At 32.2% G+C, this 218,441-nt stretch overlaps 12 protein-coding genes and 1 long non-coding RNA gene across 25 annotated transcripts; 6 read left to right on the top strand and 7 right to left on the bottom strand.

Annotated features, from left to right (window-relative positions):
- Nucleotides 1-22,850: 22,850 nt before the first annotated feature.
- Nucleotides 22,851-37,769, top strand: LOC113523508 (DNA repair protein complementing XP-C cells homolog). Of its 2 annotated transcripts, none has more exons than XM_026909490.3 (10): nt 22,851-23,350; nt 28,637-28,746; nt 28,980-29,256; nt 29,837-31,417; nt 31,503-31,795; nt 32,315-32,556; nt 33,198-33,423; nt 33,882-34,050; nt 35,812-35,966; nt 36,698-37,769. In XM_026909490.3, exons 1-10 carry the CDS (start codon nt 22,987-22,989, stop codon nt 36,893-36,895), a joined length of 3,615 nt encoding a protein of 1,204 aa, XP_026765291.2. In that variant the 5' UTR covers nt 22,851-22,986; the 3' UTR covers nt 36,896-37,769. The 2 variants fall into 2 exon arrangements, with proteins under 2 accessions (XP_026765291.2, XP_052751706.1); XM_052895746.1 differs by having other exon boundaries at nt 22,851-23,354; nt 28,644-28,746.
- On the bottom strand, nt 37,762-48,904 carry LOC113523509 (muscle LIM protein 1-like). Of its 6 annotated transcripts, XM_031907652.2 has the most exons (12): nt 48,747-48,904; nt 48,019-48,152; nt 46,319-46,484; nt 45,196-45,319; nt 44,307-44,403; nt 44,020-44,104; nt 43,763-43,831; nt 42,394-42,690; nt 41,910-42,042; nt 41,645-41,832; nt 40,617-40,770; nt 37,762-39,024 (listed from the first exon to the last, which is right to left on the bottom strand). In XM_031907652.2, exons 2-12 carry the CDS (start codon nt 48,131-48,133, stop codon nt 38,902-38,904), a joined length of 1,551 nt encoding a protein of 516 aa, XP_031763512.1. In that variant the 5' UTR covers nt 48,134-48,152; nt 48,747-48,904; the 3' UTR covers nt 37,762-38,901. The 6 variants fall into 6 exon arrangements, with proteins under 6 accessions (XP_031763512.1, XP_031763510.1, XP_026765292.1 ...); XM_031907650.2 differs by lacking the exons at nt 44,020-44,104; nt 44,307-44,403 and adding an exon at nt 44,562-44,658 and having other exon boundaries at nt 43,763-43,859; XM_026909491.3 differs by lacking the exon at nt 43,763-43,831.
- On the top strand, nt 39,504-40,214 carry LOC113523510 (selenoprotein F). The gene has a single exon (XM_026909494.3). The coding sequence runs from the start codon at nt 39,643-39,645 to the stop codon at nt 40,150-40,152; it is 510 nt and encodes a 169-aa protein (XP_026765295.1). The 5' UTR covers nt 39,504-39,642; the 3' UTR covers nt 40,153-40,214.
- A 20,788-nt stretch (nt 48,905-69,692) lies between the features above and the next one.
- On the bottom strand, nt 69,693-72,167 carry LOC113523291 (muscle-specific protein 20). The gene is made up of 4 exons (XM_026909184.3): nt 72,007-72,167; nt 71,478-71,689; nt 70,958-71,078; nt 69,693-70,202 (listed from the first exon to the last, which is right to left on the bottom strand). The coding sequence occupies exons 1-4, from the start codon at nt 72,034-72,036 to the stop codon at nt 70,011-70,013; spliced, it is 555 nt and encodes a 184-aa protein (XP_026764985.1). The 5' UTR covers nt 72,037-72,167; the 3' UTR covers nt 69,693-70,010.
- A 4,911-nt stretch (nt 72,168-77,078) lies between these two features.
- LOC113523520 (paired mesoderm homeobox protein 2A-like) lies at nt 77,079-120,443 on the bottom strand. Its single transcript, XM_031907647.2, has 4 exons — nt 119,958-120,443; nt 104,846-105,042; nt 82,999-83,215; nt 77,079-78,245 (listed from the first exon to the last, which is right to left on the bottom strand). The coding sequence occupies exons 1-4, from the start codon at nt 120,184-120,186 to the stop codon at nt 78,040-78,042; spliced, it is 849 nt and encodes a 282-aa protein (XP_031763507.1). The 5' UTR covers nt 120,187-120,443; the 3' UTR covers nt 77,079-78,039.
- A 13,025-nt stretch (nt 120,444-133,468) lies between these two features.
- LOC113509166 (G1/S-specific cyclin-D2-like) lies at nt 133,469-146,158 on the bottom strand. Its single transcript, XM_026892483.3, has 4 exons — nt 145,673-146,158; nt 143,638-143,853; nt 140,770-140,926; nt 133,469-135,493 (listed from the first exon to the last, which is right to left on the bottom strand). The coding sequence occupies exons 1-4, from the start codon at nt 145,904-145,906 to the stop codon at nt 135,210-135,212; spliced, it is 891 nt and encodes a 296-aa protein (XP_026748284.1). The 5' UTR covers nt 145,907-146,158; the 3' UTR covers nt 133,469-135,209.
- Nucleotides 146,159-151,284: 5,126 nt separating this feature from the next.
- Nucleotides 151,285-153,773, top strand: LOC113523559 (anaphase-promoting complex subunit 10). Its single transcript, XM_026909550.3, has 3 exons — nt 151,285-151,658; nt 151,768-152,004; nt 153,481-153,773. The coding sequence occupies exons 1-3, from the start codon at nt 151,562-151,564 to the stop codon at nt 153,690-153,692; spliced, it is 546 nt and encodes a 181-aa protein (XP_026765351.1). The 5' UTR covers nt 151,285-151,561; the 3' UTR covers nt 153,693-153,773.
- LOC113523558 (translation initiation factor eIF-2B subunit epsilon) lies at nt 153,757-157,811 on the bottom strand. The gene is made up of 10 exons (XM_026909549.3): nt 157,467-157,811; nt 157,035-157,159; nt 156,766-156,957; nt 156,174-156,357; nt 155,659-155,903; nt 155,245-155,364; nt 154,837-155,150; nt 154,475-154,651; nt 154,098-154,378; nt 153,757-154,016 (listed from the first exon to the last, which is right to left on the bottom strand). Exons 1-10 carry the CDS (start codon nt 157,557-157,559, stop codon nt 153,810-153,812), a joined length of 1,938 nt encoding a protein of 645 aa, XP_026765350.2. The 5' UTR covers nt 157,560-157,811; the 3' UTR covers nt 153,757-153,809.
- Nucleotides 157,812-158,551: 740 nt separating this feature from the next.
- LOC113523521 (Bardet-Biedl syndrome 7 protein homolog) lies at nt 158,552-168,908 on the top strand. Of its 4 annotated transcripts, none has more exons than XM_031907487.2 (15): nt 158,552-159,099; nt 159,515-159,638; nt 160,838-160,952; nt 161,010-161,154; nt 161,559-161,752; nt 161,836-162,016; nt 162,245-162,426; nt 162,863-162,980; nt 163,065-163,205; nt 164,055-164,293; nt 164,783-164,941; nt 165,247-165,356; nt 167,065-167,167; nt 167,261-167,382; nt 168,487-168,908. In XM_031907487.2, exons 1-15 carry the CDS (start codon nt 158,995-158,997, stop codon nt 168,648-168,650), a joined length of 2,202 nt encoding a protein of 733 aa, XP_031763347.2. In that variant the 5' UTR covers nt 158,552-158,994; the 3' UTR covers nt 168,651-168,908. The 4 variants fall into 4 exon arrangements, with proteins under 4 accessions (XP_031763347.2, XP_052751732.1, XP_052751734.1 ...); XM_052895772.1 differs by having other exon boundaries at nt 158,560-159,099; nt 161,025-161,154; XM_052895774.1 differs by lacking the exon at nt 159,515-159,638 and having other exon boundaries at nt 158,987-159,099; nt 161,025-161,154.
- A 1,168-nt stretch (nt 168,909-170,076) lies between these two features.
- Nucleotides 170,077-170,755, bottom strand: LOC113523621 (probable 28S ribosomal protein S6, mitochondrial). Its single transcript, XM_026909622.3, has one exon. It carries the CDS (start codon nt 170,604-170,606, stop codon nt 170,154-170,156), a length of 453 nt encoding a protein of 150 aa, XP_026765423.1. The 5' UTR covers nt 170,607-170,755; the 3' UTR covers nt 170,077-170,153.
- Nucleotides 170,756-171,326: 571 nt separating this feature from the next.
- On the top strand, nt 171,327-196,411 carry LOC113509164 (THO complex subunit 2). Of its 4 annotated transcripts, none has more exons than XM_026892481.3 (30): nt 171,327-171,482; nt 175,212-175,377; nt 175,822-176,063; nt 176,147-176,280; nt 176,673-176,929; nt 177,258-177,407; nt 177,568-177,737; nt 179,587-179,752; nt 180,399-180,568; nt 180,654-180,852; nt 182,509-182,753; nt 183,237-183,354; nt 183,441-183,573; nt 183,897-184,060; nt 184,385-184,641; nt 184,717-184,876; nt 185,647-185,895; nt 186,617-186,837; nt 187,104-187,272; nt 187,589-187,702; nt 188,262-188,379; nt 188,634-188,718; nt 188,806-188,875; nt 189,344-189,413; nt 190,163-190,203; nt 191,956-192,054; nt 192,975-193,032; nt 193,545-193,615; nt 195,652-195,701; nt 196,262-196,411. In XM_026892481.3, exons 1-30 carry the CDS (start codon nt 171,415-171,417, stop codon nt 196,293-196,295), a joined length of 4,248 nt encoding a protein of 1,415 aa, XP_026748282.2. In that variant the 5' UTR covers nt 171,327-171,414; the 3' UTR covers nt 196,296-196,411. The 4 variants fall into 4 exon arrangements, 2 of the variants coding, with proteins under 2 accessions (XP_026748282.2, XP_026748281.2); XM_026892480.3 differs by having other exon boundaries at nt 191,953-192,054; XR_008252952.1 differs by lacking the exons at nt 193,545-193,615; nt 195,652-195,701; nt 196,262-196,411 and having other exon boundaries at nt 190,163-190,855; nt 191,953-192,054; nt 192,975-192,993.
- On the bottom strand, nt 185,744-199,837 carry LOC128200902 (uncharacterized). The gene is made up of 3 exons (XR_008252953.1): nt 199,619-199,837; nt 186,539-186,887; nt 185,744-185,882 (listed from the first exon to the last, which is right to left on the bottom strand). It is a non-coding gene; the product is annotated as an uncharacterized LOC128200902 (long non-coding RNA).
- A 215-nt stretch (nt 199,838-200,052) lies between these two features.
- Nucleotides 200,053-218,003, top strand: LOC113523330 (uncharacterized). The gene is made up of 5 exons (XM_026909252.3): nt 200,053-200,327; nt 204,623-208,811; nt 209,599-209,719; nt 211,240-211,340; nt 213,576-218,003. The coding sequence occupies exons 2-4, from the start codon at nt 204,628-204,630 to the stop codon at nt 211,315-211,317; spliced, it is 4,383 nt and encodes a 1,460-aa protein (XP_026765053.2). The 5' UTR covers nt 200,053-200,327; nt 204,623-204,627; the 3' UTR covers nt 211,318-211,340; nt 213,576-218,003.
- Nucleotides 218,004-218,441: the final 438 nt, after the last annotated feature.

Raw genomic sequence — 218,441 nt, 5'->3', positions numbered from 1 at the left:
CTCTGAGAATTTAATTTCCACGGCCCACCCGCCCTCGCCGCCATTGTCCGCCCAGTATTTCATTACGGCTCGAGCTTTTCTATTAATAAATCACTCTTCGCCTGCGCCGTTTAATTACGTCCCGGATCTGGCCAACGTCTGATTACACTTTCATCGAACATCTAATTAGGAGTGCAGTCAAGCCGGGTGGGAACGTGTGTATTCTTTGTTCGAGAGATATTACACTCGGCCTATATTACCATGAGGCACTGCCTCCCTAGCTAAGTTTGAAATGAACGAACTTTGATTAAAATCGACCGGTTGCACTGTTAAGTAGAACATATTCTACCTACCTACGTGAAATCTATTTAATTCTCAGAAAAGGAATATTAATAGAACATTACGTACATAGAATATTTATCTCTCAATGATATTATAAATGAAAAAAGTTAAGTTTTACAAAAATAATAAGGGAATCTTTAAAAAGATTTTAAATTGAAAAAAATATGTTGATAATATATGACCTGAAGACTTTTTTCCTAATCAAATAGCGGATACAGTGACGTAAGCGAACGCGTGCGCGTCCGTGGTAGCGGACAGCACACCGCGCTGCGGCGCGGGCACCGGCCGGGCCCGCCCGTTTAACTTATTGCCACGGTTAACGAGAATACGCCGTTGTGTGCCGGCGAAATTGAAGGATTTACTCCGCGTCCCTCCTTTATTAAACGTATTGCACACTCGCTCGTTCTGCATGTGTGTGTGCCTGACTATACGCAGTATGCCGAAATTACATTTCACATGAGTCGTAATAACAAGGGCGGGCGTAAATCACGAGCATTATTAGTTTCTCTTGTTACCCGTGCCATTTGTCACTTTATATTGATGCAAAAAAAATGTTTTCTTCGAAGAAATTGCATTTAATGTGATAGAGTGGAAGATAATTTAAATTTGATATACAATTGATAATTTGGACTTTAATACAGTACGAGAAATATAGTATTATCTTTTTTTATAAATATATATAATAAACAACTGGATATAATGTAATCAAGAAGGATGCAGTGCTCATTTGACATGAAATGGTTTTAGTGTAAGTAATTTGACATCAAGAAACATGCCTTTACAGAGTCGCAGCTGCTGGCGACAGACCTACGAGAGCACCCGCGCTCTAAGAGCAATATAGCCGGACTTCCTGTAAGCTAAAGCGTATCGCTCAAAGTTTTGCAATATACGCGCACCGAGCCCGTCCTTTATTAAAAACTATTCTCACATTTTTAATTAAAACTTGTGTTCCCCCACTAAAACTTTATTTAAGCAATAAAGGCGGCGCAATTAGCGGCGCTGTCCCCGCCGGCGACTTCACCTACTTTTCCTCTGCTTTAATGAGTGTTTTTTAATAAAGCTGGAGACTGCTGCAAGTTTATTAATTTAGTTTAACTCGTGTCACGGCAGGTCCGGTACCACCCGCCCTCGCTCGCACGCTATAACCGTACTTTTTAATTTAACACCCTGAGCTATTACCTTAATAAGAAACTTACAATAGAAAACCATTACGTAAATATTTATTATTATTACTTTGTTATGCAATTTACAAGGAAGAAAATATTAAATAAAATAGAAATTTTTAAATTTATTTATTTTTGTATGAAACAATAACATAAATTGTGATAATACTGATCTAGGTAAATAAATAAAGTAAAGGTCCTAAATAAATAAAGCAATAATAAGTTAAAACATACAACACTGACAAAATAAAGTTGTATCTTCAGAAAATACGCGTGGATATTTTCAGAATTACGAATCCAAAGTAACGATCGTTGTCGAGCACTGAACTAAAAGCTTGAATGACGTGGAGCCCCCTCGCGCGGTGCACCCCCACCCCGCGAAGTGTTCCGGCCATAATTACATTCCCGTGTCTAACAAATGGAGAATCGGTGTTGATTTGTGTTTAGCCGAGTCCGTGATCCGTGCGGCCCACACTGCTAGGTCCGCGTACGCAGTTCGCGCTCGCTTACGCGTCCGCTGCCGGCGCTAACGACGACATGCAATAAACTTACTAGTACTCAAACCCCACATTTTGATTACAAACAGCCGTAATAATAAGGCCTGTTTCAACTTTTGTATAATTATTATATCTTTTATGTAATATTTATTTTTTATTCTCCATGTGCTCGACTGACTAGCGAAACTAGATATGTTTGTTTGTTTAAAATATTTACAGAAAGCACAAATAATGGGGTCTAATGACATTCTATATATCCAGATCTGCGCGTATATTTATAAATTATGATGCAACAAAGAAACTCATATACCTACATCACATCACATACAACACTAATAACATTACTCTTCTTTTTGAGCAGTCGTGTACTCGTAATAAGTGACTTTCCATACAAAATTTCAAAACTTATTCTGTAAATATTTTCAAAATATCAGCATAAACAGTTAGTAAATAACATTGCCTTTAAAAAAAAACAGAGTCATAATTCCTATTCAAAAGCAAAATAACAGGGGGACCTGCATTTCGTGCAAAGCCAGTAATTGCGCGCATATCGGCTAAGTGAAAAACGAAGCTCGACCGCCCGGCCTAAAAGCTTCGCGGCAGATTGGATCAGCACACGGATTTTCCATTACGGGCTAGTTCTTTAGGTAGGTACTACAAGTCAACGACGATGCATGCTCAAATTAAACAAGTTATATTTCATAGATCAATAACTTTACATAACTGTTATTACAAACTGTTTTATCGCTTTTAATGTACAATGGTGTTGTTATATAGGTAATTATTATGTATTATTATGTACAAAATCCAAATAAAAGAAAGGTAGCTGCTTATTAAATATTAAAAACGTTTCTGTTTGTTTTTGACTATGTAAATAGAATTAAATTTAATTATTCTAATTAACAAATCTGGCTACAGCAAAAAAGCTACAGCAAACAAACAATGCACGTGAGAAAATAGTCGTGAACACATCACAGCTCCATCTAGTCGCAAATTTATAATAACAAATAATTTTTCGACTTTTTAGTTGGATTAAATTGACATTTTAATAACAAACTTAGACGAATTTATGTCACACAAAACGTACTTATAGCTTTATATTCTTATGGATGTGGGTAAAAGTATTCTGCCTATACTTATATATTTAGTATAATTTTATCTATTAAAGTATATACGTACTAACAGCGCGGGCTTCGTCTTCACTTAGTCTGTTAAAATATGTTATCAAATATATATACCTATAGATCTAAGTTAATTTTCTAATTTCACAGCGAGGAATGCATACATACTATAAAAAAAATAATTGACGTAATTAAGCAGCCATATTTAGGTAAGCACTTGTGTCTTCAAGAACCCCCTTCTCAATTTAGCATGTCAAGTTATCGACAATTTTGTTTTATATGGCTGTTGAAGGGTCGTTTGCGCAATGGTTCGCACTCGCTCAAGCCGGGTAAGGAGTCGTTAGCGCGCTCGTATATCGTCGGATAACCGCGAATATTGGCCACACTAACAATGTGCGTCTTTATAAGTTTTTAACGAGCTCGGACGGTATAAATTATGTGTGCGGCGGGCAGTGGGTCTCGTTATCTCGCTAACGGCGCACTAGCGGAAGCTTAATGTACCGAGAGCTTTATTGTAGCCACTTACGACCAGTGTGCAACTCGTACTTGTTATACAACAGTGGTCTACACATATATACATTACATAGGAAATTAATTTAGAATAGCTTTAATTATAGCAATATAATATCACAGATTTTTATATTTATATACCTATTGGAGGTATTATAAAATGTACAAAAGCAAGAAGAAAGCAAAAGAAACAATTGTGTTTGCTAGCTATTTTTTGGTTTAAAAGGTATTTAGCCACTGCCATATCCCACCCATCAAACCGAAACACATATAGTGAAATTACAGGGTACAGAGGCATAACACCTTAGTTCTCATGAATGGCAACGCATCAAGGGTATCATGAGCAACACAGTATACTCTGTTATGTTCATGGTACTCTTCATATCTATAGGCAACGGTTATCATTTTCCATCAGGTGGGCCGTCAGCTTGCTTGCTATTCAAAGTTGTATAAAAAAGCACATGTTCTAAATACGGTAATCGGGTAGAGAGGATTGATAACATAGTTACTGGCGACTCTATTGCTAGAAAATAAATACCTGATAGGGTATCCATGAGGTCGAACTCATTGCAGTCGATTTAGAAACAAAACTTAATCAATTCTTTACAAATTCGACATGTTAGGTCGACTGACCGGACTTCATCTTCACCTTTCATTGATCATGGGGATACTGTCCGCGTAAATTCACTTAGTATTCTTCAGTCACTCAGTTACCGTTACATTTTTGTCTATTAAAAATGACGATTTAATATAAATTACAAAAACGAAATAAATTCAATATGTCCCTATATTTGTGAACATCAAAATTTGGAGAAATTTTAATTAAATTTGAGTTAAATAACATTATTAATGTTTTGACATGTAGATGGGCCAATTTGTATAAAAACAAAATAAATTAAGTACATAACATAACACTTAATTTATTACTTAACTAAAATAGATAAAGGAGCTTATAAAATCTTTTTTTAAATTTTAATAAACCTTACCTAATGGTCACATTAGGATTGGCTTGGGCTTAGATCCTTTTAATGCTAATTTATTCATCGACCATTTTATTAGAAGCTAACATTAACACAATATATATAACCAAATATAAAGATTTTTCGTAGAAATAATAGATTATTTTATTATAATTATATATTATATAATTCTTTCTCTTAAGAACAGAGACTTGTACCCAGTAGTGGGATATTAATGGATTTTTAAGGCGAGGTAAAGCATCAGTATTTGTGTTGGAGTGAATAATATCTAATTACATGCACACTATTGAAAATCTGTTACCTGCTGTAGATTTAAATTTTAATGGAATCTTATTATCGTTGTTTGTGTAATTATTGGCAGTCGCGTAATTAAAGAACACTACATTTTCCAGACCAGCATTCAGTTTTGAACAGCTATACGGAAACCAGTAAGGGCGGTTGAAAGTTAATAAGTAATTGGTACAGTAATTGCATGACAGGGGCGCATTTAGGTCGGCTCCAATTAAATTCACCTCGGTATTGACAAGCCACACAAATATCCGATACTTATATTGCAAGTTGCGATGTTTTTGTATAACCGACTAGCCACACTAAACCGATTGAACTTTTTCCATATGTTTTTCAATAATCAATAAATATAATACAGGAAAAATATTGTTGAAACATTATCATTAACAATATAATCGAAATATTGATACGAGTAAATAGTTCACAGGCAGTTTTAATTACTTTAGTTTTTGAAACCATTAAACCATCGCTGAAAAATACTATTTGTATGGGCAAAAAACTTAAAGTCCAAGGGTCGGCAGAGGGCGGTTAACGATGACTTTCCTAGACCGGTATGCCGTTTGCAACAACTTAAATTTGTCGTACCTCTTTAATGTGCTAGTTCACCTGCCTCCGCCGTCGAGAAAGACAGCAATGTCTTTCTCCACGGCGCAGCTAAGGATCCTCACGGGCTCCGGAGCACGCACAAATGTTGTATTTGAATAGGGTGGCGTGATGTCGGGTACTTCATATGTTCATGACACCTATCAGTTTTTCCATTAATAGAAACTTAGTCTTATTATGAAATCTAACAAGTTGCACACAAAACCACGTCAAAGCAAACTATGAGTTTCACTTAGATGTCCTTTATTATAAAATAAATACACGAAACAGAGCGTATGCTGCTAACAACCCGTCTTTACTTTTCGCGCCAACGCCATATTGCTTTTTCATCAATCTGAACATAGTTACGCTCAGGTGCAATGCTACAGCACTCTCTTGTGTGGTAAAACGACCTTCAAACCGTGCGATGCAACCGGATTATCACCATTAATCTAGTCCAAACACTACTATTCCCATTTTTTTTTATTTACAGGTAAATAAAACAGTATAATGTAAAATCTACGACTATACGTATATAACTATTACTAAACTGTGTTTGTGGAATGACCATAACAATACATAACAAACTGCTAGGCGGTTTCTATTAAATTTGGTGTAGTTATAACTGAGTACCTTTTTCTATGTATGAAATACTTTTAATATCTTATTTTTTAAGGGGAAATCCAATTAATCACAGCATGAACTAAATCGTAACCTCAGCTTATATAATATATAACAAAACAAAAATCAAATCACTACAATCCATATCACAATTAGACGTGAATGAATGATAGACCTTTTACTCTCTTAGAAATTATAGGCTTTCATACATAATCTTTTCAGTATATTTATAAACCTATAAGTTCCGAATTTGTTTTATTTCTTAATATAATGTCACTAGATACAAAGATTCTATACATACATGTGTTAATTCTTATGAATGTGTCGGAGATTGATGGCTAATATGGATGGTTTTGAAACTTCTAGTAGTGGTGGTCAATCTTCTAAAACATAAAACATAGTAATGGTAACGAAATTAAACAAAATAATTCTATTCAAATAACCAGTGTTGTGGAGAAATATCTATTACAAAAATTATTATTATGAAGAAAATTAATTTAACTACCAATCAAACTAATAACGGAAACAATAAAAGTTTTTTATTATTGGCCATATACGTACGTGCGTAATTTCCCGTGTGGTCTGGTTTAGATTACAAATTACTTTGCATTAAACATGGTTGCAACAATATATCCGGCTTGGCCTCTATACGGCCCTGGATGCCCCCAGAGACGGTCGTCACAGCGAAATGAAGGTTAGCTACCCTGCAATTAGTGCCCCGCACATTTAATAAAGAAATCCCTTAATTCTTCCCAAAATAAGACAAATTCTTAACGTGTTTTCTCACTAAGAAAAATCATTAGTACAATTAGTAATGTTTTATGACGACAGCCTAATTATAAATTAGAAACTCGTCACTATTTAAATTACCCCTGTAATTTATATAAAAAACATTATGTTTTTAAGTTTTATTGATTATTATGTTTCGATGAATGTTCATTATAATTTCATTAAATTCTAAGACTAAGACGTGTTTATAAGAGATTTGATTAAAAATACTAATTAAGATTACGAGCTTTTTATTTCGCTTCTAATCAAGCAGTTAATTAGGATTTAGGGTAAACGGCTCTGCGGGGCGCGAACTTGTTATTGCCTTACAGCTGAATACAGCTATGACTATAACACCAGTTATTGTGACGGTTTATATTAACGTTATATAAGTTTTTAATTATACCTAAGTTAGGTAAATATTATTACCGCCTTTTCATAAAAACTAAAATCTTTTATAAATCTATTTTAACTGTTACACTGTTTTCTCATCTTTTTTTTTAAATTGGTAATTTAGCACAAAAGACAAAGACAAAATAGTTTAATAGCTAAAATAGTTATAAGAGAATTTACGTTTTTATGAATAAGGCGGTTATTCTGTATAAAGCTAGTTATATGCATAATATAAAGTACATTAATGCTATTTTTTATAACTCTTTTCTATACAGCTACAAAGTAAAACAATATTTTCAACTTTCATCTAATATTGAAATTTAAAATTTCTAAATCTCTAAAAATAAAAATAAAATATCTAATAAATTTACACTTATGGATAAGGTACCTATATCCGCATTTTAATACATTTCATATAATTAATATTACGTACCTGTCACTTGTGTACTCCATTCATTTAGTAAAAATATTTACTTTTATAGAGTGTTTTTCCTTAAATTCCAAAGTAACGTTCGTCCAAACCAAAGTTCGTGTCATTCGGTCAAGCCATTTAATCATGAAAAACAAATTAACAATGTTTCATTCACATCTTATACCCTTAGATAACATAGATAGAGTATCTCCATAGAAATTCTTCGAGAAAAATGGATCAACTTTTTCATACAATTTTGCATGATAAATAGTTATGAGTGATTCTTTTATAACTTCTATATTTATTTTGTCTTATAATTTCTACATCTTTGTAATACGTAAATACTCATTTTATTTATTAAATAACACGTCAAGATATATTTTATGCATAAGTATATAAAACACTGATAAAAAAACTGAGTCAGCTAATTTGACAATTAGCGGACAAACAGTTGACTTGTTTTTGAGACTCGATGCTCTATCTATATAATCTAAGCTTATAGCATATTTAACATGGACGTAGATAATAAAAAAAATTAATCAAACTATATACAGATTAAACATAATTATAAGAATAGATCCAATAGGTCATTTCTATTTTACCTGAAATATATTACATATATTTATCAAGATGTGGATATTTGTTGTGTTTTAAATATAGATACATGAAAGCCAAGACATATCTCTCCCATTTTAGGAGCGGCGAAGTAACAAATCAATATTTGGAGTGAGTGCTTTTTCGTGCTATGGAGAAGCTTTTATCTGGACAACGGTCGGATGGCAGCACAAACAGTCAAAGGACAGAGACATTCACTTTAACATAACTCACACTACATAAACATATGTGTATACATATACCTATATATTTTGCTTTTAGCGAATTCATATAGTATTAGTATAGGCGGAATGGAATAAGTGGATGACATTTAAGTACATTAAAAAATGTACTTATAAATAAAGCTTCTTCATATACTTACTGGATAGTTTTATATTTAGAGTTTATTTAAAAATAATATGAACAAATAAATTACAACTTTCCTAATATTATAAATGTGTTGACAGCTCAGTCAATAGTCATTTACATTTGGCATATACGAATACGTAAAAATGAAGAATAGATATACATTACTTTTTATCTCGATCGACCAAATTTTCCCTATCACGCCATCGAAGTCGCAGGTAAAAACTAGTTATGATATAAAACCTACACAAGTATAGATATAATATATAAAGTCGAATATAAATTAATGTTTTAATAGATTGATTTGATATCATTATTTTATGTACCTTATATGAGATTTCAGATCAGATTCTGAACAGGTTCTCCACTCTACAGAATATTATTAAAGTGATTTTGTACATAATAAATAGGATTATCTAGAAATACTAGTCCCAAATATTCATTGCTTAATTTTACGTACAAAGGATATTCTACATTACCTAGATATGTAGATGTAGATATGTGTCTTTTGAAACCTAACTTACGTAGTATCTAGCAATTACTTATTGCCCAGAACTTTACCTACATCTTTATCCACAAAATTACTCACAACTTAGCCCGCGTGATGTATAAGGATTGACCGGAATAAAAGGTGACCTTCTCCAACTTGAACAATAACCCCCTTATTCATAAAAATATCAATTCTATCACAAACCTATTTTAGCTATTGAAATGTTTTGCCCTTTTCTTATGCACTGATTTCTCAATTTGAAAGACAGGAACAAAACTCTAATAGTTAGCACAGATTTGTAGGACACTTTAGTTTTCATGAATAAGGGGGTATGCCATATCTCGTAATGATAGGAGGAAAAATATTTTTAATGACGGGGATTGACTGCCTCATTGCTAACAATGCAGCCTGCCAGGTTGGCACCCACACAGTCCCACCCTAGAAACCTACGATGAATTGAGGGATTCGTTCTGATGAGCCAAATGATCTGCTTTTATACTCATCTGTATTTTTTTATGCAATTTAGAATGGCAAACATGCTAACGGCCCACCTGATGGAAAGTGGTAACTGTCGCCTATAGACATTCCCTCATTGGTGCCAGGCCAACGTATAAGTATACCGGTAACGCAGAGTGGATTACCTTTCCGATACTGAATGTTAAAAAAATTTCATAATAATTGGATAAATCACTAAAGAGGTAAGATGTAAGAAACAAATAAACTGACTTTCATGTTTATTCTACAAATACATGGTATCTGATGATTACTAAAAAAAATGTATGGGAAGCGAATAAGTAATAGGAAATAATCTGAGTAATACCTAAATATAAATAACATCATATTATGGTGTATATATTTAGAAGAAATAAAAATATTAATTCTATTATTTCTTTTACAATACAGGTGAACCATATCCAAAACTATTTTAAATTTCAAGCCGATAACATGTACTTAGTTGTTGTATTTTAATCCCGTATTTACTGTTGAGTGCTATTTTGTAGGTAATATAATTATATCTATACACAAAAAAAAACAGTATAATTAAGAACCATTCCGAAGTCGGTTAATAAAAGGGAAAAACAGGATCCACTTGACGTAGATAGCTCTGAATTAATCCCGTTAGTTACTTAACGCGAGATACAAGTTGTCAAACGCGTCTATAATGTTAACAGTTACTCTGGGATCATGGAAAAAAAAAACTATAATTAACTTTACTAATAATATAATGGAATAGTGAGGTTTAACCAGTACGGACTAAGTGGAACTTTACCGCAAGCGTTAATTATTATCTGTGAGGAGTGCTCTTTGTTTAGTTGCCAACTCTAAATTAGTTTTCGAAATGGATCATTCGCACCCCGGCACTCCCTCTCTATCCCTCCCCGTTCCCAGTAATTGGAACGTTCTGAGATGACACCACTCGACTGCCTCTAATCAGTTAACAAGAAATCCACTACACGCCATTGTGATTCGTAAACATATGCCACGCTTCCTTTAAAACGAGATATCTCCAAATGAGAGCGTGTAATTTAAAGGAGATCTTAAAAGGGTCTTTGAGCAAATTATTAGAGATGCGCCGTTATTTATAGTTATATAAATAAAGCATTATAAATAAATACAAATAAGGTACTGCAACCAATTAGACTTTACTGAACTTGTAAACTGCATGAAAGTAAACATGTCTATGTTTAAATACACTGTTCATATTATATAATCTTATTCAAATTTTAACGAAACTATTTAGGTAACATTTATTAAATTCTTTAAATAATCTTTTAATACTGAATGTACTCGTACAGAAAATATCGACGCGAAGATTTATTACTAAGAAGCAACTCACATATTTTTTTTATTAAAATGTCAAGCTACCTATTTAACATTCCATTGGTTTAAAATATTTTTTCAGCATCTTTTTGTCTTAGTATATTTATTACAGTGAGTATTTTTATACAGCGTTGTGTTACTTGATTCTTTCTACACTTAAAGATACCCGAATTCAAATAGGATATTTTTTTTATTTGTCTGTATTTTTTCTAAACTTATATTATTAGCTACATCCAAATATAGTGAAATAGAATCAACCGTAATACGTTCCTGAATGTGACAGAAATATATAAGTTTAATAATTATTTATTGAACATTTAAAATTTTACTTAATTGAGTTATTAACAAATAGTGTTAAATTTGAAAAAAATACCTGTGAAACTTGAGAAAAATAGGTATTTACTAATACAGAGTTTTGTTTTCTTAAACAGAAAATGTGAAAAGGTAAAACTATACAAAAAGATGCAAAAATGTTTCGTGGCATTACTTTATAAAAGCGATTCCCCGAGTGGTTAATATCGACCCCTTGGGACCAAAATTGGTTTCCCAGGGGTCGGCAGAAACGAAAACTGATTTTGAATGTTGAAAAATCGACCTCTATTAATTTATAATGTATTTTTTGGATTATTACCTACTTAATGTTTTTATATAATTTGTGCTAATAATAATTATTGACACTTGATATTTACTCATTTTTATGTCTATTTATCTATTTTGATCAGAAAATGATGTCAAGTTTACTGATTTAACTAACCGTAAAGTTTTTTTTAAATTGATATGTATTTTATATCAATAGGAAAAAAAAACTAGAATTAAGATTTTTAAAGTACTTTGGCGGTTTGAGATTAATTATGGAGGTTTTTTTTTGATGGGTGAAAATGGTATGGTAACCCCGCCTGCGCTAACGGGATACGCTGGCGGAGCACCAGTGATAGATGAGAATGAATACAGGCCAGTTAGCCCATCATGATGAATTCATCAGGAATTAACCATGATAGTTTCCAGGGGGAACCGCGAGGAAGTCGACCTGGTTGGGTATATTGTTAGCAATGGGATTTTCAGTCTTCATTACTAACAATCCCTTTTCCCCCTTAATTATGGAGGTTTGAGGTATCAGTAAATTTTGTAAAAAGGGTTTCTTGCACAAAATAGTTTGGGAATCTGTGGTTTATAATTTCACTATCTCATTTTTTTAATCCCGTTTTGATTTTATTTAAAAATTATTAGGTATTTGTGTTATTTAATTATGTAACATTACACTCACGTATATAGGTACAAAATAGTCTTTGCTCTCAGTGTATATTTAAATAGTGTGTATTATTTATATTTTTCCATGCGTAGTTTACATATGGAAAAGACGAATAAACAATATCAAATTAATATAATATTCCTAAGAACATTTCGTTGCCACTTTATTTACTTTTTTTATATAATATGGCTTGACAAATATGCTGACAATGAACAGTAACTGTCATCTATTTACGAACACCATCATTAAAGAATATACTGCGAAATCCGGAATGATAATGTACGAGAGGTATCATGGGTAAAGGCACCTCTTATGCATTGTCATTCCGGGTGACCAAGTTCCTGCTTACCCTGTATTACTCTACTGTTGTGGTGCATACACCAAGATATTAGCGCTGTTCAATTAAAGCACACGTAAATAAATTATAATATAAATATAACACATAATAATCGTTACAAAATTGCCATGTGTACTTCACTCTACGACAAAACCTTTTAACGTCATAATCCTGTTAAATACTAACATACAAGGAAAGTGCTATCATATATTTATGGAAGAGAATAGAGAGGTTTCTTTGGCAATGGGTGATCTCGTTTTGTTTCAGGCACTCAGCGATGGGCGTAAGCACTTATCTTTACAGTTCCTGCATTAAGTCGTCAACAATTAAGGCTCATTAAATTTCATTACAGCAATGGTCCCGCGGCGGGCGGCGGGCGGCGGCCGGCCGTCGCCGCTTAGACGGATAATCTCCAGCTGTCAGCCGCTAATGCGTTTTAGAGTACGTAATTTGAACCGTCGAGATCGGCGGTAATTAACGGCGCAATTAAGCTAAGTGATTATTAGTAAAGAAGAACGCAATACGTTAAGTACACTGTAGCGCATTAAAGTATAATGTACTCTTTGTGAATCTGTCAATAAATTCGCAATAGATAGATAGTATTGGTTTATGTTTCTAGAAAGATAAGATTTCGACCTTAAAATACAGTTAAAAAGAAAAATAAAAATTATGATGTTTTGATAATGAATAATGAAATTGTAGCTTCAAAATATTGATATAAAATTTCATAAGTAATCTTATCCAGAAATGGAATGAATTAATAGAAATATAACAACATGTAAGTAAATATTGTTTTATATCCTATATGCCTATAGGTACAGAACACAATTTTTCAAAAATAAGTCGCTGTATTAACACTACATTTGTATTTTACCTTTTTCAATGTACTTGTCTAGATAAGTTATGATTCTAAGTACAAACACTGATTTCTCTATGGCATGTTTCGGCGAAACGTTTCAGGTTTCCAATAAAACGTAATTTAAGTGTAGATACACACGAGAACTGAGTGAAGGCTTTACGTCACTTCAATTTTGTGTTAAAAGTAAGTGTGCGCGCCTCAAGTAACCCGGAGGCAGGGGTAATGTATTCCCATATATACATAAGTGAAAACATTTTAAGAAGCTCCACGGACCCACTGCATCACCCCCGGGGTTAGGGCCTAAAAGCACTATCTCGGAGCCAAAGCCTTACAACTCTTCTCAAATTCAACTTACTTTGCTCTGTGTGGAGGTGCCCGTACGGATGTCTCATAGTACGCTTTGAACAGTTTTGATACGTTAAATGGACTAATGTTACATCTTATTATTATGTGTATAAAATATGGAATGTATACTTCTCATAAACACACATATTATTAATTTTAATAATCTAATGAAGAAATATTATGCTTTTTATGTTAATCCATAACGGTAGTAACTATATTCATTTTAGAATCATAGTTTAATTATAAAAGTCTTAGTGGAAAAGTTTTTACGTATCTTATTTACTTCATTTTTTATATAATGACTCAGAAATTAAGAATTTTTCAAGTGTAACCTAAATAAGTAATTAATTTATATATTATATATAACTATATTTACTTAATCTAGCAATCAAAAACTATTATTATTGCTTAACAGCAATTTTAACTAATGCATGGAGCCAATCATATTTTAAGATAAGTATCTAATTAATACTTTTTTTTTAATTAAGATTATTTATATTTGTTTACTAATCTTTGCTTTTAGTTAAAGTGACGATCTTGTTAATATTGTAATTAAAAATAAATGTTTCAGATGAAAGCCTTGTTTTATATTAACATATATAATGCTTTTTATCCTTTCTCACTAGATTTACATTAAAAATACGTTTAATAAGTAAGTCCATATCTAATTTAGTTACTAAATTTAGAGATAAGAGTGACAAGACTACTCAGGCGCGCTATAATAGAGACACGTAACGAATTCAAGTTTAGTGTCGCACGGGGCGGCTTTCCGTAGTTGCATCGGCTAGTAGCCCACGGTAAGATTCACAGCGGTCGCGAGTTGACTTTGACACTACAATTTCTATTGAAGATACTGTATATACTGTACATGGACACTATGATAGTGATATCGAAATATCTTGCACCACATCACGAAAGTAGCAAACCTAATATCCGCTTTTCCTGCATCACATTACCCCACCATGCTCGATTTCATATAAAGTAAATTGAAAAGTTTCGAGTTTAATTCCGCCTCCTGGAGCCACTGTCAGTTCGCGCTCGCGGCGGCGTGGCGGAAGCGAATCTCGATGTTTTGTAATGGAGCTTTTTAAAATGGAAGTCGAACTTTTGTCAGACACTTTTAGCCGCGCCAGAGATACATTTAAGCTTTTTAACTTTTCCACTCCGGTAATGTATCCGACACTTTCCTTCTGTAGTAGAGGTGTTGTATAAGTTTTTTTATCCCAGCAGATGAAGTAACTTTTTTATTTGTATGACTCAGCACGTCCCCAGTCGCTCGCAATAATCCTGCCAAAGGATTCTCTCTATCCGACTTCTGACTAGTTGTTTTTTTTCGTGTTCGACGACAGTGTAAACATTTTGCCTACGATCCATTAAGTAAATGCACTCGAGCCACCACTCGGCACTGCATTAATATTGCATTTTAACTCCCCTTTACCAAACCCCAATAATTCTGACCACCCGGACACCCCAACATCCTATTTCTTCGGTTAGTTTTGAGAAATGCACTTGCGTATATAATGTTGATAACGATTTATTAGTTTCCTCGTACTTAAAGAAAAATTATATATAAGGTACCCAAAAAATCTTACTTCTAGAATTATATCGCTATAATTATTATTTCTTACCTAATTGTTATATGGCATACCTCATTAACATTTTAGCAATTTAGGCTTTAAATCAACAATCTTAGAACTTTCGTCTTTAAACTCTAGTTTTTTTTAATTGAATATCCTATTGAGAACTAGTTTTTTTTTACCTTTAAAGTACACCAGTATTATATTCAGGAGTTTTGATAATCACAATAAGAATTCTTCATTAATTCGTTTTAAGACCTTGACAATTACGAGACTTAAATTTACTGTGGTAGTAATATGGATTATCGCAAAATAACAACTAATTCAGAAAAAAAAATATATTTAGCAATCGACAAATTTTATCGTAAAATTGTTATCGTTTGCGTTTATACTCGTAAATAGGGTAAAACTAATAAATGAGTATGCGGAAAATAGATAATTTTTTTTTTTTATTCTACTATAATGACAAATGAACAGACGGCGGCCCATCTGATGGAAAGTAATAGCCTATAGAAAAAAAGTTGGTCAAGTGCGAGTCGGATTCGCGCCACAAGGGTTCCATACAAAATCAGCAAGTTTAATTTTTTTGTAAAATAAATATAAATTTATTTCACATTAAGATTGTCTCTTGCCAAATTTCATAATTCTAGGTAACGGGAAGTACTTTATAGGTTTTGATTCCCTTTGCGAAAGTCAAAATATGCGATATAAATGGAACATAAACGCTCATATCTTTTGATTGCGTCGATTTAGAAGCTTGATTTTTTCATTGCTTTAAGAGATCGCAGACCTGAGTATATGATATTAATTTCAACTTGATACCTCCACGCGTTCCTAAGAATAAGGGTCTTGATAGACGGACGGACGGACAATGAAGTGATCCTATAAGGAATCCGTTTTTTCTTTTAGAGGTGCGGAACCCTAAAAATTACATATGAATAACATTGGTTTTTAATATGTAAAATTAGGTACGTGTCACATGTCTTGCTCAATAGTTTATTTTTTGATACTTAGTAGATACCTACGTTTCTTACGGTTGATAAGGTAAATATACGTATATACACTTATATCCACCTGCTACATTGGGTTTGTTGTCAGCGGTGTGTAAACTTCCTTTCTTACAAATTACATCAATCTTTCAAAATCAATAAGTGTTTGTAGCTAATGTAAGCGCTTAACGAGCCGCGAGCGGGACTCCTGAGCGGATCAGCAAATGGAGTGCTTCATGCATAATGTAGCGCAGGCTGAGTGTTGTTTTGAAAAGCATTCTGAATTTGTTATTTTCGTCACACCAGGTGATGCCCAGGCACCTCATGAAACATTTAACAATATATCAATGACATAATGTTTCACATCTAAGAAACAATCTGTTACGTTAATATATCTATGTAATCTTTGATCTCAGACAACGTACCTACCTGCGTAGAATGGTGGCTGCCCAAAGCGAACAAAATTGGGAGAGGATAAAATCATCTTTCGTCATAAAGCAAAATTTCTATATCCTTACATAACTTTATTAAATGATAACAGGAGATAACCGGCACCTCAGAATTAATTAATCCACTCAGAGATTGCATCTAAAAGCCCCGCTGCCCCCGCGCACCCCACCCCGCGCGGGCGCTGGGTCGATCCGTTTCCAGCCACTTAAACTTCACGCGGCGCGCTCTAGCTTCCGTTTTAATTACAAAATTAATTCAAAATGTAATTAAAGTTAACAATAAGGCAGCAAACAATTGAAGTTATTTATGTTAGTTTATGCTTTATGGCGAGCACTGCCTGGTTGGAAATACGATTTGCTCGAAAGCGGAGTGAAATATGCCTTATATAGGTACTTACGACTTATCTGTAGGTATTGTCCCATTTTTAAACTTCTTTTATAGATTATACTTTGCCGTGTGGTCCCGACATAGAATAAGCCACCCCTTCCTTTCCCGTGAGTATCGTAAAAGGCCAGAGGGAGACTTTGTACCAAAGTCGATTGCTTGGGTACCTCTGTCCCATACGTGTTTCAACCGTAAAGCAGTTGTGTTTGCATGGCTGTGTTTCGGTTTGAAGAATGGGATATGGCGTGAATTTACTGGGTACGGAGGAATAACACCTGAGTCCTCAGGAACTGCCATTCCTGACGCATGGAGAGTATCATGGGCGAAACAGTCTGTTATGTCCATGGTATTGCTCATGTCTATAGGTGACGGTTACCACTTTCCATCAGGTGGGCCGTCAGCTTGTTTGCCATTCTAAGTTGTATAAAAAAAGGGGCGATTAAGGGAATTTAATGGTCTAAGGATAGACAGCAACATCCCTCTTTAAATATCATCAAAATCTGACTGCGGTTGCTAACCCGCCTGCTAAGCGTCGTAACTATTTACAAAACTCCCCATTAGGAGAAGGCCTATGTTCAGCAGTGGACATTTAACGGCTGATATAATGACGAGGAGGGGGGGGGGGGTTGTTAGTAATGCGAACTACTACTATGTCAGGTCGATCTCCACGTGGTCCCCCTAGGAAACATCGTGCTGAATTTCAGGTTCACCACGGTGGGCTAACTGACCTGCGTTTTTATCCTCACCTATCATCCCACACTGGTGCCTTGCCAGCGCATACTGTTAGCGCAGGCGTGATAACCATTCCATTATCATCATTTAAAAAAAAGATATGATGACGATGATGATAGATTATACATTATATGTTATACTACGTCTACGGTTTATACACACAACTGTATGTTAAAAACGGCATGATCAGTTGTTGTCACCGCTTACATAAAAGTCAGCATTTATGCTTGCTTAAATGCAAAGTGTGCTGTTTTCGAAAAGTCATTTTAAGTCATAGAGAGGGTAGGATCCGTTCGAAAGAGAGCAATAAGTGGTTGTCTATTGTATGGAGTAGTTACTAGTGTTAAAAATATGTTTATCTAAATGTTGCTGTTAAATACATTTTCATTAAATTTTCGTACAACAATCAGTACATTTTCCACAACGGCAATAGTCGACAAAATGACTGTTAGGGATTATAGTCGTAAGCATATTACAACCTTACACGAGCCCTCTGACTAAAATGCTTTTAATGAAGTAATATATCCTCTTTGAATGGGGAGAAACTTTCAGCCATTAATGGGATGTTATTAAAATATAATATAGTAACCAATTTAAAATCCTAAAACATTAATACAAAATCCTAATAAACGTAATCATCACAATTTGCATTCTGTCACATTCTTTTAATTTAATGTTTAGATTTAAAATTTATTTACTATACCATAATAATCCATAAACATTTATTTTCCAGAGCACAAAAATATATTTACCTAGCTCTTATTATTGGCGTTCAAAATGATCCAAATTAGGATTTCTCTTGTTATTAGCATTTCAACTGATTATTTCTTTTTAATATGTATGTAAATAGTTTAATTGTTAATCACAGTGCGTACCTACTTAGTATTAGAATGTATGAAACTATAAGTTTGCAGTAACAAAACAGCGGATGTCCATATGTGTAAGAAGGAAAGTCAACAGGACAATGGGCTGCAGAGTGTACAGAGAACCTCCGCTCATCCACTCAACATCGCTATACAGGCAATAAAGCTCCGTTGAAAAGCACTTAACGGGATTGATTCAAACCATTTACCATTCTTTAAACAAACACAACCTTTCCATTATGGTAAATTATAAAACCTTTTAGCAAATCGAAATCGAAGGAATAAGAGTCGTTGAAGCGAGATTGGATACGTATTTATAAATTACCTACTTATCAATCCAAAATCATGTTTGTAATAAATATCTATTTATTTTTAATTTTTTTATGAGAGAAGTTGAAAGATGGAATGTAGTACCCGTCTTTACTAATGATATGGAACTGATGACGGGACATCAATGGAAGTTGAAATGAAGAGAATGAAATCATTTCAGTTGGCCTTTCGTTACGAATTTGCTACGAATTAGGTTAATATTCAGGGGTAACCGTATGGAGGTCGACCTGGCCTTGCTAACCGTGTGAACTAGTGGACCCCATTACTAACATTAAGCTCCCTCTCCCTCACCCCCAATTTATTTATTACGCACACTTTTTAAATATAAAGTTTAAATCATACACAGCAACGAATGTTAAATTAAATACCTACATAAATCAGTCAGTAAAATGTTTAAATCAAGCATGGTATTAATAATATCTCTTTATAAATTTCATAGATCACATATTATATCACTCCATTATTAAATATATGTTTATATACGTACAGGGTGGAACAGATAGGTTGGCCAAAATGAAAACAGCTCAATTCAAATGAATCAGATGGCAGTTTATTTTTCCACCCAAAAAGGAACCACAGCCATAATATTCTTCTACTTCTTTTTAGTTCAAAATAATGGCCTGAATTCACTGTTTCAGTTTTTACAAACCTGTCCCTGTGCATAATGTGAAAACGTCGCAAATATCTGTCAATTTTAAAAAATAATTGGAGAATTATTTATCATACTTTACCTAAATGATCGCGTCTACTGCGTCTTATTATACTTTACCTAAATTCCCGTCTCTTATAAAACATTATTACACGTAGTACGGAGTTTTGTAAATGTGTACAAGTAACAAGTCTGAATTTGTATGGAATTGAAGTTGCAAAAACAGCCAAAATTCACGTATTAGTTATACTTTTCAATTCTTGGATGTCCATAATTTTATTTGGATTAAATTAAATATTTCTTTCTACCAGATCTTTTTTTTAGACACCAGTACTTTAGAGTTTTAGAATCGTTATGAAATGTAGAAGTTTTAATAATAATGTTCCAAACTTGTCTAGTACTATTTTTTCAGACAGACTTCGTTCAAACTTCATACTAAAAATTATTCAAAATTATTCTTTTTATAAAAAGGTTAATTATTAAACTAATCGTAGAAAAATTCTAAACAAACATTTTCACCGGAAAGTCATATTACGTTTTCCCCTTCACATAAAAAAAAATCTGTAGATTGCGCAATTTTATTAAATATTTATAAAATATGTTATCCTAGTAGAAATACTTTTAGAAAAATAAAAAAACCACATTATTTTGTAACTATTGGTTTAAATAATTTTATATATATATATATATATATATATATATATATATATATATATATATATATATATATATATATATATATATACATTTTTTTTGTTTGATTGGACGTGGCCCCCTGACGCAAGTATTCACTACATTGTAGTGCCTAAAACGTGGTGATTAATTACTCGCTCTAGGCTAGGTACCTACTTAATAAAATTATTATTTGTAGGATAGATAGAGTACCTATAATGTACTTACTAAAGAAAATATTTTATAGTCAATTATTCAAGTGGTAAAAAAAATCATTCGAAATAGTAATTTTAATTCCTAAATCGCTCTGTAAAAGCAGCACTAACAGTTATTCGCTAATTACTTATAGATAATATGAAATATTAAAGATGACAATTTAAGAGCAATTATTGCGCAATCTTCTATTTTCGCAACCTCTATGACTCCAGATCACTCCCTATCATCCTATTTATTTACAGATCAGATTTGAAGACAGCGTAATCTTTTTTATTTGTTTTTTTTTTTTTATTGGGGTTTAGACTTGGAATCCTGTCCTTTAGCCATTATCTACCGTATTTTTTACTGCTTGACACTCATTATTTATTGTTGCCAGATTGGATATTTTTTCTTAATACTGGGTAATATTTTTGATACTTTGAGCATTTATAATCATAGAATATACCAATGAAGATCACGTGAAACGTATGAAATTAACTTCATATAATGAAATAAATTTCCTAATATAAATAATCGAATATTGGACCCGCTTATTATTAAGGTGTACAATAGTTTAATAATTCCTGTGCCTATACCGTTAATACAGATTGATGATAATCATCCTGCATTCTTTTGTTTAATCCCATTTGATATGAAAATTTTTTCATCGCTTACTACAAATCCTATATTGAAATTTCATTATTTTAAAACCAAATTATTGTGGCGTTGGTTTAAGTCTTATATATCAAATCGTACACAAAAGGTATTAATGATTATGAATAAGAATATGTTCCGGTTACTTCTAGAGTTCCGCAAGAATCCATTTTGTGGGCATTATTATTTTTACTTTTTATCAATGACATTGCTCAATCAATGTTTTACATTTTGCCACTTTTATTGTATATAGATGATTTAAAAATATTTCACATAATAAATAGTTTGGATGACAATTATAAGTTTCAAGCTGATTTAGACCGCTTATTTGGTTATTGTGTAAATAAATTATCACTGAATATCAATAAATGTAAAACTATAACTTTCAAGTAAGTTATTATACATACATCTTATTGGTTGAAAGCCTCAAGACTGTTGACTCAATTAAGGACTAAGGAATCATTTTGAACAATAAATTGCATCTCACCACCTGTATATAGATAATATAATTGGGAAGGTTTCCAAATGTGTAGATCTATAATATACGGATATGTCGTGTAATGTCGTGTATTCAAACAAATTTCTTCACTCATTTATTTATTCAAAAATCTCATTCGGTCTCAACTGGAATACGCTTTATCCATTTGGAACCCCTTTTATCATAAATATATTGATGTAATCGAAAAAGTTCAAAAATTATTCTTGCGTTCAATTCATTATAAATATAAATACCAATAGCCATTCCTTTTATAAAACAATATTGACATTTAAATATGGAATACTTTCAAAATTGAATTAAAAATATATTCTACAGTAATATTTTGAATTTATATTATGAATGCTATGGGATTCCTTGTGTTTTATAGGTTTTGTATGGAAACAAGTTTAAGCACACTTTCATAGGATTGACAGGCATTTTGGAAATATTGAGGAGCTTCTCCGATGACCATTGCAGAAAGTAGCTAGTATGCGTATGCGAATAGGGCATTTTTTTTAATCGAACTCGGGCGGCGCTGGTGTGGTAGGATATTTCTCCCCAGTACATAATCGACTGTGCCAACTATGGGGGAATTGGGATACAATTGGGCGAAATTTAAGTAGTGTTTAGATTAAGGATTTCTAAACTTTTAAGATAACGGAACGCTCATCAAATACCTTTTATTTTATGGCACTCCATATCAAACTATCAGAAATAAAAACACTGTAATTTGAATAAAAACAAAAGCTTTTATTAGAAATATTTTAAAAGTATAACACTTTATAGTGTCCTTTAATTTTTAATGTGAAAAATGAAATTGTTTCACTGTATAAACAATTTCGCGGAACCCTGTTGACTTTTTTACCGAACCCCTTGGTTACGCGGAAATCACTTTAGGAATCGCTGGTTTAAATGTTTTTCTTCATAAAATGTTGTATAATGGGGAGTATGAAAAATCGGTGGAGAATTACATTGCAGACGTAACATGATACGTCAGTGGCTCGTCGAAAGGATTTATTTTGTAATATCTGGACCCTTTTACGAAGGCAGAGTGCCGCATAGGCGATTACAGTGCTGATGTAGGTGAGGATATGATAGAATTTTAAATTTGGGGAGAAATGAAATATTATATCTGGCAATAATATCAAGTGTCAAAGTGACATTGGAAACTGCGCCAATTTGTTTTTATTTCTTTAACTCTTGGAACTGTGTTTTTCTGTACAAATTATATTCTGTACGTTTGTATGTACTAAATATTGGCAAAATCAATTAACCTAGCTACTTGCTAATCATATAATGCCTACTACACGAAAGAAAGTAAATAAAACGATTTATAAGGATGAAAACAGTGAAGAAGAATGCGAACACTTTAGTGATTCTGGTTCCGAAGCAAAAATATCAGATGTAGAATCTAGTACGGATGAGGAGGCAGAATATCATGTATCTTCAGGAGATGAATTTATAAACACAAAACGTAAACATATTAAAACAAAACATGGAAAAAAGAAGAAACCTACCCCATCTCTTTACAGTAAATTAAAATCTCAAATATCTGCTAACGAGAATGAAAAGATAGATGTTTCACATTCTATTTTCTCAATTAAAGATCTAACAGATGCCGACAAACTTTTACCGTCGGTACTGAATTTATCAGAAAGTGGTAAGTCAACATTGGATAATAAATTGAATATTGAATAATATATATATACAGAAACAGAAATACAAACTCACATATAGATAATTTAGAAAATCAATATATATTTAGAAAAGTCGAAATCTTTTCCCAAAGATGCCAATATCTTTTACCATAACTGAACAATGTACTATTAGAACATTTCCCCTGCTATTAACCCCAGGTTGATAATAACTTCCGAATTAACTTTTTTATATTTCTGTTTTTTTCATATTATTCTGGAAATTATAGAATTACACTAACATACATAACTTAGAATTGTGTTAGGTATTAGGAATGATTCTATGGTACTATTACTCTAAACATATGGCCTATTTCTATAATTAAAATCAATATATATTACAGCAAAATTTTTATTTTATCAACTAAATTTCTAATACATTTAAGTCAAAATTATTATAAGTTTAGTTTATGATGCTTCATAAAACAGTTATTTTATGAAACTATTAAATTCAATATCAAGTTAAGAGATAGGTTTAGAGAAATGGTGCCTTACAATTGACTCCAATGTGATTGATTATAGTGTTGTTCTTTATTATCTTATATTATATCTATCATAATTTTACTATTATTATTTATTTGAGAGTGTCATCCTCTGTTGTATATATAAATACATTTTGTAGTCTCAATAGCTCAAACACTTGTGAAATTATTTATTTATTTATTTAGAATCACCAACGTAAGATACAGCAAAATGTTTCTGTATATTACACTAGTGGATTATGGCTAACTGTTCTTACATTTAAAGGAAAGCACAGCATGCTTTGTGTTTAAGAAATATTAAAATAGAATTAAATTATTACAATAGAATTAAATGGCATCAAATTACAAAAAACATTAATTTACTTAAATTACATTAAAAATAAAACAAAACATAATGGCGAGGTACATCAACTTTTTAATTTAGACATGAACATAGAGTGACTGTCAAAATGAATATCAAGTTCAGGCTTAGTTTTGACAATATCATTATACAGGTGTGTTATATAGACAATAGGTGATTTGCAACCCAAGTTTGTTCTGCAAGCTGCATTTTTTAATAGATTGCAAGGATGACGGGGCACTCTAGTAAGTACATTATATACAAGTTTCTCCAGTAGAGGTGGACAATCAATGTGATTATTTACTAACTTGTGAAGATATGACATGTCAAGATAAGATCTGTGGAAACATATTTCCTGAAGGTGAACAAGTTTAATTTTGTCTCTGTAGGTTTTAATATTTCTTGTAATTCTAAAACGATGAAATAGGCTACAGACATATGTAAAGTTTATGTGATGACATTTTTAAGTATTTAAATACATTTTGTTATTATTACACCATTTGGTTAGGTAATTGATGTCTTTCTGAAAACATTCCACATCTGAGGGTTTTGTTATTATCTTCATTATTTCAAAATCATCAGAAAAGAGGAATCCATTACTATGAATACATATTTAAAAGAGCAACACGCAAGTTTCTTGCTCGTTCTTCTTGTGATGAGACAGCTTTCCGAACGAGCGGTAGATTAAAAAAAATGTAATGACTATTCAAAAGTGCTTCAATGTAAGTTTATTTGAATAAATGATTTCTATTCTATTCTATTCTATGCTTAATATTTTGCATAATATCATTGATCAAGACATTGAAGAATAGGGGTCCTAAAATTTAACAAATATATAGTATTTGAAGTAAGATGGACACAGGTTACTTTTTATTTTTTTTTTTTTTTTTTTACAACACAGGGGGCAAACGAGCATGCGGCTCACCTGATGGTAAGTGACTACCGCCGCCCATGATCACCCACAACACCAGCGGCATTGCAGGTGTGCTGCCGGCCTTTTAAAAAGGAATATACTCTTTTCTTGAAGGTTATGTTGTCGTATCGGTTCGGAAATACTGCTGCTGGAAGTTGATTCCAAAGAATGGTTGTGCGTGGAAGAAAGTGCCTTGAAAAACGCACGGTGGAAGACCGCCACTCGTCCAGATGATTGGGATGAAACTTTAGTTTGTGGCGGGTTGTACGGTGGTGAAAATCAGCAAAACACTCCCCATGATAAATTCGGTAGAAGATGCACAGAGACGTTTGTAAGGCGTTGACTATCGATTTCGAATACTTTGAATGCGGTCTAACGGAAGGAGTGGTACTGTGGCGCTCCTGCCCACAGGTGAGAACAGTATTCCATATGCGGCCTGACTTGGGCTTTATATAATTTCAGGCGGTGTTCTGGCATGAAATATCGTCTCACCCTATTGAGTACTCCTAACTTTTTGGAAGATATCTTAGCCTTCTCCTCCAGATGACCGCATGGACGTCGCAAGATATATCAACGCCCAGAATTCCTAGACTTGAAGAAATCTTTTTATCAAGGGAAGTTGCCCTGAAAGTGAGGAGATACGACAAACGGCGTCTTTTTTGCGGTAAACGCGCAGACTTGTGTCTTTTTGGGGTTAAATTGGACAAGATTTTGTTCACCCCAGATCGAAACTTGATGGAGTGAAATTTCGATTTCAGAATATTCCGGCACTCATCGGTATGTGCCCGCGAGATCTTTGCATATTATCTCCTGTACTGTCGTCCGCATAGCAATGAATATTACTTATCTGTAACATATCATTGATATGCAGAAGAAACAGAGTCGGAGATAGTACACAGCCTTGCGGGACACCAGCATTCAAAGGTTTTAAATCAGAGCATGCACCGTCGACTACGACCTTAATGCTACGTTCCTTGAGAAAACTGGCGACCCAAATGCACAGTCTCGCAGGCAACCCAAATGAAGGTAGCTTTGAAAGCAGCGCTCTATGCCACACCCGATCAAAGGCCTTCGCAATATCCAGACTAACTGCTAAGGCCTCTCCCTTACTCTCGATTGCCACTGCCCATCGGTGTGTTAAGTAATAAAAGATCACCGGCCGAACGTCCCTGTCGAAAGCCATACTGGCGATCACAGATCAGCCGGTGCTCTTCTAGGTACCGGAGCAGTTGACGGTTAATGATGGATTCCATAACCTTCGAGAATAAGGAAGTGATAGCTATGGGCCTATAGTTAGCTGGATCTGAGCGATCTCCCTTTTTAGGGATCGGATGCACCAGAGCAGTCTTCCAAAACTTTGGGACTATGCCCGATGAGTAGCTAAGCCGAAAAAGACGCGTAAGAACCGGAGCCAACTCTGGTGCGCACGTCCTAAGCACAATTGGAGGAATACCATCAGGCCCACTCGACTTATGGATTTCGAGAGAGAAAAGTGCTCTACGCACTGAGCTATGTGTGAATTTAATGTCAGGCATAGAGCTCCTACAACACGTGATGGTCGGTGGTGGTTTCTCCCCGTCATCCAATGTCGAGTTTGACGCAAAGATGGATCCAAGAAGATCGGCCTTTTCTTTAGCGTTCTGGGCCAACGAGTCATCCTCCCTGCGCAAAGGTGGAAAAGATGACTTACAGAAATTCCCTTGTGCAGCTTTGGCAAGAGACCAGAAAGCTCGAGTCCCAGAGGGCAAACTAGCCAGTCTCTTGCCAATTCTACTAATATGCTCTGACTTCGCTGTGGCTATAACTCTTTTGAAAGACCTAGAGGCAGAGTTATACTTCTTTTTAAGAACACTGGTGTTAGGATCTCGCGACGCCACACCTTTAGCCCAGGTTAGGAAGCACTCCTGTTTCAGACGAGATGCTGTTCTAAGGAGGCTCCATACCAGGGCTGGGATTTCCCGCCGACGGGCACCACAGAGTTAAAATTTCCATTCCCTGAAGCACCACATCAGCAATGGAATCGGCAATATCATCCAGTGTGAAGCAAACCTGCCTCCATGGGTAAGATGCGAAAAAAATCCGCATCTCATCCCAATCTGCCGACCTGTAGTGCCAAATGCGACGTCTACCCGTAGAACGAGGTGGAGTCGGACTCGTATATCGCTCCGCACCAAACAGTGATCCGACGATCCAAGCGGGGCTTCGACGGAGATCACATAGTTGTCTGGGTGGGTGGTCAGAAGAAGGTCCAGCAGTGAAGGTGAATGGTCCAACACATCAGGGATTCGCGTAGGCGAGGAAACAAGCTGTGTCAGACCATAAGCCAAAGCAAAGTCATGAACAGATCTTCCCGCATAGTCGGTTGTATGCGAACCAAGCCATTCGGCATGGTGGGCATTAAAGTCGCCAACAATCACGACTTCAGCGGAAGGAATCTGCTCAAGCAGAGAATCTGTAGCCATTTGGACGTGCTCAATTAGTTGGTCGGTTTCATGTTACCGCTGTGGGACCTGTATAGGCACATAGATTGCAATCTACGCGCAGCCATAGAATGGACAGGTCCGTACCTTCAAGAGTCCCAAGGCGTCGACAGCAGATATCCTCTCTGACATACGCACATACACCGGCACGCGAAACAAAACAATGTTCAAGCTTATACCCCGGGTAGGTCAGGTATGATGTTTCGTTAGGAGGGGATATCTGTGTCTCCGTGAGGAAGAGCAATGCCGGCCGCGCCGTTTCTAGGTGGTGGTGGACAGCGTTCAGGTTTGAATGAATTCCCCTAATATTACAGAGGCTCACATTGAGCAAAGGGGATGCCGCAGAAGTCTTGCTCTGTTTGCCCTTGGTCCCATAGAGCGGAATTTTGCCCCCCCCAGAATACGCAGGGCAGCCCGAGCGTGGTTGCTCGATTCTCCAGCAACATGGCTGCTGGTATACGTTATTTTTTTTAAATTCCACTGCCATGGTATTGAAAGATGGGGGGACGGAGTTGGGGGAGGATTTTAGGATAAGGAAGGGGATGGGTATAGGATGGGCCTCCGGACTCCCTCACTCACCATACGGAATGTGGTCGCACTAAAAGTGCGGCCATTAAATTCTGTGAGGGTGTGGTACTTCCCCGGTCGAGCCGGCCCATTCATGCTGCAATACCATATGGTATTACAGCGTGGCTCTACCACCTACAAATCATCAATCAATATGGAGTGTATCAATCAATATTTCAATCAATCAATATGGAGTGTAGTAACCACACGGATAAAATTACAGGCATAAATTGTTTTTCAAAACTTCTGAATTATTACTTACAAAATACTCAAAAAGTAAACAAAAAAATGTCAATAATTATTAACATTTTAGTTAAGTATCATAGAACTTTTTTAATGATTATCAATATTTCTTATATATAATGTCATATTTTAAAATAATTGATAAATATACAATTACAGTACATATGCTCCATATTCAAAAAATAAAATATTTCTATGTAATACCTATAGTATTTTGTTGATTACAGATAGTAGTGAAGATGAATCGCCTAAAGCAAAGAAACATGTACCGACGTCAGTCACTGAGAAGGATCATCATGTGGATTCAGATAATGAAACTAATATTGAATATAAAGATGTTAGTACAATTTCTTAAGACAAGAATTTTTACTTTGAGTTTAATTTATCTCTTTTTTGAATCACTGACATTTATTGCTACAATTAAAATTACATAATTAGTATATTTTCTCTTGTTATATATATGATATACCTGTACTTTGTCCATTTTAAATATTGTTCTGAGATAAAGTTTCATTGCATTTTTTTTCATGCATCCTTCATAATGCTATATTTTTAATGATAATTTTATAGGTATGGGCAAAAAATCTTCAAGATGACAGTGAGGAGATTGCAAAAAGAAAATTCCTTGAGTTGGAACAGCATAAAACAAAATTTGAGGAAACTAAATCATCTATTAAAAAGTATTCTGCTAAACTTGAAGAAGAAAAAAGTGGTATAAATGTAAAAGACTTATTAGCACTAGGTGAAGAAGTTGTTTCTCCAACTAGATTAATAAAACAGAAAGCTAAATCAAAAAAAGCTAGACAAGATAGTGATTCTGATATAGATGAATGGGAAGAAGTTAAAGGTAATTTAAAAATTTTGTTACTTTTTATATTAATTTCATTTCATTCATGCGATTTTTACATGAAATCTTTGATTATTTTACATATTTAAGGGCGGAGGCATACTCACCACAGAATTGCCTGTGTTCATCCTAAGATCTGAGCTGTTCTCTCGGTTATGTGCAAAAACATGTATATTATAATATTAAGTATATTATGCATATTTTTTTAAAGGCAATGCCCCCCCTCCCCCACCCCAAGAAACTAAATACGGCAGTTATAATAGTATCCATTGGGAACTTTAATTTCTGCATATTTTTTTTGTTACTTAGAACATGACAAATTTTCATCCACATCAATTGGATATAATAGAGAAACAGATAAGTTTTGTATCAATATGTATTTAATATTTAAAAAAATACTAATTAACGGTAATTTTTATGTAGTCATGATAACAGATGCTTGGTGCCTAGTTTTCAGTTTCTAAGCCAATTTCATTGTAAGTTATAATGCAGTTTGTGCAAAAGTCCTGTCAGACCTATGCCATCTTTTATGCTTTTTCAGTTGTTATTACACTTCAACACACTTCATTATAATTTTCAGAGAATAAAGCAATACCCCAACAAGGTTTAGAACTTATTGTTGATTTTCCTGGAGCAGTTTGTAGAAAAACTAAAACAATTGATATAGAAATGATGATGAAACGTAAAATGAATAGAGTGAAGAAAGAATATCAAATTTACATGCACAAGGTGCATGTTTTGTGTTGGTTAGGTCATGGAAATTATGTCAGTCGTGTCATTAATGACCAGGAAATTATGGCAGCTGCATTGAAAATGGTCCCAGCAAAAGAATGTTACCCAGGAGAACGAGTAGACATGAAATACATAGAACAAATAACAATTTGGTACAAAGATAAGCTAATATTAAAACAAGACAAAAATGAAGACAAATTTAGACCTAAAGCCCCACCTCTTAAAGAGATACTACTGGGACAAATCAAAAGTAGAATAGCTACAACAAAAAAATACATAGTATTTATATTTGTATCAATGTTAAGAGCTCTTGGTTTACAATGCCGTGTGATGTTTAATTTTGTTACATTACCTATTAGACCACCAAGTTCAGAGCTATGTTCACTTTCTATAAAAAAAAAAAATAAAAGCACTATTGAAAAACCAGATCAACTCAATAAATCTAGTAATACTAAAGATAAAGTAAAAACATCTAGTAAAGTAAAAGCTAATTCCAAAATTTTACAAGTTGATGGCATTGATGACATAAACATATCTTCTGATGACATTGATTCAGAAAACATATTTCAATTAGATGGAAGTAATGATACACTAAGTGTACAAACTAGAAAGACTAGATCTACAAAAGCTAAAAATATGGTTAATGAACATGACATTAGCAAAGAAGATGTATCACCACCAAAGAGATCAAAAAAAAGCCCAAACCTTAATTCAACAAAGGTGTCTAAAACAAAGGAAAATGTACAACAACATGCTATCTCTGTACAGGAAAAAGATAAAATTGAACCTAATAAAAGTAACATATCCAAAGTAACTCCAAAGAAATCTAAGGATTACCTTCCCCAGAATAATGATAATCAAGTAACAAATAAAAAAAGTAGTAATTATTTGTCTCGTAAAAGTGGAAAAACCGATACTAAAAATAGTTTAGATAAAAAAAATTCCTTACCAGAAAAAAATATAACTGAAACCAAACCACCAGAAATTGTTATTACACATGAAACTGAAAATGTATCTAGTGAATATTTTGATAATAAAGACCTCAATAATAGTGATAATTTGCGACTTTCTAGAAAAAGATCCAGAACTACTAATCCTACTCTTTCTCAAAAAAGTGTTAAACCAGAAGACCCAAAGAATGTTATTAAAATCAAATCAAGAACAAAAAGTGCTCCAATTAAAACAGAAACAAGCAAATATTTTAGTGACAGCGATGATAAGAATCAAATTAAAAAGCCTAAGATAAAATTAGGCTTAAAATCTAATAAATCAAAGATAGATGTAATGGAAGACAAAAAGCGTGTGAGTCACAGAGATCTTACAAAGCCAAAAACAAATTCTAAGAGTGATATTACTGGTGATTTGGTAAAAATTGTTAAGAATCGGATCAAAGAAGCTAAAGAGGATACAAAGCAGCATATTGTTAAAGGTTTGTGTTACAATCTAAATAATGAATTTTGTAACCTTAAAGTTATACATTATTAAAAAAAACTGCTATGAAATTATATTTGCAGGTAAAAATAAAAAAGATTCAGATGAAGACAGTGATTTCTTACCAGAAGAAATTGTAAAAAGCCGGGAATCTGAGAGCGACAACGATTTCAAACCATCTAAAATCAGTCCAAAACCGAGTACTAGTCGTAAACCAAGCACAGGTCGTAAAATAGATCGTCGTGTTGTGTCGACAGATGATGAAGCACCTCAGAAAAAAATTGATGTTTGGTGTGAAGTATTTGTGGAGGAGCTTGAGCAATGGGTTTGTGTTGATGTTATTACAGGAAAAATTCACTGTGCCGATTATATTTATGTAAGTATCTTTTAACATAACATAAATGTGTCCTATTTCTGATTTTTTTTATCATAAAACAAATAGATTTAATTGTACTGACCTTATATTATAAAATGTTTTAGACTTGGAATCATCAGCAAACAATGGTTTTTATAAGCGAAAACCATTGTTTGCTGATGATAATGAAATAGTAAGCCTGGCTTAACTTACGTCTAGTGTGAATGAAAAACTAATATTCTGTTGTCATTCTCTTTTACCTCTAAAAGATTATCGAAAGGATTAGAAGACTATGACCAAGTTATATGAAAAATGTATCTATCATTAGAATTCATATGCTTCTAGCTGTAATTCAAAATAATAATTATGACTCAGTAGGGATACTCCAGCCATTGTGGTGAATGTAATTGATTGGAGCAGAGTATATAAGAAACTTACGTAGTAGGAAAATATATATACGGCTTGATATTTAAATATCAAATAAATTTAAATTAGAACTGCTGAAGTAATTTTAATTTTAATAGATGTTTCAAAATTTAGGGTCGGGCAACACATCCTGTATGCTATGTTGTTGGTTGGGACAACAACAATTATCTAAAGGACGTGACTCGTAGATATGTACCACATTGGAATACAGTTACAAGGAAACAGCGTGTAGAACCTGGTTGGTGGAATAAAGCCATAGAACCCTGGCTGGGACCCAAAACTGCCAAAGATAGAGAGGAAGACCAATATTTGGATAGAATGCAATTAGAAGCTCCATTGCCTAAAAGTATTGCAGAGTTAGTATTCTCCATTAATATTCTTTATTAATATTATTTTTTTGTTATTTTACAACAGAAATTTAAAAGGACTATTTAAGGCCTGAGGGGGAAATCTCAAAAAATTTAATCTTTTATATTAACAGGTACTTCTGTGCTATGTTTTGTTCATACAAATACTAATATGCAAATACCCTTTATCAATCGTGTGAAAATAAAAACTATATTCCACCAGGCCACTACTTTCTTTCCTATGGGTATCGTAAGAGGCGACTAAGGGAGGATGAGGAATATTTTTTAAGGATGATAATGGAATGGCAACCCCGCGTGCGCTATTAGTATACGCTGACGAGGCACCAGTGATTGATGATAAGTAAAAATGAAAGCAGGTCAATTAGCCCATCGTGACGAATTCAATAAGAATTAACTAAGATGGTGTCCAGGGGGAACCGCGTGGAGGTCAACCTGATAGGGTATGTTGCTAGCAATGGGGCTGGTAGACCCCATTACTAACAATTTATATATATATATATATATATATATATATATATATATATATATATATATATATATATATATATATATATATATATATATATATATATATATATATATATGCGTTCTGCCTAATCATACTTTAGAGCATTATATAACATTTTTAGATACAAAAACCACCCATTATACGCCTTGAAACGTCATTTATTAAAGTTCGAAGCTATATACCCACCGGATGCAGCAACTTTAGGCTTTGTGCGACAAGAGGCTGTATATGCTAGAGAGTGCGTCTATGTTTGCCGGTCCCGAGATACATGGCTCAAAGAAGCGAAGGTGGTACGTTTGGGTGAAAATCCATACAAAATAGTGAAAGCAAGACCTAAGTGGGATAAGGTATGTAAAACATATAGAGCATATACATGTTGTACGCCCCAACCCTCTATAATTTTATAATAATCGCTGTAATCGTAACCGACTGAAAAATATAACAAAGTCAAGCATAACAAGTTTTTTTTGTCAAATAACTCGAACTAAGACAAATGCTATTTTTCAAAAGACTGCTGCGTTGTAGTAGTCTATAATATCCCTTTACATATTTGTCAAAGCGATTTATTTATATAAACCGACCGGCGGAAAACGATTCTAGTACTTTTTTGTAACACCTTCAGAGCGAGATGATGATTTTCGATCACTTACCATATCAGGTGAGCCGTAACCTAATATATTAAACAAATCAATAAAACGTGAAATGAATGATTATAAATTAAGTTAGTGGTATTACAATTTCAACAGTCTTAACATAAATTTAAATTACTTTATCTATAGTTTATAATAATATTTCGTTATTTCAGCTTTCTAACAAATTAATTACTGATAAACCACTTGAATTATTTGGGCCATGGCAAGTTCAAGATTATGAGCCGCCGGTAGCAGAGAATGGAATCGTTCCTCGTAATGCATATGGAAATGTCGAGCTATTCAAAGACTGCATGCTTCCTAAAGGAACTGTCCATATAAAATGTAAGAATTATAGTATTACTACTTGTACTTAATTCACTTGAACAAAATAAAAAGTAGCTTACGAGGTTTGTCCGGAAAGTACGTATAAAAGTTTTTTAAAAATTTTATTTTACAATTATTCAGGTAAATCAATTTTATCCCCTTCAAAGTACTCCCCCTGTGACATAATGCACTTGTGCCAACGCCGTTTCCACTGTGAGAAGGCTCCTTGAAAGTCCTCTGGTTGTAGGTTTCTCAGCTGCCCCGTCGTAGCTTTTTTTATCTCATTTATGTCCCCCAAATGCCGCCCCCGAAGTACCAATTTGGTTTTTGGGAACAAGAAGAAGTCACACGGGGCCAAATCCGGCGAATAGGGGGGCCTCGGTCACCGTAATGGAATTTTTACTCAAAAACTCACGGACAACAAGAGAGGTGTGGGCAGGGGCATTGTCGTGGTGAAGAATCCAACGCCCCTCTCGCGCCAATTCTGGACGAACTCGTGCCACACGAGCTTTGAGGCGTCTGAGCACATCGACGTAGAATTTTCCATCAACTGTCTGGCCTGGAGGGACGAATTCTTGATGGACAATCCCCCGAACATATAAAAACAATCAACATTGTCTTGACATTTGAGCGGGATTTTCTTGATTTTTTTGTTCGTGGTTCCCCGGATGTCTTATCGAATTAGATCGGCAAAAATTTCACGGCTATTCTTGCCGAGTTCGAGAGAAACTTGATTACGACGCGCTGCTCTTCAACGGAAGCGGGCTCCATGCCGACGGGGTTTCGTTAAGAGGTAACTTCACAGATGGCGTGACAAGCCAGTTCGCACCGCACGGCGGTCAGACCAGAACTGAATTGTTAGGGACATAAGGAAGGGGTCCTGCGCTTACCTGGCCTCCCCACTCCTCTTTCTCGCATTCCAGAACACTTTTATACGAACTTTCCGGACAGACCTCGTATATGTCGTGGTCAGATCTTAGAACTGATTACTTCATGGTGTGGCCAACCATTTCATGAACTGGTTGTATATCACAATGTGGCCAGCTAAAACTGAATATATCATGAATAAACGACAATGTTTGATGATATGTTAATCCACGTTTGGATCATTCAATCATTAATGTGTGGTTTCTTTTGAGTGTCTTTCATAAAATTCTAATAATTTTGCTTCACTTGATTTAATTGCCACATTATTATTAGCTTTTTATCAGTATAATTATTTTCTGTCTCCATGAAGCATTACAAAAATAAAACAATATCAGGGCCTCTAACTGTGGATAATAATTACTAATGTTTGATTATATCATGAAGTAGCTGTGTTTAGCTTTTCATATCGACGAATGCTGATTATTCAATGATCTGACCAGACCACATCATGATATGGACAGGGGGTATTTTCTATATAATGAACATAAATATTTCTTAAAATGGTCAGTCAGATATATACATGGTATTTTGTGTGGAAAAGGCTCCAAGCTATATATTATGTGTGTTCCAAATTTTTTGAGAATTTGTTTAAAATTAAGGCCCCAAAATAACAAAGAAACTTATATTTATTACTAATTTTTACCTTTACTACTTTGTCCTCATAACCGAATTATATTATTAACCAGGAATGAAATGTTATGTCTTTCCATCTCAAAATCTACATGAACAAACTCATTTTTATAATAATAGTAAAAACTAAGGATTAGAAAGGATATTGTGTTCATAATGCTTGAATTCCAGCTCAAAGTGTTAACAAGTATTTTGCTTTATATTTTTATTCCATATTTCCAGTGCCTGGCCTTAACAAAGTGGCCAGAAAATTGAATATTGATTGTGCACCAGCAATGACTGGGTTTGATTTCAATGGAGGCTGGAGCCACCCAGTTTTTGATGGATTTGTAGTTTGCAAGGAGTTTGAGGAAATTGTCACAGATGCATGGATAAAGGTTGGTTTATATAATATCAATGTGATGTTTCATTATTTTATTTATTCTTTAGTACATATATATGTACATGACGGACTTAATTCTGAAAGCATTGTCTCCCAGTCAACCATAATTATATTATAGTAGTTGTATTTCAAATAGTATTTTTACTAATTTAATAAAATTTTAACTATATGATGATACCTAGGAGACATTTAAGTAAATATATATGAAAAGCAAATAAGAGGAAAATAGTAATTTATAGTATTCTTGTCTATCTGTATGTTTTTTCTGACATTATGCGAAAACTAATGCACCAAATTGGATGCAGTTGCTACAGATGAGTAAAGGTTCCCCGTGGGCTAACAGACCTACCTTTTCATCCTCACCTATCATCCCCCACTGGTGCCACGCTAGTGTATAACGTTAGCGCAAGCAGCATTATCATCAATTAAAAAAGTAATAGGGTTGTTAAACTCCATTACTAACGATTCCTTTCTCCCAGAATTTAGTGTTAGAAGTTTTATCTTTAATTCTTATCTAGATGTGATCTATATCATTGTCTAAAATCTACGCACACGAAATTTCGTGAAATATAACTTTATTTGATCGTATAATGAGTAATATATTATTATAAAAAGTATTATTCAATACTTATTTCCAATAAATATATACTCGTACTGTAAAACCTTCAAAGACATACTCGTATTCATATATCAAAACAAATTTCAATATAAATTAATTCATTAAAGGACCAAGAGGAACAGCAACGCAAAGAAATAGAAAAAACAGAAGCAAGAGTTTATGGTAACTGGAAACGACTAATAAAAGGACTATTAATAAGGGAGCGCCTAAAGTACAAATACGGGTTCCAAGAGCCAAGTACCAGTGCAATGCAAAGTAGCAAGAAAGGAAAAGGACCTAGATTTGTTGTTAAGAAAAAGACCTGAATCAAAATTAAAAGACCATTCATTAATTGCGTTTTAATTGTTGTTGCTTTTAGTCTTATAATAATTCCTCTTATTTTAATAAAATCGTAAATGATAGTTTGATCATTGAAAAAAAAAAAACAGATGTTATGTTGTGAGTTGTGACATTAAAATTGTTTTCAATATTTTTTACATTTCGTTATATAATTTTAGTTTAGTTGTTGAATTCCAATGATTATGAATCATTTGTTAATTGTATTTTGTCATATGAATTTACGGGTATTTTAATATATATTAAATGTATCTGTTTATAGTCTATTTATCTATACTTTATTATGTAAACAATTACCACTCCGATAGGATGAGTTCTCTATGGTATCACTTATTGAAATATAAAAAAAAATCATATACACACGTGTGTGTCTTATGTATACTTTAGTTCTGATAAAGAAAATTTTAATTAATTAATAATAATTTTCATCAACATGATACATGTGATATTTTGTAAGTATACTTTAATAAACATAATTCATCGGACGATGGACACATGATAGCTAATTATAGATGAATAGACCTGGTAACATGGATAATTTTCTATTTTCAATTTGTAAAGAAAGGTGATCCATGTACGTAATTTTAACCAGCCAACTTATACCGACTCTTGAATCAGCCGCCTACTAACAATTAAGATTTTAAATTTAGTTTTAAGCAGATGATTACTTTTAGATTTCTACATTGGATTGTCTATTGTACTAAAAAAAAAATCATATTGCCTATGTCTTTATTTTAGTGATATTGTTATTTTATAATGTTTTAATACTTATTATTTCTTACAGAATAAATTGCATGTGGATGTTTACTCATTTTTGAATAAATGAAAAGCAAAATTCAATAATTTTTTTATTGAGTAAAAATAATAAATTATACAATTGTCTTATGATTATTGTCATATGCGATAAGCTGTCTTAATTTAAACATTAAATCTGATTTATTGTGCATGTTATGTGGCAGAAGCTCGAAAAGCATATATAGTTAACATTTACACGCACAGTTTAGTGTGCCGGAAGCAATAATATATGACAAAATATCAAAATTTATATGTACAAAAAATCTTTGATGTATATATAAAAATATGTAAAGCTCGACTGTAAAAATAAAAAACCTTGTCATGTTGTAGAAAACAATTGGTGCTAGTTTCTTTTAGTTGATTGGTGTCAAAGTATGATGGTTTGTACTTTAAAAAATGCATATTTATTTGCTAGAATAAAATGGCGAATACAACAATAGTCCCGTTAAACTCTATAGGCATGCAATTATTTGTTTTTCAAAAATTTATATGTTCAATATTTAATATATTTAATTCACCAGGGTGTAAAAATGTATATATTGTTGATAATTATGTAAGGGTCAAATATTATTATGTGGAGTCAAATATGATGCCCAAAATACAGGTTTTTTATTTTTCTAATCAGACTTCATTGACACTTCAGACCTTGTCATTAAGATCTGGTCGGTCGAAACGATTGCTTATTTGCAATCTTATCCGCGTTTACAGGATAGTTTTATGCTTAACCCCACATCACTAAAGTGATTTGTGGAAGTATAATCACAATGCCATATTTATTTTTTATATATTTTTTAATAGTTAATTCGATTTTTTTTTTTTTATATTTTAATTATTTATTACTTCTTATTTCTACATTAAGTCTATGCACCTTACATTCTACAATATTTTATGACGAATCTATAAACTAAGGGCCCAGACACATTCATCACAATTTGTACATATATGAAAGGAATGTAACCTTTAATTTATATCTTCCTATCATAAAATTATTGCACTTACATAAAATCTATTATATATATATCTATTTCTTTATTAGTCTCTTTGGATAAAATCAACCATTATTAAAACCAGTTTAATAAATGGTAAGATCAGCAGATAAGAGGTAGCAATAGATTAAATTCCTTTCACGCTACCATTTAAAGTATTTTAAAATCCTATAAAGTCCAGCTTCATAGTTTAACTAAGCCATTGTTAATGTGCCTGCGCCCATACCGAAACCAACACCTTTCGGGCCGAAATTTCTACCATAACAACCTCTGCAGTAAATTTCGCCATTAGGTCCATCATTTAAGTTGGTGGAATCCTGTAACAATACAAAATGATCAAATAAGTTATTTATTTTCATAAAATTTCTAGTCAATATGAAATAGGCGAAGACATTCTTTTCATGGAAGGGTAGAAAGCCAGCGAGCTTTCGAGGAAACTCCACTAGCATTGATTGACATTTTTATAGGGAGTTCTTTTAATATACAATTGCGTCACAAAATTATATTCCTAGATAAATATGATAAAGATACGGCGAAAAAAAAGTTGTGTTTTCTTTCATAACGCATACAGTTTGTTCCTTTTTTATTTTATTTTTTTTTTCAATGAATAGGTTAACATTCCATTATAATCCATATAATAAAAATGTCGTGTCGATAATTAAAAAGAAAACTTACTACATTAGACTTTTAAGTCTCAGCTCTTTGCTCTACTTCGAAAATTCTAAAAAATATGGCATGTCAACTCACAAACGTCAATGTCAATGATATGTTAACTGTCTAAGTACATAAGTCTATTCCTATTGTCAGTGTCAGTTGCTCTACGAAGACTAATTGTCAAAATTTGTAATTCGTAGGTTAGTTAGTTATTTTGCATAAATAAAATTAAAAATTTAGTTTTTTTTTTTCGTGTATATAGCTTATAATCAATATTAATAATGGTATCTTGTAATATCTTTTATTTATCAATTTTACTTCTCTCTATAATTTCTATACAAAAAAGTAACGCGGAATTCTCGACAGAAGACTGTGCAGCACTTGGATTTATTAAAGCTAATCTATTATGTTCTTCTTGTGATCAACTCAAAGACTTCAGTTTAGACGAACTAGTAGTACATTGTAAAGAATGCTGCCATAAAGACGTAACAGCCCCGAAGGAGAAAAAATATGCCCGTGCTGTACTCGAAGTTTGTACATGCAAATTTCCAGCATATCCACAAATCCAAGCATTTGTGAAAAGTGATCGACCTGCTAAGTTTCCAAATTTGCAAATTAAGTATGTTCGCGGTCTTGACCCCATTATTAAGTTGCTGGATAAAGACGGCATCGTAAGAGACACTGTTGCTATTGAAAAATGGAATACGGACTCTGTGGAAGAATTTTTGAGAACTCATCTTGATAAGGAAGAAGATGATGACCGTCATTACTTGAAAACTAATCAAATTTAGATACATTTATCCCTAATTAAATAAATGTAAAAGATAATAAAAAGGTTTGTTTTATTGCTATATGAATTATATTTAGTTGCTTTTAAAAATCACATCATACATGATTCAGTCTGTTATAAAAATAATTTTACAGATGAGTGTTATAAGTAGAAATTAGTTTTCCTAATTTATTATCATTAATAAAAGTAGTAACATTTTATAGAACTTACAAAAATTTGTAGGTTAATATTTTAGGATAGATGAATCTATTACACATTATTATAATTTCAAAGCCTTAATAGATTTTAAAAATAGGGTGTCAATATATTCATCTTAATTGTACAAGTACTATATGATGCCAGTATAAAATATAGTGGCTATGAATTAAGAAAAGTTTATAAAACTATATAATTTAGAAAATAGTACAGTCTATCTGTCATATCTACTTATCTGTAACTCTCATAAATAACAAATATTTCACTTACCAGAGATCTATGACAGTCCGCACATGAGAAGCACCGTCTGTGCCATGTGCCATTCTTGGAGTGCATTTGTTCAGCAGCATACACTGGGAATCCGCATCGAGGGCAACCATGTCCTTTGGCAGCCTTCTGACCAGTGAATGGAAGCTGCTCTGTGCTGTAGAATATTTTATTCATTAATATTAAGTAATGCTTAACAATACATCTAAATACTAGTTAACTAATATAAGAAATAGAATGATTACCATTTATCATCATTGTTACAATTTATCCATCATCTACTATGTACTAACCAGTTGTGTCCTTCATATTTCTCCACAAAATATAATTTTTTGACTTCTTATTGCTATACCATTATTTAATAATATAAATTATTATTAGTTTATCAGTTGTTAACTATCCACTGCTGAACATAGGCCTTCTCCATAAGGGAAGCTTTGTTAGTAGATGCCACACTTGGAAGGTAGGTTAGCAACTGCAATAAGACTTTGATGATATTTTAAGAAGGACACTGCTGCCTATCCTTTGACCATTAAGTTCTCTTAGTTACCTCTTATGACACCCATGTGAAAGGAAAGGGTGGCTTATTCTATGCTTGAACTACATGGCATCATCATCATCATCATTTCAGCCATTATTTGTCCACTGTTGGACATAAGCCTTCCCCATAGACTGCCATAAAGCATGGCATGTAATGATGAAATGATCATAAATTTCAGTATTATAATTTCTTAAAACTACAAAAAAAGTATAAAAGGCCAAGATTCCACTTATTTGGATGAATCATTTGATATCCTATACAGAAGACATGTTTCATTGTAATCACATAAATGTGAAAGATAAAATCTGTTTTCTGAATACTATAATATTTTAATTCAATATTAAGTTTAACTGAGTGTAAAAAACAAACATGAACATTATGTATGTACTGTACTATCTTATATTGAACACATTCATTCACAACTTACAACTATAAAAAACATATTGTCAAATATGACAGTAAATAACGATGATGATTTATTTGAACTTACTAGGTGATGGTAGGTTCCGCATCTGTGGACACGAGTGTAGGAGCATGGCCGAAGCCAAATCCTTTTGGCCCGAATAGTTTAGCATAACAAGCACGGCAGTGGATCTCCCTGTCGGGGCCATCACACGCCAACATCGAGTCCAGAGGTCGGTGGCACTCGGCGCAATTGAAGCATTTCTTGTGCCACATCTGTACACAAGTTAACACATTTTACCACCAACTGTATTAAACTTAATAAAAGAAAATTATTAAAAAGAATGACTTACTGTCCCTTTAGCCAATTGTTGTTCCGCAGCGAATACCATGCCGCCGCAACGTGGGCATCCCTGGCCTTTAGGTGCCTTTATGGAGGTAGTATCAGGATTATAATATGGACGATTAGCAGAAATCTCCTCCTCACTATAAAATACAATAGAAGCACATAAATTTTGACGCCGAAATTACTACAACTTTATAAAAAAATATTAGAATGTTTACTGGTAAACTACTTCAGTTCCTAATCTAAGAATCATTTTGATTTAATTAAATCGGTCCATCATTTGAGAAATGAATAAATAGAACACGGAATAATTATATATATATATATATATATATATATATATATATATATATATATATATATATATATATATATATATATATATATATATATATAAGGAACAACAATATGCGATTTCTAACATAGATGTAAACGTAAAAAGAATTTTATTTAAAAACGTTTTGATGTTGGTAAATAAAATCAATACTCACGTTAAGCCGTCAGTCTGTAAGAATCCAGAGCCGCAAGCGAATCCATAACCATGGGGTCCCCACTTCTTTCCATAGCATGTTTTACAATAGACATCGTTATCCGGGCCGTCGCAAGCTATGATCGAGTCCAATGTCTTGGTGCAGTCACGGCATTTGAAACACTTACGATGCCATTCACGACCCTTTGCCAGGACTTGTTCAGCGGCGAAAACAACGCCACCACACCGTGGGCAACCCTTGCCTGGTGGAGCCTTAATACTGGCGGTATCAATTACCGTCGTCTTTGGAGCTTGGTCACTGTATGAAAAATATTTTAGTGTTATTACGAAGATATTATATTTTTTATATAAGTAATACCACACAATGTAAGTAAATACATATTAATGTATGTATACAATTGGTAGTGATGCGACTGTGAAGTCGATTCTAAGTTTTTTTTTATACTATTTTATATTAACAAACTGATGAACTTGTCTAACGGAAAGCGATACATACATGACAAATCTATATCAATCTACGGATATTCATATGTTCCCGAGCTCCTGAAACTCCACATTAGGTCAATTTCTTGAGCCAGAGATAACACAGGAGAATTTTCTGTGACTCGTCTGTGTATCGTACCAATTTAGTCAGGCGAGTTACAAACGTATGATAGAAAGAAAAATACCTATTTATACACTCCAAAAAAGCAAAGTGTTTCTTATTATAGATATTTTTCTCAATGTTAGTATTGGTGCTCTATGAAAATGAATGGCAAATAATGAAACTGAATATGTAATATTTATTTATGGACACATCTGTCACTGCTACTTTCTCTTACATAACATGAGAAAAAGGACGAATGACCCATTAAAGACGAGTGAATTCGCCGCAGATTGCCATGTTGTAAGCTCAAAAGTCGCGTGGCCGATATTAAAATTAGTTCGTTCGTGAGCGCAGAGCGCGTGCTATTTTCACGCTGGCACGATGCCATCTCTTGTTTGTATTATAAGCTGTTTTTATGAAAGTGACTATGCGATGGAAATAACCTGAACCTGTTTGTAACCTGAGAAGTTATGAGCGTAATTTGTTAAAAAAAATGTTGCATAATTCAGTAAAACGTTAAGTGAATGATAAAAAATGTATCTAACCCCCTTACTTATACCTACAGTTAATAAGTAAAGCCCTTGATATAAATATTAAATTAGTTATTACCAAGTAGCTCAATTTTTTTAAGTAAGAGGGCTAATGTTTAAATGGTAAGGAATATAAAACATTTGCTAAAGCAGTCTATAAGCAAATATAATTTAAATGATTCAGTTAATAATGAAGATTTATAGTCCTATAGACTATATCCTTTTGGGCTCTCGGTAACACACTATCCATATACCTTTGCCACTCCAAGTCCTTTACATCACACATGAGACCCAGGGATGACATCCCCCCGTGTCCAATACCTCTAGGACCAAACTTTATTGCGTAGCATCCTACAGCAAAAGCAAATAAGCGGTATTACTATAGACATCTGAGGAGTACACAGTATAAAGTATTAATTAAGTACAAACACGTCACAAAAGGAATGCAATAATCTAATTAAACTGTGCCCTCGCCAGATGAGTAAATTTGCTTCCTTCAAGTTTCTCTTACCCATTGGCGTAAGGGTCACTCTGCAAAACACCAGCTCCCTTTCCGTAACCATATCCTTTAGGACCAAACTTCTTCCCATAACAGACTAGAGAAAAATACAAGTATAAATGAAAATTACGAAAAAAACATGGGAAAACATGCTTTGAAATTTGATTAAGTACATCAAGAATCACAAATTTAACGAAGGTATGTGTAGTAGGTTAATTATACTTTTTAGGTAAACTGAATTATTTAAAATTTATGATTAAAATGTATTATTATATACGAATAGAGCCAAATAAACAAACCTTTGCAGTAAATGTCTCTATCTGGCCCCTCGCAACAGTTGGTAGAGTCTAGACGTTTTTGGCAGTCGCCGCATTTGAAGCACTCCCTGTGCCACGCCTGGACATATAGTGAAGAGTGAAGGAACATCACGCATGCGAGGTCAAATTCATATCAAGGAGCACACTGTTATTACAATGATGATGATGTTATTGCACAAAAACTACTCAGAAGGGAGAATTCATTGTCAATATCCAAATCAGCAAACTAACAGATACCTCGACAATATATCTCTTTATCTGGTCCATCACAATGCATCATAGAATCAAGAGTCCTGTTGCAATTTAAGCATTTGAAGCATCTCCTGTGATAGCCCTAAAGTATAACAATTGCATAGTTAAGACTTAAATAGAACATTTTGTTTTCAACTATCGTTCCCAATTTATGTGATCCGATTTAATAAACTATGAAATATAGCATTACGTAAATGATAGGTAAATTTAAGTTATAAATTGTATTGGAAATTGTCTGATGACATCATTATATTTTGTGAAATTATATAAAAATTATTAACTCCTTACGAGCTATTCGTAAAAAAATATCGCTCACTAGAGATAGGTTGTTAAAATAGATAAAGACAGCTATTTGTAGATATACCTATATTCAAACAGAAAAATTAAAATAATGGGAACAGATATTATTTTTCATCTTTATCTATATTTTGCTGACGATTCCAATCAATAACTGGGAAATTATATTCAATCGCCAATTCATTAAAAATATAACAAATAAAAGCATTTAAGTTACATTACAGGACGTTAAAAGATTTTCGGCAAAAGCAGTGAGTAATTTATGAAACTTCATCTCTGGCTGTAGTAATATTATACCAGGGCATGTTAGTCGTTAACTAACCTTTCCACGAGCCAACATCTGCTCCGCTGCGTAGACATATCCACCACAACGAGGACATCCTTCACCCGGGGGTGCCTTAGCGATGACTCGTGGCTCCAAGCATGCTCCGTTTGTCCTTACACCCCTGTATACATAGCTAAAGTGATTTACTATTCAAAAGGCTTTTGGTCGAGCAACGATGATAGAAGAGTAGTTAGAAGCCTGCCAGGCGCCGGAGCACTCCGACTGCCCCTACATACTAACACCGGCGAAATGGATTGGCGAAGCAGCTGATGCCGGCGGCGCACCTCCGCCGTAATGGGAGAAGGTAAGGGCTCCCGGCCACCCGCTCCGCACCGGCCTCGCTATACTACTACAGGTATCAACATAGAGGGCGCTTTCCTTATCCCATCACATGTACCAACTATCGGTTAAAGCTAATAGAGAAGCGTTAGTTGAGAGTTAGATATTGTCAGTAGCTAGGAAAGTTAAAAGACAGAAGGTAGTTTACGGCGCATGCCTCCTAGGTGCGTCTGGAGCGAGGCCACAAGCCGTGCTGAGGCTTTACACATTGGTTTCTCACCGTTGCTCCGATGTTTTCGGGTGACCCCGGTCGGATGGGAGGGTTTGGTCAGGGTGGGAGCGCGCTTGAGTCGGCGTGTACCCTTATAGGCGCCACTTCGGGCCCGCGCCGTTCTCGACCGCGCTCCAACTCGTTAACACAACTCAGGGCTGGTAGTCGACTCACTTTATTATTATTTTTTAAAATTATAAATTATAGTCCGATAAACAAAATAAATTAAGCATAGCGAATAAATAACCCTATCCTAAAGTAATTAAAGTACAGTGGCGTGCGTTCACGATGCCGCTGGTTGGCCGAGATGTGTGTCGGCGACCCGCTAGCTCTGCTGCATGGCTGCTCGCGCTCAATTCCTGTTGCGACATAAACGGAGACTGATCATGCACGTGTCAGGCGGCGCATAATGTACAGCCGAGCGCGCGCTTTCTACCAAAGTATGAGTTTATGTACACGCGGTTAATGTTGTTACGTACGGGCCCGAAGGCCGGTCGTCAATGCGACCATAGATAAGGAAAGACCCTCAGTGGCGCGGGCGGCGGGAGTACGAAGAGGGTTTGTACTTACGCGTTCTCCTGTTGCAAGTGGTCGCCGGTATCCATGGAAAGGCAGCCGGCGCCACCACCAAAGCCGTAGCCTTTAGGTCCGAATTTACGCGCGTGGCACACTTTGCAATACAGTTCACCTTCGTGTTCTGAGCAGTTGGTGGAATCCAGCAACTTCTGGCACAGTCCTAAATAAGCAAACAATGTAAATATAATATATAGATGTCGCCAAGTGTTGTTACCCTTAAATTATATAATTTACCGACTTCCAGAAAATGGAGATTCCTAGTCGAAACTATTTTATGTGTACTTATTTTGCAAGATTTTTTTGTCAATTTTGAACTAAATTTGATGTTCTATTTAATTTATATAATAAGCTCTCATTTTGCTCATATATTAATATTGTCAATATTAAAGTCGGCGTCGTAGCTTCGTAGCTATAACCCTAAAAAAGGTAACACTATCCTTTTTAGTTAAAGCCCCTTCCTAATCACATCTAGATCTACTTATAAAAATGAGTAATGTATATTATATAGATTTATTTATACATTATCTACACACATACATCACGCCTGTGTTGCATAGGATAAAAAGAAACAACAGTACGCCAAGTGATCGGTTTAGAGCTCAACTTATTTTTCCACATTTACGAATTTATTTACGAGTACATACTAGTACATACCTACTGTATATAATTTTTTCTCCTTCACTTTTTACATAATAAATAAATTATTGAAAACTAAAATTTTAGTTTCTAATAACATAAAATTAAGTATATACCTAAGTATAATCACAATTTTTTTTTTATCTTACCTCTTAATTTATATTTAATAGCATAAATGTTTGGATAATTAAGAAGATATTTATAATCCAGTCACCCAAGACTATATGTATGTATGTGACTTCGAAAATAAAATAATATATTTTATACAAGTAGAAAAATCTGAGATGCTATAACAATATTTAGTAATATAAATACTACACTTTTGTAAAACTACGTTACTTTGTCCTTAAAGACAATGAATATCTTAATCTGGAAAATCTATCCAAACTCGAAGCAATATAATTTTTTTATTTTCTATAATTCATAGTCTACCAAGAATTGAGCTTAATACTTAATTTATGCAAAGCAAATCTTAGCTACCACTCAACATAACAGAGATTCCATCAATTTCTCTTACAACTTAAAAATTTTAACAACTAAATTATTACTTCCACTTTGCTTTACTCTTAATTAGGTACATACTATATAGCTTAAACAAGCTATTGTACTTGTAAACAAATTAGTAAATTTAAAGAAATAAATTTTATACGAATCATGAATGTACTGAATATTATTGTTTATTACTTATTACGTCATTTTACTCAAAATTTAATTTTTGTTTCTAACTCGTATGGATAACTAAGATGACACAGAATTTGAACTGAGATTAACATCATAGTATTTCAATAAAAACCTACTTATTTTGATTGACTATTAAACAATTATTATTTTCAATAAAGTAGTTTTACTCAAAGTTTTTCCAAAAGACTACAGCATAGCGTCAATCAAATCAGGGGTAAATTGGTTTCTTCAGGATTGGTAACGCGCGCATAATGTCCCTGGTATTGCCATATGCTTGTTTGCCATAGTAGTGGTATTAAAAAATACCCGCATAATTGATTTCGATAAACATTAAAATTTATAAGTATGTAGTTTACTTTATGAGAAAAAGTACATACCGCACTTGAAGCACATCTTGTGCCATTTGAGTCCGCCGGCGACTCGTTCCTCGGCTGCGTACACGGACTTGCCGCATTTCGGACACTTGGGGTTATCTGCTGGTTTGAAAGGCATTGTGCTCGCTTAACTTATCCTGAAACAAAGTAAAATAGAGGTAATTCCTTTTACCTCTTCTGTCGTATTGTATGTATATCTAGTTTGAATTTTATTCACTAAAAGGCTTAAGCGACTTGGATGATACTACAAATCAGAGCAAGTATCGTGTAGGTATTCCATGGAATTAAGTAATTAACTTCACAAAATTATCACAGAATTTCCAACACAAAAGTAATCCTCCATCTGTTAGGTAAAGAGTTGAATCGTTGTCAGAATTCGTTCTAGTTATTGCATCGTTCGTTGGCCGAAATCCAAGTCGCCTGCACCACTTCAATAGCATCCAAACTGACACTTATTGCTCAACAAGCACGTGTTACAAACTATAAGTAAGCTAAGCTCCTTCCGAAAGCTGACACGACGTTTGGAAATTGCGTGAACATTATGGAAACTGAGCGCGCTACGCGTGGGCGGTTTTGTCTACGCTCCTAATTTGGAGTGTTCAGGTAAAGTTACGCTGGAACGCAGCATGTTGCATCTCTAATAATAGTGTGCATTTGAAAGAAGCTAATTCACACGCGGTTACATGGTTTGATGTTATGACAGGATTGCACTTTCACACAAAATCACGGACCTGTTCGTCGAGTCGCTACGAGAGTCGAGCTCCCGGACGCGTATACAGTTCAGGGCGGTGATGCCGAGACTGCGGTGCGCGGAGGTCGAATGATGCGCGAGGGCAACGCGCAACCGTAGTCTATGCGCGAGTTGCACACGGCCCCAGTGGAGGGGCACCATATTGCCGCCCTCGCCACCGCCACCGCCCTCGCCCTCGCCCTCATCACAACCCCATTCAATCTCCATAACACTACCAATTCCTTATATCCTCACCAAACCAATTATTAAGTTAAATAACGGCTGACTTAGTGATCGTAGTTTACAATATTCTTGCCAAGTACCAGAAATACAAGAGATGTTTGTTTTTCATATAAATTCCAATTAAAAGAATAGTAAACAAATGCAGTCTCTTAAACAAGTACTCAAATAATGTACCATATTTTAGATAATGCTAAAAGATAACGTTTTATTATATAAATATTATATTTTAACGTTATTTTTAATTTGTAATAGTAAACATTATGTGGTGACTATTGTCTATTGTCGTGAGATTGCTTGACTGTAATGTGGGAATTCCAAGACTAAATCCTTGCTCTACCCTTCGAAACTTTCAAATTTATATTGCGATAATTTGAAAGCGTCTGAGACTTACTTCATCCTTTGGAGAATTCTGACTTGGAGGTGTCAAATAACTACTCGTTATATGTGTCAATGTAAGCCACTCTTTACTCAGAAAAGACAATGTATAAGTATACAAATTTTTGATGCTACAGGTATACCAAATAAATAGGATTTCATTTGGTTATAGGTCATGAATCGATAATTTGTTTGTAAGATCTAAATACTAGATCTGTCATCCATCCCTAGTTTTATCGTCACCTACCGCCAGATGAGGTAAGATCAAGAGCTAACCTATCTTTAAATAAATAAAATAAAATTGGAAAAATTTACATTTCTACGGCTTTGTGTAATATAAAAATATTATGTAGAGATATGGTAAAGGTTGTTTTAAGCTTAACTTCATGGCATATACCAACAATATGCACAACTGCCCTCATAAGAACTAACCAATTGAAATTAAGAGTTAAATAGGTTTTTTATGGAACATGGAATGGCATACATGTTGACGACTGATGAAAAGCGATAACAGACGACCATAGACACAAACAACACCATGGACATTACAAAATACGGTATAATAGCTATGACACTCTTAATACGAAGAACTAAGGCGTGTGACTTCGTAGTATTACTAGTTTTTAAGTATTTGATTCTTATATATTGTATAACTTCATCGATGTAGGAAAAAAATTATATTCATAAACAACATCTATGGTTTTCAAAATTAGAATACATAGAACATTCTAATTTCCATTATTATCAATCCAATCTAGAGTCACCTTAATCAATGAAATAAGAATATTACTAAATTAGAAGTGGAATTGAAGCCGGGATTTCATTTACGCAAGCAACTTGCCTATTATAAGTATATTATTAAGGTCGTCATGATAGATGGGACCAAATTCGTGCTCCTCTGACAGCTCAACAAGTAACGTTCTATATTCGTCTGCAGATGATTAAAATTAAACAAGGAAACATTGAATCATAACTCTGGCAAGTAAGTTGTGTCCATAAATGTAATTCGGCAATGAATAAGAAACACTACGAAAAATCTTTATATATAGGTATCTTTATATGCAACTATAGGTAGTTTGTCTATAAATCACGATGTGCGAACAGATGTTTAGATTCACTACACGAAAGATATTATCGAATGTCGTTTTTATAGGAATACCCAAAAAAAAATAGTACCCATCATTTATTATTTTAAATATTGTATATGAAATATACTTATTAAATATTCTTTAGCCGTTTCTTCTATACTCATCGAACAATTTGACAAGTTTTCATAGAAGTGCTGTAATATATTTCTTCTACTTTTCGTAAATGATTTTAAATCATAATTTTATGATGTACTTATATTACTATAATGTACTTACTTACTTATTAATGTACACTATAATGTACTTATATTGAACTTTTGAAATCTAAAATTCTATTAATTTTTATTCAAAAATATAAAGTTATATGTCAAATCTAGTTAAAATTATCTTAACAAATTAGCTGTAATAAGATAATCGTCTTCGTTGCCTTGGCCAATTATAATATTTGGGGTCAGCAGGCCTCTTACACATGTTTTTCGGCGTATATCTTTCACAGAGTACATCTATCTTTTCTTTGGACGTCCCTGCCCTTTATATCCATCTACGTTTATCATCGTCTTTAAAACATCACATTCTACAGGATGAAACTGAAGTAATTTTCATCTTAAGGAATGGAAGGGTTTCATTATGATAACAAAATTATTTTTTCAAAAAAAAAAAAACGAGTAATAAAACTACGATAAAATTAGAGCTTCCTATTATAACCTGATTGCTGGACACACAATATTTTCAGTTCTGTTTCCTTAAAAAGATTTAAATGATTTTTATTTCATCTGTAAATCATCTAAACTAAAATCTCAAATGAGGTAATAACATGCGTATTATCAACAAATTGATATTTATATGATCGTTATTAATAAGAAATATATTAGGCGGGGATAATTAATACAAGACATTACAAATAACGAGACAAAAATAACTGACGGAGTATATTCTTTAATACGTTTACAATTAGTCCAGCAGCATGTCACATCATAGAGACACTGTTTGCCAACTTGCGCGCACCTGTTTATCTATTAATATTTTTTTACAAAAATAACTTTACACTTTTAATAAGGAAGGTAAAATTATTAAAGTTTATATGACAAATTGATTACTATTATTAAAATATAACCTAGAATTGTTTTAACTTCTTGTAATATATTACATTTCATATTGTATATAAAACTAGAATGTAGACAGAATTAAAAACTAATATTTGAAATTGTATTTTAATGTTAACTAACTAGGTACTTACGTACTTACTTTATATATATTAACAATTAGACCTACGAAAATACGTTAAAAGTAAGATGGAATATATTCTTACACTTCATTTGAATAAATAGACGTCAAAAAAACACCCTTTAATTGTGTAATTTTGCAAATTTTTTGATAATTTATGGCCGCTACATTTATTTTGTACTATCGTCATGTAGCACTCCCACGGTCTGGTGATATCTCATTTATCAAAATCCATGTAGCCATTTAGACTACATATTGCGTCATATATACAAGCATAGATGTATAGTATATACGAAACTCAAGGAAAAATGAAAAGGTATCTACTGCTTAAATTTTACTCAAATTACATTGCGATTATTATAATGGATTTAAAAAATATAATTTTTTTACATCCATTATAATTTGTATTATTTTATTATAACAAAAAAATAATTTTTATTATTTTTTGTTTAATATTTTTGTATAATATTCCTTTTTGTACGTTATTGTACTCATACTTTCCTGGGTGAGCGTATTGGAAGACTGTAAGGCTCACCCAGTGGATGTAATAAATAAATAAATTTGTTTTTCTTTTTTGTTTTCTACAAGTGTAACAATATTCATTTATCAAAATATTTTTAAGTAAGTTATATTCAAGGCATCTATTTCCCTAATATTACAATTATAATAGGCGAAGTTAAATGCTAAAGCGTGTAATTTAGGTTTTTCTTTAACACATTGAGTTTGTTGCATGCAGTGTTTATTGCAGTTCAAATAATTTACAGGTGTGTCAAGTAGCCAAATTGGATAAACACTCGAATATCCATTTAAATTTTGTACCCATAAAATTTTATAGAATTAACTCTACCTAACTACTTATGGTAGCTATTTTTATAGGTGAAAATGGAATGATACACATATATAGATACATACACACACGTTGGATATCAGTGAGAGATGATAGATGATGATGAAAGCAGGTCAGTTGACCCGTTGTGGTGAATTCAACAAGACTTAATCACAATGGCTTCCAGGGGAACGGCGTGGATGTCGTCTGATAGGGTATATTACTAGCAATGGAACTGTAAGACCCTATTTCTAACAAGCCCTTTCGCAGCTATTTCACACCCACCACAACAAAAAACAGAAAATATTTATAATATTAAACTAAGTATAGCAGAGATGGCATACCTACATATTCGTATACATATAAAAGAAAATTTTCTCGTAACTAAGTATCCGAAAAACACTACCCTCTTTCCTTAGACAGTTGGATAAAAAATACTAGAATAACCTCTAAAACTTAACTGTATTATTTTATTGTTTGCATGAGATTCATTATACATTCATATTTAACGCAGGTTATAATGGAAATGACAAAGTACACAGGGTGACTTGTCCCTTAAAGAAATTTTCTACCAGTCAGCCTTGTGAATCCGAAAGGAGAAAGTATCTATAGGGTTTGTATCTAAAACGTAATATATATAGTAGATACATTTTATTATTATTATTATTTCAGCCGTTAACTGTCCACTGCTGGACATAAGTCTTCCCCATAAGAGAAGTTTTGCTAGTAGTTGCCACGCTTGGCAGGCGGGTTGGCAACCGCAGTTGCGCATTTACAGATGTTTTTAAAGAGATGCTGCTGCCCGTCCCTCGTCCTCCCTTAGACGACTCTTACGACACCCACGGGAAAGGAAGCCACACAGCGACACAATAGATAAATAATATAGAAAAATATAAATAGTGCTACAAAATATGAATTTAAACGGATGTTATTATTTCAACACTTTATATATGACCCTGCATCTACTATGATCCATGCCTATTGTACGTACTAACTGTGTAGGTCAATTTCCTTATAGGCACATTAATCCCATAAGGTAAAACAGTGACCATATGTTCGTTATAAGCACATAAACATGATGTAAGAATGACACAAATAATGTTTTTGTTGTTGGTAAATACTATAGAACATAGTTTTTTTTCATAATTTATATACCCATTTATATTTAAGTATCATCATTTCAGCTATTAACTGTCTACTGCTAAACGTAAGTCTTCCCCATTAGGGGACTTTTGCTAGCAGTTGCCACGCTTAGCAAGTGAATTGACCATCCCTCTACTACTCGTATTAAGTTCCCTTAGTCGCCTTTTACGACATCTAACTAAAAGCAAGGGGTGGTCTATTCTATGTCTGGACCACACGGCCATATATAAGTATACATAATATATATTCCCAGAAAATTACAGAAGATTCTTAAAGAGTTGTTGTAAGCGCCACATACCATATATCTTAAACATATCATCTCTCAGTTATCAGCGCTAACTCAGGCAAAACTCTTAAGTTCTAAAGATTAACTTTTAAAAAGCATATTTGCTTAAATGCCTCCGAAAGCTTGAACATAGAACTGATACTATTAACTCTTCATTTAATATAAAAATAAAAGTTACATATTTCAAAATTTATCGATAGCCGCTAGTACCATTAACAATCCTTAAACAATGGGAGTTTTGTCAATAGTTGCAACACTTGACAGGCGGGTTGGCAACCGCAGTTTTGCTTTTGGTGATGTTTTAAGAGGGACGCTACTACCTATCCCTCCACCATACGATTATTATGAAGATTACCCTTCTATTATTTTTTAAACGTATTGTATTGCGTGTTTGGCATACATTTTTCCTTAAGTATATTCCGCAAACACTGTTTACACTAAAATACATGGAAACTAATAGTAAAAACAGCTGTTTCGATGTTTACAATAAGAATATATTCTAATATTATTCTGTTGAAATTTTATAGATAGGTATGTATGAGTACGTCAACTAGCTAGTCATAATAAAATAACATTAGAAAACAACAATAATTTCTGTCAGTATTCCAATTTCACGCACAAAAAGTTGACTAAAAAAGTAGAGCAACAGTCAGAGGAATAAAATTATGAAAAATATTTTAAAACCACTATAAAAAAGAGGAGATTTTCATATGGACTATAGACTTTTTTATGTGTATTTTATGTTGAAATGCACCATGATGATTTTAAACTAATTACGTCAATTTTTTGTACATGAATTAGCATCATAAAGATTTTTAAAGTTTTGTCGTACGAACATCGCTATTTTTAATTTTTTTATCATACACGACATTTAATTTATGGCCGTGAAATCGTCTTCAAAAATGTCGCGCGTCAAAAATCTCCGCTGGCACGAATTCAAACTTGTCTATATCTCTCGATCGCGTTGCTTTGTACCTCACGATACTTCACCTCACAGAGTAAAGTAAACACCTGTCAAACGCTAATTGCATACCACATGTCTTATAATAAGTATTTTAACATTTTTGTACTACCTACTTAAGAACATGGTTATCGCAGAATATATACTGTGCCCTCATAGGTGATATATTCTACTTTTTCTGTGGTATATACGTATGTTTACTTAATTAACTTCAAAAATAGTATTTTAGTCGACAGTCGGAAGGTACAATGTTTTTCAAATGTATTAGTGAGTATAATTTGTACCCTTGTAACAACTGCATAGTTATCAATGTTTGGACCGATTTTGACAAGTCATGATACACATATATCAATGGTACTTACATGAAAGTCAGCCAAATATGCGTCAAATATCATTATGCCGAAGTGACATTTATCAATTGTTACAGTACACAATAGGTAAAAATACATATAAGTTATTAATTACATCAAAATTATGACTATGTTTTACCCAGGAACAAAGAAAAATAACTGGTTAAAAATCACAGTAGCAAGCGCCATCTAGTTCCAATTTCAGACTTGTAATCAACACTACTGTTGTATCACTGTATGGACAGTGAGCAACTGTTAAATATACTTTTTTAATGTTTTAACATATCTATAGATATGTTCAAAAATATAGACATCATAGTATAGAACTCCAGACAATACTATATATACAAATGTTTATATTGTGTGGGGTTTGAACTTGCTACTGCCAGAATTTCAAGCAGTATATTAAACTACTACACTGCCAAGGTATCAAATAATATTTGCTGTCAGATTCATCGTTCATTTTTTAGCAGTTGGGTTGGCTGAGCTTCCGCGAATACATAATGCACCTATACACACCTACAATGACCTTTATAAAACAAATAAAATGTTATGTATGCAAGATTGAATAACATTCAGGTGTTTACGAATCCATCCGCAGGTGTGGTGGATCTCTCCATAAAGAGGCGTGGGCCGCAGCTAAAATAACATTGAAAGCGGCGGTTACTCAGCGGTCGCAACAGAACTCTTCGCCGGCCAGGCATTACTCATACCGTGTCGTGGGCAGACAACACCCACGCAATATCAAAATTTCATACACTACTTTTAGATTACTACTGAAACACTACCTGAATAATCAGTCTGCAAGCGGTTTGGCAATGGACGACTCGAAAAAACGAATCTAAATATTGAGTGTAAAAATTAAGGTGAGAATCGGCACCGAAATTAACTTGATTGTCACGCTATCAATTCTAGTTACATATATGATATATGTAGATTATAAGGTTATTATTTACAATTAAAGTGGGAATAATTATATTTTATCGTCCTTACGCTATACAACGAAATACTAATGTCCGCAATGGAAGCCTTTCTACATGACCCAAATTTTTACATTAAACATAATTTTGTTTCTTTTTTTCTATTACAGAATGCAATGTAACTATATAGAAATGTCTGGAACTTTTAGTTAATTTTACTCTCTATTATAATTATAGTTTTATAATCTATTACTACATGAATCACGCTGATGCTTTTATTTTTGACGCTATAAATATAAAAAAGTTATTACCACTATATGTAAAATTTCGTATTGCTGCTTATATTTAAAAACTATTTTTATGTATATTTTTTATGTATAATATCTATCTATGTCACTTGAAAATATGTACGGGCTCCTACTCGCACTTGACCTCAATCTCATCTGATGGAAAATGACAATGAGGTTGACACTGAATCTCGCAAGCCCTTTTCAAAGTAAAAGTGAATGGGCATGATATTCGCTTTTTCTCAGAAAAAGGGAAAGTGATAAAGAAAAGGCTGAATGAAAAATGGAACTAGATCATAGAGTTCTTACAATTTACTTAAGATGTATATTTGTATGTAGAAGACCGACAATGTACTAACTTCTATATGGCGTTATTCAATATATAACAAAAAAAGTGCGATTTATTAGTTTTGATACTAATAAATATTAGATATTTTATACACTAATTCCAACTCATAACAAATGTAACTCAAAAAACAACTCAGTGATCATGAGCATAAATCTCTGGTAATAATAATCAACGATGATAGGTTCAATTTCTGTCATTTTAGATTGAAAAAAAGCTTGATGCAATTTGAATAGGTCAAATTGTCTAAAAATGTCAACGGTAGGAGATGTTACCTCTGTTTACACTATCTCGTATTATATATCTAAACAAATTAATTATTTTGTGTTAATATTAATTATTGTAAATTTTTATTTTACTACCCTATTTGATATTACAAATATAAATTGGGTTAGTTTAATATGGCATAGGGGTGAATATTGTGACATCGGTTAAGGAGGAGTTAAATAAATGTATGCGTTTTCATAATAATAGTGTCATGGATATGCATCTCAGACTCATGTTTATAACTTTCATTCAAAGTATTTACCGATACCTTTTTGACCACGTAATCTATTTCTAAATAGTAATACCTAGTAGTCATGTACAATACAACAAAACTAAGATTGTAACTTCAATAATTTTTTTTTACTTTTATGACATTAGAAGAATAAAAACAAATAGAAAAGTGATTTGCACATAATTATATGTATTGAATCATAAAACTAGAAACACTTGTTTGAACAAAGAGAAGTCATTCAATATCCAGATAAATTAATAAACAGGTATGTACGATTTTTTAGGTGGATGCGTAATGTTAGTGTAAAATCCTCATCTTTTTCATATTTCCTGTTCATTCCGTTTTCATCATAATTATACTCCGTTACTAAGTGGTAGATGGTAAAGTTTGTTTTTCGACAGAGATTTCTAATAAGTCTGTTTACTTTTCCTTTCTACCATAAAATACAAATACGTGTGTAAAGAAAACAAATTCAATCTCTGTTAAAATAATTTTGCTTTCAATGAAATTAGCCACAAGCATCATAATTTTATATTGTCAATTATGATTATTACTTCCGAATACGACGGTGTCCATTATTTTATTTAACAGTACCTGAATTTGTCAACTATTCTCAGTATTTTTGGATTTAACTATTAGCTTTATTGCAATATATACTCGTACATATATTTAACTAATGGAGAGTAGAACGTGTATTTATTTTATTGTTTTGTAAAACATATTGCACTGACATGTTTATCGTACTCATTACAAATGTCTATTTACATAATATTTCATTGTTGTAAATACCTGAAATATTATGTACATACTTTATACTTTTAATCTATGATTACATATTTATATTATACAGCTGAAGTTATTGGGGTGAAATTTGGCATATAGATAGATTGCCCTATTGTTGATTAACACATACTATATTTTTTTTTTATCTTTTTCTTTTTTCAATATATATTTCTTACTTTCATATTTTTCTCTTTTTCCCCTTTTTCTTTTCGTAGCAAATTATTTAAAATACGGCTCTAAATTCAAACAAAATCACATTCGAAAGCTAGTTTGTACATCAATATATTTTTTATTTCAGAAGTTTGGTGTTTAAATAAAAATAAAAATCATATACATCTATTACATTCACATAAGTATAGATTTCTAAACATATTTATCACTAAAGCTAAAGTGTTATTATTGAAAAGTTTATTTGATCAAGAAGTAAAAAAGCTATTATTTACGTTTAGCTGACACATAAATTACTTTCAGTGCACTAGAATAATAACCTACTTGGCATACGTAATATAAGCTAAGAAATATCACACTATCGCGGCTAGCCCACGTTTTCCAAGATCACACTATCCATTAAGTTGTAGTAAAATTTAAAAAAATACTAATTACCTAATAGTTAAACATTCATTTAACAACATTCAAATCATTTTTTGCTTCTCGAATCTTAACTTACAGAAATATTTATCCTCCTTGCCTAAAACTATGCATTGTATAGGAAGGTTTTGTAATCTGTTTATAATTTCATCACGTATGGAAAGTATAATAAAGATAATCACCAAATATAATGATATTTGCCCCATAGTAGACTAGTAAAGAGCATCATTAGGTGTTATATCCTCCATGAGTACCTTTAACATGAAAGTTAAATAAATAAATAATCCTGAGTATTAGAGCACCGTGTGGTCATAGAATGGGTCACCCTTTCCTTTCTCTGTTATGTCCATGATACTGCTCATGTCTATAGGCGACGGTTACCACTTTCCATCAAGTGGGCCGTCAGCTTGTTTGCCATTCTAAGTTACATAAAAAAAATGTCGACTAAGGGAACTTAATAGTCGAGTAATGGACATCAGCATTTCTCATAAAACATCACCAAAGCTTAACTGCGGTTGTCAACCTTCCAGCCAAGCGTGGTAACTACTAGCAAAACCCCCTTATAGGGGTGGCTTATGTCCAACAGTAGACAGTTAACGGCTAATGATTAGAACTGACAAATAAAACCGGCCAAGTTTGAGTAGGTCTCATACACTTATTATTTTTCTCATGTAAAAAAAATTTTAAATTATCACATACCTCACAATTGACTTTACTTCAATTAATTTTTGATAAATTTCTCAAAACTCTGTAAATTTTGTTTCTAAGTCTTTTACCTTGCTTATTATATTTATATTATACATGTATAAATATAAAATTAGGTTTCTTTTTTACCTTATGACATCATAGCAACTAACTAATTGTCATAATTGTTGTAACGTAGTATTTAGGATGTAAAAGTGTATTGTATGTACACAGTTATTTTAGTATTTACATATTTTATTACACCTACACTTTTTATTATACTCTGAAAACTGAGCAACATAAATATAAAACCGGTTTTGAAATGAGCTAATGAACGTCTTTCATATGATATTCCATTGAATCCAGTCTTGGGTCCATTTTGAAATTTTGAACTTTTCTCTTGGTCTCTCTTACAAAAAAAAAATTCATATTTTTTCTCTTTTACAATAATGTTAAGTCATTATCAACTATTTTAAATTTTAAATAAACTGCTGAAATGTCTGTTGCACAGACTGTTGGAACTCATACTATAAGAGTTTCTTTTTACATCTTTGGTATGAAATTCTAAAAACAGGTAAGTAAGTCTCTTAGGATGATATCTATAGTTTAAACAGACGATTTTTTAATGAATCATAAGTACCCTATAGATTTCTGAATCATTGAGACATCAGCATGAAACGTGTTCCTAAATATACACATGTTTGTCTCGAAAGCACGTTGCTATGCCGCTGGTGAAATTTTCAAGAAATGAAACCAGATATTTTTAGCCTACCACTAGAATAGAATGGTGGCACAAATTATTTCCTGTTTCTAGTCTATGAGACACGCCTCTATTGTTTAGTGACATTCGACTCTTTAGATGTCATTAGTAAATAGTTTTCACAATTTAATTAAATTGAAAACAAAAACAAAATTCATACACTTTTATCTTTTTAAGACATTGTTGTCAATGGTGTAGTAATGGATGGATAACAAAAAGAAGAATGTTTCCTGCTGTGGGTTCGAAAAAGCAATGAAAACGGACGTAGCCGTAACTGTGCGCTATTTCTGTACATAGAATGCGCGGGCTGCGCAACCGACTCTACGGTTGGAGTATGATCGTTTCTCCGAAATCCAAATATTCAGATTACTGGCAAACTATTAATTTGTTAATGAGTACGTACATTGTGTATTTTGACTAACTAAAAACTTTGATGACTTGATATAATTAAGATTATGTTCCACAAGAAACGGGCTTCAATTATCGAAAGTTAATGTTTTTTTTTTTTATTGAAAAACTAAAGTACTAAAACCAATTCGAATAAAATTTCAATGAGACAAATCTACAAGTTTTCCTTTCAGATAAAATAATAATTTTACAATTGACGGAATAATGAAGTGGGCCGTCAGCTTGTTTGCTATTCTAAGTAGTATAAAAAAATAACAATGATAAAAAATGTAACCAAACTTAGAACCACCTTTATATTGATCGAATGAAAATTAGATCACAGTAACTACAGTAGCACTACAGTATAGTATTATATTATATTATTAGTGGTACTACCAATCTTTATTGTGCTATAGAATTCGACAGTGTTTGATATTAATCAACTTATTCTGATATTTTACACAACTCCTTGACAGAGGTATCTTCTGATACTTCTTTATCTATGTAATCAAGTAAAGTAACAAAACCTATTCTTTTTCACCCGTGAGTTTTTCGGTATGTTTATATTGTCACACATATCCATTTATTGTTATTAAAATATCTAATAATATTAAGGCAAATATTACCCATATGTTACTTTATTCTATTATAAAATTTGTTCAAATTCATAAAAGATACATCAATTGAAATTGCAAAACTAAAAAATTTTTCAATCGAAAAATCTTTTATAATGTTACTATCATATATTGCAGCTATAGTAATGGAAAGTTTAGCTGTTGATAAGTACGAGGGTTCGTTGACAGTAGCCGATACTAGTTGATGACGCAGGTGGATGGATGCCCAGCGTATGCGTCATCGCCCAATTCTAGTCTCCAACATTAGACAAATACCTAACTCGATTGCTCACACAATAATTTTCGTAGCCAACTCACACAATCGGCACAAGTTGACAATACTAATAATAAACATTGTCATTGCAGTTTGTTGTTTATCAACAGTGAATAATAGCATCTTAAAATAGATGCTCTACCTAATAATATATCCATACACAACAAATGACAATGTAGAGTTTAGTTTGTGAATGTCGCTCATAATTTATTTAAAACTTACAATCCTCGACTTCACCCGATACATTATTTTGAAGTTGTACATCTTAAAATTTAGCCAGTGTAAGCCATGAAAATCGATTTATTTCGCGACTGATTACAAAACATTGATTTTATCTACTCGAGATATTTGTACAAAAAAATCTTATTTAAAAAAAAAATATCTGAACGACAATGATGATCTAAATGACCCATAGATAAATCTTTACTAGATTCAGAAGATGTAAGCGGATAAACAGAGACTTTTTTTTATACTATATAATTAAGCGACTTTATTCTATACTATGTAAAAGTCTTAAAGACTAGATTTATTCGTCCTTAACATTATAAATATTTGTATCAATATTCCATTATGTTGATATTATTAACGCTATATATAAATATTAAATTAACGCTTCATCAGATTTCATCTAAATCCATCATACAGAAACTGTCTGACCAATTGCAGTTTATCGATATAAGTATTTATAGATATAATTTATCTAAGTGTAATATCCTTATTATATTTTAACGAATATAGGTAAGTTCAAAATTATAGAAATTTATAATTAATAAAGGTTATCTCCTTGAGACATAATAATTTACCGATATTTGAGAAGACATAAGAACAAAAACAGTACCTATGTAAGGAAACTAACCTCGCCAAAGAATAAAGTAAGTCTAAGGGAATGTAGTAAATACGCTGCTTGCGTATCTGTGGCTAAACATATCGCCAGTAACATACGAATCACTTTACTCTTATTTTAAACTGCGTGCTACCTTCGTCTAAAAATATAATTAATTTTTATTTATCTACTTGATATATATATATATATATATATATATATATATATATATATATATATATATATATATATATATATATATATATATATATATATATATATATATATATATATATATATACATATATACATATATATATGTACATGAACTTGATCTAAGCATATTTATTACCTATTTTGAGTATTCGCCAATAAAATTATTACACACAAATATTTGTGTTTTATTTCTTAATAATAAATATTATTTATATAGATTTTTTTATGCAACTTAGTGCAAGAGAGAAAAGCAAACAAGCTGACGGTCCATCTGATGAAAAGTGGTGACCGTCGCCTATAGACATGTACCGTTGACAACAGAGTATACTGTTTTGCCTATGACACTCCCATGAGTTGCCATTCCGGAGGATTAAGGTGTTATGTCTCTGTACCCTGCAAATTTACTGTCATACCCCACTCTTCAAACTGAAACACAGTCATGTAAACAGAACATTGCTTCACGGTAGAAATACGAATGAAATAGAGGTACCCAAGAGGGAGACTTTTGTACAGTCTCCTTTTGGACATTACAGACATTACATGTCCATTAAAAAACAATTCTTCAAACTGGAAAATGATTTTTATAAGCATAAACATTGGTATTACACAGTTACTTTCATAATATAATTGAAATATAACATTCGATTATAACAGCAGAATTTAAGTACTGAGGTTTTCAATTCACTAAAATTATGATAGAAAAGTCTCTGATGATGCGACTATGTCTACAGATCTTTTTTTTTAAAGTCTGGAAAATGCTTTATGCAGACACATACACCTAGTGGGAGATAAATGGGTACTGTGGGAATCCCTCCGTAAGGTGGGGGTGTACCAAAAACCAGACGATATACCCTCGAGGTGCCATATGTCGGAGACATAGGTTCGCTTTCGCACTCACCACATCTCCGACGGCAGCGACCCGCCCCCTGATGGCTTACCATCTTGAGAGAGGAGACCTGCTCTTAAGCATGTGGATGGCGTGCTCACCCTTCCACTCGGGGGATGCGCCGGTATATTAGCACATCCCCAGGATGTCTACAGATCTGATGATATTAGTTATAGGTTCATATAGGTAAGTAGAGCTTTTACATTAACTTTCTTGAAAATGAGCTGATATGATAATGTTGAAAAATGACGCATTCAATGCAGTTTTTTATTAGAGTCTAATCTATTAGAGTTTGCGGAGTAACAAAGGGTGGCAGAGCGGGCAATATGCGCAGACTTCCTGCTTTAGGGAGCTCGTGGTTCAAGTGGCCGTAAGCGCAGGAAGAACCTAACATTTATTGCAGAATTTTGTAAAAAAATAAATTATTTATTCAATTTAAGAATTAGAGTATTAAGTCAAGAACATACATGAATTAGGTATAAAATAAACTATCAAGATTTCAACAAGGTACTTTAAGGTAAAACCAAAAATAGATACATTAATTGTAATAATATTGGCAAATATGCATCTTAACTTAGTGATATATAATATAAAAAATGAAACTACAACATCGAGCTTTTTTAAATAAAGGGAGGGCCCCATCCGATGAATGGTATTAGTAGACTATAGATAATTTTTCATAATAGAATAGCTGTCATCGTAATCATAGACCTCTGACGTGTCTTACCAGAAAACGGCTTTATGTACCCTCGAAAGCATGGAGTAGTGTCAATAATTATTAAATGATCCAAACATATTAAAATATTCAGATTCTTATTTTTAGTACTTTGAATGGCAATTTTTCATTATATATATTACAATTATATACATAATAAAAAAAATAATACTAAAATTAAAGTAATAGTATGATGTTAAAAATTATTATTACTAGCCAATTTCAAAAGTAGTTGAAGCCGAAAATAATGGATATCTCGAGAATCGACTTTTTATAAAATAAAATATCGATGGTCGAATATCGATGAAATAAATCCTGCCAAGTAGCATAAGACTTATAAGTATAAATAAGTTTGTTAGGTTTTACGGCAAGCGTACTATTGTATTTTTTTTATTTTGTTAATAATATTTGTTATTCTGTAATTTCCCTTATTTTTTATGTAACTTAAAATAGCAAATAAGCCGAAGGTCCACCTAATGGAAAATGACAACCGTCGAAAATCGATAAGAACAGTGGGTAGGAAAGAATATACTGTGTGTGTGTATGTGTTTTTTTTTTATACCACTAAGATGGCAAACAAACATACGGCCCACTTAATGGTAATTATAATAAAATACATATTAGTAAGTTTAATAAAATTATAACTCAACTGTTTCTGTGCATTCTTCACAAAAAAGTACTGGAAGAATTTTGATAAAATTACTTTGCTGTAGGGATAACTAAGTAGGTACTTGGTTCAATATAATATGCAATACTTTTACTGGGGTAAAATAATTCATCTCCATGTGAAAATTTAAAAATATTAAACTTACAACAAAATAAAGCAAATAAATAAATAAAATTTTTGAAATAGTAAATAAATATTATTATAGATTAAATCGAATTTAGTAAAAATTAACAAAACCGATTAAGAATTGTTTAACTATTATAATAATTATTTGATTGTTTGTAATTTACACAAAAAATTCTTTTTCTTTATTATTTGATGTGCCGATTTTATTATGTGGCTTATTATTTGACTTACCTAGTCAGTCTTCATTTTGTTATTCTATTTATAACTACTAATTATTAATTTTATTTATTAGCTCCATCTAACGGTGAACGTTTTAACTAAAATATAAAATGAACGCCATCTGGCTGTGGAAGCAGCGCGAGCGACGCGGAAGGCTCCGCTGCTCCCAACCGACTGAAGTGAATAATGCAGGCTTTTATAATCACTTGTCTATAAATACCACCTACACTGAAATTGAGAAGCGTGAACTAGATAGTATTTTGAGGTTTTTTCGCAGTAACGAAAGGCTATTTTGATAGCTACACAGCGCGACGCTCGTTGCCTATTACCGCAGCTGGTCGTTATTTTCGTTAGCCGTTATTCTGGGCATTCATGACGGCAGTATCGTCCGTTATTGCTGACAGATGGCGGGATTTGTATATGTTTTCTTTCTCTCTGATCTTAAAATTTGAATTACAAAAACAAAATACAAACACCTATCTGTAAAGCAACGTAAATTTTCTTAAAAAATTTGTGCAGAGCTCTACATTACCTATTAGTCTATACATATATGTACGTACTCTCACGTGGGCACAGGCTTTAGATATCGCAATATACTTACCTTACATAGAGGTACCTCTCCACAAACTTTAAAAAAAGATTTTTCTTGATTTGATTGTAATTTTTTTTGTTGCGTTACAACTCCCTCATTTATAAACCATTTTGTATTCTTTTTTATCTGAAAAATGTACTTTTAGATTGGTCCTATATAAACTTTATCGAAGTTGTTTCAGTGCTTTATTTTTTAAATCAAAATAACTAGATTTGCCACAATTGAAGTTGTTTTAAGATTAGGAGCTTATTTTAGAGATACGTACCAAAATAATGTAAAAGAACCCTCAAGATGCAACTTTGCCCATTTTTTCGTCCGTTCATGTGTTACAGCGCTTTATCTTATCGATTACGTATGCTATTGATTTGAAATTTAGAATAGTGTTCGATATTATTGGCCCACATATCTATATTATAAAAGAAATTATATTTTTTTTGTTTACAATAATTAAAAAAAATCTAATATTTGGTATATTAGGTTTTCTTTAATGATTTTTTGCTGCGTAGTTTTCGACTTGTGATCGAAAATGTGAAAAAAAATACTAATTTCCCTTTATCTTCAAAGTTTACGAGGCAAAAAATTGAAATATTTACGTATTACATTTAGTTTATCTATATCTTATATGTGAATATTAAAGGTAAAATAAAATGATCTTTTTTAGAAATTAAACAACACAATTATATATTATTATTTCAGCCACTGCTTGCCTTCCCCATAAGAGGAGTTTTGTCAGTAGTTGCCAAGTTTGGCAGGCGGGTTGGCAACCGCGGTTAGGCCTTTAAAGATGTTTTAAGAGGGACTTTGCTCCATCCCTCGCCCTCCCTTAGTCGCCTCTTACGACACCCATGGGAAAGGCGGGAGTGGCCCATTTTATGCCGGGGCACACACGGCGAAATAAAATTAGATATGCGATGCAGTTGTTAGCCTCAAACATACCTATCCCCTTATTCATAAAAACTAAAAAGTCCTACAAATCTATTTTAACTTAATAGTTAAACTTAAGACAAACACTTTAATAAGCGTTTGTCTTTCAAATTGAGAAATTAGTGCAAAAAAAAGGCCAAAACACTTCAATTGCTAAGATAGGTTTAGGATTTTTAGGTTTTTTAGGATTGACATTTTAAATTTTTACTTGTTATGGTACGCCGCTATCCACTCAGAAAATATTATCCTCCGTTCTTTGACAATCTTATAAATAACAAACTTCAAGATTGCATTAACATTCTTTACTATCTTCTAGGTGTTCTGAACTGACTTCAAAAAGAAGGAGATTTTCAAATACGATTGTATTTTTTTTTATGTTTGTTACCTTATAAATCTGTCAGTTGTAAACCAATTTGGAATATTCTTTTTTATTTGAAAGGATATGCTTACAGATTAATCCCATAAAATTTTAATCAAAATTAGTTTAGTACTTTAGTTATTAAATAAAAAAAAAACTAGTTTACTAAAATTAAATTGTTTTTTTTTTTCTATATAATTATTATGCTTATTAACACAATTACATAAATGTAATTGTATTAAAACATACTGATATGAGACGGTATGGTTTGTACGTTGAAAATATTTTAATTGAGAACACACCGTAATCGTCATAGTACTTACTAACAATGTAATCTTACATAAATAAAACTCATTCACCGAATGTATTTTAACGCATCATTTCAGAATGGCTACATCTATTTACTGATGAGATTATTTGTTTGAAAGAAAATATCGTACGAAAATAATGAAATTTTTGTTTAATAATCTGCATATAAAATAATTTGTAAATGAGTGAGAGGGAATATTTGGTCTTATTATCTTTATTAGTACACCGAAACCCGTGTAAATCCGGGGCGGGCAGCTAATATAATATATAATATAACAGTAACATTAAATTTGATTTCGGTAAATACATTATATCGATACAAAAACAAATGTTTTGCCCGGGAAACCATAAAAAATTTTAACCAAAACCTACGTGAAAAGATTCATAGATGGCGTTAGTTACTCTTAGATTGCAATAGAAAGTAAATGTTCTAAGTATTAAATAAAAATAAAAAAGCCCTTTATTTCCTTATCCTTAAGATTACTGTATCAAAATATTGGTATTTGTTTGTTTAAGTGATTATTAATGAATGTTTTGCTTATTGTCTAAATGTTAGTAAGAGTTAGTTTTGTTAATGTTTGGATATGGACCCCTCCTCGGGTGAAACCCTCCTCCAGTCCTTTCTACTCATCTCTGTACTTGCCGATAGTTTGCCAGTCCTTTCCTGTAAATTCGGTTACGTCATCAGCCCATCGTCTTTTTGGTCTCCCAAAAAAAAGAAATTAGAAGAAAGAAGAATGGGGGTTCTAAGTATTAATATAGTTATACTCGTAATAATAAATCATTCCTTTAGCTAATATTACAGCAATATTTTTTTCAACTTTATGCTTAACTTCTACTTTATTCGAAGAACACTTAATTACCTACACATTAAAATAATAATGTCAGCATTCTTTGGCAGCAGCTGGAATGGTCCCTACTGAGCCCATTAACTGAATAGGGACTATTACATGTACATATACATTACATACAACAAGAATGCAACACGCTGCATTATATGCAGCAATACGCTGCAACGCAGATTTTCAGTGGGGCCACCACTCAAAATGTAGTATTTGAGAGATAAAATCAAATCTATATTATACTGTTTGCTGAACCTTTATTTGTATAATATATACGACACAACAAGGTATAGTAAGGATATATGTTACGCAAATAATTGTGTAATCTGCATATAATTTAATAATATATTACGACATAATATGGATGTAATGTTGACAAGTGGCGTTAAAAAAGAATTAGGACGTTATTTTTTTACCCGACTGCTGAAGAAAGATGAATAAAGTTTTTAGAGTGTTATGTTCGAATCTCTGTAGCAATAGCATAGTCGCCTGTGTTGATATGACGACAAACTGTAATAAAATATACATAGACTTTTAAACACTTATTTCACTTTTGGGTTTTATGTATTTGGGTTAAGTAACTCTGTGAAAGAACATTCAAAGAAATCTAAATATATATATACATATAAAACACATAATATTTATGCAATCGTAATAGTTTTTGATCACCTGATTTCGTGTTCTCATTTTATTTGTGTTAGAACAAAAATAAAATGAGACACGCAATTAGGCGAAGAAATATTGAAGTGTCACTGTAACATGGCCACTACCACCTACACTTAAATGTCTACATTTTCAAAAATAAAATATATACCCAGAGCAATAATCTGGACAATAATAATTCAGTCTATTGAATATCCAATACCTATTAATATACCCAATATATAGAAGTAATATTTATTTTATAACCAGTAGATAGACACTAAGGTATGCAGTTACGTTTTACGCGCCACAAGAAAAACTGGTACCTACGTTTACAAGCCCAATTGGGTAATATATATTACCAATTCCGTTATTAATAATAGGGTAATTAATAATATAATATTTCGGATTAGGATAATCAACAACACAAATCTATTTTCTAATTTCCCTGTAGTTAGTTTTTAAAAGTATAAATATAGTCGTATTATATTGCAAATCAAATTTATAACTACATATTTATATCGTTTTTTTTTTGTTTTTTAACCACTGGACATATTACGGGTGCACAGTGCCATCTAGCCTCAAATAAGTAGAATTTGCACTATGCATACTGGACTACTGATGCTGTATGTATGTTACTTCTTTGTAAATATATATGATATTATACGTAGAAAATGCCCAAACCAATACTAAGAGATATTCATGTATACATTTGTATGTATTGAACGGGGATCGAATCTGCACAACTTAAATGATATTATATTGTTATCTTTTTATGTATATTAAATATTACGAAATATGTATATAGGTGACGGTTACCATTTTCCATCAGGTGGGCCGTCAGCTTGTTTGCCATTCTAAGTTTCATTGACAAATGTTTTTGTAAATAATTTTGATAACCAACAAGATTTGATCATACCACAGAATAAGGGTAGTTTCTTTAATTAGGAATAGGGTTTTAAAAGGAGATTTAATAATTGAAAATATATATTTTAAAATATCATACTTTTTATTATAAAAAGGTAATAAAATGGAAATAAATATCTAAATAAATATGTTCACTTATCCTAAATACTTAGGTACGTACAAAATCATAAGGCGCTACATGGAACAACAAGTCTTGACTTATATACCTAACTACAAAATTAAGTTTATAGACTTGTAAGGATTTACACGTCAAACGAGACTAATATATCATCGTTTGAAAGCTTTCAAATGAGGTTTATAGTCTCACAACAGCGTCCACACTTGGTTTTGTACAAAATTCTTATAAAATAATATCACTTGGTGCATGATGTGGCGAGTGGTTCACTTGCCCAAGAGGATCTTGCGGCCAGCACCTAAGTTCTGACCAGCCTGGGTGGCACCCTTGTTGGAACCAGCCTGTAATCCGATAACTGTCTGGCCGGCCTTCAGCACTTCCTCGGAGAAGTCACGTTTGCACTCGTCAGCGGGTTTGGGGCCGAGGTATGGTCCACTCCATTCGGCGTGTCTGTATGTCTGTATAATTATAACGTAAGAATATTATTAACTTTTTTTTACACAAATCAATTTCGATGAACTTAGTATAGGACCAATAGGAAGTAAACTCATTTAGACCAGAATCATTATTCAGAACGATTTTTGATGAAACTTTCTCGTAATAACATAAAAAAATTATTGAATTGAGAACGTCCCTTTTGAGGTCAGATAAAATTTTTACAGTACCTATATCAACACCGTGCGAAAATATTTGACAAACCTAAATAACCCCTTTCGGCCTCTAACATAACCACGTGGCCTTGGATATTTATGAAAACTGAGGTAATGTGGTACAAAGATCGTAAATCTTGATGAACTTGGCAAACTTCCAACTCAACTCAAATTTAAAACGTATCGCGCAAACATACTGTAAACGCGTTAATTTTCATAACGATACGAATCTATTTTGGTGCTTGTTGATCATAAACAAATATGGCGCTCATAAACTTTTCTAAAGTTTACGTTGCTAAAGTTTATGAACTCCTAAATGGTTTTCAGGTTTAGCAAAACTATCTTTATGTGTATACTATATATACAAATTCTTTTTCCATTCCATCATCAATGTTAAAAAAATCGTGAAAGATAGACGACCTATTTAGGTCATCATAAGTGAAGCGAGTTTAATCCCTGATCCTTTTTTATTTAAAGCGTAACTTAAGTGTGCTCAGATCCAGATCGAATTGTCTATGCTTATTGTTATTATCTTTTATAATTATCCTAAATTGATTATTTACCTCACGGCCCAAAGCAAAGAGTGTGCTGACGACTTGCGCGATGTCTTTCTTCTCCCAGAGGTCGACAGTCTGGAACACATCGATGTCAGGGACGCCGTACGCTTTAATGGCCGCTTGGAAGCTGTTAAAAAATAATACATTAATCACAATATTTTTACAACGACTTTCATACAAATTATTTTCTCATCTAACAAAAATAGATACTATCTGCATAGTTTAAATAGAAAATATGAATGTAAAAAATGGTTTCAAAAACAATGACTTCAGATTTAACAAAATTCATGAGAAACCAACACTTCAGTACATCTTATCGATTGTAATGGGAGTCAACAAAATCAGCGCAGAATTAAAAATGATAATATGGCATCGCTATTTTGTTTTTGCAAAGACTTAAAAAAAAAATTTAAACTCGATTAGGTAAATACTAAAATACCATAACGGCTACATAATTATGTTCTATGAGAAAACTAGGCCTAAATAAAAAAAAAATATAAATAATATAAAAAGTAAATTTACTCACTTGGTGATATTTTCCATCATCTTGAACTGTCCACCAGAAGTATTAATTTTGGGAACTGCACCTGGCTTCAGCTTGTTGATAAGCTGGCAGAGGACAGTTCCGTCCTTAAGGACATCCTCAAAAGCTTCACCAGGAGGGAATTTGGCACCAAGGACTGTCTCGATCCATTGCTGGCACTCCTGCTCTTGTTCAGGGTTGCGCTTGGCAGCAAGCTGAAAATTTTAATAGTTTTCGAATTATATAAATGAAATAAATAAATACTTTACCCTTTGTGAATGATATAAAAAATATCATATTATCATAGAATACTAAGTTCACGTATATGTAATTTTTAATGTACTTAGTTCTCAATAATAGTTAGAAGAATACAAAATCGTTTGAAGTCTTTAAAAACATAATAGAAACCTTATTCAACATTTGTAAAAATAAACTTAAAAGAGAGCTTATTAATAATAGTTAATATTCTCAATAATTTTATCAAGATAAAAATTTGTGAATTTTTTTAGAAATATTTTTTTTTATTATTTACCTTGGCGCGGACTTGGCGTTCCAGAGACATGTTGTGGTGTGTGCTTGTGTCTGATTATTACTAAGAGGATATAGTGCGCTTTCAGAAGCACCGCTAGACTGAACTCCTGAAAACTGAGTCCACGTATTTATAGCGCGCTCGCAGGCTGCGCCCTTCTGGAAAACTCGCGGGAGTCAGTAAGCGATGATCGGCCCGCTACAAATACGATTCTGACTCAACAACCTTTATCCAAAGTTGTGATACATTTCTTTGTCATTTTCATGATCATCTTTATCTAAATATTTCAAGCTATTAAATCCTGATTTTCCTTGGCATTTTCTTATTTCTTATATACATACTCATTAATTACTCACAACACGTTGTAGTAGACCAGGTGTAGGTGAAGAAAGATATGCAAATTATTGCTAATTGTTATAAAGTTGTCAACAATGAAAATTCTGAGTATGATAACGTTTACATTATCTTCACTGTTGTCGATAGAGAAACATGTTAAAACGTAACAAATATAATTTATTATAATTTTAAGAGTACATTTAATTCTTTGATGTTCAAAAAGTTAAAGTATCTAAATTCTCTTCTGTCATATAAATCGCGTTGATTAGAAATACTCTAAACAGCTTTAAGCCTTTTAATTGACCTACTACATACATACATATCAACCGAGCGATGAATGTGGATTAACTTCTCTAATGTCTATTAACATTATAACGAATGCATGATTTTGTTTTACTCGAAATAAATGTATTGTTTTAATAGTAAATTATATTACCACATACATATTTATTAATAATAAACACAATATAGTTATTTTTTACGGTTACGTACCTCAAAAAAAATATAGACCCCGTATAGGATCAATTCGTTGTCCGTCCGTCTATCCGTCCACCTGTCATGACCCTTTTTCTTAGAAACTCATGGAGGTATCAAATTGAAATTAATATCATATACTCAGGTCTTCAATCACTTAAAGCAGTGAAAAAATTAAGCTTTTAAATCGAAGTCCTACTTCCCGTTGACCTAGAATCATGAAATTTGGCAAAAAGCAATGTCATGTAACACAAGTAAAAGAAAAAATCCGCAAACCGTAAATTTGTAGTTATTTCACAAAAAATAATTTGTTGGGCAACTCTTACTCACACTTGACCGGCTTTTTTAATATTGTAAATAACTTAAACCTAAACTGTTATTATCGTTATTCGTAGCAAAGCATGTTATTTACTCAATTCTAATCTTGACTCAGCTAATTCATTTTTAGGTTTTAGAAATATAGATACTTTATTTGTTTATTGTTTTCTCTAAAAATTACTATAGTAAACTTATTACAAATACTGTTTAAATTAAAAAAAGAAAACTAAACAATGGGCGGCCAAGCTTAAAAGCGATCAATCTTCCAGTAACATTTGGATGGAAAGGAATAATTATAAACAGTTTGTCCTTACATTTTGAAATTCATCCTGCTTTAGATAACATGATTCTCATGCCTTTACTCATAATATCCACGATATATATTAGATAGTAATAATCTACTAGAATAGATAAGTAGTTAATCTATTTCCTAAATATATTAGTAGGTACATAGAATTTAAATTATTAAAGATATTTGAAAATCTATTAACAACATTACTGTTAATAGATTTAGTAGTTTACAAAATAGGTTTATCATTGTAATGCATGATAAACTTTATTAATTACACTCTAAAACTGTACTTAACATTCTTGTCAACAATGTAATTTATTGGATTAGATCTTTTTAAATATTGTTCAATGATATTTTGTACCACCTTCTATCTCCCGTAGCGCATTAAATCTTTAATCATTGAATAAAGTGGACGTAAATGTGCCACAAAACGCTTGTTTTATTATTTTACATTTGAAGTTTCCACATACTTCTTTGTTATCAAATTTCAAAGTTTATGTGATAATATTTTCGTATGATTTATATCTTCATTACATTGTATGTATTTTCGTGTATTTACATTGCGTGTGAGTTGTGCGTTATAATTGTATTATTTTATCAGAGATTATTCAAAGGTATTTGAAATAAATTGTTTAAAGGTTTGCAACTATATCAGTGTTACTGTTCCATTAATGAAACTGCCCTTCCACCATACCATCCTCGCTGTGAATGGCATAAAGTACGAATCTGAGACTAATCCAATCGTAACACATCTAATCTAATAAATGATCCAATACCTTTCACATTTTGTATCGCGTAATATAGCTATTTTGCGAATACGTCCAAAATACAATCAATAATGTTTTTTGAAGAAATGCCTTTTTTCCATCCATCTTAGTCTGCCCATTTTCTGTCTTCTTGTTAACGAATTAATATATGAATAAATTATATAAACAAATGTTTACTAGTACTACTAGTGTATATTATTTATATAAATATGCAAGATTGTTATCTCTTGGCTGTTCAACCGCTCTACCAATTATCATGAAATTTAGTAGACATATAATAGCTATTTAGGATAGAGGAGGATATTGGATACCTTTCATTTCTATTAGTCAATATATAAGAGGAAAAATTCGCGGATAAAGACTAGTTGTATTAAAATGCTTCCATAAATAAAAAAATAAACAAATTAAGCGTGACTAAAACACCACAGTTTGCCATAGCGCCTGAAACATGGGTTTGTTTTTACGCATGCGTGTACAATTTTTAAAGGATTAAAACCCGTGCGCTCAGGTTCTAATAGAATTTCTGAACATTCTTCAACTCAGTTGACTCCAAACAAAATTTCATGTTTCTAGCTGCAGAAATACATATTTACTATAAATCAATATATGTTACTTATAAGTGTTGAGGATAAAAATACATAGTATATTCCAACCAACAACAAACAACAGTTTCCTAAATGAGTGAAATTAAAAAAATTAGCATCCTTTTAAACAAGTGTTTTATCAATAAAATAATATTTTTCCTAAACAAAAATAGGTCTAAATATGGCAAAACTTTTTCGTTGCATTTTTGTTATTACAAGTACAAAGTATGTCTAACAGTTTCACCAGAGGGAGACTTTGTACAAAAGTCGATTGCTTGGGTACCTCTGTCCCATTCGTGTTTCAACCGTGAAGCAGCTGTGTTTTCATGGCTGTGTTTCGGTTTGAAGGGTGGGATATGGCGTGAATTTATGGGTACAGAGGAATAACACCTGAGTCCTCAGGAATGGCAACGCATGGGGGTATCATGGGTGAAACAGTATACTCTACTACGTCCATGGTACTGCTCATGTCTATAGGCGACGGTTACCACTTTCCATCAGGTGGGCCGTCAGCTTGTTTGTCATTCTAAGTTGCATAAAAAAAAAAAAAAAAAAAAATATGGGAGATTTAAATATATTTGGTGTTTTTGATTTATAGATTCTGGAAATTCCTCTCCTGACCCCATAGATAGAGATCTTAGTTTCACCCTGTATACTGGTTATTTTACTGCGGAATATTTATAAGAATTATTTTGTTATCCATCAAAGTCCATGTATAGTAAAAAGCTCTGGCAACGGCGCACTGGTCGCCGCCCACGCCGACGCGTCAGCGAGTACCCGCTGACTTAGAATTGTCGCCGCGCGTACACTTGCCCACGCGACTAATCATTAACATTCACGTGGCATATAAAAATAATTTAGTTATTTGCTTTCTATACCGAAACAGTTATTTTTACTCTGTAACGTAAGTATTTGCTAAGAACGTAAGTATACAGGAATGCGTAAAATATAAGTAGTCAGTAATAGCTGAGCTATGAGTTGATAGCGTAAGCATAGTATGACGGAACGTATCGTACCATAACATATATGCAGTGAAATCTTCTTTAGGTTTCAACCTATTTAAAAAAGAATGAGGTTCTCAATTAGGTTGTTTTTTATGCCTGTTACCTCAGAACTCCATTATCATCCGATTTGGAAAATTCTTTTAAAAAGGAAACTTAAACGTATTATATAGAAATTTCATCAAAATCGATTCAATGGTTTAATTTTAAAAACAAAATAACTGGTTTTGCCAATGACTGAAGTTGATTTTATTTTTTCATTTTTTTATAGCATTGTCTGTAGATAAAACAATAACAGTATTATATTTATCTATTTATACTTCTGCAAAAATTAAAAAAATTCTGCAGGGCGGACTTAATGCCTGGTGGCATTCTCTTCAAGCCAACCGTTACGCTAAACATTATTACTATAGCTCTGATAATAATGATTTTTGCTAATATAGAAGTTAACAAGCACATTACAATTAATTACTATGTACTTAATACATTCGGTATTTAGATTTTTACTCATATAATATTTTCCAGGATAAGGATAATAATGTCTAGGATTTAACCAAAATTAACTAAAAGCGACAAAACTGAAAAAATTTGTAAGAGAAAAATGTTGCCCAAAATAAAAAAAAAAAATAACGAATTGGAAAACCTTTAATAGGCACTTATACATAGAATCCATCCTTAAATTATTTTTCATTAGAATATTAATCTTTTTTAATTACGTACTTTCGACAGTAAGTATGTACTTGCCAGTATGGATTTGACTAAAACTGATTCCGAATTCGGTAATGAATTTGAAAAGAGTAACATATCATAAGACTATGTAAATACTCGTATGTTTTTTTAACTTTTAATTTAATTGTTATAGTTATTATTTATCGGACGCCAGGAACTGGAGGTACCACCATCATCTATTTTGTAATAATTATTATATTATAACATTAGTAACAGACATACAATACATTGGCCACCACTTTCTTTCCCATGGCTATCTCTATGTCACTATAGACTATTATGATAATTTAATGGTTGAGGAGTGGGCAGCAGCGTCCTTCTTAAAACATCGCTAGAGGCTAACTGTATTTACCAATGCTCCTGCCAAGGGTGCTAACTACTGGCAAAACTCCCCTTATGGGGAAGACTTATGTTTAGCAGTGGACAGTTAATGGCTGATATAATATTTATAATAATAATAAAAACAGTAAATTTTTTTAATAAATCACTAATGTACTCAAAAATATCTAGGTATAAATCCCTAAAAATTAAAAATATTTCGTCAGATTTATTCATCACTTTATTAAAACACCCTCCACAAATTCATCAATTTAATTACATACATGCACTCGGGTACATCACTATGTATTATTTACAAATTAGGTAGTTTAGATTACATATTTACAACATTGTTCTACACCAGTCTGCACTGTATATATCTAATTTAAAACTAGTACTTTGTAAGTCATGGAATGTAAGTAACGTAATAAAAAAAATCATAAATAAAAAAATTACATGTTTACTCATCAAAATATGAAAAATAACATTAATATGTAAGACGTCATGACTAGATTTTTAATATTTCGACTACAAATCCACAACATACCAACTGATCACTCTATACACTACAACCATAATCACAAAACTTCAATTATCACACTTGAGTAGGTATCTAATTCATTTTAGGTACAATTCATAGAAAAATTTGTTATTATAAGACAACAAATATAAAAATAAAATAATTATAAACAAAAACTATTACAATTATTATTAGTAAGTTCTTTTGTTTACAATTAAATGAGTATACTTCAATGACGTATACGATGGTTTAAAGTTCATATTTACAGACATTATCACACAAAATTTTATTTTATATTGATCTAATAAATCAATTAATTGATATCTAATACAAGAATTCTTAATTATACACTCTGTTTTAAATATTACACCTCTATACATGAAAACCTGTTCGTTTAGCGGTTTTAGCAATATAAATACATCTAAAACTTCGTTTAAAGTTTATTATTGCGATAATATATTTAAATGGACACATTTTGGCACTTGTGATTTAATTTCACTAGCGAATTCAGTCAATTTACCGTTCCATAACTAGGCATCAAGTCACTTTAATTTGTCACTCGGATTATCTCTTGGAATGTATATGTTGTTGAAAAATGGGATAGCCACTTGGCGTAAATAGAGGCGGTAACCACTGTGGGACTCCTTGCCAACTCAACTAAGTGTAAACAGTGAGCCAACAATGTGGTTTACACCCATTAGAAAAGATGGTTGTTCGTTTTAGCGAGAGTTCCAAGATGGTCGGAGAGCAGATAGTTGGGAGGCGCGACGCCGAGTAGGGGAAACCCTGAAGGCTGTCGCAACAGGCCACAGCCGCCGGCCCACTTGCCGCTGCCGCTGCCACTCACCGGTGGCACCCCCGCACCTCCACCTACTCCGTTCAGCTCGTCACATATCTTATTTGCTACAAAAAAAAAATAAAAACAATTAAATTACAGACTGATGGGTAAATAAAATATGCTTTTTCTTTATACACTTTATAATACGTAGACATGAACAGCTTCGATACCTGAACATCGCGTAATAGTGATGTACTTTTCATCCATACCATTTTTGAGGAGGGTAGATTATTATGTCCCTATACGCAATAATTTCATTGTCCTTCAAGCTACTTCTTGACAACAACTCACGGAAGATTGAGTAATACCCATGCAAACGACTACGTGTTTGTGTATTATGAATGCCATTTAAATTACCTACTACGCGATTGCTAACGTAACTACACCAAACAATTAAAACTCGTGCATACAAATCTGTTCGAATACAAAATCAGACTGCAGCTCGACGGGCGAATATGAAATAATCGTGGTAACGCAATTAAGCGCTAATCACCTAATCCTTGCCGCGTAGCTCCGTTGTTTATTCAAGCCTGAGTGACAATCGCGCGCACAATTAGCGCAAATGAGCCGAAGTGAAAATCTGGCGGCGCTTTGGCGGTGGCGTGCGGTAGCGGTGGGTGGCGGTGCCTAATGTGATTAATACGGCCGCAAGTTCCCCATTAGCCGGTAAACCATGTTGTGTTATAGAGCCTGGACAGCCTACTGACCCCACAGACCGGGATCAGCTATCGCATTTTGCTACATTACAGAAATACACTGTTGTTTGTCTCTGTTTGCCTTTAGTGATAATATAATATAAAATTATTTTCATTTACCCAACTTTTTCACAAATTTATCTCACTATTCCGTTTAATTGGGGCAGTCACCTCTTAAGAAGTATGTAAGTAAAAATATTTTAGTTTTCTCAAGTAATTTCTAGAAAGAAGAAAAAAACAAAGATTGAGGTATCTTACGACGAAATAATATTTAAAATGAACTTGACCTAAATTCCTTGTCCTATAAATATAGAAGACTCAAATTTAAATGGCACATGAACATCATTAACGGCTGTTACAATTTCATGAGTTCTATATTTATAAACTACTAATCGAATAGACCGGCATATTTATTCTGCGAAAAGCCTTGTTGTTTCCGCCCACGCAAACAAAACTTGTAAGCTAAAATAACGCAAACACTTTGGCTATTGGTAGATGTTTCTGAAGTTGTGAGTCATCAGTCTATAATTTCAACAATCAATGCAACAGCCGTAAGATTTCAGTTGATATGCCCAGGCCAGAAATATAACATTGTTTAAATTGTAAACAGCGCTTTCCGTTATAGTGTATTTATGACGCATTGGCGCCGTTTGATTTATTACATATACTAACTAACTAAACTATAACTAAAAAGCACCTTATTTAATAAAAAAAAATACTTCATCCGTATACCAAATTTCATTGAATTCCGTTAAGCCATTTAAATAACTGAACCACTAAGTAAACCTCAAAATGTATTTACAATTTAGTTCCACAAAAAAGGCAATTACTTCAACATTCGCAATTATGGGATAAGAACTTTATCGACTGCAAAAGAATCATTAAAATGCATATTACAAATGTATTTATATTATATATATATATGCATATCATGTTGTATATTTTCATTTGGATTCTTCTGCATATACATAGTAAGATCTCTATGTGCAGCCTAACATTAATTTATGTAATTTTAGTAATATATTATAAGTATTTAATAAATTTATTTGATATAATTGTACTCGTTGGATTAGTATGTAGTTTTAATGTTTTAATTTAAAAAATATTTAACTTTTCAAAATCAAATTACATTTTTTTAAATTCATATTGACACTACGCTAAATAACGACGTACTATACTCAAATGTCGCCATTAAAAATAGGCCTTTAAGAAAAACTTTTAGGTAATTAGAATTCCGTAGGCAAATGTTCAAAACCGAGCCGTCGTGGTTTCATAATTTTTTCTTCTAGTCTATCCATCTGTACGTAATAATATTAAAATGAAATCGAAATTTTTAATCAAGTTCGATTTTTTTAAACTACGTTTAGTGGATGCTTTGATTTGATCTATCAAAAATTTGGATTCGAACAATTTTAATTTACATTCAGTTCGTTCATCATTCTGCTTTATACTTAACTCATTTCTCAAAGATTTGCTATCTTCCAGTTGAAGTTACAGTGAAGAAGAATGTCTTAATGACTATATTAGAAACGACTATAGAAAAACATTGCAACTCCATCGAATTTTAGCTCGTTTAATTTCCTTCAATCCATTGTTGGCCAACAGACTGTGATAGACCTCATAAGAAAGTGTGAATGCAATCGTAAGATTTTCCTCATTTTTAAAGAATTTTTAACAACTTTAAAGAAAAGAAAATTACGCATGTTACGTTAAAGATAAATAAACTATTTAAGTGATTTTGCCAATTCCGAACCGACTTTGAAGATTTTTTTTATTAATATCGAAAAAAGTTTGTTCTATACTTATTTTATGAACGACATGGTGAAGTATTTTTACCAAAATTTGAAAAAAATATTTTTCATAAAATGCAATAATATTAAATCAAATATTGAAATGTTTTTCATTTTAATTGTTACTGAAGTGCCTTTGTTGTAGGATAATGTGATGTATTAGTTACTTTACATTAAGGATAAGATATTAAATTACCAAGTCAAAAGTTTAAAATATCTATGGAACCCTATTACCGCGTTTTCGACACTTTATTAGCAATTTTTTTATTGCCCACGTCATTCCAAACCAAAATAATCGAACAAAAATAGATATTACTTCACGGCATATAATACTCAGGAATATCAACATGTTTGAAGCCAACGAAATGCCGAGTAAAAATATGTGGTATGTCGCAATTATACTTAGGTATTTCAGATTTGGAACACTTTAATGTATTAATAAATAAATAAAAATAATATAATAATAAATGTAAATATAAATAATATAAAGTAAACGTGAAAGAGAAGTCACATATGAACTCAAATCAATTATATTTTTTGTAAATGTCATCAACAATCAACAAATACCTTAATGTCCTTAATTAATGGTGAGCATTTTTTTAATAATAATTCAAAAATAAAACGTGCTCGCTTGGACACATTAGCCTAAGAGCTAAAAAAAATAAACTACAAATAAATAAAAAACTTATGAGAACGCAAAACAAAAACATTTCTTTCATATGAGCTCCTATATCGAGAATAAGTGATACAGAGATGCTATGGAATATTTCACGGTGAAAATTATAATCCAGTGCAGCGAATCCAGGGCAGATCGACAGGACACTAGTCCTATAACTTTTACAAAAGTTTTCATTCATTCACTTTTATGCAATGTAGAAAAAAAAATTAATATTTGCTCATTTTAAAATCTTATAAGCAGTACAACTAACAACTATGACATGAAAGTAGGTAAATTATGTCCGTTTTCCCCTAGATTATAATCTTAATTATAATATACGGCAACAATTCTTAAAAAAAATTATGAATTATTTTTTTATACATATTTGATTGTATGTTTATTTAATTTCTAAATTAAACGACCAATAACGTTTAGAATGTCACATCTTCATATTGTTTTTTAAGTCAAAAGATATACAATAATACAACAAAATAAAAAATGAACGCTACCTGTAGAAGAGAGCTTTGGGGTCACGTTTTTCCGTCCGTTATTTTAAGCGTAAAATTAAAGATGCGCTCAGAATACTTTATCACGCACTTACTGCAATTTATAGCAGTGCGGTCTGATTTTATTGTGACTATTTTATTTATTTGAAACTGCTTATCTCATCGTCTTCTAATTATACTTCTGCATATTGAGTAACATTACAGTAACCAAAAAAGCAAAAATTTGTATTTGTTAACATGTATTTAACACTTTGATAACATACTTTTGTATAATATAGAACATTAAGTATTAAAATTTTTGTTCTTTTTTTATTTATTTTATTTGTTTAAAATTGTTTTTGATAATTTTCAACGAAGAAAATTAAATATTCTGACCAAAATATAAAATTTAAAAATTCATAATATTAGATTTTGTTTCACAAAAAAGCTACTTCAATTGTAGCTAAATTTATATGGAACCAACACAAAAATTAACCTTATCGAATGCAAATAAAATTATCAATTTCAGTCAAAATTGGTTATACTTCCATGTAACGACATAAAAAAATATAAGTAAACAAATTATGAAGCTCTTTTTTTCTCTTTGAAATCGCCTTACAATTAATGAAACAAATAACACTATCGTTTTTTTCTAGCACAATAAGTGACCACACGATATTTATTAAATATGCAAATGTTATGATTATTAAAGTACATAATATAGTAGTATAAATTGAACTGTTCGAAATAGAAATAAATAATATTAAGTATATAAAAAGTACAGTTACAATTATGATTAACATTTAACACAGTAATTTAGTATTACCTGCACAAAATTTTATTTCATTGATCTTGTATTAGTATTTTTATATTTAATACCGTATGAATATTTTCAACCAATTTCAAAAATAAGAAAGATCTCAATTCAATTATGTATTTTTTTTATGTTTGGTACGTTGGTCGGAACAATCCGTCAGTTATAAACTGATTTGAAAAAATCTTTTTTAACTGTAAGTATTTACTTACAGAGTAGTCCCATAAAAATTGTGTTAGAATCGCTTCAGTAGTTTAATTTTAAAATAAAAATATTTGGTTTCACCACCATTGACGTCAACTTCTTTTTCTAGAATACAACTTTAAATTATTTAAAAAGGTTTTTTTTTATATATGAGTATAATAAAAGAAACTACCTGATGACGTAATAGGTTTCAAATCGGGCGGAGATAAATGGGGCAAAGCATGGTGCGCTGGTTGTGGCGCGGAGGCAGGCGGCGCGGGATGCGGCGATGTCGCCGGTGAGGCAGGTTTGTCCCGTTTGCCTTCCGCCTTCACTGGAGCTTCGCCCGCTTTCTGCTGCGCTAAACGCTCCTGCTTACGGAACTTCGCCCTTCGGTTCTGGAACCATACCTGAAAGTAATTAATAAATTATATGAGATGTATTTTGAACTAATAAATTTGACTTAGTGCATGTTGATTACAACATGTACTGAATGTAAGTAAGTACCTAATGGTACATACTTACTTACGCTTAGTGCTTACTTACCTAATGATAGGTATTGCATTATTTATAGACCCTAGGGTCAATTCAAAGTTGGCACAATTTGGCAAATATATTTTAAAATTGTCTCGGCTCTAGACTTTTAGGATTTTTTTTTAATTGATGACAATGGAGTTATGTCGTCGCCTGCGCTACCGATACACGCGGACGGGGCACCAGTGAAGTATGATAGAAGACTATGAAAATAGGTCAATTGGCTCCTCGTAACGAATTTATCAAGTTTAACTTTGATGGTTTTCAGAGGAAACCGCGTGGACGTCGACCTGACAACGTATATTGTTAGCAGTAGGACTGCTAGTCCTCATTTCTAACAATCCCTTCTCCCCTCAGATATTCTGGACTGTGCCTTGGAAAACCGTTGGTCAGTTTCTTATAAATACTTATTTTTTGTTTGACAAATTGATCAAAGTTACAGATTTTATCCTTAGAAGACTTCATTCAATTCTCATAAAATTTATTTAATTTGAGTATCGAGAAAGTATTATGATTTCCCTAACAGAATTAGAGGTATTTTATGGTTACCATTCTAGCAAAGCAACTTAATATTCTCGAATGCAAGATCCAACCTGACAGAATTGAACTCCATCTCTGAAATTTATTAAATTTATATTTATAATTGGAAAAAAAATAATCGTATGTATTGTCATATATATGTTATTGTCATACCTATCTACCATTTCCCAAATGGCAGTATGCTAGACTGTTGCTATGTTGGGCTTAACTGTTGCTATCTTGGACTTTTTTAATAGATGATAATGAAGATCACTCGACTAGGCTATCAGTATACGCTGACGGGCCATCAGTAAGATACTCTGATTTAAAGCATATTCTGCGAATATGGACAAATACAGTGACCACGACTAGTATGACTGTTTCACCTGGTATTACGAGTACAATTGCGAGGTTAGGTTAGGTTAAACGTTTATTTATTTCCATTTTAATTATTTCTAACAAATGAAGAGAAAATATAATATTGCCTGTACAATACTTTATATAGGTAACATTCTATATAACAATAATCAACATTCTCTTCAAATTTCTATGCTTAACAGTTTATGCTGATGAAATAGTGAAGACTTCAAATAGTTTATATAGAACTTCTGTGAAACTTATAACTTAATAATTAAGATTGTGTTCCACGAAAAAAGTAGGCTTCAATTTTAGCAAAACCAGTTAATTTTATTTAAAAAGTAAACCCATAAAGCGATTTTTAATAAATTTATCTATAAGTATGTCCTTTCAAATAAAAATAATTTTCCAAAATGGCTTACAACTGACGGAGTTACGAGGTAAAAAATATAAAAAAAAACAAAGGAATTGAGAACCTCGTTCTCTTTGATGTCGGTTGAAAAACAGTAATATTACAATCTTAAATATCCATAAGCTTCACGTTACATTCAGGTATATAAATATTATATTACTTTATACCAACATTATTTTTTTAAATTGCCAATTAAAATATGAAGACTAATGAAGCGAAAAACTTCGTAAATAAAATTGTAAACAACATAAAGATAATGAAAACCATCAGCAACGGACGTGTGTACGAATGAACAAACAAAGTTAGCGCGCGACCCGACTAATGGGAACGCATCCCATGCATCGCGCGCCAAATTTTAATGCAAACCGTTTTATATTCGTTCGAGTGCGCGCAAATCCGAATTGATCATAATTCGATTTGGTGCGAGAGATAATTGCAACTGCCACTGGCGCTGATTGGGCAGTGTTACGAGTAAAAAATGCGTGGCAGGTATCCGCGGCTTCAGAGCTCCGGCGCGCCTCGTTGTCCGACCCGCTACAATCATACGCACGCCCTATTTGCTCATCGCTATGTGCGCTGATGATGTTTACTCACCTTTATGCTCCTTCATTTGATTGAAATAAAAGCTCTAACGAGTATTACTAGATAACCTACGATGGTAAAGACCTATTTTATACATTCATCTTTGTTTTTACCATCTCAGTTTCTTGTCGACATTTTAAAAAATGAGATATATTTAAATCAAACAAATCCTCACTCATCTCCTATTTTATTGTCTATTAATATGGTTTGTTAAGAGTATTAGAGTAATATTTAGTTATTCAGCACATTTTGTACGTTGCTGTTGATAAAAATTACTGACTTCTATCGAAATTTATTATTAGTTGTCACTCTAACACTTTACGTAAATAGAGAATAGGACTTGCGGTCACTTTGCTCATCATGTGGAAAATATATATCAAGAGAAATAATAAACATTGTCGCCGTAACACAAAATACATAATTCTATACAATTACACTACACCCACGAATGCAGACGTAAATTCTCCTTGGCAATGATCATGACAAACGTTAATGACCCAATGATATTCTAGAAAGATTTTGTATGCTTTATTACTGTTTAGCGAAGACACTAGGTGGAGACATCCAGAAATGGCTTTTGGTTCCAAAATATCTGTGATCACGACTAAACAAAGTGTTACCGCCAGATTGACTAATTCGTCATAACATAATTATTATCTTGGATGATCTACACAGTCATTCCCCTGAAATCCAGTGGGTTCCAGATAAATAAACAAATAGTAATAGTAAGGTAATTAAAATAATGTCAATTTTTCGAGTGGCGACAAGGTAATGTAAATACAATATATTATTTCTTCCTCAAGATTTCATTACGATACCGTAAGGAGCAAATAAAGGAATAGAACGAAGTATAATACCTACAACAGGGTATAAGAGAAACAAAACGCTACAATAAGACGACTAGCAAGCGTAGTAATAATAGGCTAATATTTCTTTTACAGAAACTAACTCGTGCTCAGCAATAGCACTAATGGATTGTAATGGTTATTTTATCTTATCTAATATAATAAAATTGTAACTAGATGAAGTTTTTTCTGCATAGGAGATATTTTAAAAATATATAAGAACAATTTTAATAAGAGCAATCGAAGCCAAAACAATAATTAATAAAATTTCTATCTGTATATTTGTTTCAGCATTACGTCCTGCTAGCATCAAAAACTAGTGCATGATTTTGTACATAGTTTTTACAGTTGTGCTCTTGAAGGTTTAACTTAAAATCTGATATATATTTTGATGAGCCATCTTGTACTTCCAAAATTCACACTTATGAAGATGCGAGAAAAAGATAATTATGATAATAAAATATTATTTTACCAGGTCTGCATAACCTTATTGATGGGACACGACCTCCTATATACTAAACATAGTGTGATCATTGACACTGAAACTGAAGATATATTGTTTCTGGTAATATCAGTATGCAGATTGATGCCAAGTGAATGTCAGTAAATGGCACAGGTGCGTCCCACCTGGAGTGATACTCATCCGCGTTTCTGTGTCAACTTCCCACTACAGCCATGTGTGACATTAAATCTGTTACTATGACGGACATGTAGAGCTCTTGATCCCATAATAAACTCACTAATGCAACAACTGTTATGATATACGACACATTCCCGTCGCGTTATATTATTATGATTATATTTAAATACTCAACCATAAATCATTTTGATTTAATTGCCCATTAGAAGCAACACGTCTTGATGACAAATAAATATTCCGTTATGTAATATGTGCCAGCTCCCGCAAGTAAGTTATACCTATTTATATGATTACATGCCGTAATAACACGAGAACATTTTAGAAACTTACATAGGTTCTTCTCCGCTATGGAATTAATTAATATTTACTTCTATACCTATCTTTTAAAAATTTATTATAATTTTGTTATGTTTGTTTAGAATGTTATGAACTTATGTTATAATTTTAGTTCATATAATTCTCGTTTAATTATAAATTACTAGTAATAGTGTCGTGACTTAGTAGTTCACTATAACCACAACTCAGGATGCCGCAATTGTATTGAGTTTATCCCTATTATTGGATCTAATTAACACCAAAACTTATGTTAAATAATTTTCTAATTTATTTCCTTGTTGTTAAAGATAAAAAAAAATGTGAAAAAGGTAGCTCGTTTCTTGTCACAATAGATTAAACATTTTTTAATGCAACTTAGAATGACAGATAAGCTGACGGCCCACCTGATGGAAATAAAGTAAACACGTTCTCCAAGTCTCATAATTAAAACTAGAAATACTTCTTTGTAGTCTGGAATCATATCCATAAATATTTTTTTCACATAAAATATCTACCAAGATATATATATTTATTAAAAAATATTTAGTTACTTGAACAATATATTTTTTAATATAAAAGGAACAATTAACTTCAATTACCTTAGTAGGTATTATTCAGTTCATTTAGAGAACAAATCAATATGAAGAATACTGGAGTTCATCATTTTGTTGGAACTAAGAGAAAATCAGTGCCTCCGAGTGGAAAGGTCCCACGTACGTGCCCGGCTTAACCAAGCGGCAAGGCTCGCCGGCATCGGCGACTAACGAACACACCAATACGCTTGATTGGAGCTCGCGACTCACGATGAGGCCCGATCGCCCTGAGCTCCACGCCTTCCGCATTATTTCCGAATTGGAAAAAATCAAAGCTACCAACGTATGCGGCATTCGCAAACAAACAAATAATACAAGAACCGCCGCCAATACAAATGAGTACCGATACGACGGCGAGCGGAATGTGAAGTCGAAGTGAAGCCGAGCGTGGGCCCGAGGCAAATAAACGTCCGCCGATGTGTTTGTAGGAATTTGTTACGATGTTTATCGAATGCGATGCGTGCTGCTAGAGTAAATATTTCATCAAATTTTGCGGCAGTAAATGCGACATTTAGAATTGATAAAATAACTGCGCCGATGCTATCTTTATCTGCCCATAACTTCTTGACAATTTATTTTAGTGAGCTTCATCGTTAATGGAAACGGGATAAATACAAGTAAATGTGCAAGCAAATGTCAATAATAAATAACGAGCAGGCAATTAAGCCCAGGGTCGGAACAATCGAGCATGGCATCGAAATGCACTTTGCAAATGAACCGAATGGACCCGAGCGGGTGTGGGCGGGCGCGACGGGGCGAACAGGGCGCGGGGCGGTCGGTGCATTGACAAATGTAATTAAACGCGAGATGCACACGTTCTGCAGATGCCATCTCATTGTAATGCATTATCAAAATTAGGTCAAAACCAATAATGAAAGAGCGAATCTTGCAGTTTTAGGTACCACAGTGAATTATCTTAACGAACTGTAGGGCGGCGACTTCGCTCTGGCATTATTATCTCCCGTTGAAATTTCGAGAAATTTATTCTTTGTGTTTATTTACATTTTATATATAATAATTCACTGTGATCTAAAGTTAGCAAAAGTTCCTACACATTTTGAAGTTATTAAATAATAAAATATTTATAGTAATAAAATCTGTATTGCTAATTACTATTAGAAGGATAATTTTTTTACTGTTCTGTACAGAGCAGTGTAAAATTAAAATCAAAACACTATTCCCTGCTGCTTATTTGAATATATACTATCTATATCTGTATATAACATATTATTAACTTGTTGTATCCTACACAAGTAAATTAGTTTATAAAATGTTCCATGTGTTAAACTAGGACAATTTATGGTCTATCTATGTGTACTAAATTTCGTTTAGACTTATACCATCTTAATCATTTGTTAGCAGATATGCTTAGTACTTGCTAACAAATACCTAAACTTAACAATTTAGTTATTAAGTAATCATCATCATCTTCCTACTCTTATACCAATTATTATTATTATTACGAAATATTTAAAAATATGTGTTCAAATTAATGTAAATTTTTTTAACAATTATTCTTTTTTATAGATACTATATGTAAGTAAACCAGGTACACAAAAAACACGGAGAAAATAGTTACATTTTGTATAAATCTAATGGAAGCGATGATTCTAGCATTTTACACGGAGGGCCACCCTAATCCACTGTTTACGTCTACCAACAGTTACTTTATAATACAACTGTACAAGGGTAGTCTAATATACAGTTCCCTCAACAAACAGCGGCAAGCAACAATGGTTGAGTATTAAAATAAACAAAGCTCTGCGTCGCCATGTGGCACTGTCGTGGTGGGCAAACACCAAACAGTGGCTAATGTATACAGCTCAGCTTATACTATACGCGGCTTGTTACCTCTGTGTCGACTGCCGACCCGTCTCTCTCTACACTCCACTGCCTCCACTCGACAACAAACTTCTCTTTGCAACTTTGTCTTTAGTTTTCTAATGAACGACCGAAACTAAAATACAGCCCGCGATGCACCCGTCAACATTCTGGTCTCCAATTAGACGCTTATTTATGAAGATCAAATGATAAAAGGAACAAAGTTGAAAATCATTGAGCTAACACCATTTTTCATCGGATTAGCTAGGGGAGTGTCACGTGTTCTGCCATTATTTAGCACTTGTAATGTAAAAAATATTTAGTGCGCAGCTAACGTAGCGGAAACCAGAGGGTTTGCTAGCCATTTATGCACGTTACGTAATCAACATGTTTAGTAATGGTAAATCTATTAAACTGCTCGTAATCTATTCCTGTAAAACTATAAAGTATCCTATAAAATCTTTCCACCACAAATCCATTTTGATTCGCTCTGTTTGCGTGACGTTCTAATTAATTTTACACCTTAACTTTTAACTTGATACGATAACATAGCCGTTTGAATATATTTGCGCTGCCAACTAAGGTTATGTACAGAGGTTTGGGTCGACACGCGTCTTTATTTGACACGTTGTCAGAGGGCGGACCCTCGAGGCGTATGAAAAACGTGAGGCCGCGCGGAATGATCTAATTGTATTCATTAGCCGGGCCGGGGCGGGCAGGCAAATATTGACTGTAGCCGGCATCGGCTTGCCTCGGGCTGCGCTGTGCTCCCGCCACCACCGCACCACCGCACCACCGCCACCGCCACCACCCGCTACGGCTGGCCACTTTGATCATAATAACATTTAATATCATCAGTTATCATAAGCTCCGCTTTATAAATTTTCGAAAATATAACTCATAAAAGTTAAATAAGTTATTAGTAAATATTATATTGTATTTACAATTAACAAATTTTTACAATAAAATTAATTAAGTCACTTAAAAAAGATATCCAATGTATACTAAAACGTTGTTTGACTTCGTCAGCCAATAAAGTAGGTATAGAGTAAATTAATCTTTTACGAAGCGGTCGAGCTTGATCAAACCTCGTGAACACACCCCCCTGTTTATACTTAGCGGATGAAAAGGCAACACCAAACGCCCCGGAATAATATTAGCTACCCTCGATAATCCATCGAGTCTATCACCTTTGTACTAAAGTTGATAAATAAAAGCTATTTGTAGGACACTACAGTTCAATTCGCTTTGTAGCCAAAACAAACGTTACGTCACTCCATGACCATTTTATTTTTTTTAGTAACGGGTAACATGTGTTAACATTTGCTGATAATCCGGGATTAACACATCATAATAAAGAGATGAATACATCGTTTATTCAGGCCGTATGTCGGTTCTATTCGACAACGTTTAGCACTGGTGACAGGTGGGCTGACGCAAACTCATCTTATTTGATTAGGCAAACAGGTAGTTTGTAACATTTAAATCCTATAAGTATATATTATAAATTTACGATTAAATTTGTTGTAGACTGCTGTTTGTCAAGAAAAATTGGCAACTATTCAGTATTTTTTTTATATTTACATTTTCTAAACAAAATACTAAAAAAAAATATGTAGATACTTTATACAAGTATTTACCTATTTGAGATACAGTTGTATTTAATTCGAGTTAAGAGGTCAATAGTATATTCAAACGACGCATAAAATTATGAATTGCCTAATGAATTCTAACGTTATCTCACTTATTTACCCCTAAACTATATAATACATGATGTCATAACCTCTTTCTTAATATTGAAAAAACTTCACTAGTTTCACAAATGTAACTATAATTAAACTATTTAAAACTCACGTGACAGTTCTTTAAATGTCTAAAATACAATTTTTTTTACACTCCCACATTACGAGTATGTATCGTATTTACTATGGAAACATACTCATCATTTTTTTAATACGTTCTATATTATACATTAGAGACGTGTTATAAAAATATCTTTAAATTATTACGTAATTAAATATCTGTAGTGTTAAAAAACTTTTTTTAATGATCTTCGTTAATCTCAATATATCTTCCATATATCTCAACATCGCCAAATATACCGAAGTAAACAATGTTTTGTATTGTCTCAAAATTAATCATTTAATAAAAAACATCTCAATGAGATATTAATTAAAATATTGCGTACTAAATGATTATAAGCAAACGGAAACAAAAAAAAATACAAAATTAACTTATTCAGTTTCTTCTTTAAACAGTTGCTAATACCAAGTTGTAAGCTTATTGATCCTTTTTCAACAAACTATAAATATTATATAATTATTTATTATTATATATAAACTTTTAATATTATCAAACGAGTCTACATTCTATCCATTATATATACATGTAACTAGTCTAGCCATAAATACTGTTACATAAAACTTTAAATTTTTTCAACTTTTTAATTATTTTGCATTTGGAACTCGTTTATTGTTTTAAAAACTTCTTTCGAATTCGCGTCTTTTCACATATTTTTTCGTGTTCATTATCAAATTACAATATGGAATGGGGCGTTAAAGAAAATAGGATTGCAGTGATCGCCTTGCACAAAGTGGGTATGGTGCCGTCGGTCATATTCCGGACACTTCAAAAGCTTGGTATCAGCCATATATTCGTATATCGTACTATCGACAGATATAACAACACTTCCTCTGTCGAAGACCAAAAAAGATCGGGACGGCCGCGTGCTGTTAGAACTACAAATGCTGTAAAAATCAGAATTCGTTGAAACCCCATTAGCAAGTAAAAAATCTGATCGCGAGAAATGAAGATTCCCCCTAGGACTCTGTAGCGTATTATAAAACAAAGAACTGAAACTCGGTGCTTATCGTCGATATACAGAACATGCCCTAAATCAATCTTTACAATTAAAGAGAGTGGAACGATCAAAACGCCTTCTGTTGCGATACGCAGGTGAAAGGCATAGAAATATCCTCTTTACCGATGAAAAAATTTTTCACGATTGAAGAACACTACAATAAGCAAATTGATAAAATGTACACAGTTCTAATGAAGCTGCTCAAGTGTTCGGAAAGGTACAACGTGGTCATCATCCTGCGTCAGTGATGGTTTGGTGGGACGTGTCTTATCAGGAAGTCGCAAAACTACATTTTGGTGAAAAAGGAATAAAAACTTCAGCCAAAGTGTATCAAAATATAATCTTGGGTCGTGTCGTGAAACCTCTCAGCAATATACTTTCTTAAAATATGCCGTGGACTTTCCAGCAAGACTTTGCAGCTGGTTACAAGGCACGAACTACCCAAGCCTGGCTCGAAACCAACGTTCCGGACTTTATAACAGCTGAAGACTGGCCCTCATCTAGCCCAAACCTCGACCCTTCAGACTTCAAATTATGGCAGTTTTAGATGACACATCCTGCTCTAAACGACACGGCGACATTAAACCTTTTATAAAATCTTTGGAGCAAGCTGTGGTGTTTCCCTTGGAAACAGTACGTAAATTCATAGATTCGTGGCCAGACAGATTAAAGGCCAAAGGTGACCATTTCGAATAAAATATTTTTTTATTTTTTGCTGAGACTTTAGCATGTATGTACAAATTTTAGTAATATTACATTACTTCATAAAAAAAAAATACATTTTCATTTATAACAGAACTTATGGTTGAACTAGGTTTATATATATTTCATAAACTTTTACTCTAATATATTAATTGACTAGACAATGAATTTTTAATAATACTGGCACTTAGATAATAAAAATGACTCCTAATACAAACTGCATGACAGATGTGTCCATGGCTACTGTGAACGCTCCATTACCCGCTAGCAGCCCCTATTATCTTGTAGATTCATAAATAAACACCCATTGAATCATCAACTATGTTCATCATTTTTTCCCTACCATCATAATTCTTTAGTTGCAACAGTTCATACCGCAGTATTTTGATTATAATAACACTTAAGCAAAAATACCTATATTTACTTTTATATATAAGGTATCAGATATATGTGTATTTGAGCTGTTATAAACTAAATAAATTGTTTCCTGGTCTTAACTAAAACCGAATCTATCAATGACTTTGATTTTGTCATTCGCAATCTAGTATTAGTAATTTATTTCACTATAAATCATTGCGAACTTCCCTACGTATTTCTCTATTAAAAATGGAACAGATTTGAATCGATTATGACGAATCACCGTGATCAGTGTTCATGCGAGTACTTCCGCGAAACAATAGGATTTAATCAGTTCGATCATGGCACGCGACACGACAAATAACTGATAGTAATCGGAATCGGCAGATGTTTCTAACTGAATACGGTTAATACCTATTCAACGTTGTTGCCGGAACATTATTTAAAGATTTTATGCCCTATGGTTAATCGATTAGATATCTCCTTAATTTAATTTTATTTAAAAGTATTTTTATATATTCTTTATTGCACTTGAACAATAGATACAGCGTTTACTCTAATAACTTGTTACTTATTTTTATATTGTTTATACTAAAATAACTTATTATTTTTTTTAGGGATAGACTTTTTTTTATAAACCCACGATTTTATTTTATTTTAAATATGTAAATTCTTATTAATATTTATATGCCATAAACCACATCCAAGTCTCTTAACATAGCAAAACATTGTATATAATATGTACACATTAGTACGGAGTATCTAAATTTTCTAAAAAAAAGAATATATGCAAAATATTAATGATAATATTAATGTCAACTAACTATAGATAATATTCATATAACAATACCTCTTACCCTTCGCTGAAAATAGTGTCACCCATACATTGCCAAATGACTCGTGAAAACAAAATAGCGTTAAAGAACACTTTGACCAAATGTTCATTTACTTGTGTTATCTATATTAATGTCGACAATTATTCTTCTAATGTATATAAATAGCTATATCCCGCAGCTTTGCCGATTAAATCAGTATGTATATAAAATATCCTATGTGCTAAGTTAGGATATAACCTACCTGTGTACCAACTTTAATTTAAATTTATTCAATAGTTTTTGCTTGAAAGAAACAAACATCCATCCATCCGTATAAATTTTCGCATTTATAATATTAATAGGATAATAGGATTATTATCAATATTTGCAGTATTGGTGAAAATGTATCCCATGTTCGCGTAATTTAAAGTCAATGCGTAATAGCTGAAATAATTTTTACCGGTGTGTTTATAATAAATGGAGGAAATGTTTGTATACTAACAGGAAATTAATTTTAATTCTAGCAATAAAAATTTATTTACATTTTTTACGAATAAAAATTGTTACTTTAAAAGCTACACAGATGCAGAATAATCATTAATCTTACAAACCGCTTATGGATCGCTTATGATTCAGTATTGTTATTCGTATAACGTGTAAAGCCAACATCAATGTATTCATTTTTGGTTATTTTATTTGTTTATTTGTTTATTTTATAAGAATATGCATCTACATAAAACAATAAATCTATTAAATACTATATACAATATATTTAAATAAATAGCTTTCCCTTTATATTTACAGGAATATAATGTATTTGTGGCATCTAAATTGTATCTTAGATTGTAATTCACTATATCCCTCCGTGCGACATGCGAGCGGATCGGTTATGATATCCATATATTGTGTGCAGTTTGATAGTTCGTGACATCTCGCCTATGCTCCCCTAACGGACGCAGCGCCCACAATAGAGCAAGGATGAACTTGCTGTTTTGAATTATAATGGCGAACTTTTTTATTGTATGCCGGTGATACCCATGTTTATTATATTCGATGTCACTAAGTAAATTATTGATAAACCAGCCCTCTGGTTTTCTTGACTTTGGTTCTTTTGGATTTTGTACAAAAGTCACTTACTTGGGTACCTCTGTCCCATTCATACTTCTGCTGAGAAATAGTTGTGTTTGCATGACTGTGTTTCTGTTAGAAGGATTAGATATGGTTCAACACCATATCCCACCCTTTTAACAGAAATGTTACGGGTTAAAAAGGCATAATATCTCAGTCAAGCTGTCTCGGGAATGGCAATACATGAGATGTATCATGGATAACGCAGTATATTCTATTATGTCCATGGTACTGTTCATGTCAATAGGCGACGATTGCCACTTTCTATCAGGTGGGCTGTTAAGTATCTTGTTTGCCATTTTAAGCTGCTAAAAAACGTATACTACAACAATACTATAGTAAGTATTACTAACAAAGTACTTATTTTGAATTATCCTTATTATTCAATCTTATTTAAGAGCATTTAATTAAAGTAATTAAGTTAGTAATATGAAATAAATTTATTTAAAATAAAGATCCAGCATCTCGTTACCACGTTCCAATTATTCTCTAAGGTAATGTAGTTAAAATTCGAAAGTTTGTTATCAACATGGAAAATGCATGTGATTTCAATAAATTTTTGTTTTTATATATACTTACCTTGTCGTCATTATTAATATTTATATGTTTATATATGTATGTAATATACAAGTTGTTTTAGGAGTGACTTAAGATGATTAAATTTGTAAACAAATAAATATTTTAAATATAAAAATAAAACTACTAAAAATATGAACCGTTACGTCAATTATTCTTACATTTTTTCTAATTATAACCTAAACTATAAACTATATTTTCAGCGTAAGACCTGACATATATTATAAGTATATTTATTAATACTCGTATGTAAAAACAGACTATTAAATTTTGCTAATTCTTGACAGTTTATGAAATTGTACGATCGTTACCATATTGAAGTTTACCTACACCCACTTTTTTCTTCGGCAATCGATAGTTAAGTAGTTTTGATACATCAATACTAAAAAGAGGGATATTCCAAATTACAAATCCCAAGACATTTAGTCCAACACACCACGAAACAATTTCTCACATTCAAATTGCAGTTTCGATACAGAGAAACTGTAGCTGTACTAGATCCCGCGACATCCCTCGGGACCACACAACAAGTAGCGAGCTAAATGAAAAATAATTGCAATACAGTTAGTTCTCGCGAAGGGTGGCTGGTGACAGGGATAGAAATATTAAAATCACGGCGGGGTGACTGAAACAGAATTTAATGTGTTACCTAAAATAAATTTATAGAAATGTCTGTAGTTACTATTTAGGATTGTAATTATTAGTAGCAGAGGGCGATTTGGACACCTTAGGGACCTGTTAATATGAGAACCGTAAAAACCAGAATTCCCACGTTTCAGAATGAAAACATTGCAAAAAATTTCAAATAATTTAAATATCTCACATTTTATTATTATTTATATTCCTATTTGCAAATAACTTCTTAATTCCAAATACATATTTTTATTGTACATACTAATTACTAACTTAATGATTTTTAAACTAAAACGAATATGCAGTAAATTAATAACCCAAATTCTATACAATAGGAAATTCAATACTGAAATTTTGTTGTAGAAAATATTTAATTTGTTAAAACGCTCCATTACAGAGGTGTTAATTATTTTAAATATTATAGTTTTATAATCTATCACTAATATGTGTTTTGGCAATTAATTACTTTTTCCATTTATTTTTTTACAAATTCTTAAAAAATACATTATACAATATCGAACGTATTATATGGTCTTCCTTTTGTAATAAAGATCCCTGTGGTTATTAATATAAAAAAACACGACTCATATAGGTACTTAATGCTGTTTTACTTAGATTTCATAACATCGAATGAGCTACACAAAACTATATCATCAATTAATATATAAATTATACGAAAATGCATTTTAAAGTATTTAACGTGTTATCTATAATGTAAATGGAAGCGAGTAACAAAACACTCTATCATAAGGTAGTAAATTTAGTAAATTATTAAACCATCGATTTCTTACAGAGTTCTATGTAATTTATTCGAACCTTAATAAAACTCTTTATTTTATATATTATGAAAGCACGTATATACTTAGCAGTATCATACGAAACTCTTATATCAGTCGGTAAACTTTATATGTATGTTTTTTTTTTAATAATATACATATGAGTTTCATTTCAATCGATATAGATACATATTAGATTTTTTATACTGTTTTACAGGCTTTTAAGGACTAGTGTAAATATCGTTTTATAAATATTTCATAGATAGATTTCATTTAAGTAGGCTTTTTCTGATACGATTGGTGTCACCTCAGTCGCGGCGGGACCGGAACGCACACCGTAGCCCCTCTACGCAACCTCGCTCTACTTTTTAATCACTTTAAGTGCTTGCTACGATTTGCAACACTTCTTTATCGTGAATAACTAAAGAAGAAGAATGGCGTTTCATGCAAAAATAATGTATTATGGAATTATGCTTAATACAAATGCAATTTTATGACACTATTTTGTAAGTGATCACTTGATTTCAATCTTTATAGATCACGATGATATTTATTTTGATTTATAGCTCCATTGTGTTAAATATATTTGTTTGTATAATGTGATATATACTTCTTTCTATTATAATATTATCACAGCCATGCACACTATTATTCATCGGTACAGGTAAAACTATATTTAGGTTTAAGTATTAAGATAGCGTACATTACAAACTATAATTATAAAATGAAATTAACTGCCTTCAAAGACTCAATACGAATATGAAATTCAATAACAGTTAAATATTTTATTAATAAATGCATATATCGTAGGTATGCATATATATATATATATATATATATATATATATATATATATATATATATATATATATATATATATATATATATATATATATATATATATATATATATATATGTATGACATAATTATGACTACTATATACCGATTAAAGATTGATAATATATATCGATACTTATATATTTGATGTCTTGAATGATGATTTGTGTTAAAAGTCTGTTATCCAAAAAATAATATTGGATAACAGACTTTTAATATATTCGCAAATAGATATCCAACCAATATAGGCGATATCGAAATAGATGATGATCCGTTTTCTGCCATCTATGTCCAGAGAAACCGAGTATATATTCGAATCGGTATTCATATTACACATGTCTAATACCGATTACTTTTATCGTAACTCACTAACTTGGACTTCCATTTCTGCACTAATTTGGACTGTTGTACGCGCAAATATATCCGTATAGTTCTACGATTTAGTTCTACTAGTAGAACAAAACAAACAAGAAAATCTGTTCTGTTATACTAGTAGAACAACACGGACTAAAAAATCCATTCTGTTCAACTAGTAAAACAAGATGGACTAAAAATCCATTCTGTTTTACTAGTAAAACAAAAGTGAATAAAAAATCTAATTATATTATTTTGTAATTCATGCGAAAATATCAGTGAGATGTTAATCGTTTAGTCGAGGCGAATTATCACTGTGTCTGCATCCCGTGGGAGAGGCACGAGTCAGGTCTTCTCTGCCTCTGACACTTCCCACGGTGTAATCTGACATGCTTGTCCGGTGATATCGACCTTGTTACAATCTACCGTATCGAATGTCACGCCCCTCGCATACTGTCATATACTTATGTAATTCGTTATTGTAATGTTTCTAAATAGACACTTATGAGGATGACAAGTGCTAATTTAGAAATTTCTCTTCTCTTTCTAATATTTTAATATTGTATATGGGCATTTATTTGAATATTAGAATAATAAACGAGAATTAATTTGTTTGTATATAGGTAGAAATGGAGTCGAATTTGTACTTTCTAAGCACCGAATCATTTTTATATAATATTAAAAAATATAAATATTTCCCTAATATTTCCCACGAGATTGGGAGATAACAGATTTGTGCGAGTGAAACGGCAGGAATCGGTTACCTTAACAACCCATTAACATCTTACTGCCGAACTTAAGTATATCTGCTATTACCACACTGGTCAGAGTACTTGATATACAGTTTTATTTTGCAATTTCCTTCACTTACACTGATTTTGTTTATACAACTTAGAATGGCAAACAAGCTAACGGCCCACCTGATGGAAAGTGGTAACCGTCGCCTATAGACATGAGCAATACCATGGACATAACAGAGTATACTGTTTCGCCCATGATACCCCCCATGCGTTGCCAGTCCTGAGGACTCAGGTGTTATTCCTCTGTACCCTGTAAATTCACGTCATAGCCCACCCTTCAAACCGAAACACAGCCATGCAAATACTACTGCTTTACGGTTGAAACAGAAATGGGACAGAAGTACCCAAGCAAACGACTTTTATACAAAGTCTCTCTTAATTAAATAATAAATTAAATAATAATGGCACAAGTTATTGCTATTCCATCGGCATGAAAAAGTAATTATCACAATTATCGTTAATTATTATAATTATATTTTTTTCCTATTAATAAACATAATTAAAATAAAATTCATTGCTCCGACAACTATAGTCGTCTATAGCCAATCACAGGAACTTCAAGCGCGAGCGAGAGAGGACTAACGGGACGAATCGACCCACCGCTTAAGTGATTACTTGATCCCCGTAGCATCAACCGCCGGCAATCAACGCGATTAACTAAGGATTAACGCTAAACCTTACCATTACTTCGTCGCTATTATTTGAATTAAACACTATCACGGCTTGAGAAATAATCAACCGTTCTTCCATATACAGACTATGATTAAATACTTATATGTTTACTATTTCAGTTTTTCTCTTATGAATTACAATAAAAGTATCCTATGCGTTAATCCAAAATAAGGTCTTTTTATATACCAAATTTCTTTTAAATATATTCAGCTGAGTAAGCGTCATTGAGTAACAGACACCACGTTTATGTTAGTAGAATAATATAGATATTTAATGCTGATTTTACAGTAATATAAGAAAACTCCGTATTTACTATAATTATTTATTTATTGAAATAATTTTATTGATAAAAAAAATGGTACAAAAGACGGACTTAATGCTAGTAGCATTCTCTACCTTTGGAATGAACAGTGAAACACGAACGCGTTACTTCATTATTAGGATAGATAAAGATAATAATAATTAAATAAATGTAATAATATGATGCTCGTTATTTAATATTTGTGGAATTTACATATTTTCTGATAACCGTAATTACCTATAACCTTCTTTTAGCCAATATACACAAAGTACATTATTTTGTATATAATGGCAATAATTTAGCATAAAGGTTTAATTTAGTTCAACACATAATTACTACAAACTTATTGGGTAGAAGTTTAAATTTTTATAATTGTACATTTTTAATGTCAATTAACCTATTTCCTTTGGCTTTTTGAGATGCATAAGGATAATCAAAGCAATAAAATGATTATGGTTTCATAACAACCCCGATAGTAATATAAAATAACTGTTTATAATTCCCATTTGTCGATCAGCAGTGACAAACACTTGCGGCAAGTGTGTGTAATCAAGCGAGCGGAGTGCACGCGTGCTTGGCGCGTGCGGACGCGTGGCAGCGCGTGGCAGCGCATGTACCACCTGCTAGGGATCCCCAACTTCAGATCATAACTCCGTTTATGACCTTCCGATCCACTCGTACTGCACTCGTACTCACACCCCTTAATATCGGGATTAACAACAGTCCATAATTGTTTGTCTATCACAGATTGTATCAAATTATATGATTATAATCTGTTTAATTGAAATCAGTGAAAACTTCAATAAATTTATCTCCATAGAATACACAATCCCTTTTTTAATATGAATTATACGCACAATTAAAGTGGCAATATTTATTGTTAAATGATCCAAACATTAATTTGGAAATTCTAGAAAACGATCATAGAATCTCTGGGCCACGGTTAAACATTATCGGACTGATCTGAAGACATTGGCTTTTTTATTTTTTAAATTAATAAATAATCAATTAAAAAGTATCAAGAGGCATCAAGATTATATCATACATATATAAATTAATTAGAGAATGAAGTAGAGAGTGCAATTCCCTACAGATTGTAGGCGCAAGATGTAAGATCGAGAGCTGGATTGACATTTTGCCGGCAGCTCCCGGAGGCCGACACGTCAATCTTTATTGCAAACCTCGTGAGCCTCTCTTGCCCATCGTGCCGTCTCCCGTGACATTACAAGTGACCGCTACAATCGTTGCAATAACACAAAGTGCCCAGCTCGCTGTTGGGGTTATTGTTGAACCTTCTGTATTTGTGTATTTTTTATTTTAAAACAATCATCAAGAAACACTAAATAATATAATCAAATCAATAACATACTCATATTTGACAATCCAAAGAAACTATAGCATATACATATTTAATAATCTTCCAATCCTGATTAATTAACATTATTAAATTTAAAATTATATAATTCTTTTAATATAAAATAATAATGAATACATAAATACGCCATTGTATTATTTTTTTTTTCGTAAAAACTCTGAATCCTATTACTTATTAATTTACTATACAATAATATGTTACAAACGAATAAATAAACACAATTCTTAAATATTTTTTATCATTCTTTGATGTAGGTACTAATCATTTTTACCACACGGGAATAACAATAAAACCAAAATGTTCTGTTATAATACAGAATTTATTGACTCGGATGGTATCGTGCTACATGGCTTGATGGATTAAATTGCCCTATCCCTATGACAACGTGGGCACAGAAAAAATACGCTGTGTATTAAAAAGCAGCTGGTCATTTTTCAAGTGATTCCTTTTGCTCTAAGCGAGCGAGCAGGTGGCTGAGTTTTTATTCACATCAGCCAAACGAATTGAGCGTTTGCTTAATACTTACATCGCACCAATTCTGTTTGCGAACCGCCTCTGATGAATTTGACCAAAATTTGCGTATCCAATTAGAATAGGACATCAGTATATATTTATTTTCGTTAAAAAATGTTAGCTTTGGCGCGTACACTCAAAAAGGATTCATATTTTATTAATTTGATAATTGATAATTTATGTTGCTTTTCACTTAAAGTTAAGTAATATTTTTCATGTTTCCATTAGAATTTTTTTTTTTTTGATAAATGTAATATAATGAACAAATATTTTTTTATAATATATAGGGAAATATCTTTCTAATCTCTACGTATTTATTGAATACTGTATAAAATTTCAAATAAGACAGACTAGTAATCCGTTCCAGTTACGCAGTTTTTTTTTTAATATACCTAATTCATTTTACTCTTTACTAATATACCTTTATGTTTAGGTTAAGTAATTATTAAAATCTTTTTTTTTTTGTATTTATGCATTAACAATAAAAAAGTAAAATCTTTGCTCTGTATAAAATTAATTTCAATATACTAGATGTTTCCTGAAGAAATAACTAGTAGGTATACTTTATATTCAACAAACGGAACGTAAGAACGTAATGTAGCTAGTGTACCTAATAAAGTAGGTAATGCAGAAATTTGGGAAATTATTTATTTTTAGTGCTCAACCCCTGAGGAAGTAGTCATGTTGAGTCTAGCCCAGTAGTTTCAGCTATATATTGATCAGTCGGTTGGTATCTTCTTATATATATATATATATATATATATATATATATATATATATATATATATATATATATATATATATATATATATATATATATATATATATATATATATATATATAAGGTTTACGTACATGGTACAATACAATTGAAAATTAACGAATGGAGACACATTTGCGTCATTGTTACATAAAAAAGTATGAATAATTTTTATTTTTTTACGAACAGTCACATCGTCGACACAGGAAAATCCACCGTCGCAATGCAAAGTAAAATTTGGGGAATGAATATTAATAATTGAAAAGCGAGTATGGTTCGAGTGTTGGACCCTCCTCGCGCCCACCGCGGGCTAACGGCTAGGTATTTTCACTCAATTACTTTTATGTAGCTATGTGTCTTCAATTACGTTGTAAAAATGATTTTTAATACCGTTTGTAAGCTTTTTATAACACAATACACTTTATGGGCTTATTCTCACTTTTAGTATGAAACGCTAGTTTAAGACTTTTTTTACTAATTTATATTTATATATTAGTTTATATATTTTAAGATTTTTTGTATATAATTCTCTTAATCAACGAAACTTAACGAAATACTCAATACATTTTTATAAAACCGTTTGTATATTTAAATTTAAGTAGATAAAAGTTATAGGTGACATTATATTTTTTACAAATATATGTAAAAGAATATTGTAAAATGTAAACATAGTGTACAAAACAAGTATAACGCGGTGCATTTTGCTCGGTTTTAATCGTATCATGTAAATTTGTATTTTCCAGGCGAGTTTTAATTATCAGGAGTCGCGCGCGCTTGAGTTACGCGACCGCTCGCGATATTTATGGCGGCACCCCGCCATTCCGATACACTTTTTAACGTAATGAGCGCTCGTTGCTGCAGGAGGGTGCCATGTTTTCCCAGATACATTATATACATAAACGTGATGATATCTACATTGTGTATCTACTGTTTATTACACACAAAGTGACAATAGGAGTTAGAGACTGTAAAAAGTCTGTTTACAATCTCTAACTTCTTTGTATTAAATAATTTTATGATGTTCTCTTTCAGTAACTTTTTTTAAAAAGGTTTTTTGTAAAATAAATATCATATTTATCTATTATTTTAATATAATAGTGTAACGACTTTGTCCGTACTTATATCGTGATGTCGCCTATATCTATTATAGAATAACCTCTTCAAAAAATGAGCCATCAATTGCATAACAAATTTTTCAAATCTGACTTTTAGTTCCAGAATTCGAACAAACTCTTCCACTTTATTATATTAGTATGGATTAGTAAGATTTAAATATTTTATGCTGTATAAGGAATATGACTATGATGTTATGCAAAGTTTAACATATATAACACATTTATTTTATATATATAACATAAAATAAATATGTTAAAATTATTTTGAAATTGTATGCAAAAAAATGAAAATGGATGATAATGTAAGTGCGATGTTGTTTCATTGGAAACAATAAGAGCGCTGGTTGCGCCGGGGGCGTCATCTCCCAGAATATGAGATAAGGTCGTCGGGTCGCCAGTTCGCCGGTCGCGCGTCGCCTCTGGGTTTTATACGTGATCAGATAACTATAGGGCGGGCGCGGCTCACGCCCGATTCTGGATTGCATTAAACATTCAGAAGGAGCACACGTCTCCTACACCCGACTCACATAAAAATGAGCGCTTATTATGAAATTAACTAGAGCTAACCGCGAAATGTCGGCTTGCTTTTTTTACGTAGGCAGCCCGTCAGCCGCAGCCGAATTACTGGACACTAATTGGCCTCTGGAAATGTGACGGACGGCGCGGGAAAAGCGATGTTTTTTGTTGTGCTCCCATTTTATACGTTTTTTTTTTTTCTTGTAATATCTTCTTGCCGGTGCTCTTCGTTCATAAATTAATGATAATAATGAACTTACATATACACGCAAATATATAAATTTGCTAATAAAAACAATATAATGGGAAATCTAAATGCGTCGCCACATACCTGTACTCTCGCTTCTGTGAGGTCTATTTTCATAGCAATTTCTTCCCTAGTATAAATGTCCGGATAGTGCGTCTCTTGAAAGGCTCGCTCTAACTCCTTGAGTTGCGCAGAAGTGAAGGTGGTGCGGATTCGTCGTTGTTTACGTTTTTCCGTCAGCGAACCTTCATGGCTGCCGTATACTTTGTAAGGAAGTCCAGCTGTAAAAAAATAAAATAATACATTATTATAAATAAAGTATAGTCATGACTACAGTCTAAAATATTATAGATATAAAATATTTTTAATAAGTTAAATTACAGGTTATTGAATCATACTATACTAGAATGTCCGTGACGATATTTTTATCTACAAGCGACAGTTACTACTTTCCATCAGGTACGCCAGTAGCTCATTTGCCATTCTAAGTATTAAAAAAATACAGTTTGAAAATTAAGCTCCTCTGCACTTCTGTACTAATATTATAAACAGGAAATAGTTATTTTGTTGTATGTTTGTTTGTTTATTCGGTTGTAATGTGCAAACTAAAAAACTACTCAACCGATATTAAAAGTTGTATCTCTTATAGAAAACTACATTATCAGCGTGACTATATATTAATTTCAAAAAATTTGAGAACCCGACGAAAATTCCAATAATATAATCCAAGGTATAAAGTCAATTAAGGCTAATAAATACTAATTTATCTTTCTAACTATCTACCCGTGCGAAGTCGGGATAGATACTAACAATCTGTTAAATTTCTGCAGAAATTATTATAATAGCAATATTTTTTTTTATATAAAACTTTTGTATATAAAAGATAAACCTTTCCATATTGATATAAACAAGTATAAACATTTATTATGAAAAACTAAATCTGATAAATTATTTGTAGTATAGGTACCTACTTAGTTTATAATACCTGTATCGGATATTTTTTGTGAGTCTCGGGTGAAATCTCATGTAAAATAAGAAAAGATTTTGTAACAAGTGATATTTGTTTTTAAAGTTTCGATGGGAGAAACGAACGTATCAGTCGACTGAAACGAAAACTTGGTCAAAGTGTTTAGATCAAATTAAATTTTTAGTTTGTTCAAATCACGTTTTTGAACCAACCTGGCCTAAGGTTGATTCAATGTCTCTTATGTATTTATAGTATATGTATAAACAATTATTTTTACCATATATATCTACTAATACAGTGTCAAACAGTTTGTCAGGGCTGTAGTTTAGTGATAAATATGGTAGTTAAAGTCATCTAAGATAAATGTTTCCCAAGATGTGTTTTAGATAAAGACGTCATAAAGACGCCTGCTTTATGACGCTGATGACGAATACTTTATTTTAGTCACTATAAATATATAGAGCACGCTAAAATTCTACCATGGTTATGAATCCAGCTAGAATAAACTGATAATATGATAGAATATACACGTATATACCCATAGTTTATATTAAATTCATTTCAGCCATTATCCGACCACTGCTGGACATAGGCCATTAATTATAATTTAGACATTAAAGAAATATAAATAAATGAAATACGAATTAAAATCATTTGTGACATAGAATACTGTCTCAATACAAAAACAATAAAAAACAATATTAAAAAAATTAAATAAAAATGAGTACATTTTTTTTTATTTAAATAGTAGCAATTATTATACCTTGATTCTACTAAGATAAGTTAACTATAAAAAATAACAATCTACGTGAAAGAAAAAAAATTATATCACAATTTTTAAATCGAGGAAAATTTTAACTGCAAACGATATTGCTTCTAAAATAAAGCTTTCTCCATAAATGTTCAAGCATTGTATGCGGCCATTTTTGTCTCCCCTCTCGTAGTCGCGCCCTCCTGAACATACATAACTACCTCCTAGATATACACTAACGAATAAATAGTAAATAGGCGTCCATGGTACCCGATTATACCTACACATTGCTACTGAGAATTTATACAATTAATTTGTTAACTACTTAATTTCCTTATTACAAACAAACATAATTATAAAACATATAATTTTAAACGTAATGTACAAACGCGAGCTTATCTTTAATTTCTAGTTCTTATTTCTGATTCTTCTAGCAAACCTTATTCTATGAAATAAAATGTTACCTAAAAATAAAATGTACCTTTGTATCTTAGTAGTAATTATTACCATTAATTAATTATTTTTAATATTAATCTTTCCAACTTTAACAGTATGAATTTCTTGTAAATTGGGACAAACTAGCATGCAGCTCACCTGATGGTAAGTGACTGATAAATATAATATAATAGTATCTTTTAAATATCTTTTCTTGAAGAAAATTATGCAAATAAATATAATATAATAATATTAATATAAATGCAAAATCAATTTATGTTAATTATACTCTATCCGTTAACTGTCCACTGTAAAAGAATACAAGCTGAGTTTCTTGTCAGTTCTTCTCATCTCAAAATCATTCTGAACTGACAGTAGATTTGACATATCATAAGAGTCTGTAATAGACCTACATCAATAATATATTTTGAATTTTGAAACTATTGAACATAGACCTTCCCTTGTTGGGAGTTTTACGCATTATGGTCTTTAATTCATATTTCACTCATATTTGTTTAGACGATTATGCATTATTAATAGACATCCAAATATCTTCACAAATAATTTTAATAGTTTGTATACAGAGATCACATAATGTGGATAATGTAGTAGTTTTTATTGACTAAGCTCTAATTTGAACATGAAAGAATTATACTTTTTGTTAATTTTATTCATTTGTACTGTTATAATTTCAGAATATCAGTAACAAAACTAAAAAAAAATAGCTCAAATTGAGTAAGTAACAATCGTATATATAAATTATATATTTATGAATATAGTTATAAAAATTAACCTGCAATGAATGAAATAACTTTTTTACAATAGACATTATCGCCAAAAACCTTTTTTGTTATTTTTTATATGCCATAATTGAGTATTTGTACCCTAATATGGATCCAAATTATTATATAAATTTATAATAAATTAATTATTTAAAAACTCCCTTCTATGACGTACATATATTTGAGTATTTGTAATGTACCCTGCAGACTTATTATTTTAGTTTTTATTCTAAATTATTTCATTTATAAATAATTATTCATAATTATTTATGATAATAAATAAAAAACATTTATCAATAATTAACAGTAAATAATAATTAAAAATAATTAATTAAAAGCTATTTAATAATTTTGATATATCAGTAGTGTACTCGTATTTATAAAGCACTTACGTACAGCACCAAAGTCAGAACAAATATCTCACAGCAGAGTCCCATTCGTTTATACGTACATGTCTTGTATAGATTGTTGGGGAAGTTATGTACAAACAAACATAAAATGTGATAGAAAAACTCGTAGCATCTCGAGCCTGTCGCGTGGCGTAGATATCGATCGTAGCTTCGTAGCGCGCTACGACCAAGTATCCACTGCAACGTAACGGTTCTTTTCATTTTATTCATTAGGTATGTAGCAAAATGGACTTAAGTAAGTATTAGTTGTCCGTCTTATTTATTATATACTAGAAAGAGAAGAAACAAATTGCTAAAATAATAAATTAATTAAAAGTATACAATTACAAGGTAACAAATTAATGGCATACGAGTATTAGGTACTTAAAAAAGTGTCTAAAGTCTATACCATAAATGTTTAGAGTATTTCAACACGTTACACAACTCTCTGTAAAGTGTTTACATATTTAATAGGTATTATAAGTTACTAACGTAATTACGTATAAAACCCCATGAAACCATAACAAGTATTAGGAATAAGAGGCGCGGACGTACAGCAATGGGCCGCAACGGACCGCAGACCGCACGCGCGCAACGACAATTAGGTACCTCAAATGAACCGGAATTAATCGAGACTCGCTTCTTGGCCGAGCTGCGGTGTGCGGTCTCATTTGCATTATTAATAGAGGCTGGTGGGGTGCGCGGCGGGCGGGGGGCTAAACGCCATGTCACTGCCCCGCCTCCCCCCACTTCACCCCCTGCCCCGCAATTTGCAGAACCTAATGAAGAGAATCTTGGCAAGATGTTTCTGTTCATAAGATGTTTAATTTGGGTTTTGCAGTTCATGGGTCAGGCCTCTCTGACTCGTCATTGTAATTACGAACTTTGCGTTTTATCTACCAAAGTATAAACACAGTGATGTTAAATTATATATAGACAAGTATACTAAATAAAATAATTTTATGCTTAGTAATTTATTACTATTACCATCTGTGCTTACGACCTATTAGCATGACTGAAAGAAAGAAAAAAGAAATAATGAAATAAAAGAAACTTTATTTTGAACAAATATGCGACAGCACCCACACAGGGGTTAAAAATTACTAAAATAATAATAATAAAAACTACTAAACTAACGAGATGCATAGGAGATTGCATCTGGTCGAGTGACTATCGTGACTGGTCTAATAATACTTATATTGATTGACCGGGATAAAAAGTAGAGACGCAACCAACACGAATATACGTATACACGAATACTTTCATAATATTTATAAAAAAGTTACATCTACAGACTTCACTTCACATTCTTCATTTGAAATTTGAATTGCACTAGTTTTTTTTTTTTTTGTAGTAAAAACAGTCAATTCTTTACATTGAAAAAATGTATTGCAAATATTTCTATATAAAACCTAGTTAACCATTGTATTTTCAAGTACGAAAATTAATTTACTCTCATTGTAACAAAAACTGTGTGTAACCAAAAATATGCTACTTATACCTACTTAATTAATATATTTAATGCAGTTTTAGTAGAGTCAAGTAATCCTTTTAGTGAAAGGTATAATAATTAATTGTATTTGTTAAAATAATATTTCTGCCTGATTAATGTGATTAATGAAAAAATCAAATCAACTAACTTTTAATTTAAAAAAATATTTAATAATATCATTATCATATCAGTATCATATCTGTCACGCAAAGATCCAACTCTCTGCAATGCATTTAAAATCGTCACTTCTATAGCTCACTAAGAACCTAATTTGAAGCTTTTGTAGACGTACAACCACGTAGATACTTCGATTCCAGACGAACAACCACGTAGATATTTCGGTTCCATAAGTATAACTGGCAACACGCACTGACTAAAAACTTTCGGCTTAAAATTTTGAGCTATTTTGAAAGAGAGATGTTTCATAGTTTTCCGAACACTGGCCTTAATAATATAATATAGAGAAATATCTATGTCTGTCTACGGTAACCATAAAAATAATAATTTACTATTAAGAAACCTTTATCACATCAACATTATAAAATTCAATAAGAACAGATCAAACACTGTGCCAACACAAGTCACGTCGCGCGGAACACGTGGCGCTAATTAATCGTCAAAGAGCAATTAATTCACAGGTGATATGATCCACGACCCCGCACCGCTCTCCCTGTACTGAAATCCTCTCTAGACGATTCTCCTCCCACCGAGCTCGGGGGCCTGTTGTTAATTACTAGACGGCGAGACTGCTTGAAGGGCACTAAGAACTTACGAGAAATACCTTTATATTTAGGATTTTTTGTGGTTACATAGAAAAAAAATCATTTTCTATAAATAATGTCCCATATCTAACTGCTTTTATATAAATATTTATTATTTCAAAAAAGAACGAACTGATCAATACATAACTTTTCCTATGGAATGAACCCGCCTTATATAAATAATTGAACACTATAAGATTTTCAAAGAGTTAACAAGTAGTCCATATATTTACACTATTTTGTAAAACAAATTGTATGTAGACATTACAAATGGTAGATATCTATGGTAAGTAATATGAATAACAAATCATTGCAAATCAGTTCCTCACAGCAGCTTGTGCCGTACACACTCGTAGTAAATTGTATCGCAATCCATCTAGGCGAGCCGTGGTTCATTTTTCTCGCGTCACGCGGAAAGTTCTCCAACATCTATAATGCAGACGATGTCGGCACGTCATCGCGAGCTCGCAGCATATTGCGCGCCGACGCCGACCGACTCTCGCAGCTCGCACGCCCGCACGCCCCAGAGAAGGGTTACCTACAGAGTAGATTAATGAAGGCCCCGCGACCAAGTTACACGGCTCCTTCGCTTCTTTAGCATCGTATATCAGATGCCTGAATAAACCTCAGATGGTTTTATTAAAATTGAAGTTAGAATTATATAATTCAACATTTTCTGACTGATGTGTACCTTAAATTTACAACTTGTATAAACTTTTTTTTTCTACTATCATAAATCTGAAAGTTTTGTTTGTTACATAATCATGCATAAATGTTTTAACTGATTTGGATGTAATTTTGGTATGCACTATGCTCAATATTTACAGGGGGCATTTTTTGTCGTAATTCAAGCGGGATACAGCAAGTAAAATTAGAACAGTGATTAACTAATAAAGTTTATTATAAAATTTCAACAAAATACCTGTTTGACCAAATATTTATCGATTACAAAAAAATCGTTAATAAATTAATTTTGAATCAGAAATTGGTGAAAATATACAGAAAAATACAATAGCAATATAATAAAGAATCGAGTATCTCCTTTTTTTTAAAATAGCTTAATAAATTAACCCTATTTTTAAAAATACAAATGATTCCTTCTCTTGAAGGTGCTACCTTATCTTCGTTCATAGAAAATTTCTTGTGTGTTTTCGTTTTATACGAAGACTTTTTATGTAGCATATGGGTCTAAGACAATAAAGTGGGAAAAAAATATTTTTATTGATCCAATAATGCATTTAAAATGAAGGTGAATTATAGGTTTGGGCTAGTATTCAATCTTGGATTAGCGAAACTGTTTAAAAATACTTCTTTTTTTAATAACTTGCCAACGCTAATGCAACTTCTCTTGTATTGGAAGTTATAAAAGACTCAGAGTAATGCATAGAAGCAATATATTTTATATTGCAAATAAACATGTGGGTAAATTTGTGTAATGGTGGTAGTAAAATGGGAATACATCGACGTCGCAGTTAAATTGTGAAGGCACGAGAGCCGAGCGGCACGGCACCCGACACGCTTTGTATACCTATGGTAACCATAAAAATAATATTACAACGTGGTTGGTTGTAAAAAAAATAATAATGAAATAAAATACGTTCATCTCTGTTTGTTTTTCATGTAAAAACTCACTTAACGAAAATAAATTTTATATTTTCTTCCATTATTTCGAAAAATCCTTAATTAAAAAGGAGTTTCTCTCTCTTTTTACTCTCAACAAAAAAACATACTTAATAATAAAATAAATTTCCAAAAACAGTTTCGATTCATTGTTATATTTTTTCCTGAATCAAAAATATTAGACTTCATTACTAGTGTAAGATTTTTTAAATGTACATTTGTAATAATATGAAGTAATCAATGTTAGTAACTTATGTGATTTATGTATATGATTATATACTCGTATTATTTTTAAGGCTGAATTGGCAAAGCATTTCTTTTAAGATAAACATCATAATAGTAGGCTAACATGGAAAGTTAGCCTACTATTATCACTGTAATCAGATCACTAGTTATAAGGTTGTATTTCGACTTTTCCTTTTCTACACTGGTGACTATTTTATATCTTACGACATCCATTGACAAACAACACATTGTTTAAAAAAAACCAGTGAAACTATAAATAGATTCAGAAACATAAATATTTTAGATATTTATACATCAACGTATTGACCTTTATATATCATAAAAATAAAATAAAGTAATAAGATTCTCTAAAAAAATTCTATTACATCATGTTTGTACTAGTTAATATCATAAATAAGATTTTTTATTTAACTTAACCATTTTACTAGTACTACCTACATGGAATACTGAAACATATAAGCTACTTTTTATCTCGATGGAAGATATCCCGGTCACGCAGAAAAAGTCACGGGTAAGTCCAATAAATACATAGTACAACACTGTTGTGACTAGGAAACAATAAGAATCAACAACACAATAAACTATGTATTTTACAACAAACAGAGAAAAAGTATCAAAACAACATATAAAAATATACGTATATAAAAGAAGTCGGCCGCCCAACTTGCCAGGAACATCTGTTATTTATTCATAACTGTTGCCGGTTTATTTTATTACAGTTATTATAATCAACTCACTTAGAATAAATCTAATTATTCTACTCGTCTGGAAACGGGACGATTAATTTGATTATAAGTATCAATGTATAAATTATACATTGTTATAGGTCGACTTATGTATAAATATCATTATATTTGATTTGAATACAGTTGCGATTTTTATCATAAAATGTACCTATATTAAATTAAATATATATAATTGCGTAAACGAAGATAAAATCAAGCTTTGACATTAGAAAACGTCATTAATATATAGATATCGATAAAGTTTGATATTCTCCAAATTCATCCAGAATGAAAATAAATTATTCAAAATAGACGAAGCCCAAAAGGAATGAACGTGAAATTACCATCAAATAATTATTTTTCTATAAATAGTATATTTGTTCAGAAAGTTATAAATAGTATACCTATTTAATTGAGTAATTATTGAACGGGTATCTAAAAACTAAAACTTTAGAAAACCCAATCCCTAATATAAATATTTAACAAAGATTTACCAATAGTTTTTAAAGTAGCATTAATCTAAGTAGTACATAACTACCACACTTTACCACGACTTATCAACAGTTCTACTATATTTGTACTTTGAAACGGGATAAATAAGGTCTTGGTCCGAAAACAATAATAATATTATCGCTCTGTACGACATAACCTATTTCTCTTAAAACATCGCTCTATTAAATACCTATATTCCATTCATAGAAACGTATGTATTTTATTATGAATCCGAATAATAAAATCCGTCTAGACGACACCTAGAGCCGTTTTCATGTGTTACAATGTACACCTTTGAAAGAAAACAATAATTTCTTTAGTAAAAATAAAAGTCAGTTCCCTCGTCGAGTGTAGATACCGTACCGCAGTAACATTGTGGAAGTTACGATCGCGGCTCCCGGCGCAGCTCAACTGTGAGATATTGCCTTTTTTATGGCCCACTCTACTATACTATACTGGGACAGAATAGATCACATGATGCGATAAAATATTGCCCTCCGTCCTGGCACCAAATCGAATTAACCCGTCCACTTGCATACAAAGGCGACATGAGAATAGAAATAGCGATATCGACTTGGGATACCAAAACATTTTTCCCTTCTGTAATGAACAAAATATCGTACGAGTATAAATGGAGCAAATAAACAATTTCAACAAAGAGGAAAAATAGGCGAATGACGTCTTAGAAAATCTAAAACTATTTATTTGATTTAGACGCACAAGAATACCTACCGTCATAATATATTATTGTCTGTGGGCGTAGTCGTTTGTTAATTAGGCTTAGTTAAATAATTTAAATCTAGATTATTAATTTCCTTTTCTCTTTTCGCTATCAGTAGCGAAGATGTAAGTTTTGCGTATTACGCAACTACAAACTATGGATTGCAATAGGTAACTATATTTTTACTCATGTTATACTTATCGTCTACTAGGAATATTTTCTACAAAATATCCTTTTATGTTAGCCTCGTCTATACAAACTTTTAAGTTCAACAAGAACCAATCCTCGGCCTAGATTTTGGTCTGGTCGTAATAAAAACTTTTAAAAATTGCATGCTGCATTGATATACAATGTACACCTATTACGCAAGTACCTATATTACTTACAAAAAGAAAATTTGCTGCATAGACAAAATATCCATCATCTGAGCAATACTTTATAGTAATTACTTTGCTTTGAAATTGTACTATCTCATCTCAAATAATTTTATTCTCAATTAAAATTTTCAGTAATGTACAAAAGTATAATAATAGTGAAACAACAATTATGTTGACTCGTCACCAATGAAATAATTCGAATCTTAACCCTGTAATTCTTGTAATTGTACTACAATTAATACGCAAACTTGTAATTAATTTCCGAGTGATTAACGGGCATAATCCGGACTTACTCGAGATTACGTGAGTTGCCGCCCGAGGTGAGTTATTGTGTTGCGTGGGCGTCGGTGGGGGTTAAACAATCGCGCTCACGGGTCGGGCGGCGCGGAGTCCACGCAGAGGCGAGAGCCGCAAGACGTGGAGAAGGCTCGCTCGAGCTTCGTTGTCCTCCCCTTAAGATTCTCGCGGACGCCACTGCCAATTAGGAGCGCAATCGTTCACGCGGCTAGAACACCCCTCGCGACCCCGCTTGCACCCGCCCCGCCCAGCACACGTCTAGTCTTTGTTTGGTGATCGTTGTCCCAAGTTCCACTTCCTACACTTGTGCACCAAATGAAAACGATTTCACTTTGGCATTACGGAAAAGATCGTAATGGAGATAAAGTTTCCTATAGTTATTTCCACTTTTTTCATTTCATTTTTTTGATTCCCCATGTTTTTTAACTCTATTATTGAAATTCTAGTTTGATATTATTAAAAATTTAATGCTATTCTATTTGTCACTTTTATGAAATCGCTTTCATTTCCACATCATAAATTATATTAAGAGTACCTATAATATTGACGTTCCTTAACCGTAACCTAAACTTTTTAAAAGAACTAATATTTTACATTAAACATTGATAAGTTGGTACTTAACGCTAAAGTCATCTAAATTAATATCTAGTTATTTAAAAAAAATATTCCTACTTTATGTAAACACTACAATGTAAAATCTAACTGTTATTTTGACTTATACTTACAACTAAAAATGTTTGAATCCATCCAAGAATCCATAACATTTAAAACAGAGTAGAGTAGTATTATATTATGTAGCTTTTAGATATTAAAAACCATAACGGTAACTGTACTAAATTTATTTATTATAATTATTTGCATCTCATAAAACGAAATTAGAAAGTATTGTCATTGAGTGAAGGTTGCCATACTTATCCAACTTTTTTTATACAACTTAGAATGGCAAACAAGCTGACAGCCCACCTGATGGAAAGCGGTAACCGTCGCCTATAGACGTGAGCAGTACCATGGACATAACATAATAAAACAATAATGTATCCATGAATTAACACCGCAAAGCAGAAAACAAAAATAAATAAATATTCTGGCAAACAACAGAACCATTCTCGTTCTGTTCTAATAATTGTTCTATTATACTCTCTCTTCTTTAGATTACCTAAACACCATTGTTATTTTGGTATATATGCTTAACTCTACTTTCTAGAAATACCTTAAAGATATAATTAAGAGCGACTAAGTTGAATCCCTTCTGCCCGCTTCTGATATGGGATGTTAACTTTTTAAATTCCATTAATTGGTATTAGAATTTCCGTTTGAATTTCGGAGTATGTTGTAACTCAAACGAATTAATTAATATTTTCATTAATTTTATTTGAATTAATGTAATGTTTAAAGTAATTTACATTATTATGTATTTATTCTTTATTGACCATATTACAAAAAATGTTCGGCACAAAAGGCGGACTTAATGCTATATAAAATTCTCTAGCAGTCAATCTTTGAAAAAACATGCAATTATTAAAAAAAATAAATTATTGTAGATTAACAGTTACAGACATATCCATATTGACTTACAATAGAGAACTACTATAAATTATGATCTATGTAATTTAAATATATATCATAAAAACATACATACAAATATAAATATACATACATGATAATATACTGTAATACCAATAAAGCAACGATAGAGATCAAAGATGATGATGATGATGATAAACTGCTTTCACAGCTTCGTCATAAGTGAACCCAATTTTTATTAAAGCAAACTTGTATGGCACTTATATCAATTATCTGTAAACACTGTATTTATCTACAGCTACCTTATTAAAATGTAGCTTTTTTTTATTTGTGATAAAAACTAAATTAAATCAGGGCAATCTCTTATAAACTTATCTTTGGTGATAAGACCGCCTTTTTTACAGTTATATGTTAATTTTAATCTGTATTTCATGTTACTATTTATTTCACATGAATTGTTTAATTATATGTCATAGTGTATTTTTATATTTCTAGTGCAATAAACAGTTAAATAAATAAATAAAAAGTTTAAATTAAGTTTCAACTCTTCAACATTACATTTCATTCATAATGAAATTTAAATAGTTATTTTGTTCAAGAGGTTTTTATGTTATTTAACAAAAATAGCTAAAAATAAAACCTCACTCATTTAAATTCTAAATAAATTTACAGTTGTCATATTATACAAATTGAAATAAAAAAAAAAACAAATAATAGAGAAGAATATATAATGATAATTTAAAATTGTGTTCCAAATAAAAAACCGACTTCAATTGTGACAAAACCCATCATTTTGACTTAAAATTTAAACTACTGAACTAATTTTCATAAAATTTCTATGAAACCAATCATTTTAATAATAAATATCCAAATCTGTTTACATAACTGATAGAGTTATAAATCATTACAAACATAAAAATATATATAGAATCAAATCAAATAGGCTGGAAACGAAAATTATTCTCACTGGATAGTTGAAATTTATTTTTTTAAATATACATTTTATAATTCTGTCGCTAAATTTAAAAGATATCTGTCGAGATAAACTTAAAAAATGATTGGTAGTTACTCCTTTTTAAATAAATTTAAGTACCTATACTGTTATTCAAAATTATTATTATTGATGAGTTTTATGCGCCACTTTAACTAAAATTTAATGTTGGTCTTATTCAATCTATGTTAGCTGAACGAACCAGAAACCAGAAATTTTTGAACATCTCTGTAAATTATTGATGCGCATTAATTCTTCTCTTTCCGCGTCTAGGGAAAGTAGATAAAGTTTTGTTTGAGAAATCAGTTCAGAGTACGATAGGACTAATATACCTGAAGAAGGTAAAAGCCCTTAAAATAATATTTAAAAAAAATGTCATACTCGTATATTTCGATATAAACTATATGAAACTAATTTTTTTTGTGGTCTTATCATGAGCACTACGTGGTACAATCCGAGTCGAAACATCGGCAATAAAGAAGCAAGTATCTAGGTACTACTTATCTGCAAAAAAAATCTCATCGTGTTAAGTTCCCTTAGGGTATTTAAAATATATATGCTACTATCTTTTACCCGCATCTTTGTTTCCCTGCCCGCGATATATGATCCAAATAAAAAGTAGCCAATGTCTTTCTTCATCCCACATAGTGTATACTAAATATCATAGTGATTGGTTAAGCTGTTAAGGGGTTAAGAGATAACAAACAAACACACTTGCACATCTTACTCCATACTTTTAAAATGAAACTGTAACTAGACGATGTCTGTATATGGGACATATTTAATTAAAAAAATTGTGAGGAGCTTTAATAAGAGCAATATAAGCTTCTAAAAATAATTTTAAATTTCTTTTTATTTGTCTGTCTGTCTGTGTGGTTGTTCCGATATCACACAAAAACTACTGCACCAAATTAACTGCGTCTTCCACATTTGTATTCCTTAAGATCTAACTTAAAATCTACAGTGCGTTTCAACTTTATAGTTATATCTATATCTAAAAGTAATATATTTCATGAGGTTTTCTACTTCTAAATCCACGCATGTGAAGTAGCAAGTAAAAAGTTAGTATACCTACCGTTATACATTGTTCTGCGTTATAAAGAACTTAGCATCTCATTCAAATTTTAAGTTGGCAAAATCTCAGGAGGAAACATATGAACTCCTACTCTTTTTGAATATTATAAATATTAAAGTTTCATAACTATGAGCAGCACGAGTAGGTAGGCACCTATAATATGTATCTGCAGCAAGATTAATTGCTTCCAAAATTAAACCGATCGAATTAACAACAATACATACCTATATATTACCTAAAAGCATAAATATCATATCCCTAAAAAGGCTATATAATTTAAGATTACGTGTACGTAAACCAATAAAACAAACAGCTCAAAAGCAGAAAATGCAATAAATAAACCTAAAAGAATAGGCGGATAAATATGTGTATATAACTATACCTACCTTAATAAAAGTTATTAATATGCAATTAATTATTATATAAGTATAAGTTTATTAAATAAGTATATAATTATTATATAATTATTTAATAAACTATTTTGAATAAATAGTATCTACCGAAAAATTAAAGAAAACATATTAATATATTTAATAAACAACCATTTAACCATTAAATGATTTCTAAAAATTAATTATATTCAAATCCTATTCCGCGCATAACATTTTGTAAATGGCATCAGCTATTTTATTTATATTAACAGGCAACGCACCGTTATAATATTACAAACAATAATCATGAATATTTCAAGTTTTTTGCGACGAGCGTAGCCACGCTACGACGCTACGCCCGCCGGCTCGTAGCAGCCGTCTATAATAAAAAAACTAGAAAAACAGAAATAATATGTTAAGAAGGAAAGAAATAATATAATAAGTATGCAACTAAAAAACATAATTTAATTAATATTATTGAAATGTTGGCTTTTGTACCTATTTATTACCTACCTCAAAGTTCGCATAAGAACTAACTTCACGCCAATGACTAATATAATAATTACTACTTCATATTTATTTTATTTTACTCGTGCATGTTTCTGAACTATATAGAACTTTTTTTTATGCAACTTAGCATGGTAAACAAACTGACAGCTTACCTGATGGAAAGTGATAACCGTCACCTATAGACATGAGACATACCGTGGACATAACAGAGTATACTGTTTCGCCCATGATAACCCTCATCCGTTGCTATTCGTGAGGACTCAGGTGTTATTCCTCTATATCCTGTAAATTCACTGCCATAACTCAACCTACAAACTAAAACACAGCCATGCAAACACAACTGCTTCACGGTAGAAACACGAATGGGACAGAGTTTCCCAAGTAAACGACTTTTGTACAAAGTCTCCCTCTGGTTAAATCTGCTTTATAAAATAAATTATAAACATATACATGACAACTGTTAACAATATTAACATATCAAGTCTGTCTATGTTTGTCTGTTTATAAATTACAGATACAGCATAAAAAAAATCACACACAAGTAGATATACTATCATGCTGTGAGTTTAAAAAATGAACGGTGAAGAAATCATGTGATTTCGATCGTTAAAATCTAGAGTCAAATATATTATTTTTGTAACTTCCGTGTAATTTTGAAAATATGACTTACGTTGCAAATTCATAGCTGGAGGGAAAATATGATGATTCCTCATAGCCGCGTCCTGAGGCCTCGCGCACTGTGGTGGTGGAGGCTGGTACCGCATGCCTTGGTACCGGTAAGCGGCCTGCGACATCTGACCGCATGACGCCAGCTCGCCCCACGACAGTTCACCGCCACCGGAGCCCAGACAGCCGCTCTCAAACCCGCCACCGGCCCCACTCAAGTACCCATACTCCATGGCTGCGAAGTGCCTTGGCTATCTAACCAGCTCACTTCCTAACATGTGCTCTGTCAAAAACAGCGGTTGTTTAGCAAAACAAGCGGGCGGCGAGCGCCGCGCCGCGCGGGGCGCGTGCGTCTTCTGTCGAAGCCTGCAGCGCCAAGGCTCACAACCGCATAATTGGATGAGCCGCGACTATATCGAATTATGCCGATTACAGATGGTATCGGATCCGTGCGATAGTTTTTGCCGGGCACGGAGGACCGCGCGCTCGCCCCACTCGAAATCGAATGATAAGCCTAATTCAATAAGGGCGAACCTCGAGGACGGGGCGGGGCGCGCACCCCCGATGACAAGCCAATGGCCGCGACCGCTCACTCGGCCTGCAACCCTCATTGGTCGACTGAGCACACCGCCCGCACCCCTCGTACAGGGGTGCGTGTCACGACACTTGTCTACTTTTCTTTTCGCCGACAGTTCCTTTGTCATTGAGGAAAATAAAAAAGTCGTAATTAACGATCCAGGTACCCACTTAATGAATGGTTCTAGGTATGTATTCATTACTTTTCATTGAAATTCCATAACATTTAAATAGAAAATCTTCTTATTACGAATTTCGTACATTTTTTTTATTTTGATGTTGATACTTTGATACTTAAATTATTATGTTTTTGTATCCTCTTAAACCTGTTATATGAAAGTAAATTTTGCAGTTAATCCTACTCATATTCTTTATACTATCAAATTATCCAGTCTTTCTCTGTTCGAAACACTAACTAAAGATACCATTAATTCTTATTATTAAGCATATTTAATAGATGTCTTAAATTAGGTATTAAATAAAAACCAAACATGAAAGTTTGTCAAATATTGAACAGAACACTTGAGGTTCACGTAACTAAGGCCTTAAACACAAGAAAGACGAAAAGAAAAACTGATGCTTTTCTTTTTGTTAATGCAAAGCTGAAAAAGAGATTCGGTAGAAATAGTTTAATTTATGAAAACCATACGTCCACATTAACATCCTACTATTGGGTTCAGGTTTCTCTGCAGATACGAGTAAGATTATTAATCTGTTATGAATATGCGGATTCAGAATATGGCTTTTTGTTTTTCTTTTATTGTATTAGTGTACTTGTAAATTAAATGAAGTCTCGATATATTCTTTCACTGTTATTATCAAAATTCCTATTTTCATTAAAATATTTTTTCTAACTGCAATCGGTTGGTACATTTAATGAATTTTAGAAATTACAACAACAACGCAGCGCAGCGGGCGGTAAATGCACCAAGAAGGGGTGGTTCATGAGAAAATTGCGCGTAAAATATTTTCAATATTGCACCGACAAGCGTTGTGTCGTTGCGCGACGCGACGGAGTCCCAGACGTCCCCAAACGTACCAACAGAATGTCCCACGGGATTCGAGCGAACGCTGTGAGCTCACTCCACCCGCTCACCGCTCACCGCTTACACACGCCAGTGACATTATATCTTATTTATTACATTATCAATATTTAATGGAAACTTCCAATTATATTTTACTAGTTTTTACCCACGACTTCGGCTACATAACAGATATTGACCGGGATAAATTCGGCTTTTACACTTGTCCATTCTAAAACTAAAATTTTTAAATAAATTTCATAACGATATGCTAAGTTATTAAGATGCTAAATGTAATAAGCATATACATTTTGACATTTAGAATTTCAATTTTACTAACAAATATTTTAAACTTATTTAATATTGAATTCTCACTAAAATATGGATAATGAATATTTATAATGATAATGACGAAATATAAACAGGTTAAGGTATAAAGAAATTGAAAACAAAATTAATGTATTTCAATTTAGTGCTAAAAGTGGAGTAGTACTAAGTTAAATAGGTTCAAAAATTTATTCTCCGACAACTCGATCCAGTGGACGTAGAACTTATATGTCTCTGCTATCCGTGCAGAATGTACTGCTAACTACCAGTAGCGTAACTAAGAATATACCGGATCATATTATTGGAGAGTACATTTTTCAAATTATTACAAAAGGTAGGATTCTTAAATGCGAGTATAACCTCGCATTTATATTTTTTTTAAATTTTATACAATAAAAGTATAACATGATTGTTAAAAGAGTTAGAACAGCTTCCTCCTTATACCACACAACACGTAAAGATCGTACATAAAAATTCTAATAATAATATTTTAATAATTATGAAATGGTTTCAAAGAGGTTTTTTTTTATAACATAGCAGGTAAACGAGCATACGGCTCACCTGATGGTAAATAACTATCGTTGCCTATGAGCACCTGCAACACTGGAGTAACTGCAGATGTGCTGACGGCCTTTTAAAAAGAAATAAGTTTACATTTAAATATAAAAACTTACACAAAGTATATTCAGTGGAAACGCGATGTATGACTAGTACCTATACGAGTTTTCTATGATCAAAAGTTTTATAAAATAGTAATCTGAAATAAAACTTATGAACAAAATAAAATATTAAAGCTTATTATTCATCTTTTTTAAGTTACAAAATCAAAGTTCTCTATTTATAGGTAGGTACGTAAAATAATAAATCACCCCATTACTGTAATACGAGAATATTTTGATATATTTAACTCAGAAGATGATTGTAAGATACCTATCCTTATTCTTGCGATTTTCCTTAACCGTTAAGTGATTAAACTGAACTGTAAAATTCACGTTTCAGTTAGTTTACTTTCAGTTAATGAAATGTATTCGTAATTTCGAGTAGGCGATTTAACTTTTTGAACATTTTCTGAAATAAGATAAAAAAATTATCAATATATAAAGTAAACGTAAGCCTACTTATGTTACTCTATCTCATGTAATTTAATATCCTGTTAGTAATTATCTCTTTATTTTTAGCAGAATGATATTGGCAATGGTAGAGTTATAAACAAAATATCAATTTCCTTGTCTTGTGTAATTTTTACTTTGTTGAATTTGGTTGTTATCATCTATACGTAATCTTTTGAATAACAGTTACCATAAAAACTACCATAGTTTCACATCATGCAATACTATTTAAATCATAACTAAGGGCTCAAAAATAATTTGTAATATAAAAATTCGAATACAAACTCAATATTGTTTCCAGATGCGTAAGCCTGGAGATAAACTTGAACAAGAAGAAACTCAGGTAGTAGTTTCGTCTACCTCGACCGACCTATGCAGTTAAACTGCCATAACTTCTCAGGGATATCAATAGACGCAACTAATTAGCTAGGCAGCTTTCTGGAAGTTCTATCATATCTTTATCTCAAGATTTTTCCAAGAACTTGTCCAAAAACTAAAAGTCACACAACGAGCGACGGAGAAAGTATGCTGGGTATCTTTTTAAAGGATAAGATCCGAAACGAAGAGATTAGACGGAAAACCAAAGTCGTTGATATAGCCCTCAAATCTATTAGCTGAAGCAGAAAACAGCGGGAAGGAAATTGATACAACAAGCAGAGTACCGCATTGATTTGGACTGCATTGATATATCCAGCAGAAGATTGGCATGAGCTGATAATAAATGAAGGAAAGAAAAATTTTGCTTAGAATGAAACTCATAATAAGTAATTAAAATATTAATTGATAAATAAATACATAAGTAAATATGTCTATAAGTTTAAATATATACTATAAATCATGGTTAATTATTCACGAATACTAATATCAATGATTTTTGTAAAGTCTTATACTATCACGATATTATATAAATTCTATTTGACTCTATTTCGAGATAATGATACACAATACATTATCCGTATTGTTTACGTGCATTTCTTATAATTATTAATTTTATTGCTTTGTAACACTCCCTTATTTTTTGCTTTTATTAGGTATTTCTATTATTACGCTTGGCAAAATGCAAGTTTAAGAATTCCCTTCCACCCTAAAATGGCCTAAAAAAGACCGTTACTTAGACGACGGTTACCACTTTCCATCATGTTGGCCATCAACTTGTTTACCATTCTAAGCATCATAAAAATAAAAAAATATATCTTACTTTGAAGAGAACAATAACAAATTTTAATTCATTCGTTCGTTCATATTTATTTTACTCAAATATCCATGCCTAAACCGTAAATTCTGAAGATCTATCTCTAATGTATACGTATTTATACTGTTAGTTGTCCCTGGATGAAAAACACGCCAAAGTAAAATATGTGATCACTTAGCGACCTGCAATCAAACAACAACAACTGCCGCGCTGTTTTTCACTGTCTTTGGCGACCGCTTACTTTTTTTTGGTAACAACTTTGTATTCCTAACATGTTTTAGATATTTGTCAAGCCTACTCTAAAAATACTTACCTAAATTAAACCACTCTTCTATTTGTTTCTTTTATGTTTTATTGTTGTTTCACTAAATCTCAATTTTTAATTTGATATAGGTCCTACAATCCATTTATGTTCTCCGTTGGGCCCGAATCTCTATATAAAATGTTAATAATATATTATGTTATATTACTAGCCTAGCAATTTGGTATAGGGTTTTATTTAAAGTTTTCCGTGTCTTATACTAAAATATTGTTTTTACTCCCCTAGTCGCTTTTTAAGATATTTTAAATATGAAAAGAGTAGCGAGTGTTAATACAGTATATATAATATCTAGGCGTATAATGTCAGTTATTATGATTTTTTTATTATCGTTTACATTCTAAAATATAAATATAATAATATAAATAAAATATAATAAACTTATATAAGATAAAATTATATAAGCTTACTGATTTTTAAAGGAGCTGTGGCATAACAGATTTCATGAACTTTAAATTGTGATAAATTTCGGATGATTTATAAAATTTCTTGTTTTCTACATTTTTTCCATACAAAAATGTATTAGTGATAAAAAAAGATTTCGCCAACATAAATGTGATCACAGATAACAATACAATTTTTATTTTTACAATTTACTTCCACACAAAATAAAAAAAATATATTGTGAAGGTATGTCCAGAAATTTTATAACAGTGACTTCAAATGTGATCCTAATTGCACTACTAATCGATATAAAAAAAAGGAATAAATAGCCTATTTGCTGAAATTGTTTAAGAAAATACACACAATGATTTTGATACGTTATTTAATTAAGCCGATTTTCAAGTGACCAATAAACACAATTGAATAGAAAACTAGATTTCCGACCTTGACCAAATCAGAATAGTAATGAGTAGAAAACCGATTGCACGTATTGTATAGCACCACCACACGAGTAAATATCTCTACAGAATCTAAGACACATACAAGCGTGCCTCTTTGTAAGTAGATACTCTCACTTCTGATGCAGCAATGTACACGTGATTTCCAAAGCGATGGGTTTATTCTCTCCGTCGTAATAAGTTCTTAAGTCAACTCTCAATAATAGATTCAGCCCTTTTTCTTCTCATCTAACTCGTTGCCTGTTTTAATTTAGCCCCCTGTCTAAATTTAAATTGAGATCCATTAAAACTGAGAATTGAGAATCAAATGTTGAAGTAAAAAATATACTAAAAATGACTGCAAAATAGTATTTTTTTACGAGAGGTGTTAACAGAAATGTAACTGCTTAAATTTTTAATATCTTTTTTTTATTTTATATAATTAGGCATTTTATCCTGTATTTTGAATTTTATTCAATAGCTAATCTAAATTATAGATAAATAGCAATATTTTATATTTTTAAAATTTTGTTTTAATCCAGTCCTTTTTTTTTAATTCAATTTAATTTTATAATAAGAACTGTTTATGTTAACTCAATCGTGGTACGAACAAGTGAGCTACGCAATTTTATGTCAATGTATTGGCTATTTATATGTAGCTTGAACTCTGTGTGGAAAGTTACTCATGCGGCTGCACGATAGAGGACGGCGGCAGCGGCCAAGTCGCAGCTTCTAATCTGATAATGCGTCGGTTATGGCGGCAGCGTGCGTGCGCTACTCTACTTTACCCCGCTAATTCAATTTGCGCCCTCAGCGGGCCACATGCCGCTGCATTGTCGATTGCGAGTTGCGACTGTTCCCGTCTCCCTGTTGTCTCCTGTTATATTAATTATTGTAAATACTTCTTAGGAACAATTAATTGGATTTATATTTTAACAACTAACCTTTCCTAATGAAATCATAACGAAACTAAACCTATCAATAATTTTTTTCAAAATATTTTACCTATATGGTAATATGAAAGGTAATACATAAGAATATTTTATTTCTATACCGATTCTCAAAAAAAATGATACTTAATGCGACTATACTTTTTGTTATGCGCAACATTTTCACTAACACTTAACTGATTTTACTTATAATTTTTGCTACCGATACGTATTACTCATGTAAGTACAGTTTTATTTATTTATTTAACTCTTTATTGCACGATAAATAAAAATATACAATGACAAGTGAATAATTCAAATGAAATACAGTAACATAATGAAGTACAGTTATACATCAAGTGAGTACAGTTACTTAGTACTTTTTTTTGTGAATATACACGTAGATAATAATTTATGAATAGGTAATTCTGTTTTAAATATTCTTTATTTATGTATTTTTTATTTATGTATTTTTTTTATTATTATTTTGTATGTAATATATAAACAAAACAGTAACGTTTACGGGCACACAAAACCATTAATAGATTACATAAAATTATAAATTTTTCATTTATTTATATCAGTTGTTAACAGGCCACTGCTGAATATAGGCCTGTCTCAAAATCCTCCATATGGTTTTGGCATAATTGACATGCTTGGTAGGCAAAAGTATAAATGTCATTTATTTATTTACACTTTGTTGCACCAAAATAAAAAGAGAACATATACAGTAAATATTAATGATTTATTAATAATTTTAAACTGAATTATTTTTTTCTGACAACTATAATTGGCATGTAAGTGTATCTACTCGGATATAAATTACAAAACATCGGATAAACCAAAAGATATGCGTACCTAAGGATAGAGAGCTTTTGTCACTAGTTTCCCTCTGGCATACGTCGTAAGGGCCTAGCATAAAAATAAATATAATTGATCATTAATTATACGAATAGTCCTCATGTAAGTAGAACCAAATCTACTAATAAAAACTAATAAAAAAAATCTTTACTAAATAATTGTAAACCGGAACACAGTCGCGAAATGGTCAAATTACATAAGGAAGTGTTAATAATAAACATTAACATCTATCACAATAAGGCATCTACAATTAAGATTAATATATTTCCACACTATTCTTTTCTTTCGCCATAAAGAATAGGCCACCCCTGCCTTTCCCGTGGGTGTCGTAAGAGGCGACTAAGGGAGGACGAGGGATAAGCAGCAACGTTCCTCCCAAAACATCTCCAAAATATAACTGCGGTTGCCAATCCGCCTGCCAAGCGTGGCAAATATTGGAAAAACCCCTAAGGGGTAGGTTTATGTTTAGCAGTGGACAATTAAAGCCTGATATGATGATAATTCTTCTCCCTAATCAAACCTAATCGTTACTAATACTTAAGTATTGAGATGCTTCATTCTCGCCTATCATCCCTCCCAGGTACGCCCCGCCAGTGTATACCAATAGCGGAGACGGAATTATTATTTCATTCCCATCCATTAAAAAACATACTTAAATATGAAATCTATATCACTATCATAAGTCTTTTCTTATTGAACAAAAGAAAAAGGATATTTCACAATTATTTGCTCTCCAATAAAACGAACTTTTCTTTAAAGTATTTATAAAACTTATCTTTCAAGTATAATTTAGTTCATACTAGCGACTATATTTTTAATTTATTCATTTTTTATTTCATAAGCAATTGAAAATATGTATTTGAATATAGTGTTGGGCCGGGTTATTGTGGTGGGCCAGATTATTGAGTTCCCTAAAATATGGTAAAACACAATGATGGTTGGCTCACCCGTCATACTCGTGAACGGGTGCTGCCTGTAGGGACGGGTCCGCTTTGGTCATTGCAACCGATTTATATATTATATTTCATATATATAATATATTTTATATATTATATGTCATATATATATATAATATATTTTATATATTATATGTCATATCGACTAATATATTTCAAATTTTGTGATCTGATGCTGCTTAGTAGTTTGTATTCACATAAATTCATTATGTATAGTTAAACGTTTTGAAAAAAGTAACAACTGAGTTTCTTGCCTGTTCTTCATGGCTGAAATTGCGTTCCAAATGGGCTGCATGAAAAAATTACTATTCAAAAATGCTCAAATCTAAGTTAACTTAAATAGAAATATTTCTTGCTTTTATAGTATTATATTATCTGTGCTTAAGATTAGGATATAAAACTTTAGTAGGTACTTTATATTATTTTCAATTTCGTGTATAATATAGTATATTTTATACAAGTGTAAGTATATTTGTTATTTGTATATATTTCTTCATTTATATATGTAATTTTAGAATGTATGTATATCAATACTTACTAGTACGGCATTCGAGTATCCTGACACTTCCCTATGATTGACTAGGAGAGAATGCTTTTAGCATTAAGTCCGCCATATACACATATACGTACTAACGAATAAATAAATATAGTAAAGTGATATAATGCATAATATGCACATCCATATCGATATTATTTATTTATATACATTAGTAATTAAGTTAATAGACATACAGATATCAACATAGATAATACAAAATTCATTAAGTATTTACTAACATTACGAATACTAGACGTTTGCTGTTTTTGTCTAATGCAAAAGAGATCAAAGCTTAGACTGGTAAAGTGTGGAGTGCGGGGTGCGGGGTGCGGGGTGCGGGTTGCGGGATGCTGGACCGAAGGAGCACCTGAGCCCATGATTGATGAGCGCTTTGCCATCGCTATGATTGCTGACGCCGCCATTAGCAGAGACTGCAAACCCCCGCTGACGTCACTGCTTGTTTCTAACTCACAAACGGTAATTAGAAAAGTTTTCCAAACTAGTCCCTTTAAACATAGGTTCCTAATTTAAATATTTATTATCCAGCAAATATTTAAACTAGAATCACATTAAATGTGTGGTAATAAACAAAATTAAGTAAATATCATGTATAAATTTCAATAGTGTCTAATTAATAGAGTAATACAGAAATTAAGTTTGTACATACCGTAAGCATCTAAAGTGTCTCTCTAGAAATGTGAAAAAACGCGATCATTTTTGAACATATAAAATTGTAATAAACTTCTATTCTTAACACTTTACTTATTTATATATACATTATTAAATGAAACGTTAAATGTGTCGCTAAGCACAAAACTGAAAAACGGTTAGACTAATTTAGCATTTTTTTTTTATATTTACTGAAATCCGTGTAAAAGTTATGACGAGAAAAATTTGAAAAATTGACCGACATAATGTAGTGACCCCATTTTTCTCTGCCATAAAAACTGTTCCTAATAGCTTTTGACAGAACGACGTCTATCGAGTCAACTAGTTTATTATTATTATAAATATTATACTTTCAGACTAATACACTGAATGAAAGGCAAACAATAATTTGGCTGGCTTTGATACTTGATACTCCAATGCATGCAACGATATATGTATATATTCATTAGTTAGATAAATACCAACAATTCTATTACATAATTATTATATCAGTATTGTAGTTTTTATTGTGTCAACCATTAACTGACCACGGCTGTACATAACCTCTTTCATAAGGGGGAGTTTTGCCAATATTTGCCACGCTTAGCATGCGAGTATTTAAATTAAGAATAATATAAAACTTACTAATCAGATCCAAGATTTTTTATTAAAACACTCGTACTTTTATAAACATAAATAAAAATTTGATATCGAAGGGGGTCAAAAAATTTATCTGTATTTATACAGATAAATTTCTCTGTATTTATACAGATAAATTTTTTGACCCTCTTCGATACCAAATTTTTATTACTCAAAAAGGATTTCCAATACAAGTATTTTGATAAGTATCCAAATATTAGTTGTATATGTGTAGAATTTTGCACGAAAATTGCTTTCGTCTTAGATGAGATATTAAGAAAATATTTTTGAAAATTTATCCACTGGTTGATTGGTTGGTTAAGACAAAATTATTAAATTTTCTGAATTTAATTTTCTGAAAAGAGTTTGAATTTAACTAAAAATACTGTATAGCTAGATAATCGTAGATATATACATTTCAATACAGTTCATTAACTATTTTCATGGACGCTCAATCGAAACTGCGACAGTCGTGTAAATAAAACAGACCGCGTCTATTTACTATCTGTCGACCCGATAGCTCTTTATAGTTAGCGTTAGATCATCGAAGGGGAAGATCGCTTCGGCCGGAGCGAGAGGGCCGAAGAGGTCCTGCTTCGCTGCTTGTCAAAGTGGCCGCCGGCGTGTTTGAACAACTAATGAGCGGGTCCCCGGAGACGGTGTGTTTGCCCTGAACGCCCCGAGCACTCCACGCCTAGCTTTTTCGAACGCCTGGTTTTGCGGAGAAGCCCGCCACCTCGCGACACTCAACGATCTCTGTTTACCTACCACTCGGTGTCGTATCGGACTTTCGTGTCAAATTATAATATTGAAACCAACCGGACGATAGACATAAGTACATATCTGAAATTACTTTTCTATTAGAATAAAATGAAAAATTTAATGACATAATGTAGAATTGAGCAATAGAGAGTTTATTGCTCAATTTCATGACTGAAACTAATTGATATGTGTTTAATTATCTAATTAATTAATTGATATGTGTTTAATTAATTAAACACATATCATCATCATCATCATGAACGTTGTCTGTCCACTGCTATTCATAAGCCTCCTCCATAGACTGTCAGAAGGAACGGGACCATTTCTTATGGTAGTTTACCATTGGAGGGATTTTACGAGTAATGCCAAGCTTGACGAGCTAGTTGGGAACTGCAGTTTGACTTTTGTTAATATTTTAAGAGTGACGCTGCTGTCCATTCCTCGACTATTAAATTCTCTTAGTTGCTTCTTACGACACCGTGGGTTAGACAATCGAATCCAATATTTACCTATTTGTATCAGTGATCCTGCTATTACGTACCTAAATAGCGCTTTATCTCTGAATACTCCTAAACAAATTTCATTTTTTTTTTTTTTTACAACTTAATAGCAAAAAGTAATACGATATTATTTTTCAATAATAGGAGTGCATTGACACTTATCTACCGTTGGCAAAATCTTTGATCAGTTATCCGTAATATTACTGAAAAAAATCATAGAGCTATTTTTAGCGCGCTAGGTAGAACTTTTTTATGTTTTCAGTAGATATAAAGCCAATAAAGCAGTAATTATATACTAATTTACAACTAACAAAATCCCATTAAAAATTCCATCCCTTACTCAACCAACTTCAGAAAGGTATACCAATGGTATTACTTAAGGTACAAATTTAATGCAAATCAAATTTTGCCGACTAAATAATAAAAGAACAACTAAATAATAAAATTTATAAATTTACCGAAATAAACAATGTTGGATTTGCATGTCGTCCATCTAGCCCTAAATGAAATCACTATTAAATAACAAGTGCTAATTATTTTATGTAAAAGCTAAAAGCACAGTGATAACCCGCGCTATGGTAATTGATGATTCATAATACATCCTACACATTTCACTTCGATTAACTTTGTACTGACATCTATTAGTAACCCATCGTAGTGATACGACGATACTGCCATCTTGTGTATAAACTACAAACGAAGCTGTGGTTTAAAGTGACACCTATGAATATAGACTGTTAATTATAAGTACATATCGCTGTATATAGATGGCGTTAAAACATTAAGTGTATGGAAGATATTTTGTTAAAGTATTCATAATCCCAAGAAGGGTCGACATTAAGCAGGCTATTTAATATAATAATAATGAAAGGGTAACTTCCGCTTGCGCTATCAGTATACTCTGCCAGTGAGAGATGATAGGTAAGGATGAAACAGGTCAGTTGGCCCATCATGTCAAATTGAACAATAAATCAATTACGATGATTTTCAGGGGCAACCGCGAGAAGGTCGACGTGATAGCGTATATTGCTAGTAGTGGGAGTTAGACCGCATTTTATAAGAATGAACACTAATATCTTGCATTTGAAATTCTAAAAGTTCTTTTTAGAAATTTTGTTTAGATACCATTAATATACAAAGCACTAACATTCATAATTCAATAAAAAAAAATACACTAAAACTGACTGCCGAATTTAAATTGAAAAAAAAAATTAATCTTAGGGCAAAGCATGAGTAGTTATTTTTTATTGTCAGAATTTCCTTTTAGTTTTTATGATAGATACAATATATTCTTTTATCACTTTTTTTTTTCTTGTAATTATACCATATACATTATCAATAAGTTATTTAAACCATATTAAAAAATAGAAAAATATTTGAATCCCCCTAACAAACTAGGTAGCTGGACCTACCGTTTATTACCTACCTATCTATATCTATAACCGTATTTACAAAAACATAAATAAATAAAATAAAATTTATCAAAAACTGGATTTTGCCCGCAACTTCGCTCACATTTGGTGTTCGATTTCTCGGAGATTTTGTTTTGAATCGTGAGCCTAAATCTAAAATTTTACGTGTCTAATTTCTAATCATAATAATTATCATTATTATCGCCGTGTGTAGTAGTGCAGCATTTTAATAAAAAAAAATTGACAAGATTTGAAAATCGGGTAACTCAGAAACTCTCGTTAATTAAGGTAACATAAGTCGAGGTTAATGTATCAAGTAGTTGCACCGGCTTTTTCCTTATATTATAAAATTTAAACCAAGTTGATCATCTTTCAGTTATACCATCATTACCAACCTAAACAGGTGTTACTTCACTGCATATATTATAACCTAGAAAATTATATAATAATATTTATTTAATAAGTGGTATCATTGGCGAGGAATGGGCAGCAGCGTCCCTCTTAAAACATCTCTTAAAGCCTAACTAAGTGGCAATTATTGGCAAAACTCCCCTTATGGGAAAGGCTTATATTCAGCAATGGATAGCTAACGGCTGAAATAATAATAATAATAAAAAGTGGCATCATACGCAATGAGTATGGTGTAGTACATAGAATGGATCACCCTTTCCTTTCCCGTAGGTGTCCTAAGAGGCGACTAAGAGGACTTCTAAAACATTACCAGATGCCTAATTGCGATTACCAAGAAGCCTGCCAAGTAACAATTACTGGCAGCAGCGTAGCAAAACCCCGCAATAGGGGGAGACCTATGTTCAATAATGAACAGATAATGGCTGATATGATAATGATGATGTACTTATTGTATAATAAGTATATTAAAAGAAAATAACTTTTTAGAGTCATTTTAATATTTTTATTACTTTATTACGTTTAGAAACATACTCAAAACTGTACATCAACTCATCGACCCCTGCTTTCTACAGTCTTAATGCTATTTATTCTAGGTATACATATTGTAGGTACCATGGACAATATTGGACAATCTTGACGAATTGAAAACACAAAAAGAATATGTCGATTAAACAATTTCGATCTTTGATAAATAATACAACAACACTGACACAACAGCACATGACGTATGTTACACATACATATATTTAACGATACGTTACACACTGTAGTTTCATGAGAGCTCGTTATAATTAAGCTTATGCTTATGGGAAGGTTACGCTTTTTAATAGAATTAAGAGAGAAACTTGAAAGCTCGACCATTAATTTATTCTAATTAGTTTAATTAACATCGCGTAACGTTGCCCGACGCGCCTCGCTACTTCGACTTACACAATATTTATACGATAATATCATCTACCTACATTTCTCTCTTATTTCCATGTGCACAATAGACAAACCTAGTCATACAAGGGGAGGCTTCTATTTACTTTAAATTACTTACTCGTTAATGAGTATTTTGAAGTTTTCTAATTCATGTACACGATATTTCATATCATAGAGATAATCTAGAGTAAATAACACCCCTTGTAAGCTACACTCTAAACTTAAACTATTAAATTAATAATATCTTAGAATCATCAAAGTTTGGTCGAAAACAGGAATGTGTAAAACATCTGACTAGAATTTACTAAAACTTAACATGTATATCTACTTAAATAAATATTACATACTTTAACATATTCACGCGACATTATTACGAACTAGACACACCATTTTACAATAATTATTATATTGTTTGAAATTTGCTACAAACTGAGATCCTAACAAAATACTCACGATAATCATTAGCTATCAATAATAAAATGACACACAAAAAGCTCTCAAAAGGAAACTATTCACAACATTCACAAAAATCATACATAAAAAAAAAATATGCTTTATTGTTTTTGATAAATAAATTGTTGGCTATTGCCACAGAATAAATAATAATTACTATTTGTTTTTGCGAACCACGCCAGAATTTATTAATGCTAACCACACTTTGTACAAGTATGTTGGTCCTTACCAACATTACAATATAAATACTATTTCAGAAATATGCTTAATATAACTTAAATTTTATAATAGCATACAATAAGTATTATTAAATATAATAGTAATTATCTAAAAGTCTCCTGTTAGTTTCATTCTGACGTGGTATTAAATTGATTATTAAAAAAAAATATAAAATTATTTGTGGTTGTCGCGTTTAATTCGAAAAAGAATTACAGTTACCTTATATTTCAGTCTTACAATAACTTTTGGATTTACTGGAGATCATATCTATAGTAATAACTGGAACATATTCAAACTATATTACACATTAACAAATCTTAATAAATAATATTAAATCTACTCTAAGGCAATATTTTACATTAATAAAATTTGAGATCAATGGACAATTCTTCTATGTTATTCTCATAGATTTATTATTGAACGCAACTGCATCAGAATACATATTATGTCTCCTTGGGTTCTTTATTTTCTATCCAGGTGTGCAAGAAAAAATCTATTGTAAAATTGAATGTCTTGTGCATTTGTAACATTTTCAACAAAATTGGGTAGATATTCTCATGATGCAACTCTTAATACAAGGAAAAGTATGATTTTATCAAATTTTACTCAAGTTCTTCTTTAATCTAGGGTATCTTAGATCAAAAGTGCACGTCTTGTACGTCTGTGGGTGTGTCTGGTAATTGTGTCTGTTCTGAGGCGGTTTGTTTATGTGAGTGCATATGCCTAGTCCTCGGTTCCTGTGGCTGAGTCTCCCTAGCCAGCACCCGCTCCACATGTCGAGCAATAAGCTCAGCAGCGGCAGCCGGCGTACGTGTCAACACACACAAGTCGTTTATGGACATGCGCACGCGCAGCCCTCGAGCCGCTGCTGTTATACAGGCGACGGCGATTAAAGATGGTGGCACTAGTAGGAATTCCGTTTCTGTTAACAATAAAAACTACAGTTAATATTATATTGAATTATTTAACAATCTAGCTAGTTTATCCGCAAGCATTTCCGCACTTAGCTTTGCAATTAAGTGTGTTTTGAGTTAGTCAACACAGTTATTATAATACTATAGATTAAGATAAAATATTCTTAATTAGTCTGAGATAATAATACACTTCCAACAGTAAATGATTAACCATATTCTAATATAAAAAAATTCACTATGCATGAATGAAAATGGTTAGAAGACGCTTATTGAACGTGGACTATTGCAATATTTATTTATATTTCTTATTATCCTGTGGACAAATAATATAAGCACGTTTTCGAGAAACCGAGGCGTACGGCAGGTAAAAGGCATCTGTCGTTTCGTGAGATATAATTAGAGTGGTAGTCGCAGACAGGTGGCGCGGACACCTTGCCTGCATCTTGATCTCTACGTATAGACAGATAGTCATATACCGACTGATCTGTGTTGCACGATCCCTAATTAACTACCAGTACTAACTACTTGCATTGATATATTTCATAAATAATAAATAAACAAAAACCAAATCTCGTATGATTATGAACAGTTGACTTCAAATTGTGACAACGTTTTAGATTACTTATTCTCAATCGAATATAAAGCGAAAAGAAAATCGCGTTATAATATTTTGCACAATACCCGACACCCATTGTTACTTAGACGAATAAGGAAGGAGAGTGGAACAGCTGCCAGATTTGTGCATTCCGTCCCCGTCAGCATCTTTGTGTGTGAGCGTCAGGACAATAGAGCGGGAATAATGGTAATTTACATCTTAAGTCGTCCAGGTAGAGACGCAGCTGCGATTTCTGCACGGACGTAACTTCGTCTATTATTAATAAAGTAAACGTCGATCGAGAGCTCCAATCAATAACACTCAAAAATATCGTTACAATTTTGCACATTATTAATCTAATTCAGAACACTTATACGCAACCGTTATAAAAGTAAATGTATCGAAACGTTATAGGTAATAAATTTTGCAAAATAAAAATACCTACCAATAGGTATTATATACCTACCTTATTTTATATCTATATATTACAAATTGAAAATTTCGTCAATTAATTGTTATTTTAAAAAGTACCTATTAAATATTATCACAAGTAAGCTATGTGTATAACGGTGGAGGTATTGAAGCGGGACAAGTTATTATTTAAAGTTTAAGTCATGTTGGGTGTAGAAGGTAAGTCAAGACACGGCAGATGTGACGACACCTGGCGCGACCCTTCCATTTGCTACCTCCGCCAAGTAGCTTAGGGTCACTGCCCACCTACACCCTTCTTACAACTATCGTGCCCTTATTACTAGACAATGTTTGCATGAATAAAAAGAATATCGCAACACGCGAATGCTTCATAATTTTAATCAGAAAAACTTCCTGGGCACCTTTATACATTAATTATTAACGGAGTTCAAGCTTTACTAAGTCTGAAAGTTCATTGGAACATAACGATAAAGGGTGAACGAGCTTTATGTTCATAACGAACGAAAAGAGCAATCACTTCAAAATACCTAGCTAATTAAGTGCAAGTACTTCATTACTGCAAACACTACATTTTCGTGACCACGCGCATTAATTTAACAAAGCCCTGGCTTATTATAAAATCAAAAACGATCGCGAGCTCCATATCAACACTGATCTCCATAGCATGGGCAGCGGAGCGACGCGATCCGTTGCGCGACAGGTTGCCCCGTCAGTTGGTGCGCCAACATCTGCTGACCTGCGCATGCGCACACGCCAAGGGGCCACACTTAAGATAGCAGGCACCTCCACCCCCGCGACTTGCCTACTAATTGTTAGTTGTAATGACGCTCATCCAACAGTCGTCTTCGAAAACCGTTAATTTCCGTTCGAAAAACCTGTCTCCCCTCATAGTGAATCCTAATACAAACATACTCATAGATGTGAAAGTGCAAGGGTTGCAAATAGTTAATGTCTAATCGTGCGAAACTGGTTGCAATATGATATTTATCCCCTATTTAGTTTTATGTCATATTTTAGCCCCTTCAAGGGGCTATAGACGATATTTCAGTTATGATCGTAAATGTTAAGAGGATAACTGCTAGAATGACATTTATATTAACATTATGAATATTATATTGCATAGCAAGTCCTGTCACTGTATTTTACTAACATACCAGCACTTAACAATATCGTAACAGTTTAATTTTTAATCTGTGTGTATTTATTTAATCTAACTAGACAGATGTATTAGTAATTACGTTTATTTAGTTATATTTTATTAGTACATTTGTATCTTAAGTCTTGAAAAATTCTTATTTCATTCGATTTAGATGCCGCATAAATATATATTTAAAAAAAAATATATCAAGACGAACATTGACCAAAAAATACCCTTATATTTATCTTAAAAATTCGATAGATATCTACCTAATGGTATAATACAGATCGGATATACTAATACATCAAGAGTAGACAAAGAAATATCTTACAAAAACCAATAAAAGACAAATCCCAAAGGCTGTGTTGAAATTGAAATAAACGGAAGTACAGAGGATATGAAGCGGAAGCGAGATAATCTTGCAACTTCGGTATTTCTTATACGCTGAGATTTGAGAAGACACGTAAAGTCGCGTATCGGGTTAGATAGGGTCGCGACTCGACTCGCCAGGTGCGCGCCGAGACGGTCTTTGTTGAGGCCGGGACAAGCGGGGCTCGGGTTCAGGCGGCACACAATAGCTGCGGGACGTCTTCGCGCATTGTCGCCGAGTCAGCTGTCGCGGTCGCCCTAGCCGGCGCACCCTTAGGTAACTACCTACCTACCCGTGATCGCATAAGTCACCAACCACAGTCGATGACACGATTTCTTGCACTATTTAATAACATTAAACATGGCTACATAAGCGATCGACAACAAATTAAATCATATCAAAAAAAGTTAGGAACAGCAAAGAAAATATTTAAATTGGATATTATACTCTGCATATTTAACTCGCACCTAATTACATTCTTAATAACTTCTACTATTGTGATCAATAACGTTAATAATTACAATCTTGTATAACAAAATACAGCTTCAACTGAAAAAAGAGGAAGTTTAGGGGTCAACTCGTGTTATTAACCCTTCACACCTATGGTAATTCACGATCGGTTACCGGCAATTATGATACTTCCGGCGGCCAACACCATAGAAAACCTGACACTTGCTTAATGTTGACTTACAAGTAACGTGTTAAACTGTTAGACAATGCATTAGGTATGTACGTATTGAATTTGTACAAAAGTAATAAAATAATAAACATAACCATAACGTATAATGTGATATATACTTCATATTGATGTTTGTGTTTGTATCAAATAATAACTAAATAGTACCATAATAGGCATCAGACGTAAGGGTAAACAACTGACAGCCATAAATAACTCTTATCAGGATCCATTCGATGGACCATACGGGTATTTATATATAATAATGAAAGAAGCGTTCAAGTTTTTTTTGTGTTGAAGATTTGGTAGTTGTAATTTACTTTTAACTGTTCATTAAGTACTGACTTCCCTTTTAAAATAAAAACTTATTTTTAATTTAAAAGTGTTTCTCTAGTAATTTAATATAGCCAATGGTGAAATTATATTTCATAAAATTGTAAATACTACACATGTTAATAATTTTAATTTTAAATATATTTATGTGTGGACACTGTTGGTCAGTAGCAAATACAGCATTAAGTTACAAGAAACCAATGAAACATATTTAATACCTGGATGTACGCATATACTCATACATGTATTAAGATATAATTTATGTGACAATACTGTTTACTTATATAAACAAAGACAATATGTATTTTTTTTTAATAATTGTTGGCATTTTACCAGATTTTCGTATTTAATCAGCGTAATTAAATTTAATAATATTTTATGATACTACAACCTTGTTTTTTATGTATTAAAGACTAAGCGAAATAATAATAGGTAAAGTATATTGTTTATTTCTCTCTCTCTCTCTTAACTTAAATTTTTTTGTTACGCCTCTTTTTCTACGCTGGTTACGGGAAAATTAAAAAAAATTAAGATAATTGTGTCAATAATAAATATTTATAATAGCACAAATAATAACGATTGCTATTAAAATGTAAAAGTAAATTAATTATTGGTTGCTTAATATATTTTACTAAGTATATATATATGTATAAGTTTCTTACTATGCATGTATCTACAAATATATTTTCTTTTCCAAATCTGAAATCAAAATAAACCTCGTACGTATGTACCTACGATATAATTTTATCAACAAATAAATCGTAGATTGGCGGCTGAACACACGTGATAACAAAATACCTATGCATGAAATGTGGAAAAATGTCCACACATGGCGCCCGTTTCCCCTCTGGACATTTGCCATAAATCCGAAGATTACGAGATAACAGTAATGCAACAAAAAAGAATAACAACATATTGCTCGCAATATTATAATAAAAGATAATTATTCAGTCAACTTAGATTAAGTAATAATGGATTAATAATATTACTGATAATTTAGGTTTTATTGCCAGTCATCCATATAATCACTTATGATCTTTTTAAGTTTTAAATTGAGTAATTGTACATATGCTCTCACGGCAATCAGTAATGAAATTTTTCTAGTACCTACTTAGGTATTATTTATAATTTATGTAAATATTTATTTAAATTTCTGTCTTGCACTACTACTGCCCACTCACTACTTCCTATGCCACTGCGTTAGGTTGACTGGAAGAAATCTCTTTTAGAGATAAGTTCGCCTTTGCTAACATTGTTATTAACTTATTGTTGTTACTGTATGTTTTAGTGCAATAAAGAATATATATATAATGTTCATCAATAAATGTGTATTTTTAAATAAGTGATGCAAATAGCACGCCGTATAATCGTGATAGTCATTTCGTGCGTAATTTGACAATGGGAGTGGTTGAGGGTCAGTGGCTGAGGGGTTGTGCGCAAGGTGTGCGCGCTATCAGTGCGCAGCGCGGGCAGCATGTGCGCGTTCCGATACACGCGTCCGGCACCCCTTCGTGCTTACAGCATATGTATTATTTCACTAGAATCATTTTACGAACAAAGTGACACACATAGGTACTTACTTATTATAAAAATATACGACGAATTATCAATTAACGCGTCCCAAACTTATTAATTAACGATTATTAAGACAAAGGACAAGGAAGTCGTTTCGGCCCGCATGTGTCAAAATGTTTGCTGTCGTTTTATAATGAGTTGCCAATAAATAGAATATAGACTTACCAGTATAACAAACGGAGGTGAGCGTGAGTGCATGAGTGCGCACGAGTGGATTGCTTCTTCCCCAAGGCACTCTCGCAAGGTATGGCTCCACAAAGTCGAACGCTGTCGCGATTGAGAGCTGCCAGTTCAACCGCTGTAAAAGCATCACTTCCCATTGCTATAACAAAGAGAAATAAATATCTTTATTAATAATTGTTCTATAGATTTCACTATAAAGTAAAATCGGTGTCACATCAAAAGGAAGCGATGTCGTCCGTGTGAAACCGAAAACAAAAAATAATCATACTCATAATAGCTCTTTTCATACATTATTCTAATTTTTTAAATCATGTATTAAACCATGTGTATTGAAAGAGGCCCCTCTTTGAGTACTATCTATTCTTAGCAGTTGAATTATTATTACAGTCGTCATACTTGATGGGTTAGGCGGAAACCGCAAAAAGTAGCGAATCACTTTACAAATGAAAATAGTACTGTGCTAAGAAAGGGAGCAACGCATGGGACCGATGTCTAAATTTTGCAGAGGGAGACTGATAGTGTATTAAAATAATGAGGGTTGTTTCTAGTTCATGCTTAAGTTACCGAGAAGCTTTACAAAAGAGACACTGGCTTCTTTATTTTCATGATAAACTGTGGTTAGCGATAAACGAGGGTGAGTGTCATCAGTCCACAGTTAATACTTAATAATAATCAGTGTTAGAGTTCGTTAAACTTCTCTAAATATTTAATATTATAGCGTATGCTATGCGTATGATTGTAATGAGATAGTTTGATATCACAAGTATGTCTAATATTACTTATCTCAATGAATTCTATAATTTATAATGAGTAATGTAGATAAAAATATCTAGGGAAAAAAACAAAAAGAATCGAATATGTTATTATATATATTAAGTTTTGTTAGAGATAATTAAGTTAGAGTTAAGCTACCATATTTAACAAATGACTCCTAAATTATGAAGTCAAAGAGCATGGGAAAGTATTATTCAATGGCATACTATGTAATGTCATTAAGTATGCGTAGTGCAGTCCTATCGCGATCATCGCCCGAATTAATTGCAAGGAAACGTATACCCGATACCATACGGTGCTCTGAAGGAATTACCATGGGTTTTCTCACGGTATAAAATATGTCGGAACAATTTAAATATGTATATCAACAAAACCTACCAAAGCGTAGACTTCATGGAAATATAAGTACATATATTTTATTATTATCTTTACGAACATTATAATGAGGATCTTTTAAAAGTTCATAATTTTTGTCACCTGACAGGGGTGGCAGAGGCGTGTGAATTGTGTGACGTAAGTCACATTCATCAGCGGTACTGGTACTACACTAATTGATCAAGTCACACCTGCCTGTCTGCCTATCCATACAATGACGAATATGACAATTTTTATGCTATTACGTCAACAGTGTGGGAATATTGTTCGCACCCATTTGATTAATTAAAGTACTTAGATAGCTTTAAATCGTCTTATTGTGGTTTTTAACACTTTAGTCCTCACTTAGTGTAATGCTGCTATCTCTTATATCGGTCTCGTGCCCTCATTTCCGTCGGAAACAAGTAAACAGTAAATTCGATGTCGTCACAGGCTGTAGCTTACTTAAGAAGGGCGACAATAAGTGCCTTGGTTAAAATGCGTCAAGGAAGATATAATTACCGGAAACTTCCATGCGACTTTAAGGAAACGGGCAATATAAGGACCTCCTCTTTGGGGTGAAGGAGTGACATTTGACTCAGCTAATCAAGTTCATTCACAGTGGAATCAAAACAATGAGTAAGTTGTGGTCACGGCAGGATGTAAGGTGCGTGGATGCGTCGGAACTACTTGACCTTTTATGAAAACATGTTTATCTAACGCAATTACATAAGGAAATGTTAATTTGTGTTATAAGATTGTGCGTAGTACAATAGAAGTGATGGTGGATATTTTGACATATAGAACATGTATACACTTACACATTATTAACGTAATTAATTTGGCATTAGTAAAGAAAAATAAAATTTACAATATTTATTTATGAAAAATCTATTCTAAGGCGTATAAACAATAGTTAGGCCATGTGGTCCCAGCGTAGAATAGGCCACCCCTTCCTGTCCCGTGGGTGTCGTAAGACGCGACTAAAGGAGGGCGAGGTATAGAGCAGCGTCCTTCTTAAATATCTCCAAAGCCTAATTGCAGTTGCCAATCCGCCTACCAAGCATGGCAACCACTGGTAAAACCCCCCAAGGGGGAGGCTTATGTTCGCCAGTGGATAGTTAAAAGCTGATATGATGATAAAGATGATGATAAACAATAATGTTGAAATAAAGAAGTTTCTCTAAGCATATTGTAATCCCTCAAGCTTTGCAATTTTCTTTGTAATGGAACATTAATTGCAAATTGTATGTACTCTACGCGTTGTTTATTATAATTACATAGTACGTAGAATGAAATACTATGTACGCTTGAAACTGCCGCCGACCGAAGACAAGTACTCAACAATATCAATTATGTCATTTGAAACATCGCCAAATTTTCAACTGCCATCTCTTTTGTAACAGCACCCGAGCCCGAATCCGCGGTTAAACATGGGAACTTTGTAAGTTCAAAAGGGGGGTAAAGAGGTTTCTTCCGGGTCGGCAATGCACGCGTAATACCTCTGGTATTGCAGGTGTTCATAGGCTACAGTAACCACTTACCATCAGGTGGGCCGTATGCTTGTTTGCCACCTCAGTGGTATAAAAAAATAAATAAATAAATACTCTTGTCCGTAACAAAAAAAAATTACAAACATCAAACATACAGGCTTCGGTGTGAATCCTTAAAATGGTTTCTACTTAATAATATTTCACGGGTGGTGAAACATTTAGAACTTACCCGAACTTCTTGTGGATATACAGAATTATCTGTATAAGCACACAGAAGGTCGACAGACAGAGGATGGCACTGCCGGAATTTGGAGGCCAGAAGCATTGCAGTGACAGCCAGCAGTTGCAGCTGTTGCCGCGAGATGGCGCGTTGAGCAAGGAACCGGTCCATGTAACTTACGGCAAGAGGAAACACCTGCTCCTCACATTGTTGTTCTTCGCACACCTGGTTCAAAATAAACAAAACATGTTAAAAATATATTCGGATAATTTGCAAAATTATCATAACCATTGAAATGATAAATTGGATATATTCCTTATATATTTATACATCAAAGTGTATATACTTAAATAACTAGTTCATTATAAATAAGAATTTATTTTATTTTATAAAAGTTATACTTACAAATCAAAAGTAATTAAAAAGTAAGATTTATGACTAATATAGAAAGAAATAAATTTAATTTAAACACCTTATTTTAATAAAGTAAATAACCTTATCTATAGTTATGAAATAAATAGATACCTACATGTTTAAATAATGTTACCAGCCATTGCAATTTCTAATTCTAAATTAATACACAAACACTACTACAACTACACCCTTGCATTTAATCCGTTAAATAATGGCTGCAAATGCAGTGGAGTTTTTACCTTATGTAGGTACTTTAGTTACCCATTAAGATTCCCGTGTGCATTGAAGAGGCAAACTCGGTAAAAAAGTGGATAAAAAAGTTTCCGTTGATAGGCGTTTGTAAGGGCTCGTAACGTCTCAGCCTCAGCCCAGCTTTCACATTTAGTGTCTGTGATATTTAAGACTAGCTGTGTCCCATTGCTTTGCCCACGTGAACAAGTATATAGAGTATCCTAAGTACGAAATTAAGATATAACCTTCATGTGCACCAAATTTCAATCAAATCCGTTTAGTAGTTTTAGCATAAAAGACTGACATACATACATGCATCCTACATCCATACAAACTTTTGCATTTATAATATTACTAGCTTTCGTCCGTGTGACCGGGATATGAATACTGACCGGGATAGAAAGTAGCTTCTCACTACCATATAGTACATGTATACCAAACTTCGTAGTAATTGGTTAAGCCATTAACGCGCTATAGGGTAAAAAACAAACTCACTTTCACCATTTTGTAATATTAACAAGGATAAGGGTTTGCTATTATATACATAGGTATATGACTTAGAAGTTGTAGAACTTAGAATAGTAATTTATTATTTATAGGTATAATTAACAGACTACTGGATCTTTTTACCTAACATCATCAATATGTTAATATAGTAATACGTATGATAATGTTTGATAAGGTAATTATAGGGTAGTTTAAGTACCTACCCACACTATAAAATAGTGTCTTTGGCAGGCTATCTCGTACAGTTAAATCTTTTTCAATTTTTATCAATGCTATCATATCAAACACTTACCTGGTCAAAACCGTTTATATGTAAAATTATTAAATGAAATTAATATAAATAAATTTAATACAGTAATAAAAGGAAAATCTAATTAACAAATCTTAAATATTGGATAAGCTCAAAGTATCTGACAGTTATTAATATAACATGATTATATCTACTCATCCACAAAATAAAAAAATCATATAATACAATATTCAGCATGTAGGTAGGTACTTAATTCATCCACGCTAGAGTGCCATTTAAGAATAAGTGGATTCCCACCTTAAATTTGAAATAAGAAAAATAAAAACAAACGGTAGGTACTACATATCTATAAAAAAAAGTACAAATCAAATAGATATTGTCAATGCTTATTTTTACCACAGCTCTATTGCGATAAGATCTTATTATCTTATAAATTGCGGTCATTGACATCTATTTAATATTAATCAGTTGTTGACGGAACTACCACGGAAGTGTAAACCGATCTATTGTTCTAAAATCCTATAAATCAACACAATCACCATATATTCTTATGGGTTAAGTTTTGTCATTGTAATACAACTCATTATTAACTCCCAAGTAATTCATCATCTCGAAAAGAATATTTAGAAAAAAACAACTTACTTCTAACATCCAAGTGGTAACGACTTTCCGCATAAATGGCTGAATATCAATCTGCACATTCTGGAAGTAGTCTGTATGCAAAGCATGTGCCCTCTCCAAAGTTAATAAATTTAATATGACACGAGGATCATGGTCCAAAGCTCGATCTGGGCCGGCGATGCACATATCCACAGCCCGGCTGCCGCACTCCTGATTCCCGGAGTTTTCTATGTTCTCTCCACAGGACAAATCCATTTTGAACACTGTTTACTGCACTGATATATGTATCACAGGTAAACTTTACTTGCAGGTAGAAAACAATATCTGAAGATACGTTTAAATTTCGCGCAATTGCGCCTTTTGTTTACAATATTCGTATCGGAACTCGTGCGTCGTACGTCGCCGTAGTCTGCGCAAGCGCACGACGACTGCCCACAGTCAAGTGTAAACTAAACTGTACCCCCAAGTTACGTTACGAGTGTATCGGAACGCGCGTATACTCCATGCCTCTCCCCACCAAACTTTAAAAAAGTCCTTGGCCGTAAAGCGCTCGGACCAGATCGGGACCCTTTTTCTCAATAACTGTAACAAAAAATACAACAACAAATTTTATGTTTTTACAGAAATTATATTGTGTTTACAGAAAACTGCTTTCACTTTCGATTAATTATAAATAAAAATACCTAGCCTATATAGCCTTAATAACATTAGTTAAATAGAATATGTACGCGGTACCTATACTTTAAATCAAAACAAGAACTTTTTATATACTTTTTTTTATACGACTTACAATTGCAAACAAGTTGACGGTCCACCTGATGGAAAGTGGTAACCGTCACCTATAGACATGAGTAGTACCATGGACATAACAGAGTATACTGTTTCGACCATGATACCCCCTATGCATTGCCATTCCTGAGGATTCATGTATTATTCCTGTGTACCCTGTAAATTCACGCCATATCCCCCCCTTCAAACCGAAACACAGCCATGCAAACACAACTGCTTTACGGTTGAAACACGAATGGGACAGAGGTACCCAAGCAAACGACTTTTGTACAAAGTCTCCCTGTAGTAAAAATACCTAGTTAATCATTATCAGTATCGTCGCATTCAAAATAAAAGCTATGCAGACGGAGGTCAGACTACGGAGTTCATTTTTGTACCTCTGTAGATATATTATACATGAGAACTAAACGTATCCATCCCTTTTATTTAAAAAGTCAATTGAATATCCACGCAAAAGTGAATATCCTCTGAGATTATATCATATATTGAGATGGCATTTTAGTGTGTGGTATCACATAATCACACCAATCACTTGATCGTCAAGCTAAGATGTTCCTGTCTTATATGGAACCAGGGTACGAACATTTAAGTGTAAGTACTGAACACCCAGACCCAAGTCAAATCATAAATATTTGTCTCCTATATTGGTCCAACCAGGAATCGAACTCAAACCTCGCAATAAAATAATAACCTTGCCTTTGTTATAAGTTTACACTATGTGTAAAAAACTAACAGCACAGATAGATTGGATATCATTATATATTACAATGATACTTTAATAAAATAAAATATATAAAAATTTTCAAAGAGTAATAGTAATGTGGTAATATTTAGTATACAATATATATAAAAGTCACTAATGTCTTCCTCGAGTAATAAATTAATACTCTTAATTAATAATGCTTTCCTAAGCCATTAGAAATAATCAGCAGTTTATATCTCCATCCTATGGGAAGCTGCTGACCATACAGTATGTACATATATACCAAATTTCATAATGATTGGTTGAGCCATTAAGGCTCTATATGGTATCAAACAAACTCACTAATATTAATAACAGAATAAGGATTACACCTAAATAGTTTAACATATATCTACCTACCTAATAAGATATAGTTATGGAAGTTTAGTGTCAATAGAAAAATATTATTATTAAAATAATCATTTCAAATTAAAACAAACATCGGTACTCGTAATAATTTAATCCATTTTTAAAGAAATATAATGCTGATAATAATTCTACAATTTATTACAGAACAATTATTAATAAAATATATAAAGAAAAATAATACAATTCAATACAATGAGACCCTGTTTATTCGGAGGGCGCGTGACTATGGAGGCACGGAGGAGGGCTGAGGGCAGCTGCGCGTGCGCCGGCTGCGCCAAAGCCGGTTGACAATTTATTACAAATCTGAGCACACCTGATCTTGAAGACCAGTCATTATTATAATTCCTTTCTCTTTCCAGACTCCAGTTGTATTATTATGAACGCGTGCGCTGCGTATGCCCTTTCTATTATATTAAAATAACTAGCTTCTGTATAGTCATGACCACCTGTCATTACCCATCCATTGTTCTCTATTCTATTATGTTCATTAATACAATATTTACTTATTCACAACCAGATTTTGTTATTTTTGAAAAATCTAATTTGTTATTATAAAATGGAAGATAAGCGACTATTGGTTTTCAGTCGGTAATGTAAACCATACCTATGAAAGCCGCCAAACCGAAACATACGAAACTCCCAGTAAATCCACTCAATTGTTCAATTTGCTTTCTACCGAACAGCATACTGAGAATTATTTACTGTTTTTTATGTAAAATAAAGACTGTGTGATTTTAAAATCCTGACAATTCCTGAGAAAACTAATAAGTTACTGTAACCTAATAATTGTAAACCATAAACCAAAGTTTGACATAGGGTTTAAAATAACAAAAAGAAAATTATATATAGAATAATATTATAAAAACCTTTTTAGTAACAAATAAAGAAACAAAAAAAAACTACATTTGTAATGAATATTCGATTATTATTCGATATTCATTCTGTTCGGCTTCTTTCATTTTTTTTTTCATTCGGCTAAATACGAAAAAAGCTACATAATATGTAGATTATTAATATTCGAATATTGAATATACTGTATTTCAAAAATTAACGAATAAACTATGACGTAATGATTGCTATACTTGCATTATCGAATCAAAATTTAAAAGTAGGTGTTCGACATAAGTCTGTATAATATTCGTTGAAATAAAAAAAAACTCATCTTCACATTTATGATATTAATAAAGATAAGGATTTGTTAAAAAGGATAAGGTTACAAAATTATAGAGATAAGCTAGATGTAGGATCAACTGTCCTTTTTAGACAAGATTTAGATGTATGAATAAATATAATAACATGGTATATAATTTGAACTTGATCATATAATTATGGCATCAAGACTCAAAAATGGGTCAACTTTTTGTCAGCTAACTGTCAAATTATGAAATATTATAATTTTTATTATTATTCTACATATTTACGCATAAAATGTATCTTGACGTATTATTTAACAAATGAGTGTTTACGCATTAAAAAGATACAGACATTTATAAGACAAAATAAATATAGAAGTTATAAAGGAATCACTCGTATCTATTTATCACGCAAAATTGTATGAAAAAGTTGGGCCGTTTTTCTTGAATAATTTTTACGGAGACACTCTATAATCTAAGAATTTGAAATTGATTTCTTTTATCTGCATCAACCGCATTAGTTGTAAGTTGATGTGCTTCATAACGGCCCAATAATAAGTAATACCAAAAAAATTTTTATTATTATAAGTAAATTCTTTTACAAATCTATATATATATATATATATATAAGTTTTTATCAATTATTTAGTTCTGATGCTATTTTTTTCTTCACTTACAGAAATGATAATGTCCATGTGCATAAGCGGAACTAAATTTATACAACATTTGGTATTCGTTTGGGATTCCCTGTGAGGGCAGTTCCCGCGCTTCGCCCAACCAGCCACCCACATGCTATGGTGAAATTGCATGCCCACAATATAACCACTAATTATTTAGTTATCAATTTGTAAACCAGTCTCATCTTAACAAATCGCAGAAATTACACCTACCCACAGTGGAGGCACCACAAATATCTATATTGTTATATTACTATGGGCGGTACGTACTGTATACCTATCTATACTTGAGACAATTTAATGCATTTTTGTATAAAATTACTAGCTAGAATCAGAAACATAAGCTTGTTTAAAAGCTCGCAACGATTCCCTCCTTATTACTTGGGCGAACAATTTCCAAAGTTACGTCATTTATGTCTCGCCTAAATTAATCTGCTGAGGCAGTAAACGTTAAACGCCGTGCAAATTTCTGCTATCACAACAGTAGGTTATATAATATTATATTTTGTCCGCGTGACCAGAATATGTGTACTAAACGAAATAATAGTAAATTAAATTTTGTTTTATAGATATATAAATAAAACCCAAAAATTAATAATATTAAACAACAACGACATTTTAGGATAACGGAACACATCAAGTGTTCCGTTATCCTAAAAAAGTCAATCAATTAATATTGATTTACTTTATATAATTAAATAATTATATTTTATAATAGTTAATTATTAATATCTACTGACCGTAAACTATAATTGATTGTACCTCCGTACTCATTTATGCAACCTATCTCTATTAAACATTTTTAATGTATTTGTCTTCTTAACCGATATTTTAAAATAATAAAATTCCACTTATACTAAAATTAGAAATATAGACTAGAACCTATAACAACAAATTAAAGAGACTACCTATAACTTATACTGTTTTTTTAAATATTGCATTTAAAGAGCTAAATGTATAAAGTGTACCTACTTACGTAAAAAATGTAAAAGTTTGAGTTATTTCTTTTATTATAGTTCAAAATGTGAAAATAATAAGAATTTATTTGTTCACACTCCCGCCAAATCTTTTACGAGCTTATAATACACGAACTTTAGTAAGGTTCACATATTATAAACCTCTATTTTGCTCTAACATACATGTATTTTTTTTATTTTTGTTTTTTTCTCTTTTACTTTATCTAAGGGGTGTATAGAATTCATTGGGTGAACAGAAACGATTTCAGGAAAGTTTTAATTATTATATATATATATATATATATATATATATATATATATATATATATATATATATATATATATATATATATATATATATATATATATATATATATATATATATATATATATATATATATATATATAATTTGTTTGGACTTTATAAACTGTATAAGTGAAATCTACTGACAATTTTGTTAATTCATACTACCAACCCTTTAAGAGTTCCCTTACTGTTCAAGGTACAAGGTTCAAGGTACGAACATCTTTAAGTGATTTAATTAGATACATTTTAATTGTAAGATACGTAAAATCTAATTCTGCCATTTGAAACATTTTAACAGCCTTGGCAAATTTTTCTATTCACCCCTAAATAAACCCCTAATATTTTATTTTATATAGTGCAATAAATATATTTAATGTCTCATGTTAATTTAGAAATAATTTGAAAATCTACGTCAAACACAGTCTGATGTTAAAGATCAGAAATGTATAGTCTTCACCCCATTTTAAGCAATGTTTTACGGCATATATTTTTAATCTATTTTCATTGACACTGATAGATCAACAATCACAGATTAGGCTATTCCAGACAATTTATCATATTGAAGACTAGGCAAAATGGTCCCCGACCTTAGCCTGTTCCACAACGGAACAAACGTACTAAAAAAAATCATAGATTAGGAAATTCCAGACAAATTATCATATTGAAAACTAGGCAGCATGGTCTCCGACCTTAGCCTCTTCCACAACAAACGTACTAGAAAAAAAACTTATATTTTTGCAATGATAATAATATATAATTAACAAATGTTAATTGTATATTATTCTTAGTATCTCTATATAGTTTGTGATTTTGTATTTGTTCCCTTTAATAATTACAGGATAATACAAATTTCAGTTTTAATTCAATTTAAAATATTTAGTAAAGAACACTACAGCAATAATAGTGAACTCTGATTTTATTACAACATTGAAAACAAATGGGATCAGAAAAGGATCCACTTGTTAGCGAGAGGTCAGGAACGGTTCGAGAAGTAGGAAATCATGCAATATGGAGTTTGTCTTCTTGTAAACCAGGTCATAATATTTTCATTTACAATATAACTAAAAATGCAATTTCAATAACATTGTTGTCGTCATGGATGTGAACCCTATGATCATTCATTTTACTTTCTTTATTTTTTAGGCTTTGGTATTGACCAATTACGAGATGATTGTATGGATACATATTGGCAGTCTGATGGCCAACTACCTCATCTAGTCAACATCCAATTCCAAAGAAAAACAATGGTCTCACATATTTATATTTACACAGATTACAAACTCGATGAAAGCTATACACCAAGTAGAATATCAATCCGAGCTGGAACACATTTTAATGATTTGCAGGAGATTGAGGTTATTGAGCTTATAGAACCAAGTGGTGAGAAATTATTTGTAAAACAACAGTTTATTGAAGAATAATTTTCATGAACTAATTAGAAGAATTTACAAAAACAATGCTGTGTGGTCCTGGGATATAATAGGCTGTCCCTTCTTTTTCTGTGGATGTCATAAAAGGCAACTAAGGAAAGTCGAGGGATGGGCAGCAACCTTCCTCTTAAAACATCTACAAAGCCTAACTGTGGTTACGAATCTGCCTGCCAAGCTGGCAACTAGTGGCAAAACTCCCCAAGGGGAAGGCTGCATTCTGCAATAGACAGTTAAAGGCTAATATAATAAAGCACTTGTTAACCTGTATGAAAATGGAGTGATAAATCTAGTAAAAAGGAAAGGAAAACATATTTTTTCTAAATTTGTGTTATTTATTCAATGTAATCTCCTGTTAGAGCTATATATTTAGTTAGACAATGTTGGAGTTTTTAGATTCCCTCTTTAAACTTTTCCAAGGCCATCAAAATATGGCTTAGTTTTGTAGATAACTTCTAAATCAGTTCCAAATCCTCCAAGCCTTTTTTTAAAATTTGACAAAAAGAAGAAATTACTTGGATTTAGTTAATAGAATATGGTGAATGGGAATTCGTAGCATAACTCTATCAGCTTGACCATTGCAATGGTGGAAGAATGGGCAGAAGCATTATCATAATGAAACAGGCCTTGTTTCATAAGGCCATTTTAATTTCTTGATTTAACTAGTCTGTGTGTAGCTTAATATTCTCCATTTGTCTTCTTCTCTTTTTGGAGGAAATAAAAAAAAAACTTATTCATATGAAATGTTTACAATGTTGACTGTCTCTCTCAACTTTACTCATTGATCTCCCAATACAACATTTTAATCATTTCTGGAGTGGTTACCTCAATTGTATGTCCTGAGCAAAAAGTGTCTTCTATGCTTGTTCTACCACAACTAAATTCAATAGAGAAGATTCACCATAATATTTATTAAGAGATTTTTCTTTTCCATGATGGTTTTTGCATTAAAGAAGTTTTATTAACATTCAAAATCCACTTCTTTCCATTTTAACAGTGAAAAAAAAAACAACTTGTTGATCTAAACAACTGAGAGCTATACTAATTCAAATATCAGTATGATTTCATGATGTATTCTCAGAATAATGACCTGTCCAAACATACTATAACATATACTAGTATTACTACTTTATTTTACCTGAGTTATCAATCTACCCTTGTAGTTGTTGTTGTGTAGAAGTCACATCCAAAAAATGCACTTCTGTAATAAGTAGATTTGATGATAAATCATTTAAGATTAGATTCTTGACAATTAATAATTGTAAATATTTGTTATATAAAAATAATATTATATAGAATATATTTTTTTATATTTCTATTGAATTTTTTGGTTAAGACTTTTATATTCTTAATAATGTAGTTTATTATTACCATGAACATATGCTTATAATAATTAAGATAATTCTTAATTTTTTTTTATACATTTTAGGGTGGGAAATGATACCAATCAAGGATATGCATGACAGGCCTATCAGAACTTACATGATCCAAATTGCAGTGCTAAGCAATCATCAAAATGGACGGGACACACACATGAGGCAGATTAAAGTTCACTCACCATGTGAACCTACATCATTTGACATCAACAAGTTCAGAAATTTCTCTACAGTCCAATTTCAACAATATGCCACAATTCGATAAATATTTTGCAAGACAAAATTCATCATATTAATATAAATTAAAAATTAATGATATACTTAATAAATTACTCTTAATTAAAAACTTTTATTTATTATATTACAATATTAATAATACAGTTCAATCTGAATCACTTTCTTCACTTGCTTCTTGAAGCCATTCAAAGAACTTCAAAATTGAAGTTTGATTGAAAATGGGACTTTCATTCTCTTTCAAATCTTCACGCCACTCTAGTAATGAGTCTTCATCTACAACATCATCTTCATAAAATAAATGTAGTATCTGGCCAGCTTTGCCATCAAGCCATTCACATTTAATACAACTATCCTGAAATATTAAAGACAGTATTAAGTTTTTTCTTTCATTGATACATTGTTAGTGTTTATATAATATGGAAATAAAACTTACTTCAATAGCCTTCAAGCAATCCATTATAGAAGATTTAGTCTTTATGTAATTAGATAAGACTGGACGGAAGAACTTTAATATATTTTTTACAGTACTTAGTACATTTTTACTTTCAGTAAGAACTGGCAAACTAAGCAATGCTCTCACTACAAAGAAGTTGACCTCATGAAGCTGGATGTTGTATGCATATCTTGATGAATTGATTTCTAATATAAGAAAATCACACTTCAACTTTTCATCATATCCTCTGGCCAAACTATCGATTACCTCTTGAAGGAATACTGAAAATATGATATTAGTATAAGTTTTTATTATTATTATTATTATTCTGAGGTTATTTATTTAGAAACAAATATATTAAAAAATAATATTCTTACTATTAGTATCTTCCGGTACAGGTGAATCAGGCAGAGAAGATTCTGCACTACTATCGGATGAATAACAAGATTCACTGTCACTCCAAGATTTCTCAAATCCAATAAATTCATCAACTCCAGCACCCGAGGAATCATTCTCCCATTCACCTTCAGATGTAGATTTATGTAAGGTTTTTTCTAAAAATAAAACATTGCAAAAAGCATATAAAATAGATTTGAAAAATGTATATTATTATGTATAACCATAATAGGGCATAGTTTATACATTTGAACTTAAGCTTAATGTAGCAAATTTTCAGATAGATATGTTCCAACTGTTAAATACTGCTTTATATTCTATATTAATTTTTATTATTACTTACCATTTTCTTTGTCAGTTTCAGAATTTATAATATTTCCATTTAATTGAGTACCGGTTTTTATAGTGACCTCAGATGCTATAATTGTACCATTTTCCACTTTTGAATTTCCCTCAATGATGCAGTTTTCATCAATGAAACTATTAGATATATTACAATTATCATTGATAACAACATTGTCCATAATATGACTACCACAAATTTTTACATTCTTTCCAATCTTACATCTCTTCCCTATCATAGATTTCGTCACTTCAGTATTATCACCAATATGTGTATCTGATCCAATTAGAACATCTTCAAACAATGTACAAGATCTGTCAATTTGAAATTGGTTAAAATATTAATTAATATAATAATAAAAGGAGATATAATTTTATTATATAAATGAATATTATAATTCACACTGACCTGCTCAATATAGAACTTGTATCACGAAAAATATGATTTCCTGTGCTGACATAATTATTTTGATAAAACGATCCAGATTCTATAGACAATGGATAAACCCAATTATGCAAAATGTCTCGGCTAAAATATAAAAGAAAAAATTAATATTGTGTTTTGCATTAAGTGGTTAATTTTAAAGCACTCCTTAAATTTATCATCTTCAATATTTTTATTATGAGTTTTAATTCAATTTTATGCTTGTCCTTAGAATCACTATCAATTTTACTGTAATATCAAAATAAAATTTTAGTTTTAGAGATAGACAATAGTAGAATTTTCCCTCAACAACTTCAGTCATAACAAACAACACCAACTACACCTTAAAAACTAATGAGAATCTCTATGTAGAATAAAGAATAATAAATACAAACCCACCAAATAACTTGATAAGTTTTCCAATTCGAGACAGTTGCAGCATACTGATGATCTTTTAATAAAACGTAGTATAATGAACTAGCTAGAATTTCTTCATTTATTAGGATACCATGAATAAAATCATCACGAGTTTGAAAATCAAAATTATCACAAAAAAGTGAAAGCACTGAGGGTGAGCAAAGGGCAATATTGGCATCAGCGAGATTGTGGTGTAACTTAACTTCTGAATGGCTTAGTATGACCTCCTGAAATATCAATTTTACTTAGTTAATAAATAATATGAATACATATGTGTTCAGGGAGAATAAGAGCAGAATGTTGTTGTAAAATACAAGTTTAGGCCGACAATTTATTGTGCGAATATATGCGTGTGCGTTTGCCACTATGCTGTGTCTGCCTGCCGTCCGCGAGCCGCGAGTCCTCTCGCCGCTGCTCCGCGTCCCGCGTCGCGGCCTTCTCCGCAGACCATTACATGGCTTGACCATATAAATTATGCTAATAATGAACATACAAACCAAAGGTAAATTAATTGTCTTATCCTTTGACTTAGGTCTATATTTTTCATGAATTAGTATTTTTTTAGTATTTCCATCAGCAGCTAGAAAAATAGGCTTATCCCAACTTATTAGAGGATGTTCCCATGACACTTTCTTATATACCAAAGTCATTGCAGCACCTTTATCCTTTTTAGAAATCTGTCTATAACAAAAAGAAAAATAACATTGTAATTATTTATTGATGAATTATTTTAATAGGTACTAGTTACATTTTTTACCTGTGGAAACAATTATTTATTCCTGCAAGAATTTCTAAAATGCTCAGCAAATGCCTTTATAATATAAAGGATCACCACACTATATTTTAGAAATCCTGTAATTTTGAGTGCTCTAAATTCTATTCTCAAAATTCAATATAATTATTTGACTATAATTAAAGTATTAATTTACTTATAAAAATAATGTTCTACAGACTAACATTTGGACTATAACAAGATTAGACTCACTAATCTTTAATATAAAGATATAATTTAGACTTTATTCCAGACTACTAAATATACTACATACAATACTACATGTATTTATAATAGTAATTATATTATAGTCTTACTTGTGTTCTTCCAATAAGAATGCAAAATTAATGTTGGTAATACTGTTCACATTCATTAAGACAAAGTATCCTCTGATAAGACCAGTTTCATATATCTCTCGCATTACATCACCCATAGTTTGACAAGTCTCTGATGTTAAAACATTGACCTCCATAGTTAGACTCCATGTTGCTTTCATTTGACTACATTTCCTGCATTAGAAATTTCTGTTTTAAAAGAATAATAACATTGTTAGTTCTATAATATGTGAATAAGAATTTATTATCACCTAAGGTGTTCCTTCACTTTTGATCCATCTTGACAACAAAACAGAATTGTTTCACCCACTCCTCCCAAAGCCAAAGACTCGAGTACATTATCAATTAATGCAACACCCGCAACTGACAAAAAAGCCTGAAAAACAATAATTGATTATATGGTAAAAAATATTTGTTATAAACAAGAAAGTTGTATGTCCACAGCATACATTATCAGTTATTTTGATACAACAAAAGCAACTAAACAGAACTTTATCTAGTCATCTAAAATCTATCTAATATTCTATGCATATATTTGACTATGTCACACTTATTTCATAAGCTTTTGTTTACGTTTTGTTAAAGTCGTAAAGCATGGAATGATGGATGCTATATGGAAAATATAAGAGGAGAGAATATAAGGAGCAGAAGTTGTAACATATTTATTTAAGTGGTATTCTTACCATTGGTTTATTGTTGCATATTGGATCAAAGTTGTTATTGAAAATGTCCATTATCACCACAGCTTGTACAATATTTTCATTATTAATTTCCATGTTTAACAATAAATATCTTTAAATGAAATGATTATAGGTTATTAATTTAACATGTAAATAAACATGTATGACAAAGTTTACACGTACATAAAAAAAGTTCTCTGTCGTTTACATGTACACTAGAAACTAAAAATAATGCATAAATGTAAAAAGTTACTTATTAAAATATAAATAAATAGCAAAATCAATTAGGAAAGAACTTTTAGTTTCAGTAGCACTGTCACTGAAAATTAGAGACTATTCCATAGAAAGAGAATATAGATACTATCCCTTATCTATGTTTTTGATATTTTTCATCAGTACTACCTCTGTTCAGAAATTTAAGAACTAAAAATCATTATTACAAATTCGTACTACACTACTATATTCTTTTACGTATGGTTAAATCACAGATATCGCAATTTTTATTATTTAGATTTATGATACCAAAATGCAGACGAATGTCTTTAAATATTTTTAATATAAAATCACAGAGTAAGTATCTAAGAACATTAGCAAGTATTCACGGCATGATATTTAAAGCAATTTAAAGTGCAATCGCATTAGAGAGGCAACATCTACGATCGCTCACTAATACTTCTAAGTAATAACTTTGCTATAAATCTAAGAACAAGGAATTCCGAAATCTTTGAGTAATACAAAAATTAAAATTGACAACAAATATTGTACAATCTTTTACTATCGCAACTGTTTGCTATTATTGCGAATTCTATTCCAACTCAATTGGTTCAATTGTAGCAAATTCACCGTTACATGCGGACCAAGTGGAAATCGACCTAATACATTGCCAGCAATAAGAGCACCAGTTGTCATTATTGACAATTTCCTTCCAAAAATATGTAACGTAGATTCATTGAGTTTGCTATGCTTTTTGAGTATCCCATAATGATAACATACTCATAAATATAATTACTTTATTTGTGTATACTATTTACAACTGAATTTCTCCAAAATTCTTTCACACACTTTCACAATAAAACATACTCTGGTGCTATCGTTTCTTATTTTGTTTTAATACTTTCTCCTCTCACATTACCTATGTCCTAGGAATAAAATATATCCCCAAGCAAACTGAAAATGACGACCTGCCTGATGAAAAGTTGATACCTAACTACCGCTTATAAAGCACTATGGGTAGCACAGAATACAAAATGACAACTTTAGTGCCTTAGGAGTTATCATTCTTGTGAAATTCAGATGTACTTCGTACCCAGTATTTTACAAACAACAGTCATGCAAACACAATACTCATGCAAACAATATTTACAAACCTTAATGGCATGCTTACTTTGCGAGATCTTATTTTGACTGTTTACTTTAAAGTCACAATATGTAATCGGCATCGTTACCTAGGTGTTATTGATTTTTTAACGCTACGAACTTTTCATATATTTACATTACACGTTATAGGCAATTATTATTAAATAAAAAAACAATGGATTATGATTTGTCGCGCATTGATTATACAATTTGTGGAATCACTTTTCCAGATACACTAAAAATATTACCCATTCCAGTTGGTCCAAAGATTCAACAAAAGGTATGTTATCTTCAAATCATTTATTATATTTAAAAAATAACAAACCTATTAAAATATAATTACGTATAATATTTATACAGAGGTAAATAAAAACCTGTATTTATAGTTTATAGCAAAAAATACCACAAAACGTTACATACTGACATGTAGTTCTAAATTAAGCAGAGCTTGTATAACAAGATACTAGACAATTGATGGATGCTCTTAATTTTTTTTTTTTTTTTTTTTGTAATTATTTAGATATAAATTATATATAGAAAATAGACGAATACAAACAGGTATGCTCATGAATATAAAGGTTTTTATTTTAAACCCACGACCATCGAAAAGTGTGGCGGTGTGTTAAACCACTACACAACAAAAATCGTCAAATATAAAAAGTGTCCTATTAAATTTATTTCCTATTTTTATACAGTTTACAATTGGTGACAAAAACGGAGTATTACAATGTCTAAGTATTAAAGACGAAGAACCAGTTGTACAATTTAAAACTTTGCCCGGGAAACCAATTACATCTGTACAACTTGCCTCAAGCACGGGTAAATAATATTTTCGATGAGAATATAATCTGAATTATTATCACTATGATAACTGATTAACATACCACTGTTAGAGTGTTGAGTAATGATCTGTCCTCATAAGAGAAATAGATATACCTAGGCCTACTGTTTTCACGATTATCAGGAATCATTCCACCTTTTGAGATAGCTGGGGAAGAAAGAAAGTGGGAACAATTTTTTTTTATTAGATATTAATGGAGTGGTAGCCCCGCCTGTACTAACAGTGCTGGTGAGGCACCAGTGAGAGATTATAGGTGAGAATGAAAAGGCAGGACAGTTAGCCCATCGTGATGAATACGCCTGGAATTCAGCACGATGGTTTCCAGATGGAGGTCGACCTGACAGGGTATACTACTACCAATAGGATTGGTAGTCCACATTATTAACAATCCCTAACACCCTGATGAGAGTGTTGTTATGCGTAATGGTAGTGGTAGTTATATTTTTACTTTTTTTATTCATAATAGATATCTACCTATATATAATTATTATGGGAAGATGCTGGGGAGTTTCTATATAAATAGGTACATACTTCCCCACTTAAGACAATTTTTTTACGAAACTTAGAATGACAACAAGCTAACGGCCCGTCTGATGTACGGTAACCGTCGCCTTATGTCTAACACTACGGACTAAGTATCAGCAACAGTATAGATCAACTATGGGAATCATAGAATAGGCTGTAATACCCATGGTCCTATAAGGAGAAAGGGATTGTTAGTAATGGAGTCTAACAGCCTAGTGCTAGCAATATACCTTATCAGTTTAATCTCCACTCGGTTCCCCTTGGAAACCATCATGATTAATTCTTGTGTACTTCGTCACGATGGGCTAATTGATCTGCTTTCATCCTTACCTATCATGTCACTGATACCCCGCTTGCGTATACCGTTAGACATTAAAAAACCTAAAGTCCCCTTTATGCGTTGCCATTCCTGTTGATGACGACTATAGCTATAGTCTTATGCTTCTGTAACATGTAATTTAAATTAGTAATGGTATAGGTACATAGAGCTATATACACTAGAAATTACCAGTGGTTTCCAGGAAGGCCTTACGGAGATCAAACTTCTAAGTAGAACATAAATTGCTAACAATCTCCCTCCCTCCCCCGTCACCCGTCGTACAAACCTAAAATACGTATCTGCAAATTAATTAATGTAATTCATTTGTTACAGGAACGTTAACAGATAAAATATTTGCAGCCTCCGGTAACGAGGTGAAGGGCTACACCAGAAAGGGAAAAGTGTTCCTTACAATCGAAACTCCTCTCACCGAAACAATTACGTCTATGTATGTAAACAGATGTATATAGAAATAAACAATTATACTTTTTTTAATTGATTATAGGTATGTTAACTGCAGGTGCGTTTTGGGCGTCGACCTAATATTATGCAGTGGGCGGACAGTGACATGTTATCGAGATTTACGCGAAATACATTCGTATATTTGTGATGATCGAGTATTAGATATTGCCGCTTATAACACACCGAACGTAAGTGCATATTAAAATCTACTAAGTTTTCTCTAATCCTATACCAAGCTCCGTATCTAAAATGGAATTACCTCGACGTTTGTTTGTCTGTCACAAGAGGTTTATTTATTACTTTTTTTCGATACTTTTTTAAATGCTAACAAAACCGCATAAATTAGAAAAAAAAATGTAAGTATAGCAAGATTACGTACTTATCTACAAGTGCCCTTAAAGATATTTTTGCGATAGGAATAAACTAACAGAATTGTTTATTGTTAATTTTTTTTTTATTTGAAACCCAACAATTATATAATAATTAAATAGGTATATATAATTTATATTCTAAATATACTTACATTCCAATACTTGAAATGTCTGTTTTAAATAAAAAAAATCTAAATATTTTTAATATGTACCCTTTTCAGAATACACGAATGCGCCTCCTTGTGCTAGTCGCTAATAAGGGAGCAGAAATATTAGAGAATGGATATTCGTTGGCCCATACAGCTATATCTGCAGGTCCTACTAGGCTCGCAGTCCCTCCATCGTTGCATGCTCTTGATGTCTATGCATTCTATGGTGCAGCCGACGGCTCTCTAGGCCTAATAATTTATGAAGGGTCAGTACTAAAAGAATACTACACAGTACTAAAAACTAATTTAAACACATATATTTATATATATACGTATTTCCTGTACACAGCTCAACGTTAACGAGTAAATGTCTAATGGAAGGAAGAGGATTAGGATCAGTAGTGTGCCTTGGCTGGTTTATGGGGAATGGAGGGACACATCTTGCTGTCGGCCGGCACGATGGTTCTATTCAGCTTTATCTCATCGACATGGAAAATATGTCTGGAAAACCACGCCTCAAATTCACATATGTGTGTATACCTTATGGCCTACGTAGACGCATATTTTTCATTCATGGGCCATCGTGAGAACATTACATACTTATAAGTACATTGTGTGTAATCTTACTAATTAATATATTGCTTAAGCATACATCTATCTAAATGAGTCTAAGCTTCTCTTCTAAATATCTTAATTGACATTATTTATACGTAATAGTAGGAATACATTACTTACATATTACTTTATTAATATCTCAGTTCTGCGGTGAACCTGTAACATCAGTATGTGGTGGTTGTGTGGGTACAGACGACCATGAATTGCTTGCCGCTACTTTCTCTGGAAGAATCTTCGGACTTAGATCGCAACGTTTAGTTCCGGGAGTTGCTAATTTAACTAACATTCCACAAGATGCTTTAGCATCCCGACGAGCTAAACTTGAGTGCGTATACCTTATTAAATTTTAACGTTATTGTTTTGGTGAGATAACTTACAATGCTTCATACAGTAGCTTCACCCGCGTAAACCTCATGAAATGGCGATCTTGCCTATTGACAAGTATGGAAAAATGAAGATAAGTCCATCTAGTATTGTAAAATTATCAATACAATTATCAGTAATACTAAAACGCCTATTAATTTCTGTATGCATGTATATGGTAATACGAATTCTGTTTCCTACAGGACAAGCTCAACCTAGTGTAGGAATCAATGATAAACTCTGCGCTTACACAAACATAAATAAATATGAATAAAAAAATGAGTTCTGCTGTCTCACGTATATTACATGTATTAATTTTTAATTGTTATAAATTTATCACGTATATTGCGCGATAAATTTACATTGGCGTTTTCCTTCTATAAACTATTTTTTTATAGATCGGAAGTAATACGACTAGAGAAACAAACTGCCAATGAACGTGAGAAATACCAACGGAACACACGATCCTTACATGGAGGACTGTCTGCTCCACCATTATTGGACATACAGTATGAGGTGACTTTGTAATCACGTAAATGAGCCTGAATTTTCAAATTCTAATTTTAAAAGTTAAATATTTCCTTTGCTATTATTTCACAGCTACAAGGAGCCACTCGTGATGGCTGGCAAGAGGCTAAAATCACTTCCGCGGTACCTCTGGATATGCTTTTCATTTATTGTAAGCGAAAACTAGACTTGCTAACAGATAATGCAGCTGTATTGAGCATATGTTCATCGCAGGTAGGTTTAGGAAAACATTCATATGAAAAATAGCATGTTAGATATAGACTCAGTTAAATTTTCATCTACTGTTAGATGTTATAAGACGCGCGAGGATTGTAAAACTTGGTAACAAGTGAAATGTAAAAGTGACTTTGTTAACTCTTAGAACTTTAACGGCTTACTAATACCTATGAAATTTGGTACACACGTACTATACACGGTTAAGGCTACTTTTTACTACAGTGAACAAATCTCAGCCATGCGGACAAAGTCACACATAAAAGCTAGTAAATAATAATAATCAATAGCTGAACAAACACAACGCCCTTTAGACCCAAACTAAGCAGATTTTGTACTATGGGTACTAGACAAATGATAAACATACTTAAATACTTTTTTTTTAAATGCGTTTATAGAAAACACCTGTTACATATAGACATACCTATTCATAAAAAATGATATTTGTATTTTACGAAAATCGAATCTGTGACTGTCGGAATATGAGATAATGTATTATATGTAACTGGTACGCCACCGCGTTTCTTTTTTAATTAGTGAAAATGGAAAATAACCAATCTGCGCTATCGGTATACGCTGGAGGTGCACCAGTAGGAGATGATAGGTAAGGATGAAGGCAGGCCAGTCGGACCATCGTGACGAATTCAACAAAAATTAGCCTCAATAGTTTCCAGAGGGAACCGCATGAAGGTATATCTAATAGAGTAGGTATATTGCTAGTAATGGAGCTATTAGAATCCATTACTAACAATCACTTTCCCCCACACCAACATAGTTGTCGTGAATGTCGTTACTCTTTAATATTACGCTTTATTTATATTACATTAGGTATTTGCATTTTTATTCCAGAGTGGCGCCAAGGATCTTTTAGCAACAGTGCGATGCCAAGCTGGTACTAGACGTCTTTGGGTGCGCATGCGTTACATACTCCAAGCAAACGATCCAGTTTCCAGGGCGGAATCCGTACAAGTTCTTATATACGCTTTGCCATCCGCTGCGCCTAGAGTAGCTCGCCTTATTACGCTCCGATTGCCCGTATTGCCATACTACTCCCAACACGAGAATATGGATAAAGAGAATGAAAAAAGGTTCCTATTTAATTTCATTATTATAAATTGTCTCATTTAAAATTGCCATAAATAGCCTAGTTTAAAACAGTAAAATATTATATTTGTATTTTAATATCGACTTCAGTTGGAAAAATGTATCTTAGAAATAAGGTAACGACCTACCTGATGGAAACTGGTAACTGTCGCTTGTGGAAATAATCGCATCATGGACATGACAAAATAGACTGTGATGCCCATAGTTTTCATATTTGACATCGTCGACAAATTGAGTGTTCGTTTAGCACAGTTTGTTAAAAACCACAATGCAGATTGCCTGTTTAATACTTAGATTTTTAGAACAACCCTCCCGAACAGTGGGGACCAAGGTAATAATAGTATATATAAACAAACAGTTTTTCTGTTTTATATAATCCCTGTTGCACATGTAAGAGGAAAAATGTATGCTGTTATTTATTTATGTAATATCATATTTTATAAAACAATCTAACTACTTAATGAAATTTACAGATCCTGGTGCCAAGTACATATTACAGGCAGTTTTTCTGTGGCGGAAATGACATCCTGGCTAACTGACGCATTGCCTGGTGATTTACCAAGGCCCTCGGCGAATGTAGCTTTCGCGCGATCTCATACACTTCTTCGAACCTTACTTGTATGTCGATACCAGTAAGTGTTACATAAAATAATGAAATAATATAGGTATTTTTTAAGGGATTTAACATGATATTATCAATAATGAACGTTTTCACGTGGAGTCAAATATCCGGACATGCTTATGGTACATACATTAACATAGTCGTACCATTTGGTACGTACGTATATATATGTAGCGTAAAACGACTGTTATATCCCTATTACTAACAATCCCTTTCCCCCCGCTTATGCGCTACTATTCTTTATGACTAAGATATATAAGATGTATAACAGACTAACCGAAGAAAACTTGCACAAAATTTATTTCCATGTTTTAGGAGAGGAATGGGTATATTTATATCTGATAACGTTACAACAATAGCCATCATCAAAGATATTATATCCAATTGTTCGGTGAAGAAGAACATTCGTATAGAAATTTCAACAGGTTTGTATCTTGATTTTATAGAACTTAAAATTGCAAACATACTGATGGTGTCCGTGATAGAAAGTGATAAACGTCACGATGCACAGTGCCTCTCGTGCATTGCTTTTCCTAAGGACTAAGCTGTTATAAAGACTAACAGAGACAGAGATTTGTTCAAAATTCCTCTGTATAAATATCAAGGCAAGGGTTACCATAACAATATGCTATGTGTACTTACCCTTAGATCAAAAAGTATGTTATAGGTACTACGTCTCTGATACTGCCACTACTTGTGTTCCGCTCGTGTTTCTCCCACCGAACTATTGTGCTTGAATATATATATATATTGTTATGAAGAGTGAGGTATGGCAATATAATTATTGAATGGGAGAGGGGAATATATCCTGTCTGGTCGTCCTTCATATATATACCATCGTGCTGATATATATCACGATGGACTTATAACTATATCATCCCTCACTGGTGCCTCGCCAGCGTATACTGTTAGCGCAGACGAGATTACCACTCTGCATAACCGATAAGTCTTCAGGACTACCTACATGTCTGTGCGAGCATGTTTTTAAATGTGTAAATAAATTTATTCTGTAATAGCTACATATACCTCCAATAATTTATCTTGAGAGATGAGATTGCTCATGTCTATAAACGACAGTCGTCGCATGCCATCAGGTGGACTATTAGATTGTTTGCCACTTATTAAATAAGTTCTTGACAGACAAAAGACATTAACAAAGCATACAAACAAAACATATACGAGGTCTGTCCGGAAAGTTCGTATAAAAGTGTTCTGGAATGCGAGAAAGAGGAGTGGGGAGGCCAGGTAAGCGCAGGACCTCTTCCTTATGTCCCTAACAATGCTTCAGTTCTGGTCTGACCGCCGTGCGGTGCGAACTGGCTTGTCACGCCATCTGTGAAGTTACCTCTTAACGAAACCCCGTCGGCATGGAGCCCGCTTCCGTTGAAGAGCAGCGCGTCGTAATCAAGTTTTTCTCGAAACTCGGCAAGAATGGCCGTGAAAAGCAAAGAGTGGAAGACATCCGGGGAACCACGAACAAAAAAATCAAGAAAATCCCGCTCAAATGTCAAGACAATGTTGATTGTTTTTTTCGATGTTCGGGGGATTGTCCATCAAGAATTCGTCCCTCCAGGCCAGACAGTTGATGGAAAATTCTACGTCGATGTGCTCAGACGCCTCAAAGCTCGTGTGGCACGAGTTCGTCCAGAATTGGCGCGAGAGGGGCGTTGGATTCTTCACCACGACAATGCCCCTGCCCACACCTCTCTTGTTGTCCGTGAGTTTTTGAGTAAAAATTCCATTACGGTGACCGAACACCCCCCTATTCGCCGGATTTGGCCCCGTGTGACTTCTTCTTGTTCCCAAAAACCAAATTGGTACTTCGGGGGCGGCATTTGGGGGACATAAATGAGATAAAAAAAGCTACGACGGGGCAGCTGAGAAACCTACAACCAGAGGACTTTCAAGGAGCCTTCTCACAGTGGAAACGGCGTTGGCACAAGTGCATTATGTCACAGGGGGAGTACTTTGAAGGGGATAAAATTGATTTACCTGAATAATTGTAAAATAAATTTTTTAAAAAACTTTTATACGTACTTTCCGGACAAACCTCGTACATCACAGATAACATTTTAAAATTTACAAGACCCTTTGTTACCCGAAAACTAATCTATATTACATTGATATTTCCAGATATACCAGATAATTGCTGCGTACAATCATTTCAGGGAATAAAAGAACAATTTGAAACGGAATATCGAACATATAAAGATAATCTATTGAAGAAAGCTATTAGGTCTATCTACTTGCATGCATGACGTTATTATAAATTTTAATTAATTAATATTTAATTCAAAGACTAATTAATATTATGCATTAAAATTTACAGCGCTTTGGAGTTAGATGAAAGAGCTACGAGTGAAGAAGCACCTACTATATGCAATGAATACCAACGCGTTTGGAGTATTTCCGATGATACTTTGACAGATACACATTTTGAAGAACTTGTAGGTGGGTGCGATTGAAATTAATATTATTATCTAATAAGACTGTTCATTCCCAAAGAGGGTTGACATCAGGCAGGCCAAATCTTGTTGTAATATGGATAAAAAAATATATTACGCCGTCCCCATAATAATAATTAGGATAAGAGTAGGAAGATATTGATGATCTAATAGGACTGTCCGTCTATAAAACGAAACCATATTAAAAAATATTAAATATGCTCACGTCTATAGACCTTAATGGAGTAGTAGCGATAAACACTCGACTTAAGAAGAATGAAATTATTAGTAATGAGGACTAGCGGGCCCATTACTAGCAATATACCATATTAGGTCGATCTCCATGCGGTTCCTGCTAGAAAACAGTGGTTAATTCAACTTAAATTGGTCATGATAAGCTAATTGGCCTGCCTTTGTCTTCCCCTATCATCCCTCACTGATACCCCGACAGCATGGACGAGACTGTCAATTCGTTAAAAAAAACTCAACATAGCCACATTTCGCAGATCATATTAGAACCAAACGTGCCAGAGGCGAGACTAACGCCGTCATATGGAGCTTTTTTTATGGATGATAATGGAATGGTAATCCCGCCTGTGCTATCGGTATACACGGGCGGGACACCAGTGAGGGATGATTAGTGAAGGTGAAAAGGCAGGTCAGTTAGCCCATCGTGGCGAATTTAACGATAAATTAGTCACGATGGTTTCCAGGAAGAACTGCGTAGAGGTCGACCTGATAAGGTATATTGATAGCAATAGGGACTAACCTCCTAATTACTAACAATCTCTTTTCCCTGGAATGATTTGGTTTGTTATTGGTGTTTTTCGTTATCGAAGATTTAATCTGTTTAAATTGACACGAAAGTATATTATTATGTTATACTTTTACTGGGATATATTTATTTGTATTAGGTAAACAATACCTATAATTAATACAAATTAAAGTCATCTAATCACTTTTAGAGTTGATCTGGCACCTACATTAGCATCTGTTATAGGTACCTATAAATATTTGTAGATATAAACATCCCAATATGGGTTGAATATTCCTCCCACATTTGAATAAATAAAGTAATTAAATAAGCGTGTTATTTCTTATATTATTTCAGATACTATAGACGAATGGTATGTAGACTTCCGATCACTGACTTTGCGAAATACTGACTATACCACCGAAAGAGTAAAACTCCGCAAAGCTTTGAAAGATTGTGAATTAGAACAAATATTATTAATACTTGCAAATGAAAATGTTATGCCGCATGATATTGATTAAGTAATTTATACATTTCTAGTACACTCTATATTATGTTGTGTTTTATAAGAGAAAAAAATATTTTCATTGAATCATGTTTATTTTGTACTTATATACTGATTCATTTTAAACACACCAATTAGCCAAAATTATAATCATGGCCCCTAGTAATATTATCTGTGTCATGGACCTCCCAGATCTCACTTTAATATGCCTATTCGAATGAACATTGTGATAAAATTTTTATATATTAGGATTATAGAAAAAAATATGCTTTCACTTAAGCATTTGTAAACCACTTGTTGTAAATTTAACACTGTATGCCCATATGAGTATAGTAAAGAGGATAAATATTATTAATTCATAAAATAAAAACAAAACAAAAATTTTAATGAAAAAAGTAAATGATTACATCAGTGTGTGTGTTTTTATTTCAATTTGAGGATGTTCAGGTGTTTATTTGGGTAAACTAGATATGTTTCTCCACCAATTATTGTGCAAAATATTTCTGATTGTTCTGTGATATTGCATTGAAAAAGATAAATGTTTAAAGTGTAGTTACACAAAAAATTTACATGCTTGTGGTTAATTTTTCTAACTTATGTTATGTACAGGTAAAGCACACTTAATTCTAACCCTATATATTCACATAAAACTAATTCCTATTCAAAACAAAAAATAATTAGAATTATTATTTTTGTTTGCTATGTAGTCCTGACACAAAATAGGTCAAATCTTTCTTACCCATAACTGTTGTAAGAGACAACTAAGAGTATTTAATGGTCATAGGATGGGCAACAGCATCCCTCTTTAAACATAACCAAAGCCTAATCGCAGCTGCCAACCTGCTAGCCAAGCATGGCAACTACTGGCAAAAAAAGGTGAACTCATATGTTCAGCAATGGACAATTACCAGCTGATATGTTGAAGATCTGAGGGAAAAGAGTTAGTAATGGAGTTCTAACAGTCTTACTGCTACCAATATATCCTATCAGGTCAGCCTCCATGCGGTTCCTCATGGAAATCATCATGGTTAATTCTTGTTGAATTTTTCATGATGGGTTAACTAACCTGCCTTCATCCTTGCCTATTATTTAACACTGATATACCAATAGTGTAGGCTGGATTACCATTTCATTCTTACACATTAAAAAAAAAGATATGCTAATAATAATATTTGTTAAGGTTTGGCAAGCTACCAATTATAATAGATATCATAATATTATAAATTTTCAAAATTGTCCAGTATAGTTTAATTTTTAATGAATTTATTACAATGGACTAACTGATCTATTTTCATCCTCACTTATCACCTTTCATTGGTGTGCTATTGATATACAATGGCAGGGTTACTGTTTCATCATCCAAAAATAAGCATATTAGCATACATTTTATAAAGCTTGACATTGTAAATTACTACTATATTACTCCAAATAAAATATGGATATTATGTTTTAAATTTATATAATAGTAAATATCTACAAATTAATCTATTTACATACATCTCTACATAAAAACCATATTTCACTTTTGAAATGGATAATAATCTAAACCAGAATTATATTTGAATTTATAAGTAAAACGATTAACTTGTGTTTTTCCAATTTCAATCATCTTCTGAACTTCTTCTCGATAAGCAGGTGGTAATAGCTCTTCCTCTAAAGTACAGGAATGCTCAAAATCATCTTGAACCCTGAATACGCGTTGTCTAATAATATCCACATCTCTACTGTATTCTTCCTTTAGATCAGTAACCGATAGTGCTGCTGTATCCACTTTAAATACAACATAATTTGCTTCACGATGTACTAAGCCATGAGCACTAGTTTTGTAGGGCATAGATCTGAATCCCAAATTTTCAATGTTTCTTATAATACCACCACGATCGAATATAGCATGAGATATTCGTTTTAATGCAGTTTTGAGTTCCGGTTTAGGCATTGCACGTAACATTAATGCAAATTCATAAGCAGGCATACTGAATAAATTAATATAATTAGAGACTTTATAGAATTTAATCCAAAACTTAATTTAAAATAATTATAAAAGAAAAAATGTGACAATTTAAAACTTAAAAGGTTGAATTCCAAAACATCCAATCAACGTCATTGTCACTGTAACATAATTTTTTTTTAGTACGTTTGTTCCGTTATGAAACAGGTTAAGGTCGGAGACCATGCTGCCTAGTCTTCAGTATGATATATTGTCCTAATGCCATAATCCTGTCATGTGCACATAAAGCTGATAATATCAAACTGACATTCAACTTTTTTTTGTTTTCTTTTTTCTTCTTATGTAATTAGCAAAAAAGATGAGAGATTTTCTATCAATTACTTTTTTCAAATCGTAGTCAAAGTGATTTGTCCTTTCAGAATTGCAAATACCTTTGTTTGTAAAGAATTAAAATACAAGTCCATTTATTTAATTCTAGTATCACTGGTCAGAATTCATTTTTCAGTGTTGCCAATGTAAGCGACTTCCGCTTTTTAAGTTATCCCGGAGGGAATCAGGGCGACCAAAAATTGCAATTGGTTTTCAGTTGCTATTTAAGCTATCTCGAAAAAAACAATTTTAGTGATTTTAGACTAAAAAAAAAACATTAATAGTCACTGAATCGGTTGATGCCAACTCCAGAATGCAAGCGAAGCTTCGCAAAGATATGTCTATAAATATGTGGCGAAGTCATCTTTGTTTATATGGCAATATTGAATTTTTTATCCGTCATGGCGACGGCTTTCTGTATCATTGTTTTATGAAAAATATTTAGCTAATTTCATATAACATTATGGGGTCGTTTGCTAAATTTGTATCCGATTATTGTAAAACATGGGATAAAACAGGAAAAGAGCAATTGTAAGTATTACTTAATAATTAGCAAATTAGATTTTTACATTGTATTTATATGTTTCGGTTCCTTAAACTAACATTTTGTAACTAATTTTAATAGCAAGATTTATGCACATGTTCAACATAATAGGTCATTTGCGTCTTTTTTATAACCTATTTATATTATACGTTAATATAATTTTCTATAAAATTGCCTCTTAGTTGGTTATTGCAATATAACCAACTAAGAGGCAATTTTTTTTATAAAATAAAGCGAATGAAGCTTGTAATTTTATATTATAACATTGATATTGAATTTAAAAATTTACTATAATAGACATTATTGTATTGTTATATTTTATATTACATTTGTAAATGAAATTTATAGCCAAAATACTGTTGTATCTGTAGAACTTTTAAATATCTGTTCTATTGCCAAACTTAATAACAAAAATAATACCATAACGTTACTCTAATGATCTCATAAAACAGTATTAGTTTAATCTAAAAATTATATTACAGTCTGTTTCAGTAGAACTTAATGTAAATATATGTAAACAAGTATTTAATGGATAATATTGGAATGGTAACCCTGCCTGTGCTAATGGTCAATGCTGGCAGGTCACCAATGAGAGATGATAGGTGAGAATGAAAAGGCAGGTCTGTGATGAATACAGCTGTATGTTGGTTTCCAGGGGGACCATGTGCAAGTCGACCTGACAGGTTATATTGCTAGCAATGGGACTGGTAGCCCATATTACTAACAATTCCTTCTCCCTATAAACAAGTATTTGACTCGGTCATGAGATAGACTGCTAATATTTAACTCAATAGTAGTAGTGGAATAAAAAATATTGATTAAATGGGTTAACTTATTTTTAACCACCATGCCTATTTGTAAACTCTTAGTTGTGGGTAGGTGATAAAAATATTAATTATAAAAATATTATTACACTGTTAATAGTTGACAGTATATTAATTTTTACACTAAACAATCCATGTAGGATTGTTTAGTGTAAAAATTGTAAATCTTATTGTTTTGTTTGAAATTTATTAATATATATTGTGCCAAGACAAATATTTTTTTTACATTTATTATATTATGAGGGTAATAGATAATCTGATTATCATTTACATTATTACTATTTTAGTAAATATTGAAACATTTGCAATTATTTTGAAGAACTTATGTTTAATAAGTAAAAGTATAAATTGATCCAAACATTAATATGCCAGTTTGTGTACAGTGGCTACAAATATACTAAAATAGTTACTCTTTTATTTAATATCCAGACTAATTAATACCCATTAGGGATGAAGTCATAAATGTGATTTTAAATAATAGTGATGATGACTTGAAGTGTGACTTAACCATTATTCCATCAAATACTGCAATCGCTACTAACCAAAAGCAGGATTATGGTGATAATTTAACATATCATTAAGTTTACTAAAAACATTTGTAGAAGTGTTCAGATACATTTTATAAAGTATTTAACTCATAACAGTGATGATGAATTATTATCTGCTAAAAGAGCGATAAATTCACAATAATATTACCATACTCAGAAAATCCTAGAAGATTGTCTCGCACTAGCCATCACTTGATGTCTACTCATATGGCTTTCAATTATCTGCATAGTAAAAAAGCACTCATAGCTTATTCCAAAATATTTATTAGCCTTTCTGATAAGTGTGAAGGAGAATTTGAAATATATTTTTATTGTATCTGCTGCAACATTGAATGAATGTTGCTACAGATCAAGATAAATGGTATATAATGGAGGCTTTTACCCATGGGGCCCCTTATACACTGAAAACACAAAACATTGTTAAAAAAATATATGCATAACAGTCCATCTGATCTGTTCTGAAAGTGGTAACCAATGCCTATAAACATGAATAGTATCATTGACATTACAGAAAGTATACTGATGATGCCTATAATATTTCTTTTGCATTGCTATTCCTAAGGACTAACGTGTTATCCCTCTGTACCTTGTAATTTCATTGCCATATCCCACCCTTCAAACTGAAACACAGCCATACCAACACAAATACTTTATTGTAGAAACACTAATGGGACATACCCAACCAGTTGTACCAACAGTTGTAGGGTATAGAGGAATAATATCTGAGTCCTAATAGCAACACATGGTGGTACAAAATAAAAAAAAAAAAAAACTTTATAAAGGACAATATTGTTCTGCAAATTTTCACTAATGCGACCACTGTGATATTTTGGGTTCACCCCTGTAATTTTTTGAAATTTAATTGAATATTATATCTTTTTATTTTATTTATTTTTGTAACCACAATTAATAATTATGTAGAGGAATTTTGAGGGTGCAATTGACACTTTTCATTTGACTTTAAATAGGTTAACTTCATGTTTAGCTTATCTTTTCTGTAATAACTCCAAAAAAACTTCAGGAAGTGCATTTTCATTCAATTTTATTGTAATGAACTATACCAATTGTCATAATATACAGTTTTTATTTTATATTCTGCAAAGCTAGAACTAAATACAGTTTTATTCCCATCGACAAACATTAATTAGATTTGTCAATTTGAGAAACTTAACTTCTTAATATGTTTTATTTATCTCCTCCTTTTCATAAAAAAAATGGTTTTCTGACTGCTGTTTAAAAATATGCCAAGTCTTTTTTGTATTAAGTGTACAACATAAATCCTGAGTCATGTTTGAGGACAGAGACAAGTATATGTATGGGTACTTAATTACTTATTGTGTATTATTTTTGTTTGTGAATATTTTTGTTATAATTTATCCCTTGTTGATTATGGAAATTATTATTAAATTAAATATACTGAAACAGGAAAACTTATGAAAAACACACACAAATAGTATATGAACACTGTAAGCACTCAAAACTTACATATTGTCTGTGTAAATAATATATACATATTTGTCAATTTGTGTATGACCACTTGCAAATAATGGTTAGTTTTGAAGGAAAATGAAATTGCAATAAAATTGAATACAAATTACCTTATTGGAATAAATTTGTTTACAAGCTCTTTAAAATTGTCATTTTAAGATTCTACTGCTGGGTTTAAAATTATGTTATCTGCTAAGTTACCTATAAGAAATTCAACAGTTACTCTTTTTAGTTTGTTAATGTACAAGAGAATTTTACATTTGTATGGGTACTGTGCTACATTGTGTGGTCCTAACATAGAATGAATTACCCTTTCCTTTCCCGTAAGTGTCATAAGAGGCAACTAAGGAATAGTTGAGGAATGGGATGATAAAGCAGCATCCCTTTTAAAATATCATAGTTTTTTTTTTTGATGGTTGAAAATAGAATGGTAACCCCGCCTGTGCTAACAGGATATGCTGGCGGAGCACCAATGAAGGGTGATAGATGAGAATGAAAACAGGCCAGTTAGCCCATCATGATGAATTCATCAGGAATTAACCATGATAGTTTCCAGGGGGAACCGCGAGGAGGTCGACCTGGTTGATATATAGCTAGCAATGGAATTCTCAGTCTCCATTACTAACAATCCCTTTCCCCTCATAGCTTGTAGTTGCCAACCCACCTGCCAAGTGTGGCAACTACTGGTAAAAGTCTCAATAGGAGGAGTTATGTTCAGCCATGGATAGTTGAAGGCTGATATAGTGATAGGTACTGTAACTATAATTAGCATCTTATTCAGTGTGAAATAAACAAATGATGAAAAAATTTAAATGAAAGAGTCCTATCCTAAGATATATTTATTTTAAAATTGCAGTGTTAAAAATGTGACACAGTCTATCAAAGATGAAGAAAAAAGTCCACTTTTTACTAAATCAGGAAAATTATCTGGATTATCTCAGAGTGTGTATGATTTACTACTGTGTGGTCTTCGTGGAAATCTAAAGAAAGATGTTGTTCTAGCTACATTAAAGGAAATTAGTGTAAGTTTTGCTTAATAATTACATCATATACCTATAAGACTCAATTTTAATATTGTTGTTTTAAATTGTCACAATTATTACAAGGGGTCTACAAGTAAAATAATGTGGTATATTGAATTAAATTTAAAAACTTATACCATGTTTATAATGCGTACAATTTTATTTATTAAAATATATAATCCTATTAATATAATAAACGAAAGTTTGTAACCATGGATGTATACATGTTTGTTACTCTTTCACACAAAAAACTACTGAAACAATTTGAATAAAATTGATAAATGTCTATGTGTATATATGTTGAAACCTGTGTATTACAAAAAAATGCATAAAATATTGTACACTTTAGATTTTAAGATCTAGAATTATTGGGATTATTGCTTTATATAAAGGACATATAATTGTGATTTATGTTTGTTAATTTTATAGTCATTATTTTTCCAGATGTTGCATGCTGACATACCATCTATTATACTAGATGTAGTATGTGTATTTGATGCTGAAACTTGTATAGATGTGCAAAGTGATGAGCGCACAAACTTTTGTTACATTGTAAGGGAATTGGAAACCTTTATGTCTGATAAACTTTTAAAAGAAAGGCTTGAAATTGATACCCTTCAAGATGTCGGTACTTTAAAGAATAAAAACTTTTATACCAAATTTATTAAAATTAAGACTAAGCTGTAGTAAGTATTGTGAATATTTATTTGCTAAATTATTAATTTTAATTGGCCCTTTTATAGTATTCATTGGCTATATTTTCTTTTAGTTACAAACAGCGTAAGTTTAACTTGTTCCGTGAAGAAAGTGAAGGTTATGCTAAGTTAATTGTTGAACTAAACCAAGAAATAAGTGAAGATACAGAATGGAAAACATTGCTAGAAATCATTCAATCGTTAATAGGTATGTTTCTCTCATTACAGTATTCTAGAAAGGATTTATATAGTATTTATTTTTAATTCTATATAACTCCTTATATATAAATTCTATTTTTAATTCTACATATATTTTTTAATGTTATTTATATTATTATAAATATGAAATAATTATATTTATTTATAATATTTTGAAAACAATTCATATTAAAATTTAAAATATTATTATAAAATATTTTTTTTTGTGTGCTTAGAGAGTTATGTAGCACTAATATTAATTTTTAATGATCTTGTTAAATTGTATAAAAATAAGACAACTTTATTATTTACTTTAATATCTGCCTTGAGTTATTTGCCCTACAAAAACTATAAGTTGTATCTAAAATATTATTCTAAAAGAAATTCTGTTTTTTTTTACAGGTTGTTTCAATTTAGATCCAAACAGGGTTTTAGATATCATATTAGAATCCTTTGAAGCACGACCTCATTTAGATAATTTGTTTATTTCGTTGATCAAAAATTACATGGGTGATCCTCAAGTAATATCTGAAGTATTAGGTTTCAAATTAGGAAATATGGAAGTGCAAGATAATTTGAAAGAACCACCCCCATTAATGACTGTGATAGCGTTGCTTTTACAGCATCAGGTCATATCTCTAGATGATATATATCCTTGGGTATGTATATTATTTCATTTTTCTTAATTATATGTTATAGAAAAGCATATTATTGATTACATCAACATTTACAAGCAGAATGGAAATCTCTTGCAACTAATTTCAAATTTGTTGTTTCTGAGTTCAATAGTTTTATACTTAGTAATAGTTATTTGAACTTTTCTCTTTATTATAATATTCAATCAAGCTTAATCTCTTTGTACCGATTTTAATGTAATTTGGTACATGGTTAGGTTATATCATAACTTAATTCATAGAATATTTTATATATTAGTTCGCGCGGGCAAACCAGCGAAAATCATTTAACAATATTTAAATACATTTTTAGTTACGTCCTGATGATACTATTATGGCTAAAGAAGCAGACAAAGAATTGAAATCTGTACAGGACTATATACGTAAATTAAGTATTGTTTCTACAAAAGGACCTCAAACAAATGGACCCACCGAATTTGTTGAAGAGAAATCTGATCCTCAGGTATTTTTCATATTATTACCAATGTATAAAAAAATATATTATTTTGTACCTATGTAACAAACACTAATGGTGATGCATTATATGTGGGTAGATAATATTACCTTATTAAAGCGCATATTTAATGAATTTTTATTACCACTTTTGTATTATCTTTTAAAAGGAATATTGGAGCAATCAAAAGCTAGTACTCAGTGAGTCACTGCTTAAAGTAACAGCATGGCGTGAATTTGCCGCATTGGCTGCACGACTCCCCACGACCGGTATGGCGGCGCGGCCAGCAATAGCCCTGTGCAATATGCTACATGCGCTTGTTGAACCTTTGTACAGAATGTAAGTAAAAATATACCTATAAATATTTCCAGTCTTTATTATTACATAAGCAAGGATTTCTTTAAATTGTCACGAGAATAGGAGTTAATATGTTCCATATTGGTAGTTTTTTAGCTAAAAAAAAGTTAAAATAAAATCTCAGAATGTCATAAATACCCTCTCCACTACTGAGCATAAGACATGAATTGAGAGGATTTATAGTAATTTGATAAGCCTCCATCATTACTAACAATATTTACAGCGCGTCAAGTCGACCTTGCCACGCGATCCGCCATGTACACTGTAATAAGTAATTTCTTTTGGGCCAACTAACTTTCATCCGCACCTATCATTCGTCACTGTTACCCCGCCAATGTAAACCTATTAGTACGAGGGTGGATTGATAAGTCTGGTAAAAATGATACAAAGACTTACTTTTTTCCAATGAGTGTCATATATTTTTCAATGTAATTTCCATTTAGAGCTTCAGATTTAGTTAAACAATGCTGGAGTTTTTTTTTATCTCTTTGAAATACGGTTTAGTTTCGGATAGGAGAGAGAGATTGTATTCCCTTTTTGGAGCAAATTATTTAAGATTGTAATTGTTGTGATTGTACCTTGTGCGCCCCAAAGAGGGTTGATGTCTTGCAAGCGGCCGGTTGTAAAACTATAAGCCAAATCCTTTAGTAATATGGATAAAATCATATTACGCCGACACCAAATAATAATTGGGATAAGAGTAAGAAGATGATGATGATGTACCTTGTGCGCCCCAGAATACCGTAGCTGTAATTTTACTTGCTAATGGAACCACAGTGGCCTTCTTCGGAACACTGCCACCGGCTTCCACACATTGTTCGTCCATATATAAAATGGCACATTTCTCATTTGGTTTCACTCGCGTATCATTCACTCTTCACGTTCAAACAACCGGAAATTAGCTTAGGAAAGTAACTTTTTCACGTATTTGGTCAATTGCCAACGTAGCACACGTCTTGCCGAAAGCTTTTTCATATGTAAATATTCATACAATATGGTCGTAAGTCGTTCATATGAGATGTTTACAGTGTTGGCTATCTCTCTCAATTTCGTTCTTCGATCTCCTAACATGGACGAATCTCCCAAAATGGATTATCGTGATCATTTCTGAAATGGTTACCTCAATTAGACGTCCTGAGCAGACTGTAATCGGTGCTTGTTCTACCACAACAAAACTCAGTAAACCACTTGTGAATCATCTTAAGTGATGAAGACGATTCACCATTATGCTTATTAGGAATATTTTTCGTATCTATGATGATTTATTTGCGTAAAAATTCACGTGTAACGTTAGGAACGACTTGTCCGGTTTAAAGGATTGACAATGCAATACTAATTCAAATGTCATTATGAAATTTCGTGTATGTATTCTCAAAATTTATAATAATATTTTGGATTACTTACAACACACAAATAACAACAGACATACACAGTAAAGAGATAAAATTATGTGTACACAAAAAAGCAATATATGTAAAGTAACACTTTTTTTTTCTTTCTTGTGTGCCATATGGGTTAAAACTCAGTTTATTGTTTAATAATATATTTATTGGAACCGTATTTTTTTATTAAATTACAATTGTAGGGTAGTGTATGATAACAGCCACATTATTTAAAATTGTGTCGTGGCTGTCAACGTCCACCTCCTCAAGGCAGAGGCGCTAGCGTTCCAGTAAAATAATAATAAATATAATAAAAACAGTGACCTATATAAATTTGCTTTCGTAACTAGTAATTTAATGTATGAAATTTGAACTGTTTTTAAATATACTATGCATTTTAACAATTGTATAATGAATGAATAAAATATTTATACTTAATGTACTTACAGGCATTGTAGAGTAGGTCCAAAAATTATGGGTAAACCTGTTCCTCCCTTGAAATCAAGTCTGGCACCACCTGCTTGTAAAACATTTGATGATATGAAAGAGACTGTTATTCCTGCATTAATTTTATTGGGACCTTCACTTCATTATGATCCTGTTCTCATGTATAAGGTTAGTACTATATTGTTTATAGTATAATATAAAACTATTGTGTTTATTTTAATAATCTATGGTCTTACATTATATAAATAAAAAAGCATCAAGTGTAAAAAATGGGACAACTTTTAGTCAACCAAACATCAAATTAGCTGATACATTTTTTTTTTATTAAAACACATTTTTTTTATGTTGCAAGTAATTAAATTAAAACTTTTCCTGTTCAGGCTGATTTTTAAGATAAAATTTTGGAAGTATTTTTCTGATATAATAATAATAATATACAAATGTTTTTTATTGCTTACAAATTAATATACATATATTAATTAAAATGGTGGCCACTTTCAATTATTTAAGAATATAAACACATGTGTTTATGTCTGTAAATCAAACTATTCAGTATAGATAAGAACTGCTTCTTTCAAATATATTATAAGAATTTTGTATCTTTTTTAAATTTAATTTTACTATATACTTTCTCCGCATTTATTTAATAATAATAGTAGTAATAAATAAATATGTATTATAGTAATCCTATTTACGCAGTATAGATAAAAATACCTTATTGACCCATTTTTAGCGAACCATTTGTATGAAAACTATCTATATAATTTAAAAATATGCTATTCTGTTTATACCATATATTAAATTATTCTTGCAGATAATTCGTATATTTAGAACAGCACGTTCAAAATGCGATGATCCTTTACACTATGAAGCACTTACAGTACTTGATGCTGCCATATTGCCTTCTCTCACACTTATGGAAGGAAATTGTTGTATGGCAGAAGAAGTTTATACTCTTCTGAAACTTTACCCATATCAGTGCAGGTAAGAAATAACGTCTATTTTTGCTTTAGCCTATTTGTTACGATGAAAATATTAGATATTTATTTTTATATTTTATACTTTTTAGATATTGTTTATACTCACGGTGGAAAAATGAGGCGGGTGAACGAATTCCGTCACTGATGCGTGTACGCGGCAATTCTTTACAGAGGATTAAACATATCATGAAACGCGTGTCCAAGGAAAATATTAAACCTCAGGGTCGCCTCATTGGGAAATTGTCTCATGCTGCGCCGGCGTTCCTCTTCGATTATATGCTTTTACAGGTAAACTTAATCTTTGTAAATATAGTAAATTATGGTTAATAACGCAGATTTGCCTTTTTGCTTTCTAATTAAATTCTATTATATTATTAGATTAGAAATTTAAGAAACCAAAAATTCTCTTATACGAGGTCTGTCCGGAAAGTTCGTATAAAAGTGTTCTGGAATGCGAGAAAGAGGAGTGGGGAGGCCAGGTAAGCGCAGGACCCCTTCCTTATGTCCCTAACAATGCTTCAGTTCTGGTCTGACCGCCGTGCGGTGCGAACTGGCTTGTCAATCTGTGAAGTTACCTTTAACGAAACCCCGTCGGCATGGAGCCCGCTTCCGTTGAAGAGCAGCGCGTCGTAATCAAGTTTCTCTCGAAACTCGGCAAGAATGGCCGTGAAAGCAAAGAGTGGAAGACATCCTCTCAAGAAAATCCCGCTCAAATGTCAAGACAATGTTGATTGTTTTTTCGATGTTCGGGGGATTGTCCATCAAGAATTCGTCCCTCCAGGCCAGACAGTTGATGGAAAATTCTACGTCGATGTGCTCAGACGCCTCAAAGCTCGTGTGGCACGAGTTCGTCCAGAATTGGCGCGAGAGGGGCGTTGGATTCTTCACCACGACAATGCCCCTGCCCACACCTCTCTTGTTGTCCGTGAGTTTTTGAGTAAAAATTCCATTACGGTGACCGAACACCCCCCTATTCGCCGGATTTGGCCCCGTGTGACTTCTTCTTGTTCCCAAAAACCAAATTGGTACTTCGGGGGCGGCATTTGGGGGACATAAATGAGATAAAAAAAGCTACGACGGGGCAGCTGAGAAACCTTAGGACTTTCAAGGAGCCTTCTCACAGTGGAAACGGCGTTGGCACAAGTGCATTATGTCACAGGGGGAGTCCTTTGAAGGGGATAAAATTGATTTACCTGAATAATTGTAAAATAAAATTTTTAAAAAACTTTTATACGTACTTTCCGGACAAACCGTACATGTATGTTATAGTAGCTATTTCTTATAACATTTTATACAGTATTTTTCATTTATTCATATTTGACAACAAACATGGTCATTAATAAATAAATTCTGACCTGTGACTCGCCCACAATCGGGAAAATTTTCTTATAATAAACAGACTGTTTATTCTCACAAGCAGACTAATGTATAGGTTAATAGATTTTTATTATTGTTTATCTTTAATCATTCCCCCATTTCTGTATCGATGATCTTGACTTCATTTTAGATTTTCAATGCTGTATCGCAATTTGAATTATAGATTGCATTGTGTCAGTTGCCGTGTGGTCTCTGCAACAAATAGGTCTCCTGACTAAGAAAGGGCGAGGGATGGACAGCAGCGTCTCTCTTAAAACATCTTCAAAACCTAACTACGTTTGCCAATCCGCCTGCCAAGCGTTCCAACTACTGGCTAAATCCCCCATGGGAGAGGCTTATGTTCAGCAGTGGACAGTTAAAAGCTGATATGATGATGATAAGGATGATAAATGTGTTCGTTACACTAACATGCATCTATTGGAACAATAGGGAACCAGTATGAATAGTATTACAATATAAGAGTATGAAACGTCTCAATTTATTGGAATATGTCTCGAGAACAACTATAAAAATTATAGGTCTTTTGTTCTCCAAGGATTATATGTGGTGATTATTCTATGGATTCAGATTCAAACATACGATAACCTGATCGGTCCGGTGGTGGAGTCGCTGAAGTATCTGACATCGCTGTCACTGGATGTGCTGGGCTGCTGCCTGCTGGAGGCGCTGGCGCGGCGCGGGACAGCGGGCGCAGCCCACCCGCCCTGGCTGCAGGCGCTGGCCGCCTTCGCAGGTGCCGCCTTCAAAAAGCACAACATTGAACTGACTGCACTCCTGCAGTTCGTCGCCAACCGACTCAAGGCACAACAGAGGTGAGCAATCGAATTACAATCTGAAATCAAATAGTGTTTGTGACTTTAATGACTTGTCGTTTTATAGAATTTTTGCCGACTTCAGCTACATTTATTGTGATTAATTATTGAAAATATATATTACCCAAAATAAAAAAGTAGTCTGTAACACTATGGTATAATATATTTTTCTGACAGTGAAAGAATTATCAAAATCAAATCACTAGTGTCGGAGTTTATTCCGAACATCCAAATTCAATAACTGCCTCTTTATAATATTAGTATAGGAGTATAGATAAAAAACCCTAAACCTGAATGATTTCTAAATTTCACAAAGTTCCAACAGTCTTCAACATTGACATAAATATATTTTTTTTACTTTAATGTTGACATTAAATTATTTAAGTGACACCACTATTTGTATAAAAGCAATATTTTTATATTCCGGGCAATTTTCCTTGTAGAATATTTTATTTATTGACAACACTTCATATTAATTTGCAGTCAAGATTTGCTAATTCTGAAAGAGATAGTACAAAAGATGGCAGGAATAGAGGCGGCCGAAGAAATGACATCAGAACAATTAGATGCCATGGCGGGGGGTGAATTACTCAAGGGAGAGGTAAGCAATTCATAAATTGTATTTAATATAATATCTCCTGTGTTTAATTTTGTAGATATACTATATGAATCTATTTTTTATTATAGGCCGGATATTTTTCTCAAGTGCGTAACACGAGAAGATCATCAGCTAGACTTAAGGAAGCAATAGTTGGGAACAACTTAGATATTGCTCTCTGTATATTATCTGCTCAACAACGTCATTGTTGTGTTTGGAAAGGTAACTATTATTTTAGTTGCAATTTTTAAATATCTCAATCTCTATGTAAAAAGTACAATCATAGCATATACTACAATTACTATTTTGTCATTCTGTTTAAGTAAAGGTTACGAAATATAATTGAGTTGTTAAATTTCTTTTATTTCTCCATTTTACATAGTTATACAGCGATTTCTGTACTAAACTCAATGTTAGTATCGCAGGAATTGCTACTTTTTATTTCGTCTGCCTGACGTGTAAGTTGATAGACCAATATTAAAAGTAAGCTAAGTCGTGAAATTTATTTTATTACTGCCTGAATGACACGAATAACTTATTTTTAGAATCCGAAGAAGAAAGTACTTCCTCTGGGGAACCACCTGGCTCACAACTAAAAGTAGTTGGCAGATTAGCAGATCAGTGCCAGGATGCTCTTGTTCAACTAGGAACATTCTTAGCATCGTCGCATGCCCCCGATGAATATGCCGCCCGTTTACCGTCATTGCAGGTAACCTCTCGTTTATATTCAAGTTTTCCCATTGCTGCTTTGATATTTGCTGTGCCTACTTCTCTCTTTTTCATTTTAAGAAATATATTAATGTTTTAATAATTGTCAGATGCATTCAATATTTGCATAAAATTGATAAATTATATATTTATAATTATTATATGCAAACTTATATTATTATACCAAATATGAGATATAGCAGAATATTAATTAATAGTCAATCATACTTTTGTTGCAACATTTTTTACATTATTTAATAATATTATTTTTTATTATTTTAAAAAATTAACACTTACTAATTCTAATTTATCTTATAATATTTAGGAATTGTTACGCGATTACCACGTGGATGCAGATGTCGCCTTTTTTCTTCACCGTCCAGTACTAGCTCAAAAAATCGCAGCAAGAGTTGAAGTATTGAGGAAAGGTTCTGACATAAAAGCGGACACATTAGAGAAAAGTATAGAACGATACACTACCGCTGCAAAAGAGACTCTGGAACCTATATTGTTGTCCGTAACACCAATGCTACCAGCCAGAGTGTGGGAAGATATTTCCCCTGAATTTTATGTCACTTTTTGGTAAGATTAATATATCAATCATGTTTATAAATAATGTTTGAAGATTTATTTCATATAACAATGTGAACTTTCAAGGTCACTCTCGATGTACGATCTACGCGTGCCAGTGGAAAGTTATGAACGGGAAATAGAGCGTTTAAAGACTGCTGCGGCAAATGCCGCTAAAGATACTTCGCAAGGGACAAAAGGAAAAAAGGAGCAAGAACGTTATAATACACTTATTGAAAAGCTACAGGTATGTCAACAGTATCTATTATATTGTGTGAATATTTTTCTTTTTGAATCCGATGTTTATTGAAAGTAGTTTATTGGATTGACATCAAAGGTGTTACAAATGAATTTCCTATAGATGTTTAATACGAAACAGGCTTATTAAATGGGGTCTAATGAACCCATTGTACACTATCAGGTTGTAATATTATTCAAATAAGTCTATCATCCTTCACTGGTGCCACGCCGGTGGCATTAGTTTTAATAAAAAAAAATAAATGAATATCTAATTCTAATATAAATGAAATCTAATCTGAATTACCAGTATCATGGTACTCAAAATGTAAGCGGCCAGTATATGGTAGCGTTAGTACTGTGCTAACGATCATCATCTTGGTAGTCTGCATATTGTGTCTTTATGGCTTAAACTTAAGATTGTACTAAGGGAATCGTCTTTTTTTTATACAACTTAGAATGGGAAACAAGCTGACGGCCCACCTGATGGAAAGTGGTAACCGTCGCCTATAGACATGAGCAATACCATGGACATAACAGAGTATACTGTTTCGCTCATGATACCCCTCATGCGTTGCCATTCCTGAGGACTCAGTTGTTATTCCTCCGTACCCAGTAAATTCACGCCATATCCCACCTTTCAAACCGAAACACAGCCATGCAAACAACTGTTTTACGGTTGAAACACGAATGGGACAGTCAAAGTATTTGTACAAAGTCTCCCTCCCAACGTCTGCCTGTGACGTGATCAGTTTGTCTTTACTTGGCGTGTGTTTGCAGGAAGAGCGCCGGCGCCAGCAGGAGCACGTGTCCCGCGTGTCGGCGCGGCTGCAGCGCGAGTGCAGCGGCTGGTTCCCGGCGCGCGCCGCCAAGTCCGCCAAGAACGAGACCGTGACGCGGCTCATGCAGCTGTGCCTGTTCCCACGCTGCGTGTTCACAGCCGCCGACGCGCTCTACTGCGCCGAGTTCGTGCACACGGTGCACTCACTCAAGACGCCCAACTTCTCTACGCTGCTCTGCTACGACAGGGTCAGTTGATAATTTTTAATTTGACAAAAATAAAATTGTTCAATATTTGTTTTGTTTAAGATTTTTTTTAACGAGCGTATTGTCATTGCTTGATTGTATTCACAGTTTCGCATGTTGTATTTTTTTATCTAAACTTATCTAATACTATTTTCAACTACTTTTATTATAACTGTAACTGCTGCGATAGTAGTGCCGCTAATTTGAGCGCGCTCTGCTAATTATAATGTTTTATTTATTTATTCTTTATTGACCACATTACAAAAAAATGTCTGGTACAAAAGGCAGACTTAATACTATATAGCATTCTCTCCCAGTCAATGTTAATTTTATTTTGCCGTTAGGACAAACTGATTTAATCAGATAATTGTTTAATGAAACAAAACTATGCAGCTTTGGTCGTGCGAAATTAATTTCTCTGTATCTTGGATCTATATAAAAAAAAAATCTCTTTGAAATTTCATATTTGCAAACTTTATTGTTCAAACACCTATTATTTTTTTTTTTGTTTTCATAATAAAATTAAATAAAGGGCAAGCCAATATTACTTTAATCGTTGTAGAAATAGTTATCTGTTCAGTTTCTATCTATTGTATTATGTTAATAAGATCTTATAGAAAAATATAATATAAAAAGGTTATTATACTGGTGTCGACGACAATGATGCTCATGTCATCGGCGGTGTGGTTGCATGTGGCCGCGTGGTGTGGCGTGCGCGGTGCAGCTGTTCTGCGACATCACGTACTCGGTGATGTCGTGCTCGGAGGGCGAGGCGGCGCGCTACGGCCAGTTCCTGCGACGCGTGCTGGGCACGGCCATGCGCTGGCACGCCGACCGCGCTGCCTTCCACGCCGAGTGCGCACACTACCCCGGTTTCGTCACCAAGTACCGCGTCTCCAACCAGTTCACCGAGGCCAACGACCACGTCGGCTACGAGAACTACAGGTTTGTTAGGGTCCAATGCTCCTTTACTCGTCGTAATTACAGCCCCATTTCTGCCAAAGTTCATAAGTAATGGCTAAGTTATCCCCTTAGATAATTGTTAAACATATCTATCAGTAAATGTGTTTTCATAATCGTGTGCATTCGAAAGAATAAAACACTAGATGTTTCATTCTATCTTCGGTACTTACTTAATAGCGATAACGTATCGGTAGATTCATTTGCCACTTAAGTAGGGGGTGAAGACTGACTAAACATTAATATTTCAGACACGTGTGTCACAAATGGCACTACAAAATCACTAAAGCGATGGTTGTGTGCCTTGATTCCGGAGATTACGTGCAAATACGCAACGCGCTAATTGTACTTATAAGAGTGTTGCCGCACTTTCCAGTATTGGAAAAATTGGCCCAAATAATCGAGAGAAAAGTGGATAAGGTTAGTTGAATTTTTTTTTATATTATATTAATTACTAATTCATATTATCCGTTAACTATCTACTGCTAAATATAAACCTTCCCCTTATGGTTCATTTTGCAAGTAGATGCCATGCTTGGCAGGCGCGTTGGCAACCGCAGTTAGAGTTTTAGTGATGTTTTAAGAGGGATGCTGCTGCCTATACGACCATCCGACCGTTTGCCTTACAATACCCATGGGAAAGGAAGGGGTAACCTATTTTATCCAAGATCAAGTGGCAAATCCACTTTAACTTAATTACTAAGTACATTAGTTAATTTAACCTTACTTGTTATAGGTAAAGGAAGAGGAAAAAACGCAGCGACAAGATTTGTACGTGTTAGCTACGGGATATAGCGGACAGTTGCGTAACAAAGTCCCCCATATGATGAGAGAGAGTGATTTTCATCAGGTAATATATATATATATTTTTTTTAATAATAAAATAACCTATCAATATAATACAATTTATTTTAACCATTCACTATTAAAAGAAGACCTCCTCCATTGGTTGCCAGTAGATGCAACGTTTGCTTTGCTACGCTGGTGCGCGGGATGGCAACTGCAGTTAGGTTTTGATGATATTTTAAAAGGGATTCTGCTGCCCATTCATCAACCATTGTTCCGTTAGCTCTTACGACACCCACTAGAAAGGAAAGGGTGATCTACTTTATGCCAGGACCACACGGCCCATAGTACTTATAGTAATCTGGCATAATAAATGCCAAATTCAAATACCGTTTGAGAAATTTTTAAATAAATTCATTTCCCACACCGACTATTTAAGTGATTGTAACGCGTTGTAATAATATTCTTTAATATTCGTGTCTCGTAACTATATACCATGTATATTCAGTATGAAATATTATATTTATATATTAACACCTGCCTTTATTATATTTGGGTGATTCCAATATAATTGATTTAATCTTAAAAGAAAATATCTTAGACTACATATATAATTTTAAAAGGTGGTTGATAAGCTCAAGGTGGCAAGCGCCGCTGCCACGCCTGCCGCCACTATCAAAGAGGAGACTAACTCTCTGAAGCAAGAACAAGAGACGACTTCATCACCACCACAAACACAAGGTAAAGTACCGTACAATAGCTAAGCATATTGAAGTAAAACCTCCATCAAACTATCGATAATATTAATTATATAAATAGCTTTCTCCAATAAAATAGTTCAACTAAGTTTCTTTTTTTATTATTTTATTATTGTCCCATTTGATCGAAATACTACAATCTTTAGTTTAAATTTTTTCCCGCTTTTTTCATCAATATTTTTTTGGAATTTATTGAATTTAACATAAACTTTGTCATGTAATTAATATTTTTTTTAGACACTGAAAAACGAGAGTCTCGAAACAGTGATCGACGCCGAGATGAATCGGACAGAGAGAAAGAAACAAAACGAGAATCACGAACGTAAATATCTCGTTCATTATTTAATTATGTAATTTATCTATAATGCGCTTTCGTTAAAATTCCTCATAATATTACATTATTTTATAGGTCAATCAAGGAAAGATCTAAGGAAGAAATGAGAAGTAAAGAGCGATCACCTAGAGAACGTTCACATAGGGTAAATATATTACACATTTTTTCATAATAAAAAATACACAAATACGTGTATGTATGTGTGTGTATATGTGTTACATGTATGTAGTACAAAAAGCAGTCTTATCGCTAAAGCAATCTTTTCCAGATAACCTTTGGGTAGAGAAGGAAAGTATAAAATAGTAGTTATTTGACACAATAAGTATATCTAATAAAAAAATGCTAGTGTTAAATGAAAAATATGCAAATAATGTCTGCAATAAATACCATACATACATCTAATTACTTATAATAGTATATATTATATAAATGAATATATAAAATACATAACATACATCAAATATATACATATTTTAATCTTATTTTACACAATATTAACAAGATAAACATGTATGGACGACAAAAATAGTAGTATTTAATTAAATATTGTTAGAACCAGATGTAAAATCTTTTAAACTTTTTTCAAACTATTGTATCTGCTATATTTTTTCAGGAGGATCGTTATTTGGAAACAGTTTCCCCACCGCATGATCATCGTCATCCACCTGATGACATTGAACGAGGTTTGTTTATTATTCATGTATATATGTTATCATATACATAGGTTGTAATTATTTACAGTTGTTGACAGTAACTAAATTATTTGATACACACATACCCTAATGTAAAACAAAAACCAGCCCTGATGTTTTTACGTGTAACTAACTGATATCGAATCTAATTTTATTTTAATTAGATTCGATATCACTCTTGTATTTGTATACAGGGGTGTGAGGAACAAGTTGGCAAAAGCTAATACAGTGAATTCAGACCATTATTCTGAACTGAAAACCAGTTGAAACTCTTCGGAAAATTTGAAATGTTTTTTTGTTTTATCATTTAATATCATGTAATCTATGATATTGTGTCATAATATAAAGAAATAATAATATTTAATAGTAAAATACTATGAAATACCAAATAACAGTAATATAATACACGACCGTGACGCATGAAATCAGCTGTGTAATGTCAACGCCACAAGCGTATGAAAACCACAGGAAAGGAAGGGGTAGCCATTTTATGCCGGAACCACGCGGCGATAGAGAAGTATGGGATATTTCATTGGAAGTAATAAATGCAAAGGCAGAACACATTAGTGCTCACGAAATGAAGGACGCTGTTTATATCTATAGGTGACGATTATCACTTGCCGTCATATTTGTCATCATCTACATCACCATTTTAAGTGCGATAAAAGAATATTTTTTATCGTTGTTAAGTTTTGTAATATAAAATGGTTAGTTAATGTGTCGTTTTAAACTATTTGCAGACGTGAAGCGTCGTAAAGTAGAAACCGCCGGAAATGGCAAGGTGAGTATTGTTGTGATAAATCGACCTTGCATCATGCTCGCGCCGGACTGAGGATTGGGCTGGAGGCGACTACGAGCACGCGGCCCAACGCTGCTACTGCTACTAACCATTGTAATCGTGTGCGCGGACAAGTGTTCACACTCGTCAGAACTGGCCATCAAGACTTAAATTTGTGCTTACAAAATAGACTATGAACTGTCAATTATGTGAAAACATACTATAATAAAAAAATAATTAACAAAACTGCTGTCGTACCTGTCAACCGCCATGTGTTACTATAAAAAGAAGATTAAATTAGCGGAAGATATCATCAATAAGAAGTTCACTAGAGGATTCTTTATTATGATCTACAATTTAAGGAAAACTTAGATTATTCAACATCAGGATTCAATCAAAAGTATTTGTATTTTTTATATATAAGAAGATCAAAGCTAACGAAATATGTTGAAATGAAGGAAGATTTTATTATTTCAAGATATCAAGACTAATAACACATAATAATAAAGACAATTGCATCGTATCGCATCGCAAGCACTCTTGTGAAGAATCTTAAATCTCGTATTATAAATAATAATATATTTGTAAAAATACTATAAAAGGAATCAATGTGTGTCGTGTGTAAGTCCATTCAGCCCAGTCCAATCGCATACTGGTAAGGTTATTTTTTAAATTATCTTTTGAATTCAATGAGTCAAAATGTCCAATGAATTAAGGTTAACTATATATGTTAATGAAGATCTACGAGATGAAAGGAAGCGAATGATTATGTGGATGATTATTAAGCGAAGTATTTAATATATACGGAAATACTGGACTTCTCACTATGTTCGCAGCAAGTATGTAACAGGAATGCTGAAAATAGAACTGATATTGAAGAATGGATGTTACTCAGTTAACTTTATATGGAATGTTCCCGACAAACAACTATTATGGCGCTAAACATCATCTTAATTTTATATAATAGTTATAAATGAATCTGAATCCTTTATCTACAATAATGAAGATTTTATGAAGACTATGTAACTCACATGTGGATATATTTATTACCTACACTAAATATAAAAGAAGCATAAATTATCTCTGTAAAAGAAACTACAATATTGCAACAAGCAAGAAATAAGAAACAAAGTGTGAAAACTACAACAGCACTCTCATATATCACGCCAGCTGGACAAGAAGAAGAATAGACTCAAAGAAGTTGTGATGCTAAAATATAAAATTCTACATCTACCTTTACATTATCTTGATCATCATAAAGTTCAGGAATCTGTTATCTAACTTCTAAATGAAAATATGAAGCTCTTACTATGTGGTGTTATGAAGAAGAATCTCATCTTAATACTATGATACCAAAGTCTGCTATAAATTTTGTACTTCATTCATTATTCAATAATTTTTATGGATTAACAAGAAAGTATCCTGATTGAAGCAGTATATTTTAAAGAAAATTATGGAATAAGTCAAGATACCTATAGAGGAACATTGCTTTCATGCCAAATATTTTTACAAAGAATGTACATGGTTCAGATGTGACAAAAAAATCAATGTGATGATGGATTGGTAATTCACTCTCGACAAAGAGTATTCTAAGTTACCTTCATTCGTTGTCCTTTTTGACTCATATTTTATCAGTTTTACATATAAATATAATTTTAATTACTAATTTTGTTGGCTGTAAAATATTGCGACATTGAAATATTTCCACTGTGTTCTCATTGACTACCATTAACCAGAATTTTCATCATAAAGCAGGGCACCAAAGATATAGAGGAACGGTCGCCCGAGAAGGAAAAACGCAAAACGAAAGTCAGAGGCGATGAACGTAAAGAGCGTAAGATGAGTCGCAAGCGGGTAAGTTTGAAATATTGTTAGCCTTTGAGCTGAATACCTATTCTCCTCAAAGTATACAACTAAAATTATATTGTCAGTGAAGTTCTAACAATGCGTAAGTAATTTTTTGGCAATTTTGACATTTTGATACCATTCGTTAGATAAGTGTGACGCACTTTCTTTCAATCAATCAAAAACGACAGTGACCTGCATATTTCAATAAAACTGATATTGCGTAAGTCAACTAAAGACCGACATTGCGTTAAGCAGTCAGTCAGTATATAGATTTGTAACCTACAGTCTTCTGTAAGATTTATTTATAGTAAAGGTAGTTATTTACGTTATTTAGTAATGTATCAATGATAACTTTTTTTGTTTAGAGTAAATATAGATATCAATAAATTACACATTCATATCCGTTCGCAATTAACAGTAGTCACGCTAATATCTTATTAGTAAAAGAAATTTAAATAAATCGTCCTTTATTTCTTGAATAAGTTGATTTCAAACACTTTTCTAAATAATATATATCTCAAATATAACTCAAATAAACTTAGTCTTTTTGCTCTTCCGTAAAATAGACATTTAGGTACTTAAGTACTGTTAAAGCTTCACTGACGATATATACTTAGCTACGAGAAAATAGAGATTCATAAAAACTAAATATATAATGACATGTACCTACAGAAAGACCCATTACCGAATCAAATTTTAGGACCTAAATCGTTTACCAAAATACAACATAATTTTAAAATTTTATGTGCATATTTATGAATATTAAAAAAAAAATTGCTACCTATTAACTCGAAGATTTTGAATATGAACAGATAAGGCATTCACAAATAAATATATAAATATATTAAAAATCGCATTATCAAGTCGAATTATGTACTTTACCATTTCAAAACCTATATTAAATTTCTTGTGTTGAAACATTTCAGGATAGAGCAGACGATACTGCATTAATGGAACAAAAACGTCGACGTGATGAACAAAAAGGTATTATATATTTTTTTGTTATTTTTTTTTTATCTAACGAAAGATCAATCGATGACTACATCTCGGATAGGCTGAGTTGATAAAACTATATCAGGCCTACATTAAAACTTGTATTATAAAAATCCTGTTAAATATCTGTCTAAACCAAGTCTTGTTAGTTTAGGTTTATGTCAAACTTCAATTTATTATAAAAGCAAACTAATAAAGGACTAATTGCACAGTCTTAAGTGCCAAGGTAACTTAAAATGGCATTTGGTCAGTCATATGGGCATGAAACCGACCAAAGTGAAAAGAAAAAAGGTACCCGGATGTCCATTACGTACAGGCAAATTTAATCTCATATCGACCCATTAGTACTAGAAAATGTTACAGGGATGGATGCAGGTGATTCGAGACCATGTACTTTTAAGAGAGATGTTTCGCTGCGTACAATCCAAATAATGATTCGGTTGTTGTTAATTTGAAGTTAATCTTCATATACTTTTTCCTAATATACTTAATAACATTTTTAGGTATTATTAAGATGGGAAGTCACCAAAACGGCTCTCAAGAGGATCATCATTATGAAAAATATCACAAAAGGGTAAATATAATAGTGTACTTATAAAAAAAATATTTAGATATTAATAATTTATTCATTTTTATATCCTGCTAATACTATAAAGTGAAAGTTTATAGGGTTTATGATTTTTTTGATTTGGATTAGAATAAAATTTATTACATGAGTAGGTAACATCCTAACTTAGCACTTAGAATACTTTCTATACCAGTTCACGCAGACGAAGTCTCGGGAATCAGCTAGTACAACCACCATAATTAGATTTGAGTGATAATTTAAAATTTTATGTAAAAAAATTAAGCTAAGTTTATATGTAGGTATCCTGAACAGAAAATAAAACTGCCAACCAAAAACCAAACCAACTAACAAAACCCAGGCACACGGTCTGCCCGTGTTTATATTTTTGACGATAGGCTAAACATTCTAGAAGATGTACTGTGATTTGAGTATCCATAAATGAGCGGTCTAACTAAGCTCCAGGAGCCATAAAATGCATCCTTAAAATGTCAAAATACATTTTTAGTGTTTCAGTAGCCATGCTTTGTGCCATTGGGCGAAGTGAAAATTAATTTTTTTTTTTTTGGTTGTCGAGTGTAAATTTAAAATTATCGCTTAGGTTGAAATTATTAGCGTATTCACATGTAATATATGCCATATATGTCCAGTGAGTTAACTTTAGTCGCAATCGAATTGAATCAAATCAAAATTATATGTAATATGACTTAAAAAGGAAATTATTTTATTTTTCACATATATTCGATATGATTCCGATTTGATACCAACACGATTGTGACAAAAGTAACCTCGCAATAGTGGGGCCAACTCTTAGACGCCATTTCTTATATCTTGACTTATGCTTTAACCTAATATTTGAATTTGATAATTTCGCGATATTACTGTTTTATGGACCATCATAAAATAAAAATATAATAATTTTAACGTAAATCTGTTAGAAAATTAATTCATATTGGTGTTTACAATAAAAAATTTACGGTGATATCAAATAGAAATTTCAAATTTAGAAATGGGTTTAGAGAAATAGCGCCTCAGAATCGACCTTAGTGTCTTCGTAACAATATTATTGATCTTATTAATTGAAATATTATATATAACATAATTCATATTGATGTTACCATTGATTATATTATTTCGAAGACCAAGTCTGTCATGTGACCGATTATTTAGAAATAACTCCAACAAGCCTGGTTTTTCAGTCATATCCTTATATTAAATAATGTTAGTTAGAACTTTAAACCCAGTTTTCTGTTTATCTAATCATCTGATCATTTGTCACATCTGGACCTATACACCTTGAACTCAACTTGTCATGCAAGATCCTTAAATCAGCTGCTCATACTATAACAATCCTACTGGATATAGAATATTTCGATATCAAAATTACTATTTGCGGGATTAAAAACAAGGCTACGATTTTATTACTTTTATGGAGAAACTAGACTATCTAAGCAAATTATAATAATTACATAGCAATCGAGAGCTAATCATCATTAATACGAGATGAAAATTACCAGTTGCTTCGGGGTATAATAATAAATGTTGTGTTAATTAATGATTGAATAAGTCAAGTTTGTCTTTATTGAGCAAAATTGTTAAGCTACTCACAGGAGACTCTCCTGACTGTCATATTTTCTGGTCGCTTGCCAAACGCGCTAAAGTTAACTTTAGCCGTACTTCCATACGTCAGCCAGAGTGTAATTACTATTAAGAAGACTGAGTTCTGTCTGTCTACCCTAGACTCAACTAAGTTTATTTGTGCCTCTGGAAAAAAATTTTGATGGTAAAAACATCGCTGTAGGTGCCAAGTGAACCATCAGTCCTACCGATAGGCTGATGTGCCGATTGAAAGTTCCTAAGCGCCCATATAGCAGCATTGGATAGATGGCACTTCTGCGTGATTCCTTGTGCCCTTTAATATTAAAGTTTAATAATTAACGACGCATTGTCTGTATTTAAAATGGTTTATGCATGTTTTATCTTTGGCTAAAATGTTTTAATACAAATGCAGAATAACTAATAATTGTTTCGATTTTTTTACATAGGATAAATCGCCATTCCGGGATCGCTCTCACGAGGAGCCAAGAGACAAACAATATCCTTTTCAATTTATATCTCACAACTAGGTATTTATTTATTATATTTTTATTGATTCAATTTGTAAATTTTGAAGAAAGTACGTATTCCAACATTTATAAAAATTCGCTTCAGAATCTACCCTCCGAGGGAATGAAATGGAGAATGAAACTTTGCATAGAAGCCTGAATATGTGATTTTTTTTTTTATTTTCATTTTCGAGTAAGAGAAAGATATAAAAGGGGGTTTGCACTATAACCGAACTCTATGTGGACGAAGTCGCGGGCAAAAGCTAGTAATAATATAAAGCTTAAGATATCCGATTATCTTCCGTGTTTTAAATTTCAAAATTCAAAACTGCAACTATAGGTTTGTTAAACAGTTTCATCACCAAGTCGTTTGAGATTACTAGTGACCATTTTTGTACCAATTTTACACTACATTGTCGACACTGGGATAGATTCTGAAGCACCATTTAATGACACATCTTATCTCTAAAATTAAAATTTTTGTTTAATATGATAACGAATTAACCCTTTTGTATGTTTTATTCAACAAATTTCCTTAATATTGCTATACTAGACGGTCGAATGAATCAAAAATGAGAAGATAAATATAAAAACTATTGAAGACTCAAGCTGAAATGAAGACAAGTCATTGTACTACTATTGTAAATTGCATTATGGATATGATATAAAAGATTAATTTTAATAAAAGTCTTAATGATCACTTTGTAGTTTTACTTTGCTCGAATGATTATTAATTGGAATGTACAACATATCCATCCATTATTATTATGCTATTCTTAATATGAATAAATGTAAAAATTGTAAATACGTTCGAATGTTATTTATAAATTTTTTAGGTATGCGTTGGCGAGGTACTAGTAAGTAATGATAAATAATTCATTATCATCTAAATTTTTGGGTTCATGGCAAAGTACCACTGTGCATGCTTTTTGTTCGTTCTCTCTCGTGGATGTGGGTTATAAAATGACTGTAATGAATGGGGAAAACTTCAGAAAAGAGCTTCTGAAGATTTCCCCGTTCATTACAGTATAAAACTTTTCAAAAAACGTGCCTTTAAAAGACCAGTAATGCACAAGGAACCCCCAAGTGTTCACAAACCACGGTAGTTACTTCCCATCAAGTGGGCAGTGCTCGTATGCCTACCTAAAAATAAAATAGACTAGTCAATATTGCCCATTCTGGTAAATTACTAGTAATTAACCACAATAATTTACAAAGATATTGGGGGCACTCTTTGAAATCGTTGTATAAAGATCGATTGACGAGGTATATATTTAACACTAGTGAACTTACTCGTTACAATCCCCGTGAAGATTCTTAGTACGGGATCTAACAGTAAAGTCGATCTCGACGTGGTTCCCTATTAAAACTGTTTTTTAATTGATGTCAAAAATCGTGGACAAGATGGTGGATCAACAGATCTGATTTCATTCTTACTTATGCCCCATCAGCGTATAACGATAGCGCAGACGATGTTAGCGGTTAATTTTCACTTATAAAAAAGAAAATACCCTCTATAAAAAAGGTAAACAGATAAAGTATACACTAAACAAACACTAGTAGAAAATTATACTAAATGGTTTTAATAAAGCCACAGCTGTAGTATAACGTGTACACGTCAGTACGTGTAAAATCTCAATGCTTCAATTGAGTGAAGCGCTTTTTGATATTTTAATCTAGAAAAATCGAATTAACGTAGTCATGCGTATACTTCACACTATCTACTATTTAGCTGGAACAAAGGCTCAAGCTATATAAATAGCGTTGATTGTAAAGCACCGTTTTCTGCATAGCCAAAATTTTTTTTTATTAAAATTTAGCATACTTTTTTTTAATTATTAGGTAATAAATAAGGAGTAGACATATTGATAACTAATCCTCATGTGTCGTCTGGTTAATATTCTTTGAAAGAAATAATTCTGTTCAAACAACTTTATATAGTGTATAGTTAAAATTTATAAGGGTGGGGTTCTTCAAAAAGGACAAAGGCGTTTTAAAGATTGTTTTATGGATGATAATGAAATGATCCTGCCTGCGCTATTGGTATACGCTGGCGGGCACCAGTGATGTATGATAAGTGAGGATTAAGCAGGTTAGTTGGCCTATCGTGACGAAATCATCAAAAATTTACTAAGATGGTTTTCAGGGGGACCACGTGGCGGTCGACCTGTTAGTGTATATTGCTAGCAATGGGGCTATTAGACCTTACTAATTCAAATACTGTATAATAATATGAGAGATCTTCACCGTCACGACATTGAGAATCCTTCTTAGCTTTGTGTGTGTACTTTTGTGAACATAAATTATTTATTGATTTGAACAAAATATTTCCTTAAGTACCTATTCAACTGAATTGACGTGCTTACCGACTTTTAAATTTGTCTAACCAAGTTCAGCTATTTAAATTTTCAATTTTTAAATTATTCAAATTTTTAAGTTATCTACTGCGATATCACAAAGAGGAAACATTGCACATAGAAATAAGATAAAATGACCTCTATTAATAATAATAACAATTTATTTGCTCAAAAACACGATATACAGATACACGGTAGTAATAATTTGTTATGTACATGCATGTTTTGCCAAAACAATTACATGCAAAATTTGATATAATAATGTCAGTAAACAATTGACATTAATTCATTATATGATAATTATATTGCAAAATAAATAAATAAAATTGAGTATTCGTCAGTTACTAATTATTATTATAACATTATAAAACTTTTCTTTACTTGTTAAGTAAAGATTCATGTAATTTTATTTTGAATATTTTTGTATTATACATTTGCAACGTATTTGGAATTTTATTATAAATTATAATGCACATACTTGGAGGGAATGGGATTGTTAGTAATGGAGACTGAGAATCCCATTGCTAGCAATATATCCAACCAGGTCGACCTCCGCGCGGTTCTCCCTGGAAATTATCATGGTTAATTCCTGATGAATTCATCATAATGGGCTAACTGGCCTGTTTTCATTCTCATCTATCACCCTTCACTGGTGCTCCGCCAGCGTATCCCGTTAGCGCAGGCGGGATTACCATACCATTTTCACCCATCAAAAAAAAAATGCACATACTTTGACAGTTTTATATACACTGCGTCAATAAAAGTATTTGTGTAATACTAATCTATCAAGATTTCTAGTATTTCTAGTAAGTCATAAGCCTTTTCAAATAAATGTATATCTTGCTTTACAAACACACCAATATAGAATTGCGTTTCTTATACGAAATAGACTTAATATTTTTTATTATCGATATTGCAGTTCATAATGTCAACTTATTTGGGTCATAATTTTGGCTAAAAACTAGACTGCATTCCTAACTAGATTGTAGAAATTTCTTGATGATTTTTTAAAATAGTGCTATACCTTTATAAACTTTAATTATTTTAGATTTTCGCTTCATAAACTTCAGACAAGAAAAGAATGAATAAGTAAAAAATTACACGTAAAAGTAAATAAAAATCAATTTTGAAAATTTCATATGATGCCCTTTTGTATACAAACCCATTTAAACTAGTAGGCCCATTATAAAATTTGAGTGCCCTTTTTGGACTTCACTGAAAAAACTTTTCAATTATTCCTATCGACTAATATGAGTAGGCCAACAATATGTAAAATTGTTTTATATTTCGAATCCATGGTATTACTAGTTGCTGAGATATAACGTTGTGATAGACGCTCGGACAGATAGTTATATCTTAAGGGTTTCTTTGTACTTTTGTGTACAAAAGAATCTTGAAGGCGCATCTACTTATGTACTTTTGATTCGGTAACCTAAAAATACACTGTGCATTCATACTATATATGAGATAATTGGATATGCATTCATATTTTATTTACCATAATAGTTTTGCAAAACTTAATCATACATGTATTAACCTAGTATACTTACCTACGTATCTAATTAATGTTCACATGACAAACATGTGTTGACCACAAACGGTGTATAATAAAATTGTATATCTATTTAGGTACCTGACTTAATTGGGTGCTTAGCATTTGGCATTCTATCTTTCAGTCAAGGATTTATATTACGTTATTATTGTAAATAACAGACTTTACCAAAATAATAATTTAAAAACAATAATGCAATACGTGACTGACAGATATGTTCAGAAATTTAACAGCAATTCTATTTAGATATTTGATAACCCTTTGTAATTTCAAGTTTACGATAAGAATAGAAATCGTATTTTATATAAATACTTAATAAAATGAAATGTATTGTAAATTGAAATGTAGCCACTTCTTTTTACTTAATTAAAAATTACAAATGTCACCAAATTTTGAATCAGCTGCTAGAACTACAGTTTCTGAACGATGCATGCATTGAAAAGGTATAAGGATTCTTCTACTTCTGATAATTTTTTTACATATTACAACAAAAATTTTTGAAAATAAGAATAAATTTAAACAAGTTATTGGATGCATATATATATTACTTCTTTATTATAATGTTGAAGATTTAGATTCGTTAGATTTTTAATAGTAAGTATATAAAAAAAAAAAAATGTGTCGTGGCTTAGAAGTCAGCGGCCATTTTGTGTTCAAAACATCTTCAAATGGTGAAAATGGTCTTGCACCGAAATTAAATTTATAAGGTAGGTGCAATTATTTTCTCTTAATTTTAATATTGAGCTCAACTTTAAATTAAATATTAAAATAAAGTTTTTACAGCTTTATAATAAAATAAACGTTTATTACCATTCTCCGCCATCTTTATTTGCCAAATGTTTTCGCTTTGTGATTTTATTGTTATTTAACTTTGTTATTGATCCACCTAACCCTATATAATCATAATTATAGTAGGTACAACAAGCGGCTCTCTCAAAAAACTCTTATCTCTCTGCAAAAAAGACTTCGTACGTTTCGACGTTTTACGTATTATTTTTATAATCGAAAGGGTTTCTACTCTTTCTATTATAAAACAAATTTTCAAAATTGGCGAAGTTCAACAAGCGACTTAGTAACTACTCCTTTTACAAATTGCGTAAAACTGGTTTAACATTTTTTGATATGAAGACGAAAGTAAATACCTATGTAAAAAATCTATCTTGCAAATTTATTTCAATAAAATATATGAGGTAGGTATTTAGATATTTGGTAATTATATAACTGTGCCCACAGTACGTATATAAAACTAAAAATAATGATAATCGTTGACTTTAATAATTCACACTATGTATTTAATAAATTGTTTTGTATTTGTTTGTGGAAATCCGAGACCTTAAAAGCATATTAACATATTGCACTTCATAATAAATGGAATGCTGTATGTACCGATTATTACAGAATATCTTAGTCAGTAATTTACCGTCAGTATAACGATAATATTACCGCAAAACGAATGTGATGTTCATTTATAAAATTAATCAAAATGAATATAATCTATGAAATACGTATATCTTAATCTCTTCTAAATACTTTTTTATAATTTATATTGTTTACTTAGTTATTTAAACATGTATTGACCATGATTTAAATAGATATAAAAATGAGTGCAGAATTATGAGCGATAAGCAAATTCGGTTGTCGGCCATATTGAATAAATTTAGTAACAGATGGGACAATGATGCAACACGAACAGATGTGATGGACTCAACGTATGCTGACAACTGTCACTGGTACAGAATAACAGAAACGCTGGCAAGCACGCAAGTTCCTAAACTGGGGTCAATAGAAATCGGGATATTTAAAAAAAATATTATCCACTTCATATATGACTATTAACTGTTTTACGTAATAGTAGAATATTTAATTTCTCATTCTTTACACCATTACAATGTGAAGTTTTGTAGATTAGCATAAATATTATATTCTAATTAAGTTATCGCATTTCAATTTTTGTTTGACTTCTAAACTTATGGTATAATTCAAAAACAAATTGTATGTTTATTAGGAGTATTATTAGTGAAGTATTTAATTCTATCTGGAGTTGCAATTCATATAAGTCAAGATTTTGTGTACTTTCTGTATAAAAATCAAAATATTTTATCCTTGATAATTGGATTTACTAATTTTAATAATTATAATAATAATATTGGATTTACGAGATTAATAGATACTGCATATGTGTAAATAGGGTCGGATGTTGGTCTACATAGGAACGCCATACTTTTTAAATAAGGACGGCTAGAAAGACAGTTGGAATGGTAAAGTTTATATTGGTACAGGATTGTCACTTTATACGTTATGTTTTAGCCAAACGTCGTTATGTTGCTATTGAATAATTTATCAGATGTGTTAATTCTTAATAAATTCTTCAAAATGGGCCAACTGATCTGCTTTTATCTCGCCCTTCGTCCTTCATTTCTATTCCATTGTATACAAATAGTGCAAGTGAGGTTACTATTCCATTATCATTCATTAAAAAAATGTAGCAACCCCTTTTTAATTTTTTTATCAATATTGTTTTTTAAACCTATTACGTACTATTGTAATACAAATTTCATCAATTTCAATTTGAGAAATTCCACTCTCTATTTGTATTTTTTTTATATTCAAATATAAGCTTTGGTTTATTTCATTATCTCATCATAATGACTAGAGTTTGCATAACTGACTCAACTTTTTGAGTCATATGTCAAGATGCAAAATTAATAGTCTGGTTAATAGTAAGTAACTCCGTCTGGCATCAGTTTGATCCCATATTCTGGAAGAACGTCCCAAAATTCCTTACATATAGCTCTGTTAAATGCTTCCACCGAGTCCACAATACCGCAGAACATAATCTAATTGACAGCCAGATTCTTTTCCAAGATGTTCTCTGCTTAAATGGCTTCTCATCAGACAGAGAAATGTTCGTCTACTTAGTACTCTCTACTATATTTTATACGATACAAACTCTCCTGAATACCTAAAGTCTAAATTTAAATTTCACGGCGATATTAGTAACCGTTGTCTTCGATCTTCTAGAAATCTCCTATATGTTACTGTCCACTACACTGGTTTTTCCTCAGTTTCTTTCGCCATTCAGGCTATCAAGCACCGGGATGCATTACCTTTTGATATTAAATCTGCTTCAAGTAAATAAATAAGTTAAATAACAAATAAATTGCCATTCAAGCATAAACTACGTTCTTTTTGATTAGAATCCAATGTATATATATATGTATATATATATTCCGATGGAATGTTGAGTAAGATTCAAGGTGGTTTCAATGCAACGTAATAAACAATATTAAATGAAAACAGTAATTCAAAAATAACATACATGTGATACTAATGTATTTTACATTATACATACACACATATATAATACTATATTCATTTTATGGGAATATAGATAATTTGGTGGCACTCTATAAAATATTGTAAATTATAAAATGAATTTAAAAATACAGCAATAACGTCACAAATAATTTGTAAATTTCGTGATTCTATGCATTTGTCTGTCCTGCGAAGATAATTAAATTAAAATAATAGACTACGAGGGCTACACTGAAAATTTTTAGAACTAGCTACTTGAAAGCAATATAATAAAAAAATTGTTAAAATTTTGAAAATAGAACTCTTTACGAATAATATTGAGTATATAATTTATTCGTTTGTCATTTGTTTTACGGTTTGGCGACAAAGTGAAAATAGTCTCTGTAACGCTATCATGAACTTAACACGAGAAAATTTTGGAAAAAGTGCGTGAGAAATGACCTCGCAGTAGGATCCTCCTTCATCAAGACAATGCTTCGTCGCACACCGCCAGGCAAACGATCGATTATTTGGCGACCTCAGACGTAGAACTACTGGGCCATCCGCCTTATAGTCCCGACCTCGCACCTTGCGATTTTTATTTACTCCGAAAAATAAAAAAAAAAACTTCGGGGAAAACGTTTTATGGACGCCGAGGAATTTGTGACTACGTTTCAGAAGGCCGTCAAAGAGATTCCTAAGGACGAGTGGGCAAAGTGCTTTTTTCAGTGATTCTATCGGATGCAGCGATGTATTGACGTGAATGGACACTACATACATATATCTATATTTACATAATAAAATTGTTGTTCAATCATTTATTACGTCTATCGTCATTTGAGGTAGGTAGAAATAATGGAACGGCAAACAGCCTGTGCATAATACGTATCATCTATTATAATTAAGAGCATTCAAAACTTTTGCTTATATTTAAAAGTTAAAATCAAAGTAGTTTTACTTGAATTTTAACTTCTAATATCGAATGCAGCAATATGTTATCAGTACCAAATGGTCGCGAGAAGTGTTCACTGCCTTGATAAAAACACGTGGCTGCGAGAAACGTCAAAACAACGTAATTTCTGCACAGCACATTGACTTCATTATAACCCTATTTTCACAGTGTCAGTTTTCATAACAAAATCACCTACAAAAGATTGTCTTTATAAAAAAAGCGTTTGAACGGGCCGCAAAATGCAAAACAGAATAGAAAATGTATTTTTAATTTTATTTGTTTATACAAATCCTGAAAAAAAAATACAATTTTTAATCTTCAGTTTGAGATTTATATAATAAATGTTAACTATGTACCTACGTAAGGAAATTATCAGATTTTCATCCGTTTCACCGTACTAAGTATACTTATTTACTTTTCACCCTTGCCACAAAATGTTTTTACTTGAATTTCTAACTAATAATATACTATTGCTCGCTTTTATTTTTATTGTTAAGTTTATAGAACTGATTCTGAAATTTTATGTTTTATTTAAAATTAGCCAATCTAAAAAAAATCATATCATACTTATCTGATATCATACTGATACAAAATACATTATTATTATTATATATAACCTATACGTATAATTTTCTTAACTCTAAGAATAGAAAATTGTGAAATTAGATTAAAATAGAACATTTCAGAATCAGTCGCAATTGTTTCTTTTATTTCATTCATATTGTATAATGTGTCAATTTTATAATTCTATTACAGATAATATGGAGAAAAATATGAAAGTATTTTCTTCAGAAATTACCAGAGGACAACAAAAGGAAATCAGCGGTCTTTACGAATTGATAAATATAACTCCTGCTAAACCTATATCGTCCTTGAATATTAAAGAAAGTTATTCCTGTAAATTTCAACCAAGAACCGATAAACATTATGAGCCAAAGAAAAATAATAAACATAAAGTAAAAACTGTTAGAGATATTAGAAGTTTATTTGAAAAAGACGTATACCATTATTTATCTGACGATTTGGAAAAACAACAAAAAGTTTTATTAAGAAAAATAAGAACTGGTTCTTCTAAAGACCCAAGTACAATTCAATTGGCGAAAGACATCTTCAACTCTGACAATCCTATATCTAGGTCGTCATGGCAAATGTTAGTTAATATTAATCCAGAAAAGCACGCTCATCCAACTCAATACATTTTATGGAATGGTAAATGTATACAAGTAAATGGTAGTAAAGGTGGAAGATACAAATTTATTTATAATTATGATTTAGGACGAAATAAGGAATCTTTAAAACCAAATGCAGGCATTAAAAAAACTATAAATAAAAAGAAGAGACTTCTGCAAAATTCATTAACTGTAAAATTTAAACCTGGTCCATTGAGACTAAAAAAATACCTTGACGATTCGTATCAGAAGTATCATGTCGGTAGTACAGAATTAGTTAATTTACCAAAACCTGGTTTAGATATTCAACCCAGCTATGGTTGCTCTGTAGAACCTACAATTACAAACTTTCTAAATAGTTTACGAGATGTAGATGGTTTAATATCCAAAAAGTGGGCTGAGTTTTCAGTGTCTGTGTTAGGAACGATAAAAAATTCCAATCCTGTACAACACGAGGAAAACTCCGTTACTTTCGATTTGAGTTACAAATATGATCAACATCGAATACTTATGAGAAGAGACATTGATAATTGTAACAATTTGCGTGATCAAAATAAATTTAAATCACAAACCAGAATAAAAAACCTTAATGATATCTTACCTGATGTCAAAACCGTAGTTGAACGTATTTTAGATACTGTTGAAATTAGCCTTACTCAGGACAATATGTATACGGGCATAGAAACCCCTAGAAGTGCATCTCCTGTCATTATATCTAGCAATACTAAAAATTTTTTATCCAAGGATAAAACTAAAAGAAAATACGGTGAATTGGATAGACTTGATGTGACTATTATAACATTACCGGAAAATTCGGAACAATTTACATCACAAACATGTTTAAATTCATATTGTACATTGGGATGTATTTGCGCATCGCTAAAATGTCCTCTTATTTTTAAAAATCATTGTGGTCGAATAGACTGTATGTTTGAATGTAAATGTGACTTCTCAAAATATAAGATAACAGATACTTTCGACAGTGACTATCCCGAATTTTTACCAGGTTTGATAAATTTAGACAACGCGATGAGTTTAAATTTAGCAAAGGAAGAACAGAAATTCCATCAAACTGTTGTTTTTACCGGAGAAAAAAGTATTTTACTAAAGTCTCGAAAAAGGAACTGGAAAACTTCAAAAAAGTATGCAGATTTTTACAGCAGTATGTGTTTAAAAACAGAAACTAAAAAAGAACCTATTTTATTTATAGTTGACATGAAACTTAATTGTGAAAATATTGAGCCTTGGTGTATGGTGCATAATTTATATAAATGTTTTTGTAAAGGAAAGATTACAAGTAGTTCATATCTTTTGGCAGCATCACATGATACGCACATCACTGAATCAATAGTTTCAAAAGATAAAGAAACATCTCATATACATAATAGCTTACAAAGTAACTTATCAAATTGTCATCAGCCTAATTTAAATAACATAACACGACCAAGATTACGATCGGAACGAATCAAAAATATCGAAGAAACGCAGAGATTGAGTAAAGATTCTAATTGTGAAAATAATTCTGTAACTTCAAATTCGAATGAAATATTGTACTCATATGATAGTTGTGCCCGTGTGAACCCGTATAATGGAAGGAAATTCAGCAATGGCTACTATAAAAATGCTAATCATAAAATCTTTGAATTAGAGAAAAATGATCTTAATTTAAGTAAAAAACTACTTAATTTATGTATTCAAAGTGAGACGAGTAACAATTATAATGTGTGTATGACGAGTAATAAAACATCGATAGAGGATACAATTATCATTTGCGATACAAGACCCTCGGATAAAAATAGAGATAAACTGTCTTCTGATGATTTGTCTGAAAACAATGTTTTACCTAGTAGCGTCAGATCTAGAGTGGATAGTACAATGAACAAAAGCAAGCTAATAGCTTGGCTTGAGTATAGTTACAAACAATATAAAAAGCGTGCTGAACAAGGTATTGTTAGTACTACTTTACAAGCTCCTAAGCCTAATAAAATAGTTTTACATCCCTGGGAGTTTATTTTAAGTAGATATAGAGAACGAAAAAATCATTTTTTAATTTCGAAGCAGCAACCATATCGTATATTCATGGCGGTAGATACAAAGCATCCTTTTTTCTTAGAATGTATCAATATTGATGATATTCGATTTGCTGATCTTCATAAATATCCTATAACAATCAAAAATTTGCTTACCAACGCAACTGATTTGAAAGACAATTTTTGTATATTATGTGGTTTAAGTCTATGTTGGGAATTAGTTGGATCCGTAACAAAAATGAGTGAAACTAGCAACAACAGTGCTGAAGGAGAAACGAATCAAAGTATGTTATCATGTGACAATAGTGAACTTTTAAAATATTTGGACGATTCCAATAATTCCTCGAGTAAAATGTCTGAACCTACTACGCCAGATAAAGATAAAAGTGAATTTGAACTTCTTCATAAAAATACTACTTCGCCAAATATAAGTAATTCAACAAACTTTGAAAATTCTAATAGTACTCCAGAATCATCAAAATGGTTTGTAATGACGGTCGAAAATGACTTTAGTGAGATTCAATTTTTTAATAGAGGATTTTTCGTAAAATACGAAAGTATCATAAGAGCTATTAGTATAGCACGAAAGGCTAATCAAACAGTTCGATTATCTTCTCAAAAATGTACGGACAAAAATAGTAATCCGCAATTTGGTATATATGCTGTTCCATACACTAATGAGTATTGTGTATTTGTTGGCCCTTATGAACCTAATGAACCTTTAGGGGTTGAAACAGTCAAAACTGTATCAGATGTTCCAAAACCAAAAAGGACTAGAGGTTTTTGGATTACTACTGATAAAATTGATAATTTCAAAGTCATTGACAATCCTTTATCATTTATGCCAGATAACATATCTATAGATAAAAAAATTATGCCTCTAGAAAGCGACGCTTATAGAGATGATCGTCCTAAAATAAACATAGATAATAGTATTGAGGCAGCTGATACCAATAAATTAGAATTAGATTCTTTTATGAAAGGTCAGCGTATTATTAAACCTATAAAAATTAAGAAAGAACAACTATTGAAATCTGTTTCGTTGCTTAATAAAGTTATCCCTCAAAATAATGTCTTAGATGCTAAGAAGACTTCACTTTTGGGAAATAATTGTTTAGTAATTAATACAAGCCCAAACGTTCCAACATTGCGATCTTTGCTAAGTATAAATTTGCCTGTAGATGTAAATACTTGTTCTGAATCTACAATAAGTGCGGTGAATGATAAAACAGATGCAATATTAATGGAAGATAGTATGCTATCAGAACTCAATGATCATGAAACAGTGGCAACAAATGATCCGCTTCCTATACAAATATCTGAAGTGTATTCAGAATTTAATAAACCTTCAGAAAAAAGAAATGTGACAAGCGATGTTGGCATGCTTATTTTAAAACCAGAAGAAATAAACGAAAGAATAATGAATAATATAAAAATGTCAAAACCACCCGACTCAATTGATGCTGATGAAGAAATAAATAAAGACATTTTTAAATTCTTGTCTAGTAATGTAAGGAATGATAAGGATGACGTTTTTATAATTTCTGATGACGAAGAAGAAGATAATGCAAAATATAATTCAAATGTTAACGACTGTAAGGAAGTATGGATAGAATGTGAGAATATTTTAACAGTAGGTTGGATAGTAGCAAAAAGAAATTCAAAAAAGTTTTTAAGCTTCAAAATTCCTGGATTAAATTTTAGCGAATTTTATGTACAAGACGTCGCCTTTTCTAAAATTAATAAGTAAGTATTTTTTAAGGCATAGTTTGCTAATTATAATTCGCGACTCTATTTATGTACATTTTGATAAAAAGTATCCTACGTGTTCAGCTATGGCCTGGCCATCTATGTATCAAATTATAAAACCGGTAAGTGTTTAATTAACAAAAATCTAAACAATCAAACATTTTAACAAACTTTCACATTTAAAATATTATCACAGCTAGTGGAATGTTAATAGTATTCAATAAAAAGTAAACAACCAACGAGACCTGTGCTAATATATATATATATTACCAGATCAAAATTCATAATATTGGCTATTACAGATATCTAATATCTATGATATCTAATTACTTATTGTTTTAATTATGAAATTTCTATGTTACGTAGCTCATTCAATAGATGAGCAAGTCATCCCTCATGATTTGTTCGACTGAATCTATCTGGCAGACATAATATAAGCTAAAAGCCGTAATAATGAAAGATAGTAAAACGAAATTAATGGACGACCTTTCGTCATCTAGTAATTCATTAACTGATCATGAATGTTATAAATTTAATAAAGATTATCAAAAAAAATTTTATTCTTAAGTTAGTCTTGAATTAAGTTGGCTTTTGTTTGCAGCAAATACCTTAGATTTATATTGAGCCAATATCTGTTATTGTAGTGATATTAGACTTACCTAAGCATAGATATAAGATTATAAAATTAAGATATTAAGATTATAAAAATTTCATGCCTACTTAGATTATTGACTGTGACTTCTTCGAGTGATGCCTAATTTACTATTTTAAAATTTTGTTTCAGAGTTTTATCTCAAACAGTCAATATACCTGAACATATGAAATTAAAATGGCGAGTGGTAGACTCAAAAAGTGAACTAAAAACAGATCATCAATTAAATTTTGAGTATTTGCAGCATAATATTGTAAGTATATAAAATATTGGCTGGTCTTTCGCAATCCTTTTCAGCCTTCAATGTATCCAACTTATATCTTGTTTTTTTTTTTTATTGGCTGATAATGGAATGGTTGTCTAACTACGGTTGCCAACCTGCATTGCCTGGGGGAAAGGTTTTACTAGTAATGGGGTTTAACATCCCTATTGCTAGCAATATACCCTATCAAGTCGGCCTCCACGTGGTTCCCTCTAGAAACCATAGTGATTAATTCTTGCAGAATTCCTCACGATGAGCCAACTAACAATCCCTTCCCCCCACTTAAGGATCCTAAGTTGTAAGAAAGGATTTGAGATATTGTATAAATTTAAGAAGACAATATCTCAAAGCTCTGTCGAAGGTTTTGATATGGTTTACTTCAAATAATCTAGTACTTAATTAAAAAAAAAAACAAAATGTATCAGATTTTCCATATCCAATACTAAGCAAGGGAATATTGCTGTTAGATTAGACCACCAGGATTTAGACTTTGTAGATAAAAACCACTTTTCTTGGCATAGTAGTTGATTATAAGTTGCAATGGGGCTCCCATATATATATATCCCAAATATTTGAATTGGCCAGCAGGCTGAGTTCAGCTGCTTATGCTGTTAGAAAAATCCGACAATTAACTGATACAATAACAGCTAAGCTTGTGTATTTTAGTTACTTTCACAGTATCATGTCATATGGCATTATATTATGGGGGAGGGCTGCTGACATTGATACAATCTTTGTACTGCAAAAAAGAGCGATTCGGTCAATATTTAATTTGCCTTCTCGTGAATCTCTTAGAGAATATTTTAAGCAAACAGGTATACTTACTGTTCCCTCGCAATATATATACATAAACATTATGTATATACGTAAAAATATAAATCTTTTTAAAAATAACAGTGACACACATAATTTTAATACAAGAAATAAAACAAATTGAATGTTCCTTGTTATCGCCTTAGAAAAGTCAGTACATCTTTCATGGGGAACTGTATACATTTTTATAATACACTTCCAGATGACGTTTTACATTTAAATGAAAGAAAATTTAAGATATGTATAAAAAAGACTCTCTGTAGAAAAGCATATTTTAAAATAAATGACTATCTAAATGACAAAACTGCATGGATTTGAATATTGTATTAATGTGAATTGTATTGTAAATGTAATTATTGTAATTTTTTTAAATTAATATTATTTTATATAGTAATTATTATAATTGTAAAATGACGTATCATAAGAATCTGTAACAGATGTATATGAATAAAGATGATTGATTGATTGATAAGTAAATACATATTTATTCTGCCGTAAATATATAGATAACTGTTTAAGGCAAAGCATCAAAGTTAACAACAGGACATCTATTGTTTTCTTTTATATAAAATATCGTTTGCTTATAAGAGTACAATTATAAGTAAATTTATTTACAACAGGTTAATTTTCTTAATTCATTTATTTTTATGTATAGTGTTTTTATTATTTATTAAATTTATTATTAATAAATTTTGCAGTGGAAGACGAAAGAACCAAATATTTCATCAGATATAAGAAAGGTATTTAAGGAAGAAAAAGAAACAGGTTTGTACTGAAGAAAACGCAGGATCACCATAAGGTAAAGTATCAATTTGTAAATGTTTTGATAGTTATTTGCGACGTACGTGCTTACAAAACTGGGCTGGCTTAATCCTTATTGAAACTGAAACAGTCCATAAGTATTGTCATATAACCAATGTCAGTGAGTGTCACGTGTTCTCTATAACACGTCTGTCTAATGTTAAAAAATACATATAGATGCATCAAAAAAACAATGGACTTATTATATTATTAATAATTTAGTTAATCTTGGATATAAGGAAAGTATTGCCAAGAAGAAACTAAATTTATAGCATAATTTGGATTTTTTAATGTTTGACGAATAACGAGATTAATCCTCAGAAGAATTATCTACTGTAGGTATATAAGATTAATTCTTCATAATAAATTATAAAGTATGATAATAAAAAGCCCATTTGGCATCAAAAAAAATTATGAAATTACGAAAGATCCATGCTCAATTGGACATTCTATCCATATGTAGGTACTGCAAAATACATGGAACACTCAGAAAGTTTTGCGACACTAAAAAAATGTTCTATAGGTAAATATATTTTTATTTGTAATTACATCTTTTCAAAGTACTCTCTACTAGCCTCTATACAAAGTTTCATGCGTCTAAACCAGTTTTCGAAACACTTTCCAGTTCGTCGCAGACACCTCGTTATGGCCTGCTCGAACGCTGAGAACGCATCATCCGGCGATAAAAATTGTATCCCTTTGAGTTGATTTTTTTATTTTTGGGAATAAGAAGAAGTCACGCGGTGCTAGATCAGGGCTGTAAGGAGGGTGATCCAGGAGTTTGACCGGTGTGCTGTCTAGGAAGTCCCTTGTTTTGATTGCGGTGTGGGCAGGCGCATTATCGTGGTGGAGCAGTAGCCTGCGAAGCCCTGTGTTTGGTCGCTTGTTGCTCACAACAGAGAAAACTTCTGCCAAGCATTTGGTAGTATACCATTCGCCGTTAATGCTTCTTTGGTTTCGTAAAAGAATTGATACCAAGTAACCAGTCAAATTGAAAAAGCTCGCGATCAAAATCTTCCCCCCGCTTCTAGGTCGCTTTACTTTGGTAGGCGTTGATTCGTTTTGAAACACCCAAACCGCCAACTGGCGCTTAATTTCTAGATCGTATTGATAAATCCAGGAATCACTGTAATGATGTCGTAAACACGCCGAGACGAGCCTGCTTCAAATTTATCTATCAAATCATGGCAACATTCCACCCTTGCCTGCTTCTGAACATCGGTGAGGTTGTGCGGTACCCAGCGTGAAACTATTCTCCGCACCCGTAGATGCACGTGTAGAATCTCGTGAAGGTTTCCTGATCCAATCTGCAGTATATGCTGAATCTCTTGGTATCTAACTCGTCTATTGTCTTGGATCAAGTTTTTCACTGCTAGCGGGTTTTCTTCCAAAACAGCCGTCAATGGGCGACCAGTTCTTTCTTCATCCCCCAAAGTTACTCGACCGCGTTTAAATTTATTATACCAACGATACACGGTTGTCTTAGAAGGGCCTTCATCTTTCTTCATCCTCCAAAATTAGTCGACTGCGCTTAAATTTATTATACCAACGATACACGGTTGCTTTAGAAGGGCCTTCAACCATGAATGCCATTTGAAGTCTATTGTACGATTCGTCCGGTTTCAGGCGACACTTAAAATCGTAAAAAATCATAGCGCGAAAATGTTCTCGACGCAAATCCGTTTTTCAATGAGACATGGTAATTTTAATTAGCTCGCAAAAAATGTGAAGGGAAGTTTTGAATTTAGAACGTACCTATTTTTATTTATAAGTATTCATATTTTTAAATAAATTATAACTGGCCAGTCTCACATACATAAAAACTTTTTCTCGCAATACTTTCTGAGTGATCTGGTGTATCTTTTTATATTGTATACGTTAGCTTTGGACTGGACAATGTGATGCGTGGTATTATAAAATAGACTCTATTTCAACGCCGTGATTGTCATACTAATATAGCACTATACAGTCATCCAAAATACCAAAAATAAAAATTGGCTAGACCGTAAAGATAATAGGTACTTATATAGTAACAACAAGGTTTTTTTTTACTTCATAGGCGACTGAATCTGAAGGTTTAAGCAAGTTATGTAGGACTTTAGTTTTGAAAGCCTTATTTAAGATACGGAACCAATACACACGACTAAAAATGCAACGATATTATTTATATGACAGCGATGAGAATAATAACATTGTAAAAATATTTATTTATTTATCTGTTCATTTTTTACAGATGGTGATAATTCAAGAAAATAGATGGAGGAAATAGTTTGATCTTTATTGAATATTTCATTTTATATTTACTAAAGATATTCAAAATTTCCTAATTTTTTTTTATATGAAGACTGATTAGCTTATTTACTTAAAAAAATATTGTTGTACTATATTAGTAACTACGTAATAACGATACATTTTAAATAGACGTAGGAATTACATTCTAATAGTTACATAAATGTAATAATGTAAAATAGTTTATGTTAACTATTAGTTTTTGAGATAAATGTCTATAGGCTAAATTACAATTTTCTAATGACTGTGAAATTCAGGAAAGACCGGAAATGTGCGATAGCCATATTACATCGGCAAACGGTAATAATTGCCATAAAATTTTATTGGCAGGTAGGCACTTTACCAGTGACAGAAGAAATTACTACAGCAGACGTATTGCCTGCGAAATTTCGCTCAAATTTCTTGCCTGCCCGTCATTAAAAATACCTAAACATTTGCTAAGACTGCTGCTGATGTTTTATTTGGTCTGTTGATAGACTGAATGTTTGTTAAAAGTGTGTATATTATATAATCCAATATTTGTAGATTCTTATCTCAAAATATAGTTTTTTTCTAAGCAAGTCTAATATTTATATATTTCACAACCATTCGCCTTGTACCAACACAAAAGTATGGACAACAGTAAAAATTTTATTGTTAAAAATGTCGTAAGCACACATTATATTTTAATTTAATAACTACCGATTTAACTTAATATGACGCGAGCATGAGCCTGACTGCATGCCTTGGCTCAGACTCGTACTCGCGTCACAGTCACTCCTGAGGATCAAGAATTGATTCCGAAACTAGTTGAGCTTTTTATTAGTGAGTCCGTGGTTTTTAAATATATCGTATAACTCTTCTTAATTTATGTTTCAAACAGATTGAGCAATTTTTATGTTGTTCTTTATTCTAAGATTGGTTTAATCAACATGTTTCTTTTATTGCACATTTTCAATATTTTCACAGCATACATTTCTGTTTTTCCAAATATTGGATGGGAGATAATGCTATAAAGCATTAAGTTCGTCTTTTGTATCGAACATTTTAAACCGGTAGTTATTACATTAAAACAGTTTTTTTTTGTAATTATTTTATCCGCCCTGGGAACCTACTCGTAGTAATCTGTATTACCTGGGTAATTACAATGTTGTTATAGCTATTATTTTCAAATTATAAGAATTAACGAGTGTTGCTATTTTTTTTTTATAATTTAACATGGAAAGCAAATAAACATTCATAGAGTTGACGTCGCGAAATCTCAAATAATATATTTGGGGTAGTTTCATAACGTTTTATTTTCAACATCTTTGCATTAAGAAATAATGATTAATTTTAATCTTGTCAAGCGTCTAGCGAGCACGGTTTTATCCGGTGAAGCATGATTTTTCGGCTTGACTTTTATTGCATATGAATCTAAAGTGGCCAGCATTATAAAAATCAATGTGGATCCCTCTTGTAGGTAGAAATAGGTGTGCGGCCACATAATTCACAAGAAGGTTGTAGATGTATCGGTGGCGCATTTAAATTAGAAATAAATAACTACTGAATCAACATTTATTTATTAAATTTATATATAATCATATATATGTACTTAGATTATATAAAAGAGGCACTATCTATATAATCTAAGTCATGCTTGGAAAAAAAAACAGGTAAAATTTTTTATACGTGTACTTTCGTTTTTCATTGTTATTAGCCTTTATCTTCTGCTGAACATAAGCATCTCTCATAAAGAGAGTTTTATCAATAGTTGCCACGTGAAACAGGCGGTTTGGCAACCGCATTTTGTCATGTTTAAAGAAGGGCCTTGTTGCCCATTAAGTTTCCTTAGTCTCCTCTTACGACACCCACGGGAAAGGAGGGAGTAGTTCATTCTATGCCGGGACCACACGGCATAATTAACTTAAAACATTATTAATATTTTTTAATCCTTTATAATATTTAACTTTATTTATATATTCAATTACATTATTTATTTATTTTTAAACAAAATTCACATAGATGGCATTCTAACCCCTGGTAGAAACATAGTCAGCCGGCATTAAGGGCCTCAGAGAGAGAAACCGGCGTACAATGCGGGTAGTATCTAAGAGCACCACTTCATGCAACTTTCCCGGGAGTAAGCTGCCTCGGAATCTCAATCGTCTGAGGTGTTTTTTTAATTGATAATAAAGGAATGTTAATCCTGCCTACGCCAGCGGTATATGCTGGCAGGCCGCCAGTAATGGATGATAGATGAGAATGAAAAGGCAGATCAGTTAGTCCATTACGATTAATACACCTGAAATTCAGCACGATGGTTTCCAGGGAGGACCACGTGGAGATCAACCTGACAGGGTATATTGTTATCAATAGGACTGGTAGTCCTCATTACTTTCCCTTTTCAGTTTTGGTTTTCACGAGATTCTCGTCATTTGTTTATTACTGGCGGCCCGTCCCGGTTTCGCACGGGTGGACATTTTTACATTTTACTAGCTAGTTACTTATTTCATAGATGTGCCCGCCCCTACCTGCCCCTCTCCCACACCGCTACAATGCCTGGCTAGCTAGCCACGCGGCCGGCACGGCGCGGGGGCGGACAACGCCTTTTCTATATTCGATAATATCTTTCGTATGGAATATACCTACGATTTGAAAAATTCAAAAATAATCTGCAGGTATTGAAACAATTTTGAATACAAAATAATTTATTTGGATAAGAATGGTGGCTCTTTTATTAATAATTCAAGTATTGTGTCATAACAATGTAATTTAATTTAATATAAATCACATATAAGTCTCCATAGTACTCATAATATCTCTATATATATACCTACATAAATGTTATGTAAGCAAAAAACATATATATATACAAAAAACAAATAAATTTAAAATAATATTCATTTTTTAAAATTACTTCATTTTGGAAATTTTATTCAATTGTTTGGCAATTTTTTCGTATACCTGCAAGATGCTAATATTTATAATTGTATTTACCCTTAAAATTTACGATACCAGTGACAAACTATTCCTTTATTATTTCTATTTTTTTGTCTTATAATTTTTGCATTTTTTCAATGCACCTTTTCAAAATCTCATTTTATTTATTAAATGTATTTTTTTTTTACTATTTAAGGATCCCTCGTTTGGTTATGATCTCACCTGATGAAAACATATTACCTAAATATAGATACTTTAAGATACGTCGTGTACGTAAGTATATAGAACACAATTAAAAAAATGAATAGTCTAATTGGATAATTAGCTGATAAAAAAATTACCTATTTTTAAGACACGATGTCTGTTTTTAACATTTATATAATCTAAGCATGTATAGGTTTTTTAATATATATAACCATATATATGAAATACTTCTATGCCAGGTGATGGGAAAAGAATCTACAAATAAAAAATATAGGAATGCGGAACGATTTGCGGTATTATTTTATTAAATATTGCAATGCGGGATTCTAACTGCAACAACGCAAAATGCAGGATGGTCGACCGTCTTATACAGATCCATAGGAACCTTTTATTGGTTTGAACTTATTCTTTAAATATATTAAGAATAACTGTTATTAGTTAACTAGACCTACTTAACTATAAACTTTATTATTTCTGGCCGATTTGAATTATATTGATCTCATATAGGTTCGATTGTAAACACTTATTAACCCTTTGCACTCCGTTGACGCCATATTTGCGACATTAAAATGTTAACATTACATCCACTGTCGCGGCTACAGCGACCTGGTTGTTTTACTGACTTAGCGCCCTTAATACTTAGGTAAGCGAAATCGTTTATGTGTATCTTATAGTGTTTATCATATGTTTATTATGTATACATTATAATAAGTTATTGATAAGTTAATGAGTTATTGGTATCCTCTATGAGTATACCAATAATGATACTAGACTGGAGTGCAAAGAGTTAATAAAATTGCATTTGATATCTAATCCATAGAGTTAGTATACCGTACTATCTAATTAGTTTTAATTTTTTTTTATGTACCATGATGACTGACAGTAAGTATAAATATAGTTTCATAGCTTATTGTTTAGCTTATAAATGTGTCTGTGATATTTTAAAATACTGATTCTACTGATTAGTATCTACTTTTATGTCTTACATTGAAAAGACACGCCAAGTACAATTAATGGATTTCAATTTTAGGAATATTCAAAATCAGACCTGACAATATTGTAAAGAAATTGTTATAGCTAGAACGTAAATGCGTATGCCTACTATTGTTGCAATACTTTTTGAATACCCAGTTGTGCACTGCAATTTGGATAATGTGACTATTTCCACTTTACAGCTTTTCTACTATTAGAATGTGGTATTAATTATTCGATTATTGTTGTTGTAATTGTCCTGAAAAACAGCATTAAAGAATATTAATACACTGTCTTTTATTTTATTATTGTTATTAACACATTCCTAACAGAAATGCGATATCCTTCAGTTACCGCATACCATTTCCATGTTATTTTAAGAACTTAGCGTAATACATATAAAAACATACTCTAGCTCAACAGACTTCTGAAGCTTCTCAATTCTTCTCAGGTATTTGGTCCATGATACGGTATATTTTCGCTAATTCTGAATCCTTATTCAGTAAAAAAGAATAAATCGGCAAAGTTTCTACATGGACGGTCTCTGTAGTGAAATAAATTAAAACAACATTATAGTAACTATTTTTTTTTTTTATTGATGCAATAAAATAACTCTTTAGATATCTACTTACAAACAACCCTGACCGATTTGGTTTTGTCTGGAATTAGCAACCTTATTCGTATAAGCTATTCGTCATATTTATTTAAATAAAAATAGCGTTCTCAACGTAAC

Source organism: Galleria mellonella, unplaced genomic scaffold, assembly GCF_026898425.1.
Source record: "Galleria mellonella isolate WM207_F2 unplaced genomic scaffold, CSIRO_AGI_GalMel_v1 utg310, whole genome shotgun sequence".
Lineage (NCBI taxonomy): Eukaryota > Metazoa > Arthropoda > Insecta > Lepidoptera > Pyralidae > Galleria > Galleria mellonella.
Note: the sequence above shows the minus strand (reverse complement) of the source record. Positions and strands in the feature narration are given on the sequence as shown.

Coding starts and splice junctions, on each gene's coding strand:
- LOC113523510 (XM_026909494.3), top strand. CDS start 39,643: ATGGTATCTTGTAATATCTTTTATTTATCAATTTTACTTCTCTCTATA.
- LOC113509166 (XM_026892483.3), bottom strand. CDS start 145,906: ATGGATTTGTCCTGTGGAGAGAACATAGAAAACTCCGGGAATCAGGAG. Junction 143,854..145,672: donor TTACCACTTGGATGTTAGAA/GTAAGTTGTTTT, acceptor ATTTTGAACCAG/GTGTGCGAAGAACAACAATG. Junction 135,494..140,769: donor CACCTCCGTTTGTTATACTG/GTAAGTCTATAT, acceptor TATTGTTAACAG/AAACGGAATTCCTACTAGTG.
- LOC113509164 (XM_026892480.3), top strand. CDS start 171,415: ATGGGGTCGTTTGCTAAATTTGTATCCGATTATTGTAAAACATGGGAT. Junction 175,378..175,821: donor CTACATTAAAGGAAATTAGT/GTAAGTTTTGCT, acceptor TTATTTTTCCAG/ATGTTGCATGCTGACATACC. Junction 179,753..180,398: donor ATCCTGTTCTCATGTATAAG/GTTAGTACTATA, acceptor TTATTCTTGCAG/ATAATTCGTATATTTAGAAC.
- LOC113523621 (XM_026909622.3), bottom strand. CDS start 170,606: ATGCCTGCTTATGAATTTGCATTAATGTTACGTGCAATGCCTAAACCG.
- LOC113523521 (XM_031907487.2), top strand. CDS start 158,995: ATGGATTATGATTTGTCGCGCATTGATTATACAATTTGTGGAATCACT. Junction 164,294..164,782: donor GATAAAGAGAATGAAAAAAG/GTTCCTATTTAA, acceptor TGAAATTTACAG/ATCCTGGTGCCAAGTACATA. Junction 165,357..167,064: donor TCGTATAGAAATTTCAACAG/GTTTGTATCTTG, acceptor TGATATTTCCAG/ATATACCAGATAATTGCTGC.
- LOC113523558 (XM_026909549.3), bottom strand. CDS start 157,559: ATGGAAATTAATAATGAAAATATTGTACAAGCTGTGGTGATAATGGAC. Junction 157,160..157,466: donor TATGCAACAATAAACCAATG/GTAAGAATACCA, acceptor ATTGTTTTTCAG/GCTTTTTTGTCAGTTGCGGG. Junction 154,017..154,097: donor ATTGCTTGAAGGCTATTGAA/GTAAGTTTTATT, acceptor TTAATATTTCAG/GATAGTTGTATTAAATGTGA.
- LOC113523508 (XM_026909490.3), top strand. CDS start 22,987: ATGCCTACTACACGAAAGAAAGTAAATAAAACGATTTATAAGGATGAA. Junction 33,424..33,881: donor CAAGACCTAAGTGGGATAAG/GTATGTAAAACA, acceptor TCGTTATTTCAG/CTTTCTAACAAATTAATTAC. Junction 34,051..35,811: donor AGGAACTGTCCATATAAAAT/GTAAGAATTATA, acceptor CCATATTTCCAG/TGCCTGGCCTTAACAAAGTG.
- LOC113523520 (XM_031907647.2), bottom strand. CDS start 120,186: ATGGAGTATGGGTACTTGAGTGGGGCCGGTGGCGGGTTTGAGAGCGGC. Junction 105,043..119,957: donor TCCAGCTATGAATTTGCAAC/GTAAGTCATATT, acceptor ATTTTTTTACAG/CTGGACTTCCTTACAAAGTA. Junction 83,216..104,845: donor TCACAGAAGCGAGAGTACAG/GTATGTGGCGAC, acceptor AATTACTTTCAG/GTATGGTTCCAGAACCGAAG.
- LOC113523509 (XM_031907652.2), bottom strand. CDS start 48,133: ATGCCTTTCAAACCAGCAGATAACCCCAAGTGTCCGAAATGCGGCAAG. Junction 42,043..42,393: donor TTACAGACTGACGGCTTAAC/GTGAGTATTGAT, acceptor TGTATTTTATAG/TGAGGAGGAGATTTCTGCTA. Junction 41,833..41,909: donor AACAATTGGCTAAAGGGACA/GTAAGTCATTCT, acceptor ACTTGTGTACAG/ATGTGGCACAAGAAATGCTT.
- LOC113523559 (XM_026909550.3), top strand. CDS start 151,562: ATGGGATCAGAAAAGGATCCACTTGTTAGCGAGAGGTCAGGAACGGTT. Junction 151,659..151,767: donor TTTGTCTTCTTGTAAACCAG/GTCATAATATTT, acceptor TTTATTTTTTAG/GCTTTGGTATTGACCAATTA. Junction 152,005..153,480: donor TGAGCTTATAGAACCAAGTG/GTGAGAAATTAT, acceptor TATACATTTTAG/GGTGGGAAATGATACCAATC.
- LOC113523330 (XM_026909252.3), top strand. CDS start 204,628: ATGGAGAAAAATATGAAAGTATTTTCTTCAGAAATTACCAGAGGACAA. Junction 208,812..209,598: donor GCCTTTTCTAAAATTAATAA/GTAAGTATTTTT, acceptor ATTTTGTTTCAG/AGTTTTATCTCAAACAGTCA. Junction 209,720..211,239: donor AGTATTTGCAGCATAATATT/GTAAGTATATAA, acceptor TAAATTTTGCAG/TGGAAGACGAAAGAACCAAA.
- LOC113523291 (XM_026909184.3), bottom strand. CDS start 72,036: ATGTCTCTGGAACGCCAAGTCCGCGCCAAG. Junction 71,079..71,477: donor ATGATGGAAAATATCACCAA/GTGAGTAAATTT, acceptor ATTTTTTAACAG/CTTCCAAGCGGCCATTAAAG. Junction 70,203..70,957: donor TCTTTGCTTTGGGCCGTGAG/GTAAATAATCAA, acceptor ATAATTATACAG/ACATACAGACACGCCGAATG.